At 36.3% G+C, this 275,641-nt stretch overlaps 21 protein-coding genes, 1 long non-coding RNA gene and 1 pseudogene across 46 annotated transcripts; 13 read left to right on the top strand and 10 right to left on the bottom strand.

The window, feature by feature from the left end:
- Positions 1-8,136: 8,136 nt before the first annotated feature.
- On the bottom strand, positions 8,137-8,532 carry LOC130717498 (uncharacterized). The gene has a single exon (XM_057567741.1). It carries the CDS (start codon positions 8,530-8,532, stop codon positions 8,137-8,139), a length of 396 nt encoding a protein of 131 aa, XP_057423724.1.
- A 5,973-nt stretch (positions 8,533-14,505) lies between these two features.
- Positions 14,506-21,275, bottom strand: LOC130718494 (serine carboxypeptidase 1-like). Its single transcript, XM_057569094.1, has 9 exons — positions 21,038-21,275; positions 19,678-19,843; positions 17,642-17,749; positions 16,906-17,183; positions 16,183-16,428; positions 15,464-15,570; positions 15,292-15,381; positions 14,969-15,074; positions 14,506-14,877 (listed from the first exon to the last, which is right to left on the bottom strand). The coding sequence occupies exons 1-9, from the start codon at positions 21,263-21,265 to the stop codon at positions 14,728-14,730; spliced, it is 1,479 nt and encodes a 492-aa protein (XP_057425077.1). The 5' UTR covers positions 21,266-21,275; the 3' UTR covers positions 14,506-14,727.
- A 17,373-nt stretch (positions 21,276-38,648) lies between these two features.
- On the top strand, positions 38,649-43,160 carry LOC130718293 (uncharacterized). Its single transcript, XM_057568844.1, has 11 exons — positions 38,649-39,031; positions 39,467-39,547; positions 39,755-39,871; positions 40,007-40,256; positions 40,575-40,732; positions 40,831-41,192; positions 41,303-41,402; positions 41,713-41,772; positions 41,864-41,947; positions 42,019-42,135; positions 42,749-43,160. Exons 2-11 carry the CDS (start codon positions 39,467-39,469, stop codon positions 43,046-43,048), a joined length of 1,629 nt encoding a protein of 542 aa, XP_057424827.1. The 5' UTR covers positions 38,649-39,031; the 3' UTR covers positions 43,049-43,160.
- A 9,706-nt stretch (positions 43,161-52,866) lies between these two features.
- Positions 52,867-73,649, bottom strand: LOC130717877 (uncharacterized). 9 transcript variants are annotated; one of them, XR_009012444.1, is made up of 8 exons: positions 73,365-73,649; positions 73,210-73,258; positions 72,836-72,938; positions 72,529-72,624; positions 72,310-72,384; positions 71,776-71,845; positions 65,679-69,704; positions 55,529-56,988 (listed from the first exon to the last, which is right to left on the bottom strand). XR_009012444.1 is itself a non-coding variant. In XM_057568266.1 (8 exons), exons 1-7 carry the CDS (start codon positions 73,578-73,580, stop codon positions 56,947-56,949), a joined length of 651 nt encoding a protein of 216 aa, XP_057424249.1. In that variant the 5' UTR covers positions 73,581-73,649; the 3' UTR covers positions 55,529-56,821; positions 56,927-56,946. The 9 variants fall into 9 exon arrangements, 6 of the variants coding, with proteins under 6 accessions (XP_057424250.1, XP_057424249.1, XP_057424248.1 ...); XR_009012445.1 differs by having other exon boundaries at positions 55,529-56,821; XR_009012442.1 differs by lacking the exon at positions 65,679-69,704 and having other exon boundaries at positions 55,529-56,454; positions 56,613-56,821.
- On the top strand, positions 53,772-55,304 carry LOC130717876 (uncharacterized). The gene has a single exon (XM_057568261.1). It carries the CDS (start codon positions 54,185-54,187, stop codon positions 55,118-55,120), a length of 936 nt encoding a protein of 311 aa, XP_057424244.1. The 5' UTR covers positions 53,772-54,184; the 3' UTR covers positions 55,121-55,304.
- Positions 73,650-74,327: 678 nt separating the features above from the next.
- Positions 74,328-80,774, top strand: LOC130720106 (uncharacterized). Of its 3 annotated transcripts, none has more exons than XM_057570719.1 (13): positions 74,328-74,568; positions 74,656-74,820; positions 75,722-75,820; positions 75,924-76,055; positions 76,282-76,350; positions 76,424-76,520; positions 76,577-76,700; positions 77,605-77,818; positions 78,031-78,144; positions 79,589-79,720; positions 79,851-79,977; positions 80,125-80,241; positions 80,454-80,774. In XM_057570719.1, exons 1-12 carry the CDS (start codon positions 74,470-74,472, stop codon positions 80,193-80,195), a joined length of 1,443 nt encoding a protein of 480 aa, XP_057426702.1. In that variant the 5' UTR covers positions 74,328-74,469; the 3' UTR covers positions 80,196-80,241; positions 80,454-80,774. The 3 variants fall into 3 exon arrangements, with proteins under 3 accessions (XP_057426702.1, XP_057426700.1, XP_057426701.1); XM_057570717.1 differs by having other exon boundaries at positions 74,338-74,568; positions 79,851-79,931; XM_057570718.1 differs by having other exon boundaries at positions 74,341-74,568; positions 76,598-76,700; positions 79,851-79,931.
- A 1,255-nt stretch (positions 80,775-82,029) lies between these two features.
- Positions 82,030-88,391, bottom strand: LOC130718493 (uncharacterized). The gene is made up of 8 exons (XM_057569093.1): positions 87,987-88,391; positions 87,731-87,862; positions 85,884-86,007; positions 85,003-85,439; positions 84,666-84,742; positions 84,391-84,526; positions 82,759-82,962; positions 82,030-82,285 (listed from the first exon to the last, which is right to left on the bottom strand). The coding sequence occupies exons 1-8, from the start codon at positions 88,359-88,361 to the stop codon at positions 82,226-82,228; spliced, it is 1,545 nt and encodes a 514-aa protein (XP_057425076.1). The 5' UTR covers positions 88,362-88,391; the 3' UTR covers positions 82,030-82,225.
- Positions 88,392-94,557: 6,166 nt separating this feature from the next.
- Positions 94,558-96,763, bottom strand: LOC130718271 (uncharacterized). The gene is made up of 5 exons (XM_057568805.1): positions 96,297-96,763; positions 95,738-95,815; positions 95,515-95,617; positions 95,237-95,373; positions 94,558-94,960 (listed from the first exon to the last, which is right to left on the bottom strand). The coding sequence occupies exons 1-5, from the start codon at positions 96,648-96,650 to the stop codon at positions 94,754-94,756; spliced, it is 879 nt and encodes a 292-aa protein (XP_057424788.1). The 5' UTR covers positions 96,651-96,763; the 3' UTR covers positions 94,558-94,753.
- A 2,430-nt stretch (positions 96,764-99,193) lies between these two features.
- Positions 99,194-108,969, top strand: LOC130720589 (protein OSB1, mitochondrial-like). 6 transcript variants are annotated; one of them, XR_009013183.1, is made up of 8 exons: positions 99,194-99,574; positions 99,664-99,802; positions 100,048-100,123; positions 101,040-101,341; positions 101,467-101,559; positions 101,660-101,774; positions 102,704-103,013; positions 103,113-108,969. XR_009013183.1 is itself a non-coding variant. In XM_057571241.1 (4 exons), the coding sequence occupies exons 1-4, from the start codon at positions 99,231-99,233 to the stop codon at positions 101,309-101,311; spliced, it is 831 nt and encodes a 276-aa protein (XP_057427224.1). In that variant the 5' UTR covers positions 99,194-99,230; the 3' UTR covers positions 101,312-101,643. The 6 variants fall into 6 exon arrangements, 1 of the variants encoding a protein (XP_057427224.1); XR_009013182.1 differs by having other exon boundaries at positions 101,657-101,774; XR_009013181.1 differs by having other exon boundaries at positions 101,040-101,559.
- Positions 108,970-117,219: 8,250 nt separating this feature from the next.
- On the top strand, positions 117,220-120,772 carry LOC130717858 (probable disease resistance protein At4g33300). The gene is made up of 5 exons (XM_057568237.1): positions 117,220-118,055; positions 118,516-118,913; positions 119,111-119,466; positions 119,550-119,755; positions 119,848-120,772. Exons 1-5 carry the CDS (start codon positions 117,359-117,361, stop codon positions 120,672-120,674), a joined length of 2,484 nt encoding a protein of 827 aa, XP_057424220.1. The 5' UTR covers positions 117,220-117,358; the 3' UTR covers positions 120,675-120,772.
- A 5,668-nt stretch (positions 120,773-126,440) lies between these two features.
- Positions 126,441-130,536, top strand: LOC130717118 (putative disease resistance protein At5g47280). Its single transcript, XM_057567235.1, has 5 exons — positions 126,441-127,225; positions 127,673-128,067; positions 128,523-128,878; positions 128,981-129,192; positions 129,285-130,536. Exons 1-5 carry the CDS (start codon positions 126,538-126,540, stop codon positions 130,112-130,114), a joined length of 2,481 nt encoding a protein of 826 aa, XP_057423218.1. The 5' UTR covers positions 126,441-126,537; the 3' UTR covers positions 130,115-130,536.
- A 4,051-nt stretch (positions 130,537-134,587) lies between these two features.
- Positions 134,588-140,144, bottom strand: LOC130717886 (nucleobase-ascorbate transporter 3). Its single transcript, XM_057568281.1, has 14 exons — positions 139,786-140,144; positions 139,317-139,414; positions 138,935-139,111; positions 138,053-138,153; positions 137,831-137,906; positions 137,677-137,736; positions 137,399-137,583; positions 137,212-137,308; positions 136,571-136,657; positions 136,412-136,470; positions 135,990-136,081; positions 135,824-135,901; positions 135,380-135,540; positions 134,588-134,934 (listed from the first exon to the last, which is right to left on the bottom strand). The coding sequence occupies exons 1-14, from the start codon at positions 139,949-139,951 to the stop codon at positions 134,713-134,715; spliced, it is 1,659 nt and encodes a 552-aa protein (XP_057424264.1). The 5' UTR covers positions 139,952-140,144; the 3' UTR covers positions 134,588-134,712.
- Positions 140,145-153,895: 13,751 nt separating this feature from the next.
- LOC130720186 (protein TUNICAMYCIN INDUCED 1) lies at positions 153,896-156,250 on the bottom strand. Its single transcript, XM_057570808.1, has 3 exons — positions 155,943-156,250; positions 155,531-155,842; positions 153,896-154,838 (listed from the first exon to the last, which is right to left on the bottom strand). Exons 1-3 carry the CDS (start codon positions 156,213-156,215, stop codon positions 154,092-154,094), a joined length of 1,332 nt encoding a protein of 443 aa, XP_057426791.1. The 5' UTR covers positions 156,216-156,250; the 3' UTR covers positions 153,896-154,091.
- Positions 156,251-159,715: 3,465 nt separating this feature from the next.
- Positions 159,716-175,710, top strand: LOC130718250 (B3 domain-containing protein Os01g0723500-like). Of its 2 annotated transcripts, XM_057568783.1 has the most exons (8): positions 159,716-160,096; positions 160,179-160,431; positions 161,482-162,022; positions 167,566-167,741; positions 173,906-174,422; positions 174,682-174,851; positions 174,942-175,265; positions 175,471-175,710. In XM_057568783.1, exons 2-7 carry the CDS (start codon positions 160,345-160,347, stop codon positions 175,254-175,256), a joined length of 1,806 nt encoding a protein of 601 aa, XP_057424766.1. In that variant the 5' UTR covers positions 159,716-160,096; positions 160,179-160,344; the 3' UTR covers positions 175,257-175,265; positions 175,471-175,710. The 2 variants fall into 2 exon arrangements, with proteins under 2 accessions (XP_057424766.1, XP_057424767.1); XM_057568784.1 differs by lacking the exon at positions 160,179-160,431.
- A 10,821-nt stretch (positions 175,711-186,531) lies between these two features.
- Positions 186,532-190,195, top strand: LOC130720101 (B3 domain-containing protein REM16-like). The gene is made up of 4 exons (XM_057570708.1): positions 186,532-186,814; positions 187,906-188,689; positions 189,300-189,484; positions 189,637-190,195. Exons 1-4 carry the CDS (start codon positions 186,701-186,703, stop codon positions 189,961-189,963), a joined length of 1,410 nt encoding a protein of 469 aa, XP_057426691.1. The 5' UTR covers positions 186,532-186,700; the 3' UTR covers positions 189,964-190,195.
- Positions 190,196-193,874: 3,679 nt separating this feature from the next.
- On the top strand, positions 193,875-199,426 carry LOC130716643 (chlorophyllase-2-like). 2 transcript variants are annotated; one of them, XR_009012109.1, is made up of 4 exons: positions 193,875-194,062; positions 194,312-194,469; positions 197,202-197,354; positions 197,432-199,426. XR_009012109.1 is itself a non-coding variant. In XM_057566624.1 (2 exons), exons 1-2 carry the CDS (start codon positions 193,915-193,917, stop codon positions 194,494-194,496), a joined length of 333 nt encoding a protein of 110 aa, XP_057422607.1. In that variant the 5' UTR covers positions 193,875-193,914; the 3' UTR covers positions 194,497-195,048. The 2 variants fall into 2 exon arrangements, 1 of the variants encoding a protein (XP_057422607.1); XM_057566624.1 differs by lacking the exons at positions 197,202-197,354; positions 197,432-199,426 and having other exon boundaries at positions 194,312-195,048.
- A 1,224-nt stretch (positions 199,427-200,650) lies between these two features.
- Positions 200,651-203,411, top strand: LOC130720080 (uncharacterized). The gene is made up of 3 exons (XR_009012916.1): positions 200,651-201,348; positions 201,426-202,344; positions 202,428-203,411. It is a non-coding gene; the product is annotated as an uncharacterized LOC130720080 (long non-coding RNA).
- A 21,876-nt stretch (positions 203,412-225,287) lies between these two features.
- On the bottom strand, positions 225,288-226,064 carry LOC130717490 (F-box/LRR-repeat protein At3g26922-like). The gene has a single exon (XM_057567730.1). The coding sequence runs from the start codon at positions 226,062-226,064 to the stop codon at positions 225,288-225,290; it is 777 nt and encodes a 258-aa protein (XP_057423713.1).
- Positions 226,065-228,370: 2,306 nt separating this feature from the next.
- LOC130718587 (uroporphyrinogen decarboxylase 1, chloroplastic-like) lies at positions 228,371-232,664 on the top strand. 2 transcript variants are annotated; one of them, XM_057569194.1, is made up of 6 exons: positions 228,371-228,521; positions 228,630-228,760; positions 229,342-229,724; positions 229,907-230,191; positions 230,703-230,938; positions 231,932-232,664. In XM_057569194.1, the coding sequence occupies exons 1-6, from the start codon at positions 228,502-228,504 to the stop codon at positions 232,098-232,100; spliced, it is 1,224 nt and encodes a 407-aa protein (XP_057425177.1). In that variant the 5' UTR covers positions 228,371-228,501; the 3' UTR covers positions 232,101-232,664. The 2 variants fall into 2 exon arrangements, with proteins under 2 accessions (XP_057425177.1, XP_057425178.1); XM_057569195.1 differs by lacking the exon at positions 228,630-228,760 and having other exon boundaries at positions 228,421-228,521.
- A 2,181-nt stretch (positions 232,665-234,845) lies between these two features.
- Positions 234,846-237,380, top strand: LOC130720918 (chlorophyllase-2-like). The gene is made up of 3 exons (XM_057571626.1): positions 234,846-235,033; positions 235,283-235,440; positions 236,472-237,380. The coding sequence occupies exons 1-3, from the start codon at positions 234,886-234,888 to the stop codon at positions 237,147-237,149; spliced, it is 984 nt and encodes a 327-aa protein (XP_057427609.1). The 5' UTR covers positions 234,846-234,885; the 3' UTR covers positions 237,150-237,380.
- Positions 237,381-245,718: 8,338 nt separating this feature from the next.
- Positions 245,719-249,208, top strand: LOC130720955 (stem-specific protein TSJT1-like; annotated as a pseudogene).
- An 897-nt stretch (positions 249,209-250,105) lies between these two features.
- LOC130720954 (pentatricopeptide repeat-containing protein At1g12775, mitochondrial-like) lies at positions 250,106-256,124 on the bottom strand. 7 transcript variants are annotated; one of them, XM_057571664.1, is made up of 8 exons: positions 255,897-256,124; positions 253,550-255,718; positions 253,178-253,299; positions 252,893-253,101; positions 252,129-252,437; positions 251,876-252,052; positions 250,731-250,904; positions 250,106-250,644 (listed from the first exon to the last, which is right to left on the bottom strand). In XM_057571664.1, the coding sequence occupies exon 2, from the start codon at positions 255,294-255,296 to the stop codon at positions 253,665-253,667; it is 1,632 nt and encodes a 543-aa protein (XP_057427647.1). In that variant the 5' UTR covers positions 255,297-255,718; positions 255,897-256,124; the 3' UTR covers positions 250,106-250,644; positions 250,731-250,904; positions 251,876-252,052; positions 252,129-252,437; positions 252,893-253,101; positions 253,178-253,299; positions 253,550-253,664. The 7 variants fall into 7 exon arrangements, 6 of the variants coding, with proteins under 6 accessions (XP_057427647.1, XP_057427648.1, XP_057427650.1 ...); XM_057571665.1 differs by having other exon boundaries at positions 253,550-255,412; XM_057571667.1 differs by having other exon boundaries at positions 253,550-255,231; positions 255,897-256,123.
- Positions 256,125-261,864: 5,740 nt separating this feature from the next.
- Positions 261,865-263,895, bottom strand: LOC130717486 (uncharacterized). Its single transcript, XM_057567724.1, has 5 exons — positions 263,817-263,895; positions 263,285-263,497; positions 262,938-263,039; positions 262,461-262,662; positions 261,865-262,309 (listed from the first exon to the last, which is right to left on the bottom strand). The coding sequence occupies exons 1-5, from the start codon at positions 263,893-263,895 to the stop codon at positions 261,865-261,867; spliced, it is 1,041 nt and encodes a 346-aa protein (XP_057423707.1).
- Positions 263,896-275,641: the final 11,746 nt, after the last annotated feature.

The raw sequence follows: 275,641 nt of genomic DNA, 5'->3' as shown, positions 1-275,641 counted from the left end.
AGGCGATTTGCAAATACATTGATACGCATGACATCCAGTAAGTATGTCTATTTGTAAAACATAACAATAATTTATTCCTAAATATGTTAATATTTGGGATCCATGACAGTACACACAGTTTCCAAATGACTTGATGTAATTACAACTGCGTAGATAAGATAGCTCTCTATAAAACCCATATGCTACAAACAAGTATTGCATCAAAGTTCCAAAATCATTATAATTTTCTTTGTGATTGCAGGCATGGATAGGAAGAAGGTGAAGCTCGCCTATATCACTGATGATATGGCAAGAAAGATTTCATACAACAAAAGGAAGAAGAATATCATCAAGAAGGTGAGTGAACTCACCACTCTCTATGGAGTAGAAGCATGTGTTATAATTCCCAGCCCATTTGATTCCAAACCAGAGATTTTGCCAAATGTGAAGGGAGCAAAGAAGGTGATTGAGAGGTACCAGAATACACCTGTGAAAAAGCAAAACATGACTTTGAACCAGGAGAGCTTCATAACACAGATGACTTCCAAATCACAAGACAAGCTAAGCAAGGTGCATCGACAGATTCGTGAGAAGGAGCTGACCGTGCCTGTCTTCAATTGTGTGAAAGATGGAGCCCTTCCAGAAGGCCTGACCGTGTCAGATATTAATGATATCAAGATGCATCTTGAGAAGATGATGAAGGATGTCAATGATGAGATTGCTAAACGCAATTGATCAAATGTTATTTCAATTGTTTCTTGTCATTTTGGTATTGTCCACAAAATAATTATGTTTTATCCGGCCTTTAGAGCCCGATCATTTTGCTTTACATTATGTCTTTCTTCAGTAAAAAGAGGCATGACATCTATTCAATAATAAGAGGCAAAACCTCTCTATCTTTGTTTCAAAAAAGAGTCATCTACTCCTCTATCTTGTTTTTTAGTTTCATTTATCCGAAAAAAAGGTTAATAATTCTGAAAAATTATCTATTGAAAAAAAATGCATGTCCAAATATAAAAGAACTTTAACAAAGGGGCCCAAATTCACAAAAAATAAAAACGAATAGGGTTGGTGATTTAGGGGAGAAGAGATGAAGAGAGGGGAGAAGAACACGATGGAGATGGAGAAATAAGGATCAACTTAAATCACGCGAGAGGCATGTGATGTTCCTCTCGCCAAATACCCCTTCTCCCTCCTAATTCCATGCCACGTCATTTAAAAAAGTCAATTCAGACTAAAAACGTTAATTTTGGATGGAAATAAACTGGGGGACCAAAACTGTTGACGAAGATCAATGTGGGGTAGCAAAATGCTATTTTTAAACTTTAGGGACCTCGTTTGCACATTTTAGAATCCTGGTGGACCAAAAGTGCTAATAAGGTTTAGGTCAATGGAAGAAGAAAGCTTGAAGTCTACCATTTCTATTTCGGTTAAGGCATCGTCAGATATTTTGAAAATGACTGCGGGTTTGTTGGTCCAGTAAAAAGGGAACTTGGACTGTTTCTTTACATCTTTACACTTTGCAGTTTCTTTATTTTTTAAGAACTTCCCTTTCCAATGTTTATAATTGCTTCTAAACAGGGTAAAAATCCCTCGTCCTCGAGCAGTAGCTAGAGAAACATAATCACCTTTTACACTTTTGCTACTGGTCTCGAAAAATTAGAAAAATTGGTTACGGGTAGGTGTGATCCCTAGGAAAACACACAAAAGTTTGAAGGCTTTTAAGTACGCCAAACTATTGGTGTGAAGTTGAGCAGGGGTGACGTTTAAAAGGGTGAGGACGGAGTAGGTATAGTCAGAAAGGAGGAGTTTGTATTTTAGGCCAGAAAAGATATTTTCAAAAAAGTAAGTAACATCATCGGGCTTCTCAAAACAACATGGTTAATACGGGGCGCACGAAACTATGTCTAGATAAACATCATTCCTGTTAGAGTGGAAATTATTACTAGTGATTAATTCCATTACTTTAGCAGTGTTACAGAACTTAAGAATACTTAGTGCTCATTGTGCGAGTGACCCATAAGATGTCGGCAAGATCAGGGGAATTGCGGAAACTAGGGGTCCTACGAGTTCGTTTTGCAGCCATTTTTTAGAGAAGTCCTGAAATTAGAAAGGGAGATTTGAGTTATAAGATGAAAAGGTGAAGACTTGGTGTTTTTTCAGAAAGAGGGTTATTACGTATGGTTCAATTTTGTGATGAAAATTAGAAATTTGAGTTGGGTGATAAGTATTAAATTTCGCATTGTTATCATTCATGGACACAGTTTTGGGGTTTTCAAGTTTGGATTTTCAGAAATGTGTTATGTCGGTAGCTATAAGAACAGACACAAGTAAGCTTATATGGGATTTCAATGAAAAAGTAATGAGAACGGAGGGACTTACAAATTAATTCTTGGGAAACTTGAAGGAAGACTTGAAGCTTTCGAATAGAATGCAAAACGTTTTGGGGGGATGTTTGTAGAGAGAGTAGTAACGCTTGGTAACAATATAGACAAGGGGTTTTTAGATGTAAGGTTTAGGGATGCAAGGTTATCAGACGCGTGTTCTGACATGGGAAATCACAACCATTCAATCAAAATGTTTCGCTTCAATCAAGTGAATCGTCGCCATAAGTGAAACGTTTGGGGGGGGGGGGAGGAGAGGCATTTCTTTTCATTTTAAAGGCATGTCTTTTCATTTTGAATTTGTTCTCATTTAATGTGTTGGTGGAGTTTTATTTAGCGCTTGGCATTTAATGGTAAAGATTGCATTACTTTATTTACTGTGAGTTTCAAAATATTTTGATTGCATTACTATTGAAATGACAAGAGCAAGTGATGATGGCTTCGGGAAGCGAAAGCAATCATGATAATTATGTTTTTAAGCCTTGGTGTCTTGTGGGCTTGTGTACTGATATGGGTGCACCAATTATATGATAGAATGGACTACGCATTATTTGTATACTAAATGAGTCGGGCGGCCCATGACCCGAACGAGTCAAAACCCAAGATATAAATATAAGGCACCCACCCAAGTGGTGGGGGCTCTCACATTTTATTCATTTTGGCTTTTTCTCTTGTCTCTCTCTCTCTCTGAAACCTTGGTCTTGGTTCCATACCGGAACACACCCTAAACCCCACCCAAAATCCAACATTTTCATCCATCCCACTTCCCACAAAAAAATCATTGAGCTTTCATCTTCATCTTCGTATTATTCTTCTACATCATTATCTTCTTCTTCATCCTTCTTCTTGTTTTCCCAATTACAGATCATTCACGTTCCCCCCCCCCCCCAAATCCTTCATGTTTTCAAGCAAGTAAGACTACAAAACCCTACCAAGCGCAAAAATTTCCCTAAATCCCTACCAAACCCAAATCCCTACCACACCCATTTTTCCCAAATCCCTACCAAACCTAGAAATTAAATTTCATCTCTAGACAAGCAACCCACCTTCTCACAAGACACCCATAACCCAAAACTCCAGCGATGAGATCGAGAGAAGAAGAATATATTGAAAGAATAGAAAGAGATTGAGACCATAGGGGAAGGACTTCGCCGACAGTGGTACTCGTCATGAGCCTCTGTTTCATTGGCTTTATCATCGCCCTTCACGTTCGTCAGATCTAGGTTTTTGGGGCTTCGTCACCGCCAGTCCTCTTCTCTCTTTCCTAAGCGTGGTTTTTCTTCCAGATCCAGCAAAAGGATTTATACTTGACATTTTATCAAGGCCTTTGCAATGCTTGTACCGCGTAGTTACGGGGGAGTTTTTTTCTCTAAAATTCTATAGAGGCTTGTAGTTGTCTGGTCAGGACAAAGTTTATGCTCGGAAACAGCTATTAGGGTTCCTTTCACCTTGATATGTCAGTCAGCATATAAAACAATTGCATATGAAATAAAAAAACATTTGCGTATATACTTATAGGGAGTTGTTATTCGAACCTCCCCCACATCTATTTGAACCCCTTTTAAAGTGTAAAAACACTTAAATGCCATTACCTACGCACTTTCAAAGTGCGACCATAACGCACTTTTGAGGTGCGTCCATAACATACTTTGAAAGTGCGTAGGTAACGCACATTCAAAACACTTTTAAAAGTGCGAGCGAAATTGAAATTGGGGGTATGAATAGATGTCGGGGGTCCAAATATCAATTACCATACTTATAACTTGGCGGGTAGATAAAAGATGATATGATGGAGAGTAGATAAGGTGGCGAGCACTCGCTCATCGCATACAAATACATTGCAAATGAAAAGAACAATCATGACAATCAATATGTGAAGGAGGCATAACTTAAACCAAAAGCTAGCTCAAGAGTTAAGGTTTGCACAACCATATATAAGCAATTGCTTGGCCACATCTCTAGCCAATGTGGGACTCTAACACACCCCCTCACGTCCAGTGTAGAACATCTGGAGCGTGGAATGAAACGGGTGGCCCAAATATGGGAGATCTCCACAAATGGATCTAGGATAGGGGCCCAGGCCCATGGTCAAACAACCATCAGCTCTGATACCATGAAGGAAATATTTTCCGTGCTTATTATTGATAATAGACCGAGTATTTATACAAAATACAGTTGACTAAATAATATTGACTAAACCTAATTACTAACGTAATTACAGGAAATAGAATAAATACATTATTCCTATTATTCTATTCTATCACACCCCCGCAGTCGAAGCGGGAGGTTCACCGACGCTGAGACTGGAACGAAAATCATCAAAGAGGACCCGAGGAAGGCCCTTGGTAAATATATCCGCAATCTGATGGCGGGAAGGAACATGAAGTACGCGAGCCTGACCACGCGCGACCTTTTCCCGAACAAAGTGGATATCCATCTCTATATGTTTGGTACGCTGATGGTGCACTGGATTTCCAGAGAGGTAGATGGCACTAACATTGTCACAGTGGACCAATGTTGCCTGAGAAAGAGGAAAATGAAGCTCGAGAAGTAAATTGCGGATCCAACAGGACTCGGAGACAACATTAGCAACACCCCTGTATTCAGCTTCAGCACTAGAACGAGAGAGGGTGGGTTGCCGCTTAGACGACCAAGAAATAAGATTGTCACCGAGGAAAACACAGTAGCCAGAAGTAGAGCGTCTGGTGTCAGGACATCCCCCCCAGTCAGCATCCGTATAGGAAACAAGTTTCGCAATAGGGGAGGGATACAAGTGAAGACCATAAGTCAGAGTGCCACGAACATAGCGTAAGACACGCTTGAGAGCAAGCATATGCTCGGTGTGGGGAGCATGCATGTGCAAGCACACCTGCTGAACAGCATAGGAAATGTCAGGACGAGTGAAGGTGAGGTACTGTAAGGCACCAGCAAGACTCCGATACAAAGTGGCATCCTCACAAGGAGTCCCAGAAGAAGAACTGAGCTTCTGCTTGGTGTCAACCGGAGTAGCAGAAGGGTTGCACGACGCCATGCCGGCGCGGGCAATGATCTCACTAGCATAAGTGCTCTGACTGAGGAAAAGGCCACCGGCATGCCGAGTGACAGCAATGCCAAGGAAATAACTCAGAGGACCCAGATCCTTCATAGCAAATTCTGAAGCAAGAAGTGCCATAAAGGATTTGCGGAGAGCATGAGAAGAAGCAACAAGGATGATGTCATCAACATATAGCAGAATATAGGCAATGTCAGTACCCCGCCTGAAGATAAAAAGGGAATGATCTGAACTGCTGTGTTGGAAGCCAATAGAGGAAACATAGTCAGCAAACCGCTGATACCAAGCACGAGGCGCCTGTTTCAGACCATAAAGAGACTTTTTCAGACGACAGACATAGTCCGGGTGCTGAGAGTCGCGGAAGCCCAATGGCTGATGCATGTAGACAGTCTCATGGAGATCACCATGCAGAAAGGCATTCTGGACATCCAACTGATGAATGGGCCAGGATTTGGAGAGAGCAATGCTGAGAACTGTCCGTATGGTAGCCGGTTTTACCACAGGGCTGAAAGTCTCGTCACAATCCACACCTGCAATCTGAGACCTGCCATCACCTACAAGACGAGCCTTATAACGCTCAAACAAACCATTAGACTGCTTTTTATGGCGAAAAATCCACATACAGCGAATAACATTAACATCATCACAAGGACGGGGAACCAACTCCCACGTATTATTTCTAATAAGTGCATTAAATTCAGACTGCATAGCGGACTTCCAATTGGGATCGGATAAGGCTTGGTTTGGGTTACGAGGCAAGGGTGAGATGGACGGGTCATCAATAGAGACCGAAAGGCTAAAAGGCTTTTTAGGTTTGGAGATTCCGTGCATGCTACGGGTAGTCATGGTCCGTACGGGTGGTGCAGGTGGGACCGGAGGCAAAGGCAAAGGCGATGGAGAAGCAGGAGGGGAGGCGAGAGCCGGTAAGGGAGGCGAAGAGTCAGTGGGACTCGACGGCGGGACCGGAGGGTCAGGTGGTCGGGATGATACGGTTTGCCAATGGTGGATCAAATAAGGAGGGAGGTCCTCGGTGAAGCACTCATAAGAGGGGGCAGGAGTCAAGGAGAGGTCAGCAAAGGGGAATCGGGTTTCATCAAAAATGACATGCCGCGATATTATAATTTTTCTGTGTGACAAATCATAACATTTATAACCTCTGTGATTCATCGGATACCCTAGAAAAACACACGGAGTCGATCGTGGTTGCAATTTGTTTATTGTAGCTGAAGGAAATAGAGGAAAACATAGACAACCAAAGACACGTAAGTGTGAGTAGGAAGGGTCGCGATGATATAACAGCTGAGTAGGAGAATCATTCTGAAGAGTCTTACGTGGCAAAATGTTCAGAAGGTACGTTGCCATTTGAAGGGCATGATGCCAAAATGAAGGAGAAACTGACGAATGAGCTAGGAGGGTGCGGATCATGTTGTTAATGGTGCGAATTTTCCGTTCTGCTTTGCCGTTTTGAGAAGAAGTGTGAAGGCAAGAGAAGCGAAAAATAAGGCCATTAGCAGCACAAAACCGATGAAAGGATTCATTGTCATATTCACGTCCATTATCACATTGAAGACATTTAATATTTGCTGAAAATTGTGTTTTAATAAGTGTAGCAAGAGTAGTAAACAGTTCATAAACCTGAGATTTCTTGCTGATCGGAAACGTCCATAAAAAATCAGTGTGATCATCCAAAAACAAAACGTAATAACGATGACCAGCAGTACTTAAAACAGGAGACGTCCATAAATCACTATGCAAAATATCAAATGGTCTCAAAGTAATAGTTTCAGATGAACTAAAAGGCAACCGAACATGTTTGCCTAAAACACAAGAGTCACAAACAGAATTAGAACGCGAAGGTTCACAAAAAATAAGTTTATTATTCCTAAGATGGTTTAAAGCCGAGGAAGCTGGATGACCAAGTCGATTGTGCCAGACATTAGAAGCAAGACCAGCAAAAGGAGAGGAACGGGTGACTGGGTAGAGGTCGCCGAGGCTGTTACATCTCAGGAGAGGCATCCCCGTCTTGAAGTCAGACACCGAGAATCCAAATGGATCAAAAGAAACAGAAACATTATTGTCAGTAGTGAGTTGTCGCACAGAAATTAAGTTTTTAATAATTCGCGGAGTGTGCAAGACATGATTGAGTGCTAAAGGTTTGTGAGGGGTAGGAATAGAAGTGTGTCCCGAACCCCGAATTGGAATGCCCTGACCACTACCAACTATCAGTTTCTGATTTAAATGACTTAAATTAGAATAAGACGTGAGAGTACCTTGAGATGCCGCAGTATGGGACGAGGCGCCGGTGTCCATGTACCACGTGGTGTCTGGAGGAGTCAAGGACATGGTGTGCAGGGCAGCAGCGATATCAGTGGGTGCTGGAGAAGCAGTAGCGGTGTAGGCCTGAGGACGCTGACCTAAAACGCCGGGTTGCTGCGGAGTACCCATGGGACGCGACCACTGAGATGTGGGGTAAGGACAAGGAGGCAGGCCCCAAGGGGAAGGAGCCCAACCAGGGGGAGGAGCCCAACCCCAGGGATTCCAGGATGCCTGCGGTGGCGGGCGCCAGGGGGGTGGAGCGGCAGCAGGGGAACCAGAGGATCCAGTATAGCGGGAGCCACCTCTCTTTTTAGGCTTACCAGAACTACCCTGATAGTGACGAGGTGGTCCTGACCCGGAACGGGGGTTGGAGTGTCCCTGATTGCCGCGGTTGGTGGTGCGCTGCTAAGAAGAGTCATCAGAGTCCCGTGGAAGAGAAGCAGAGGTGTGCAAAGCAGTCTGGGAGGCAAGGCTTGACATCTTGGCGAGACCGGATTCCTCTAGGATCAGCATGGAGCGGACCTTGAGGAAAGGAGGCAAAGGCTCGCTCTGACGGATCAGGGTGGCAACACCACGGAAAGGCTCAGTGAGACCGGAGACCAACTGGAGAACAAGACGATGGTCACTGACTGGGGCTCCAACATTCTTCAACTGATCAGAGATATGTTTCAGACGCTGACAGTAGGCTGAAACATTAGGAAAGTCCTCCATGCGAGTGGAGATGAAATCCTGGTCGAGAGCGACAGCACGAGAGTTCTGATTGTCCTCAAACATAGAAGCTATACGGTTCCAAGTAGCCATAGCAGTAGAACCTTTCTCCATAACAGTGGCGAGAAGATCGAAGGAGATGGTGGAATAAATCCACTGTTTGACAGTAGAGTCAAGAGTGGCCCACCGGGCATACGAAGCATCAGTGCTCGCAGGAGGCTCCATGCCAGCCTGAGGAATGATGTGGTGGAGCACTTGAGTGGCGTGAGCATGAGTTTCAAATAATTCAGCCCACAAAGTATAGTGGTCCTTATCGAGCTTGAGTTTGAAAGGGATGTTGTTTTTGATGTTAGGGACAGCAAGTGCGGGATGAAACTCGGGCTTAGTCGACGGCACAGGTGGAGTGACCACAGTAGTAGCAGTGTCAGTAGGTTGTGCGCCGTTTGGAGAGCCAGGGGTAGAAGCCGATGTAGCCATATAACCTGCAAAATAGATTAGAATTTGGAAAAAAAAAATCGTTTTTTTTTTTTTTTTTTTTTGGCTGGCTGGTACGGTTGGACCGGGTTGGGTTGAACCGGTGCGGTCTGGTCGAGCCGGTTGCTGGCGAACCGGGAAAAGAAAAAAAAAACAAAAAAAACAAAAAACTGGTTGTGGTGGGTCGGATCCTAGGAACGGATCTGAACCCGTTTGGCTGCGGCTTGGACGTGGAGGAGGCTACAACGTCGAGCGGCGGCCAAGGAGGGAGGAGGGCCGGTGGCGCGCGTTCAGGTGACGGCTGTGAGCAGCGGCCGGTGCAAGAACGACGAGGAGGAGGCTCGGGCGTGGAGGCGCGGGCGTGGTTCGTTGTGAACGAACTTGGCGGCGCTGATTGAACACGCACGGGAGCGACGGAGCTCGTTGGTTGGGCGCGGTGGCTGTGGCGTGGCCGGCGGCGTGACGGGAGGCGCGGCGGGACTTGGTTGGCAGCGGCGGCGGCTGCACAAGGTGCGGCGGCGGCGGCTGGTAATTGAATGCAAGCGGAAGCAGAGAAAAAAAAAATAGGAAAAGAAAGGAAAAAAAGGTAAAATTAGGTCAGAGGATCTGAGCTCTTGATACCATGAAGGAGGCCTAACTTAACCCAAAAGCTAGCTCAAGAGTTAAGGTTTGCACAACCATATATAAGCAATTGCTTGGCCACATCTCTAGCCAATGTGGGACTCTAACAATATGAGTTACGAATTATGATAATATTGCACAAGCTGAAACCACAAAAGCATTTTATACAAATGATAAAATTGAATTAACATGCTTTCAAATTTTCTTATGAATTTGCATGATCCTATCTATCTTTCTTCTACATGATGAATACCAGATGTAGAAATACAATTCTAAAATGGAGAGATTCTGTCGTGCTCAAAATTCTTACACAGAACTCCCAGATAATGCATAATTCAGTGGCTAATTAGAGAAGAGACATCATCATAAGCATACAACCTTGCAAATAAAGGTTCAAGCAAAACAGAACTAAGAAATAATAACCAAAGAACAACAAGTCAAGTTAAAAAGATAGTCTCAATATTCAAAATCTGTAATGCAATCACTACCAGCATCAACGACGAGGAAAAAGAGGAAGTGAAGCAAAACATTGTTTGAATTCTATTTAAGAACTAAGAATCAATGAAAGTTCCACAAGTTGTTGTAATTGAAATTATATCATGAAGAAGCATTAGACGATCATGCCCAGTAATTAAGTAAATAACCAACTACACATGAAGCAAGATAATGGAACAACTCAAATCGACTAGACATCTATAACTACTATAAAGAGATAGCATTTTGGCTACTATTCACATAAGGGTTTTTATTCAATGTGATGGGGTGCACCATAAGAGAGTAATTAATTACTTTTGAATCCGCTTTTTGATCAACTTTTTCATGAATGTTTGAGTTTTATTCCTTTTTCATGCACTTTTTTCAAGTTTTTACTTTTTATCTTCAATTGTGCAGTGTAAAGTAAATGGATCACTTTATGGTAAATGGATCACTTTATGGCAGAGTTTACTTTTCCGGAACCTTTTTATGGTATAAAGTGACTTAAAATGTGTTGTCATTGAATATGGCTTGAAAAATTTGTTATATAAGTGTGTGATTCTGTGTTTTCTGAGGCCAAGCTCATCACTAGCAGCATCATGCAGTTTTGACTATTGTTTTAGTTTTTTAGATGACAACTACCCTTATTTTTGGGAAATTTTGTAACTCCCTCTTTGAATGGAAGATGAATCCTTTGGTCTGCATCTCTTCTTTGTAGGCGTGTATTGTCTGTCTGTGGAACTCATGTCAGGGCCATCTCTGGTGTGGTGTTAAATCAATACGTGCTGAATGATATGCTGCACTGTTTCTGGTTCAATGTTGGCTTGTACCATGGGATTGAATATGCTGCATGGTTTCCACTTTTACATACCCTGTGTGTGGGATTTATTGTTGATTGGAGGGGAATTTTTCTACTAGGTGGTTCATGACAGAAGGCTTCTTAATGCTGGACAGATAGGTGGTGCTTCTATTTCATGGTTATCGTTGATTTGTATTCCCCCCCCCCCCTCCTACTTCTCCTTATAATTTTGGTTTTTGCATTGTTGTGGTTATTTTTAGGATTGGGATATGGAGACGTTGCACTCCAAGTACTCGACCAAAGTACTAACCAAAGATGTTTTAGAGTTTGTGTTATGACCAACCAAAGTTCTGGAATTGGATGAAAGCTAAGTGCAAGAATTTTAGTGCGTCCTTGTGTGATTGGATTTCAAATCCAAGGAGTTGTGGACTACCTCTGAATTCCTCCTTGATTGAGCTCTGCACTGGATGTCCCTGGTCTGGAAACTGAAAAATCATATTTGTTTCAGGCTACTGTTATCACTCTTTTTGAAGGTATGTGTATTTTTATGGGGCAGTACCCTTGCTCTTCAGATTTCTCAACCTATCAAGGCTGCAATGATCTTTGTGCTTTGTGCAGTAGTATGTGTTGTCAAGTGGCCTATGATGAATAAAAGTAACTGTTGGAAATATATTACGGTTGTATTCCTGTCTTGTACATATATAAACATGCATTTAAGTTTGCTATGACTGTTACCATGTTCCATAAGGTAAAATCTATAATATAATTTTGATTTTGGACTTCCAATATATAAATGTCACAATTTCTGATAACCATAGCAGATTGGGGATTGCATTCAGTATTCTGGGCTTCTATTTTTTCTGATACTGGTTGAGGGGTGAAGGTGTGCAAGGTTGCTAACATTATATTGGAGAAACAGAATGTGGAAAGTATTGCAGGAAGTAAACAATTTTGATTCTCTATGTATGGTTCCAGCTATTAAATTGCTATGCGTTAGTACCATTTAACCACAATGCAGGGGATTATTTTGTTAACTATATGAAACATAGGTGATGGGAGCATGGCTTCCTTAGTTCATTAGTGTGTCCTTATTTGAACTATCTAATAGCTTTGAATTTTATTTCTATTCTATCCCTCTCTTCTCTCATGTATTAAGGGTTGGGGCACCCATTATGCTCCCTTAATACAATTCTTTGGCTTACCCTAAATTTGGTCTTTGATTTGAGATTGCTTTGTCACTGGAAGAATTTTGCATGTCGCTGGTTGTCTCAATAATCTTGTTCCAGTTCAATGTGTAGAATCATAATGTGTAGAATCATAAGAGAAATTTTCTTTGAGTGAACTTTGTTTTGATTCAAATTCTAAGTAGAATTCTGATTGTAAGCAACGTTGCTTACTTTGACTATGTTCCATCGATATATTGCAGGCTCTGTTGCATGGGTACGGCTGTTTTGGCCGCGTACCCGTACGGGGTACGTACCCGGTACCCGGTACACTGTGGGTACGTACCCGGTACCTACCCGTTCCAAAAAAAAAAAAGGTTCCTGGGCTCAAAATAATGACGTTTTGCCCCCTTTTTTTTTTCTGGCTCAAAACGACGTCGTTTTGGCCTTTATATATTTTTTTTCTGCTCAAAACGACGACATTTTGCCTTTTTTTTTGCATAATTTATTTATATTTAAATATTATGTATATTTTATTATATATTATATTTAAAAAAATATGCATATATCTAACGTACCCGTACCCCTATTTTTTCAAAAATCGCGTACCGCGTACCCAATACCGTACCCGTACCGGGTACCGTACCCGTACCCGTGCAACACAGATTGCAGGTTATAATTCATTCACACATCCTTCAATAGTGGCTTTACTTGCAGCTTTGTTATCTGTTGAGCCAGTTAGAGTTATTGGAGCTGCTAGGCTTGTACTTTGTGTCATATTAGATGTTATGTATTCATTAATATTCTTTTTCTCTTTACCCCCGCCCCCTTCTGCCTTGTGATATATATAGTATGAATTTCCCTCATCACCCCAAACTTTTTTTTCGCTTTGCAGTTCCTTTTTCTCTAAAATTTTATGCCTTATCTTACAAGGGATTCCTGATATTCGGTAACCAAGGTTCCATCTCCTCTGTTGCACCATTCTCTTCTATGTATTTTTTGTTTATTTTAGTTTTCATTGTATTTTTCATGCATTAAGTCTGTTACTTGTTCTTATTTCTTTTCTGAATTTTGGTTTCGGTGGAGCAGGTGTGTAATTGAAAGTTATAATCAAATTTCTTATTAATATTAATTGCATTTTTTTATAATAAAATTAATTATGTTTTGTGTCTATTTAAATAATATCATATACATTTTTTATTTCGTAAAAAATAGTATCCGTGCATCGCACATGTAACTACCTAATGAATCACATCTTTACCCATTTTTTATTAATTGCACCCAAATTCATGATGCATGTAGCTTAGTTTTTGTTTCATTAGCACATTTTGGATGTTTATGTTTGGCTATTTCACAGTGAAATCCCAAGTCACAAACAAAGGGGCCAACAAACTATGCAAAGCAAGAAAAAGGAAAGGAGAAAGGACAAGAGTTAGCTATGAGAATTGACTTTGGTGAATGTTTTGATGTTATACCTTTCCATTCATTTTTATTTGGTCACTCACGTGACCTTTTTTTTTTGTTCCTTTTTGTTTTTAAATAATAATAATAATAATAATAATAATAATAATAATAATAATGAGGAAAAGAGGGGGGACAAAATTGTGTGTTGACATATGTGAACGAAACTATCATCATCCAAAAGCATATCAAACTTCATTAGAGCATTTCGTCAAACACTTGAAATGCAAACTTAATTATTTCGCTCTCTTTTAGAAAACCATGAAGCAGTAATTATGTTTAGATTTCAATTGATTTTTCAGAACAGATCAGGTGACAGGAAATATGCATCTAGGGATGTTGATTCTGATGCAAAATGTAGCCTAAATAGACGATGCTCATGCAATATGTTCACAGCCAAATAATTCAATCATAATCAACTAGGCTCTTATAAGATGCATTTGAATCAAGGGTATAACTACACCATGAATATTCTAATGATAAAAAAGTTTGCCTAGACAGATCATAGTATTTCATGCAGTGCCAGAATCTAGCGTGTCAAAAAGGGAACAATTCATTTTCGTGACAGAGAAAAAAGTCACAAAATTCAATAACTCTTAGGAGGTTTTTGATCTCCACGTGATAAAAGGATAGTTAACCAGAAATCAATATGATAAAGGCAACGAAATGTGATGTTCAAACTCAATTTTGAATGCTTATCAACAAAAAAAACTCTCAATTTTGAATAAAATATAAAATTGTCAATAATAAATAAGTCCCTTATCCCTTGACTAATGTCATGACAGAAAAACTTTAGTTTTAATAATAATGACGGCTTATGCAAAAATAGTTAATGAGGAACTCAAAAGGGGATTGTTCCGAATGCACGAACAACCCACACATGAATCAATGGTCGTTTAAACATGAGGGAGAATGCCCAACATACATCGGTTACTAAAGCTGAAGCACAACAAAAATAAGAATTGTAATATTGTCCGTTACTACCCTGATTCCTTTCACATTATAATGCAGTTGTTGGATTAAGGGAAGGCAATAATTGTTTTACAAATAATTTCTATAAACCAAGCTACTGGCCTAATGAAGAACCAAGATTAGATTCACACAATTTGCAAACATATTTACAGCTTTTGGGCATTTGACTAGTTTAAGTAAATCCAAACAATCATGACATATTGATATTAAGAGCACCATTTGACCACCAGAGCCTTCCAATCATGCACACAAAGCCTAAAATGTTTTTATATGAAAATCATCTATCACATTTCCACATCAATTTTAAGCATATACCAAATAGTCTTAAGAGGTTAATTTAGGAGGAAGTTCTCCACGAAGAAAAGAAGTGATCATGGTTAGTGCCCTCTTTGGCTGGTAACTTGGAACCATGTGACCAGCTCCTCTTACAGTAACAAGTGTAAGTCCTTTGTACCCAACTACATATCCTCCAACCTATATATATGTTGTACGGTGTCAGACGTATAATATAAAACCATTCAAATGACTGGTAAGTTCTGAATACAAAGTAATGAAGTTTCATTACCTCATTGCCAGAGCCCCATGGACGCCATGTTGTTTCCACGTGAAGTTTCAAAGAATTCACAGAGTATCTTGATGATGTTATGGGAACGCGACCATCTGTGTCGCCACTGCATTATTGAACAAAAATAATGAGTGACATACATGAGATATCATTGACATATTAGCGAGATATAGATGCACTTGTAAAATCTTATTGATGTTATTATATGTGTTGTAAATATTGTTATGTTACAAAGATATTGGTGTAACTATCAAAATACGGTGTCTTCACGTGATAATGTCTTTCATGTAATGAAGCACATTCTGAAGCTTAATGTAAATCACCTGTATATCCAGGTTCGTAGAACACTACTTGATATTAACCGTTTAATAGTGGGTAGAATAGTTGCCGGGCTATCTGTCCATGCCACATTGCTGAAAAGAAGCATTAGACACATTAATTGAGGAAATAAAACGAATTGTGGTGAAGAAAACATAACCATTGAATTGTGTGTACCCGCAAGGTGACCATTTTGTGGCTTTAGCATGAAGAGCCTCTTGAACTTCAGGGAGATTTAAGTAGGTAGTTGTATAATCTTCAGAACAAGGGTTAAAGTCGCTTCCCTGTAATGTTGAGTATGTAAAATTTTCTAACTCAGTATTTATGAACATGATAGAATGGTCTTTGTGCTCCTTATTTCTAGGAACTTTGCATTAGTTTGTATGATAATTGGTAAGTAATATTGTTGTCAATTTTGACTTTATATATTTAAGTTGTTATAAACGGGATGATTGAAGTTATTTTGATATATGATGAAAACTTTGCTCTTATTTTGTTGTAGCTAATAACATTTGGACTAAGGGAAAATATTAGGTAGATAACCAACTTAACATGAAAGAGGATATATGAGAGGCGAAGGAAGATAAGAGAAGAGAGAATTGATAGATGTGATATATGACCACATGTGATTAGGAATAATGATTTTAAGAGAAAACGTAGGTGTATGAGATGTGATTACTGTTGGACTATTTTAAAATCAGGATTGCTTGAGAAAACTATCAAAGTCAAGAATGAAAACGAATGCATTTAGTGCACATTGGAAAGTTCTTTCACAATTTATTTTAAAGCTAAAATCAATCATATATGTGGATAAGTTTGTGAGTAGCTTCTAGATGACGCTATAGAATTGATTCTAAGAAAAATTAAACACATCCAAAATTTAGCATGCAACTTACCGAGTTGGTGGCAGAACTTTCTGTTGAATTGCAAAGTGGAGCATATATGTTGTATATGTCAATATTTCCCATCTCAGTATCTGCTCTATTTGTATATTTGACGCATTCACTTGTAAAGTTGGAAGTCTTAAAGTCGCAATGCTTTTCAATTCCTTTACGAGTTTCATCAGAGTTCAGACCATGCGTCCAGAAATAATCATACATTCCCTTGTTACAATATTTATCATCAATCCAGCCATTTCCAATCTGCACTAAGAATAGAAAAATTTGAGAACAAATAGCATATTCAATAAATTGTACACTGAAAGATTTTGTTAGAAATATACTATAAAATTATTCATGCCCACATCTTCACTAAAAAACTTAGGTTTTTAGTATAATTGATTCATGGCATGATGATATTAGACTCTCTATGACCAAGTAATTGTGTGATAGAAATTGCGACCACAACATAAAAGGTTTATCAATCCCCGCTATTGCAACTACATCAACTTGTATTTGTTTGCGATTCAACAACATAATCGCAAGCACAACTGTTATTTAAAACCCGACAAAGTAGAGTTCAATCTGCCTATTATTCTAATAAAAAATTGAATTTGAACACAAGATCTTGAACCTATGCATTTTAAGCCAGCTCGAGGGGCATATTATAAATATAATATAAACAATTCATGAACAGATTTTTGAACAATTAATTGATTTGTGACAGGTATGACGACTCACCGCTATCCCTTTCAAATTGATTATCGGGTGATTCTTGTCTAGCTTATTTTTTGAGAGTATAATGTTAGCAAGCTGAGGGACATAATGGCCAGCATAGCTTTCACCGGTTATGAACAGGTCTCTTGTTTTATACTGTGGGAATCTCTCCAGCCAGTGAAGAAGAAAAGTGTATGAATCTATAGCTGTGATGTGGTCACCAGTGTTTGAGTAATCTGATGAATTGTCTGAATATGAGAAGCCAACTCCTGCTGGAGACTCAAGGAATATAACATTTGCCACTGCCAGTTGTAGAGCGAGCTCATAAGTTATGAATCACAACAATGCAAACATAAAAAATCAAAATTGAATGTGAAGATATTGAGTTCGTTTGTGTTCACTTAAAATTAATTGATTTCAAAATTGAATAAAAAAACCAATTTTATTTTAAAATATTTTTTCAAAAAGAAGAAATTTAATTATATTTATTTACAAATATTAAGTTGTTTTTCACTTTAAAATCCACTAGATATAATTGATTATTCCAAAAGCTACAAAAAATAGTTTAAAGAAATAATTAGATTTTTGTATCAAAAATTCATATACAAACAATTCAAAAAGTGCATAAGTGATTATTTTTTAAATTAAGTAATTATTAATTTTAGGAAATATTAGCAATGACAAGCAAGGTTTTTTTTGATAAGCCAATGGGTGCGCAAAGACAAGCAAGTGCATTTTCATTTAGCTAGAGCATGCTTACCATTGTTCCATGCGTATTTATTTCTGTAAAGAGTTTTTCCATCACTGTTGACTCTAAAAGGTCCTAGTTCTTGCATGGCTCCATACCCAAAGGAAGAGCACCCTGGTCCTGTATATCATATATCATATATATATATATATATATATATATATATAAATATATAGGCAAAGAGATGCATTAATAGAAATATTCATTGTGTCAACATTCTCTAAAGTGTACTCAAATACAATATTAAGCCTCAATGCTTAGATTGCATGCTCTAAAGAAAAAAAAATATATAAAATTTAGAAAATTATAAGATAACAAATGAAAAATTAGGAAATTGAGTTTTTTTTTTTCTTCGAAAAACACAGCATAAACACTACATTTTTTTTTTTTGCCAAATTTCTCCTCTATGAATTTGATCCTTGAATCGTTTCATTCGTAGCTCATATGTCCTTCAGTTTTTACCACTTGAGTTATCTTTTAGGGAGAACAAGAGGGAGATTTGCAGAGAATTATTTATTATTACAATGTAGTCATTATAATATTTCATTAATTGCATTTATAGGTCATTTTAAGAGTTTAGTCATAATAATAAATAAAAATTAATTAATTTACTCATTTTTATGAAGATTATTGTTTTTTTTAACGTTTGCTAACATTATTGATTTTTTTACAATTTAAGATTATAGTTAATCTTCTATTATCTTGTATATATCTCTAACATTATGATGAGCGTATAAATAAATAGACAAGGATTAAATTAAAATAAAAAATATAATTAACAAATAATAGTGGATATTACCTTAAATTTAAAAGTGATGATGAATAACTGAAAATGAAAAAAAAAAAACCCTAAAAATATGAAAGATTTTTGCTCAAGAATTTGTAGTATCATGGTTGGTGGCAGACATGACTCATGGCTTTCGTGTGGAATTCCACTAAGTGTATGATGCTAATGTTCTAGTGCGTTGGTTGATAATGATTGATGATTAATTATTTTTTTCTTATCACGTCTAAAATAATTGTGGATGGGAATTAGCATAAAAAAAAGCTCATAAATCATCTATATCTTGCCGTGTTTGACTATGGAATATTGGTGGGTAGATGGGTCATAAGAATCTGATGATTATTTGGGCAAAAAGAACATTTTCAAATAAGCATTTTTATAAGAGGAAGACTAAAAGAGAACCAGATTAAGAAATCACATCTAGACACAAAGCCTCAACGGCAGAAGATGAGGGAGCCTCAAAACACTATGTTGATGAGAACCATCTCTATAGACTTGTCGAGCTAGCACATCCGCTGCGTTGTTTTTCTCCCTTGAGACAAATAAGTTGCGCATCCCAATCACGACCCATTGGACCCAATAAGGCTCAGACTCGTCAGCATATTAATTAGATTCTTGTGTTTTTCTTAATTACATTTATTTAGTATTGATATATTTATCTAACAATTATACAGTTTCACGTAATAAAATTATGAAATAAATATACACCTAGGAATTAAACTTATAATTATCGTAAACTAGTACTTTTCCAACTTCAAATTTTAACATGATAGTAAATATTAATAAAAAAAATCAAAAATGGGTGAACATAGAATTTAAATTGTATGCGGTCACGACCATTTCTTTAATTTAAAAGGTCACTTTTTTATTTAGATTAAACCTACTCGCGATTACAAAAATCAATGATTTATAATAGTGCGGGAGGGAGCTGCATAAAACCTCTATTAAACAAACTAGAGTAATGTTTCATCCACACCTCTCTTTTAAGGTGGAGAGGTGGAATGGTGAGAGAGATAGGAAGAAAAAAAAAAGTAAGAGAGAGAAAATATGAAATATGATAGATGATAAGATGAGAGAGATAGAAATAAAAAGAGGTGGAAATGAAGTGTTTAAAAAATGAGGTGTGGATATATCATTACTCAAGACTCCTATAAATAAGCACATATGTGATAAGCACAATATGTGACCATTCAGTTTTGTGGTCAAAATCAGGCTAGAAAATCATATGCATGCAAAAGAAATGTATTGTGTATTCTAGAGTTACCTCCATTTAGCCATAGAACAAGAGGGTTGGTGGAAGAATTATGAGGTGACTCAACAAAGTAATAGAACAGTGATCTTCCAGCTTTAGCATTCACTGTAACGTACCCTGCATACTGATCAAAATCCACTCCAGGTTGTCCCGGCAAAGCCTTCACCTTATCAGCAACCTTTAATGACACGAATCAGGAAAAATAGGTAAATGCGGCAAAAATTTGATACATTAACTAAAGCGCCAACTAAGCTTTTTGTCCCTGTATAATAGATGAAGATTGGCTTTAGTTCATCACCTAAGTAAAGTTTTAATTTAGTCCCTAATATTTAAAAATACTCCAATTTTAGTTCTCGCCGGAGGTGGTGATCCAATACCGTTATCACATGTCTTCACCTGGACCTACGTGGAATGATCACGTGTTTAATGAGGCTAAAATGTCATTTTGAATTAAATTTTATTCTCCACTTATAAAATTATGAATTAAAATTACTAATTATTAATTAAAATTACAAAAAACATCATACTAGTCTCTAATCTATAATTCTTTATCTTCTTGAACATTCCAGAAATCACTCTCTCTTTCTCTTTGATGGGTTTGCTGGAAAGCTAGAGGAGAAGAAAGAGCAAGGTGGGAGATTGAGATTGAGTTTGCTGGAAAGAGGAGAAGAAAGAGCAAGGTGGGATATTGGGTTGCTGATATGGGTCTTGGGGATGGAGGTTGAGCTTGGGTCTGTTGTGGAAGAAGGAGTCTAACGCTTTCGGGGGTTCTTAAGCTATTTCTTGGAAATCAATTTTGTTTTCTTAAAAAGTTGATGAATAAAATCATTTTTTGTTGCTAAAAAAATGATGAATGAAATTAAGTTTTGTTGTGTAAAAATGTTGAAGAAGATGGAAAATGGGATAAAGAATAACAAGCTTGGTGATGAAGATGAAGATGATCATTTTTTTATGAATATGATGATGAAGGTGAAAAATAATTAAGACTTAAGAGTTTTTTATTTTATTTTTAATAAATTGATAATCAAGTTTTTTACAAATAAATAAATTAGTAATCTAACTTTGAATTGAAAAAAAAAGTAAAAAAGAAATCCACATATGCCACATTAAACACGTGTTCATTTCATGTAGGACTGGTGAAGACATATATATAACAAGTCTTCACTCTTCAGGCTCCACCTCTTGCGATGACCAAACTGAAGTATTTCTTAAATTTAAATGATTAAACTCAAACTCTTTACTTTGATGAAAGACCAAACTCATATTGGGACAGAAGCTTAATTAACTTTTAATTAAAATTAACAATCATTAATTGAAACAAAGCAATACATAAAATTCAGGGTACAAAAATAACATTTAAATACTATTCTACCTGGGTCCGTCCCTGCTGTTCAACATGTGCCTCAGAAAAATATTGATAATTCACACCATTAACACCATCTGCAACACTCCATGCTTCTCCATGTGAAGGCTTCATGTGAGACCTTCGTGACTGGATGAACTTGTAGAGATATTCATCTTGTTGGTTGGCGTTGCATGAGATGGTGAAGTGGCACACCACCACCAACGGCAACCATAACAATGATTTTGTTGACAACATTAGTGTTTATATTGAGATTGTTGTGCAATACTCATCTTAACTCTCATTTTATATGCTATATATAATTACAAGATTTTGTGAAGGCAGTGGTTCTGTAGACAAAAATATAGATAGAAAAATAACAAAAACTTAATGCACACGTAGTGAATGTGTCTGTGGATCACGTCTGTATCCAGTCACTTATGAAAAATATATGAAAGTTTTAATAAAAGAAAAAATTTGATATCAAACTCTCATAGAAATTTATTTAAATAGGAATTTATTCCAGGAAAATCAATTATTGAAATTAATATGCCCAAACTATTCCTCTATATTTCTATTTTTATGAATATAGATATGAAAAATATATTACTATATTTCTTTTAAAATTGAAAATAATTTATATGTATTTCACACATTAGTTGTTAATTGTTACTACCTCCGTTCCTTATTAATTGTCCACTTTGGAGAAAAAAAATTATTCTTATATATCTGTTCTTACATGAACATGGAGGTCCTTCCTCTAGGGTTTATGGTAGTCATTGTTGAGCATAAAAGAGAACTTGTTTTATTCAATAGGAGCCTAGCCTTTTATAGTGGGGCTTGACTCTTGACCTAAATATTACATTTGGGCCTCATCTATAATCTATTGGGTCTTGTGGGATATAAGCCCGTCGAAGGTCCTGGATACATAACTTGAGGTACATACTTGTTATCCTAAGTGGGTCAGTCTAGTGCGTCTTGCTAGCCCTTGAGGATCCGTCGGTGAGGACTCACCAATGTCCTATATGGCGAGTCTTGTCCACAATCTGTCCACTTAGAGTTTCAAAAGAGCATTAAATGATGTTTTTCCAAGAAATGCCATTGCAAGAAAAATAAATGAGGAAAGATATATAAAATACAATATAAAGGGTGAAAGAGGAAAACAAATAATATTTTACTGAAAATTTAAAAAAATTAATTGCACTCCTTAATATGTGTGTTTCTTATCTCTGAACAGTTAAATAAGAACGGATGTAGTAGTAATTAATTGGTTCCTTCATCACCAGGGTTTGAAACCTGACGACCCTTCACCATTCAATACCCTTCATTTTCCTTAGCTCACCTAGTGAGCTACCCATCTCACCCGAATTCATTCATTGATATTAATGTATTCATATTTTTAAAAGAAGTTGCATGTCAGTATCCTATTCTATGTTATTTTAAAAAATGTTTTGTATATATTTTAGATTTTTTAAGAGAAATCAAATTGGAACCCTAAACAAAATCATATGTGTTGTCAATTTAGACCGGTAAATATGTTCACGTCATCTCACTTATCATAGTGTAATTGTTAATATGATTTTTTTTTGCATTAACTTCTCTCAATCGCAGTCTAATGCCCACGCCACATTCTCACAAAGCAAATATTCAAATTAAATAAAAAACTTGATAATCTTAGCCTTCTTCTTACTTCAAAATCCAAGGAATGCGATACTTCTTCAAAAACTTCATTAACTCAATCTTATAAATGACAAATTGAAACTCACTCGACCATTACAAGCAACCCAATATATTCTTGTATTATACATTTGTGTTGTCGTAATTGAGTTGCTAAAGAAGCCACATCCTCTTTATTTTTCTGCCTTCTTTTTCTAAATAATATTGTAATAGAGAAGACACGTTAAGTAATCCATATTGAACTGTACTTGGACACTACCCGTCGCATCAAATTGGGAGCACTTTGAGTTCTTTCTTTCTTCATTTATTTGCTATTATTTGTTAGTCTTTATTAGTGAAAAATTAGAAACACTTTTTGAACCAAACAATATCTAAAGTGACATAGGATGCGTATGCTATGATGATAAAGGCACCCGTGGGACTCCATCATGTTCCTTCCATAATTCATATTTCACACGACATTATTGTATAAAGTTACATAATCATATTTCGTCTTCCTTTTTATATGTATTAAACATGTAGAGTCATGTGAATATATATAAATAAATTGATGGACAGAATTTTTCATGTGACAATATCATATGACATGAAATTATCCATTCTAGGATATGAGTGCTTCATGCGTTTTACAGTCTTGTAAGGAAAGATTTGGTTAGTTAATGTGCCGTATCGTTTGGGATTCTGAGACAAGGACTATTGAATGGACAGAAGTACAGAACATTATCAAACACGACTTGCCATTTAAGAATGAGCTGGCTGGGCTGTCACATCTTACTATGAGTGTTTTATGCCAAATAATATGTTGTAGCCTGTAGCCTTGTAGTTAGAACGTGGGCCTATTAGCGTGATCCAAACACTATTTCGCACACCCCCAATTCATGGATTAGTTGCAAATCTATGATGCCCAAGACTGTAGTACCTTTTCTGGGTCGAATGAATACAGCCCATGTCTTAATATGGACAACAATGTTCATTGCCCATGTTACAAAAAATACATTGTAGACAAAAATGAGATTGATCTCGATAGCTCACCTGGAAAAGAGTTGGCAGGGTTCGAATACTACCAATAATCTTGGGGTAAGTTAGACCATCTCTCTCTCTCTCTCTCTCTCTCTCTCTCTCTCTCTCTCTCTCTCTCTCTCTCTCTCTCTCTCTCTCTCTCTCTCTCTCTCTCTCTCTCTCTCTCTCTCTCTCTCTCTCTCTCTCTCTCTCTCTCTCTCTATATATATATATATATTCATGTATAATAGAAGCAAAATAAGAACTATGCACCCTTATAAGTTATAAGGGCGCTTACAAGCCTAAAACAACTGGAGACAGTCAGTTTTGAAGCATGCTTTCCTTAAGAGCTCAAATGAAGTTAAGGGCCATAACCGGAGGCAAAACCTCTGCGGGTGTCAATGTCGTTGCTCGTCCCTAGCTAGCAACGCAACCAAAACCTGCCAAGCTCAACGGAAAGACAAATGCATCAAAATTAAGCTTAGCGACCTCCCCAACATGACAACACAAAGTAGGTAGAAGAGTAGTCTGAGGTTGAAGTACAAGTCGAGACACTACCAATGAGGGACGAGGCCCGCAAACAGACACAAAATCTTCTCCAAAGAAACCCTTAATCTGCAAAAAAGCAAATTGTTTCTTGTCTCCCAAATACAATATAAAATAGCAAGGAAGGAACCAATACCAGATGAATCAGTAGATGCCAAGAAACGGGTCGTGAACTCACGCATGGGAAACTCACAATCAAGACGAAGACCAAGGGGAGAAGCAAACCACACCCCTTTGTTCACAGAATAGAACAACAAAGCACGACGAAATCACTCGAGTTGTGAGGCATAAGGACCAATTTCCAAGTCTTGATGATGAAGCTTAGCGTGCACCAAGAGAAAATCTAAGCAAGCTCACCAACCTATTTCTTTGCACTAAGGAATCATGTTAGATTGCCATAGTTTTTGCCAGAGTCTCACAAGAAGGGCCACATTGATGAGGATGAACTTATAATTATCTCGACCTCGTAGAATAAAGCATGTTTGGAGTATGAGGCGAACATGACAAATCCGCCTGATGATGCAGTGATAGAGGGATAGACAAAATCATCTTAGTTGTATGAGGCTAAAAAAGATGCTCAATATATGAGAGACTTGTTCCACAAAGAAGTAGATGGTGTATAAAATCAAATTAGAAACCATATGAATTCCTAATTCTAAGACCACCTAATTCTGTAAAACAAGGGGATAGCCATTCGGAATCCAACGATATCACCAATCTTAACGGTCATATCATTACCAATATTTTAGAAACCACCCGCGCAAAAACTCAACTAGACCAAAGAATACTTGACCAAACATAATTACGACGATACCATCGCCTATAACATATTACCATTTTAAATGTATATACAATATATGAAAAATGTGTTCATATAATCAAGAATGATTCAATTATTGAGTGTGTGTTTGGTTCAGCTTCTGAAACGTGGATCTGGGTCTCAAAAATGGATCTGAGTCCAAAACGTGGATCTTCCATGCTTTGAAGATGTTTGGGTACCTCAATCTGAAAATTGATTCAAGATCAAAACGTGGATCCAGCTGATGCAAGCAAGAGTAACTTCTCCATCAAATACAATCGATTCTCCATTATCACGTGAAGGTGGGCATGGAAGAATTTCAGTTTTTCCTATTTGCCCCTTACGAAGTCTGGTTCATGGAAATTTTGAAAAACACAGGAAAAAAAACCCGAAGAGAAAGTGGTAGTCACCGTTCAACCCAGCAGAGAAGAGATGAGGTGGCACTAAAATTGTGGACCCTAATTATATTAGGGCCTGTTTGGTTTGAGAAAATATTTTCTATTTTCATTTTCTAGTTTCATTTTCTGAAAACAGCTTTCATTTTTAAATTTCTAAAGTTAAGAAAACATGTTTGGTTAGACGTGTTATTTTCTATTTTTGAAAAGTAAAAATATTGAAAATGTGTTTGCATTAACCATTTTCAATAAAACAGGTATGAACTATATTTTGTAAAAATGTGTTTGCGTTAACCATTTTCAATAAAACAGTTATGAACTATATTTTGTAAAAATTTAAAAATGAAATTTATTACTAAGAATACATTCATATTTATGAGATTAATTTTTATACACCGACGGTGTAAAAAGTTATACACCATCATTCAATCATAACCTTCCATTTTCTATTTTAGATATTATTAAATTTAAAATTAATTGTGAGCTAACAAAATGGATGGATGCGATTGAATGATGGTGTAAAATTTATTTACACCGTCGGTGCATAGAAATTAATCTCCATATTTATTATGGAACACTTTATAAATTAAATAAAAATGTTTATTAAAGGTTGATATTTTTCAATAAATATAGTGTTTTATTCCCATTATTTTAATCTGTGCAAGACTACCTACCCACAAAAAATCCGTGAAGAGTCCATTCACTCCCTAGCTTTTTTATTTTTGGTCAAAACTCCCTTGCTTTATACATTCTTGATTCTACAAGAGCAAAAGCATTTTCATGAAAAAAGAATCTTTCTTTCAGGAAGTGACAGATTGACGGTGCTGGTCCATGAAATTTTTTATTTCTGAAATTCGGTGTGTGCTTCACCAGAGTAAAATGAAAATTTTCCATTTTTTTTTTATGGACAGTCGGAGTCGAACTCACGACAAGAAAGTCAAGTGAATAAAAAAGAACGGATTTAAAACAAACTTTTACCTATTCACAAAAATGCCACCGCGTCTTTTTCATTTCCATTTCCTGAGACTTTCAACAGAAAACGTAGAAAACGATTTTTTTTTTATTTTCAGATTTCCACCTATTTTGGAAACATTTTCTTTAAAAACATTTTCAAAAAAGTTAAGTAAACGCATTTTCTATCTAATTTCTCATTTTCTTTGAAAATGAAAACAGGAAATGGGTAAACCAAACAGACCCTTATATTTTCATTATTCACATGATAAACTTGAATTAATTTTTTTTCAACAAAACGACATTTCACTTGAAAAAAAAAAAGACTAATAGCTGGTGATAACAAACTTAAAATTATATTACTTATTTATGTGAATTTTTTTTCTGAAAGTATTTCCTGAACTTTTTAATAAGTTCAAATATCTCTTTCATTTTTTTTAACGCAAATATCTCTTTCATTAAAATCACATATATATTAATTGTCTTTAAACTTTAATTATTCGATTAAAATTAATTTTACATTTTTGAATTTCTTCTACCAAAAGTTCATATATTATCATTAATTTTACATTTTTGAATTTCCTATACCTAAATAAAAATTGGTACTAAGCATGTGTATATTTATTATGTGTACCCATTTTGGTCATTACGCATTCAAAAACAATTCTAATCAAAATGACCCAAACGAAATTCTATTACAAAATCACATCTCTAGTAAATGTATTCAAACATAAATCACGTCACTCAAACTCACGTTTATCATACTCAATTCTACCAGATCCAATTCTCCCAGATTCAATTCTACAAACGCTGATCCAAACACACTCTGAATGTTGATCATCATGTTAATATTACACGATTCAATGATTGGAATAGTTGACCTCTCATCCATAAAAGTTATTATGTGCACACACATAATATATGAGAATGTAGGAAAAATTATAATCATTTGAGTTAAGATTAAAATACGTAATTTTTTTTTAAAGTTACATCACATCTTTAAGTGATAATGTATATTCTAAGGAGTTGACATCGGCAACCCATGAGAATACAGTATTTCAGTACCCTTTTTTTTTTCTTCGAATTCTGAGGGCAAACGCCCAGAGAACTAAACAAGCCTAGCTAGGGGATGGAAATCCTATATTTCAGTACTTTAGTTTCAAGTCACGAGGTATTTAGAATTTTGGACATAAGAGTACCGGACCCCCCCTTTTTTTTATCTTGCCCCAAAATAAGAGCTGGGTTAGGTATGTCCAAAATAAAGCCATATACATGCTGACAAACAATAGCCCCACACGCAAATTGTCATCATAGTTCATTAGTTCTTTTCTTGTAAACCTTGTCTCATTTAATGTATTAAGTGTTTGTTTTATCATGTATGACTGAAATCAAGTTAAAATGAAGCAACTAATTGGTTGCTTTTAGGATATCAGAATCGATTTTGGCTATACTAGACTGAAAACCAAACTTACAATTAGTAGCCATTTTGAACTGTTATACTAACATCATATTACTACTGTTGATCTATAATGGTTGTGCAGTAGATGCAATTTCTGACCAAACAGGTTATACTTCATATACACACATGATTTTCTATATTACCCTGCTTTTGTAGCAATATGAAGGTAATTAGGTAACATGTCTTAGTCTCATGTGTTAGCTTCTGTAGTGACCTCTATTTAACTAATTGATTCAATGCCGTCATGTCTTGTAATTACAAGACAAACTTCGTGGGTTGATATATAGTCCAATTGGTTGTCCACTCCCTAGCTATATGGCATAATTAAGAGCACGGTGATTTCACAATTTGTACAGATGCATGTTTATTTAAAAGTTAGTAATAAAATGTTTGGAATAGCTTATGTGATGAACCAATTATTTTAAAAGCTTAAGTTATTGGTAAAAGACAAAAATGATTGAATTGTAAATCACTTAGTCATAAATGTTCTGATATCACATCATGAATAAATTATCACAAAAGTTTAAATTGTTGGATAAAGAACATATGAATGATTATATTTCTAACAATTATTATTTAACTAAAATTAATTCTATAAAACACAAAAGCTATCCATGAAACATTTCTCATAATTGATTTAACTTCATAATCAATTATAGAACAATTTCTAAATATACATTAAGACATATATATAGAGTGTGTTTGGTTACATTTTAGGGAACTTCATAATCAACTCTAATAGATTAAAATTAATTTTGGATGGCAAGATATATATATATATATATATATATATATATGCTTGAGAATCATTTTGGATAATTAATTTCAGTATTAAAATCAATTTTCCTCGAAGTTAAAAGCGGGTAGTGTATGCGTTAAACATAATAAATTCAAAGATTTCACAACTAAATTTCTTAACATTACCCTACAAGAACCAATTTTTATTATTTTAATTAATTCATGTTTACCGTACGTAATGTTTTAGAATCAATTTTGTTAACGCTGATCTAAGCACACGCATAGCTTATTATAATAATAAATTTTGAGTTTAATTTTGATGCACCGACGGTGTAAAGTTTTTTTACACCGTCAACCAATCAAATTTCAAGGATGTGAGAAAATATCTCTTTTTATTTAATTTCATTAATTGACGTGGCATATCCTTAAAATCTGATTGGTTGACGGTGTAAAAAAACTTTACACCGTCGGTGCATCAAAGTTTTTCTCATAAATTTTTAGAGCATTTGACTGGGGGAAACCAAATATGCTATAAAAAGTCGATCATGATGATTAGGAAACTAGACCAGAAATATTTTCTTCTTTGCATGCTAGCTAGTGTATATGCTAATTAATTAATTGCTTTTGTTTACCCTTAAGATCAGCCCAGTAGTATAGTGCTAGGATTAATTTTAAATGCATCCTCATCAAATAATTATGATTCTGGCACTGACAGGGGACATCACATTCACAAAGCTTATTGCGTCCCAAAGTAAAAGTGATAATAATACAAAAACACCAGGTTTTGTAGCAAGTAGCTGCTTTTCACCTTTTATCAAGTGGCTACGGAAAAATCCTAGTGTTTCTATTCCTCATATCAGCCAGACAACCATCTAAAGTAAGAATCCAGAAAACCTTGGCCATGGACATGTACAATGCTATTGTCAGCTTCTAAACGTAGTACGATCCACTTAATTGGGACCGGGCTTTTAACCTTTTATCATATTACTAGCAAATTCAAAGCAACCACTCACTGAGAATTGTTGCATTACCACCACCAAATATAATACCAGGTGATTAAGGCTAGTGTATGGTTAGATGCATGTGCTATATTGGCCACCCAAATAGTACAAGGCCATGCATATCCATAAAAGTTTATAATTTATCTCGATTTTTTATTTGTATATAGTTTGTTAGTTAGCTTATTCACCTAATTTGTTACATATGCACATCTAATTGGTTGGTGAATAATTATTTTCTCGCTTTATCAATCATGTATTATAGAACAATATAAACAATTTTACTCTTTTCTAGTGTTGGGTTTATCTAGTATGAGAAATTAATATTATATTTATTAATAAATTACAAAAACACCACTGTGTTTATTTTATTTACTATTTTCAAAAATATAATTTATATAAAGAATGATTTATAAAATGGTATTGTTTTTACCATTATTGAACAATACAAGAAAACGTTCTGAATGATAGTATTGCCATCTACTTTCATCTAAGGTCCATATTTTTATTTGTGTTCCCAGACAACTCGAAACCAAAACTATCTTTCCAATATTTATTGAATTGTGTGAAAATTTACTTATTAACTTTTTTTTTACCAAAAACATTTGATTTTGAATAACCTTCAAACTTAACATTTTTATCAACTTAGATTTTTTGTTCCTTGCTCGTTCATGAAATGGAAGGTATCGCGCAGGATCAATACCTCTTTTATTGTGTTGGCATGGAGTTTGGCGTGAGTCAGTATATTCGAGCTCATAGCATTGAATATTTGGTTCATCCCAAATTGTATAGAAACACAATATTGAAGGTACGGCTACCGCAAGAAACCTACCCATTTAGAGTCCCTCAAAAAGCAAAGTAAGGATTCTAAGTTTATACAAATACTAATTTTGAAGCTATTCCAAAAAAAATTGTTTCTGTTGTCAAATAAATTTCATCATTTAAGTATCTTATTGATGAATGACAACCTTTTCTCATTTAAAAGGTTGGGTTTGAACTTAGGCAACAATTTTCGCCTGTTATTGAAAAATTGTTGTCAAAAGTATAAAATGTTGTGAAGTTAGAACATAGAAAGCAAAATGAAATTTAATGAGCGGGGTTAAAACATTGTCACAAAGGGTATAATAAATTAAAAGTTTAAGTTCTTCACTAAAATAGCGCGCACTTGTATCCATAGAAAAATGAGTTAATCTCGTCCAAGCTAACATAGATACTGACAACTTTGTCAAAGCATTTCGGTTAATTACCGTTACCGAAGAGGTAATTACTCACAGATTCTTGGTCGTCGGTAATCAATAGGAAATTTAACGAATCTGACAGTTTTTGGTTGTAAAAGTCGTTGGTAAAAATGAGTTTTCTTATAGTGATTAAAAATAAAAAATAAAAAACATTTTGTCCAACTAAACTTATTATCAACTGATTTCTTCTCATTTTATTTTCGAACATAAAAAAAAACTTATAATAGATTTATATTTTCCTCACTTTAAGGGTGAATGAAGGCTCAAACCTGTAACTTGTGACAACAGATAATGTTATGCTTCGCTTAACCAACTCCGATCCTTTCAATTTTCTATTTTGTTATTTTCTTGTTCATAGTTTTTTAATATGAAATTGAAAAGAACAATTAAAGATACTAATAACAATAAGATGATTAAGATACTTATTAAATATCTAATGAAAAATAACACTTCATCATAATAACACGAAAAAGAAGGTAAAAGAAAATAAAGGATAGAGATGTTGAGTGATCACTGATCATGACAATGATTTTGGAATACATGTGACCATCCACCTCCATCATAATCAGTCCCCACCAAGAAAAGATTCAAGAGGAAAAAAAGATGGTTCACTTTATATATGGAAGATGTGGATCACACTAATTAACCATATTACTAGTGGGACCATATATATATGTGTGTGTGTGTGTGTGTGAGTAGTATATATATATACAAATTACTGCACCATTTTCCAGCACTGAACATATTATATTCACATATGGAATCTTAATACGAATGCCAAATTACAAGTCCAGCTGACAAACCACTTCTGGAATTTTAGAATATAATCATGAAATGATATTTAATTTGTACCCAAACTAAACACCAAAGATCGATGTTGCATTCAATTTCAATTTTCAGCTACATTGTCAATGGAAAGATTAAGAAACGAGAAGCCATGTATATTTAAGATCCATATCATCTAAATGAACTGGTAATTGGAATTCAGATAGAGCATCTTATGTTATTGTCTCTTACTCTGGCTACGAAAGATGGCACTCAAGAAGTGATGTTGGTGGGTCTTGCTGTCATATAATGTATTTGAAAAAATTAAACCAAAAGGACATTGCTTGTTCTATACTTAGCAGAGATTTTGGTTTATGCTTTCCAGCTCAAAGCGGAAAATTCTCATATATAACTTAATATATTGAATTATTGTGTTAGTACTTGTTTGGATTATTTGCATTAGATGCAGGCAAAATCGAGTCTCATCTCTCACAAATTATAGGAATATGTACCTTCTAATAATTTAGCCATGAGAAAAATTAACTATGTAGTGATTAGAATTGAATTTGGAAGAAGAAAATTTGTAACTTTTTTAGTGAACAGACTTAATTCTAGCCGTGCATGTAGATCAACTCATGAAGTTCTTCACATTTAATTTACACTTTGGTTTTACTCTATCTCATATTGATTCTTATGATATGTATATTTTTTTTAGAGTAAATTATACTTCACTACCTTGAACTTTATTGATATGACACTAAACTTCATTCTTCTCTAAAATCTGCACTTATCTCACTCCCTTTCTTTTGTGACAAAATATCAGAATTTGACACAAAATCCACTGCTAAAATTGGTTCATGAATATTTGTGATGAAATTGACAAATTTTCCAGAAAATACATTCCGTGGCAAATTTCATCATTATACAAATTGAGAACTTCATTGTAAAAATCAGTATCAATGGAAAATTTTATTATCAATGGAAAATTTTATTTCCATTTAAAAAATATGTCGCTAATTTTAAAATATTTTTTGATAACACATGTATTAGTGACGAGTTTAGAGATGGAAAATAACTCATCATTAAAATAAACAGATTTAAATAGTGATGATATTTGCAAAGGAAAACATCCATTCATAAATCTCTTACTATTTCCATCTCTACTATTCATCGATCATCGAGGAATTTAGTGATGGACTCTGGTATCTTGCCCCAAACTTTTAAAAAGGCGCGTGAAGTTTAGATTTTAGAGAAGAATAAATTTAATATCATATGAGCAAAGCTCATGGTAGAATTTTTTTTTCCTCAAAATAATACATAGTACCTTGAGCTAGAAGTACTGATAAAGAAAAGCTAAACTTGGGCTTTTGCCCTCCAAATTATAAAAAAAAAAAAAAAAAAAAAAAACTAAACTTTTCATCGTGTACACATCTTTACAGATTTTCATGCTCGTAGAAAGGCTCTTTTGTAAAAAGATAAAGAAGTGGAAAAAGTAAAAGACACGAACCAAAATATGTGAATGACATTGATCACAAATAGGAACCACCAAATCCTAGTCCTTGTCTCGTTTATCTCCTCTCTGTTGAAGATTTCAAAGGGAGAGAGATACAGAATCTTCAAAAGGTTTAACTTGAAAAGTAATTTTTCTTTTTTCTGTGTTTACAAGGGTGACTGCATGTTCTAAATGAGAGGCATGGTTTTGCTTGTTATTGCAAAATTTGTTTCGTGAGATATTGTTGTCCGATCTTGATACCGGGAGATATCAATGTTGGTTGCAAAGCTCTTTTCAATAAAATTAAGCAAATCAGCGTTGCTGCTTTGTTGCTTAAGCTGACAGCAACCATCTATGATTGTTGGATATCTTACCTTGATGTTGTATGTGTATTTTAAATTGCTATTGTCTGACATATATGTTCATTTGTTGTAATATCAGACTGAAATTGCTATTGTCTGACATATATGTTCATTTATTCTCACCCCTAACATCTAGTTTTACCATTCTTACATATGTAAAATTCCATCATGCCCTTGAATTTTTTTCGCTCGCACTTTAAAGTGCGAAAATTGTAAATTCTAGCTTTTGGTCCAAAAAATTGATTTTTTTAGTCTCAGATCAAGACGTAGTGAACTACAAAGCTGAAGAGAAAAATAAAGTAATTGCACGTTTGTCGTTTCGCCACAAGAGTTGTGTCTCGGACGCAAATTCCTTAATTTGATATTTTATTTTGAATTTCGGAAAAAATTTTATTTCGCTCTAAATCTCCAGATATTCTATCTTATTTTACTAATTTACTGTGGTGGTTTCATAATTTTAAAAAATGATCTGATATCAATTCTGTTGAAATTTGCAGCTAAATGCACTTTAAATTTGCACGCACTTTAAAGTGTGTTTAGTAGCAGAAAAAAATAAATCTGAAAATGACGACTATAACGTCTTGACTAGCTTTAATTATTTAATTATGTTTTACTTGAATTTAGCCATGTTATTAACCAAAGAAAAGAATGTATGCCCCATTCTTTCAATTGCATCTTTTGAAACGAGGGTTTTGGTGTGTGAGAATGGATGATGAGCGTTTCAATGGTGAGGGAGAAGCTGAAGTGATTCGATGACCAAAAGGGGTTCAGGCTCATCACACATGATGATGGTGGCAATGATCTCTTCATTTAGTAGTCCAAGATCAAATCCCAAGGGTTCTGATGCCTAGCTGAAAGAGAGTTTGTTGATTTATTGTTGACGATTCTGATCCCAATGGCCGCGCTAAGGCGTTGACGTGACTAGAGACCCGACTAGGCACCCATCTAGGGAACATGTTGCGGCGGCAACGATAGTAGTGGATATGGCAGAGGCGGTGGATACCAGGAGGTGGTGGATATAAGGATATGGAGAAATGGGAGGCAGAAGAGGTGGAGGTGGTTTGAAGTTTGATCTTAATTTAAAGTTTTTATGTTTTAAGGTTCCTAAAATAGTTGGATTTTGTGAAATCCTGAAATCGTTAATTGCTCTCTATATGGAACTTGGACGTTTTTTTTTTTGCGCATCGGAAAGTTCCTTGGATCAATATTTGTTAGCATTGAACTTGTGATTTCCCTGTAAAAAAAAACTTGTGATTTCGTGTCAAAAAATAATTCTTTCAAATTTATTTCGATAATTAGATTTCTAAAATAACCTAATTATAAACAAATTAACACTTGCCCGTAACTAAGGCGCTATAAGCCTTATAACTAACATCAGAACCGACAAACTTTGAATCCAGCATGCTATTAATTAATTAATGTAATTGAAAACAGATACATTTTCATTAAATAATAATATGTCAACTGATAGAGATTCAGACTACAATAAAATCCTATTAATTAAAATGGAGCGTGTCCGCTACATCTTTCTGTTATTTTGTGTAAATAAATACTGTAGAAGGGATATCTACCCAAAGGTATATTGACAAGAACAACTAAGAGTAGGTTTCGACATGTTTAGTTGTTGTTGTTATTATTGTATATAAAATCAGATAAATTGGATCCAACGTTGACTGCACAAGTTCAAACAAATGCTTTAATTTTTCTTTCATTAATGTAAACTTCTCCAGACAACTATTTCATAATATTTTCTAACAGATCTCTTTTCTAAAATTCGAGTGTAAATATTATAAGTAATAACACATAAAGTGTCCTTAAATTGAGAAGACACTGTATCTTTTGTACATATTTTTTTGATATAGTTTGCCTACGATTAAATGAACAAATATATTACTTTATATACTCCTAATTATTCATAACTTTTGTTTAATTATATAAAACTATAAAACTAAAATGTTTTCAGTTTCTTTTTTTAGTTTTCTTCAGCTATCAGTTTTCTAAATATTGGAAAACATGTAATTTAAATTATTTTCTTCTTCTGAAAAATGTTTTAAAAATTGTTTTAGAAACTGAAAACTAAAACTGCAATCGAACACTAACACTTTTTAAGACTCCCTTCAACACATTTTATGTGATTGGTTAATATTTTTAAGAGTTAACAGAAATTTTAGTAAATGAGACTTTTTTAAAAATCACATGAAGTGTGTTGGAAAGAGTGTTGAAAAGAGTGTGTTACTCCTTTACTTTTTTATTGGGTTGTTTAAAGTACTCAAGATTTACTTTCTATTTTTTTTTTTTGATAATTGGGAGGGCCAACGGCCCACTCAAGATTTACTTTGGGTAAAACCAACTTAACTTATGTAAATTAAACCAATAATATTTTAACAGGTATTTTAGAAAATTCTAGTTCATAATACATCTTAAAATATTATTAAGCCACCTAAGATTAAAATAATTTTATTCAATATTTACTTTTAGTGATTTAGAAAAAAAAATACATAAATAAACTATAATGACCTTCATCTGAATTCTCACATCATTTCAACAACATGCACCATGGTTACACAACATACGATTTGATTATGTTTATGTTTAACAAAAAACAATAAAAACAAAATAATGGTCCCCAAAGTATTGGAATTGGAATGCCCCATGATTCAAAAAAATTCCTTAATTTATCTGCAAAAGTACATATATTAAGTTTGTTTAGTTGGCAATGCATGTGATTTGTGCAGCTTTTGCCTTGTAATTACAAACACTAATTATGTGGTTTTAATTTGTATGAACGAGCCACTTACATTAAAAAATTGTGTTTGATTTTCATTGTCGATGTGAAACCTGTAATATGAGTAATTTGTCACTATCTCGGTAAGCGACTTATAATCTTAAAATCATGTGTTTCCGGTGTCAAAGTTGATAAATGTACTAAAGTTCAATTACAAACATCATGCCATGAACTCATTTATTTGATAAAATATTAATCAAGTGCTATACATTATACAACAGAAAAGAAAATGGTACCAATCCCAAAAAAAAAATCTCATTTTTCATGGAATTTAGAAGCATTATAACAGTACGACAGTTATCACTTTCAGTACGAATACCATGTATGATACAATGTGTACTATACGTGCGCAGTCCTAACTAGGGTGGAAATAGGCCGAGCCGAGCCGAGCCAAGCTTTGCGTGGCCTAGGCCTGGCCTGCATTATCTTTTCGTGGCCCAAGCCTGGCCTGTGGCCTATCAATAGGCCAAATTTTGTGGCTTGGTCTGGCCTTTTCTAAGGCCTGGCCTGGCCTACAAGCCTACTTAAAAGCCTATTTAACAGACAATTTTATCAAATGAATAGGCTGGCGGGCTAATAAGTCTTTTATATATCATTGCACTTTCTTTTCAAATAAAAAAACCTCTATCATTGCATTTCAAAAACTAAATCTATATCATTGAATATGTCTGGAACGTTTCTAATCTAGGTTAGGGTAGGGACTTGGGGTTTTCTTTTATACTAAACTATACATCAGTTTTAAAAAATCAAATAATATATTATTATATTATATTTATTTATATTATTAATAAAAATAATATATAAATAGGCCGGCTTGTTAGGCTAAATAGACTTTTTTAATAGTTTGGGCCTGCCCTTTTTAGTTAAACAAGCTTTTAAAAAAGCCTAAGCCTGACCTTTTTAATAAACGAGCCGAGCTGAGCCGAGCCTCTAACGAGCCAAGCCATAGGCCCTTGACGAGCTGCCTGGCCTATTTCCACCCCTAGTCCTAACAGTGATCAGAGGACCTGCTGTAATTTTTATAACACACAAAAATGGAGCTAAGACATTCTATTTATTTTCTTGTTGTTTTCTTCTTATATGTGGAATCAAAATTCATCACTTTCTCACTTTACTCGCGTGCTGTTCTAACATGGGTTGGGTTCCGAAGGGTAGATATATTTTGGTGCTTAAAACTTAAACACAAACACTTCTAGTCATAACATATAACATGTTTGGGCTGTCATTTCTTTTCCCAAAATCAATTAACGGAATCGGTTTCTCTTTCATTGAAATTGAAGGTGTGCTAGGAAATTCTTCTACAATTGATTCTAAAGTCATAATCAATCTCTGAAAGAAACTTATGTGAGTAGCTTCTGAGATTCAGAATTGATTTTAAGAAAAAAACAGATTCAAAATGTTATCGTTCTGAAACTTCACATGAGTTTCTCTCCATAATTGATTCTGCATTCAAAATCAATTGTAGAAGGGTTTTTGAACATGCACTTGGGTCAACGTTTTGATAATTGATTATGGATCGATAGAATTGAGTTCGACAACATTGATAAATAGTAAATGTGAGTTAAAGTGAAGTAACTTATATTAATTTGAATACATTTATGAAACAAAATGATTTTTGTAAGGTAATGTTGTGATATCCGGTTGTAAAATTTTGGAATTAATCATATTAACAACAAAAGCTACTATCTTTAACTTCTAATAGAATTGATTGCCGAACTAAAATTAATTCTTTAAAATGATTCTCAAACATCTATATTACCACTCCAAATTGAGATTCTGAGGTTTTTCAACGGCGAACCAAACACACACTTAAATCTTTCTAATATCGATCAAGATATCTTCTACAATTGATTCTAAAATCAAGATTAAATATGACAAGAAGCTTTTTGAGTAGCTTATGTGTCAAAACTCAAAATTGATTCTTTTTTCATGCCTTTGACCACTCATTCAGGAAACGGTTGTCTGTTCCCCAATAAATGTCTTTCTCAGCATTCGAATTTATCATTTCATCCTTATGAGGGTTTAGTTTGCTTACAAATGTCTTTTCCGGATTTTTTTTTTGGTCAAATGTCTTTTCCGGAATTGAAATTTATCATTTCATCATCATGAGGGTTTAGCTCGTTTACCACTAGCCCAATACTTTTTTTTATGTCCAAAAAGGTGAGAAATTTTCACACTTGCATTAGCTTAAAAAACAAAATAAGTAAAAACACAAACAAACTTTTACATAGAACTTTAGGAAACCAAAGTTAAAACACCAACACTTGGAAGACACTGTGAGAATAGAAAGATGCACGTTGGTTCATGATGACATAAGCTTGGATTGGAGCCTTCAATTTCAATTTCAATTAGCTTGCTAGCTGTGTCTTATTCTGCATCAATGGACCAGGTTGGATGCTCTAGTCTCTTTCACACACCCATTACCTTTCTTTCTACTTTCATATATTCACCATTACCAAACTGCAAGCTACCTATACTACACTACACCTCTCTCTCTCTCTCTCTCTCTCTCTCTCTCTCTCCATTCTTCAATATAATATTCTTTTTCATCCCAAGCGGTGCCACTGGAAGCTACTCACAATCCTTCTTTCAATCTTCTTCTTCTTCTTCTTCTTCTTCCATCCTTCATATATTGTATTTAACTATTATATTCATTAAGCTCCTAATCCAATCTTTGACTTCTGAGTAGAACATTGATTAATTGAAGTGTTTTAAATCTTCTTGGGATGATGATGCTTCATTTGCTCTCAAGTTTTCACTCTCCTTCCTTCTGGGTCATCTAACCACTGAGCTTATTCTTCTAATGTCTGGATAAAAAAGGTTTGATCTTTAATCGTCCCCTGCAGTTGATCACTGTTTCAATGATTTTCTGTTTCTTCCAAATTTGATCCTAATTCCTATGATATGATTTGTCTGTAAAAGTTGGCAATTGGGTTTGAGGGGTAATCTCAGATTTTCAGAAAATTTTGCTAGAAATGAACCTCCAATCCAATAGCACATAAAAGGGTGCATTCATGTAGTTTGTATGTTTGAAAAAGAGTTTGTAGTTTAGGCCAAGTTCATGATTATTATTATTATTATTCATAATTGATTGATCACTCTAATCATGTTTTAAACTTTTCTGTTTTCCACTGTTTTCCCCTTTTGTGAATCCTGCTTGAGAGTTAAGACAGTGTTAGCGTGTAGGATTTGATATGTTAATTTTTATTCTGTTTTGATGGATTCTAACCTGTATAGCCTTGAATGGAAATGTAGATGATGCAGAGAAGCTTGAGAAGTGCAAGTAAAGGTGGAAAAGCCTCAAGCAAGGAAAGAAAATTGGCTTTGCAACAAGATGTATGCTATTGACACTGTTTCTAGTCCATCTTTTTATTTGGGTTTCAACTTTATTTTTGTCACATTTATCATGAAATCAACTTCTCTTTCTTCATAATCAATTTTGGAACTCAGAAGCTTCTCTCCAAAATTGATTCTGGCTTTAGAATCAATTGTAAAAAGATTTCAAACATGTCGGCGACTGAATTTGAATTCTGTGACTCTTAGGTGGATAGGTTGAAGAAGAAGTTGAGGCATGAGGAGAACATCCACAGGGCATTGGAGAGGGCTTTCAATAGACCTTTGGGAGCTCTGCCACGTCTTCCTCCTTATCTCCCTCCCTATGTCAGTATATGAACTTCTCTCTCTTTGTTGCTCAGTCATTTTCTCAAATAGTACTTCTGTCTGCTGCTAAGTTAGAAAGGAAGAGATTGGAAAACAATTTTGACTTGTTGAATTCTAATGTTGAAAAAATTGTAGACACTAGCACTTCTTGCTGAAGTGGCAGTTCTGGAAGAGGAAGTTGTTAGGCTTGAGGAACAGGTTGTGCATTACAGACAGGACTTGTACCAAGAAGCTGTCTACATGTCATCTTCTAAGAGGAAAATGGAGCATTTACCTCCACCAAACAGTTCAAACTCAATAATGGACAGTCCCAAATTGGATAAATTGAAGTCTCCTTCCCAAACAGCTGGTAGTCCAGCAACTAGCCACGCCACAACACTCCCTGGTGAGCAACTCATCATTATGTTTAACTGGTTCAAGTTGAATGGGTCAAGAATTGGATCCACTTGCCACAAAACAATAGTTTCTCCTGCATTAAACATAACCAATTCTTAGAATTTACAACTGAATTTTATAACATTACCCTATAAAAGTCACTATCTTCATTGAAGTATCAAAACATAAATCACATCATTTTAAATCATGTTTTCCATATGGAACTTTATTTAGTAGAATCATTTCTGTTAACGCTAATGTAAACATACAATACAATTAGTGTCCAAAAGAATGTAATCCTTCTCTTATGTCATGTGCTTGTTGTTAGGCTTGTCAGAGAATAGACAAGGAAAGGAGAACCAATCATGTACAAATTCTTCCAAGACTAAGCAGCAATCCTCCAAGCAAATGAACAAAACGCCAATTAAAAAACTTAATATTGATAATAAAGTACTCCAGAAAAAGTGCAATCCTCCAAAAATGAAGGTATGTCATGTGAACTAATTTTCATTTGTTTGATAGTGCTACTAGTTGAAAACTGAGGAAAATTCTAAGTCAATAGTTGTGATCTTTCCACTGTGCAGCAAGAACCAAAGGTGAATAACCAGCAAATAGCAGAATTGAGGCATCCTAGTCCAACACACAAAATTTCACCAGAAGCTGAATGCCCAAATATAATATCTGAAAATATTCTGAAGTGCTTATCAAGCATTCTCTTGAGAATGAGTGCTGTGAAGAATACAGGTTCTGCAGGTGACATATCACCCTTATGGGCGACGAAACCTCGAACATGTGCTGAAGAAACAGAGTTTTGGGATCCCTATGGTATCTGCTTGGAATGTGGAAAGAGGGATATTGGTCCATACAAACAACTATGTGCAATTGATGCTAAATCTTTCAATCCAAAACGAACTACAAATACTTTGTTTTTACTACATCGGTTAAAGTATGTCATATTCTATTCAAATTGGATTGCTGATTTTTTTCCATGACACTAATTTGTTGTGCTTTGGGTGAATTACAAGTTTTAGTTTTCTGATTTTGCGAAATTTGCAGAATTCTTTTTAGGAAACTAGCCTCTGTCAACTTGAAGAACCTCAACCATCAGGAGAAGCTTGCGTTCTGGATCAACACTTATAACTCGTGTATGATGAATGTATGTATGTTATGTGTATTAGAATAACATTTAGTATGTGCATGTTTTGATACACAATGGAAAACCACGGTGGACAGCCACAATTGCCAAAATCAAGGTGCCCAACCACAAAAGTTAAGGGAAGTTGCTTCTGTCCACCGAGATTTTGGTTCACCGTGGTTTTTCACTTTGTATTAAAACATGCACTATAATATAGTCTGGATCTAAAAGTGTGTTTTATTATCCTATGATTTATACGATCAGTTTTAGCTTATCTCAAGTGATGCATTTAATTTCTTCTCAAACCATTTAAAGTTCCACTTTGTTTTAGGCATTCATAGAGAATGGCATACCAGAGAGTCCTGAATTGGCCGTTGCGCTGATGCGGAAGGTATAGAATGGTGTCTTATTGTGATTGTTCTTCTGGTTTAGTATAACATAGCAAGGTGTGTTCAACAACTTGTCGTTTTCTTGTTACTCAGGCAACAATAAATGTTGGTGGACACATGCTAAGTGCAACAACCATAGAGCATTTCATTTTAAGGCTTCCTTATCACAGCAAATTTGTAAGTCTTGTCCATTTAAACTCTAGCATTTCTATGGATGAGAATAGAGCTAACCACTTAATTCTGAACAGACGTTTTCCAAGGGAGTGAAAAATCATGTAACGATGGCAAGAAGCATATATGGACTGGAACTGTCAGAACCCCTTGTGACATTTGCTCTCTCTTGTGGAACTTGGTCCTCTCCTGCTGTAAGTTGATGAGTAATTCACACAGAGTTTTGTCATCTTCCATAACCCCCGCAACTAAGGCACTCACATTCATGATTTGCATTTTGTCTCATAGCATCATTAAACACCAATAACAAGAAAAGTCTTATCCCACTAGGTGAGGTCCACTATATAGATCACTGATCCATATTAAGTGCCTGTTTGGATTAGCGTCAAGTGAAGTGAAGTGATTTGTGCTTGGATACATTTATGCAAAAGTGGGTTTTGTTGGGTAATATTGTGAAATTCAGTTGTAAAATCTCAATTGATTAGGTTTAATGCAGAAGCTACACTCTCTAGCTTCTACCAGAATTGATTTTGAGTCTGAAATCAATTCTCCAAAATGATTCTCAAACATCTATATTTTCATCCATAATGGATTTTACTCTACCAGAATTGATTCTAGGATTTCCACTCTAAAGATATCAGCTAGTTTTTCGTTGGCTGCTTAACACAACCTTCCTCCCATACCCGAGCTTAGGACCAGCTATGCAGCATAAGCGGAGTTCATGGCATCATTAAACAAGATTTGAAAATTCTATCCCTCTTTTTATATAACTATTAATGGCTTTATCATGACCTATGCCAAATGCAGGTGAGAGTTTACACAGCATCCCAAGTTGAGAATGAACTTGAAGTGGCCAAAAGAGAGTACTTGCAGGCAGCGGTTGGAATTTCAACATCGAGATTCGCTATCCCGAAGCTGCTGGATTGGTATTTACTGAACTTCGCAAAAGACTTGGAATCATTGTTGGATTGGATCTGCCTCCAGTTACCAAGTGAACTAGGGAAAGAAGCCATTAATTTCCTTGACAAGAGAAAAACTGAGCCCCTCTCACAATTTGTACAAATTATGCCATATGAGTTCAGCTTCAGATACTTGATAAGCATATAGTTTTACTTCAGTTTCAGATATATATCTATATTGTTTTATTCATGTGGGGTATACAATTTTGTATACAGCTGTATATCATAATAAGAAATGTAAATGATCATCTATTCTTTTCTCCCTTTGAGTAGATTTCTTCAGACTCCTTAACTAAAGAAAGTAAGCACTGCATAACCTATGGAATTTGAACTATACAAGTGTGTACCTTTTCCATAGTCTTAATTGTCAGTTCCTATTAAATTTGAACCAGTGGCCCACCATACTAACTTGGACTGAACAAAACCAAATCTGATTCTTTTCTGGGTGCAACAAATTGAGCTGTAGCTTCATTGACAAACAAAGGAAGTTATGGAGGTATATAATAACCTTGGTACCAGCTGTGTAATAAATAGCATCAGTTACCATGTCAATAAATGAATAGTGGTTCCTTCACATGTATTGAAGATTATAGTCCAGCTCCAGCATCAAAAGCACGACTGATAATGAAATTGTGAGTTTTTGGCACACACATTGTGGTCCATCTCATAGCAGGTTGATTGTGGTGTGCTGCCTTAAAGTGCACTGATTGCAGCACCATTACAGTATTCGCTGTGCTTCGATGACTTGTTTGGATCATTCATATCATATTTGGATTAGCTTTTATTTCTTCAGAATCAATTCCAATTCATAGAAAGGTTCTCCCCGAAATTGATTTTAACTTCAGAATCAATTAATCAACTTTCTCCTTGTATTATTGTGATGCCAACTACCAAGAAAACATCGTCTAGGAAGATCAAATTATGGTTCCCTGCTAAGATTTCACTGGCTCACACTTAATTTATGCATTTATTAAATTCGGCCAAGTTGTACCTACTAATGTAGAAATTTTGCAGGAAAAATGCTATTTTGTATGAAGAATTTCCATGCATGTTACATGAGTTAATGTGATTGGTTGAGAGAATGAAAATGGAGTCTTCATAAACCAACTTTCATTTGGACCCCATATATTGTTATACATACATACCCACATTTTGTAGTTACCTAACTCACAAATATTGTTATACATATATTCCCACATTTTGTAGTTACCTACCTAACAAATTTGTCTTAATCATTAGAGATTCTGCAATACTACAATATATATAACCTTTTTTAAAATTTGACATTTATTTACCTTGTAAAAAAATTAAGAAAAAATAATAATTTACCCTTCAATTAGATTCGGTTTAGATGTGGATCATTACCAGTAAAACTTTACATGTATGGATAGTAATGTAGTATCTAATCCAATTCATAGTTTCATACTCACGTTATATATATATATATATATGGTTATGGTTCAAAGTTATGAGTGATAAACATAGAAATCAAGAGGAAGACCGGATTCCGATTCCCTACCGTTAGTGATATCTTGTACTCACGCAGTCATGCAATTTGAATCCTCGATCAAGATCGGTTGTTATATAAAAAGTTACAATTTGAGTCGACCAATCTTTGATCGAACGACTCAAAGAATGCAATGAATCTATCTTGAAAGAACATGTATTTCACATTAAGGTGTATTACCTTAATATAAAAGCTCTATATAGTGACTAAATGTAGACATCTACTTTTTAGCGGATATTCAATCAACATATAGTTTAGCGAGATTTTTAACCACCGCAACGTGTATTTATGTCCAAGTAACATTTTCGATAATCATCGATGCATGACATGTAAAGCAATTTGCAAGGGTGTGTGAAGATGAAGTTTGCAAGAGATCATTCTCTATCAGAAAATTGACAACTCACGCCGTACAGGAAGAGATAGGGTTCCAAATCTGAAGTGTCCCTTTAGTCTTATTAATGAGTTTGCCATCCATAGCAGAAAGTCATAACTCATAGTATATGGCTGCATTGGCTGGCCAGGCTGGGGATTTAAACGTTGTCTTATATATGCTGATCAAGAAATGAAGAAAAATAGAAGCACCGAACTGAGTTAGGTGGTCCTGGCACAACAGTGACCAACCTTATCGATTACAACCATGCCCTGATTGAGATATTGAACTGATTGAGTGCATATTTGATATTTCAATACAAGTGTTGTGAACATAAACAACTTTTCTTAACTTTTGACTGTTTACTATAATTTTGATTTCATCTTGCATTTCTACGATATATATAAACATACACGGGCACTCATCCTCCTCTTGTTGAGTTCCCCTTTTTTTGTGAAACTTTTTGGGGGCATCATCAATATTTTCGCAATTTAAGGACAAAAGATTGAGTACCTTTTCTAATTTTTTATATCTTCAACTCATGCACTCCCTTTTATTTTTGGTTTCTTCAATTCATTTTTTTCCTTACACAAGCCAATGCCATAGAAATCTTGCTTGGTGAAAAGATAAATGAAGACACCAAAACTGAATAATGTTAAGAAAGAAAAATTGTGTAGAGTTTCTAAGATATGAAAACTTGTATTTTTGAAGCATTTAGTAGTAATCTGTTCTATTTTATGATCTGAAAAGTGTTTATTAACATTAGTCAAAATTGATGATAACTAAGTAAAAACCGACGCTACACTCAATTTAGCGTCAGAGTCGTGACTCACTTTAAATGACTTGAAGGCTGAAGCTATTGTTTTAGTGTAACATCTTGATCTGATGACTGGCATTACGGTAACAACACGAGTCTTTTCAGCATGTTTTGTCATCACAATTCGGAATAGATTCCCAAAATGCATAACATCCCAACATGGAAGTTGCTGCCAAGAATACCTAGTGTCCAACTACGCAAGTATCCTCAAGAAACAAACAAATAAATAACCTAACTTATTATCCAAAGGCCAACATTGACTTAAGCAGAACATAATTTAAAATCAACGTTTAGCGTTAGTCAAATCGATGCTAACAAGCAAAATTTAGCGTTCGAGTCGCAAAAAACGCTAAATTAGGCATTTCTTGTAATAAATGTAAATATTGCCCCCACAATTAAAAATTATTGAATCTCTCAGTATCATCCACACATTAAATAATCTTGTTCGAGTTAGGAACCTACACTGGTATGTTAGTTCTAAAATTTATTTCATACTCATGCTTTTGTAAAATGAGAAGTGACTAAGTTTTTAAAGTCAAAACAAAATTAAAACAGGTAAGTAGTTACTGGGTAATCGACAGATTTGTTATTTTAGTTTAACATATACAAATATATTCTTACTGGTTAGCTGAAGGAAAAGATTTATTTCAAAGAATAAGTGATGGGGTGTACACTGTCTTAATTAGCAAATGAGTAAAGGCAGGTAATGCAGAACCTTTCTGGCTTTCAGGTTGGCAGTTATTGATAAAAAGAACTCTTAACATCAAAGTATGTCTGCAAAGAGTTAGCACTATTTATTTATAACAATTTATGATCCGGTTTCTTGTATTGTTACGTACCTCAAGATTTTATTATGATCAATTCCGTAGTTTTATAACCTCCCTGTTTAATGCTTCAAGCTTTCACTAAGGTGTTTGACAATTTTTTTTAGCATTGTTATATCCTCCTACTTCATCCTCGTACAAATCCTCCTACACACAAAATGGAGAAATAATTAAGTGTTTTATACATTTCGAACATACCAAAAGTAATAACTTTTTGCTTCATTTAGTGTGTAGGAGGATTAGTAGGAAGATAAATCATTTCTTTTTTTTAAGAGCATCTCCAATGGTAGTATCTAATGTTAAATACATACTTATATGAATATCTATTACCATTGGAGTACATATTCAATTTCAACATGACAAATATGAGTATGTGGGAATAGATACTCCACATTAATGCATGATTTAATGAGTTAATAAGATTGAGATCCCTACAGCATCTCTAGCACTGCGGTAAATTAATACTACATCTGATTCTATTTATAAAAATAAAAAAAATTAATTCACAATGTTTTAGAAATCTGGTTATTATAGTTTTTTTTTTCTTTCGAAAGAGCAAAATTATATTGATGGAAAGAAATTTTGAGACCAACCTTCTCAAGTAGGCTTAGAGAAACAGAATTACAACAAAGAGAAGAAAGTACCAAGGATAGGAGCAGGATTAGAACAGCAAATTAAAGCTAAGGCAAAAAACATGACAGTTTTAAGCCGACCCCTGACCCAAGCCAAAGAAAACACTTAAAGGGGAAGCTCTCTCCACACCAGATTTTGCAAGGTGATTCGCAAGAGAATTGGCTTTTCTAAAGACATGCACGATCGCCACCACTTCCACTTCTTCTTTCAAGATATCAATCATATTCAACTCATTCCCCAGCTTCCAAGGTCTGTTTTGTTTGTTATTAGCCCACCCTACAGCAATTGTGCAGTCACTTTCTACTAAGATGTGATGGAGAGAATGTTGCTAAAACTTCAGCTTCATAAGCCCATCTAACCCCCCAGAGCCTCCGCGAAACATCCCACAAACTCCTTAGCATGATTTCGAATCACACCTCCTAACACACAATCTAGTTAATATAGTTAAATGTTTTGAATTTTTCTATTGGACTTTTAAAATTGCCCAATACTCACTTCTTAATTGTTATGCATCATTAATGCTTAGCAGAGTGAAAAGAAAGGAGAAATTTTAATTAAGTAACGACATTCTTGTTAAAAAATAATTAAGGAACCACAAACTCCAATGGTTATTATAAAAATGACCAAAGCAGACATTTCATTTAGTTCTTACAAATAGGATCAAAGGTAATGACAATCACTTATTTCATTTTTTAATTGGTCCCGACATTTGGACTCAAAAGGTTTTGACATAACATATGTGACAGTTTCTTACCGCCACTTACACGAAGAGCGGAAAAAAAGAAACATTTAGCAGGAATTTTGAGACCACCTCAAAATAAATATGCAACACTGTGGTAATTTGGGTAGTGGTTCAAAGCCACTATGGAATTTTTTCCCGTTTTTTTTAATATATTTTGCAGATTGCGGTGGTTCTTTGTATGTCGATTGCGGCGGTTCGATGGAATTGCATGGTCACGGCGAGGTGTACCTACAAAGGTACCCTGAAGCTCAAGTCAACAAAAGAACAAAGAGATGATATCTGAATCTAAGAAGAATTTAGAGTACTGTTGCATAAGGAGAAAAAGTGTTATGAAAACGAAGGACTATAGCTAGGTTGTTAGGAAGGATTCCGAGATCAATGTTGCCTCGGAGGAGCATGATTGTTAGTGAATAGGTCATTGTGAGGCTAATATATCTTAGTTGGGACATGATGTTCTTTCACTAAATCATCTCATGTGCCCTTAGATACTCACTTAGTCGTGAGACTTTTGAACCGATTGAGATGCTATTTGACCTTTTGAGCCAGTCAGCCCAATTACATTTTCAAACACCATGTTTAATTTACCTTTAATTTGAAGTGTTCATGTCAATAACACATGCTAAATTTTTTTGGTTACAAAAAAAGGCATAACACATGCTAAATTTTTTTGGTTACAAAAAAAGGCATAACACATGCTAAATTAAAGGTTAATAATGGTATTTTATTATTTGTGTACTGTTAAAGATTTATAATTTATTTGTATTTTCCAACGTGCACACATGTGGTTAGTTCCCGTTACACATATGTGGCCCTGTACTAGTTTAGTAAATTATAAGTAAGTTCAACAGTTGACATTGACCCAAAACAGAGTTGACTTCGACTTGAACGATTCAACAAGCACTTGTAGTGCTTTCCAAAAAGAAGAAGAAAACAAGCACTTAGTAGTTATACTTGGTTAGCATTTGCAATTATATATCCCCACCGTTATAAAGTAGTACTAGTACTAATCTTGTTGGATTTAAATGTTGAATACTTGAATACCCATCGTCTTTGTTTTCATTTTACAGGCAATCATGATCATATTTGTCTGTTGTGTTGTTCTGTTGTGTCACATGCTCGTTGTTTGAATTTCTTCCTTTTATTATCTCAACAAGTAGAGGTCTTGAGAATACATGCTAATACAACATTTAAAGTATATAATCTACCAATTAAACATATGGTCTCCCAATCCAGAGTAAAAATTAGCCCGGCTAAATCACACGACTTAATGGGGCATGACGTACACTACTCACAGTCTCACACACGACACGCACAATGTATTTTATTTGAAAACTAATATGGTTTAATGATTTTCTATGTTATTTTAATTTTAAAAATGTGCGATTTTCTTTTAGTTTAACACATTTGTTGTGTTGGGTCGTGCACTATCAAGTCGTGTGATTTAGTTGTGCTCTTTGGAAGAATGTGGTACAATAACAACAATATATGATCCAATTATTTTTGTAGAAAATAAAATCTAATAAAATGGAAGCAGAAGACAAAAATGAGAGCAGAGGTACGTATATTCCTCCTAAAATAGTAAAACAAAGAGCAAAAGGGGAACAATCAAACATCCTAAATATCTACTAATATAATCTGCTGGCCATAGGTAGACATAGTAAAGTAGCCATGGCTAATCAAAAGCTCAATCTCTTTCCACAAAAGATGAAACCGAGAGAATTTAGCATCATGCTCAAACTAAATAAATTCCAGCAAAGATGGCATATCAGCATATCACTATATAAGCCTGGTTTCTAACTTCCCTGATCTTTAAACTAAAAGTTCAAATTCCGAAAAGTAAATTCCTTACCAAATATACCTTAACCACCGTCATCATCATCATTATGATCTGATGTTTATTCGTGATATTTTGTCATCATCATTAATGTTAGAATTATACAAATATTATTGCTTAAGGAATCTTATTAAGTTGCCGTTATTATTTCAAGTTAAAGTTTGTAGTATAATTATAATATACTGTAATAGGTGAGAGGTCTCTTTGGTTTGGTACCCCTTTAGCATGCCATATATTTGGTAAGTAAACAAATACTGATATATAGGTCTTCATTACATTAGCTTTTTAGTTAACAATTATATAAATTTGTAGTTTTTTTTTATTTAAAAGTCTAAATTTTTTTAATTTAATTTTAGAATTTTATAAAAGTACATTCGTAATGGTAGAGGTGTTCGCGGAATGGACTGGATTAGTTTCGAAGGGAAAATCATCCGATCCAATCTCATCAGTTTTCTTATTTTATCATCCCATAAATTTATCTTTAAATTAAAATTTGATTTGATTTGACCCAATATGTAACGGTTTGATTTAGATTGAATTGATTTTTTTTCAGATTTTGGATTGTAGTATATAAATCTTAAAAATATTTGTTATATAATCATTACAACAATAAATAATTTATAGTATTAATATAACATTTTCATAAATTATAACAGAGCCAATATTTTTATATATCATAATTATATTTGTTCAATTGATGTATATCAAATAATTACTTGAAGTTGTATTTATTCAAATACATTTGTATAAAGAAGTACATGTATTAATTATAATAAATATATAAGCATATATATGGTGTAAATATGTAATTACAATTAATCAATATGATATTTGGTTTGGATTGAATTTGTTCGGTTTTGATAATTAAATCTGAAATTCGGTCCAATTCAAAATAAATATCTATTTTTTCAATTTTTTTCGACTAGATAGGCTATGAAACCCAGACGAAATTTGCAAGTTTCTTAGAGTTCATTGCAGCGCAGCATGCATGAAATGCTTACGAAATCATCTCATGTTGTACCATTCTTTTATTTTCCTTAAATTAAATAAAAATTAAAATACAAAAACAATCACAATATATCTTTTTTTTAAGGAATCACAATATATCATCGTAGTAACATTTATGTATCTTTACTAATTAATCCATATAGACATATAGTGGACCTACTTAATGGGAAAATACTTTGTTATTGTATTTGATGAGTGTTTTTTTTTAGGCTTAAATACTTTAAGGGTCCCTGAAATTGTACCCCGTATCAAAATAAGTCCCTGAAAAAAAAATTTCCGATTCCGGATCCCTGGAATTGTTTTTTAAATCAGAATAAGTCCCTACGTCGGAGAAGACGGTGGTTGACGACGGCGGTCATGGCGGCGCTACGACCAGGGTGTTGGGCCGGCTTCGTCTCGTCCTCAGGAACTCAGTGGTGGTGGTCTCGTGGGCTGGGTCGTCACAGTTGAAGAGAAAAGGTCAGTCGCAAGTTGATTTCTTCTCGCCGGAATTTATGGAGCTTCTCGGTTTCTTCGTTTTAGCTTTGTTTCTTGCGATTTCTTCGCCCAGATCAGATATATGAAGGTCTAGGAGTGTTTTAAACATGTTATTTCATGGTTTGTGGAAACAATGAGGAGGCAACCACTGTCTTCTCCGGCGTAGGGACTTATTTTGATCAAACAAATTTTTCTAGGGACCCGGAATCGGAAAAAAAAAATTCAGGGACTTATTTTGATACGGGGTACAATTTCAGGGACCTACAGAGTATTTAAGCCTTTTTTTTAATGTGTATTTGATGAATTAAGAGCACAATACACATATTTAATTGAAGGATAAACATACACACACACACATATATATATATATATATATATATATATATTTGATAGGTAATGAGAAAATATATATTGAAATGAAGTACAAGGGGTACTTCAACCCAATACAAGATAAAAAGAAATAATTACATCTATAGACAAAGAAAATTATATATATGTATATGATATATGATTTTTTTTTTGTCAATTAATATATGAATTTGATCAAATTATAAGATAATATTAATATCACATGATCCCGGGCCCTTGCATAGTAGTTTACGTCCATTCTTTTGGTGTCGTTATTGTCTTTTGTATTCCTCTTTTTCTTGTTGACTAATTTTGTGTTTGTTTTGCGCTCACTGCAAGTAACTAAGGAATCTTTTCTAGAAGCCCTTTGCTGAACAAGTCTACTGAGACATTTACCACGTTACTTTGGTATCTTTCTGACCCAAGAAATGAAAGCATAATATAGTCAACACAATACAACAATAACTCATGTTCAAAAGTAACATGAAAATAATACTTAATTATTACATCTTCTCAAGAAAGAAACTCGTTTGATGAATGGTTGATTTATAAGTTACTTATCTAATTCGCCTTAAATAAAATTTCGAATTAAAATATTGTGAAAAGAAAAAATTCTACTGAGAGAACTGGTTACTCGGATATTGTTTCTAATTCGGATAATATTGTCTCTCGTGTTCCTTATTTCTTGAGTGTCTAGTAATGGGCCCCGTTAATAATTAATGAGCTAAAGCTAGCTAGCAGAAATCAAAATATACTGATGTGAATACTTTTTACTCCCCTTCACTTGGTTTGAGTCACGTAAACTCTAACCCCAAAAAGTCCAAAACATGGATAACTTTGTTAATGTCATGAAGGAAAAGAAATAGAAAATTTCAGGTATCAAAGTCTTCATCAAGGCTTGATTATCATATTGAGCATGCTTTGTTTTCTGCATGTGGTCGTTTATCCCTGTCCATCTCAAGAATTGAATTTAAAAAACACCCATCAATATATATCTTTAATTTTATATCAAATCCAGGAGTTTCAAAATGCATCCTCATCAACCATCAATCCATCATCTAGATCCACAGAAACCAAAGACGACATTTTTTTAATGTAATTCATTTTAATTTATTTAATTCATGTTGAATTGGCAAATTCTTCTAGATTCTAAATAATTCAAATAACAATCCATATTGTCAACAAAAAAAATCGATGATTTCATGATTAATAGCTGCTCCCAATTGACCTAGTTAAGGGGGTAATCACGTAAATTAAAGAGACCACAATGTTGCCTTGCGAACCAATTGGGTGCTGCCCAATTTATAATACATATCCACACACGTACACACTGCATTACAAAAGACCTTCACATCTAAATCATCTGGAAGCAACCAAATCGATCAGGAAGAACTATATTATATTCCTTTTGTCACACAATTATTTATTCATAGAAGATAATAGTGTTTGAGCTGAGAACATTCACAGTTTGACGAGACTTGTTTTGCATACATATAAGTTAAAACTTAAACTCAAAACCTTATTTAAGAAAAATGGAACATATGTCACTTGAATTAACGACTCATTAACTTGATAAGAACAATGTTAGTAACACATCTTTTAACATTCTCTCAAATACTCTCAGTTATTGGATAAAACATTGTGTGATTCCTGTTGAATAACCTAGATCCACTTTTCAGACGAATCAACATGAAATTTTATCTAATGAGAAATTTTATCTAATAATAAAAAATAAAAAAATTCAAAATTAATTGTATCATTAACATTCTCAAATAGTTAATCAGTAAAAGTTTTGTCATAATATGACATAACAATAAACATTTTTTAACAATCTATTTAATAGGTGAAATTATACAAGAGAGTTTCATTAAAGTAGCTTGGCCTATACCAATTACAACATTAACTTTTAAACTCCCTATCTCCCTTCCATCTCTTGTCTTCATTCTCTCTTCTTCACTCTCTCTGTCCATTAATAATATGTGAACCGCAAAATAATGTCAACCACTATTGTGAATTCACTTTTATGATAATTTTTTTACGATCACAAAGTAGATTAACAATTAAAAACTGTCACAAAAATAAGGTGTTCAATATTAACTTATACTATACCGCGATACAGGATTGTTCTATATCATATCATCAATAACGTTTCTCAATTTCTCTTCTATATTTATTAAAAATGGGTGGTATACACCTAAGGTTAGTAGACACATAACTATTCTATATATAATGTTTTATCATATGGAACGTGAACATTAAATAATGCAGCCATCTACTTCAGTGGTGCTGTGTGCCCTCACAAAATTCATATGTGGAGGATGATCAGTTTAGCTAAAACTACAAGCTATATATGTATTCATCACAATTCACATCCATGGTTACCAAATCCCCAATATAAAAATCAGCCATGTGGGAGCAACAATGTGTCAGTTTCTGACCACACACACCTCAACAGGCTAGAAGGAAGAATTTTCACGTAAACAACAAAAAACCGGTATTCAAAGGCGGCTTAATTAATACAAACCCCTTCATGACCAAGCCATGCCATTGGTCAACAAAACAATCTCAACACATTTTCACACATGACATGAACATGATCCTTCTCAACCACTTTCCCTTGTGAGTATATATGACACAACAACAACACAAACATTTGTTAACAAAACACAAATCATAAAAAAGTTTAGATTGGAACAACAAGAACAAGAAGAAGAAGAACAGGAAATGGAAGTGGTGGTACAGAGTCCTAGTAGTCCCCCCATGGATAACTTTGATTTCAGCAGTGGAACCATGAGTTCACCTTATTTGAGTGCTCCTTCTTCACCAAAACGCTTTGGTGAATATTACTTGAGCGCCCCCACGAGTCCTTCAAGAATTTCTCAGCTGTATAGCGAGTTTGAGTACTTTGCCTCCATTGCTGACTCTTCCACCATTGAAGCAGCAGAAAACACCACCAACAACGATGATGAAGAAGATGATGGCAGCAATTTCGCTTTTTTTGTTAGCCGTGAATCAGAAAAATCATCCCGTTCAGCTGAAGAACTCTTCGATGGTGGCAAAATCAAAGCTATGAAGGCAGAAAGCATGCTTCCTTCTCTGAGCAATAAGAACCCTGTTTTGGAAACAGAGCAGAGAAGAGGCAGAGACAGAAACAGAGCAACAACCGCATCAACAACTTTGTCATCATCGAACTCGGGTCGCAGGGTCTCAAGATCACACTCTCCTTTTAGAAAACCACACTACACTTTGGAATCAGAACAACTACAACAACAACAAGCTCAGAGCAACAAAGAAGAATCAAAATCAAGTGCAAAATTGTCCTTGTCTAACTCTGGAGCTTCGATTTCGTCTTCTTCTGGTTCATCCAAAGGGTCAAGAAGGTGGAGTTTGAAGGATTTTTTGCTGTTTCGAAGTGCCTCGGAAGGGAGAGGTTCAAGCAAAGATGCATTGAACAAGTACCCTGTTGCGTTCAAGAAGAATGAAGTAGAGGTTAGATCATCTAGCTTTAGATCCTCTGATAGAACAAGAAGGAAGGGACCCGTTTCAGCCCATGAATTTCACTATGCCATGAAGAAAGCTGAATCTGATGATATGAGGAAGAAAACTTTCTTGCCATACAAACAAGGGATTTTGGGCAGGTTGTCTGGATTTGGACTCTGAATAAGATCATGATGATGATGATGATGATGATGCAATTTCTTGAATCTTCATCTAAGTTGTAATTTTTTTGTTTATTCTTTTGTTAAAATTTGTAATATGCCTCAATGGGGTTTAAGCCTGTGTAAACAGAATCTATTGTCCTTTAAGATATAGTATATAAATGGGTATGCTTGATTGCACTTGATATTCTTCCATAATCATTTATTTCTCTATATTTCCAAAAGAGAAGTACTAGGTGTGTTATTAGAGTAATATAGTTACTGTTATAATAAGCATTACTGTTAGTTAATGCTGACTGTGTTCTGTACAGTCAGCATGTGCTTAGCTGGTAAGTTTGTTAGTGTTGTTAATAGTTAGTTAAAAGCTTAGCTGTCAAAAGCTTAGCTGGCAAAGTTTGTTACATTCAGCTTCCTCTGCAAGCTAACAAATCTTAAGTATAAATACTGTAATCACTCTTGTATTCATTAAGTTTTACAATCAATGAAATTCAGTTGAAGATTTTCAACATGTGTGTCATTGAAAAAATATCTTCATGAAATGCGCAATAACTGATCACGATAGACGTCACCACACCCCATCCGTTGTAAACTAGCAATCCAGCTACCATCCACATTCAAATGAACCTCACCTTGACTCACTGACTGCCCTTGGCACAATAGAGACAGCACTAACTAGTCTCCTCCAACGCCTAACTGCCTAACAGATACCGACACTTGTCTCACAAAGTAATTAACAAGCCAAGCCAAGCATTTCCAAATCCACCAAAGAGTCGCCATAGCAAGAATATAGTTTTGTTGTTGCAGTTGAGCACAATACCAATCATGAAACGAGGTAATATCAGGAACAACTGTGAGCAATGTCCAAAAATGATTCCACATGCACCTGGATAGTTGGCACTGATGAAAGAGGTGATCAAAATCCTCTGTAGGATCAGGATACCTGCTGCAAATTGTCGTTGCTCCAAGATTACACCGCTATCTCCTTAAATTAGTGGGTAAAGCACCCTTTAAGCAACATAAAGAAGTGAACCTTTTCAGGTGCACTAGACCTCCATATCAATTTCGAAAATCTTGAAGATTGTCTACCATCATCATAAAGCAAGGCATAAGCTGATGTAGTAGTGTACATGCCAACCTGATTCCCTTTCCATAAAATCATATCCTCCCCTTGTGATACATTAGGTATAGGAAGTTAGGAACACACTTAACCTATGCGCGTACAAGTGAGGGAACCATGGTATAAAGCTGAGAAAAATTTCATCTTCCACCAGCCTAAAGATCCACTAGACAAAGTTGAGTAACGCGCTCATAAAGCCAACCAGAACCAAGCGAATCCTGATACCAAACAGATGTAAGTCGTTCACCCAAATGAATACCAAACCAACCAACAAGAACATCTTTTGCTATAACAATACCCTTCCAGACATAAGAATCATCAGCCTTAAACTCCCCTACTAGCGTGACATAGAAGGTAAATATTTTTGGACAATTACCTGCACCCAAAACTTGTCCTTCTCATGAAGAAGACTATCAACCAACTTTCCAAACATAGTCGTGCACCTCTGAGTCCCATACCACCTTTAGCTTTAGAATGAATCCAAGCCATCGAATGTCAATTGCAGTTCCTCCCACCAATAGACCGCATACACTTGAGGACCATCTGGTCCACCTGATCACATACAGCTTCAGCAAGCCAAAGCACCTGCATAGTATATATAGGAATTAAGGCAATGACTAACTTTGCTAGGCATAACCGCCCTGCCTTATTCAGTAGCTTATTCTTCCATGGAGCTAAGTGCGAATTAACCATTTTAAGTGACTCGCCCTTTAAGGAGAGGTACTTGCCAAGATTGGTTGCTCTATTGATACCTGAAATGGAAGAGAAATCATTTTGCCTCCCATGGTTAACATTCTTCGAACAAAACATTCTAGACTTTTCTAGATTGACTTTCATCCCAATGACAATACAAAAATTAGCAAAGGTGTCAGGAATTAACTTGTTCCTTATTTTCCTGATAGAATAGGAAGACGTTATCAACAAAGAAGAGATGAGATATACGGATGTCTAAGACCCTCATCCACTAGCTTCTGAATCTAAATGGCAAGTCTCTCCATGCAAAGAACAAAAAGATAGGGGGAGAGGGGATAACCATGTCTAAGTCCTCTCTGAAGATAGCTTAGACCCATTCCAAAGAATAGCTTAGACCCATTCCAAAGAATAGATATACTTGAAGCTTGAACGCCCCACATATTGGGATCAACAATGGAGGGAGGAATCTCACTAAAACTTTATCTTTTAAAATATTCTCCCTTCTATCTCTCTTTTCCTTTTTTTTTAATCTTTTTTCCCTAGTTAAAAAAAAACACGACAATCAAAATATGATGTCCACATAGTGACTCAGTGAATGTTGAGCTCCCACTATATGTTTAGATACTCGTCGGCACTAGTGTAAACAGATGTTAGAACTCACTCTAAGATAAAAAATAAAAAATAAAGAATGAAACTCTTTTTATTGATCTAGACAAATGTCCGTTAACATTTCACTTAACAAGTATCTAAATACGCACTATTTCGCGTTGATTGTGCCACATTAGCTTTAATGTGGATCAGCGTTCAATTCAATGGAAATTCAAGCACACTTGGAACTATAAAAAATACTCTAGTGAACATGTGGTTTATGTTAAGTTCGTAGTTATATTTGCTCTATAACCCAAGTTATATTTGTTGTTTCTAGTCTATAGGATGGTGACGACAAATGAATACTTGCCCCCACCCAGCCCGGAGAATCAAAATTTTGTTTCATGTATTGCACAAAACAACTTTAAAACACCAAAATGGTACAAATGAAGCTCGAAGCATGATACAGAAGTAAAGATGCTTTCAACCGCTATGATTTTGAATAGAAGCATCATGAACAACAAAGTTTAGGCAGAATATTACATCTATATCTCATTTACATATCCAATCAAAAAAATATAGCATAAAATAGCAACGAGCACCACTCTAATATTCAAGAAGTGATTATATTGTCATGTAGGAGTGCTATTTAGCTTATATCTTTCCAACAAAGAGCCATTTGAAATGTGAAAATGCAATGATACAAGAGTCTAGATGATTTGGTGTTCCATTATGTGGAATTATTGCTGAACAGGCAGGCTAATCTTTCAGCAAATATCATCCAACTTATTTAACCAAATGTCATAAATATCAGGCGAGAACAGAACAAAGTGTACCTGAAATAAATATTTAACGGTAATCAAATATTCTAAAAAACCTCAACCTCAGCATCCTTGCTACTCTTCTTTGTTTTGTCTCTATCTTATTCTTTTATTCATTTCGTTGATTCTTTCAGTCTTGTTTCTCCTAGTCTCTGTGTTATATATCTTTTATCTATTTTAATCCACCCCCCACAGCCTCTTCAGTTCGTTGACAATTCATGTTTCAATTTCATAAACTATTAGAATTTGGAAGACCTAACTCTAACCCAAAAACAAGCTTAGAGGTGAGGATTGTCTTCCATAATATAACGACTATATCTTGGTCATATATCTAGCCAATGTGGGATCTTAACATGAACAGAGTCTTGTTCATCCTTTAGCGTAGCGACCATCCCAATATACCGGTTTCGAAGTCGGTGACAACTAGGGATGGAAGTAAGTTAGGCCAAGCTAGGCTTAAGTTGGTCTGGCTTGTTCTGCAAATCCAGGGCCTAAGCCACGCCTTTTATAAGTCTAGCCTATTTGTTGTAAATAAGGAATTAATATAAGAATTATTATTAGAATATTATATTCAGTATTAGGAGATTTATTCTCTTATTAGGAGATTGTGTACATAATTAGTTATTTCCTTATTTAGGATTAGTCTTCTTCTATATAATGTAATTACCCTTTGTATTCTCTGATTAAGAAATAATAATACAGTTTCTCCTACTTTCAAGTTGGTATCAGAGCTCCCGATCTTGGGAGTTCTGCTTCTGCGAAAAAAAAAACCCTAGCCGTCTTATTACGGCCCTTTTATCTGGTAACGTTTTCTGTTTTGCCATTGTTGGCTTATACTGTTTGGAGGCCTGTGCTCTTCATCACCGGCCTGCCAACCTCTGTTCCTGACTGCGATTGCGATTGCACAGAGAGGGTTCCCCGTGCCTTCTGGTCCTGTTTCCGAGGGTCGTTTCCTCACTTTGTTGGTATTTTTTCTTAAGAAGCCTTTGGTTCTTCCATTCAAGGAGAGTGCAATCTTCTCTGTTTCTGTTATTTTCCTCTTATTTCCCTTCTACAGTAACATCTCTCAGTATGTCTGGAGACGAGATTCCCATACCTAAGGAGAAACTCACTTCTGGAGTGAAAGGGGTCTCTCTTCCACCTTTGACCCACAAAGATCTCCCGGTATTACAAGGTTCCTTTCGCTTGGATGGGCGCAACTACCTCCAATGGTCCGAGCTCGTCCGTCACACTCTCATAAGTCGCAAGAAAATCAGTTATATTGAAGAAACAGCCCCAGCTGAAACTGATCCACAATATGACACATGGCGTGAAGAGAATTCTCTTATTATGACCTGGTTTTGGTACTCTATGATTCCGGAAATTAGCCGGAATTATATGTTTTTCCCTACTGCCAAAGAGATTTGGAATAATCTGGCACAAGCATACTCTAAGAAACAAGATCTCTCAGCTTGTTATGAATTGGAAAATAAAGTTTTCAATTCTAAGCAAGGAACTCTCTCTGTGACAGATTACTATGGGACCTTGAATGGTCTCTGGATTGAATTAGATCAGTATCAAAATCTGAAGATGAAGTGTGATTCTGACTCCACAACATTGAATAAGTTTATTGAAAAAGCGCGAATCTTTAAGTTTCTCTCTGGGCTTAACTCTGAATTTGATCCGATTCGGGTCCAAATTTTGGGTAAAGAGCAACTCCCCTCTCTCTCAGAGGTGTTCTCTATAGTTCGTGGTGAAGAAACTCGGAGGACAGTGATGGTGGAAGACAAATCAGTTGATGGTTCAGCCTTAGCCTCTGGAAAGGGTCCCATAAAAGGATCCACCTCTTTCGGACGCCCTAACCGTGATGATCGCCCCAACCGTGATGATCGCTTTAACGGTGACGATCGCTTCAACCGTGATGATCGTTGCACTTACTGTAAGAGGTCTGGTCACACCAAAGAGTACTGTTTCAAACTTTATGGAAGGGAAAACGTCCTTGCACGTATGAGCAAGTCCAAAGGTGCTCCGCAGAGGCGTGCAAATCACACAGCTTCTGACATGGAGAATGATGGTGAAGTCCCACCTGTACCACCAGCAGAAGATGTTCCTAGCCTTAGCAAAGCAGAATTGGAGCGTCTGAGAGCTTTTATGGACTCATTGAGTAAGCCCTCTGGTTCTTGTTCTCTCACAATGACTGGTAAGAGTTCTACCTTCTTATCTCTTAATGCTTTGAGTACTGAAAATGACTGGATTATTGACTCTGGTGCTACAGATCATATGACACCTCACCCCTCACATTTATTTTCTTATTCCACTTACCCTGGAAAACATTATATCACTGTTGCTAATGGATCCCAAAACCAGATTACGGGATGTGGTAACATTCACCTTAGTCCATCTCTTCCCTTAAAGCGTGTGCTTCATGTCCCAAAGCTTTCTAACAATCTTTTGTCCATCCATAAACTCACTCGAGACTTGAACTGTGCAGTAACCTTTTTCCACTCTCATGGTGTTTTTCAGGATCTTGCCACAGGACAGATAATTGGGATTGCTAAGGAACAGGACGGGTTATACTGTCTGCAGCACGAGGAAAGCAAGTGTCATCAGACGAGTTCAGAGTCCTGGAATACTTCTCAAATATGGTTGCGACACAAGCGTCTTGGGCATCCCCCTTTTAGTATTCTTAGGACCATGTTTCCCCATTTATTTTCAAAAGTGTCAGTCGAATCTTTTCATTGTGATGTTTGTCAGTTTTCTAAGCATCATCGTTCAACTTTTCTTCCTAGTAATAATAAATGTGCTCAACCTTTTGATCTTGTTCACTCTGATGTGTGGGGACCTTCGTCCATTTCTAATGTTTCTGGTGCAAAATGGTTTGTTACTTTTATTGATGATTGTACTCGGATTACATGTGTTTTTCTTATGAAAGATAAGTCTGAGGTGTTTCAATTATTTGTTAACTTTTTCCACATGATTAGAACACAGTTTGGGAAACCTATTAAGAGGTTAAGGTCAGACAATGGGAAAGAGTATGTTAACAAGAATTTTTCTGAATTTCTTACAAAAAATGGTGTTGTTCATGAGTTGACTTGTGTTGACACCCCACAACAAAATGGGGTTGCTGAAAGGAAAAATCGTCATCTTCTTGAAATCACTCGAGCGTTACTCTTTCAAATGAATGTTCCTAAGTTTTATTGGGGGGAAGCTGTCTTAACGGCTGCTTATTTAATTAATAGGTTACCTTCTAGGGTTTTATCTAATGTTAGTCCTATGCAGGTTATGACTAGCTTCTTTCCGTCAGTGCCCATTAAGTCAGGGCTTCAAAGTCGTGTATTTGGCTGTTCCGCCTTTGTTCATGTTCATGGTCATCATCGGGGTAAGTTAGATCCTCGGGCTATTAAGTGCATCTTTATAGGATATGCCTCAGATAAAAAGGGATACAAGTGTTATCATCCTCCTAGTCGTCGTGTCTATATATCCATGGATGTTACTTTTCAAGAATCAGAGTCTTTTTATCCCAATCCTCAGCTTCAGGGGGGGAATACTCAGGAAGCTGAGTCTCCAGAATTGTCTGTTATTCCTCTTCTACAGGAGCCCTTGATGCCTTCCTCCATTCCTATCACTGAGGACAGTGATGATGATGACAATGGTCCTGAACAAGTACCAAATCAGAATGATGACAATGGTCCTAAGTTAGTACCAGATCAGAATGATGACAATGGTCCTGAACTAGTACCGGATCAAAATAATGTTGACAGGTTCAGGATAAAGTACCAGCGGAAAGTAAAACCCGTCCTGATCCAACAACAAGACCAACCATCTGATCCTGAGGTAAGTGTTCCGAACCCTGAGCCTAGTAATTCCTATGAGCATAACCTTGATGACTTACCTATTGCCTTACGAAAAGGAAAACGTTCTTGTGCCAAGTACCCTATATCCCAATTTGTGTCTACTCAAAATCTTTCTGTGCAGCATCAGAGTTTTATTTCAGCTATTGACTCTATTAGAGTCCCTACATCAGTACAAGAAGCTTTAAAAGATAAGAACTGGATTCAAGCCATGAATGAAGAGATGCATGCACTGGACAAAAATGGCACTTGGGAGATTGTTGAGAAGCCAAATGACAAGAGGACAGTAGGTTGCAAGTGGATATATACCGTGAAGTACCGATCTGATGGCACACTTGACAGGTATAAGGCGAGGCTAGTTGCAAAGGGATACACCCAGACCTATGGAATTGATTATGATGAGACATTTGCTCCGGTAGCAAAAATGAACACCGTAAGGATCATTCTTTCCTTAGCAGCTCACTTTGATTGGGAGTTGCAACAGTTTGATGTTAAAAATGCTTTCTTGCATGGAGATTTGGAGGAAGAGGTGTATATGGAGATTCCACCAGGGTATGACCCTACTTCAGGAAGAAATAGGGTGTGCAAACTGAAGAAGGCTTTATATGGGCTCAAACAGTCACCCCGAGCTTGGTTTGGGAGATTCACTAATGCTATGGTGTCTCTGGGTTATAAACAAAGCCAAGGTGATCATACCCTCTTTATCAAACATACTCGAAATGGTAAACTCACTCTTTTGTTAGTCTATGTAGACGATATGATCATTGCAGGTAATGATGAACTTGAGAAGCAGAATCTGAGGAAAGAGTTGGCAGCCCAATTTGAAATGAAGGACCTTGGAAAGCTGAAATATTTCCTAGGTATGGAGGTGGCATACTCGAAGCAAGGGATTTTCATATCTCAAAGAAAGTATGTCCTTGATCTTCTCAAAGAGACTGGAAAATTGGGTTGTAAGCCCATGGGAGTGCCGATAGAGCAAAACCACAAGATTGGAAGTAGTGAGGAGGACCTTAGGGTTGATAAGGCTCAATATCAGAGACTTGTGGGGAAGCTCATTTATCTATCTCACACTAGACCTGACATAGCTTATCCTGTTAGTGTTGTCAGTCAATTTATGCATGACCCACAGGAGAGACACTTACAGGCTGTGGATAGAATCTTGCAGTATCTGAAGGCCAGTCCAGGGAGGGGTCTGTTGTTCAAGAAGAGTGAGCAATTGTCTATGGAGGTTTATACTGATGCAGATTATGCAGGGTCAATTGTTGACAGGAGATCCACTACTGGATATTGTATGTTCTTGGGTGGAAATTTAGTTACATGGAGGAGCAAGAAGCAGAATGTAGTTGCCAGATCAAGCGCAGAGGCAGAGTTCAGAGCCATGGCTCAAGGAGTTTGTGAATTGTTGTGGATGAAGATCATACTAGATGATTTAAAAATAAAGTATGAAGCTCCCATGAGACTCTTCTGTGATAATAAGTCTGCCATTAGTATTGCGCACAATCCAGTCCAACACGACAGAACAAAGCACATAGAGATAGACCGACACTTTATCAAAGAGAAATTGGATAGTGGTCTTATATCTACACAGTACGTCCCCTCAGGACTTCAGTTGGCTGATGTGCTCACCAAAGGACTTCCCTTGGAGCGGTTTAGAGAGCTTACTTGCAAGCTGGGAATGATAGATATCCATTCACCAGCTTGAGGGGGGGTGTTGTAAATAAGGAATTAATATAAGAATTATTATTAGAATATTATATTCAGTATTAGGAGATTTATTCTCTTATTAGGAGATTGTGTACATAATTAGTTATTTCCTTATTTAGGATTAGTCTTCTTCTATATAATGTAATTACCCTTTGTATTCTCTGATTAAGAAATAATAATACAGTTTCTCCTACTTTCAAGTCTATTAAAAGGCATATTTCATTTAATAGCTCAAATAGACTAATGACAAATTTATTCAAAAGAAGGTTTCTAGTCTTTCCAAATTATTTAAATCGACTAGATTAATTTAAATCCACTTACAAAGAACAAATATAGGCATTTGCAATTAAATCAGTACGCTCAATTATGTACAATGAAATTCTCACCAAGGGACCAAGAAAAAGTTTCATTGCAGATAATTTAATGGTCAAATGAGCTATAATATGAGCTTCATTGATACTGTTGAATATCTGTTAAGATTTAGTTTATTATTAGTCTTATCTCATTAAGATATAGTTTAGATTTGTTTCTCTATCTTAGATTAGTATATCTTAGATTTAGAAAGATATAGTTTTGATATCTTTTACATCTATATATATTGTACAAGTTTATCAATATATCAATATAAAAAATTATCATATTCAAGTTATCAGAGCTGCTTCCAGGGCTTATATACCGTATGAAGTACCCCAAGATTGCTAACCGTACAGTTCTCTACACCACGTGGCTCTTTGGTCCAGTCAAGTTCTCAATTAGTGTGTTGGGTTGCTCTAGTTTCTTGTTTGGTTTCTTGGTTTTGGTTGGCATAGTTGTGGTTTTAGAGTTGGAAAAGATTTTTGGATTGTTTTTGGGAATTTCTCTCTCCAGCAGCAGCGGCTTCTCAAGTTAACTATATTTGTTACAAGCTATGCATATGACATGTATGTTATAGCTTGAGGGGAAGTGTTGGATATTGCTAAATATCCTAATAGAGACCACAGTCAACCACCGCTGACAATCGCTATCCTTGTTGCTGGTTTGGTGGAGGTTGTATTCAAGAAGTGTTTGGTTGGATCTAATTGTATTGCGCTGCATTGTTCTCGTTGGTCCTATTTGTGTTCTGGCCAAGTTTGGTTTTTAAAGCCCTTTATTTGACGTGTGTTGTGGCGCCACCGTTAATGGTCATTCGGTCTTTCTCTTCCAGTTTGGTTCATGGGTCTGCTGTGTTTTCTCATCTGCGACGTTTCTTACAATTTGAGATCTTAGTTTGCGTCACATGGTTCGAGATGCTCTTATTATATTGATCTTGGCTGACTTTATGCAATCTGGTTTTGAAGGTGACAACCTTCGTTTGTTTTGTCTCGATAACAGATACAAATTGATTTTGAATTATATTTTTCCATTAATTCTTGTACAACTCATAATAGACTCTGCACATAGCCACAACTAACAGAAAGTCAATATTCAAAAAATGCAAAATAGTTTGCAGTTTCACTAACGAATTGTAAAACAAAACAATGATAGAACTCTCCTATTAGAGAAAACACAATTAGAAGATCGAATGGCTAAAAAACACACAATCAAATATGTCTTAGGCCCTTACTAAACTATAAACTACAATCAAAAGTCTCTGGCCTTAGCTACACAAATAACAGTTTAGTTCTAAAAACTATGATGCAGCATAAAAAAAGTCTCAAATCATCAAGGTGGTCACCTTTGGTTGTTCATACACCTCCAAAATAAGAAAATAACTTATGTTTTAGACCGAAAAATATTTCAAAATTAATAATAAATACAAATACCCTCCACAAAAGAAGAAGTTTTAACCTTTGACTTTTTCTTCAAGTTATAGTTGTGACGAATTTAATCCCCACCACAAATAAGGGCTTCAATAGATTAATTAGATTCATCATTCGGTCTAGAGCGAAATTCATCATTAACTCTTCCTAGAGCACTGAAAGTAAGACTCTGAGGCCGCAATTGAGATAGCTAGAATACCAATAGTCAGCTTTGACAAGACCTTGTATGTAGACTTAGAGACACATACTCATCATATAATGAATTTTGTTGCTTCTTTATATTCTCCATATCAACTTCTTCAGGTTTATATATCAACGGAAAACATATATCAACCAGGGTTGTAAATGGCGGATAGCGTAGCGTAGCGGCAAGCCTAAAAAACGCTATTTCGAACGCTATAACGGCAAATAGCAGACAATAGCGGCGAATAGCGGAGTAGCGGTGAACCTCAGGGCGCTACGCTAAAGAGCTATTGCGCCGCTATAGCGCGCTATTAACAAGCCAGATATCAACAATATTAATTTTGCACCTGAGATCAAAAAATTGCACTCACCCCAGTATTTATCAAACTTTATTTTCATTGGAGTTTCCATTTCTCTCGTAAAGACACCTATATCCTCTGCTGCATTATTAATAACTTGTTGCACCCTCTAAACTTCAGCAAAGTACAGATTAGAAGAAGGATACTCACTACCTAATATCACAAGAGTGGCTAGATTAACTGCTTCAAAAAATTGACAAACTTTCTCATTTAAATCTCAATCCTCATTTGAAGGTGCGTTGTCATAATGTGGCCCTCTTTCCTTGTAAAGAAATGAAATCTTAAATTTTAATGCATCTGATATGAAGAGCAATCAGGTATAAGCTTCCAATCTTTCAATCCCTTTTGTTCAACAACATCATAGAAAGCAACCTTGCATCATTATGGTTAATATACTTTACACTTTCACGAATGTTGTAAATGATATCCTTAATTTTGCTAAAGCCATCTTGCAGTAACAAGTTGAATAAATGTGCACAATATTTAACATGAAATAATGCCTTGCATAGAAATAACTTACTACTTTATGACAAGTTGTCCTTCATTTCTTAAGCATGAGAAGCATCAAAGCTTTTAATAATTTCATTTTTGCCTTATATAATCTCATGCAATCCTCTTGTATCGGAAGGCTCACATTCAAACTTCATCCTCAACAACATTAAATGTGAGCGCAAGCACCAAAGTAGCAGTAGCAATAATTTTATTTTTCTTCTCATTAGAATATCTAACCCCATGAAAAGGACTAACACTTTCTTCTCTGTGGTCATGTAGAACCTCGTTTTCATGCATTTTTATTCTGTTTCAACTTGCATGAAAAAGAGGCTCCACATGACTACAGAAACAGTAATTAATCATTTTAAGCTTCTAAATTAGGCAACCCATTTATGAGTTTTGGGGTTAGATGTTCAAATGAGAAGATAAGGGAAATTATTGCTACTACTACTATGGTGTACGACTCCCTTTTAATGTTGTTGAGGATGATATTTGGATGTGGGTCTTCCAATAAGTTAGTCGGGAATAACGAGAGGATTGTATGAGATTATATAAGATAAAAGAAGAAAATAGTGGTGGAGGAACTTTAGCTTAAAATATAAGATCTTGTCAAAGATGGCTACTGATATTCTAGCTATTGTTAGGGTTGGAGGGAGAGGTGTCGATGAATTTGGCTATATATGGAATTTGGAATCTATTGAAGCACTTATTAGTGGTGGGGATTGACTTCGTCACAAGTATAACTTGAAGCGAAAGTGAAAGGTTGAAACGTCTTTGAGATGTATTTGTTTTATTTGTAATATTATTATTATTATTATTGAAGTATTTTTCAGTCCAATAACATCAACTATTCTCTTATTTTGTACGTGGATGAACAATCTGAGGAGATTACTATGAAGATTTGTAACCTTTTTTAAGTGTAATGGCAGTTGCATCTTGTTGCCTCTAAGTTTTTAGAACCGAACTGTTATTTGTGTTGTACATACCTGAGGCCTATTTGATTGTGGTTTTATGTTAAAGTCTTAAGACCTATTTGATTGTGGTTTTTAGCCATTAGATCCTCTAGTTGTGTGTTTTCTCTAATATGAGAGTTTTATCATTGTTCCATTTTGCAATTCTGTAGTGAATATGCAAATTTTTTAACTTCTATTTTGCAATTTTGTCATTGAATATTGAGTTTCGGTTAGTTGTGGCTTCACATGCTTGAGCTTAATGCGGTCTACTATGAGTTGTTGTACATAAATAAATGGAAAATATAATCCAAAATCAAAATGGTAGCAGCGGTGCTCATATTATAGCTGGTTTGGCCATTATATTACTATCTTCACTTAAACTTTTCTTGCATCGAGCACATCAATCCCATGAACTTTTACAAAATACGATACCCACTTTTGGAGTTTCCACCTAGCACCAATAAAATGACTAGTCATAATCATGTATTCTGCTACTTAGGGACTTAATCTTCACTAGTTAGACAAAATTTGCTAACACTTATCATCAAAGCTTTTAATAATTTCATTTTTTGCCTTATATAATCTCATGCAATCCTCTTGTTGATTCCCAACAAACTTTCTGAAAATCTGAATTCACATATCGGAAGGCCCACATTCAAACTTCATCCTCAGCAACATTAAATGGGAGCGCATGCACCAAAATAGCAGTAGCAATAATTTTATTTATCTTCTCATTAGAATATCTAACCCCATGAAAAGGACTAACACTTTCTTCTGTGGTCATATAAAACCTCATTTTCATGCATTTTTATTCTTTTTCAACTTGCATGAAAAAGAGGCTCCACATGACTACAGAAACAGTTATTAATCATTTTAAACTTCTAAATTAGGCAACCCATTTATGAGTTTTGGGGTTAGATATGCACATGAGAAGATAAGGGAAATTATTGCTACTACAACTATGGTGTACGAGCTCCCTTTTAATGTTGTTGAGGATGATATTTGGATGTGGGTCTTCCAATAAGCGAATTCATATTTTCAAAAGTTAGTCGGAATAAAGAAAATAGTGAAAGCTAATTTAGTGTTACTACTGACATATGGAGATCAAGTCACCAAGTAGCAAATCACATGGTTATCACTAACCATTTCATTAATGTTGGGTAGAAACTCCAAAAGAAGGTATTGAGTTGAGTTTTGTAAGGTGTGAGATTGATCTGGCTAAGGCAGTTTCCAAGTGTTTGAAATCTTTGGGAACTGGAAATTAGGTTTTTTTTCAGTTTTAGTCGACAATGCATCTTACGATGATTCATGCTTAAGACATTTGAAAGACAGCTTGTTATTGTGTAGTAAGTTATTTTAAACTTGTTAGTGCATGATAGCCTTAGCAAAATTAACGATATCAATACAACATTCGTGAAAGTGTAGCCATAATGATGCAAGGTGATGTCAATGAACACAAGGGACTGAAAGATAGAAAGCTTATACTTGATGTCCCAACAAGATGAAATTGCATATATCACATGTTATCAATTGTATTGACATTTAAGATTTCTGATTGCATTTCCATCTTACAATGAAAGAGAATCGCATTATGACTTTACACATTCAAATTAAGATTGGGATAGAGTTGAGAAAGTTTGTCAATTTCGTGAAGCGTATAATCTAGTCATTCTTGTGATATCATGTAGTGAGTATACTACTTCTAGTCTGTATCTTGCATAAGTTTTGCTACAATGAAAATAAAGTTTGACAAATATTTGGGGTGAATGCAATTAGTTGATGGCTAATTGCTAGTGTTTTAGATCCCAGGTGTAAATTTCATATGTTGATATATGTTTTCCATTGATATATATAAACATGAAAAAGTTGTTAGAGAATATAAAAAATGTACGAAATTCATTGGAAGAGCTATATGATGAGTATGTATCTCCAAGTCTACAAGAGGCATCCTCCATTGCAGTTGAAATTGGTGGCAATAGTAATTCATCATCTTCCACTCAATCTCAATCTTCAATCATCATTGGATTTGACCGAATCATGAGCATTGTGTGTGAAGAGGTGCAATTCCTGAAGTGAAATCAGAATTACAAACTTATAACGCAGGTGATTGCATTTCTGCTGGATAAAAAATAACTCTGGAGTGGTGGAGGAACTTTAGCTTAAAATATAAGATCTTGTCAAAGATGGCTACTGATATTCTAGATATTCTTAGGGTTGGAGGGAGAGGGATCGATGAATTTGGTTCTATATGGAATGAGGAATCTATTGAAGCACTTATTAGTGGTGGGGATTGACTTCGTCACAAGTATAACTTGAAGCGAAAATCAAAGGTTTGAAATGTCTTTGACATCGAAATTTTTTTATTTGTCATATTATTATTGTTGAAGTATATTTCAGTCCAATAACATCAACTATTCTCTTATTTTGTACGTGGATGAACAATCTGAGGAGATCACTTTGAAGATTTGTAACCTTTTTTAAGTGTAATGGAAGTTGCATCTTGTTGCCTCTAAGTTTTTAGAACCGAACTGTTATTTGTGTCATAAGAGTCAATCCCGTATCGCGGCGCGTAGCGGCCGATCCCAAAAGTGGGATAGCGGGATAGCGGATAGCGGGATGACCGCTATTTTGATTTTTCACATATAATATTATATAATTAATATATACATATAATTACTAAAAAGTGATAAATATAACTTCAAAATTCAAATTCATAACATCATGAAATGATAGAGAAGAGAGGACTACTAGAGGAGAAGAACTGGAGAAGTATTTTTGAGAATAGAATAATAAATAAGAAGGAAAAGAAAGGAAAGAAAAATAGAGGAATAAATGATAAAAACAGAGCAACTCAGAACAGAACAAAGGCCCAAGAGAAACAGGGGTGGTGGTCGCCGGAGCCTGGACGGTGCTTGTCAGATTGCGACGTGGCCATGGGTTCTGGACTTCTGGTCAAAGGGGCTGAGCTGAAGGAACGACACCGGAGATTGCAGAGGAAACACGTATGAAGAAGAAACGCGTTGAAGAAGACGAGTGAAACGCACCGTTTCACTTATTATTTATTAAGAGCGAAATCACAAAAGTACCCTCAAATTTTAACCTAATTTTAAAATTTTGAGGGCAATTTGGGGATTTTCCTTGGACCCGACCCATCTTCAACCTGGAGCACCGCGATTTGGCCGCGATTCGCGACGCGACAGCCGCGACGGTGTTCCGCAACGCGATTGATTAAGAATCGCGGGGAAGGGCCGCGACGCGACGCGACGGCGCGATAGCGCCGCTATTTGCCGCGATTGATAACTATGATTTGTGTAATACATACTTGAGGCCTATTTGATTGTGGTTTTATGTTAAAGTCCTAAGACCTATCTGATTGTGGTTTTTAGCCATTAGATCCTCTAGTTGTGTGTTTTCTCTAATATGAGAGATTTATCATTGTTCCATTTTGCAATTCTGTAGTGAATATGCAAATTTTTTAACTTCTATTTTGCAATTTTGTCATTGAATATTGAGTTTCGGTTAGTTGTGGCTTCACATGCTTGAGCTTAATGCAGTCTACTATGAGTTGTTGTACATAAATAAATGGAAAATATAATCCAAAATCAAAATGGTAGCAGCGGTGCTCATATTATAGCTGGTTTGACCATTATATTATCTTCACTTAAACTTTTCTTGTATAGCTCGTCAGCCTATTTAAAGGCCCTCAATTGAGAGAAAAGTGATGCATTGCAACCTAATATTTAAAATTCAACAATGCATATTTTTAATGAATATACAATTCATTATTTAGAGTTTAATTACTAGGCACTAACACGGTAAAAAGGTCTTACACGGTCATCCAATTAGAATCCATCAATTTTCCATGTCATTGTTAAATTTCAATTAAAAATTATTTAGAATGGAAAATTGAGAGATCTAATTGAATGCATGTATAAGACTCTTTACATTGTCGGTGCATATAAATTAAATCCTATTATTTATGTGCAAATGATATAAATTGTTTGACATTTTCATTTTTAATTCCTAATGTTTTCCTCCATGCATGACTTTTCTTAAGAGGAGTCAAATCCAAATTATATACTTAATTATACCATAAGTGAGACCAAATAAAGAAAGTGGTATAAATCGAATTTAATACCTCCTTAATGTCATTCCAAAACTCTTTGATGGTACAAATCGCCACTGTAGCAGCTTCTTCATAAGGATATCTAAGCAATACAACATCATACATTAGTTTTTTTTTTTTATAAGCCAAAATATATTGAAATGAAGTACAACATCATACATTAGTGATAAGAAGCTTTTCGTATACTGAAAACTCAAAGGGGGAATTAAATTTAAGAGCAAAGAGACTGAATTTATTAGGTTTGGAAACAGAGTCATAATGGCTATCATACCATATTAAAAGGTCAGCACTTATGTTAGGAAATTTTTCATGGTGCTTTGTTTACTCCCAATAACCAAGCTTTTGAAATGAATAGCCACAACTATTTTTAAACCATGAATTCACGATGTTTTTTTCGCAGATATTTAAATATAACTTCCAAATGTAAACCAGAAATCCATCCACATTGCGTAGCCCTAATGAAAGAACTTTTCCTTTGGATCATGATCAGAATATAGGGGGTGAATACATTAGAATGGAAGGGGGAATTCGTTAACATAAACCTACCCATAGACACCGCATGATATGGCTGGGAATGCTATATAGCGGATGTTGTTCTCTTTTGCAATCCTCAAACAATTCCTGTAAATCAATTTGATAATACAGATGTGTCGGTCAAGTGTAATGACAGTGAACCATACCACAAATTGAAATATACACTTCCACTCATTCAAAGTTTGAAGAGGATGAAGAAAAGCAACACAGGCACAACAATCAAAAAGCTACCTGTAAGCACTTGCCAGAGAGGCAGAAGGATCACTAACAGCATTGTAGATGGGGCCAACAGTGTGAATAACATGAGAAGCAGGCAGCCTAAAACCTCTGCACACACCAACAAGTACAATGCCTTATATCTTAACAAGTTTCAATGTCTAAATTATATCATAGACTACTTCAATAAGCTCATCCAAGGACTAACATGATCATATTTCACAAGTATGCTTATCCAACATAATAAGGTGAAAAATAAAATCATACATGCTAATCCAACAAAATGGTCCTGTTATGCGTGAAATTAGAAGAACTCACTCACGACGTGATCCTTGCCTCCCCAGTTGGGCAGCGAACACCAGGCCTGACTTCTGGAACATTTTGGCATGCACGAAGAAGATCCGGGCCTGCAGCTCTATGTATAGCTGAAAGCCAAAGTTAGTTAGGTCGTCAGGCAACTTACTACACCCATCAAAATCAGCTAGCTACACATGAAAGAAAAACTCATTCCCAAAAAATTTCACTACCACACTGACTATAAGCAAGCATGATGAATTGGTTAATGGTTGTGATAATTTATAGCATGGTACTCAAAAGAAGCTTCTTCCAAAATTGATTTTCACTTGATATCTAATTGTAAAAGAATTTCAAAACACACCCTTGATGAAAACTATGATCAAAATTAAAGCAATTTACCTCCATCTGCACCACCACCTCCAAGCATTCTCTCATTTGCAGGATTCACCTGCACAGGAGAAAAAAATGCAATGTGATTCATTGTTTTCACATATAAATAATTGTTCTTCAAGTAAAATAAAAAAATAAAAAAAGAGGAACATTTGATAACATACGATTGCGTCAGTGGAACCATCGATGGACCATTTGGTGATGTCTCCTTTTTGAATGACCAGAGCGTTGGATGCAGACAACGGGAAGCGAACGCTGCCGCCGCCGCCGCCATTGGAAGAAAACCTAGCTGCCCCTGCGTCCACTCCGAACACGCGAGAACTCCTCCTAAATGTGAGGGTTTTCAGGAGAAATCGGGAACCAGAGAAAACCTTGGTCATCGCCTTTGAGGGGAAGGAAGGTTTATGTAATTGTTACACTGTGATCGGCAAACACTGTAATCAGCGTGTTTATAGAATTATAGCTTCTTTGGTACACTATATAGTATAAGGGTTAACTCTATTATGTTTATTATGATTGATAGGATAAGACTTGATAAAAAATAAATATTTTACGGTGTTTGATGATTTGGTAATACATCGTCTAACTTATCATATCATTTAAATTAATATATTCATATGTTTTTGTGAATGGTAGTGGTGGTAGCGGCAATAACAGTGGTGGGTGGTGGTGGTTGATGCAATTGTGAGGGGATAGTGGAGTTGGTTATGGCAGTAGTAGTGGCGGTGATAATGTTGTAGGGCGACGATGGCGGCAATGACAAAGGGTTGTGTTGGCGATGAGTGGTGGTGGTGGTAGTGGCAATAACACAAGCGCGAGTTCTTTCGAATACGACTAAAGTGGTGAGGTTTTAAGCTATTCTTAACAATTTATAAAAATAAGGTCAAAACAACAACTTGTAGATAGTCCTACAAGCTATTACATAAATTTTCACAAAAACTTGTATAATCTGTTATACTATAATATAAGCTCAAATAAAATCTTCTAAATGAAAAGCTTAACTATAATCTATCATCAATTCATTTAAATAAATTTCTCAAAGGATATTATCAATAAACGCTCATAATAAGTGTTCCAAGAGGAAGGCAAATAAGTGTTTATATGATGTGTTTGGTGGAAAATTTGTCAAATTTTTGGACCCTATTTTTTATTTGATTGTTATAATTGTGTCTAGGCCAGCTGAACAAACTTTCCATTCTAAATTCTAATTAACTAAACTGGTATTTTCCATTCTTGATTCTCCGATCAGAAGCGAATCGAAACGTGATAATGGGGAGGTCTCATCTGGATGCGGTGATCTCCGTGTTTGTTACGGTGCACCCGCACGAGACCTCTGCTCTGCTCCACTCCTTCTTCTGCTTCTTCTTCGTCAGTTCTTCCCTTCTTTCTCTGCTCGTCAATCTCAATCTTCTTCTTCTTCCGCTACTCTTTGATTCATTTTGATTTTGATTGCAGATATTGAGTGCTTATTTCGTAGTTCTTCCGCTGCGTGACGAAGGTGCAATCTCATTGGGGCTGTCAAATCTACCAGGTCTCTTTGTAGGTTCCTTGGTCCTCACCCTCATTGCTGCGCCCATTTCGTCACTCGTCTTCTCTCTCCCTAATCTTTCCAAATCCAAGGTACCATCGCAATTCTTTCTTCTTTCTGTACTCTCGATTTCAGCTTATTAGACAATACAACAACAACAACAACAACAAAAAACAATTTTTGACAATTAGGATTAGTTTTTTTTTCTTTATAGGCAGATGTTAGTTGTTAGTAAATTAGTACGAATTATTCATCCTCAGGTTCCAACTTTGCCCTTCACATCATGTGAGCTACCCACTCAAATGATGGTTAAGTAACATACATTTAGTCATTTGAACTAGTAACACACATGTATTTTCAAAAATCTAAACTTTTTTATGGGTAAGAAAAATGGTAGGGTGCCTCCAGGCCTACCGGACAGAGTGTCAATGACATACTGGGGATATACAGCGGGAGGGGGGATTGTCTTCTCCTTTTACCCCTATGGAGGCCAGCAGAGGTCTACTCTAGTTGCGCAGCGTCAAGGGATCTCCCTCCGTAGGAATGCCCACTAACTTTGGATTTCTGTTTGTGGGGGACTCGAACCTATTAGAATTAGGGAGGTCTAACTCAACCCAAAAGCTAGCTCAAGAGTTGAGGGTTGCTCTACCCTTTATAAACACTTGTTTGTCCATATCTTTAGTCAATCTCTAACAGAACCCACACTCTTGGGGGTGAGGCTCAAACCCGGGCCGTGTGCCAATCCATGTTTGCTCCAAACAAACAAAAATCAAAACTTTGGATGCAATCATTTCAACTAGTTTTTGAATAATTATTATAATTTCTAGTTCTACTGAATAAGAATACAAGCTTACCCAATATGGGAAAAGGCATTCACATGTAATTCTTTAGTTATTTTTGTCATGAAAAATTAAATTTTGAAAATGATTAGAATGGTTCCTAGTTTATGTTTCCTTACAATTAATGCCGTAATTGTACCTCTTGAAATTCCAGGCTTTGGTTTTAATACACAGGTTCTTCAGTGTATCGCTGGTAGTGTTCTTTATTCTATGGCACTACTCATCAGCTGGATATTCAACATCGAATTTGATTGTAAGACAATATTATAACTGGAAATTGTTTGTTGCTGTCTAGTTTGTTTTTCGGCTCAGTTTTATTTAAATGAAACGTCTTCAAACTGTGTTTCTTTTCCTAGGGATCCACGGCCTTGACCAATCCCTCCAAGGAAGAGGCCAAAATTGGTGACCGAGGCAGTCTTGCATCTTCATTTGGTTGGGATGACCATGGATGGTTTTATATATCTGTCCGAATAGGATTGTTCCTTTGGGTATGGTTTTTTGTAGTTTTATTTTCCATGTTCAATTTCAATGTATAAACTTGATGAGGAGTGCTAGCAACACACTCATTGTGATTGATTTATTTTTTGAAAAGTCTACACATTTCTCTCATTTCTTAAAAAATGTGTTGCTAGCATTTCTCAAATTTGATATCATTCCATTGTTGGCTTGCTTCTGAAGATACTTTTGTGATACTAGTTTATGTGTTTTGTGAAGGTTGCTCTGCTTAATCTAATTACAATTTCTTCGACTTGGGCAAGGGTTATTGACATTATGGACAATGAGGTCTCTTTACTGCTACATCTTTTTTGTTCCAGTCTTGGTTATTTGTGCCCCACTTAACATGATTTGGGTTCAGTCAGGTTCAAGATTATTTGGATTTATTGGTTCTGGTGCCACCCTAGGACAATTTTGTGGATCATTGTTTGCCACTGGAATGGCTTTTGTTGGCCCATGTAAGTTTGCATGTTCTTATACAGTCATTTGTCATATAGTTCACTTTGCTTTACAGTAAAAAAAATGTCTTTTGCAGTTTTACTTTTGATTGCTGCTTTGTTGATGGAACTTGCGGCACAGACATCAAGAGGGATAAACCGTGGCACATCTCATGTTGAGGAAGAATTGACTCCCATCAGGTCATCCATATATTCCTTTCTTCATACTTACATGAATGAAAACTTCACATAAGTTTCAGATGGCTCCTAAATCATTTTTCCATTTTGGAACTTTAAGAAATATTCAGTATAGTCACTTGTAAAATATCTAAACATGTATGTTGAGATCTCTGATCGACTAGAGATGTGGCCTAAGTATAGTCTATAAATGCTTGGGCTATCCTCACCTCATGCACTAGCTTTTGCAGTAGAGTTAGACCTAGCCCAATTGCAAGTATATTTGAGCTATCTTATATCCAATATTAGGCTACCCACAACTGTCCAAAAAATCAACATAGCTCCACATCTTTCACAGTGCAATCAAACTCTATCTCAGCGCTCCTAACTTCCGATCATAGATGTGGGAGGGGGGTTTTGAGATCTCATATTTGACTAAAGTATAGGTTTTAAAGGCTTGGACCTCACCTCATAAGATAGCTTTTGGTGTTGAGTTAGGCCTAGAGTGAACTCAAGAACGTCATTATTTTATCCCATAATACGCTAGGGCATCTTTGATTATCTCTTACAATTGGTTTCTATATTAATATATCATAATTTGCTATCATATTTAAGGATTAGGAATCTAGTATTAGTATGTGTAAGGATTAGTATTTTTCTTTTCTAAAAATACATCCAACGTATAATTCTCATTAAATCAATATAATTTAAATATTTTGAGTATTCCTTTTCCTGCCTATTTTCCTAAAAGATTAAAAACCTATAACTTTACATGGTATTAGTGAAATACCATCCTCCATAATCTGTTCCACCTTCTTAAGGTGTTAATTCCAGCATCTTAAGTTTTCAAGTCCACTTGAAACTAATTCCATCGTTGACTTACTCCAATGGCATGTTAATGTCAACAATTTGTTTGTTTTGAATTTAGGGAATCTGATTCCAACCATGAAAATGAGACTGTTGAGATACATAAGACAAAATATACTCTAAGTGGTCCTCCAAAGTCGCCCACTTCTTCAGTGAGCCGTCAAATTTGGCCCATATTAGAAGGAATCTGGCTTATATTGTCATCAACTTACCTGTTGCATGTATCATTGTTCATCTGGCTGAGTGCAATTGTCTCTTCATTCTTCTACTTTCAGGTTAGGTAATCTTTTGTCCTGTATTTCAACCTTTGGTTTGTATCATCAGCATTTCTGATCTAACTGAATGATATAACGTGTGAACATTCAATCTTGTTTTGAATGATGAATCTCTAAAGCGGTCTTTATTGTTATGAATATTTATCTGACTTTGAATCTGTATATATCTCGACATGGTACATCTTCTGATGTTTCCCGATCTGTGATTGCAGAAAATGAGTGTGGTTGCCTCTACAGTTACTAGCTCTCTTGGTAGGAGAAAATTATTTGCCCAGATAAATAGCTTTATTGCTGTTTTTATTCTTGCTGGACAATTGTCCTTAACGGTAAGTTCTTCTTCTTGGTATTAAACTTCATTTTACTGTGTTTGAATGGATACTTTCAAAATATCAGAGAATTTGTAATGCAGGGGAATTAAATTGATTCATTTTAATTTTTAGCATTTATAAGATTCCTTGTTTGAATAACTATTCGAAAATAAATAATTAAAATAAATAAAAGTCACTGGAAATTTTGGAAAAACTTGTTCCTTTTCTTCCTCCACCCATCAACGTTTGAGGGGAGTGTTGAGTTCTCTATTTACCACGTGACTCGTTCCAGCATTAAAAGGAACTGCCTAGGTTAATTACTACTCGTATATAGTTGGGGTAGATTCCTGTACCTGATAGATTCATGTTGTTGTTGTTGTGTGTGTGTGTGTGTGCCCGAATTCAAAAGCTATAGACCTGCAATCTTGGGTGGCTGAAGAAGAGCTGTTCTCGCAGCATCTAACTTCACATATATGCATATAAAATAGCATAAATAAGAAAGAAAAAAACTTAGGTAACTAGAAACACTTAAATAAAGTTGTACTTATAAATCATGGCTCATAATCCATAATGCATGCATAAGCCATAAAGTACTTAAAATCTTAACCAGTGTTGTCAAATAGCCGATATAGCAGGCACTATAGTGCTATAGCGTAGCGCTCTGAGGGTTCACGACTATCCGCTATTTTTATCTCTGAGGGCTTAACATAGCGGATTTTTGGCTTTCCGTGATCCGCAATTAAAAACTATCTTAACAACTCCAAACAACTTATATCAACTTTTTTATGAGTCGGCACAAAACTTTAACATCAAAACTTAATAGTCAATATAAACTTTTTTATGTGCATTAGAGAACTCGCAAAGCTGAGAAGGAGGAAACAGAGAAGGAAGAGATAGTGACAAAGAACTTGCTGAAGAACGGAGATCTCGTGAACCCAATAAACATCGCCAGAGAACAGAAGAAACATCACTGGAGAATAGAGGACTCACTGATGGAGCATGTGGAAGATGATAGTAGAAGAATCTTTAGGGTTGAAGCAGAAGCGGCCAATTGAAAATTTTAGGGTTAGAGTATTTGTGGAATCAGGTCAAATAAGGAAACGGGCTGAAACCCTAATTTAAATCCAGGTTTCTTCCAAACCATTTATCAGGACTTTGCTGCGGTTTTATGATTAAACTCGTAATTCCGATGGGATTTAGCCAGATTAGGATTTTTCGTCCAATCCAATCCTCACTGGTCGCATGATCAGAGGATTTCAGAATTAAAATCTCGATTTTACTACTATGCTTGTGTATTTAAGTTTCTAGTGTATATTACTGAGTGCTATCACTCAAGCATTTTTCTGACCATTTCTTGTGTCTTTGTTATTACAATCAGTTTTTTAGGTGCAATAATAATGAGATATATTTATTGTTGAATATTTCTTATGTAAATTGTACATTTATTTTTCTTTACATACAGGGGCGCATTCTTACTGTTGCTGGGGTGACTGCAGCTATATGCTCAGCTCCTTTTGTTGGCCTCTTAAATTTAATTGCTCTAGCAGTATGGCCAGATTGGGTGGTGGTTGCTATTTGTGAGACGCTGAGAAAGGTTGCATTCATCTTCTGAAGAAATTCATAAATCTGACCCATTTCTCATGTATTGTAAACTGCAAATTGTTGATTAAGTTAACTATGTCAAACTTTGACGTGTATTATGGCCGTGTTCTACAATGTTGCAGGTAGTCACATATGTTGTTACAAGGCCTGGAAGAGAGCTGCTATTTGTTGTTGTTTCAGAGGATGAGAAGTATAAAGCCAAAGTATGGCCATCTTCTGTTTTATTTCTTCTTTCCTTCCCTCATAAAGGTGATATGAAGTATTTGTAATGAGTGTTGGGTTTGTTGGAGACAACCAATGCTTCTCTTCGATCAAATTAGTTAGACATTCTAATATTCCATGTTTCTTAGGGTATTTCCTAGTAAGTGCATAAAATGAACCTACATGCTGATGCAGGTATGCATAGATGTGTTGGTTCAAAGACTCGGAGATGCTACAGCAGCAGGAATGTACAAAATTCTTGTTAGTACTCTCAACGAGAAGCCCTCAACCGTTTCCCTTTTTGGCCTGCCGGTATGTGTGAACAGATAAAAGAAAAAAGTAAAGAAATTTAAAATTGATCATTACTACATCCTGAGGAAGTGTAGTTATTGGCTAAAATACTTTTCATCTTTCCTCATTAGCAATGCTGCAACACACGCTAGTAAATTTTTTCGGCTTTTTCTTGTTTTATACATTATATGCAAAATATTAATGCTATTAAACTTTTCATTGCTCTTTGCCAGGTTTGTTTGTTCTGGATAGTCACAGCATTTTTCTTGGGTCGTCGCCAAGTGCAACTTTCAAAGAACTAGATTTTCTTACACTAATTTTTCTTTATACATGTATAGAGAAATTTGAGCCTGAGAGGCTGAGATAAGCTAACATCGGTATGTTCTACCTATTTTTTTCAAGGCATTACTTTTGTGCTGATAATTAGAGAAATTCTGATGTAGGGTGATACAAATGAATGATCATACATGCCACAGGATTATTTACTATAGAGGAACAATTTCTGCCTTCTGCTTCATTGGTATTCAATTCAATATGGAGGAACAATTTCTGCCTATTGATGTTATATGGATTATATCAATGTGAAGTTTGTTCAAAATCTGGGGATATGTTCACTTTACTGAAGTATGGAAAAAGCATGTCTTAGTTTACGCCTAATTCTACCCCAAAAGCTAGCTTGTAAGTTAATGATTGCTCTACCATTTAAGAACTTATTTGACTATGCCTCTAGTCAATGTGAGACCTTAACGCACCTCTCACGCCTAGAGCTTGATAAATATAGAGCGTGCAGTTTGCAAGATTGGATATCCGTTGGGGGCCCAATAAATAGATCTAGGACAGTCTCTTGTAACATTTTAGACTTTGGGTTTAATCTTAATTCTACCCTAAAAACTAGATCCTAAGGTGAGGATTGTACTACGGTTCATAAGGACTTATTGGCGACATCTCTAATCAGTTACCCTTAACAACACAAAAGATATTTAATCTCAATCCCAATATCCATAAATGTGATTTGACCATCTAGATTCCTTGAAATAAGGCGAACCTTGAGCAAAATGTAGTAAAAGACTAGCATGTCAAATTTGCTAATTGAGGTTTTTTGTCAAAGTATTTGGAGTATTTAAGAGATGCCAATGGTCTTTCAAAAAAAAAAGATGCCAATGGTTGTTGTAGCTTCAATGCTTGACAATAACCATTTCACCAAGTCCGTTCATCAAAGATAAGTTTGCATGAAAATGGCTTGATTACCCATTCTACCTCACTCCATAACATGTTTGAAGCCATTCCCCAAACAGCATTAGCAAGCTTGGTGGGAACTAATTCACCCGTTGTTGGTGAAAATGAACTCATAACTTCCCTTTGCATCATGATTCCACATGCGGTAACTCCTAATAAGATGAAAACATTCGTATATACTCTTCTAGAAATCAGCACGAATCCATATTTCACTAAGAATTTAATTTATATGCATTGATATTTTTTTATTTGATTATATCTTAAATTTAATTAAGACATGACAAATTAATTATTTTAATTTAATAAAAAACTTTTGTGCACTGTGAGTTCATTATTATTAAACTCTTTCATAATTGCGCGGATTCCCTGACTAGTATGTTCCATTTAGCTAATTGTGGTACCCCATTTGACATGAAATTTTTTCATGAGAATAGTATATTTAAATAAACGTAAAAACATACAGATATGTCTCTGTTCAAATTCGAGACCCCATTTACAATCGTTGTATTTACAGACATGACATTTTCTATATGATTCAGACAAATTATCAACACTACAGAAACGCATGCGGTCTTAGCAGCATATTTTTCAGATTTTTATTGAGCCGAAAACACAAACAAGAGTATCAGCAGTGATAGCTAACTTAATGTGAAAAACATAAGATACATAAATAGAGTGAACTGAAACAATTTGTACTCAAGAGCAAAATGACATTTTTTTTTTCAATGGAAGTTTATATACAATGGCACCATTACTTCAGAAGTTTAAATTAATCACTCAATTTGCATATGTCAACGAACTTCTGCACTGCATTATGGTATTGAGTTCCCTGCACATAGGACAAGTAACATCACGTGCAAGTTAGAAAGTTTAGCTACACTAAGTTCATGGACCAACTACCCAGAATGCCATGCTAACAACAAACTACAGCAGATTAAATTAAGTTCAACTTTTCTCAAACAGACAGTTGAAAAACACATACGATGTCAACCAAATACGAAAAAGGATAATATGTTAGGCTGACAGAAAAAACTACAATCATAACTATTTCAATCAGACTAAATCAGTCTGATTTATTGATATAACTGATGTCTAACATCCTCATAGAAAAATTAATTTTGATTTCTATAAAAAAAACATGCATAGAAACTAATCTTCAATATGCAAGGGGCACAAGTTGACCAACATCAGTAAAGAATGACAGGGCCAGTAGACTCAATAACACCAAGTCACCAATAACAATAAATGATTAGGCAATGTTAAATAGCAACTAACAAACAAAGTGAGCTGGTAAAAAACTACCTCCCAATAAAGTTGGTGACAGTCCATGCACTTCCAAAACTCCAAATTCTTGTTGAATAAGCAATTTGGAATTTTTTGAAAACCCTTTGCAGCTTCAACAGCTTCTTCAGTTGTCAGTGGCTTCTGAATAAACATTCCATTGCACTTTGTGCACCTTGACATTAGCTTATCCTCACTAATTTTTAGTTGAAAAGTTTCAATAATCTGAAAAAAAAAAAAAAAACTTCAATTTTAGCCTGTGACCGTGGCATCAGTTTCTCAAGCAATACATGCATACTGATTTTTCTATCTGCTTTGCAAAAAAAAAAAAAAAGAATAAAGAGGAATAGACCTTTTTCTTTTGAAATATAAGTAGAATTGTAGAAATAGACTGAGCCAACACCGGTAAGACAAACTTCCATGTTATCAAGTCTAGTCCATTGTGAACATTATCATATATCAAAGTGTGTATGAATAAAATATTTAATTTCTCTCATATCACTATTTTAAAATAAAATATGAAGTTATATTATGTTGCTTGGCGACAAGTTTGCTATTAGCATTGCACACAACCATAGGAACCAGATCAAGAATGAAGAAAAAGAGAAATTTATGGATGAATCCCCAATTCCCAAACCCTGTCTAAGATGGAGCAGAACCTATAATTGGGATAGAAAGCAGAATTACTGATGGATTCAAGAACAGAGAGATGTAAATTGCTTATTCAATTGAACTGAAACAGAGCCAAGATCCTCTCACTGAGAATCAAAGACTCAAGGATACAAGATTGAGAACTGGCAACTATGGAACTGTGGAACCCTAATACCTCTGGAACTTCGAGAGTCCAGTCTCTCCAACAACCTAACTGATTCTCTAACTAACTAACTGCCCTGTCCCCTTATTTATATAGCAGAATCCTAACTGCCAAAACTAACAGACTAGATACTAGGCTAGTCTTTATTACACTGATAACAGAATAAGGCTAAACAGATGCCTTCTTCTTATTCCTTCTTTCATAGACCTTCTTTATTGGGGGACGATGCTCATCAATTACACTCAAATCTCCTGGTTTTTCGAGAGCCCAGAACCTCTCCCTATTCCCCAATGTACAAAATTCCCAATACTCTCTATCTCAAATTCTCATTTATAATATAACCTCTCTAACCAACTCTATCAAACTAACTAAAACTCCCTCAAACTAACTAAAGTACTATGACTACCTATCAGATAAACTAACACTTGATCATGGAGAATTTAGTTAATGGTGTTATAGTTACAACATATGTCCCTCAAGATGTATTCACTTTAGAACTTCCCACATATCTATTCCAAGATCTTATTGGCAAGCTAAAAGCTGCAAGTGATAATATCCATTTACGCAGGGTGATGTTGCGTTGCAAAATTAGCACTTGTTTCCATTATTCCCTTTTATTTATATACTAATTTTTTCCCTAGAATTCTGCAATAGGAGTTTAGGACATATTTGTTCCCCGTAAATCCAAGGATAGCATTTACTAGAATAAGAATATACTGAAGTGTAGCTATGCTATTATTCAAAACAGAAATAACATTCAGTTTCTAATCTGTTTCAAATCTTTTTTTTTTCACAGAAACAATTTCTATTATATATGTGGATAATTAAAGAAACTATACCTCAAGTAGCTGTTCATTTTTCAGAAGACTCTTCACTTTATATATTTGATTATTTGCTAGATAATCATGTCTTAGCAACTTTGCATCCCGTGTCAAGAGCACTCTATTCTCTTTTTGTACTTGCATTATCAACTCCCTGAATATAATGGAAATAGTTTCAGCCAAATGAAAAAAGAAAATAGAATAAAATCAGCTGTCAGACAAATAATAAGAGCTTACATAAAAATAAAAAATTAGAAAATAATAACAAGAGAAGCACCCTCTATTCATATAACCTTGGTTCAGGCTTCTTTGAATAAGGAATTGCAGCATCTATCCCAACACACCGTAAATGTTTGGCCAAGCCTTCAACCTGTGTAAATTCCTTACCAGGTTCATGATCACATTTTTATTTTATGAATACACACTTTTTGGATAAAAGATTTCGATTTAACATTGATAAAAACAGAAGTCCAGAAAAACGTTTCCTATGTGCTCCAGAGGTTAGTGGAATTTGACTATACCCTATTGTGAGTCTATCAATAAAACCTCATAAAATTAAGGGTACATCAGATGTTTATAAAAATTGAAGAAAGGGGATGGCATCAGATGTTCATAATTAAGATGGCTTACCATAACATCACAAAGGAACCTTGGATATCCATCTCCCCCCACCGATGGATCCCAAGGTGAGATACCCTGCCACTCATCAAACTTATCTAAATGATTTTCTTTCAAATTCCCATTAATTGGCAACGGCTTCTTCCTTTTCTTTTTTGAGGTCTTGGGCTTTCTGTCTGACTCCTTTAACAAAATCCGATCACCATGTTTTTTCACAATGTTCAACAAAAACTCATCCATTGGCATGGTAATCCAACATGATGATTTCTGGGTCCTTCCCCCTACTGAAGTTATCACCTGAGTTACATCAGAACAAGTAGTGGCTTGGACAATCGCTAAAGCATCACAAAACTGTGTTCTCAGAACTTTATCACACGTATCATCCTTTTTGAAAAGCTCTTTCAACCCAAGATTTGCACCTGGATATGACAATCCCGTTGCCAACTCTCCTGCAGTGTAAATTCCAACAAAATGCACTGAAAAAAAATTCTCTGTATTCATCCTCAATATATACAGAATAAAACAAAAGATAAAAGACAATAGGTGTGGAATGAGCAAAAATATACATGGTCAGTGAAAGTAAGACAAAAAATATAGGGGCTTATATATCAGTATTTCTTTCTTCTCTAGTTCCTATTACTTTCTCAGTGCTACATTGGAAAACTCCTTTATAGGGGCTTATATTCAGTGACCAATCAAACTTAATCGCTCCAATTTGAAAAGGCTGGCTTTGTTGCAAGAGAAACTCAATATGAATATGCAACTTTTTGAAAACTAGAGTGACAAAATATTTAATCAAGCAATTAAACAATTTTGAATGTTGCAAAGAGAAAAGTACAATACAATGACAGGCCAGTGTCCAGAGTTTATAATAGAAAACTTTCACTACTAACCTTCTTTGGCAACCTTTTCTCGGAAGGCCTTAAATATTTCGAGCAAGCAATGAGCATCCATAGCTGCATACATTATCTGCTCTTCTGTAAGAGGACGACATGACCAATCACTACATTGGAGTTCCTAAAGCAGGCATCATAAGTTGGGTTAGCACCTTACATTAATGGAAAATGCCAATTGGCCAGTCTGGAACCCGAAAATCCCAATGGAGCAAAATACATCCTTGAGCGCACAAGAGATTCCCCTTCATGTCCTTTTACAGACATCCTGTTTCTACTAAAATACAAAAAGGTAAACATTGATATCTTTATACTATATTCAGCTCAATCCTACTGTTGCTTTTGAAAGCTGAATGAACATAACTATCTGTAACATGCAATTTCTTTTTATGATCAACCAATATCTTCAAAAATAATTTCGTAAACCTAAGATATTCCAATTGACAAAATCCTGTAAATATGAGCAAACATGTTTTTTTCCTTTATTTATTAGTAAGCATATAATGACAATCTATAAGATATAATTTACGATGCACCTACCACTTCTAACTGAAGACAAAAGGTTAGTTCTGGTAGAATTTAAACCTGTCCAAATATCAATGTCCGTACATTAAATATTGGCTGATTATCATTCTGATGAAATTGACAGTCATTGCTAGAACATTTTACTGCATCCAACTACTCAGGAATGAGTTTTGCATTCAGCAAATAAAAATATTTTCAACTGTGACTACAATCTAGAGATCTTCTAGACGCAGAACACACTCCTAACAATCAATTTACTACCCACAGAGGTGAAGGCACTTAATATTGAACCAATATGTATATTGATGTCTGACACGAATAGACTTTTACTTGGGAGAAATACAACTATTCATGTCCTCTAACCTGGTACTTCAGCTAGGAAAGATTTTTGGTTCTTGACACAATTTCAAAGCTTCTACAACCTAGTAGTCAGTAACTGATCTGTGTTACTTTTTTAGGATAAAAGTAAACTTCACCAAACGGTAAAAGTGAACCCACTCGTTGTTCATGCTTCAAGCCTAACTGAGTCCTGCGCTAGGCACCATAATAGAGGTTTATATCCATCCATATATGGCTACGCCCTCCACCAGATAGTTCAAAATTTTCAGATGCTTTATTCTTGACAATATTAAATACAGCTTTTACAACTGGATGGAATCTCATTTTTTTCTACTAACCAGCCAGAAACAAGATGCATAAAGAACAACATGGAACAATAAGCTTTTAGCAGTACAGATTTTTTATTTTCAAAGAAGGATTTATGTAACACTGGAGTAGATGCTGGTGGCAACAATTGAAGAGACTAACTTCCTTTAATATAGTGAGAAAAAAAAATGTTTGTGTGATTCATGTAACATATCCACAAACAACCAAACTAATGTTTGTCCGAGAATTAAAGTAGCACATAGACCAAATGTTAAAATGCAACTTATTCAGGGCTGTAACTTGTTCAAGAAGAAGCTCCTGCTTCTCTACAAAAGCACTGCTTCTTTAGTCTTTACAGAAGCACTGGCTTCAAGTCAAGAATAGTTTCATACAAAGTTGAATGCACTTCCTAAAGTTATTTCATAGAACAAACATGAACCCTTCAACTTCATCAATTTCCACTCTGACACTCAGTGCAATACGATTGCAAGCAACCTTGTACATAGGTCTCTCTGCCCGGTTTAAAATGCCGGTGTGTCCATGTCAAACGATCAACTCTATTGAAGTTCACACTCACTCGCATTTTCTTAACAACTACATTCCCGCGATTCCATAGCAAAAAAATCTCAGCCTTAGAATATAAACAAAATGGACCCATAACAAGATATGAAACAAACCTTTGAGAGTGAAATCGCCAACACTTCTCCACATATAGTTGACAAGCTCTTAGTTTGCTTTGATGCAATTCTTCCCTGTTTCTTAGGCTGCAGCTGATTATACACACTCGTGATATCCAAATACGGCTCAACCTATCAACAACCAACAGTAAAAAATTCACCACAAACTCTAAATCATCTCAGCAAAATGCTCACACAATTTCAACAGAAAACAAAAACTGAGAACACAAATTTTCCTGCATTTTCTCGTTCTCACCTTATCGAAACCAGGTTCGCAGCCATGGGAACAGAAAGTGGAGGACAAGTATACCAAATCCTGCTTGAATCTGAATCCGAGTTTCAAGATATCAGGGGAGACGAGCATTTCTCGCAGCGGTTCCCATAGCGAAGACAGAGGGAGTGAGAGCAAGTCGAGGAGAAAAACCACCGAGTCGCCGCCACTGAGTTGGCACGCGATTTGGAGCAGCGAGACGGCGGGGAAGGACGTTTGGTGAGTTCGGACGGGTTTCCATTCGGCGTCGAGGCCGATGATAGAGGTCTGAGTCAGTGTTCGACTCAGTAGGGTGAACTCGGGCGAGTCGGTGGATGTAACTAGGTGGACTTCGAAAGGCTTCTGGTTATGGGGATCCATGTGAAGGGAAGAAGAGAAAGAAAGTTTGCTTAATGGGACTGGATTTAAGGAGGGATATTCTAACTTCTAAGGGTATGTTTGGCATGTTTAGCTGATAAGCTAGCTGAAAGCTGAAAAGCTAGCTGAAAGCTTATAAGCTAGCTGATAGCTGAAAGCTGATAAGCTAGCTGAAAGCTGATAGCTGAAAAGCTACGTGATTGAAACAAAAGTGTTTGGTAAAACTAGCTGTTAAACAAGTTGAAATTGTAAAATGACATAAAAGAACATACTTGTATAATTATTTTTATATTTAACATTACTTTATTTTCACATTAATATCAATATAATATTAATATTAAAATTATTATCACTTTAAATATTTTTATTAGCTTCAGTTATTTATCATCTTAAAAATATAATATTAATTTTTATTTATTTTTATTAATATAATATTTATAATACTTGTGGTGCGCAGCGGTGTGGCGGGAATGGTGGCGGAAACTGCATACGTAAGTGTGAGGGGAAAATATGTTTAGTGTTCTTATAAATATATAAGGGTAATGGTAGAATTTTAATAAAATGATAAGGATAAAAATGAGAATAAATTTAATAAGCTATAAGCTTTAAGTTATAAGCTACCTGAGATAGCTTATAGCTTAAAGCTTTAAGCTACTAAAATAAGCTCCTTCACCAAACACTTTTGAAGAACTTTTAAGCTAGTCAAATAAGCTTTAAGCTAGTCAAATAAGCTATAAGCTAGCTGAAATGGCATGTCAAACATAGCCTAAGTAGTTAGTACTCAATTATGGTAAGTTTTTTTTTATTTGGGTACAATTGAGTTTATAAAATTTATTTTGGTAAAATAAAATGGATTTGGTTTAGGCAAAGGCTAGGGTGCATGAGCCTTACAAGTGGTGTATAGTTACATCACCGACATTTGACAAATTTACCCCAGGTTAGTTTTTAATTTACAACATATGTCATCTCCTTCCTGCTCTCCCCTTTTTTCAAGCATCGATCTGAAGTTAAACACCAACAAACTCTTACATTCTTTCTTCTCTCCTTCTACATAGTCGTTGGCTAAATGAAGAAGTACAAAAATCAAGAGCAGCAAGTGGGACTTGTGATTGTGGTGGCAAACAAGTGCGTGTGAGACTAAAAATCTTTCATTAGTGGAAAAAGTGGGTGTAATGAGAAACTGAGAAAAATTTAATTTAATTTTTTTAACAATCAAGAAAGACAAGATTCAACCTTCAAGAGGGAGTGCTAGTTTATACATGTACAGAAACTCGTCAAAGAGCTGGTATTAAAAAATGGATTTGACAGAGGACAAGTAAGAAACAATAAATTGACAAGGTTTCATTTTCCTATTATGCTCATCTCTTTTATTTTTATCCACTTCTGTATATTTTTGTTTTCTACCTCTTCAGTTGATTGCTAACGGGCAAGAGCAACAGTGTGTACTTCGAATGAAACTTGAGGCCTTATTTCCATAGACAAGGGATACTACTAAATGACCCTCAACTGAAACATAACCAAATGAAACATAGTTCTTGTTCCCACTCAAATTTATTGCTCCTTCACTATAAACATTCTGATTTCTGTTTTTCGTTGTTATTGAGATAATTTTTATGAATCTGGGTTTTAAAGGAGGTGGTGCGTTCAAAGCTTTCTATTAACCTGAAAATACATTTTTACTTCATATATCATGACTTTGATCATCAATCAATTTATGGAAATGCATTTCAAGGGGTTCTCGATTTCTGTTGATGGATTGGTGTGGACTTGGTTCATAGGATTTAGGCTTTGTTTGGTTGGGTGAAAGGAAAGGGGGAAGGAAAGAAAACACGGAAACCGATGAATGAATTTAGACTAACCTTAATCTAAATTCATTCATCGGTTTCCGTGTTTTCTTTCCTTCCCCTTTCCTTCCACCCAACCAAACATAGCATTAGTTTTATGGTTAATTCATGTGCAGATGTGCAGCAGGGAGAAAGTGCTCCAGAAGAAGATAAGGAAAGAATTAGGATTGAAGGCTATTCCAGTAATTGCATTTATCAGATCTCTACCATCCAATATTTTAATATTATATCAATGGTTAAAAACCTATCATGTACAAATACAAGACCTAGTAGGTGTTGTCCCGTAGCCTTTGCTGATGGCATAACCTTTGGTAAAAGTTTGAACGTCGATAAAAGTTGATGGCATAACCTTTGGTAAAAACCGACAATTTCAGTCGTCAGTTAAGTAGCGATGACTAAAATTGTCGGTAATTTACTAGTGGTTTTCAATATTGCTTGCTGATGTTTTTTAGTACTTATAAACTAATTTTTAAGCGTCAGTAAATTTGCTTTACTTAATTGTAAATTTGTAATAAGTATTTTTCTTGCAGTATCATGTCATTATGTAGCCATCATGTATTGGATGGCTTTGTAAATAATTTCTCTCTCAATTTATATAAATTGAATTCTTTTTTTTTCATCGGAAAGATAAATTGCATCTGTCAAAAATCGATCCATGGACCTCCCCTACCTAGGGGTGGAACCGGACCGGATTGGTTCGGATTTAGGGTGTTTAAATGTCTGAACTAATCAAACATGTTCAGTTTGGATTGATTCGGATTTTCTAATTTTTTATTCTAAACCCGAACCAAACCAAACCGATCTCAATTGGATTGGTTCGGATCGGATGGTCGGATTAGGAATAAAAAAAATATTATTTAGAAATTTGCACGAAAATTATTCTAAAAATGTGAAAAATTATAAAAATATAGAAAAATCCAACATTTCCAAAGAACAAAACATTCAATAATGACATAATCTATACGATCCAAATAAAACCAACATCTCCAATGCAAATATAAATAGGCAATGTAATGAGCTGGAGTGTTTGGACTAAATGTAAATAACAATTCTCAACTCATTGAGTTGGTTCAGATTGATCGATTTCTAAATCCCAAAATTCGATACCCGAACCGAGAGTAATCGGATGCAGTAAAAAAATCCGAACTGAACCAATGATTCAATCCAACTCACTATAATGTGTTCGGTTTGATCAGATTCACGGATCGGGTTGAATCTGCTTACACCCCTACCCCTACCCAACTCATATGTCCCCAGCTCCTACCATTTGAGCTATTATACGGGAACATATTAATTGAATTATTTAAATAGAATGCTATAAATTTGTGTAACTTGCACAAATTATAAAATAAAGAGTAAAATCTAAATTTAGTCCTTAGTGTATGCACCTTTGATCTATTAGTCATTTAAAAATAATTTTTATCAAATAGATCCTTAAAGTTTTAAATACCCAAATACTAGATATTATACCCGTGCGTTGCACGGGTTTACTTACAATATTTTTTAACATTATATATAAATTATTATAGTTTAAATAAATAAAAAAATATTTTTTAATTATAATTGTAAATAAACTGTGTTAAGACATTTCAATAAATATTATTAGATTTTTTTGTATAAATAATTAATATTACTCAAATTTTATTATTGATATTTAATTATTAGCATAGAAATGATTTTTAGAAATAAAAAAATTTATGAAAAATTATTAAGTTAATTTGAAATATTTAAATTACGTAAAAAAATGTTAAGTGCTAGTGTCATGAAATAAATTTTAATATCATTTTTTATACTTTTGTTCTGGAAATGAACACTCAAGAATGGTATAAGCCTCAAACCCTAGTAAAGCATGGGTTTAGTAATAGCCTAATCCTTTAGAATAAATGCCGAATGATCCTTTGCAATGATCATAAAGTCCCCTTTTATAGAGGTTACATGAAACCCTAACTTTGCCACTAATGGGGCTTGTTGGGTCGTACCTCACTCGGCCCAACTCCCTTACATACATCAACCGCCCCTGGCGCTTGCCCTAAGGGGGTCTCTAATCTCCTAAGTCCTTTCTCTCGCCCCTAGCGAGTTCCTCTCTTTTAGGTCTTGTTCGTCCCTGGGCAAGTTCCTCTAGGGTGTGGGGGGCTCGCCCAATCCAACTTTTTACCAAGAAAGTCATTTGTTGTGACTTGTCAAGGTCCAGAAGAATAAATTAATTTTAAATTTTAGAATTATGATACGTGATAACATAAATAGCTTAAAATATTATCAAGCGAATTTAAATTTATTTAACTTATTTGGTTTCCGAATGTTTTCTCAAAGCCGATAGCCAAGAGACTTATAATCTCTCGAGGTTCTACGATCACATTAAATGGATATGTCTCTCACAACGAACATTTATTCAACTTTGACCATTATTATTTTTGTCTATTATGCTTCCTTAAGTAATTTTTTTTTACAACAAAAGATGAATATTATTAATAGCAAATGATTCATGAGAACAACCCTCTCATGGATAAGTAATTTTTGCTAATATATCATAGATCAAAATTATTATTAGATATTTTTTCAATAATGCACATATATGTTATAGTTAACTTAAATTCATTTTAGCGGCGCTTTTTAATTTTAAAACTATTTATCTACATTATTTATTAAAAATATTATTTTATTATTAACTAATTTTAATTTTCAATATTTGTCAAATACAAAACTAAAGAAAATTTCAGTTTTTTTTAACAAAATTAATTTTTAATATTGACAATAATTTTTTTTAGTTTTTAATTTGAGAATTAAATGATTGAATGCATTTAATACTCTTTGCTAATGAGTTTAATGCAAAAGCTCAAGTGAGCTTTACATATATATATATAGATTTAAGCTTTCGATTCGTTTTATATTGTCAGCTATAAATAGGTGGGTGATAAAAAAAAATTGTGCATTTTAAAATTTAAGAATTTAATTGAGAACAAATATTTTTGAAAGACTAAATTGATAAATGATTCATATTAGGGATTAAACTATGGTTTTACTATAAAACAAAATAAAATAAGGGTGATCATGAAGGCTGAATTTAGTTATACACATCTCAAAAAACATGTTACCTAGCACATCTCCATTGAATGAGATGAAGTTGCAAATTAGACCTCAAATTTGTGGCACTAGACAACCAATTCCAACTTCGAGCTCGACCTTCAAGTTCACTGGCGGCAAGTCAGCAACAACCAAAGCCTCTTAGGGTAATCGTCATCTCCTTGATAATGGATGACAATTTGTGAAAAGAGAAGGTTAGAGGGGCCAAAGTAGAGAAAGCACATTGTGTGGATTGGATGCAGTAGATTTTAGATGAGGAAGTCAGGAAGAGAACATAGAAGAGATTGAGTGTTAGGGAGCAAACGATAGAGGTCATAAACCGCCATAATTATCACATCTGGCTACCATTAAATTCATTTCTTGAAGTGACTTTGGATTATTGAAAATCTATATCATTTGCCACGTCGTGCAAAATACATGTGTTTATACTCACTTGGAGATTGTCAACTACATCAACCCTAATTTTAACGAAGGACTAAGCAAGGATTAAAGTCATGTTATTTTAAAAATAGATGGACCGAAATTACTCATTTCATATATAAATGTAAATCAAAACAACGAATTTTAGAATGATCCAAAATATACTCAACCCTTAAAATATTAAACTATCAAACCATATATGTAAACTATTAGAGTATTACATAGTTGACAAACAGTTCAAATAACACATTTAGCCGTGCTTAATGTATAGCTGAGTAATGCTATATATTTATGACTTAATTGCATTTTTGTCCTCTTAGTTTATTAATTCTGTAGTTTCTATATCTCAGACTTTAATTTTCACAATTTTGGTTCCCCTTTAGTGGTCATGCAATTTTGATTTCCTTACTTTTCTTTTCATAATTTTGATCCTTCAAGTTTAGTGATTTCACATTTTTGGTTCCTCTAGCTAGTAATCATGCAATTTTGATATATTCTTTACTCAATTTTGATACCTCGCACGTGTTTAACGGTTTCACGCTTCTACTCCTCCTATTTTTTTGAATTGTGCAAATATGATCTCATCATCAACTCCATCCAATATTTAACATAGAGTAGATGGACCAAAATTATAAAATGACAAAACTTGAGATTAATATGACAAAAAAGTAAAGTATATAAAGTGATTAAAATCGCATATATAGTCACCAAAATTGCAAAACATAAAAAGTAGACGGAGCAAAATAATGGAATGAGTAAACTACGAGGATTAACAGAGCAATTAAACCAATGTTTATGTATTCATTCTGATTAGTTATTACATGAAGGAACAGAAAAGTAAAATGACATAAAAATTCAGAAAATGAATTATTCCCTGTATATTCTCAAAGAAAAGTAATTCAAAATTTACATATTTAATAAATGAATTGAGCTCCCAGGCAAAGGAAATATTTTTTCTTTTGCCTTACAAAATAAAAAGAATATTCTATAGATCGATGTAGTCAACAAAACGAATCTGAGGCATTATTCCTAGCTAATTTTGATGATTTATCAATATTGTTGAAGCTTAGAGAGGACAAAAATGCAAGCTGAGGATGTGAGCACAGCTGAAGCGAAACAAGCAAGATCAAGGCTTGTGACTAAGGGAATGTCCTTGAACTTCTCTAATAGTCCCACCTGAAGAATCATCATCACAGCATGCCCAATCTTTGACTTTGCCTGCTCAATTGAATGCATCCCTACCCACCTAGGGGGTGACTGAAAATTGAGCACACCATGCATACAAAAAATTATTCAAATGATAGATATGCAGACTAGGGTTGCCACACAAATATTTTTCGACACACGCATTAGCAGCGGTTTTTAATTTTCGCAAAAGTTTATATAGGTTAAAAATCGTCGGTAATGCGTGTGGTTGGAAAAGTGTCTGTCAAATGTGTATGTTCGACAATCACTTCTGATTTTAATATTGTGGTTAATATGATCATGATTTAGAAAATTAAGTTCCAAAAAATGCTGGCACTTCAATAATACCTGCATATGGAAGAGACCCAGCAAGTTTGATTCACAATGCCATGGTTCTTTTTCTTTATTAGTAGTCCTTGATCCCACAAACATGACGTACAAACCAACCCCAAAAACAAGCAAGGCTGTTCCTAATAGGAACATATCTGCAAGAATACATGATCAAACACATGCATTTTATTAATTTTATGATCAGAGCAGAACAATCAAAATGTACATGACACTGGTTATAAATTAATTAAAGTTGGACAGGATTTGAAAGTGGATTACAAATTATGACTACAAACCTATGGCTTCGATGAGTAGATGCACAAGATGTCCTTGATCCACCAATCTCTTAGACAACATCTGGAAATATTGCGCGTATGACTCAATAACAAGAAGACAACCCTGCATTTAAGAATTAGCAACCACAAGTTTTTTTTGTGAGAATTTTTCTTTTGTCTTCAAATTTACAAAAATGAAATGTAAGTAGAGGAAAGTAGTAGTGGACGAGGCTTCACTAATTACCTCAAGAAAACACAACACCGAGCCAAGTAAAGTTCCTAATACGGCAAACAATGTGAAAAATCTACAATCGATAATTGCCTGCATAAATGAAATAATAACAATATATCAATCACTACAAATTTGTGATTTTTTTTAAAAAAAGAATTGCCTAGCAGTCAGAAATCTCTACTAACTATATGTGTCATGGTACATAATTAGAGTATCCACTCCTTAACTATATATCTGTTGGGGGAGACAGGGGAGCTCATGGCCCGAGGAGCAAGACACCAAGAGATCTCGACACCACATCTTAACCCAAAACCTTAAGACATTAGGTTTATGGGTCGCATCTCTTATAAAGTCTTCTCCTCACCCACACTTAACCAATGTGGGACTCCAACTCCGCACTTGAATTCTTAACAATATCTTGTGTATCACAATTTGATTATTTTGCAGGTTAACAATTAACATGCATATGCAGCTATATCTCAATGTGTGAAGACAGTAGATTTAAAATTGACTAGAATTTGGAATAGATCTATAACTCTAATAAAAAACTAGCTAGTTTAAAAGTACAAACCGTTTCGATGAGCATCTGGGGTTGTAAATTCCACTTCTTGACCCTTATGACAACAGACCGCCGCAGAAGAACCAGCATAGCATTGCGAACCCTTGCAATAAACGCGGCCAAACCTATTAACCATTTACCAATCACCACTGGTTCTGATGTGGTTATGTGGTTAATGGTAGCTACCGATGCTTGTATTGGCCCCACTGGCTTTCTTTCTCCTTTCCCAGAAACTATGACACGATCTCCATTCAATTTGGCCTTACTTTGGTACCTTACACATTTCGTGAACAAAGAAGAAGAAGGAGTAAGAGGAAGTTGAAATGGCCTAGAGGTTTTTTGCAACACCAGTCTAGTGGTTGCCATTCACAAAGGGTCGGTCTAATTTGTTCCAATTAGAAATTGGAATTTTATTGTATAGGAGAGGTAGGTGCCTCAATTTATACCACACAAGTGTGCATGCATCATGAGGCGAAGATTCGAGGTATATTTTAGGTGGAGAGTTTGGACACAAGCTAGCATCAGCTGAACTTTATTTTGAACCCATTCAGAAAAGAAACTAGTGCGAACTATCATATATCAATCACATGTAAATTTCAGGTTCCCACTTTTCCAGAATGTGTGGGTTCCCTATAGTTTTGGGACGAACACGTGTCCTACTAATATGAACTTTAATTAAACAATTGATATTTTGGTACAAATGCTGATTGGCAAACTACAAAATATTGGCTAGCTGACAGTGACACCTATAATATAACAACAAAATAGTGGTGGATACTCGACACCATGCAATTGATATTTCGGTCTGTTTAATTTGTTGAATGTTTAATTTCTTTCTTTTTTCTTTGAATTACTACAAGTCATTATTCACGAAAATTTAGAGACATAGTGGTAATTTTAACAGGACAGTTGTTTGTGTTGTGCTCGTGGTGGAATTGAGAGCCGTCAAGCTGTACCAGAGACTTTTCGCGTAACGTGACGGTTTCCCCAAGCAAAAGGAACGAGGGAAACTGTTTTGGAGTTTTATGTGACGCTTCCGCCGCGTTTGTATGTTTAGGCAAACATGCATGACCGTCAAAAAAAAGCATGCATGCATCATTTTGCAGAAGAACTTTGAATTTTAGATATTTAAATTGTAGCTTCACACTTTGTTTTTACCTCAATTTTCTCTTTATGTTATCTTTTTTGAAATACTTTATATTAATATTACTACATGAGATCATTTATAATGTTTTTAATAAGTTAATGATCAAATTAGTTATTAATTTTAATCATTCGACAAAAAAATAATGTTTTAGTAGCGATAACAAAATAGTTGATAATTATACAAATAATTGTTACTAATAATTATTTTTTCACTGAGGTGCTAAAATCAAATTCGCTTGCAAAATTAGTGACTAATTTGAACATTAATTCTCTTATGTCTTATCTTTCTTCCTATGCCTTCACTCAAATTTGGAAGTGTTTACTGAAATTCGCTTGCAAAATTAGTGACTAATTTGAACATTAATTCTCTTATGTCTTAACTTTCTTCCTATGCCTTCACTAAAATTTGGAAGTGTTTACTGTTTACCTACTTACTATACATCCTAAAAAAAATCAAGTTGGACCTATTTTTTACCTGTTACTAATAATGACACATTTTTTATTGACCACATAATTTTTTTATTTTACTTTTGAAAACCCTTAATATCTCTTAAGGACGGCAGAGCTAAAGTTGCCGAAAGCACAGTCAGTGGTTTGGAAGAGGAGGTGACATCAAGCTCGGCTGAGGGGACGAGGTTGGGCTAGAAGTTATTATATTACTATATATGAGATAAAATATCAACCGACGCATTCTTCAACAGTCACGTGGTCAGAGCCCCGAGCTGGGCTCCTCCAATTGCTTGGGAGCTTACGGTTTCATGTTCTATTTTACTCCCCGGTGGGGGCTCCTCCAATTGCTTGGGAGCTTACGGTTTCATGTTCTATTTTACTCCCCGGTGGGGGTTCTTTTCACCCTTCTCTCACGGTACTACTTCACTATCGGTCACCCAATAGTATTTAGCCTTGCAAGGTGGTCCTTGCTGATTTAAATGGTGCGGAAAGAGGAAGTGACATTGATCCACAAGAAGCACAACAAACTCTTGAAATTGCAGAAGCTAATTTAAAGGAGGCTAAAGGCAAGAGACAAACAATTGAGGCAAATCTAGCTCTCAAACGAGCTAGAAGACGAGTAGAGTCTATCAATATGATTTCATAATAAGTTGGTGCAGTCAAATAAAAAAGTAAAACAAAAAATGGAATAAAATTGAAATAGAAGAGTGGTTTAATATAAAAAATTATAGTATAGGTTGAACTTATTCGATACCAGAAAGAAACCAGGAGGAAACATCCATGTTTAGGGTAGCTTGAGGAGAACGAGGCGAGAAGCTCTAATTCTATTCTTGTGGTTGAGGAGACGAGGTTGTGATTGCTTCGTTCGCTCAAATCATCAAGAGCTATGTATCTCTTATTTTTTTCTTTTATTTACTAACTTTGATGCATGGATTCACAAAACATCTCATATAACAAAATTCATATTCTGATGCGGTAATCAACCCTTTGATTCCCTTTAAGAAGTACACACGCGCAAGAAATGAACCCATATACCTCAAGATTTGGAAAATGATAGCAACACTATCTTTAACACACTATTCACAACAATATTCCATTGATTGATTTTTTTTATTGTGCCATTGATTGATTTAAATGTAGGTAAAAAAAAAGAGTGTTGGCAATTATACTACTAAAAATAAGTCATGATTGTTCTTGGGCTTGCACTTGCGCAATACCAGAGCCTTATTCAGCAGCCCAAGAACTCTAAACCCAAAAAAAAAACTTAAAAAGAGAACGTAATGTGCAAACCCTACCAAAATCAAACCCTCAAAATTTACCACCGGCGGGAAAATTTGATCGCCGGAGTCTATGAAACTGACACCGTTCCGTCGCTATTTTCCCCTCTTATCCACAAAACCCATTCCAATTCCTTCCGTATTTTCTTTCCCTCTTTCTCCACAGAGATGTTCTCTTCCCTTCAGCACGTCCTCCTCCTCCTCCGTCGTACCGGGTACCAGCGCCGTTTACCGCCGCGCCCTCAAGTTCCAGCGTCCCGCGACGATTAAGTGGGCCCCGCAACTGGAGAACACCGCTACCTTCATTGGCTCCGTCACGCGCGAACCGAAGCTCGTGAACTCTAAAACCGGTAAATTTGGCGTTCACACTTTGCTCAATGTTCGAAGATCCAACCAACCCAATAGCTCCTCTTTCCGGTGAGTTTTTGGCGTTTACTCACAATTTTTGTTGCTTTGGCTTTGGAATCTGTAACCACAACTACATTTTGTGCTGTGTTTTGTTGCAGGGTGCTTTTGATGATGTGGAACTGTGTAGCTGAATTTGCTAGCAAAAACCTGAAACCAAATGATTTTATTTATGTTTCAGGTTGTTTGGGGTCTTACACAAAAGCTGATGATAGTGGGAACCTTCAATTGAAATTTCAGGTGCATCACTTTTTTCTACTTTTTCTTTGCAATTTGAATCATTTTTGAATGTTCGATTTCCAAGTTTGGTTATTTTGGCGAGTAATTCTTGCATGGACAACATGAGTTTTAATGTATTTGTTATGATTTTAATGTATTCTAAACTTGTGATTAGTTATGCTTACAATTGAACTTTAGCTTTAGCTTACTTATTTGTTTGTTTATTTTTGTACTTGTGTATAAATTTGACATTTATTTCTCTATAGCTAGTTGTGAAGGAGTTAAATTATGTTGCTCAAAGGCCAGGCTATCAAGGTCATGAGAAAGAAAAACCTAAGGAAGGTATGTGTGGTTTGCTCATGGTCATACAAGTTGGTTTTCATTGGTCATCATCATTCTTGTTTAAAAGTGTACTGAAACTTCTTGCTCTGAGTAGTTTGGTAATGTTGACATGATTTACCTAAGTGCATTTTGGATCAGCATTATTAGAATTAATTGTAAATATAATTGATTTTGATAAAATTAATTATGGTGAAAGTGATTGAAAGTTATGTGATTTAAGTTTGGATATATTTATGAAAACGGAAAGGTTTGTGTACGGTAATGTTGTGAAATTTCATACTTGATTATGTTCACTACTAAAGATTGATTTGTAGTTTCATTCACAATTGATTTTGGATCTAGATTCTAGAGGCAATTGTGAAAGGCAACACCCAAGCATCCCAAAATGATTATGGCAATAGAGAATCAATTTTAACACTTGCAAACATGAAATCAAACATGTTTAAAATCTTACCTTCTAGCCCGAACAAGTGCAGATCAGTATTTGTTTTCTTTTGATAGAATGAGCAAATCTTTTCAAGTAAAGAGAAAAAGAACCCACATCAGGGTGAATGCTGATTTTCTAAATCTAGCAAGTTTATTGTAAAAGGAGTATGTGGGAGAATTTGTTTGACTTGTAAGCATGTAACTATGCTGTAATCGCTTTTTTCTGAAAAGTGGTATTAAAGGTGGGTTGTTATGCATTTGAAACCATATAAGTCTGGCTACGTATAATTTGGGATAAATTACTACAATGTTCTTGTTTTCATATTCTTCTATAAACTTTGCTTACACCACGGAACAGGCTTATGCGTCATTCTTGATGGAGTTGTTTTTATCATTTTTATGGTTACTTAATTGATCTTAAGTTTTTAAAGTTTCATGCTTTTAAGTCTTACCTGTGGTTCTGTATTCTTTTTCTTCACACCATAATCAGATATAGATGAAGCTGGCATCCAAAATGATCAGAATAGGCTTTACCTATGGCAAGTGTTTTTTTCCAATCCTAGTGAGTGGTGGGATCAAAGAAAGCGCAAGCGAAACCCAAAGCAGCCTGATTTTAAGCACAAGGATACTGGTGAAGCTCTGTGGCTGAGTAACAATGATCCTCCATGGGTTAATAAACAACTCCAATTGCTTGACTCAAAACTTGAAGGAGGATTTGTAGGTCGTCGATCTCGTGTCTCTAATTGGGTTTTTGATGAGTAGCCGAGAAAGCAATAAAAAGAGACCACTATGGTAATGGGTCCTAATACTTGGTGACTTGGTACTTTGTGATTACAATTTGTTACCAAGTTAGTGAAATAGAGACCACTATGGTTATGACTTATGAATGTCACTATTCACTATTCTGAATTCTCTAGGTCACACATATCTCAGCCGTTTGAAGGTTTAGCTGTTGACCCTGATAATCACTCAATAGTCAATAGCCAAAATGAAAGAATTATTGATGATTGGTATACCTACAATCCTTTCTGTAAAGATATATTTTTATTTATTTGTAAATAATATAAGATAGCATTAACAATTTTTTCAATTATTTACATGCATTAGAAGATGCACTTGAAGGAGAAGGACGTTGATTTCCCTTCACGGCCTTGATTACAACTCATCCATTATCATTGGCATGCTTTAAAAGCTATTTTAGGTGCCTATTGGACTTCTCTGTGAGGTAATGTTGCACTTTCTTCTTGTTCATTCTATTCCTCTTCTTGTCAATTTAAGTCTGAGCTGAATTGGTAATGGAGTTGTTTCTTGGTGTTTAATTTATCCTCTTCAAATTGGATCCATAACTAATAAAAATCCGTCAACATTTATGGTTGGGTGGGTGACGTATATTTTCTTTTACATGGGTCGTCCACTAAGGTCAATTCAATTCAAAGAAAACACTATACTTCTATTCTTCTAGTTACCTGAGAGATCGACATAAATTCTCTAACTGTTCAAATTTTATACAACTTTTATCATGCGAAAATTTTGCATTTATCATTAATTTTTTTTGTAATGTCCACTTTTTAAATATAATTAAAAAAATTATTCAATATAATTGAATAAAATTATAACAATAATGGTATTCGTATTTCGCAATATTGTCCACACTGAAGTCGCAAAATTCGCTGATGATTGAAGTGATTTCAAGTGGGGACGAAGACCATTAGGGTAAAGGATTGCACCACATAATTTACTTTTTGTCCCGCATCTTTGCCTGCTAGTGAGGACAGACAGAGGACTTTAGGGTATATAAGCAAGAATTCAAGATCAACCAAAAAGAACTACCGAGAAATAGATGAAAGTAAAAGAAATAATACAATAAGTGATGTGTTAAGAAAAGAAGAGATTAATATTAATAAATCGTGGTAAAAATGAGTTGGGAAAAAAACGGTGTATCAAAATTTTATACAAAATGCTACATGACAAGAGATCCAAATGCACGACCTGCTATTCAAAAAAAAAAAAATGCACGACCTAACACAATCACGTCATTTATGATTCATAAATAATATATTTATAAAAAAAAAATTAAAAATGGCAAAGCAAATCCTCTGCGTTTAACCTTCTAATTTCGACGCCTAAGACCTTTTGATTCAAATATTGTTGTAGTTGTGTTGAAGCCTCATTGCAGAGGTGAGTTGAGTCGTCGTTGCAAGAGGAGAGCTGCACTTTCTTTGTGGAAGAGGGCCTTCTGAGTTACGAACTATAGTCCCTCCTAAAACTTTCTGATTTAGAAAATGTTGTAGTTGTGTGGAAGCCTTGTTGTGGTGGAGAGTTACGTTGCATCGTGGAGAAGGAGTTCATCCTTGCCTCCACCTTGTTGCCTTTGCATTTGGTGGCCTCTGAATCATTGTAGGTGCACCTATCCTGTGCTACCACTACGTCACCGTCATTAACTCATTTCTACGTCCCAATATTAGTAAGATTTGTTTTGATTTGATTTTTATTAATAATTGATAGCCCACTAGTTTATTTATTTGACTAATTAACTAATTCTAAAAAAAAATTCTTGCAACAGTGAAAGAAGGATTTTTCTCACATGAAGAAGAGGAAGTTACCGAAGTAAGTGAAAAAGGTCATGATAAACTAGAAGCCAGCCAATGTAGTTTATGAGAATGATGAACTTAAAGTTTGATGGCATTTACCTCTGAAGATAAAACTATCAGGTATTACACGAACTATGCATGATGTATGGGTTTTTGAATTTCTAAAATAAATACGCAAAAGTGAAAATGATGGAAAAAAAAATGTCTTACCGTAGGATGTAGTCGAGCAAGGAAGTATGTGAATAATTCAAAGAATTTTTTGAATCCAACTCTTACTAAAACACAATGTAAGGCTAGATTGAATCCATGTAGTTAGTTCATATGAAACAATTGGTTTCAAGAGTTATTCTTGAGTATAATCATGAATTAAGCCCAACAAAGTACGATATCTTAGATGCAACAAGATTTTGAAGCTCCATATTTTGACCAAAAAAAAAAGCTCCATATAAAAAAAGAGATTGGAACTTATTGATCGATTTGAAGTTAGTGTAAGTAGGAACATTCGATCTTTTGTGGTGGAAGTAAATGGGTATGAAAATCTTACATTTGGAGAAAAAAAGATTATAGAAACTAAATTGACAAGGTAAGGCGTCTATGACTTTGGATGATGAAGCAATTCAAAATTATTTAGTAGAAAGCTAAAACAAAATAATCAATTTTATTATGCGAAGGATGTGGATGATGAAGAATGTCTACGAAATTTTGCGCAGATGTAAGAATATTTTGATGAATTTTATTGACTTTTTTTCCTTTCTACAAATTAGTTTTGAATTAAGCATCTCATGTCCCGAGTAACTACCTTACCTTGTCTATATAGTTTCTACAATCTTTTTCTTCAAATGTAAGATTCTCATACCCATTTGCTTTAACAACAAAAGATCGGAAGTTTCTATTTACATTAATTAAGCTTGATCATTAAGTTCCAATCTCATGGGACTCCAAATTCTAGTTGCATCTAAGACCATATACAATGGTTAAACAAAAAATGTTTTGTTTAACCCTTTTCTACCCCACTTTTTCTCTTCCCAACACTCCACATCATCTTCTCTCTCCAATTCAACAAACTTTCAACAATTACCCACTCCAATGGTTTTGTTTAACTCTCAACACCCTACCCCACCACTCACCACTCACCCTACCCCACCACTTTTTTATTTCACATTTTTATTTAATTTTATATTTTTATTTTTATAATTACATAAAATTACAATTATCGATTTAAATTAAAACAATAAACACTTAACAATTTGTTTTTTTTTTAAATATAGACTTTTTTTAAAAAAATATAGACTATAATTTTTTTTTCTTTAACTTAAAATGTAAGACAACAAACTAAGCATACAAGAATTTATTTTATTTTCTTAAAATAAAATGCAAGATAACAAACTAAGCACACAATATCTTAAAATGCAAGACAAGGGAAAACTAAGCACACAACACACAAATAACGTAAATAGTACGATACAAATCATCTTCAATCCTGAGACATTCCAAACTTTGCCCAGATGTGCTTCACTAGATCTGCTTGCAGTTCATGATGAACATTTGAATCACGCAACTCGGATCTAGCACGCACATGATTTGCAAAAGCGGGTAAAACCTCGGTCGAGTATGGTTGCTGTGTACTAGATCCACCTTCCCCAGATTGCTCAAAATCGGTCCAACGTTGAGCATATGAATCTCGTTCATCCTCGACAATCATATTATGTAATATGATGCATGACCTCATAATGATACTCAAGTCATCTATGTCCCACAAGCGAGCTGGTTCACATATGATTTTAAAACGAGCTTGAAGAACTCCAAATGCACGTTCGATGTCCTTCCGACATCCCTCCTGAACTTTTGCAAATAACTTATCGGGTTCACTTTGAGGAAGTCTAATCGTTTTGACGAAAGTTGGATAAGAAGGATAGATATCATCGGCTAGATAGTATGCCATATTATAGGGACGTTGATTCACAAAGAAATTCACAGCTGGAGTCTTTCCCTGTTCCACGTCATCAAACACTGGTGACCGATCTAGAACGTTTATGTCGTTCAACGTTCCAGGACATCCAAAAAAGGTATGCCAGATCCATAGGTCATAAGTTGCAACTGCTTCAAGAATAATTGTTGTGGTTCCCTTATCCCCTCTAGTAAATTGACCTTCCCATGCTTTAGGACAATTTTTCCACTCCCAGTGCATGCAGTCAATACTCCCGATCATGCCTGGGAACCCCCGCATGTCATTAGCATGTAGTATTCTTTGCAGGTCTTATTGGGTTGGTGCTCTCAGGTACTGTTGCTCATACAATCGTATGATTCCTTTACAGAATCTACGTAAACACTCCAATGCTGTAGTACCTCCAATTTTGATGTACTCATCGACCGCATCTGCTGCCACACCATATGCTAACATTCGCATTGTTGTGGTACATTTTGCTAAGGGTGATATACCTTGTTTATTGGCTGCATCAACGCGTTGGGTGAAGTAGTTATCACTTCTTGAAAGGTCATCAACGATTCGAAGGAAAAGATGTTTTTGCATCCGGTACCGACGACGAAACATTGCATCGTCATATGTACGCTCATTGGCAAAGTAGTCGCCAATTAGCCTCTGGTTTGCCGCTGTATGATCTCTACCGAGATATTTTCTACTACGAGGTGCAGCATCTTCTCGAATTTTTCTTCGACGCTCTCTAAATCGGTTGAGTACATAAGCTTCTTCAATTTGACTACTTGGAATGTATGCTGCAAGATCAAAAGGACACTCAGATGGATCCATTTTTTGTGAAATTTGAAGTAGATTGGAAGAGATTTGGGATATTGGTACATCAATGGATCTATGAGTCCATATAAGTAGGTACATTGAATGGTGGTTGAGTGCCGGATTTGAAATAAGTTATCAACCAGAGTTAATTATCGGAAAAGGACAAGATTCGAATTGAGTGGCACATATTCAAACACAGTTACCCGAGAATCATAAAAGCCAAACACTACTGACCTAACACCACGGGCAAATTATTAAAGAAAACAGTACAGACTTGACACCACTGGTGGATTTGAAATAAGTTATCAACCAGAGTTAATTATCGGAAAAGGACAAGATTCGAATTGGGTGGTACATATTCAAACACAGTTACCCGAGAATCATAAAAGTCAAACACTACTGACCTAACACCACGGGCAAATTATTAAAGAAAACAGTACAGACTTGACACCACTGGTGGATTTGAAATAAGTTATCAACCAGAGTTAATTATCGGAAAAGGACAAGATTCGAATTGAGTGGCACATATTCAAACACAGTTACCCATACATTAAAGCAAACATTACATAGCTGTCACCACTTGAAAATTATTAAAGCAAACATTAAAGCAAATACTACAGACTTCACACCACTGACAAGTTTGACCGAATACAGACAAAGACTCGCTTGAAATTAATTTCCAAATAGCTCTTTGGACAACTGCTCTAACAACTCTTTCTTACGGTCACTAAGATGCTCTTCCGAAGTTAGCTTTAGATACATACTAACTTTCTTAGCATTAGTCTTCTCTTTCATCGCATTAGTCTTCTCTTTCATCAATTCGTTAGTCTCTGCTTGCACCGATGCTATCTTGTCCAATTTTTCAAGCTCTTTCTCCTTGAAATGGATATAAGAATCCCACTCTTTGTCCACCACCTCGTCGGCATCTTCTCTAATTTTCTTTTTACTCTTTTTTTTAGCTGCCTCCCTACCCATTGGACGAGGAATTGATCCTATAGAGTTTGAGCCACTTGCACCACTGTCGTGTGATCTCTTAGATCCACTACTTCTCGAGCCACTATTTCCTCCTACCTGACTACAAAAACGTGGTTGATCACGGAGAACGCGCCATTCTTCCATCAAAGTAAATTGACCAATCTTCCCACTTGCGTATAATTCCTGCGCTCTTGCGATAACATCATCCTCCGACCAACCGCTTCGGTTCTCACGCTTAGCGCTATCATAAGCGCCAATCCATTTACCCAGTTTTGTGTTCATATAATTCCAACGGTTTCGGCAGGCAACCCAATCGCGCGGAGGATCGAATGAGCAATGCTCATTACAATACTCAGCAATATCTCTCCAAAATGTTTCTCCTTTCTGATTTCTTCCGACAACACTGTTTGTTCCGCAATTAATCCACCCACTAATTAGCACTAGATTTTGTGCAGTGTTCCATGCGGGTAAATGGGCTTTTTTGCTCTTAGGAGTGATTTCATTGACTTCATTATCAGCTGACCCGCCACCAAGATTGACTTGTGTTGAAAACTCCGGAAATTCCGGTACATCAACACTCGGAAAATTTTCAGGAACCACTGGCATATAACCACTAGACTGAGGTGTTTGAGATGAATATCTCACAGATCCATAAGATGGATGAGAGTTTGGAACAATTGATGATTGGTTAAAATTTTGTATGTTTTGAGGAGGTTGGTACGAATATTGATTCGGATCTGGATAATAGTTTGGATTTCGAGGACGTTGGTTGGAGATTTGATGTGGGACTTGATAATAGTTTGGATTTTGAGGACGTTGGTTGAACAATTGATGTGGGACTTGATAATTGGTGGGATTTTGAGGATGTTGGTAAGAAATTTGATTTGGATCTTCATAGTTGTTGTGGTTTTGGTTGTAAAATGGGTTGTTTGAAGAATTCTGGGTGTTGAAATGGGGATTGTTGGGATCCATTTCAATACAAATGCTAATAGATAGATAAATAAGATGGTGAGAGAGATAATAAGAGAGTGAAAAAACTTGGTTTTTTTTTCTGTGTCCAAATCAAACGAACCAAGTCTCTATTTATAGAGAAAAAAAATCATGAATTTTGGTATAATTTTTTTTTTTCAGAAAATATTTTTTTTTATGAAATAATTGAGTTCAAAAGATAAGGAAAAACGAAATCCGGACGGACCAACCAGAGGCAGCCACGTGGCAGGTCACGCGCCTTGTCTGGGCGTGCAGGCCACGCGCCTGCGGTGGCCACTGGCCTCGCGCCACGTGGCACACCGCAGGCTCTTTCAACATGTTTAAAATCTTCAACAAAATCACCCTCTCTCTCCCCTTTCAACCAATTTCAACAAACCACTAAACCTATTCAACACAATTAAACACACTTCAACAAAGGATTCAACCATCCATCTAAGATATCGTGCTTTTGTTGGGGCTTAGTTCATAAGTAAGCTCAACTGCTCAAGAACAACTGAAACCATAACTGTTTCATATAAACTAATACATGCATTCAATCTAGCCTTATATTGTGTTCTTGTAGTAGAATTTGACTTCAAAATATTCTTTGAATTATTCACATACTTTATTGCTCGACTACATCATAGAGTAAGATACATTTTTTTCCGTCATTTTTTTTTGGGAATTCCCAAAACTCAGACATAGACCATAGTTTATGTAATACCTAGTAGCTTCATCTTCGAGTTAAATGTCATCCCTCAGCTTTAGATTCTTGATCCTCATAAGCAATATTTGCTTCTAATTTATCATGATTCTTTTCATTTACTTCAGTCATTTTCCCCTTCTTGATGTGGGAAAAATATTTCTTTCACTATGGCAATTTTTTTATTTAAAAAAATAGTCTATTAATCAAACAAACAACTAATGGACTATCAATCGTTGAGAAATATTGAAACAGATATTGTGACTCAGAAACGAGTCAATGACAGTAATGTAGAAGCATCACAGGATGAACGATGAACTCCTCTACATGCTGGACGGTCAGAATTACAAGTTTCAATTAATCATCAAATTAAAAAAATCCAAAGGCATGCATCATGCCGTCATCCCACATAATCATGCCACATATTGAAAGGTAGTTTATCTATTTCTATTTTAGTATGCTATTTTTTTTCTATTCAAAGTATTTTGAAAATGCATATATAATACCAATCTGATAATAATCCCTATATATATATATATATATATATAAGCGGATCAGTAAGGTGTTTGTCTAGTGATAAGTGAACTAGGGAAATGTTAATCTATTTAATGTGATCTGTGAGTCTCAAGAGGATTAGTTTCACGACTCTCAGATGTGGAGATACCTGAATAATAGAAAATATATTGTGATTAGAATATTTTTTCTTAAAAAATAATTATGATAAAAGTGCGTTGAAAGTGAAACTATTTGTATTTAGAAACATTTATAAGAAATATGATTTTTTTGCTTAAAACATATTTATTTTCCATGGACATCTTTTAAATACTTGATATTTATATGAGCTTGAACGTGAAATTTCTGCTTAATCGAGAACAACCATGTATCCGTTTATCTACACATTGAGTCAAATGGGCATATTAATGAGAAATTTATGTGTGATTTGATAGAAAAAGACAATAAATGAAAATAAGATGGAAACAAAGATAGGTGTGTAATTAAAACCCAAAATACATGGACAAGTGTTAAGTATTTAAGGTAGTTTATGAGCTTAAAAAAATAAGCTTTTGGTTCCTATGCTATGAAATAGGTTCGGTCTAATTTTAGTCCCTTGTCGGAATGAAGTTTGGAAACCATCACTCTATTTTAGGAAAACTAGTGCAGTAGCCCGTTGCACGGGCGCAATTTTTAATAAGATAAAATTATAATACCTATTTATTTTTAATAATTACATTTTTAACAACAAACTTGATTTAATGAAAAAAAGCTATGATAAAAAATTCTCTCTAATGATTAAAATTTGAATAAAAAATTATATTTGAATAATATTTTTAACTATTAACATATTTTTACACTAATACTATTAAGAAATAATTGTAGTATTTTTGCAAAATTATTGAATAATTAGAAAAAATGATGAAATTATTTAGAAGGTTTTTTCTTCTAACAATTTTAATGTTTTTTTTTGAAATGTCTAATAATTTTAATGTTAACTTATAGTTATGTAGAATGTTCATTTAAGTGTTAATTTTTTTTATTTTTAACTTTTATATTAGTAAGACAATATCTAGATATATTAATGAATTTTTTAGTTCTGACACTCCAAGCGACACATTTACTATTTTTTAGTTCTGATGGTTCAAGGGATTTATCATTCCCAATTTTTAAATTTTTCATGCCATTACTTTATTATAATATTTTTTATGGTCCCATCTCCTTCGGTTACTACCATTGCCACCTCCCTCTTTTTATCTTTTATTTTCATTTTTTTCCAATTGAAAATCCACGCCCTCACTCCACCATCCAAACTCGTTGTCGAAACTCGGAAGAGTCCATCGAGATGACAATGTTCATGGAAACCGACGTCCGAGAGGCGAACGCTGAAGATCAGATTTAAGGACTCTTCTAATCCTGGACGTCGCTTCTAGTGATCGAGAAAAGGGCTAATGACTGCGACCTACGACATGGTTTTGCCTTCACGACAATTATCTAGCGTGGATTTAAACATGTACATAGTCTTTTAGATTTTGTTCCCCTTCTTTAAATTTTGTCTTTGATCTAGTCATAACCATTTTTAGTTGAGAAAGCAAGGTGAACATTAGGATTATTCCATTATACAGACAACCATGGATAAACCACGGATTTGGATCCTCTCATGTGTTGATCTCACATGGCCGTGTCATGTGAATATCTCAACCTTTAATTTTATTTTAATGAAATATGGGCCTTTAATGGATATATGGAGAGAGAAAATTAAAATTGTGTGAAAAATAATACTCCCTCCGTCCCTAATTATAAGCTAAAGTTGTGACTTATGTTTTGTCACTAAATATAAGCTAAAGTTGTAAAAGCTAATATTTTTTTACATATTTATCCTTGCAATTATTGGTAGTGGAGCACTATTAGTAGTATAGTGATTAAAAAATGTTATCTTAAATAGGGGTAGTCATGGAAAGTTGTACTTTTTTTTGAAAATCAATGCATCAATTAAGACTTTCTTAATAAGCGTGATTTTTACAACTTTAGCTTATAATTAGGGACAGAGGGAGTACTAACCATTAGATTTCATTAAAGAAAGAAATTAAAGGTCCATATCTTTCACATGACATGATCATGTGAAATTAACACATGAGGGGATCCAAATCCATAAACCACCTCATGATTTGCCGCATTCCATCACCTAGAAAAAAGAAATATAAGAAGAGGGTAAGGAGTAAAAATCTCTATAAAAAAATAAAAAATTCACAAAAAATAAAATAAAAGAAGAGAGGGATTGAATGAAGGAGTCATCAACATTAAGTTACCAAGAGCGACTTAACCTGAAAAGAATGAGGACATTTGCAATTGAAGTCCATCAAAATGTATTTATATAGCAATATAAAGTTTAGACATAAACAAAGCGAGAGAAATAACTTGATAACTGGAGGAAAAAACATTGTTATCCCGAACCTTTAAGATGATACACATGGTAAAAATTAAATAGTCTCTCCAAACCTGAGAGTCTGAGACCAACAATGCACTTTTTTTTTTGGGGAAATCAAACAATTGAGACACGCAAAGAGACACACCAGCTCCAGGAGAGAAAACGAAGAGGCTAAACAGTCAAAGTTAATAAATACTGGCATTTTTAAAAAGGGTCAAATTTGTGAGAATATTTTTTTAAAATATATGTAAAATATATGTTTATGAATTTTTTTCGAAAAAGTCAAAATAAAAAATAATGATGCTGTAAATTAGAAAATTCAATTTTTTTAGTCGAAATAATTATGATGATTAATAAGTAAAAAAACTAATGTTGGAGAATTTCTTTTTAATTCATAGCTTAATTAAGGAATTTTCAATGATTGGAATAATCTGAAATAAAAAAATTATTCAAATTGATTACAAATTACAATGTTCGAAATTTTTTTAAAATAACGTAATTAATCAAATTGATTTCGAATGTGAAATGCAAAGCTAAAATATTAAAAGCGCACAAAACCGGTTTCCAGCAAGCAAACTCGTCTCTTTATCCATCTTGCAAATGCATTCTTGTCAACCCTGTCAATGTATCCAACATTTTCATGGAAAGTGCCAACGAAAGAACCATCATCCAATCTCTCCTGCCATCAATTTGCAAAATCAATTTAGAAAACATTAGTCCTAAATAAACAAAGAGGATTAAGAAGGGATTGGAACAGAAGATGACAAAATGGAGTTGGATGAGCCTTTGAAACTGGTGGCTAAAATATAAAAAACACGAGAGATAAACATATTTGTGAAGATAAAGGGAGAGAGATTATTTTGAATGTGAAATGTAAAGCTAAAATATAAAAAATACAAATAACTGATTTCCTGCAAACAAACTCACCTCTCCATCCATCTTGAAAATGCATTCTTATCAACCCTCTCAATGTATCCAACCTTTTCAGTGAAAGTGTCAACGACCAAAACATAATTCAAGCTTTTCTGCCATCTATTTGCACGAATTTAGAAAACCTTAGTCTGAAAGAAAGAGTGTCAAGAAGGGATTAGAACAATTGATCATCTTATTCTTTCATTATATAACACCAGAAGAGGACAAAGATGGAGTACTTGGGAAAGCCTTTGAAATGATGGCATAACAAAGGTGGAAGAAACAAACCATAAAAGATAAATGTATTTGTAAAGCTAAAAGGAGAGGGATCATTTCATTTATTTTTCACCGTTGAGAAAGAAACATGTTGGTTTTGTGATACGTGATTATACATATATACATGATTATTTGTAGAAAACATATAATTAAAGAATAATTCTAAAAATTCCACACTGTGGTTATTTAATGGAGATTTAAAATTTCATAACTAAGCATGTCTTATTCACGTTTTTTTTTTTTTTTGAACTCTTATTCACGTTTATTGTATTTGAATTTTGAATTACCCTTTTGTTTATTGGTTTGAAATTTAAAGTTTAAAATATCTTGGTATTTGAAATGAACCATCTATTTATTTAATGGAAATTTAACGTTTCCTAACGTTCCGAACTGATTTTAAAATGCTTTCAAAACCTTTTTTTTCGAAAGAAGAGAAAAATATATAAATAACAATAGAGTCATTACATCACGGCATCCAAAGCTAAACTAGAGAACAAACGGCACAAAACTGCCAGCAAAAGAAAGGAAAGACTCCTAGCTACTAGGAGCTGAAATGAATTCAGCATGTAGTAGATCCCCAACAGCATAGCAGCAGTGATTTTCATAAACAAAACTGCACCAAAACCTTGGACAAAATGCCCTATATTCCACTTCAGATCACCTCACACGTGCAGCCAGAAAAACCATAAGTAAAACAGATAAAAACTGCACCAAACCAAAGCCATATTGCCACATCAGATATAAACCTGATTGCTTATAATAATGCCTCAATGTAGCAGCTCCCCAGCTAAATAGTAGCAAAGAAATACATGAAATCTGCACCAAGAAAACTTGAACCAAATGCCATATATTTCACTTCAGATCACCAACTCAGTACAGCTAAATAACCGAAAAGAAAACCGGTAAAAAATGCCTCAGACAGAAATCTGATTCCAGATAATTATGCCTCAACATATCAGTGAGAAATCAGCTACTCAATGATTGTATTCAGTTCCTCAACATAGCCCAAATTTCAGTTTGTATAGAGCATCCTGTCTTAGCAAGATAATCAGCCAAATGATTTGATTCTCTGAAAATATGAGATATCCCTAAGCAATCAACTTCAACACATAATGAGTCAATCAAGTTGAGGTCTTGAATTACCTTCCAAGGCCTATTAACCTTGTTATTGACCCATCCTACAGCTAATGCAGAATCACTCTCTATTAAGATGTGCCTCAACTGAAATTGGTGACAAAACATGAGAGCATGAAGGATTGCTTTCACTTCAGCCTCATAAGCCCAAAGGTCCCCAGTAGCTTTAGAAAAAATACCTCTGGTTTGGCGTTCTGAATCCTTAAGAATGCCTCCAATGCCACTCCTTCCCGGCATACCATGTGAGGAGCCATCGACATTGAATTTAAGAGTCCCCGCGGGTGGTGGTGTCCAATGATTGCTGCGACTTCTAATCTTTGGAGGTTTCAATCTAATCTCCTCAAAATTCAATAGGAAATCGCTGCTACTGTACGGGCACTCCCGCCACCAAGCTTTAATCCACCAAGCAATCCGAGAAATGTGCAGGTCCCATATCTGTTCCAAATTGAATTCCTTGTCTTGAAAAATAAGATCATTACGTCCTAGCCATATAGACCAGCAAAGTGAATAAGGAATCAAATCCCATAGACCAGTATCAGATTTTGCCCTTAGTTCTGGCCACTCATCCAGTAAATCTATAACGGTCCTCGGGTAGCACCATGTCACCCCCTCTCGGTGAAGTACACCATACCATAAAGGGTAGGTCTTCTCACAAGCTAACATCAAATGTGTTACTGATTCTACTACCAAACCACACAAACTACAACGCCCTTCATTTTCCAATGTCATACCCCTTTCCACTAGATTACTCTTGACAGCAATTTTATTATAAACCGCTTGCCAAAGAAACAATGATATTTTTGGTGGAATAATTTTGCGGAGTCGTTTAGGAATGTTCCAAACACCAGGCAAAGGAGATAAGAGGCGTAATTCCATAGCTTCGCAAATAGCTTTGACTGAGAATAGCCCTTTATGATCACCAATCCATAGGATTACATCTCGACCAGCACTAGGCAGATATGAATTCACAGTGGCATAAAATCTTCCTTCCTCATCTTTCTCCCATCCAAAACACTCTCTACGAAACTCCAATTGCCAGTTCCATTTTCGCCCTTGGTTGTGTCCCACCTCACTAATTAAAGCATTCTTGTTATTAGATAGAGCAAACATTCGGGGGAAAGATATATGGAGAGGGGCAGAATCAACCCATGGGTCTAGCCAAAATCGCACCGATCGACCCGGTCCAATTACACATCGAATCTGATCGCGAAACTCTTTGGCTAGAATAGTGTCTTCCGATAGCACTTTGAGAATGTCTTGAAACACCGTTGAACACATGTTGAATCTGTCCACCACTAGATGCAAGACCAACAAATTCTCATCCCACCCATACTTATGGCACACCATTTGTCTCCAAAAAGAATCCCTTTCTCTCCCAAATCGCCAAGCCCATTTCAAGAGTAAGGCTTTGTTCCTCCACGCCAGAAAACCAATACCAAGACCTCCCAACTGCGAGTTCCTGCAAATCTGTTCCCAAGCAATCCAAGCTATCTTTCGGTTCCCTTCTAAGCTTCCCCAAAGGAAGGAGCGCATCAGCTTTTCAAACTCTCCCACTACACCCACCGGAGCTTTGAATATTGACATGTAGTAGATAGGAATTGATGCAATAACCTTGATCATCATACTATCTTTAAGAATTAGAAATCTGAAGAAAGAAGTTTTTTTTTTTGTTGCTTATCTGAAGAAAGAAGTTGAATATATTTGTCAAAAACATGTTAAGTATTAAATTACATCGAAAGTTTTTCCTCTTTGTAACAAAAAAAAAATAGAAAGAAAAAACATTTTTTATTAAAAATAAGAATTACGAAATACTGATTCTGTAAATTTAAAAAATAATATTTATTTGGTATACAAATATTTATTTAAATGCTTAGCAATCTCTGATAAGAAAATGATGAATATATCAAGGATAAGTGAAAGTCAAATTTGAAACTGAATTTTGAAACATCACAAAAAAATTAGGGTAAAGTAACATAAAACATGTGTAAGATTTCATTAAAAAACAAATATGATTATATTATTAACAAAAAATATTATTTTATTGATAGATTTCAAATTGTATAGGGTAAAAATAAAATAAAATATATTCATGATTTCAAAAAAAAAAATTTGTTGAGTTAATATTATTTTACATTTTTTTTCAAAAATGCTGGAGTGGTTGAGAATACTATTTTATTGTTAGGTTTTAAATTGGGTAGGGTAAGAATAAAATAGAAGATATTAAGAATTTCGTAAAAAAAATATTTTTTTGAGTCAATGTGATTGTAAAAAAACCGATCAGAAAAGCGGCAAGAATAAGTATTAAAAATAAAAAATAGACGTGATGTGAAAAAAATTAAAAGTGACGTTTGTGCTGGAAAAAGTTCTAATTATTTGATTTAAAAAATCATTGAAAAAATCATTATATATCAAATTTTGAATGTTGAATCATGTTTTCATTCTAATTAAAAAAAACTATTCATTTTGTTTTATTCTGAATGAATTAAAAGCAATATAAAGTGTTTGATTCTCGTCATTACTATAATTTAATGACGAATTATTTAGCAGGTGGAAAAAATATCATGCAATAATGTGTTTGTTTTGGAGGGAAAAAAATTGACCATAGAGTGCCATGTGGCATAGGTTTTCTAGAAGAAAACCTTATTTTTATATATATATAGATATAGATATCTCATTTTTAGTCTTCGTTAGAGTTTGTGGTCCGACCAACTTGCCATATGACCTCGTTATCCTATGTGACAATGAAACATGTTTAATGAGGCTAGTTATAAATTTTTTCTTCTTCCTTTATTTCCTTCTCATTTCCGCATCATCTTACTAAAATTTATTAAAATAAAAAAGACAAAAAAAACTTTTTCAATTCTCTCCTCCTCTTCCACAAAATCCCAAAATCCATTTTTCACATTTCTCTTCTCAACCACCATCAATCCAAAATAGAAAAAATCCCAAACCAAAATAAACAATCCAAAACCTTGGAAAAAAATCCCAATAAACGTGGAAGACTAAAATTGGGATTTTCAAAGTTTACGGGTTTCATTTGCATAATAATGTAACATAGGGACAAAACTGCAATTAAGTCAAATAGTATGGCAAGACCACATGACAAAATGGCCGAAGCTAAACAAGAGGCAATTGTCAAAGGAATGAATGATTTTCACACTATACTATGATGAAGGAATAAAATCGAGTTATAAGATATTCACACTTCACTTTTTTTTTTTTCATCTCATTTTCACACATTTTTTTTTCTATTTCACTACATTTTTTATCACATCATAATTCATTTTTCTCTTTTCTTTTCTTATTTACGAAAAATAGATGTGAAAATGAGACGACAACACAACACTATTCAATAAAATCAGACCAAACATTATAGGAAGTGGGGACTGTCTGTGACAGCATATCAAGGCATCATAGGCAATTCAGAAACTCAGTAGGAAGTTGCAGTGGCAGTGACAGTGACAGTGACAGTTAAGTCTTGTGACATTCTATAAGGAAGACTCGAAGGAAATTTCACAAAGAAAGAAAGTAGCAAAACAAAACAGAGGAAGCTCACTCAGCTCGGAGACTAGAACCAATGGCTCTGACTGACCTCTTCGCCGGCGAGATTGCGACGGAGCTTCTCAAAATGCTCATAACAATCTCCCGCAAGTCCCTCCTATGCAGAGCCAGCGCCGATCAACTCATCACTTACATCAACGACCTCCTCCCCACCATCCAGGAGATCAAATACTCCGGCGTCGAGCTTCCGGCACCGCGGCAGTTTCAGCTCGACCGCCTCTCGGAGGTTCTCCGCTCCGGCGTCGAGCTCTCTCACAAGGTTCTCTCCTCCGGGCGGTGGAATGTTTACCGGAACCTCCAGCTGGCGAAGAAGATGGAGAGGCTTGAGAAGAACGTGTCACGGTTTATTCAGGGGCCCATGCAGGCTCATATCTTGGCTGATGTGCTTCATGCCCGGTGCGAGATGGCTGAGCGGTTTGACCGGGTTGAGGCTTCGAATATGCGGTTGGAGAGGTACTTTGGTGCTATGAAGATTGGGGTTGGTGGGGGTGGGTGGGTGGAGGAGGCTGTGAGGAGTGTGGAGGAGAGTGAAGCGTTGTGGGTTGATGGTGGTTCTGGGAATTTGTTGGGTGTGGGTTTGGAATTGGGGAAGATGAAGGTTAAGGAGATGGTTGTTGGAAGAAATGATCTTTGGGTTGTTGGGATTTGTGGGATTGGTGGGTCTGGGAAGACCACTCTTGCAAAAGAGGTTTGCAGAGATGAACAAGTTCGATGTAAGCAATCAAATATCAATCACTTCCTCTTTTCTTGTTTGTCAATTCATCTTCATTAATCATTTTTGAACACACAACAACATATTCATGTATGGAAATTCTGAAACAATTGATTGATTCTAAAACCAAAATCAATTATGCCGAGAAGCTTCTGTGAGTAGCTTCTGATCCTCAGAAAGAGAAGCTGATCCAAATATGCTATTCATTATCATGTGGGGTTCATAATTTATGGTAACTCTTAATTGTTTTCTATGAAATGAAGTGTGATGATTTAAAAGTAAATTATTAATTGTTAAGGTTACTTAGTTCTTAATGCTTGATTATTAGTTTAGATATGGCAAGATTACTGTACTATAATGAAAGGATTTGATTTTAGTTTGTCTTCTTCTTTTATAGTTTCCTTTTGTGAGGAAGTGTTTCAATTCAAAAGTTTTATGTTTACAGTTTGTTATTGTTGCAGGTTATTTCAATAAGAGGATCTTGTTCCTGACTGTTTCGCAATCACCAAATGTGGAGCAGTTGAGAACGAAGATTTGGGGGTATATTATGGGGAACGCGAGCTTGGATCCTAATTATGTGGTTCCTCAGCGGATGCCACAATTTGAATGGAAGAGTGAACCTCGAAGAACCCTGATTGTTCTGGATGATGTTTGGTCACTCTCCGCGCTGGAGCAGCTTGTGTGTAGAATACCAGGTTGCAAATTTGTTGTGGTGTCCAGGTTCCAATTCCCTACAATTTTCAATGCCACTTATGATGTAGAACTTCTGAGTGAAGAGAATGCTCTCTCTTTGTTCTGTCATCATGCTTTTGGACAGAAATCAATCCCTTCTGGTGCTAATGAGAATTTGGTCAAGCAGGTAATGGTTTGCAGTTGTTAGAAATATAATATAAAATCATCATGTGTCCTTTAGCCAATAGTTTAAGCTTTTGGGATAATTGGTTCATGATAGAAGTTATGAACTTTGTCCCTGCACATTGAGTGTGTGATTTACCTAAAGTACAGTGCTGTAGACTTTACACTCCTTCATCATTTCTTGTTTTCAATGGCAAACAGGTTGTGAGTGAGTGTGAAAGGCTTCCACTGGCTCTTAAAGTGATTGGAGCTTCGTTGCGAGATCAAACTGAAATGTTTTGGGCAAGTGTGAAAAACAGGCTGTCTCGAGGGCTAAGCATAGGTGAATCCCATGAAGTGCATCTGATTGATAGAATGGCTATCAGTATCAACTACCTACCAGAAATGATCAAAGAGTGCTTCTTGGACCTGTGTACCTTTCCTGAGGATAAAAAAATTCCCATGGATGCTCTCATCAATATGTGGGTTGAAATCCATGATATTGATGAAAAGGATGCTTTTGCTATTGTTGTTGAGCTCTCAAATAAAAACCTTCTCACCTTGGTGAAAGAAGCACGGTATGCAACTTGAAAGCATTTCACTGACTTTTTTAGATAATTTTCTGGTGTTCTAAAACCCTTTTGTTAATTTGATCTACCAGTGCTGGTGGCATGTATAGCAGTTGCTTTGAGATCTCAATTACTCAACATGATGTGTTGAGAGACCTTGCTCTTCATTTGAGCAACCATGCGAGAGTAAATGAACGCCGGCGGTTAGTTATGCCAAAACGAGAGAATGGACTCCCTAAAGAGTGGTTGAGACACAAGAACAGACCATTTGAGGCTCAGATTGTTTCGATTCACACAGGTATATGCCAATCCCTCTCCCATTACATTATCTTTTACTTTGCTTGTTCAGCCATTCATTCATTCATCTTTATGATGAATTTCACATTACAGGTGAAATGAAAGAATTGGACTGGTGTAAACTGGAATTTCCCAAGGCTGAAGTGTTGATCATTAATTTCACATCCAGTGAATACTTTTTACCACCCTTTATTGATAGAATGCCAAATTTGAGGGCACTGATAGTAATAAACCACAGTGCATCATATGCTTGCCTTCACAATGTTTCAGTTTTACAGAATTTGTTCAACTTGAGGAGCCTCTGGCTTGAAAAAGTTTCCATCCCCCAGTTTGGAGGATTTTTCTTTGAAAAATTGGGCAAGTTATTCATAGTCCTCTGTAAGGTTAACAATAGTTTGAATGAAAAAGAGGCAAACCTGGCCAGAGTCTTCCCTAACCTCTCCGAGCTTACTCTTGATCATTGTGATGATGTGACTGAGTTGCCCCCAAGTATTTGTGGTTTGCATTCACTCCAGACTTTGAGTGTCACCAACTGCCACAGTTTGATCCAACTTCCTGTTGAACTGGGCGCGCTGAGGTCCCTAGAGATCCTTCGCTTTTACGCTTGTCCAAATCTGAAAACACTTCCTCCTAGCATCTGTGACATGATTAGATTGAAGTATGTTGACATTTCTCAATGTGTTAGCTTGTCATGCTTCCCTGAAGAGATTGGTAGGTTAGTAAGCTTGGAGAAGATCGACATGAGGGAATGCTCCATGATTAGGAATGTACCAAAGTCTGCAATTTCATTGCAGTCTCTGAGGCTTGTAATATGTGATGATGAGGTATTTGGTATCTGGAAAGATGTTCAGAAGGCTAATGCAAGTGTTCATATTCAAGTATCAGAGCAGCACTTTGATCTGGACTGGCTTAAAGAGTAACTGGTGTCTATGCTCTTATAATATGTAAACTGGAACTCTTTGTAAATAGTTGTTCATGACTTCAATTTGAATGGGAAATAAATTATCGTCTCCTAAAACTAATTTTATGAAGAGGGGGGGGGGGAATTAAGGCATAATTTTTTTTTCCTTCTAGTTTTAGGCCTCCCATGACTTGTGTGATGTGTCATTTGAAACACCAAGTTCATAAATAATGCAAGTAATGCCAAACCAAATCCTTGAGTTGGATACTTTTGGCCTCCCTATTACTTAGGTTGTTCCCCAATACTTGATATCGTAGTTTCTCTATTTGCATTGCTCATAGGTAGAATTGTATGTTTTTTCTTTTCAAGTGAGTTAGAGCCGGTTAAGAATGGGAGACGTGAAGATAATATAAGAGATATGACTCATGAACCCAATACCTTAAGGTTTTGGGTAAAGATGTCGTATGCAAATTTTTCTTGGTGGTCTTTGGTATTGGCTTATTGGAAAGGGTTTTCAAGCCTTTGCACTCCCTTAAAGTTTTCCTCACAATGTGGTGGTTAGGGGCTGTGTCTCATTAAAGTAGGGATGATGTAAATGGCAGCGCAAGTTTGGATAGTTTTCGTTGAAGAGGGAGCATGGTAATGTGGTGGTGAGTGGTGACTCACATTTAAGAGAGAGAATGTTGAGAATTCAAATGAGTTAGAGTCTTGTATTAGTTAAGAATGAGTTAAGTAAATACAATATAAGAGATATCACCGAATAGCAATGTTTTTGGTAAAAATTTGTGGTATTTGGTGTTGGTCCTTTGGTCCCTATCTCCCCCAACATTTTTTTACGTGTTTGGAAATACCGGTACACCTTTAAAATCACTTTTCATCGCTTAAAAACTAATTTTCACCTCAGAAAGTCACTTCTTCTTCCAAGGTGAAAATCTAACTGATTTTCAATCATACACTCCATCGTCTATTATGATAGCGGATATGCCACTTTGTTCCTTGACAACTTTTCTTGTATAGGAATATAAGCGGTGTCTTAGGTGCACTACGTTTTAAATCATGCACCGATGCAACACTTGTTATAGGCGTTGGATCTGAGTAAGGTGGTGAGATTGGGAACTGACAACTGGTGAATGTTGTAAAGTAACTTTTTAATATATTTAAATATTAATTTGGATATGACACAAAAGCCCCTTCACCACTTTTCCTCTCTTTCCTTTTCAACCTGCAAACTGTAAGTCTGCAACTTATCAAAATACACCAAACGACCCATCTTCTCGACTGTAGAAAAATTCCCCAAACAAACCACTATTATACCCACAAAATAATATGTAAAGTTTATAACTTTTCACAAGGCAAACATTGAATTGAAGTAAAACCCATAATATGAAAACGTTGTCTTTGACATTCCTTGCATGTATGATCAAGAAGTTGAAATGGCTAAAGGAAGTAATGAGATTACAGAAAAAGGGTAATTTGAGGGTTGCTGGCAAACCAACTGGAATCTGGGTTTGACGGTGGTTGGGTCGTCGGAGATGAAAATGATCGACGAATGATGGGGGACAGAGGTAGAGAAGGGTGTTTTTGTAAAATTCTTTTTTTTTTTACGACAGGTATATAAACTTGTTATAACAAGTAATTTCCCCTCTTGTATGGTGCAACGCGACCAGGAATATATGATCTAATTAATCAAGTTCAATGAACTTATAAGAATGGGGCCCTTTCTTGATTTGATTGTGTAGTGGTGGAGCACTCTCACTTTGTTTTGTTTAGCCATCAGCTCTTTTCACTAGCCATGGGGTGGTAGAACTTTAGCCAAAAAGGACACTCTTCTTTTGGCACCTACCTTAAAGAAAATCTTCTTGTTCTCTCAAGTCGATGAGAAGCTGCTGTAACAAATGATTTTCAATTGATTTGTTTGTTAGTTTAACTAAGTGGAGTCAATAATGTCAATAAAAAATTTATGCATTATTCTTTATAGTGGTTCTTAATTGATAGTTGTTCTTTGTTTGAGTTTCCATCCATTGGTACATTCAATCATAATTTGCTTCTTGGAATGCCAAATAGCTAATTTCTGTGCTGTATCTAAGACTAAATGGATGTGAGGAGGTAGATTGACTAAATATGTTTTCAAAATGAATGGTAAAACAAATAGACTCTAAATAATATGCAAGTAACATAAATGAGACTTTCTTCAGTGTAAACCATATGATATTCAATCATTTTCATATGCGGCTATTCCGAATTTGAGATTTAATCACAATTGATATGATATTGTGCAGGATTCGAATCTCGGAATTCTTCCCGCACACTCAACATTTGTTGTTAACTAAACTATCCTAGATATTTGAGGTTTTGTTATATTTTTGAAAAAAAAAGTCTTTTATGATATACTTTTTTTCTGGAAAGTAAAATAGAAAACATTATATTTTATTTCTATATTAAGACAAGTATTTTTAAAATTATTATTATGTTCACTCCGGGTTTGCCAACGTGGAGAAAACAACTTCCTTCCGATAAGATTATGGTGGTTGTTTCTATAGGGATGTTTGAGGACAATGGTTGTAGTAATCTGTTTTTCTTTTTCCTTTCTTCTGTCCGTGCATTTGATGTTTAGTCCCTTTCTATCTTTGACCATAACTTGATTCAATGGGCAAAACTCACCAAATTATTTTTCCAATTAACTAGATTTGAACGGTATATTTTAATCAAAGGAGAGAAATTCCTTACCCCTTTTATAATTGGAATAAACTATTCTCTTCTTATAGTAAGTATTTTGGATAATGTCTGTATTTTGAAGTCCAAGCACTTTCTCTTTTTATGAAATAAGGTTTTATATGAACCATTATATTTGATGCATTATTCATGCAATTTAATATCATCTGTAACCAAAAAAATTAAAAAAAGTACCATATCACCTAACTCTTACTCGACAGAAACCGTTTCAATTATTCAGAAATTGATGCACGTTTGCTTTGAAAATAAGTCAAAGACTAAGACTGCGGATCATAGACGTGCTTACTTTCTTGTTTTTGTTAGGCTTATCACTAAGTTGAGAAATTAATATGCTTTGTCACACCCTTTTGTATAGAGAGCAGCCTCCTTAGAATGCATCATAAACAAAACGCAAATAACATAGATATACATTTTGTAGCGACGCCCTAAAAAACATGTTATTTTACGTAATTTTTAACCACCACAAAATATTTTTGGGGTAAAAAACGTCATAAAATGTTGTATCTAAAGGGTGTCAGCAATTTTTTTAAAAAACTGAATGTCTATATCTATATATTATCTCAAAGAAAACGCCATTCATAAATGGTGGCGAAAGGACTTTCTTTCAATTTCTATTTTTTTTTTCTTTTTTGGATGGTTCTCGTTTCTATACCACCTTCAATAAAGAAATATATTATGATTTATTTAGTGTGAAAGCTAACACTTTGTCTGCTAGCTGAATCTTTGTTTGGTTATCTTAAATTTCCGCAATTGATATACTAGTAGTATATTTAAGTTTAGATATCCTGCAACTAGTTGATCTTATACTCATGCACTAAAGTAACTTCAATCGTTCGACTAGTATCAAGTATTTGGATAAGTACTGTGATTGGTAGAAATTTCCTTTCTGCAACTTCATTTCGTACTGGGTAGCGGTGCTCTCAAACAATTTAAAATTTGTAAGTGGGTGAATTTATAGGGTTCTACCATGGTTGAAACTAGAGTTGCTTGTTAGTATATGTGAACAACCAATCAAAGAAAATACAAGGTTTATTTAATAATAAAATCAATATTTTTTAAAAGAGAAAATATATTCAATATAAGATGATGAAATATGCAGCAGGATACACAACCCTCCTCAAAGGGATCAAAAAATTGGCACAACCATAAAATAAACAACCCCAAAGCCTCAAAAAGACTACCCAAAGAAACAACAAAACCCCAACACAAAACCAGCTTAGAACAACCAAAAGAAACCCAAAAAAACCAAGAAAAAGACCAACACTCGAAAGCTCTGCTAAGGATCGCCATAAAGCCTTGGATGATTAGCAACGAGATGGTTGGCTAAGCTCTGGATGACTTCTACTTCTAAATCAATGGGGACAACTCTACTTGTTTGGCAATTAAAAAGACCCTCTGAGCTCTCGTCAAAGCATGATCAGACCCGCAGGCTTCAGGAAGAATCAGAGAAGGACCCTTTTTGGTGAAACCTAAACACTTGCCGCGATCTCTTCAACCAACGCTCCTAGAACCACCTGCTTTCCAGAGGCACAATCTTTCCTTGGTCAGGCCCCCTCCTTCGACGCTCAATCATCAAAACCTCCTCAGCACCCTCCACAAGAACACCTGCAAAATCACAAACCGGAGAAGACGGGAAACCAGAAGCCCCCACACAACCGCCAATCGGAGAAATAGAGTTAGGAGCACTACGACCCTCTCTTCTCGAACTCGAAAGCGCGTCGTTTAGACCTCCCTTTAAACCAATTCGGTTAGTTAGAAAAACTAACATATTCAAGAACCGTCCAGACCAATGATAAAAACTAGATTGAACCGAATAATTTATTTTAACACTTTGTTACTTATTCTTTATTATATAAATATATTAGATGAATTGAGCAACCTATAGTAGTTAGAAATTTAATTAGCCTATACATTTTAATAACTTATGTAAAATATAATAGTACATATTATAATATTCACCCGCCCTTATTTTTATACATCGAAAAACAAACAATAAAACTAAGCAACTAAGGAACAGCAAAACAATCACTCTTGATGGGGATCTCTAGGTCTAGCGGAGGATTATTAACCAAGTCAAACGGTGAGTTCGGGGTTGAAGCCCCCTTTTTTTAGCTAACCAGTCAGCCATCCATGTTGTAGTCCCTGCTAATTAGAACTAGCGAGATCCGCCAATTCTGATCTAGCAAAGAACGAATGTCATCTAGGATAAGAAAGAATTACCTACTTTCCTCATCTTCCAAAGAGCGCAAGAGCTCTCTGTAGTCAACATTGCATACAACATTACGGTACCCACGGTTCCAAGCTAGCCTCAAACCAAGGTGCAAGTATAAGCCTCCGCGAGCAGCGCGTTAAATAAAAGGCTCACCTACTTTTGTGTCCCTTAATATAAAATCTCATACTTAATTTCAGAAAAAATATTACATTTTTCTATATACATATCCTTATACTTATTATACTTTTTGGTACATCAGAACGGTAATACTTATTATACTTTAGTAATTCCTAAATTTAAAATCTCAATAGTAATTAATTTTTCTCACGCAACTCAGTATATTAATTAAGAATAAATATGGAAGACTATATTAACTTTTTTAAACTAATACTTTTTTTTTGGTACATTGAAAAAATAAATTACACCGTTCAAAGATTGATCCTGAACCTTATCTACCCAAACTCATATCTTATCTAACTCTTATTACTTAAGCTATCATTCGGGCTTAAAACTAATACATTACATTAATTAGACTCATTATTTGTTTTCTTTGCAAGTGTATATTTTAAGGAATGGAAAGAGTATTAAAACTATTATTTGCTTAATATTTTTTGGTCCAGTCTCCACAGATAAATGAGTCTCACGTGACTAATCTGCATCGGGATACGATAGTGATGTCTCTAGAAAAAAAAAAAAGTATTATTTGATTGACCGCATTTGGAGTATGGAATCTTAAATCTTAAACCGCGGATTAAGTGGTTGGCCTCACTTTGGGAGCATTGTAAAATATAAGAGCAAGGAAGGGCATTGTAGTAAAATGTTGGAAACTGGAGTGCTGAAACTGGAGTGCTGACTCTATAAGATAGAAAACAGAGACGTGAAGAAACAAAGAACCGTTAGCTGCAGCAGCAGTTAGTGGCGGCACACGGCGGAGACGATGGCCCTGTCGGAGCTTTACAGCCTAATCACCTCCGATTGCTGGTCATTTCTCACAAACATTTCTCGCAAGACCCTTCGTTGCAGAGCAAGCGCAGAGAACCTCATGGCCTTCGTCCGCGAGCTCCTCCCCATCATCGAGGAGATAAAGTACACCGGCGTCGAGCTCCCTCCGCCGCGACAGTTTCAGCTCGACCGCCTCTCCGAGGTGCTCCGCTCCGGCGTCGAGCTCTCCCACAAAGCGCTCTCCTCCAGCCGCTGGAACGTCTACCGGAACTACCAGCTCGCGAAGAAGATGGATAGCCTCGAGAAGACTGTCAAGGAGTATCTGAAGCTTCCCTCGCAGGTTCACATTCTGGCTGACGTCAACCATGCCCGGTTCGAGATGGCTCAGCGGTTCGACCGGCTTGAGGAGTCGAACCGGCGGTTGGAGCAGTTCTTCGCCGGCATGAAGATTGGGGTTGGTGGTGGAGGGTGGGTGGAGGAGGCTGTGAGGAGTATGGAGGAGGATGAGACGTGGGTCGAGGGTAGTTCTGGGAATTTGAGTGTGGGTTTGGAGTTGGGGAAGAAGAAGGTTTTGGAGATGGTTGTTCGGAGAAATGATGTTTCGGTTGTTGGGATTTGTGGGATTGGTGGGTCTGGGAAGACCACTCTTGCAAGAGAGGTTTGCAGAGATGATCAAGTTCGATGTAAGCAATCATTTAGTTTCTATTTTCTCTTCCTTAATCATCTTTGAAGTTTGAAGAATTGAAATTGAACACACACACAACACAAGCTTATATATTAATTAATTACTATGTAAATCTTGGTTGTTTTCTATGTAAGCTATGGGGTTTTATGCATCATTAGATTTTGCCTTTATTGCTCAGTTAGTAGTTTAGAATTTAGATAGCAAATTATTTCATTTCCAACCCGATTCCACTCCATAGAAGAGAGAAGTGAGAGATATGAATATGGTAGGAAAAGAAGAGACAGATCTATAGGAAGGGAAAGTGAGTGTGGATTTATCAAAACTTGTTTTGATATATGACAATATAACCCTACTATAATAGTTTGATGCATTTTATGATTTTTGTTTAGTATAGTTCCTTTTTTTAAGCAAGTGTTTCAAAAGTTTTAACAGTGGCTTTTTGCAGGTCATTTCAAGGAGAGGATATTGTTTCTGACTGTCTCGCAATCACCAAACGTAGAGGAACTGAGAGCGAAGATCTTTGGACACATCATGGGAAACAGAGGCTTGAATGCTAATTATGCTGTTCCGCAGTGGATGCCGCAGTTTGAGTGCCAAAGCCAATCTCAAATCCTGGTTGTTTTGGATGATGTTTGGTCACTCCCCGTGCTAGAGCAGCTTGTATTGAGAGTACCTGGCTGCAAATATCTTGTGGTGTCCAGGTTCAAATTCCAAAGAATTTTTAATGATACTTATGATGTGGAATTGCTGAGTGAAGGGGATGCCCTGTCTTTGTTTTGCCACCATGCTTTTGGACATAAATCAATCCCCTTTGGTGCTAATCAGAATTTAATCAGGCAGGTAATTGCTTCAAGATATGAACTCTGTCCCTGTACATTGATTTAGTGTGATTTTGTTTTTCGGTTGGGAACCTCAAAATCAACTCTCATTGAGTTTAATCACTTTTAGATGATGATGTAGATGTTTGAGTGCTTATAAAAAAATGTAGATGTTTGAGAATCATCTCGGCAAATTGATTTCAGCTCCAAAATCAATTCCGATAAAAGCTAGAGAGAGTAGCTTCTACGTTGAACAAAATCAATTATGAGATTTTACAACGGGATTTCACACATTATCGTACATAAATCACTTTTTTCATAAATATATCAGACAAAAATCACTTCTCTTTCGACTTCAACTCACTTTTACCAAAATCTATTTTATCCAAAATCAGTTAGCACTGCAATCTACCAAAAATAGTGTTATAGGGACTTAATTCGCCTTTTTTGCTGTTTCTTGTATCTATTGGCAAACAGGTTGTGGCTGAGTGTGGAAGGCTTCCACTGGCTCTTAAAGTGATTGGAGCTTCTTTGAGAGATCAGAATGAGATGTTTTGGTTAAGTGTTAAAACAAGGCTTTCTCAAGGCCTAAGCATAGGTGAATCCTATGAAGTCAATCTGATTGATCGAATGGCAATCAGTACTAACTACCTACCCGAAAAGGTCAAGGAGTGCTTCTTGGACTTGTGTGCGTTTCCGGAGGATAAAAAGATCCCTCTAGAAGTTCTAATCAACATGTGGGTTGAAATCCATGACATTGACGAAACAGAAGCATATGCTATCGTGGTTGATCTTTCAAACAAGAATCTCCTCACCTTAGTGAAAGAGGCGCGGTATGCAACTTAATAAAGCATCTTAACTTGTTTCATGAGTGAATTTTCTTGCTTGATCTTTTAGCAAATGAATTTCTCTAAACCCTCATTTTGAATTTCCAGTGTTGGCGGAATGTATAGCAGCTGCTTTGAGATTTCTGTTACTCAACATGACATCCTGAGAGATCTTGCTCTTAATTTGAGCAACCGCGGTAGCATTAACGAACGCTTAAGATTAGTGATGCCAAAACGAGAAGGAAATGGACAACTCCCGAAAGAGTGGTTGAGATACAGGGGCCAACCACTCGAAGCTCGGATTGTTTCAATTCACACAGGTATATGCCAATCCCTTTCCAAGAATACCCTATATATTATCATTCTCTTTCTTGTTCTGTGATTCATTTTTGTGATGAATTTTGCATTGCAGGTGAAATGACAGAAGGGGACTGGTGTGAACTGGAATTTCCCAAGGCTGAAGTGCTGATTCTTAACTTCACATCCAGTGAATACTTCCTACCTCCCTTCATTGCAAGAATGCCGAGTTTGAGAGCATTGATAGTAATAAACTACAGCACTACATATGCTCACCTTCACAATGTTTCAGTTTTTAAGAATTTGAGTAACTTGAGGAGCCTCTGGCTTGAAAAAGTTTCCACCCCTCAATTATCAGGCATTGTATTGGAAAAATTGGGAAAACTCTTTATAGTCCTCTGTCAGGTGAATAACAGTTTGAAGGGGAAAGATGCAAACCTGGCCCATATATTCCCTAATCTCTCTGAGTTCACTCTTGATCACTGTGATGATTTGACTGAGTTGCCTTCAAGTATTTGTGGAATCAAGTCACTCCAAAATTTGAGTCTCACAAACTGCCACAATTTGACCTATCTCCCTGTTGAATTGGGCACTCTCGAGTCTCTTGAGATTCTTCGCTTATATGCTTGTCCTGATCTGAAAGCACTTCCTTCTAGCATCTGTGACATGATTAGATTGAAGTACATTGACATTTCTCAATGTGTTAACCTAACATCCTTCCCTGAAGGGATTGGTAAATTAGTGAGCTTGGAGAAGATTGATATGAGGGAATGCCCTGGGGTTTGGAGTTTGCCAAAGTCTGTAGTGTCATTACAGTCACTGCACCTAGTAATCTGTGATGAGGAAGTGTCTTGGATGTGGAAAGAAGTAGTTCAGAAGGTCAAGCCAAGTGTCGATATTCAAGTGCCTAAACAGTGCTATGATCTGGAGTGGCTACATGAGTGACTCTCGTCCATGTTCTTGTGATGTTTGAGTTCACTATTCTTTGTAAATACTTGTCCATAACCTCCTTTTAAAATGGAAACGGAAGTAATCTTTCTCCAAAAAGAAAAAAAAAAATGATGGTAGAAATCATGGCATGATCTTTTGGCTAGCTGAAGTACCACAACATGTGTTGTTTCAGCATAAGTTCCCACAATTGATGCAACTTGCCAGCACTAATAATTCCTTTATTAGTTAACGAACAAGAATGTTAATTTCTCATAGCATCTTTGGTTTTAGGTTTGAATCTTCCACAGTCACTTCTTATCTCACAAAAGCTAGCTTCTTTTGGATCACTTATCCTCCTAATGTGTAAGTCCATGTATATAGAAACATTTTTACAATTGAATTTGAATCTGAAGTCTGGAATCAGTTTTGGGAGGAAATTTTTATGAGTGGATATTTAGATGTACCGTGAAAAACCACAGTGAAGATAGAAGTTATTTCTCTTAACTTTTGTGATTGCGAATCATGATGTTGGCCTCACGATTCAATTTTAGGTGTGGTTGGATTCATTTATTCACCCGTTTGTAATTCTACTTCAAAACTCATTCTTTCTAGAATTGTGTATCAATCATTCATTGTTACACAGTCACCAACCCAATTAAGATTTTGTTTTTAATGACTTGTTAACAAAATAAGCAAAAGTGATGATAAAAAAAGCAAGGCGGCTACAATAAGGGAGATTTACAAAGATAGATTTCCCAAAGGGAAATGCATTTTTCTTATCAGATTCGGCAAGTTTGGACCAAAAATTTGGACTTTCATGCTCACTATCACCATTACGCGTACTGTGTAGTGTGTACAATGAACAATATGTACGACCAGTTCCAATCACATACCTCCTCCACCACAAGGGCTTGTCGGTTTCATATTAGAAAACGCGTATCTTAAAAAAGTGAAAGCAGCACATTGGTTTCAGGTTCCCAGAGTCACTATCTCATCTTGCGTTGCGTTTACTCAGAAGCTTCCTTAATCAATTTCAAATCTATCTTCACTTGAATATCAACCCTTGTGTCAATGTTTTTTATTTTTATTATTATCCTTTCGTGTTGCTGATCTAATCAAGCATGACAAGTGGGGCTCCCCTAGTCAACTTAATAAATTATCAGTAAAACTATAGCCTATAGGTATGTATGTCATGTGCAAATGACACTAGTATATATAGATCCATATTCCATAGTAATATTGATATTCTTATAGCTATGTTTATTTAATGCACAGCCTCCTCAAGTCAACTTTATTAAAGGTACATTCTACTTCTTTTTTTTAAGCAATACATATATGATGCTTATGTCCTACTCATCATGCATAATTGACATAAAAAAGTATTTATAGTTCAATTAATTTACAAATCATAGTGCATGGATCGGCTTATAAGAGATTGTCCAATTTAATTAATGGATCTATAATCCTATGGATTTAAATTCTTAAAAATAATTTTTTATTTCAGTTAAAGTAAAAAAACTATGTAGGGCATAACATGATTATAGATAAAACTATTTTTCAGTGGCGTTGTATTAATTAAAATTATACTCTAATCCTATTTCATGTGCATTGAAGCTTTAAATGAATGTGAGGGTCATCACATATTTTGGAGTTAATTTTTTTTACATCGGAAAGATAAATTGCACTATCTAGGGATTGATCCTGGACACCCTCACCCAACCCATATGTTCCCTAGCTCTTACCACTTGAACTATTCTTCGGAACTTGGAGTTAACCTTTTGAATTCAAATCTAGATTTTATTCTAATTCAACTAAAGGTTAAGTGGGATTAAGGCTATGTTTAACATGTCTTACTGATGTCAAGTATTCAATTATCTCAAAAGTTTAAGTTGTTGGGTAATGACCAAATGAATAGTTTTATATTATATTCTAACATGTGTGCTAATTAATTCAACTTTTATTAGAAGAATGGGGCGGCGGGGATCGAACCCTGTACCGCTTGGTCATTGAAGTTCTGATACCATGTAAACTGTCAAGTAATCAATTATCTCAAAATGTTAAGTTGATGGGTAAGGGCCAAATGACTTATATTGAAATGAAGTATAAGGGATACTTCAACCCATAGCCGGCATGTGGTGGTATGTTTTTTTATAAGCAATAAATTATATTGAAATGAAGTACAAGGGATACTTCAACCCAATACAAAATAGGCAAAGAAAGCAATATTATGTGGTGGTACGTATGCGGACTTTTCCCGTGAATTGATCTGAAAACAATATCTTTTTCTTTTTGTGTATATTGATAAAACGAGTTTAGATGTCATATAATTTAATAGAGTTTAATTTCTATGCACTGACGGTGTAACTTTACACTGTCAACCAATCAAATTTTAAAGATGTGAGAAAATATTTCTTTTTATTTAATTTCATTAATTGACGTAACACATCTTGAAATCTGATTGGTTGACGGTATAAAAAAAATTACACCGTCGGTGCATCATATTTTTCTCTAATATAATTTACACAAGGTTATAAGTAAGTTTTGTTGTCTTTCAATCAAAGACCCAAAAATAACTTATAACATTGTGTTAAGTACTACACCTAAGTTGTATGACATCTAAATTCACTTAATTTTTTTCTACATGTAATATTTCATAAATGTAAGATGAAGTTGGTATTAAAGTGCATAAGATATTATTGAATATAATTTGGGACTGGTTAATTTGGAAGGAATACTGCTTGCAAATATGCACTTGCATGTGATGTTGTTCGTCTTAACCCAACCTGACCTAGATTTCAAAAAAAAAAAAAAAAAAACCTGACCTAGTAATCCTATCCAAATTGACTTCAACAAGATTTTTAAATTGTTGGGCTTGAAATAATTTGACGTTATATCTTAGTGCATGGATTGTTTAGCCCGCCTTGTTTCTAGGGAAGGTTTGTTGCGTTGTGTTTGGCGGTCACCTCCATCGTTCATAATAGCTCTGTTGTGCTTGGACGTGGCGTCGTAGTTTCTTATTTATATTTAGCATTCCTCTTGTAACAAAAAAAATTACGTATTAATAATGTTTGCTTTGAAATATTTAATGAAAATATCTTTAAGTTTTTATTAAAAAAAATTATTGCTTAATTATATATCATCCAAATTTATACTTTTTTTTGTCAAAAATTGACCTAAAGTGCTTGAAGTACCTCTTATACTTCATTTCAATATAATTCACTACTTATAAAAAAACGAACCACAACATAAGTCCCATGCACGTCATTCTATGATACTACTACTAGCTAAATTTTTTCTTTTTTTTGAAAGTGATACTAGCTAATTAATGTCACATTGATGTTGTATAAATACTTAAATAGATATTTCATATTTGTGATAAGAGATCAGTCACAAGATTATTAGTTGTTGGGTGAAGGTAAAAAAAAATTGAATATTTGATAAAACTATAAACAAGTGGTAATCGAATGAGGTATTTCGATTTTACGATTTAGGTTATACCATTGCATACCCAACTCAATGTCTTAACACCCACGCAAACTTACATTTGCAGCAAGCAAAATCTAGTGACTCCATTTCTTGCATCAGCATACCCATGGACCATGGTATTACAATTAGCGCATGTTTTCTTGCGTGCCGCACGTTTCTACAGCTTGCACTAAAATCACGTCCAAGGTGTAGCTTCTTCTGAAGTTGAAAATGCCAAAGCAAACATGCTACTAGTTACTATAGTTACTATGATAAAAATAAAATAGTTATTTGGTGAATAATGCCAAGATATATAGTTAACGTCATGATAATGCCTATAAAGTATAAATAGACTTTTGAGTTAGTTGTTTGGTTTCTTTTTTGATTTACCAAATTAGTTTACTTTTTCATGGTAACCAATAGCACTTTAGGCTATTGGTTAACCACACTATTACATATGATTAACCATTGAAGCAAACTTCCCCACTGTGGACAACATGACCAACTCATCTTAGGCTTCACCTACTCAATCATAATGTTTTATTAAACTTTTTGTCGGGTTCTGAGATGCCTACAACTCCAGGTTCACACCTCCAAGTACATAAATTTAGTTTCAATTAGTGCATTGGGATCATCCAACATTATGAAGCTAAGGAACAAAATCTACCCCCTCAAGTCCATACTTTATCATCCTATTTGATTGAAATTTTTGTTAGGGTGTAGAGATGTCTAAACTACTGATTGGGTTAAAAGAAAACAACACAACTAGATTGAATATTACATCTTTAACCAAAACCTTCCACTTATGTGTTAATCAACCTACTCATTGTCATCTAATGTGGGAATTCTACATGTTCGAACCGAGTAGAACTATTATGGGTGGCATGCCTCAACTATCAAATATTTAATGTAACCACACTTACGGTGACTCAAACACGAGCCATCTACTTAAGTTAAAACAATTGCACGTCACTTGATCTACTCGCTTGATGATCCGCACCAACAGATATAAAGAACTAAGTATGTCACAAGAATCCATTTAATATTTTTTATAAGCTAAGGTAAAATTTGGCTATTTGCCTTTAATAGATAATTTTGTTTGTCCATATTTAACAAGGTCATTCAGCATGAAGATTTAACATTTATGCTCATGGCCGGAACCTTGAAGGAATATATTCAGTTAATCCTAGAGGAAAGCGATAAAACTCATCATTTCTAACATCTCCCTTCCTATGCTGGAAAGGACGCCACCATGTAAGTCCTCTGTCGTCCTCTTTGTGTTTGACATCCAGTGTGTTGTCAAGAACAGTCCCAACGATTATGGCCACAGTTGGGGGAGAAGAGAATATGGTATTCAAAATGTCATTAAACTGTTGTCACACAAGAAAAAGTCCACCAATCAGATATATAAATGCACTTAACACAGAAATCAAGCAAACAAATAGTCAAGTGAAAACATGTTTGGTTTTGCATTAAGAGGAGTAATTGAGGTCCTGTGGATAGTAAGGTAAAAGTTTTGGATACATTTACTATAAAACTTAACTTCATAGGAAAATAATATAATTGTTGTGAGAACAACTAAAATCAGTTTCATGTTAACTCAAAAGCTTGGTCTTTTTACTTTGGCCTCAACATGATTTTGTCAGCCTGAAGTGTTTCTAAGAATTTTACCCGAACATGTTCAAATGATGAAAAATCACGTTAGAGAAGATTAGAAGAACTTATGTGGATGAGCAACGTGAAACAAAATATATACTAAGCGCTTATGCATAATCATGTGGAATAAAGAATTATAAGACTTCACGAGTTGCTTACCCATCCACCATTTGTTCTAACTGGACCACGGCCATCTGGTGAAATGTTCATGATGAAATATTGTGGGATTGAGATTCCAAGAAACAAGGATAAGCCAAGAATATAAATATTTCTCATGGAATTGTTATTTGAAAACTGTATGAATGAAATCCCAATAGCAGCTGCAAGAGAGAGACACAGATACAGAGAGAAGGTTAGCATCTACTGGTTAATTTATAACAATTTAAGTAATAGCAGCGAAGGGAAGCCTTGGCATGGTGCAGTGGCAAAAGTTGTTGTCATATGACAGAGGTCACGAGTTTAGGTCCTAGCAACAGCCTCTTGTGTATAAAAACAAGGTAAGGCTGCATAACCAAGTGGTCGGACCCTTCCCCGGCCTGCACATAGCCGGAGCTTTTGTGCACAAGGCTGCCATTTTATTTAAGTAATAGCAGTGGCACCTACCCACAATACCAAATAGAACACAGTATATAGCAGCAAATATTGACAGGGGAATCGAGGCGAAAAAGGCTCCAAATTTTCCTGAAAGAGACATGGAAAAATGAATTCCATGAGAAATGAAAAACTGGAAGGAAACTCTCTTTACAAGGTTTCAAGTAGAATATAGTACCAAAAATAGAGAAGAAGAACATGAAGCCACATGATATTTGCACCACTCTTCTGCTCCCTATATGAGTTAGACCAAGTAGGCCAACATTTTCACTGCAATGAACACAGAAAATTCTTAACCATAAATGTGAACTAACATTCCTCTTTTTGCAAAGCTCTTACTATAAACAACCATGAATCCAAGATTTAAAAATACAACAGATTTTTCAAATATTAACAATTGGCAAATAATCAATAAATCGATGTATAATAAATATTAACCATAAAAGCCTAGGGCGTGCATGGAGCACAGTAAGAAACGAAAAATGACAATTCACAAACACGGGTTACTAAGAGTTAGGTCAAACCCAAATATTAAGAAACTATAAGATACATTTCACCAATCTAGATTACTAAAAGTTCTTAAGAGAATTGTTTTCTTACACAGATGCAGTAGTACCAACAACGGAACCAAAAATGCCTTCAATTAGCATGCCAAGGCCCTGCATTTAATGGGGTGACAAAGCAGGAGTTTAAGGTTTTGTAACAATATGAAAGAACAATTAAATTAATTGTAAAGAGGCGCGAAAATAAAAACTTTACCTGCAACCCGATACTTCGGCTGATCACATGTGGAGGAGGGGGTGTTGAACCCGAAAGCCTTGCGGCAGCAAAGTATGTACCAGTAGACTGCATTGAAATTTTCATTTGAGATTCAGATTAGATCACCAGTTGATGACAACAGATTCAAAATAATGGTAATATATGCAAAAACAAATAGATCATTTTGTAGAGGGTGAAGTAGTCAGTTTTTTTTTGTCTTTACCGAGTGTCCCCCACCCTGTTTTGAGGGAAAGACTAATCCCGTTTGGGAATCTGTGACAGTCTCTCCCAACAGATGACTTTCCTGAGGTTCAAACTTTTGTTCTCACCCTTACAGTGGTTTAGCTTGCCTACCACTAGACCAACATCTTGTTGGTGAAGTAATTGAGATTTAAAATGCCTTGTCAAATTCAACTTTTTTTATTATAATAATTAGGGCAATGAGAATCAAACTCTAGATCACTTGGTCATTGAAACTTTAACACCATATCACGAACCAACTATTCTAAAATATTTTGCGGTTGGATGGAACATAAGTGGTTTTATATTATATTTCTAACACACCTCAGAATTGAGAATGGACATGTGAAATTATCAGAAAAAATTATAGAACTAAAACCACAAAGGAAGATTTGGTAGACCTCAGCAGAAGAGACAAGTGCTGCTCCCATCATCCCAAAGACATGACCAGCACTGAATATGGGGGTACCCCATTGAAATGGGTATGGAACTTTAACCCTGTAATAAAAACAATATTAATGTTACAACTACAACATTCCACAAAGAGCTGAAACAAACTGTTAAAAATTCCATAACTTCTGAACATACCAAGGAGCAGAAGACATCAGGAATGAGCGATCCGTGCGACAACTCGACTGGGTTTTTGTTTTGGAATTGTTGTATGCACCGGCCACAGTAAGGATAGCAGCGAAAGCCCAGATGAGAGCGGCGCAAAGAAGAATAGAATACCTCTCAAGTACATTATGAGTTTTAGGATGAATCTTCTTCAGATACTGCAGGACCAGGGAAAAGGAAAAAAAAATTAGATATTGAGAGTAGACGAAAATAAAAATCTAAGAGATTGCTTCAGATGAGATATATATAACCTGTTGCATTAAAACCAGAAAAATGAGCATAGGTAGTCCAATCTGCACGCAATCCGCAAGCTGCAGAGAGAAAGATAATCGAGTTCACAAACTCTTTCTATCTATAATTTTTATTATGATAAGAAATTCTTCAAAGTGTATTAGGAATCTTTACCAATGGAAAGCCTCTCATGAACGCGCCAAGACCCACCAGACATACTACAGGAACAATGACTATGGGACTAAACAACCTGATAAAAAAAATCACCAAAAGATGTTAATAAATGAAAAATGAAAAAACTAAGGCTGTTAATTTTAATGCAGCTTTAGATATGGACTAAATTTTTTGAAAGAAAAAGGGGAAACAAATTAATATTGAAGATTGACATAAATTTACCTTACTAAATTCCCCCATACCCTGCTATACCCAAGGAAGATATTGACGAAAGAAGATACAATCAGGGATCCTTGAACTGTTCTGATTGTGTAGGTAAACCTCTACAAGATCGAATTTTGTAATTCATTAGCAGTTTGGATCACCAATTTTCATATTGGAGAAGGCAATTCAGTTAACAAATAATAAGGCTCACACAAAACAGAAGTGAGAATGTGTTGAGTTCCAGGAAAAAGCAACAAAATCCAAATATTAGAACAAAACCAAGGTACATAATTTGGAACAGAGAGAGCACAATGCATTTAAACAAACAAAAGAAGGGGCTTTGAAGTAGGCAGGGTTTTAAATTGCTGTCTGCAACTGCAATTAAGGCTGCAATTCAAAAGGTCTTTTGAGTCTCTGAAAAAGACATCGCGACCCCAATTGCGGCTGCATCAGCCCGCATTTGTGCATAGTTCCAAGATATAAGTGACCGCAACCGCCATTTAAAATCCTGAAAGTAGGCAGGGTTTAAAATTGCAGTCGGCAGTCCGCAACTGCAATTGAAGCTACATCGTAAAAGTGTTTTGAGTATCTGAAATGACATTGCGCCTGCAATTGTGACAGCATCAAACCGCTTTTGTGCTCAGTTCCGCTATTTAAGTGATCGCAACTGCAGTTTAAAACCCTGGTAAGCACAATTAGGACAGAAGCTAAAGGAGCTTCAAAGTCGATCAATTCTGGGTGCAAAAATGTGAATCAATCACACATGAAGAATAAGGAGCAAAAAATAACATCTTGAATAATCTAGTACAATTGAATTTAGCACACTTGAGTTCCAACAGCAATTAAATCAATACAATAAGAATGAATTTACTTCAAAAGAAACATTGTCATTGATCAAACCTCATGCTCAGATGAGAACGTCTTGTCAGTATAATCATTTATGACCGACATCACAGGAAGAATGTAAGCAACCGATCCACCCATCACAGTTGGAAGCCTCGACCCGAACCAAGTCTGGAGCAGAGTGTTGATGGCAGACATGAACAACATAGTCTGAATCACACGAGCTTTGTCACCCTGCAAGAGAATGGCAACAACACACTCAGCACAAAACTAAGCAACAAATAAAAAACCAAGCTTCTTCCAACCTGTTTGGATGCGAACCAAAAAGCACTTATCGGAGCTTATCTAATAATGACTTTTCTAGTCGATAAGCTCCCATAAGCGCTTTTTTGGTCCGTATCCAAATGGGCTCTCTACCTCAAATCAAAACAGCACTTACATGAGTCCCACCCATCTGATTCACCAGGGAGGTAGCAATCAGAACAGTTGTTCCAAGCATCACAATGTAGTGCTGAAAACCCAGTAGCAGTGCTTCCGCTGCAAAAAAGGTGAAACTTTAAGACCCAAAACAGAATACTCAGAAATGGGTTCCTTTCAGATACCAATTTCACATACAGAATCACAAAGAAAGATTCATACAAATGACAAAAACAAAAAACAAAGCAACTTTTTTTATAAGAGAATCAGATTGGAATAAAGGTAATAAAAAGCAATCTGATACACAGACACAGAATTCAGCTGAAAAAAAAATAAAACAAACCCCTTTTGAGTAAGGTTTGACATGAGATTCCTAACTGCTTTTGACATGAAGCTTAACTTTTTCAAAGCTTATAGCATAAAAAAATCAAATAAAAAATGGAAAAACAAAAACAAAAGGGAGAGAGAGGGAGAGAGAGAGAGAGACTAACGCCATGAAGGATTGGAGTGGATGCAGTAATCCAGCTGCAGGAGTTGTTCAGCAGGAGCCCAAGTGGGTCCCCTGGAAAGTCCAAAGTTCGGTGGTGGTGGACCTGGCGGTGGAGCCTGAACTGGCGGCGGAGCATGGTGGTGGTGGTTATCAGTCTCATGACCCATTTGCAGCCAAATTCTGAGAGACAGAGAGAGAAAATTAGGAGAGTTTTTTTGAAGTGAAAAGGCTTTGAATGAAGAAGAGAATGGTGTTTATATAAAAGAAAGGAAAGAAGAAAAAAGAATAAAAGTTGATGAAAATAAAAATAAAAATAAAAAGCTTGAATGAATGAAATGAAAGAGTAGAGTAGTGTGGATTTCCAGAAAAGTACAAGGAAGGATGTGAGGAAATAGTGAAGTAAATGAGTTAAGGTTGCGTTTTATGGTTATTAAATTGTCGTGTTGTGAAGGGAGCATTTACATTTGTATCTCATTTACTTTGATGAATCTGATCTGAGTTAATAATGTTTCGGTTGAATGTGCAGTGTTTCCAGTCTTCGAGGTGCTCTAACTTCCTTACGTTACCAATTTACTTACAGGCGCCAACTCACTTTGCCATTTCTAGTACTAGTACTAGTACTAGTATTGTTTGTGTTTGGATTAAGTAAGTAACCTTCACTTTAACATTTTTCATTAATTAATTACAATTTATATGGGTTTTACTAAATTATAAGTGAGATTGGAGAAGGAGTATTATCCTACTCCAGTCATTCCTTATTGTAAAGTCATTTTAAGAAAACATCTAATGAGTTCAATTAGTATTTTGACTTTAAAAAAGTTTATTCAACTTTCCAAATTTACCTTCAATTAATGTATTAACTAGTGTGAAAAAGTATTAATTAAATTTTTGAAATTGCAAAAGTATAATAAATATAATGACATAAACGCTTAAATTAAGTTGTTTTTTCCCAAACGGGGCCTAAATAATATTCATTTTAAAAATTTATTATTAGTTAATTAGAAGTGAGATTTATATTTTTCATTAATAACTAAGAAGGTTTTATAATTAAGGAAAAAGGAGTATTATCCTACTCCATTCATTCCTTATTGTAAAGACACTTTAAGAAAGCATCTAATAAGTTTAATTAGTATTTTGACTTTAAAAAGTTTATTTAACTTTCCAAATTTATCATTAATTAATGAATTAAATAGTGTGAAAAAGTATTAATTATTGGTATTAAATACATTTTTTGAATTGCAAAAGTATAATAAATATAATGAGTGATATATTTGGAAAGGAAGGGTAATAAACATTTTTAGAACTTAGTAACGGGTACTCTCTCCCTTCTTTATTTTTTTAAAAGCAAAATGAAATAAATATAAACAATTTTTTTTCTCTAAGTATAAAGTTTAATAATTGGTGATTGCTGTGGTACCTTAAATCAAATTAAGGCGTGGTACCAAAAATGAGTTCGTTCGATAATAAAAACTCAATGTACACCGATTCAAAGTTTGATTTTATTCGATCGTATTAATGCAGCGTTGCATTCTTAGGGACGTGAGATTTGCGAGTTGTGTTTTCTGAGTTTTATTCATCCATCAACCATGATCATTTTACGCGCATCTCCATCACCATCATTCGTTTCCACCACTCATTCATTTTTCATTAGAATATGAATTTCATAAGATAAAGTTAATTGATAAGTAAAGTAAAATCTAAAGATGTACTAGTATTTACCTTGAATAACATGATAATAATCTATTAAATTACTTAATACGGACATCATATCCAAAAAAAAATTAAGGGTAACACAAAATTTACCTTAATAATTTTCTCTAAAGAGTCTTCTAACTAGGGAAGGAATAAATATAATAAAGATAGTATTAAATGAAAATTTAATGCATTTAATACTAAATTTTAAAAGAAGATAATATTAAATGAAAAGTTACGCGTATAATATCTTGTAATTGTAAAAAAAAAAAATTACTTTCTCAATTTCAAAATAATTGTAATATTTCATTAATTGAATTATAATTTGACGAAAATAAAATTGAGTTAATTTAAAGTGAGAATTATTATTGGTTTATTAATAGGTCAAAATTGTAATTGAAATTTTTCTTACACCGTCAACCAATCAGATTTGAAGGATATGCGAAAATCTCTCTTAGAAATAATAGGTAGTAAGGTAAAAAAAATATAATATTAATTGAAAGTATATTTAGAAGAAAATATCATAAATAGTGTATATACAGTGTTCCCGAATAATAACTCAAATGGTGAGAGTTGGGTGACATATAGGTTGGGGAGGGGAGGTCTAGAAACCAATCTCTGAAGCATGTAATTTACATTTAATTCCAGCGTAAAAAATAGTATTAATATTGTAAAACACTTTTTAAAAAAATAAATGAAAAATTAAAATAACAACCGTTTTGGAATGCTGAGAATAATTTTTACTTCATTTAGTAATTTGTAGGATAATGAAATAGAAGGATATAACATTACTTTTAGAGTTAATTTTGATACATCGACGGTGTAAAGTTTTTTTACACCGTCAACCAATCAGATTTCAAGGATGTGAGAAAATCTTTCTTTTCATTTAATTTCATTAATTGAAGTGACATATCTTTGAAATCTGATTGGTTGACGGTGTAAAAAACTTTACACCCTCGGTGCATCAAACTTTTTCTCTTACTTTTATAGCTTTGGATTCAATTTTTTTTAGTCAAAATTAACTCTGATATTAGAAGATAATTTTAGAAGTTTTTCCATAAAGTTAATTTTAGTTTTGGAATGAATATAGAAAAGTTTTTCAAAGATGCAATTTAATGTAAGTAACAGTATATTATGTGCTCTTAACCACGGTTTGCCTAACCAAGCATCACATCAATTCACTTATTCACAGCAACTTCATGTCTCTTCTTCCCCATAATGATAAACACATCAGCACGATAGGGATGTGAACATTAATTTAGTGTGATCTCAACGAATTTTTAATTTTTAATTAAACTAATAAAAAAGATATCGTTAAATTTATAAGGTTTAATAGCATTTTAGTCCCTCACTTATCACGATTTGACAATTTTGGTCCCTTAAAGAATTTATTAGCCTACAACGTCCCTCATGTTTTCTTAACAGTTACAGTTTTGGTTTCATCCAATTTTTAATGGTTTTTAATTGAAAAATCAATTAAAAATAAAGCTTGAAGAATAATTCTATGTTTTCCTAGCTGTTAACAATTTTATGGTTTCTAGTTTGTTTTAATTGATTTTTTGATTTAAAAACGGTTAAATATTGGGTGGAAGTTGAAGGAAAACTAAAACTGCAACAATTAGTAAACATGAGGGACGTTGTAAGCTAATAAATTCCTTGAGGGACAAAAACTGTGAAATCGTGATAAGTGAGGGACCAAAAATACTATTAAGGTAATTTATAAATTGAATGTGAACATAAGTATGTATTTAATTTGTCTCTGAAAATATAGCAAAGGTTGATTTTAATCATTTAAAAAATATTTGTTAATTTTAAATTTATGATATTTCGGTTAAGTTTTATTTATGCGGTTCTTAAAATAGTGACTCATTCTTTCCACTTGAAATATTTTATATGACTCGCTCATTAACACCATTTAGTGCCATAAAAGTTGTACATATTTCATTAACACAATTCAATGTCACGAAAGTTGTGCACGCGAGAAGCACATAAATCTCAAAAGAACTTCAAATAACATTGATCGACATGTAATTGGTCTAAAATTAAATTGTGTGACATATAAATGTCAAATCATATAAAATGAGTAAGTCACGATTTGATGTGCAATACATGCAAAATATAATGGCTAAGACTAAAAAACATAAAAATGCATATCGTGATAATAAAATTGGATAAATGACAAAGTTAGGAAAAATTGCTCTACCTCTCCTGATGTTTATCCTTATTGCATTGACTTCTTCTCGGTCCATTTTTCAAAATGCACATATCATAATGAGGATGTATTGCGGTTTATAATGAGGAGGTGTTTTGTTTTATAATATAATGATATATCTTAAGGGAGGTTAATGCAATAATGATAAACCTCAAGGGAGGTTAGTGCAATTTTTTTAATAAAATAAGAGTAATTAATGTCTTATTAAATAATAAATGGATACTAGTGAAATAATGATAAATCTCATGGGAGGTATATAAGTGCAATTTGCCTTAAATGTTAAATATGAAAAAATTAATATGATGAACAGATTGGTCCGTATTGAAAAAATAAATCCAAGAACAATATCGATTGCAATTAGATTGGTTCAGATTTAACGTTAAGTGAATCCATATTGAAACCCAATTAGAGTTGTTGTGTTCACAAGGGGCAGCTCCCCCCTCCCCCACACGGTATTTTTATTTTTAACAACAATATACTGTATACACTATACTTTAATATATTGAGTGCATGCTTGCCCCCACAAAATAATAAGTGTCGCATGACTTTATATTTTGGAAAAATGTGGATTCACACCCATTCCACCTAAACCTACATGATATATATATAAGGGATGTATCATATGAGAAATGTGTTCTTATGTGAGAACATGAGAATAAATCATGATCATTTGATCATATCATAAACGGTCCAGATTAAAACAATTTAATGCTCACATGAGCATTTAAAAAAATCATGTGACTTTTTTAAAAACTCACATGACTTAATGTTTTAATCTGGATCGTTCATGATTAGATCTAACGGTCATGATTTATTCTCATGTTCTCACATAAGAACACATTTCTCATCTGATACATCATATATATATATATATATATATATATATATATATATATATATATATATATATATATATAAAAGAAGAGAGATGGAAAAGTGGAAGATTATGTGATAAGAAAACGAGAAATAATTAAGAAGAAAAAGTAACCCTAGATAACCTTATATTACTTCTCATAACTTCACATTACTCCCCACTACCAACCTTGTTGCCTACTTCCTCCTCCCTCAAACATTTCTCCTCTCTTTAACAATCATAAATTAGTTCAGTCCATGAAGGATGTTGAGATTCTGTCTATGAGTTCCTTCACTTGAATGAATAAGATTCATCAAAGTAGAGTTTCATTCTAAGATTCATCAAATTAGAGCTCCGCTGCCATCTTTTTTTGTGAATTTTCTTCGGGATTACCAACCCGTATGATTTCACGCGAAAAAAGGGATCCATCCTCATAGTGAGATGAGAACTTCATAAATCTTTGTTTCTCACTCTACCTTCCCTTTTGCCTAATTGCTCAACAGAACCACCCTCGCCCAAAATTTTACATAATCTATTAGTCATATCACGTTGATCTGATAAGAAAGAAAAACAAAGTGAAAGAAGCAAACTGCACTTTATACATAAAGCTTAAAAAATAATGAATGAGGTCATGCATGAAGAAGAGGCAGAGCCCTCTCTCGGGGTTTTGAAATCACCATTTCCTCTATTCAACGCTTGCCTCCACCACGAACATCTCGTCCCATCTCTTCTTCACATTTGTCTCCTCTCTCTGTGGCCCAAATTGTATCTCATCTTCCTTTTTCAGTCACCGCTCACAGCCCCAAGTTGTTCATAACGGTGTGAAGTTAACTGTATTTTTGTTTTGAAAATCACCCACTTTCTTCTCTAAGGCTCACTTGAATATATCCAAAAAGCCTCTGCTAGGGCACAAACACTTTGAGCAGCCGCCACCCCCTTTGGGGGTTTTCTCTCCCATTGGGGGTTCCTTCTCCTTCATGGAGGTCTCTTCCTGCATTTAGGTAGGTTTATTCCCACAATAGGGTTCTTTTCCACATTAGATGGATCTACTATCCAATAAGTGGGTTTTCTTCTTTTCAATCTGGTTTATGTTCCTTGTTACCTCTTGTGGCTCACTCCGCCCTTCTCCACCCACTTTCGCCACCTCCACCCACCGCCGCCACCTTCATGCCTCCGCCGCCTTCGCCTCAACAACAACCTCCTCTACTACCCCCTCCATCCTATTCTTTCCCTCGGTTTCACCAGCAACCACCTTTAGTCACCACAGGAACCACCTCTTGGCCTTCTCCAGCGCCACCACCCTAAACCACCAACCACCAACTTGGCCAACATCGCCTGTGACGGTCCCCCTTGGTCTCAGCTCTCCTGTGTTTCAAATCTAGTCTTTTGGTTTGACTGATGATGGCCTGGTAGCAGAGTTGTTTCTTTGAAGTTGGAAGAGCCGACAAGGCTTAGAAGAAGCGACATTTAAAGTTTCAATATCAAATATTCATTTCTATTTGCAGCAGATCACCTCTTGGGTTGAGCCTTGGAGCCGCCGTCGTGTCCACAATTTCCACCGCTTCGCCTCCTTCTCCTGTGGAGGGAAAGGGTTTGGTTCCCGTACGCTGTCGTTTCTTTTTGTAAGACCCAAGTTTTTAAGCTTAGAATAAATTAGAAAAATTTCCGATTCACGAATAAGTTCGACGTAACGTGAAGTAAGAAAACTGGATAAACGTTTATTAAAGGGAATAAACGTATGGAGAAGATATTTCACGAGAAGGTTAAGGACAAGATTCGAATCGACGGAACTTATGACGCAAGCAGTATTCGCTTAAACCTAGGACAAGAACCTTAAGAAAAGATTAATTCCAACAATCTTCCACCCTTGGAACACTGTAGGAATTTAGTCCAAAAATCTTCAGAGAAATGTTAGAACTTCTCTTTTTCCATATATCACAATCGTTTCGAGGCGAAACTCTAGGATCTACGAACGTCCGATTCCAATCATCGGAAGTTTGCCGAAACTGAAACCCTGGTATTTCAAAACCCTAGAATCACCCGACAATGAAGACTTTTTCTATTCGGAGCTTCAAACGAAGATTCCACACGTGTAGGCCCACTCTAATCGACGTTCCAAATCTTTCTTCAGAAGGAAGTTTCTGCATCCGAGGTCAAAATCATAAAGTGCATTTTAAGCCGGTAAACATAAAAAAACAAGCCTCGAAAACCAAAAATCATACTGATATTTCTTTGAAGAATTAGAAGATTCAGCGGGAAGAATATCGTGTCTAAAATACGTTGGAATCAGTAGGAAAAATCGGAATCGCGAAATAATCATTTTCTCACGTTTTCAATTTCCTATATATAGGACTTCAAAAACTCAAAAAAAAATCACACCTTCCTTTTCTTTCTTCTCCTTCTGCAGACCACGTTCTGTCTTTCTTTTCTTTTTCTTTTCATTTTCTTTGTTGGCAGTGGGTGAGCTTCTTGGAGGAAAAGGAGGAGATTTGATTTTTTCCAATTCTTGACCGATCGTCGTTCTGTTCGTTGCTACGCGTAGGCCTCGAGGTACTGCTGTTATTTTTTTCTTCTGATCTTAAATTCCGTCGCTTTTTGTTATGTCTTTCTGTGCTCCAAGTTTTGAGCTTTTTGTAAAACTGTCCAAATAGGTTGATTTTAGTGTCTAAATATATTCTCTTCGTACCCAAGAGTACTTCTAGCGGATTACATTTTGCCGAATGTCGCCGAAATGCTGCCGAAATTCATTTCTGTAGAAAATACCCATTTTTTGGCTAAAGTTCCGTCCTTTGGGCTTAAAACTCTCGACTAAGCTTAGTGTCAGTAGGATTAGTCGTCATAATCGTCGTTGGTATCAACCCCATCTAATTTATTTTTCGAAATTCTGATTTTTGAGTTTCCGAGCTAAAAATATTGACCAAAATACCCCTGCGACAGTTTTCGATTCGATAATTTTTCTGAGAGTTTCCCTGGCCTAGATATCGCCTAAGAATACCTAGGAATCGATTTAGATCGAAGGAAAAGTTCGGGAACCCTATTTTACATAGTGGCCGAAACCTATTGCTTAGGGTACCGTGTCCAAAAATAATTTTTGGGTCTCTATGACCTGAGCCATTGAGTAGATCTTTCGATTGTTGAAATTTTGGCGCTGGTTTCGTGTCATTCCGAGTTCTGTAGCTCGAGTTATACTCGTTTTAGCGAACGAAGTTCTGTTGTCAAATCGTGCCTTAAGAGGAACTCTGAAGCTTTAAAAGCTTTCTTTCCGGTTTCGATTAGCGTTATTAGATAGTGTTACTTCTAGTAGGGCTTGTGTTGATGATTGTGTTTCCTTGTTCTAGGTTCACAACTTCCATGCCCAACTTCTACTCACGAAGGTAAGGGTAACTCGGTTTTAGAGTGTCTTTGAGTCTTGCCTGCTTTTATCGCACTGCCTGCGTTTGAGATGAAGATGTTTATATTGATTGGCATTGGATTATGATTATTATGCTTGCAATGTTGTATGCTTGCTTATATTGACTGTTTCTGAGGCTTGTGCCAAATGTTTTCTGAAGGCTTCGGCCGAGTAAACTTATTGAGACGTGTGTCTCCGTTTTCTGAGAGGCTTCGGCTGTTTACTGGTTTCTGTCATTGAACTGAGTTGGTATGCAATTGAATTGAGTTATGTTCGTTGATAATAGAAATAACATGTGGTTACTCCGAATTAATCATTGGTTTGGGGATTGTTGTTGACTGACTTGGCATATAGGCTTTGGTTCTTAAGTGGCGATGAGGTGGGTGTGGTCCCACGTGATTGTCCCGTCTTTCGAGGCGTTATAAAGTGGCAATGAGGTGGGTGTGGTCCCGCGGGATTGTCCCATCTTTCGAGATGTTCTAAAGTGGCGATGAGGTGGGTGTGGTCCCACGCGATTGTCCCGTCCGGAGTGGCGTAAAGTGGCAATGAGGTGGGTGTGGTCCCGCGTGATTGTCCCGTCTTGAGAGACGTTGCTGATCGATCCATTTTGGTAGAAGCATATAGTTGCATTATAGGGAACTAACACCTAACCCTATGTTGTTGGATGTTAGTTATTAGTTTATTGATATCTGATTTGATGTTATATGTTAGGTTGTCGATATCTGAATTGATGTTATATGTTAGGTTGTTGATATATGAGTTTAGTTATGTTGTTGGTTTATTTACCATGATAGGTAGTTAAATTTGAATAGCATGATTTTCTCTTTCATACATGGTAATTGTATGGAGTTAACACTTTCTATTTGCTATTTGTTGTTTGGGCGCTTAACGCTATTAGGCGATGGAGAGCCTTCCGCTGAAGCTTAGCTGTTCAAGTTGGAGACCATGACCGTGGGCGGTCGAGTAGAGGTGGATGAAGCAGTTGCTTCTCCCTTTTTGGTGGACTATGTCTGAGTTTCTTTTTCCTTCTGAAAACTCTGTTGTTTAAACCTTATATTCGCCACTTGTCTAAGTGAGCGTACTTACTTTGGAAACTTGTTCATGATGATGTATGACACTATTATTATTATGTCGGGAATGGGTTGTTGAATAAAGTCTATGTTATATATTCAATTATGTTCAGCTGTTTCGAAAAGAAAAAAATATATTGTGTTTTCTCAGGATTAAGAAATAGTCCTTAGACTTGTTAGGTTACTAATGTGACTCCTCAGTTGAGAAACCGGGGTGTTACACTTTTTTTGTTAGACCAGATTTGAGTTTTTTAATGTTTATGTTCCTCAACAACATGTGTAAGCCCACAAACTAGTCTAGATCTCCTAATTTCAAATCTTTAGCAGACTGTGTTGTATTGTGTTGGCAGTTTGGGCATTTGCGCCTTGTCTCTCTATGGAGGGCCTTTGCATTAAGCTCTTGGGCTTTCAGTGCTCTATTAATACAATGATGATCCTTTGACCAAAAAAATGTGTATGTTTTATAAACTCTTAAATAAGAATAGAGGAGATGTAATACGTGCATCTTTCATCATGATGACAACGGGTAGGGTCTTGGTAGGGTACTATAGTACCCATCCCTGTATCCATGTTTTCAAAAGATGCATGTGTACCCGTCCCCATACACGCGTGGGTAGCAATTTGATGTCTATTCTCGTACCCTCTGGGTACCTATATGTCCGTACCGTACCCATTACCCGCAATTTAGTTAACGACAATACAATTTCCATTATCCATGCGCGCCAACAGAAAATAATATAACTATTCTTACAAAATAAAAATCATTAATTAAAAGTACAAAAGACTATCCAAATATTTAATAAGTTAAATCATTCATTATTGAAAGAATAAGTTAGAAAGTTATAACTTTAATTAAGTTGGTTGATATATATACTTACAAGTGTGTATATATAATAAAAATAATTAGTAAAGTGTGTGCGCGTATGAGGCGGGTTGGGTACTATAGTACTCGTACCCGCACTCATATCCACTATTTTTTACGGCTAATTACCCATATTTATTTAGCGTATTTTTACCATACTCATTATAGTATTTTTAGCGGATACTCAATGAGTCTCGGACCCATTACCATCACTAATTTTTCAGCAGAAAGAAGTATATTTCACTCATGCATATTTATATTATAACTTTTGTCGCTCTAAGATATATAACTCATTAGACTCCCCCCCTTATTATAAAAAAAAAAAAAAAAACTCATTAGACTTTACATCATCTTTCCTTACTGATATTTAATTATTCAAAATTGATGAGATGTCAAAGGATTAGAATTTTTTCATGGGATATGATAAAGGAAGTGCAATATTATTGTTTTTATTTTTTCCTAAGAAATATTTAAAGGTTTTTATCTATTTGATACAAATAAGAAATGAAGAAAAATATAAACACAAAATGCTAAAATGTCAACATGAGAGAATATACGAAAGAATCATCTCAAAGGAATTCCACGAGGAACATTATTACTTTATAATAAAAAGAAATAATAAAATATTATATTAAATTATATTGAGATTGAAAACTTTGGTTGTTTTTCAAAGTTGATCTGAAACACGTACTTAATAGCAAATAATAAATACCCTGCATTCATGCAAGACGTAAGTATTTTTTTTTTGACATATTGCAAGACGTAAGTATGATCCCATTCAATGGATGATATTAAATTTAGCCTACATTTCAAAAAAAGATATTAAATTTAGCCTAGCTATATGGATACGTTTTTTTTCTTTCAAATTAGCTATATGGATAGTGGATATATATATATATATATATATATATATATATATATATATTTGAAATGATGGATAGTGGATATGTTACTGTCCTTTTTCTAGCGTCATGTGTCATTTTTTTTTTAAAAAAAAAAGCACATTATCTTCTACTTTTATTTTTTTTTTGATAATGCTGACTATTATTTTATTAATTATATATTTATTTTTATCTAATTGATTAATAACAAGGTGGAGATCAAGATGAAAGAGCTAGTGGGTTTGTCATAGATGAAATATTGAAATACCTTCTTTTGTGATAGAAAATTACATACTCACCATTAAATTAATTTAAAATATCAATTTTTTCATACATATATCTTCCCCTTTTATCAAATTATTCTCTTCTTCACCAACAACCCTAACATCAAGCTTCACCCATGACCACTAACACAGCCACCACAATTTGTGCCTCTAGCCCCCACTGTTGTTGTCATCGCCTTGAGTCACCATTGTCATTGTTGCCGCCTTCGTGCACCACTTTTGGGCACCAAAACATTATATGTACAAGGGATCGAACACCAAAGTCAATCCAAAATAGTGGAAGCAGTGTAAAACTTTCGTGCAACACCAAAATCAAGCAATGCATTCAACTGATTTGATTAATTACATTGCTTCAATTCATTGATGCTAGGTGGCTGAGAGCTTGCTCTGTTGCTATCGCGGAAGGAATGGCCTTGTGGTGGGCTCTGCAGCTGTCGTTGGAGCTCGGTTTTTTCGATGTGGAGGTGGAAACAGACAATCTCACGGTCGGTTTCGGGCCGCCGCCGGTTCCGTCGGGTGGAAAACACCCAAATCTCAGGCCCGCCTGCAATCCATGTTAACGTGCCACGAAGATTTGCAATCCATTGACTTAAAAATGAGCTGTTATTTTCATCGAACACATACGTTTTATTTACACTATATAGTTTTGTATATGGGGTTGTTAACTTGTACATTACTTGACTTTTAGAAGAAGTAAGTTAATAAGTTGCACAATTTTCTATTGACTAACTAAACAACCAAATCATTCAATTTAAAAATGACACAGATTTCTGGTTATAATTGTTATTTGGGTTTAAATTTCTTTTTGAATTTCAAAAACTGCACCCTCTCCAATATGGTTTATTTTCTACAAAGCTACTACTTTGAAACCGTTCGTACTTCACGTTCTGCTTTGATAAATTAATATTTTTTACTACTTGATATGTAATTGCCCATGGTTTTTATTGGACAAATCAACATTTTTTAATTGATTGGCACAACACCATGAAGTTAATAGCTGTTGTGCAGATCCATTTATTCCTTATCATCCCTTGATGGTGTTTGCATTGATTTATAGAATAGGAACCATCAACAATTCCAAAAATTCGATCTCGGATCATAAAAAAACCAAATTAACTTCAATATCCTCCCATAACATTACAATAAACCTAAACCTCAAGCAGGCATAAACAATGTACAACTCGTGGTGCAGAAGCAGAACAACTCGCAAGAAGGCTGATAAACAGCACATAAATGTGAGGAGAGATAAATTTTTTTGAAAAAAAAAAAACTGAAATGAAATTTAGGGCTGCACATGGGTTGGGTTGGATGGATTTTTAGGCTAATCCAAACCGATCAAAACTGTTTGGGTTGGGTTGAGTTGGATTTCGTGAATTTTCACCTACGAATCCGAACCAACCCAATCCGACAATCTTCGGATTGGTTTTTTTTTTTTATAATAAACACTTACAAAACAAACAAAAGAAAAACTAGACCCTCATGAACAAAGTGCCCATTCGGTCTTCCCTCAACAACGACACAACACCCTGGACAGGAGTATCCCACACTAGCAGCGCAGACTCAGACGAAGCTCCGTGCTTAGCTAGGTAATCCGCCACAGCATTCCTTTCCCGAAGAATATGTTGACATCGCACTTGCCACGGTCGCTGAAGCAAAGCTTTAACCCGACCAATTACCGATCCATACCTATGAAGAGGAGGATGAGCCTCTGTGATCAGCCCCAATGCTAACAAGGAGTAAGAAAATAAATCAATTTCCCCGAACCCATGGTCCCAACAAAGTGTTAAGCCATGGAGGATAGCAAACAATTATGCACACAAGCTATCTGCTATACCAAGATGTCCTACATATCCCAGACGCCAGCTCCCGTCAACGATGCGCACGACATGCAATTACATCATAAAAATAAAAATAAATCTGAAATATTGAAAAATATTAAAATAAAATAAATATGGAATATTGAAAAATATTATAAAAACAAGTAGCCCAAGTCTCTAACATGCAATTACATCATAAGTTCATAACTACCGTTTACACACATCTATACAACAACACATAACTAAGTAAGTACTTCAAGTATTTAAATATGACAAGTAATTACAAACAAATTAGTCTCCAAGTATCCTAAAAATTACCCTAGTAGAAGGACTTCAAGTCTCCATAAATTACATACCCTACTAGTAGGTTAGGTAAAAGTTAAAATTATTAAAAAATATATTATTATTATATGATTGGATTTCGGGTTGGATTGGATGGATTATTATGGAATCTGATATTCGATCCAAAGATGATTGGATTGTAATAAAATTCATCTGATTGACCCGTTTGCCCAATCCAACCCGCATTTTTATTATTGAATCAGATTGGGTTGGATGGTTTCATGTTGACCCGGCCCATGTGCTCCCCTAATGAAATTACTAAAACACCCAAAAATGTGCGTTGATATAAAATTAAATTGGTTTTTTAGTCCATTTGAAAAATGTGTCACTTCTTGTGAACTTGTGAAAATAAATTGGGGCATGTGAGTTGTGTGAGTTATTTCTCAAGGAAAGCACCAAAGTAATACATAGAAATTTTTTAAAGCTATCAAGAATAGATCTTAAAAACTTTCCAACAGAAATATAGAGAAAACCAACACATGGAAAGTCTTGGAATATCAAGTTCTTGCAGATTGTGTCTATAACTAAACACCAAGCACACAGTCAGCACCTCACCCCATTTATCTAATTTTCTTAAACAGTTCAACCATTTAGCATGGCTACAAACCACATCACAAAATAGCACATTAGCTTAGTCCATAGTTCTAGACTACAACAGAAGTGCCACTTAATAAAGAATGAGGATCAAATCCTATAAGCCCACAAAAGCATGTAAAGCATATTGTTTTTCTATTTTCTTTTTCTCCTCTCATATTTTGGTATCTACAAGACAAATCATGAGTGCATGAGTGATAGTTTACAGGAATTAGTGAACGAATTTTGTGTATTACAAGATCAACAGAAATCTACAAGCAAAGCCTAAAAAAAGGTGTAAGCAAAAACTACAACTAACAAGAGTACCTCCTACCATTTCACATCCAGTGTAAGAGACTCCGGAGGAAGAAGAGCAGGTCGCAACTTTGTATAAGACATATTAGACATCAAATTAGCCCAGGATATTGAATCAGATTCAATAAAAGGCTTCACTTTCTTGATCAAAATAGGTTTGAGCCTGTTTTCCTCAACTCTGGCAATTATCTCAAACCAAACCCTTTCTACACTGGGTCTTGTTCTCCAATCAGGCATCAAACTAAGAGTGATGTTATTCCCTATGTCCCTTTCCAATTCTAAGGGGAACTTTACATCAGCTGATGCTTTGATATTTGCTTTGAGAAGGCCGGAAAACTGATCTTGAAGGATCTTATGACCAATTAGACTCCTCAAAACTTTCTGAAACAAACTTAATCTCAAACTTAAGGAGTCAATGGGGCATCCTCGCTTTCTATACATATGACCATGGTAACATTTTTCTGAAAGCAGCTCAACAGTGTCATCCGAAATTAGTGTAGTTTCAATATGCGCATAAGGGTTCCGAGCTCTATAAGCAATCAACGACGCAGACCCGAATATGCGTATTGGAATCAAAGGCAAGCACATCGATTGCATAAAGGGCCAAAAGTCACTCTCCCCCTTGCTACACTTGGTACTTCCATTCATTTGCAGATCAAGATCAGACGAGTAAAAAAGAGAGATTTCTCGAGCTCCTCTTACTTCCACCGTAATACCTTCACCAACAAGGATGTGTTTCAAACCACTATACGAAACATTCATCTGCAAACCATCACCAGAACTCAGAAAATATTGAAATATCACAAGACTGCTAGCTATAGCACAAGACTTCACTTGGATATCGCATAGCTTGCCATATATACCAGAGAAGAAGAACAATCTCCTTAATGCAAAGACAAAAATATCAACTTTGCCAACTGAACTAGGAGCAGAAATCACAAACTGACAGTAAAATATCTTTGAGACATCATTTACCTACACATGAACTACGTTGGTGATAGCAGCCATAACACTGAAGCAATATCTAAGGTTTATATCAAATAATAACAACTTGTCAGCTATAGTAACATGACACCCAACCCTTTACTTCCATTTTTTTCCAATTTTTCTTCTTCCCCCCCCGGAGGCCGGAGCTTATTGAATCTATAAATTGGGAGAAAAATGAATCTCATCTTTCATTGATCAGTTAGTAACAACATATACAACTATTGAGTTACATGAAAAAATAAATAACAGAATAACTGAATTGTTGAAACTAATTCAGCTTCTAACAAACTAACTAACAACTAACTGTTAACTGATCTAGTGCCTTCTAAGTTCTAACTAACTATCCAAGACTGAATGATCTAACAAATAAACCCCATCTAATTAAAATCTAAAAAGGGTGAACAATAACTGAAAATTTCAACTAATATCATGTAAAGAGATCTGAATTGAATGAGAAAAATGCTTACTGGCAAGGAGAGTGAGAGATGGTGAAGATCATCGACGCGCAACTCGAAAGGACCATTCAATTTTAGAGAATCAAGCTGGGGGAGGGAACTGACACGACGAATTAGAGACCCTAAATCTGGTTTGGGGTTTCTGAACTTGTTCCAAGAGGAAACTTGGTCAGAGAATTTAAGGGTAAGGTTGTTCTTGCCAAATCCGATTCGGAACTTGTAATCCTGGGAATTGCCAAACCTAACCTTGCCAACATCCAACTTCAGAACCCTCACTTCCTTCAAATCCCACTTCTCTTTCGTCGAAATTGCCTTCAAAACATCCTGATTTCGACGAATCGAATAGAGTTAGATTTTTCTTCTACTGTCTAAATTCATAGAATGAGAAAATGGGATTTGGGGAATGAGAGTGAGAGTGTAGTACCTGCAAAATGTGGGTGAGATTGGAGTGGGTGGAAGGAGAAGGAGAAGATGATGCAAACGCAGTGAATTGGATGAGAAAGATGAAGAGTGGCACTTGGAAACGACCAGTTATCATCTTCGCCGCGTCGGTGGTGGGAACCGCCGGAGAGGGCAGAGGTATCGAACGGTACGACGTTTGTGATTTCTGCCGGGTGTTCGTTAAATTGGCACAAACTATTTTTGGATGAAGTTTTAGTTGCCCACTCAAGTGGACCTCTTTCTTTTTGTTCAACATGTACCGTGCTTAAACACGGTTGGATTTAAGAATCTTCAAATATTCTTTAATTGAATGGTTATGATTGGATGAATGATAAAAGGGTAAATGTATAAATTGATAGTCCAATTCTTAATCCAACTTGCTTCTGAAAGCGATGTTTGTGGCTATCCAACCTAACCTTATCTTTCTCGCCGCTGCTGCTAATTCTACAACGGTGGTTCAAAATCCCAACAGCAATGGCGATGTGGACAAGAAAAGGGTCCCAAAACAGGACCACTGAGTCTTTGTTTCTGGAAATAGGGCAACCCGCTCTATCTCTGTCGTCAACTATTATCATAAAGTAGTGGATGCAGATGCGAAGGAGAAGGCAGGCACAACAAACAATGGGGAAAAGAACGGTGTTGGTCAGGTGAATGGGAAGCATTTGGTGGAGGAAGGAGGAGGAGGAAAATGGGGTTTTTGGTTTGTGGGTTCGTCAAAAAATCGGTTCTTGATGGAAGAAAATGAAATGGGGATTTGAAATCAGATTGGCAATGCAGTCACAAAAAGGGAAATCATTTGCCATTAAATTTCTTGCCTTTTCTATCTTTCTTTATTGCTTGGTTAAGAAAGAACACATTTTTGGTTGGTAATTGTTAATACCACCCCATTTTTTATACGCACTTAACAGGGGGAGGTGAAATTAGATGACATTAGGGTGTTAATAACAACTACTTTTTTTGTTAATGTGTTTAAGGATTTTTTTCTCTAGAACCGACCATCGAGTCCTCTGTTGTAGATCGAGCGAGTCCTAGATCAAGTCCACTATTGTGGAGGTAGAGCGAGTCCTAGGTCGAATACTCTGTTGCTTGATCTCAACATTAAAAATCCAGAAAACAAAAATTGGAGGGAAGAAAGATTGAATCTTCTTTAGTTGAAACCCAGAAAAATTGCAATCTGTTGGGCGTGCGGTTACAAGGTGAAGCCATGATTATGGCCATGGCGGAGTGATGCTGAGGTGCGATTTACATTTTGGGTTTTGCGGCTAGGTTGGTTGGTGGGTCTCGATTGGGTTATGGTTGGGTAAGTAGAGGTGTGTGGCACAGTCGGTCACACATGTCTTAAGATGGAGGTTGATGGTTAACAATGATCTTTCGGCATGTTTGGTGTTGAGTCGTATGGCTTGGTGACTAGGTTGGTTAGGCTCGATGAAGAGAGGTTTATGGCTCGTGTTGATGTTGATTGTAATGTAAGTCTCACATTTCTAATGTTGATGAATGAAGAAAGATGTCAATGAATGCATTTTGGAGAAGTCTCACATTGCCTAGTGTGGTGAAGGGTGGATGAGTTTAAGGCTATACATAAAGATCTTAAGTTCCTTATTGTGAAATTAGAGATATAATTTATGATGTGGTTGGAAAATAATAAAAATAGAAAGTTGATATAAATGAGATGAAACAGAAAGAGTAATGTGAATATATCAAAGTTGACCATCAAATACAATTATGATGGCAGAGGTAGAAATTTAAGACTAGGGTTGTCAAGATCAAAGAGGAAGGCTAAAAATAAATAACAGCATGTCACCAATAATTTATGCAACTCGGGTAATATGGATGGCATGTAAAAAAAATTGAAAAGCTTTGGGAGCCATGACACCATCATGTCTCTTCTATTCGCTACTCGATATTATACTTAAACCATCATAAGGACAAACACCCTAATTTTCTCTTGATCTCTCACTCCTTAACACAAATTCCCAAAACTAAATTGAGCAGCGCAACATCTCTATTTATCACATCTATTACTCCTCTTTATTGATTTTTTCCTATCTGTTTGTGTTTAAGTACATTAACCTTAATGACCTACCAAACATTAGTTTTTTTGACTTTCTTTTTTAGACGACAGCGCAATTATGTAGCCGACTTTATAGCTCAAAATACCACCACCTACGGGGATGAAGTGTGGTTGGAGGAAGTTTTACAGACGATGATCTCTTTAGTTGACACTGATGTACTGGCTATGCAGATCAAGTGTGGGTGGAGGAAGTTCCACATACGATGGTCTTTAGTTGACGCTAATGTACTGGCTATACAGATAAAGTGTGGTTGGAGGAAGTTTCACAGACGGTGGTCTCTTTAGTTGACGCTGATGTACTAGCTATGCAGATTAAGTGTGGGTGGAGGAAGTTCCATAGACGATGGTCTCTTAAGTTGACGCTGATGTACTGACTTCTATGCCCATTATACCCTCATCAATGCATGTTTGTTTAAAAAAAACAATGATAATGAGAGCACACTTTCCAGCAACTGGTGTTATTAAACTCGACCCGGTCATCGACTCGGTCAGACTACTGGGTCAATGGGTCATTGGTCGAACCATAAAGTCACTGGTTGAACCACTTAATTCGGTATATTAAAAATATTATAAGAAAATACAAATTAATAGTAACATATTATAATTAAAGTTTGATAAACTAAATAACAATATTAATATCAAGTTTAAAATGCATTTTCTATCAAAAAAAATAAGATAAAATGCATTTAATAGAATTAAAATTACATAGTAAATCATAATTACTATTTTCAAACACCCAGTAGTAGCTGGGCAAATGACAAGATAGAATGTAGGAGTGTACAAGGGACGGGTTGGGACGGGTTTTGGTTAACCCTAACCGGGCCCTAAATATTGACCGGGTCAATTCTTAGACCCTAACCCGTCCCTAGACCCGAAGCAGCCTGACAATATGCGGGTCCAATTTAGGACGGGTCTATGTAGGACGGGACCGGGTTGACCCGAGGGACAATAAATCTAAGAGTATTTGATACTAATTGTAAAATTTAAAGATAATAACATACTAAAAGAGTTATAAGTGAGAACTATTTTTTAGAAGAAAGAACTTGAAATTATCCAATTCTTGCATAATCTATGCCATAATCTATTGCAATTGAGAGGTTCACATTTTGTTTGATATATTTGCACGTGTCACTCATTTTGTTTGATCTCTCTTCACTTGTCTCACATGTGCATTACATGATTTTCTCTTATTAAAGCATGAAAGTGTCCATCTTTTGACCAACGTTTATTTAATTCATAAGTTAGATATTAAACATTTTCATCTCATCCACATGGTAAGATAAATTTGAGCACCATCTATCACATTTTGACCATTATAACAAATTGAAATCTTGTAAAATGTATATGTGGGACGGGCCGGGTGGTCAGAGTGCCAACCCGAACCCGACCCGACCCGACCCGAAGCCGGATAACTCTATGATCAACCCTAACCCGACATCTTTAAATGATCGGGCCGGGTTGAACCCGGCCCTAAAGGCTTGGGCCGGGAAGGGTTGGCGGGTAGGGCCGGGTCTTGTACACCCCTAATAGAATGCACCAAGTTGATTTTATCTAACATTTACACGTCTGTTTGATTACCAATTTCAAAAAAAAAAAGATTACCAATTCCATTCAACCAAAAAAAAAACGACAAGATAGAATGTAATTTATATCCTGAGTCTCTCGTTTAATTGTCCTCAATTTTTATCCTGAGTCTCTCGTTTCTTCTTTGACTTCTTATACTATACTTTTATTCTTCCACCATCTCAAATTTTTATCCTGGTCAGTTTGCTCCCAGCGTTGAACAATGATGAGACCAGTTTCCAGATCTGGTTCTTCATCACATTGCTGACTGTGAAAAAATGGAGAAGAGATTCATTCACGTTTTCAGATCTGTGCTTGCTTTCTGTCCTTTTAGTTTTACCCTCACGAACATGTGAACCGAACCGGCCGGTCGAAACCGGATCTATGGCCGGTTCGGTCCGAGTTTAATAACACCGGATCAAGGTCTCACTTTCCTTCCTTCCGTCCCGTGTGATGCTAAGGAACGGCGTCGTTTGATGATGCAGTTTAAGCTGGCTCAACAGGTGTGCATGCTTGCATCTCTCTCTCTCTCTCTCTCTTTCAATTTTCATGAATTGTTGTTTGTTCGCATTTCTGTTTTGCTAGATGTTGCGATGATGAAGATGCACTGATTGATTTCATGGCTGAAACAAACAAAAGATTCAGATTCTGTGTTACTGTTTTTTTTATGTTTGACAAGTGAGAACACATTACTTGAAATTATCAAATTTACTGTTTTGAATCAAAGTAAGAAAAAGGGTTTCATTCATTCATGGCCTGTGACTGTGAGGGGATGTTGAATGTGAGAAGGCCTCACTTCTATGAGCTTTATTCCCATGCCTCTTCCTCTCAGACACTGGTAAGTTATTCTAGACTTAACCTAACTTGGAAATTTTATGTGAAATCCCTAATTATATATGTCAATAGTCAAATTCTGTGTATTTGTATTTTGTCTCTGATTTTACAAGTTAGGAAGCTCATTTATCTATTGAAGCTAACAAGTGTTTTCTGGTACTGTTTTCCAATAAAAGCTTCCTTTCAGAAAATGAAGCTAGGAAACTATGTAATGTCTGTGTTCTGGGGTATACCATAAATGAGTGAAATTCTGTATACAAACAGTGTTATCAAATAGCGGCTATAGCGGCGCTGATTTCTGGCTAATCGCGATCCCGCTATTGCGGGGAACCTTTTTAGGGGCATTTTAGGACTTGTCAGGGCCATTTTAGGTCAAACTTGAAAGAATGAAGCTTCATTTTTCATTCAGATTTGCAAATCTGAATTCCTTACCTTGCTTTTAAGTGTTTTTTAGTTGTGTGTTATAGTTCAAGACTTGTGATTTTTATTTCTATTATGAATGTTATGGATTTTAGGCAATATTTGACATTGTTTGGCATTTATATGTATATAGTATTACACTATTAATTATATAAAATTATATATAAAAAATCTGAATAGCGGCCATATCGCTATGCGCTATCCCACTTTTGGGGCCGGTCGCTACGCGCCGCTACCGGGATTGACTACTATGAATGAAACTAAGGAACATTCAATGTTCACGGTACCATTAGGTAGGAACTTTCCCAAAGAATCACGATTTCAAATCATTATTTAAACAGTAATCTAGTTTTCAGTCTCAAAGGTAGTTTGTCCTGTTCAGATTCCAGTGCCATTGTATCTAAACAACGAATGCTAGCATGTTTGTATCAGCTTCTCAGAATCAATTTTGACACCTAGAAGCTACTCACATAAGCTTCTCCCCATAATTGATTTTGGTCTAGAATCAATTGTAGGAGGGCTTTCTAACATGCATTGTATGATGTCAGTTCATCTTCTTGTTGTAGAATGCTATTTTTGTATCATTTGATGCTTGTTGGAGCTTTTCTGTTGAAAAGTATATTCTTTGATGCAGAAACTTCCAGATGGCTTCGTTGGTCGAATGGAGGGAAGGACGAGCGGATTAGTTTCCTTAACTGGTCCAAGTGGAAATACTTGGCAAGTTCGATTGATTAAGCAGGACAATGAGCTATTCTTCCATAATGGGTGGTCAACATTTGTGGGAGATCATCTTTTGGAATGTGGTGACCTTTTGGTTTTCAGATACGAGGGTCACTTACAATTTACTGTGCAAGTATTCGATAAGAATGCATGTGAGAAAGAAGCAGCATTTCATTCTAAATGCAGCCAAAATTCATGCAACTTTGATAATATTAAAGGGCAAAAAAGGGACAGTGAGGAGAACTCTTCTTTGGATGTTGTTGATGGTATTCCGAAGAAAATGAGACGTAGTGCCATGGAGAACCATGGACTGGAGCTGGCTATAGTTGGTAAAGAACTTTCCAATTATGAGGTAGTAAAACCAATTAGTATGTTCAGAGAAACTGAAGAAACCTCCAACAAATGTTCAACTAGTGATGTCCCTGTGCCTTTTCACATGGAAAATAGCAATGAAGGTATAGCAAATTTGATTGTATTCTGGGTCTCAAAAAGAAACTTGTATTAAAAGTTTAAAACTGGTAATCTTGACTGGAAAACTGGTAATTGTTTAGAAAAACATATTTTGCATTCAAATCCTTATATCTATGCCATAGCTTCTTTAATGCTTGAAATTCTATATGTAGAAATGCTGTCTAGAATACAATACATTAATGAAATCTTAAACTCATGATAGGGACTTAATCCACAAGCTAAAGAAAGACTACTCTAAGGTGTACACACGCAGGGGCAAAGTGGGAACAGCCATCGATTCCACTACCACACATGGGGGAAAATAACTAATTGATGAGCTGGCAGATCCTCTTTGCAGAGGATCAGGCCAGAAGGTGTGTATAAACACCTGAGGGGGGGAGAGAGAAAGGTAGGCATCATTTCTGTTAGAATTGGGAGAGAAGGGAACACTCTCGAATTGTTCCTAGCTTTATTGCTTTCTGTATTTTGCTTCCATTACTTCTGTATTTCCTAAGAATTTCTGGTGTTCTCATCAGAAATTCCCTATCAATATATCAGTAATTCAGTTTCTTCTTCCTAAAACCTCTGGTACCTATCATTGGTATCAGAGCTCCTGATCTAAAGGGAGCTTTGTATGGTAAATACCCGCGCGCAGATGGAGCACAGAATTGAGAACGTGGAACGAAATGTCACTGAGATGAGAACGATGGTCGACCAGCTTCACGAGCTGATGCTCCACCAAGAGCGTCGCCGGAGCAGGGGAAGATCCCACACACCCCGTCGCCGTCACCGCACTGAGAGTCGTGTTTCAGACCCATCGCTAGATGACTCTCGGAGTTCTCACTCTGTCGTCCTCCGCCACGATGACGACTCACCCAGACGACGCATCAGAACAGGAAGGAAGATAGATCTTCCTTTGTTCAACGGTGAAGATGCCCATGGCTGGATCGTTCGGGTTGAACGTTTCTTCAGCCTCAACCACATCGACGACGGCGAGAAGGTGAAGCTGCTCGTAATAGCTATGGAAGATCGCGCTCTGAATTGGTTCCAATGGTGGGAGGAGCACGCTCCAGAACGTACATGGGAGGTGCTCAAGGAAGCGTTGATTCGAAGGTTTCAACCCGAATTGGTACAGAACCCGCTTGGACCATTGTTGAGTATTAAGCAGACAGGGAGCGTAATGGAGTTCAGGGAGCGATTCGAAATGGTCGCTGCACCACTGCGACACTTGGATCGGGAAATGGTCACTGGTATCTTCCTGAATGGACTCAAGGAAGAGATTCGAGCTGAACTCAAGCTATATCCACTGGGAAACCTTGCTGAGGTTATGGACCGTGCTCTGCTCCTTGAAGAGAAAAACAGAGCAATGCGTTTGGGGAAAGGGGGTGATGAAGACAAGCGGGGATGGATGGAGAAGGGGATGACCACTTACAGAACAGCTAATCACTGGGTGGATGGCAGTAAATGGAAGAATACGAATTCTGGAACCACGGAGACAGAGAAGAATGCTTCTGACACTAAAACAGGGGAGCAGAAACCACAAGAAAAAAAATGGACTGGTGGACAGAGGCTCACTCAAACAGAACTCAATGATCGCAGCAAGAGGGGATTGTGTTTCAAGTGTGGGGACAAATGGAATCGGGAGCATGTGTGCAGAATGAAGCACTATCAGTTCATGCTAATAGAAACTGGGGAAGAAGAGGAAGAGGATGAAGCGCCTTTCTATGAAGCTGAGTCAGAAGAATTGGTTATGGAGCACAAGACCTTACTCCTTTCTCTGAAGAGTAAAGAAGGAATCACCACCAGCAGATCATTCAAACTGATGGGACAGTTGGCTCTTGAAGGTATTGAGAGGACAATTCTAGTTCTCATAGATTGTGGTGCTACAAGTAACTTCATTTCACAGGGATTGGTCAATGAGCTGAAACTACCTGTGACTGAAACAGTAGCTTATGAAGTGGAAATAGGAAATGGAGACAAAATCCAGAATCAAGGAGTTTGCAAGAACTTACCCATATTGGTACAAGGTATGCATCTAATCCAACATTACTATGTACTGGAACTTGGGGGAACAGATTTAGTGCTGGGAATGGACTGGTTATCTAGTTTGGGAGATGTGAAAGCCAATTTTAAGAACTTAATTCTGCAATGGAAAGTTGGGGGAAGGAAGATGGTATTAAGAGGGGATCCCACTTTGAGCAGAACCCAAACTTCTTTGAAAGCTTTGTGCAAAGCCATGCACAACAAAGGAGAGGGGTTTTATTTGACTTGTGAAGACCCTATGTTAAACACCAGAGGTGAAGAGGGGATTTCAGAAGAGATGGCTGCCATCATAGCTGAATTTCCAGAAGTCTTTCAAGACTCTCCAGGGCTTCCACCATCAAGGAGTTGTGATCATGCTATAACCTTGAAGGAAGGAGCAACAATTCCCAATATCAGGCCCTATAGATGCCCTTATTATCAGAAGAATGAGATAGAGAAATTGGTGAGAGACATGTTACACTCAGGGGTTATCAGGACCAGCACAAGTCCCTATAGCAGTCCAGTGATCCTAGTAAAAAAAAAGGATGGGGGTTGGAGGTTCTGTGTTGATTACAGAGCCCTAAACAAGATGACTATACCTGATAAATTCCCAATTCCTGTGATTGAGGAGTTGTTGGATGAGCTGGGGACTGCCCAAGTGTTCTCCAAATTGGATTTAAAGTCTGGATACCATCAAATTAGGATGCAAGAGCAAGACATTCCCAAAACAGCATTTAGGACACATGAGGGACACTATGAGTATGTGGTAATGCCCTTTGGGCTCACCAATGCTCCATCCACATTCCAAGCCTTAATGAATCAAGTTCTCAAGCCTTATCTCAGAAAATTTGCCCTCGTCTTCTTTGATGACATCCTTATTTACAGCCAGGATGATGAGACTCATAAGGAGCACTTGAGACAAGTTCTGCACACTCTCAAGGAAAACCAGTTGGTGGCCAATCAGAAGAAGTGTTCACTTGGGAAGAAGCAATTGGGATACTTAGGACATATCATATCTGGACAAGGAGTGGCTGCTGACCCTAGCAAGATTCATGACATGATAGACTGGCCTATCCCCAAGGATTTGAAGAGCTTGAGGGGTTTCTTAGGATTGACTGGTTACTACAGAAAGTTTGTCAAGGGATACAGCAAAATAGCTTTTCCTTTAACTCAACTATTGAGGAAGGACAACTTCTGTTGGGATCAAACAGCCACAGAAGCATTTGAGAAATTGAAGATTGCTATGACTACCCTACCAGTTCTAGTGGCTCCCAACTTTGACAAGCAATTTGTGGTTGAGGCTGATGCTTCTGGCAAAGGGATTGGGGCTGTCCTTATGCAGGAAGGAAGACCCGTGGCTTACATGAGCAAGGTTCTGTCAGACAGAAACCAAAACAAGTCTGTCTATGAAAGGGAACTCATGGCTATTGTACTAGCTGTCCAAAAGTGGAGACCCTACTTGCTAGGAAGAAGTTTTGTGATCCACACAGATCAAAAGAGCCTCAAATACTTGACTGAACAGAGAATTATAGGTGAAGATCAGCAGAAATGGATTACTAAGCTAATGGGATACAATTTCACAATTAAATACAAGCCTGGAATTGAGAATAAAGCTGCAGATGCTCTCTCAAGGAAGTTTAATTTCTCTGCTATCTCTGTAGCTCAATGCCAAGAGTGGGAGGGATTAGATGAAGAATTGATTCAGGATGCCAAGTATGGTCGAATGATCAAAGCTCTCATGACTGATCCAAACTCTAATCAGGAATTTGAGTTCAGAAAGGGGTTGCTCTACTTCAAGGGCAGGGTAGTAATACCTAAATCATCACCTAGGATTCCCAGAATATTGGAGGAATTCCATAACTCTGCAGTGGGAGGACATGCTGGTCACTTCAGAACTATGAAGAGGATTTCCTCCCTCTTTTACTGGGAAAACATGAGGACAGATATCCAACATTATGTCCAAAGTTGTGAAGTGTGCCAGAGGAACAAGTATCAGGCCTTGAGCCCTGCTGGTTTCCTTCAACCTTTGCCCATTCCTTCTCAAATCTAGACTGATATCAGTATGGATTTCATAGGAGGGCTACCCAGGACTATGGGGAAAGATACTATACTAGTAGTGGTGGATAGGCTCACCAAATTTGCTCATTTTATAGCACTATCTCACCCCTATTCTGCAAAAACTGTAGCTGAAACTTTCATTCAAGAAGTAGTCAGGTTACATGGTTTTCCTAAGACCATTGTTTCTGACAGGGACAGTGTATTTATGAGTTCCTTCTGGTCAGAACTATTCAAGTTAGCTGGCACTAAGCTGAAATATAGTACAGCTTACCACCCTCAGACAGATGGTCAAACTGAGGTGGTAAACAGATGTGTGGAGACCTATCTGAGATGCTTAACAGGGACCAAACCCAAGCTATGGCCCAAGTGGTTAGCATGGGCAGAATACTGGTACAACACTAACTACCATGCATCCCTCAGATCTACCCCTTACAAAGCTCTATATGGCCAAGACCCTCCAGCAATCATCAGGGGTGATGTGACACAAACAGCAATAGAAGAGGTTTCTAGGCTAACTGCTGAAAGAAACCTTATGCTAGAAGAACTAAAAGCTAATTTGGCTCAAGCTCAAAATCAGATGAAGCAACAAGCCAATAAGCACAGAAGGGACATTCAATTTAATGTGGGAGATGCTGTTTACCTTAAGATCCAACCTTACAAACTTCAATCCCTAGCCAAAAGGACCAACCAAAAACTCAGTCCAAGGTTTTATGGTCCCTTCAAGATTATTGAGAAGATCAGTGCAGTGGCCTATAAGTTACAACTTCCAGCAGGATGCTTAGTGCACCCTGTATTCCATATATCCTTACTGAAGAAATCTCTAACTCCTTCAGTTCCAGTCCAACCATTACCTCAGGGACTATCTGAAGCATGGGAACTCCAAGTGGAGCCAGCTACTGTACTAGATTCCAGGGTCAGTTCAACTGGGGAGATAGAGCTACTAGTCCAATGGAGGAATCTCCCTGAGTTTGAGAATTCTTGGGAATCCCTGCATCAATTCCAGCAGCAATTCCCAACCTTCCACCTTGAGGACAAGGTGTTTTTCAAAGGGGGAAGTGATGATAGGGACTTAATCCACAAGCTAAAGAAAGACTACTCTAAGGTGTACACACGCAGGGGCAAAGTGGGAACAGCCATCGATTCCACTACCACACATGGGGGAAAATAACTAATTGATGAGCTGGCAGATCCTCTTTGCAGAGGATCAGGCCAGAAGGTGTGTATAAACACCTGAGGGGGGGAGAGAGAAAGGTAGGCATCATTTCTGTTAGAATTGGGAGAGAAGGGAACACTCTCGAATTGTTCCTAGCTTTATTGCTTTCTGTATTTTGCTTCCATTACTTCTGTATTTCCTAAGAATTTCTGGTGTTCTCATCAGAAATTCCCTATCAATATATCAGTAATTCAGTTTCTTCTTCCTAAAACCTCTGGTACCTATCAACTCATCACTAAATGTTCAATTCAACAGAGGCAGGCATCCATTGTAGAAGTGGCAAGGAAGATGATCATTATTATCTCAGTGGAGTTTCACCATCAAAATTATCAGCGCATGATGAGAAGAAAGTAGCTCAGTCATTTACTTCCCCATTTCCACATTTTGTTAGAATAATGAAAAGCTTCAATGTCAGCGGTTCATATACTTTGGTGGGTTGTTCCCTTTTGTGATTCTTATTTTACTTTCCAAATATTCTTATGTTATCTCTCTGTTAATTTTAAGTCACTTGGGTAGTTGTGTTGTGCTCCATCTGCTTGAGAAACCGATCTGGTTGAGGTATATTATTTTTTACCCAAATATAATTCCTTCCTTTGCATATTGAGAATGAAAGCATGGGTAAGTAAGTATCTGAGATGTATACGTTACCATTATAAGATGACTTGTTTTTCAACCTTAGTACAGTTGAATTATTCTTGTCCTTGCACTTTAATGCCTCTTGGGGTGATGTTCTGTATTTAATGAAAATCCTGCTTCACAAACTGTTAAACTTATCTACCTAAGCAAGCTTCCACATCAGGCTAAGTTTGAGATCTTTTGCTAATGCTATATCATTTACAAATTGACTTCTATGCAATCACGAAATCACTTTCTCTGAAAAAGTATCAACAGTTATTGTTATCATGGCTTTCTTCCCTTAAAATTTAGATCGAACAATGTGGTAATTCTTCACTTTCCTTCTCGTCTTATATTCTTATTGTAAGTATATTAATCACTTCATTTAGTATGTAAAATTTTCTTCTTGTTCACTGTGCTTGCAATAAACCCTGAAGAATTGTGTTGTCCTCTCTCTCTCTCTCTAGCTATATATCTATGTACATTACTGATGGAAACCCAAAACAGAAAATAGAACTGAAGGAATGAAACAGTAATCAGGATTGTTTATTGATGAATTGGAAATCGTTACAGAGAAGGAAAAGCCTTTCCTAAACTGACCAGAGCCAAGCTCCTATAGGAAGCTATTGCTTCCTACTCATTACTACACGCTCAATGATTTCAGAATGCCTTCCCTACCTCTCACTACCTTCCTTATATTATGGAATGGATTACAATCCTACCTCCCCTCTCTCTCGCCAGCTCACCAGCTGTGCTGTTAGTTAGTTACTACTCCCTTTGTCCCTTTTGCCCCTTCTAGAGTATACCTTCCACTCTTTGGGCTTCGACCCCACATGGGCTAATGACTCACTTGGGCCAGCTGCTGGATCATAGTTCCTAATAATGCCGCCGTCTGAACTCACAACCTTGTCCCCAAGGTTGAAGTTTGGGTATAAACTCATGATGGTGAGGGCATCCTCCCAGGTAGCCTCCTCAGCAGTTTTGCCTTGCCATTTAATTAGTAGCTGCTGAATGGTGTCACCCTGCAACTTCACCAGGCGAGTGGCTAAAACAGTGTCGGGTGTGTCCTTGTCATCACACTCGCCCTCCAATTGATCTGGCAAATCTGCTTCTGCAGAGTAGTCCCCAATCGCCTTCTTGAGCAATGACACATGAAACACAGGATGAACTCGCGATCCTTCTGGTAAACGTAACCTGTAAGCCACCGCACCCACACGAGCCACGATAGGATAAGGCCCATAGTATCGGGCTGCCAGCTTTGCATGAACCCGGGTTACTACAGATTGTTGACGATGTGCGCGAAGCTTCACAAAGACCCATTCCCCGACAGTAAATGATTTTTCAACCCGCTTAGTGTCAGCTTGTGACTTCATTCGACCCTGGGCGCGCAAGAGTTGTGCCTTCAACTGGCGCAGAACCTCATCTCGATCAACCAATTCACGTTGCACTGCGTCAACCCTGGTCTCCCCGAGTCCCCAACGTGTGATTGCTGGGGGTTTGCGTCCATAAACAACCTCGAACGGGGTCATATGTGTGGCTGAGTGGTAAGATGTATTGAACCAATACTCAGCCCAATGGATCCAAGTTGCCCACGTTTTGGGTTGATCAGCCGAAAAACAACGCAAATACGTTTCCAAACAGCGATTTACGACTTCCGTTTGTCCATCCGATTCGGGGTGGTACGCGGAACTCATATTCAACTGTGTGCCCTGCAACCGGAAAAGCTCTTTCCAGAAATGACTCATAAATACTGGGTCCCGGTCGCTCACAATGGTTGAGGGAACTCCATGCAAACGTATGACTTCCTTGGCAAACAATTCAGCGATGCTCTTCGCAGTATAGGGGTGCTTCAGCGGAATGAAGTGACAGAATTTGGATAGGCGATCCACGACCACTAGCACTGCCTCGTATCCCCTGGATTTAGGTAGGCCAGTTATGAAATCAATCGAGAGATCTTCCCACACCTGATTTGGGATGGGTAGAGGCTGCAGCAAGCCTGCGGGCGATGAGGCCATGTACTTTTGTCTTTGGCATGTATCACAGCTACGAACAAACTCTTGCACCGTGTTCTTCATGCCTACCCAATAGATGTTGGCCGCGAGCCGCCGATAGGTGCGGAGAAATCCGGAGTGCCCGCCATGTGGGGTGGCATGAAATTCCTTTAACATCTGTGGAATTAGAGAGGAAGTATGTGACAAAACCAGCCTCCCTTTGTACAACAGAATCCCCTGCTGTAGACTGAATTCCGGATGAGTTGATGGGTCATTTTGTAACTCCATGATCACATGCTTAAGTTTTGCATCCTGCTGAACCTCTGTTGCTATCAACTGGTGATCTTCCCAGCGCGGGTACGTGCACACGGTCCTGATCTCACCATATTCCCCAACGCGCGATAGCGCATCTGCTCCCTTATTTAACTTCCCAGGTTTATAAACGATATCAAAGTCATACCCCAATAGCTTCGCGGCCCAATTCTGTTGTTCCCCAGTAATAATCTTTTGATGGAGCAACTCTTTAAGACTCTTCTGATCAGTAGACACAAGAAATTTCCGTCCCAATAAGTAAGGACGCCAATGCTGTATCGCCAAAGCTACTGCCATAAGCTCTTTCTCATAGGCGGACTTAGCGAGGTTCCGTGGTCCTAAGGCCTTGCTATAGTATGCTATGGGTTTCTTGTCTTGCATCAAAATCGCCCCGAGGCCACACCCTGACGCATCACACTCAATTAGGAATTCTTTCTCAAAATCTGGAAGTGCCAAAACAGGGGCCGTTGTGAGCTTCCCTTTTAGAGTTTCAAATGCATTTTGTGCTGCAGCTCCCCACTGAAAAGCATCTTTCTTTGTCAAATCTGTGAGTGGCCTTGCTATTTTCCCATAATCCCGAATAAATTTCCTGTAGTAACCGGTTAATCCAAGAAAACCTCTCACCCCTTTTACATTCTTGGGCACGGGCCAACTCTTGACACTCGCCACCTTGCTAGGATCAACCGCCACTCCCTGTGCTGAAATCAGGTGCCCCAAGTATTCAACTGAGTCTTGCGCAAACTGACATTTCTTCTTGTTTGCTGTCAAGTGTTGCTGTTGGAGGAGTTGTAAGACCTTCTCAAGATGCAATAGGTGCTTTTCCCAATCGCTGCTATACACTAGAATATCATCAAAAAATACAAGCACTCCCTTCCGGAGCATGGGACGAAAAACTGCGTTCATCAAACTCTGAAACGTCGATGGTGCGTTCATGAGACCGAACGGCATTACGAGGAATTCGTAGTGCCCTTCATGGGTACGAAATGCCGTTTTATGCACATCCTCTGCCCTTACGCGAACCTGATGATACCCCGACTTGAGATCAAGCTTTGAGAAAAATTTAGCACCATTCAACTCATCGAGCAGCTCTTCAATTACAGGAATGGGAAACTTATCAGGGACTGTTACCTTATTGAGTGCGCGGTAATCCACGCACATACGCCATGACTGGTCCTTCTTCTTGACCAAGAGCACTGGACTGGAGTAAGCGCTTGAGCTATGTCGTATGATGCCGGCTGACAACATCTCCTGAACCTGCCTTTCAATTTCATTTTTATGGGTATGGGGATAACGATATGGTCTGACGTTGACTGGTCCCTGCCCTTCCTTTATGTTGATACAATGCTCTTTGCCTCGACTCGGGGGTAGCCCCTCCTGAGCTTCAAACACACTGTCATACTCTTGCAACAACTTCTGCAAGCTTTCCTGTTGCGCTGCCTCTAGATGCTGACCTTTGGGAACCTCATGCCGGTGCTCCAAGAGTCCAAACGCTAGCTTGCTGTCAAGGTCAGACCTTCTCAGGATGCTTTGCAACGCCCCCATGGAACTTACGCCAGCACTAAGACCCTGTAGCCTTACCCACTGTGTGCCGTGCCAGAAACTCATAGTATGCTTTCCCCAATTAGCAATTGTATCTCCCAACGTCTTGAGCCATTCAATTCCTAGCACAATATCAGGGCCTCCCAGATCAAACAAATGGGGTGTGCACGAGAACTTGTAATCCCCAATCTCCAGGTCAAGCTCCTTACACTTACCTCTGGTGTGAGTCTGGAAACCATCTCCCAACTTGATGGACATCCGTGGAGTGTCTTCCACTTCCCAGCTCATTCGTTGCACAACCTTGTGGTCAACGAAATTATGAGTGGCTCCGCTGTCGACTAACACGAGCACGGGCACCCCTCGCACTTTTCCTTGTAGCCTCATGGTTTGTGGCGGTTCACCATGGTCGACGAGATTGCACAAACTCATTATACTTAGCTCACCATCGACCTCGTCTTCCATCTCGTTCATCTCTACGGCGAGAATGTTCCCATCGCCGGCGTCGTCGTCGCCGTCTTCGACGAGCAGCACTCGGAGTTGGCGATCGGGGCATTTGTGCATTGGGTGGAAAGGGCCTCCACATTTGAAGCACTGACCCTTTTGTTTCCGATCCAATAATTCATGATAAGTGAGATGGGAGAATCCCCTGTCACGTGGACCGGCCCTCCTAGCTTCTGTTGTCGCCTTGGGGTCTCCTTTTGGGCCACCAAAAACTGGTTTATTAGTAGTCGCGGGCCCATTATCCTTAGCGCCTTTGACCCAGACCCAATCGGTGCTTCCCGGGCGATCGCCAGTCCGAAAACCCGCTCCACCAATCCTCGAACTACGGTTATAACCCGACCCGGCTTCACCCCTTACTTCCTTCTCCACCGCCCGGGCGATCAAGAGCAATCTTGAGCGGTTCACTCCGCCCATCGCCACCAAGCTCCTCGCCTTTCCCCGTATCTCTTCTTTCAGACCATGCAAGAAGTATCCCTGGTATTGCTTCTCAGGTAATTTTGGGATTTGGGCCGTCAAATATTCGAACTCGGTAATGTACTCCTCCACCGTACCTTTCTGACGCAACTCAGTCAATTGCTCGTACACGTCACCGTCGCCGTGACCGCCATAACGCTCCAGAAGAGCTTGACGCAACTTCTCCCACGTCAGAGGAGCTTCTGATTCGAACAAAGAATTGTAAAAATGGATGGTGGGTCCATCCATGCTGAGCTGAGCGAGGCTCACCTTGACCTCCGGTGAAGTCTCTTGCACACGGAAATACACCTCCGCGCGTGAGATCCAGCCCGCCGGGTCTCTCCCGTCGAAGATCGGCAACTCTACCTTCTTTACTGACTGGCGAAACTCCGCCAACGCATCGCCGTGTAGAGGTTGCGTTCGTGGTCCTCCTTCGTTCGCTTCAGGTTGCTCAGGAACCTCAGCGCTTGAGCTTTCTCCCTTGTCTCGGTTTGCACTTGCATCTTCCCTGTGTGACATTTTTCCTAACGATCGTTCCATCATCGCAATCAACGATGCAGGAAGATCCTTCATCGCCGTCGTAACAGCTACCAGCGACGTTCGCATCTCAGCGAGCTCGCCTTCAAGAGCATCAAGCTTTGCTTCCATCGAGTTTGTCGTGTGTTTGGATTTTCTGGGTGGCATTCACTGGTTCCGGCGAATCAATCCGGCAGGTCGGACCAATTTGATGGAAACCCAAAACAGAAAATAGAACTGAAGGAATGAAACAGTAATCAGGATTGTTTATTGATGAATTGGAAATCGTTACAGAGAAGGAAAAGCCTTTCCTAAACTGACCAGAGCCAAGCTCCTATAGGAAGCTATTGCTTCCTACTCATTACTACACGCTCAATGATTTCAGAATGCCTTCCCTACCTCTCACTACCTTCCTTATATTATGGAATGGATTACAATCCTACCTCCCCTCTCTCTCGCCAGCTCACCAGCTGTGCTGTTAGTTAGTTACTACTCCCTTTGTCCCTTTTGCCCCTTCTAGAGTATACCTTCCACTCTTTGGGCTTCGACCCCACATGGGCTAATGACTCACTTGGGCCAGCTGCTGGATCATAGTTCCTAATAATTACACATGCCCACATCAACATAGATAAAACGCTTGCTGATACTGCTTTACAAATGATATGCAGAATATCCCATATCAATTTTCGATGGCTCATCTTCCAAACTGTAAGATAAAGATTATACTTCATAATTTGAAGGGAGAACACTGGACTGTTAATTCTGTGCCAACGACTAGAGTGCATACAAGTCACACTCTGTGTGGAGGATGGATGGCTTTTGTTCGTGGTAATAACATTAAGGTTGGAGATATCTGCATTTTTGAACTTATACATGAGTGTGAATTACGTGTTCACATTGCTAGGGTTGGAAAAGATGAACTAGGCTACCAGGTTGGAAAACTAGAGTTCAGTATGCCTAGTGCAGGAAATGCCGTCACTTGCCATAAAACTTCCAAATATATGCTAAAGAATCCTAAAGTCAGTTCAAAACGCATAAGCAAAGTTGATCTATCAGACAAAAAGTGGTCAAAGATTGGTCGGGAAGCTGTTTTATCCATTGATTTAAAGAAATCTGAAAGAGCTTCAAGTACTTCGAAGAAGATGGGACTTTCGCCTCAGCCAAAAGCTTCCCATAAAAAGTCGGGTAAGGTTTTTCCTCTATTTGCACAGTAGGTGACTCCTTCAAATTCTTTTGCATGTTGATCTACATCTTAAGTTTTTGCAACAAATTTCTATGAAGTGCTTTTACGTTCAGGAAAAAGAGAACGTTATAACTCATTTCCTTAAGAATCGGAATTCTGTTACTTTGCTAGTGAAAGAAAGAAAAAAATACTCCCCTTCTATAAAAGCTTCTATCTTCCATATTATGACTTCCTCACATTTTGAACTGTGAACAAAGACAGCTATTCAGAGGAGACATCGGGTTGAAGATGAATTAAGCTCGCAGGCTAAAGCTGGTTTGAGAATGTTGTTTGCACTAGATGAACAGAGAGTAGCTCAAGCTTTTAGTTCCCCTTTTCCTAATTTTGTGAAAATCATGAAAAAGTTCAATGTCAGTGGATCATACACTTTGGTGAGTAAGAAGATACAGTGTCCACATTTACATTTTCTTTATAGATACGCATTTAATATCAATGCTTATTGAATTCTTGTGACATTGTAGAAAATCCCATATCAGTTCTCCGCCGCACATCTCCCAGCCTACAAAACCGAAATCATGCTTCGCAATTCAAGAGGTGAATGTTGGACTGTGAACTCTGTCCCAGATGCAAAAGGCAGGACAGTTCACACCTTTTGTGGGGGATGGGTCGCCTTTGTTCGTGACAATGACATCAATTTTGGAGACACGTGTATTTTTGAACTCGTTGCACAGTGTGAGATGCAGGTTTATATTTCTGGAGTTGGAAAAGAAGGGCTTGATCATCATAATGGGCATGCGAAACTTAATAGATTAGCCTCTGTTCCATCTACCTGCTAATGTTCTATGGTAAGAGTCGCCAAAGAGTTTTTGCTTTTGCAGGTGTGAGTATTTCATGCTGTCTTCTATCATCGTATATGTGACATCACCATTCATATCTAAATTTATCATCACTGATCGAGATTATGCTTACTATGCCATAGTTATTTTAGTTCTTACCATTGTGATTCTTTGTTACTGTTAGTAGGCTCATGGTATATTTGGTCTCTTGCAGGCACACAAGGTTAGGCTTTGTGAAACTTTATTGCTCAACCACATCCTGTGTTGATGTCATGATTTATGAGTTAACTGTTACCTTGTTATGTAACTACTGACTAGTGATTACTGACTGTTAGTTATCCATGCTTAGTGTGAAGGTATCCATGCTTAATCTTTAAATTCAGACCTTCCTCAAGTGTTGGACCTTAAATTTTCTGCAACAGGACGTGGCATTTGACATTTTGCATTTCGTTTATTAATATTCTGTTGTGAAACACAAATGCAAATTTAAAATTAAAAGTTATACAATCAAAATGACTTAGATAGGAGAACAAGAAAAAGATAAAAAAATATTTCATCTATTTCTTTGTCATATCAGACTCACGAGTTAACAAATGATCTTACAAAACATGAGATGGCTAAAGCATTGAGAAACAAAACATTGTAACTCAGACATGCTGAAGAGTTTTCTTCTTTTACTATTCTCCAGTAAAAGCTTAAATGAGCTCAGATGAGCTCCAGAAAACTAGTTACGAAGAAGCTTAAATGAGCTCCCAAACTAAGTGTTAAGTTTCCAATGAGTTTATATAGTAAACTTCATTTTGAGGTGGTAAAAAGTCTAGTAAGGGAATTGGCCTTGCGACTTTGTCGGCCCAATGCAAATATTTCGATTTGCTCCCTACATGCAATACAATGGGCCTTCCAGACTTTTTGTTGGACCTATCATTTCTTTTTGCGGCTTACTTTCTCACGGCCACCATCCAACATAGGTTGTATCATCCATATTCAACATGTGCTAGCCACCTAACGACATTTCTCTTATAAAACAAAGCCTTATTTTCGCTCAAAACATACATGCAATCTATCTTCTTTCTTCTCTTCTTCACGACATACAAACTATATTCCCGTTAGTTATGTTATCTTGGTTATAACCAGAAGAATTTGTTTAATCCTAGGGAGTATTTTGGATAACACGTGGATAAATTTTTTAAGGATATTGAATTTAATTCACAACTCATTCTGTAACCTTTTGTTGTTTTGATTAATCCGTGTCATTCATCCTCTTACTTCAACTATCTCAAACATTTTATTATTGTGGACCACGTTACCATCAACAATGGCAATCAGAACTCAAACAACTCTAGCGGACTTGGTTCCATTATTGTTTTTGCAATGGCCGCAACCCCTATTCCTTACGTGAAATCCTTCCTCGAAATCTCAAAGATCGAAGTCTTTGGAGGAAAAATTGAAAGAGAGGATTCCCTCCACCTTGGAATTGTATGGAGTTGCGAACGCTCTCATTGTTCCTAAGGCGCCTACCTCTTTTGATCCAAAATAGCTTGAAGCTTGGACTTATGCAAGTAAGGTATGTCTTCATATAATTATTAGCACTTTATCTAACGAGTTCTTTGATGTGTACTAAGCGAAGGATATATGACTTTATGGCTCTGGAGTGCATGACTGAGTATGTTGAAAGACATAAATTTGTGATAGGTAACTATTATGAATTTGAAATGAATGAAGAAAAAGATGTCAAAACTCAAGAAAATGAATATCACAAGCATTTTGAAGACTTCGAAAGTGAAAACATAACATTACCTGATGAATTTGTGGTTGCAATTTCAATTATCACAAGCTTTTTGAAGACTTTATTGTTGGAGACTATCTAAAGCATATATAACTCATGTGTTTAAAGTATTTCGATGTTTAAGGTCAATGAGAGTGTGAAAATATAGCATTTTAAGATGCTTGAGTCATTTATTGGAATTGCATATTTATCTTAAATTCTATAATATTTTTCTTCAAAAATTCTTTTTATGAAATATGAGTCTCTTAATCTATTCCAAAAAAAAAAGAAAAAAGAAATATGAGTCTCTTAGCATATATGATAGACTCCCTCCGGTCCTTTTTATAAGGAAACTTTGGAATTTTTTTTTGATCATTTTTATAAGAAACTCTTATTAAATTAAGTTAAATAATCAATTCCAATGCAAAGAGACATATTCCTCATGTAAAAATTTGGAGGGAAATTGCAAGCACTCAATAGGTATTGTCACCATTTGTGGTAATTACTATGATTGTTCTTGGGAAAAGGAAAAAACATCATTGAAATTAAGCATAGTGGTTTATTTTATAAAAAATATTAGTTTCCTTGTTTTCCGTAATTTTATCAAAGAGTTTCTTATAAAAAGGACTAGAAGGAGTATATCCTTGTCGGCACGGCCGTGGAGAGCCTTAGGCCAAATAGGCAATGGCCTAAGGCCCCCACCTCAAAAAAAAAATTACTTAGGCCCCCAAATAAATTTACTTAGGCCTAAAAAAATAGTTACTAATTAGTATTAACAAACTTTAGCCAACTAAAATATAAAAAACGTGTGGAAAAATGATAGTATAATTACCTATAGATAATACTGATAATTGTGAAAACGTGATGGAACAACTACCTATAGATAATATTGACAACTGTGAAAACGGGATACAACCACCTAAATTAAAATTGTGATTATAAAACTCTTGATAAATGATTTTGCAACTAAAAAACTAGAAGATTAATATAAAAATTGATATTTTATATAATATATTAAGTCTCTTTAAAATTCTCATAAAAAACTCATTGCACAATTTTCGCCTTAGGCCCCAAAATTTCTGTATACGGTCCTGCCTATCGGTTATTATTATCTTCTCTTATGTTAAAGCTTATATTTTTAGCTTTTGGTTGATGTGCGCTTTACCTGTTATTGATATTCTAGTCTTAATAATTGTTGCATTTCTTGTGCGCAGGGATTCTTAGGTTGGTAGAGGGTGATTTTGGGTTTTGTTTGGTGTTGGGGTCTTTGTGGGCTCCTGGGGTCTCTTATTTTTTGGTGTTCTTCGGGCGGTCGTGTATATATAGGCTTTGATGGCTTTCTACTTGGTTCTTTGAGTCGGTTGTTTTTCTAGTTTGGGATTGTTTTATGGTCTTATTGCATTTTATTCCCCTTTGAGGAGTGTGTATATCCTATATTTTTTTTATCGGCAATGATGTATATATATATATTGAATGGAAGTACAAGGGGTACTTCAACCCAATACAAGTACAAAAACACAAAGAGAAAGAATACATATAAGTTACAAGATACAGAATACAACATAAGAAGTTGCAGCCAATTCCCACCACTGAACCCAAATTTCCCAGCTACTTGGCTAAGGACCCATTGGAGGATTAGACATAAGGAAAATTGTCTCATTAAAATCTTACTAAGAAGAACTCACTTTCGGAGATTTTGTTTAAAAAGATAGAAACTCCTTCTGTACCCCGTAAATATAAATGTGTCAAATACTTGCTAAAGAGAGCTTAATTGTCCTTAGAGCATCTCCAATGGTGGGATCTTATTTTGAGACTTAACTCACTATTTGTGGGCCCAGACTGCCACATAGGATTTAAGACACTCATAAGGTCTCAATGCACATTTCACTCTAGTGGTCGAGTTCTTATTTTACTTTTGACTGGACTCACGATACTCAATATATTTATATTATTTATTTCTCTCATTATTTTTAACTTTGGTTTTGGTATTGAAAGGAGAGAAAAAAAATTATTATTTTATTTAAGATCCCGGATTTGAGAGTACCTAAGCTAAGACACGGATCTTAGCTTTTGCTAAGATCTCATGCCATGTAGGATAGCTCCAATGGTGAAATTTAATAAGATCCGGATCTTATTTTAAGATCCCAAAATAAGGACTCCATTGGAGATGCTTTTAGTGGTAGAGTCCAACTTAAAATTGTGAGAGTAAGTTAATAAATTAGAAAAACATCTAGTCCTTCATCAACTATTGGACCAATACGTATTGGTTTGTGATATTATGATTTTTGAGAAATTATTTATACCAGCACCTCATGCTAGCTTTGTGTTGAGTTTTGGCTCATTAGAAAGAGAAAAAAATCAGAAAGATTTGTTTCAGATTTGTTTCTGTTTTATTTTGGGTTAAAATCTTTAGTTTATTAGGATTTGATTTAATGGGGATTGTAAAAGGTTTTAAGGGATTGTTATAGGATTTATTAGGATTTTATTGTAAAATAGAATCCACTATAAATAGGATAACAATGTAACTCTAAAACATAAGAGACACAAGAGGCACTAGTGCAATTGAGAGAAATTGCAATTGCTGAGTGATTGTATTCAGGTTCGAATCAATAAACGGAACTATAGCTGCTCTATAGTCGCAGAGGTAGGCAATTTGGCCGAACTGCGTGAACAAAGCTTTGTGTGTTTCTCTCTACTCTGATCTGTATTCGTGTTGCTGTTCTAACAATTGGTATCAGATGACGACTAACCCTGGAGGTGCGAAGTTTGAAGTGACACGGTTCGATGGAACCGGCAATTTCGGACTATGGCAAAGGAGGGTTAAGGATCTGTTGGCTCAGCAAAGTTTACAGAAGGCATTGCGCGATGAGAAACCGGCGGACATCGCAACTGTTGATTGGAACGAGATGAAGGAGAAGGCTGCAGGTTTGATAAGACTTTGCGTTTCTGATGACGTGATGAATCGTATCCTGGATCTCACAACTCCGAAGGATGTCTGGGATAAATTGGAAAGTCTTTACATGTCCAAGACACTCATGAACAAGTTGTTTGCGAAGCAACGTCTCTACAGCCTGAAGATGCAGGAAGGAGGCGATTTGCAGGCTCATGTCTACGCTTTCAACAACATCCTTGCCGATCTGACACGGCTTGGTGTGACAGTGGACGATGAGGATAAAGCTATTATTTTGCTATGCTCTTTACCAGGCTCTTATGATCACTTGGTGACCACTCTCACCTACGGGAAGGACTCAATCACGTTGGATTCTATTTCTTCAACACTTTTGCAACACGCACAACGTCGCCAGAGTGTCGAAGAAGGTGGAGGAAGTTCAGGTGAAGGTCTGTTTGTGAAGGGAGGTCAAGATCGCGGAAGAGGCAAGGGTAAAGCAGTGGATTCTGGAAAGAAGAAGAGATCCAAGTCCAAGGACAGAAAAACAGCAGAATGTTATAGTTGCAAGCAAATTGGGCATTGGAAGAGGGACTGTCCAAACAGGTCAGGCAACAACAGCAGTTCAACAAATGTAGTTCAGTCTGATGGTTCTTGCAGTGAGGAGGATTTGCTTTGTGTTTCATCTGTAAAGTGCACTGATGCATGGGTTCTTGATTCTGGATGCTCCTATCATATGACGCCGCACCGGGAGTGGTTCAACTCATTTAAATCAGGTGATTTTGGTTATGTCTATTTAGGTGATGATAAACCTTGTATCATCAAGGGAATGGGACAAGTTAAAATTGCTTTGGATGATGGTGGCGTGCGCACGTTGAGTCAGGTGCGTTATGTTCCAGAGGTGACGAAGAACTTGATTTCTCTAGGAACTCTTTATGAGAATGGGTATTCATTCAAGTCTGAGGAAAATAGAGACATCTTAAGGGTTAGCAAGGGTGCAATGACAGTGATGAGAGCAAAGAGGACTGCAGGCAACATTTATAAGTTGTTGGGGAGCACAGTTATGGGTGATGTGACATCTGTTGAAACTGATGATGATGCAACCAAACTGTGGCACATGCGCTTGGGTCATCTCAGTGAACGTGGGATGATGGAACTACATAAGAGGAATCTGCTGAAGGGTGTTCGCAGTTGCACAATTGGATTGTGCAAGTATTGTGTTCTTGGGAAATAGTGTAGAGTTCGTTTCAAGACCGGACAACACAAGACCAAGGGAATCTTAGACTATGTCCATTCTGATGTCTGGGGGCCTACAAAAGAGCCCTCCGTTGGAGGTTTCAGGTACTTTGTTACATTTACTGATGATTTTTCTCGTAAGGTCTGGGTTTATTTTCTGAAATATAAATCTGAAGTCTTTGCCAAGTTCAAATTGTGGAAGGCAGAGGTTGAGAATCAGACAGGGAGAAAAATAAAGTATTTGCGGTCTGATAATGGAACTGAATACACTGACAAGAACTTCATGCATTTCTGTGAGGATAATGGAATTCAGAGGCACTTTTCTGTGAGGAAGACACCACAGCAGAATGGTGTTTCAGAGAGGATGAACAGGACTATGACAGAGAAGGCAAGGTGCCTTTGGTTGAATGCTGGTCTTTCAAAAGGTTTCTGGGCAGCAGCAATCAATATGGCGTGCTATCTAGTCAACAGGTCACCACGAGCTTCTTTGGATGGAAAAGTTGCAGAGGAGGTGTGGACAGGTAACCCCATTGATCTCAGTAATTTGAGGATTTTTGGGTGTCCAGCATATGTGCATATTTCCAGTGAGGATCGGTCTAAACTTGACCCAAAGTCAAAACAGTGCATCTTTATTGGCTATAATAAAGGTGTGAAGGGGTACAAGTTGTGGGATCCAGTCAAGAAGAAGGTGGTTGTCAGCAGAGATGTTGTATTTGATGAGCAGTCAATGTTGAAACAGTCAGATGTGACGGTTGTGCCAGATACTGAGGTAGAAAATTCCAGTCAGGACAAGATTCAGGTGGACATTGAGGAGACACCAGTGAGTCCTAGGCAGATTGTAGCCCAACAGCAGAGTGAACCAAGCTCAGATTCAGGTGGAGTACAAGACTATACACTTGTGCGTGATAGGGAGCCCCGTCGTATTACACCTCCAGTGAGATATGGGTTTGAAGACTTAGCAGCATATGCCCTTCTTACCAGCTCAGGAGACCCGTCTACTTATCATGAGGCTATGGCTAGCCAGGAGAAAGATAAGTGGATGGGTGCAATGGTGGAGGAGATGGAGTCCTTGAAAAAGAATGAGACATGGGATCTTGTTCAGTTGCCACATGGAAAGAGAGCTATTGGTTGCAAGTGGGTGTACAAGAAAAAGCCAGCAGTAACAGAAAAAGAAGGGGAAAACTTCAAGGCTCGCCTAGTTGCAAAGGGGTATTCACAGCTTCTATCAGGGCAGTATTAGCTTTGGTAGCCAGCATGGATATGCACTTAGAGCAGATGGATGTGAAAACAGCTTTCCTCCATGGTAATCTAGAGGAGAAAATCTACATGGAGCAGCCAGAGAGGTTCAGTGAAATTGGAGATGGCAGACTTGTTTGCAAATTGAAGAAGTCTTTGTATGGCTTGAAGCAGTCTCCAAGGCAGTGGTACAAGCGCTTTGATTCATACATGCTCCGGATTGGCTATAGAAGGTGTGACTATGATTGTTGTGTTTATGTGAGGAGCCTTGATGATGACTCTTTTATTTTCCTGTTACTTTATGTTGATGATATGCTGATTGCTGCCAACCATTTACATGATGTAAATGAGTTGAAGACCAAGTTGGGTAAGGAGTTTGACATGAAGGATCTGGGTGCTGCAAAGAAGATTCTTGGGATGGAAATTCACAGGGACAGAGGCGCTAAGAAATTATGGTTGTCTCAGAAGAGCTATGTTGAAGGTGTTTTGAGCAGATTTGACATGAGCAAGGCAAATCCTGTGAGTACTCCATTGGCGAATCATTTTAAGCTGTCTTTGGAAAAATGTCCGAAGACAGACTCAGAGATTGAAGGTATGTCTAAGATTCCTTATGCCAGTGCAGTTGGTTGTTTGATGTATGCTATGGTTTGCACTAGACCGGATTTGGCACAAGCAGTTAGTCAAGTGTGCAAGTTCATGTCCAAGCCAGGGAAGCAGCATTGGGAAGCAGTCAAGTGGATCCTAAGGTACTTGAAGGGTACAGCGGATCGCGGTATCATGTTCAGCAGGGAGCAAGGTATTGTTCCATCAGTTGTGGGATATGTGGACTCTGACTATGCAGGTGATCTAGATGATAGAAGGTCTACAACAGGATATGTCTTTACTCTTACAGGGGGACCTATATGTTGGAAGTCATCAGTTCAATCCATAGTAGCTATGTCTACAACTGAGGCAGAATACATGGCAGTAGCTGATGCTGCCAAGGAAGCATTGTGGCTTACAGGGTTAGTGAAAGAGTTGGGTGTTGAGCAAGGTGGAGTTCAGTTGCATTGTGATAGTCAGAGTGCTATCTATTTGGCGAACAATCAGGTGTATCATGCTAGAACCAAGCATATTGATGTGAGGTTCCACAAGATCAGAGAGTTGTTGGCGTCCAGACAGATATTACTTCAGAAGGTTCACACATCAGAGAATGCAGCAGACATGTTGACCAAGCTAGTCACCAGTGACAAGTTTAAGCATTGCTTGAACTTGTTGCATGTTCTCCAATGTTAAGCAGAGGAGGCTCACAATTCCAGAAATCAGAATCAGGAAACTAAAGCAGCAGATCTTCGTAGGGGGAGTCCGGAATTCGCCAAGGTGGAGATTCTTGAGTTTTGACTCATTAGAAAGAGAAAAAAATCAGAAAGATTTATTTCAGATTTGTTTCTGTTTTATTTTGGGTTAAAATCTTTAGTTTATTAGGATTTGATTTAATGAGGATTGTAAAAGGTTTTAAGGGATTGTTATAGGATTTATTAGAATTTTATTGTAAAATAGAATTCACTATAAATAGGATAACAATGTAACTCTAAAACATAAGAGACACAAGAGGCACTAGTGCAATTGAGAGAAATTGCAATTGCTGAGTGATTGTATTCAGGTTCGAATCAATAAACGGAACTATAGCTGCTCTATAGTCGCAGAGGTAGGCAATTTGGCCGAACTGCATGAACAAAGCTTTGTGTGTTTCTCTCTACTCTGATCTGTATTCGTGTTGCTGTTCTAACACTTGAATGCGTTGTTTGGCTTATGAAATAAAAATAAAAAGAAGTAGTTCAGATTTTCTTGGTGAATTAATGCTAGTGCGTCATGCCACCCACTATCTAGCTTGCCTTACTCTGAAGCCTAGATTATGCCTCGTGAGTTGAAAGCTGTGACCTTTGAGGAGCTTTTCTCACGTTCTTGGTAAGGGGCTATCATTGAATGTTGAACAGGTGAATTGAAACCACTCCACAACACTGATTGTGTACAGAAGCGTTATGTATTGTCCTCTACCATCAATCACTTCACTAGTTGCTTCAGTTTCAGAAGGCATGCAGTTTACTGGAACTTGAGAAGTTTGCCGTTAATTACAAGAAACATTGCATTTATAGGTGGAAATAAGTCAGACGGTCCAATAAGAACTCGTAGCTTGGCTCTTCAGAAGTTAGATCTAACTTGACTCGTTTATTAAAAATATTGGACTTAAATTTTTTAAAAGACTTAATTACTCCATCCGGTCCTATTTATAAGCAACAAAAAAAAAAAATTCACATAGTTTAAGAAATGTAGTTAAACTAGGTAAAATGCATTAAATATGTCTTGAATCAAAATAAACTTCCAAAATTACCTTTTGTTATTAATGTTGGAAAGTGAGAAAGAAAGAGAATAATTAATGAGACACATTTTACAAGTTAGAATTAATAAGGGCATCATTGGAAAAAAATAATTAATATAGCTCAAACTTTCATTTGGTTCTTATAAAAATGACCAAGATTTTTCTTCTCTTTCATGCTTATAAATAGGATCGGAGGGAGTAACTAAAAAAGTTAAGCACAAATTATCATAAAAACCTATTTGGCTTGATAGCCCGGCTTATCTATTATTTTTATTAGTATTAAATGAATATAATATAATAAGAATTTTGAATGTGATGCTCCTCTCGGTTTTTGTCGGGTGCAATTTATTTTTCCGATGTACAAAAAAAAAGGGATGCTCCTCTTTCTCCATTGTTATGGATTTATTTGGAATTGAGGCTTATTATTATTGGTTTTATTTATATGTTTAAGATTTTAAGACATATTGTCATTAAATGATTTGTTATTGTTTAATTTTAGTTGTGTTTGTTTGTTTTAAATAACCTAGTTTTGTTCTTTGATATTTTGATATGTAATAGTATACAAATTTTTTATTTGAAAAGGAAATCTAATGAGCTCTATTAGTAAGGAACTCCTTCTCCTGGGCTTCAGAGGGGTGGATGGCTTCATTCAAGTCCGCCACAAGGAACCAGGGAAGCACAAAGTTAATGTTACTCATAAGTCGAATGAGATGTCGACAAAATATTTCTGTCTGAGTTGGTAAAGGAGATTCATATGTTGCATTGAAAATCCTCTATCCCTCCAAAGTTCAAAGGAAATTACTTGACGAAATAGACGAACTAAAACACTAGAAACATTCTGCGTGAGAACCCAAATGCCACCACTGAAACCAGTTGCTTCCTCGAGAAAAGTGGTGTGCAGTGGCGGAGCTTGACCAAAATATATAGGAGGGCCAAATTTTATTTTTTTGAAAAGAGAAGGCATCTAATATGTATAAACCTAGCAAGTCCATGGAAATAACAAACCACTACAGCCAGCTAAAATTGCATTAAACAGTCCCCCTAAACAAGTACAAACCGTTGAATAACAAGAAATTAAATTGAATGACCTAAAATACACCTACAGAGTCATACATATTTGGCACACACAATCACCTAGTTACTTTTTTTTTGGTAAATCGGAAAGATAAATTGCACCCGTCAGGAATCGATCCCTGTACCTCTCCCTACCCAACGCATATGTCCTCAGTTCCTACCACTTGAGCTATCCTACGGGGCTAGTTACTAGTTAGCTACCTATATGTACTTTCGATTTCATAACATATTATAATACTATTTCATAGTAGTACTGGTAATTTTTTTTTCAAAACAATAGTAGGGCCGAAACCTCTCCCAGTCCCTTGCAAGCTCCGCCACTGAGTGGGAGAGAACCCCAAAGCATTCCAAAAGTGACTACCCGACTTAATTAACATCGGGTTTTCAAAAAGATGATAATGTTAGGCTTCCTACTATGAATTAAGTCTTTCATAGAAAAACCTTCCATTTTCATTCATTGCCCCGCATACATTCCACGAAACGATCTTAAAATCTTCAAAGCCAATCATGAGAAACTTGACTAAATAAACGAGAGTAATCCCCTAGAGGACCCAACAAAGGGCGGTCTACGTTACGTTGGAACATTAGTGACGATGTATATCTATTAAACTCATTTTAAAATAATAAAAATATATTATAAACTGCATGGGCCCACCTAAGGTAACACTTTACCTTTTGGAGTATTAATAGTGATTGAAACCCCCCAATAGAAGGTAAAAAAACCCTTGAATTGAAACCCCACTTTGCCTTGTGTTCTTTTGTCTACACAGACAACAAGAACAGCTTCTTCTCTGTTGTGTTCTGTGTTTCATCCTCGTAGTTTATGTTCTCTGTTTCCATTTCACATTTTGTGGTGGCTGTGTTGTTCCATTGAGAAAAACACAACAATGGCAGATCAAAACTGTGGTGGCTGTAGATCCTGGGTGGACGACATTTACTGGTCCCATTTCCAATTCCTTCACTTTGCTCAATTCCTCCGTGCTGATTATGAACAGAACCTTGTTAGTCCTTCTTTCTTTACCTCTTGTTGTGAATCAATGTATAAAAAGTAAAAACCTTGTAAAGTTTTGATTTTTAGGTTGGGTTTTAATTTTGTGTTTACCCTTTCACACATTGCTTTATGCGTGTCTCACTGTCTCATGTGTGAAAGTTTTCATCTTTCTTTTGGGTTTTGAGTGCATGCATTTCAATTCATTACATGCCCACACTCTCTTGTGATGTTCCTTCTTTTCTTTTCATTCTGTTTCTTCATATTATTTTTACTTGTCCTCTTATAATTTTTGTAGATAGATTTTTTTTACAACTCTTTTCCTTTCCTGTATATATAATTTTTTTCTGAGAAAGTTTTGTCCTTTATATCAGGTGTTATAGTTTTCATGGTTTTTTATTTTTTTTGTTATTATATATTCTGTAGACTAGACATGCATGTTTTTAAACAATGTACCTTAGCCAAGGTAGATCCGGTAAGGCGGAGAACACAAATTTGAACCCGAGAAAGTCATTTGTTGGAAGTGACTGTCATAGTTTTCCTGGACCGGCTAACATGCGGCAAGGACAAAAAAAAATTAATGGCTTAAAATTTTAAACCTGAACATTTCTCATGAACAGTGTAGCTGTTTCCATACCTTTTGTTTGCTTTTGTGATGTACTTTTGATTCTTAAAGGCCTGGTGTTTCTTGGGGCTATTTTTTTGTGTGCTCACATTGCAATGGAGGAAATATGCATCTACATTGTAGGTTCTACCCATGCATGTACCCTGGTATGATCATGTTTTTTAGGCTCCAAAGGAAAAAAAGAAAGAAAGTGAATAACCAGTGCATGTGTGGAAACTCGTTCGGAAATTATGGTGAAGCCATAATCATGGTGGGCAGAAGCAAAAGCTAAAGGAAGTTGTTGCATCTGGCTAATTTTGGCTTCGCCGTGGGTTTCAAATGAGTTTCCAAATATGCACTATTTATCTGGCATACTTGAGATGGTTCATGGCTGCTTCACAATCAAATAGTTATGATTAGTCTTGGTATATTCTATATGCATGCTTCTTCTGCCCATTTGTATCTTATTCTCAAAGGTGATATCTGTATTTTGATTGCAGGCACTTCCCAAAACATTTTCTGATAATTTAAAGAAGAAGCTGCCGGAAAATGTGACCCTTAAAGGTCCTGGTGGGGTTGTGTGGAATATAGGACTGACAACCAAGGAAGATACTTTGTACTTCAAGCACGGGTGGGAACAATTTGTGAAAGACCACTCTTTGAAAGAGAATGATTTCCTAGTCTTTAAGTACAATGGTGAATCAGTGTTTGATGTTCTGGTATTTGATGGGGAGAGCTTCTGTGAGAAGGCAGGTTCTTATTTTGTTCGAAAATGCGGGCATGCTACTGCTGAAAATGCTGGTGGTGGATGTTCTAGCAAGAGAAGAGATACTGATAACTCTGGTGAAGAAGTTAACACTCCTTCCAATGGGGGTGTTGAGTGTGTTTCTCCTGAGAAATCTGAGCACATTAACAGTATAGGAGTGCCATTTGCAGTTCCTATTGAAAATCCTAATGAAAAGCCTTCAAATGCTGGTGTTGAATTTGCTTGCCCTGAGCAATTTATGGAGGACGTAGTCCCGGATCGAAATGCTGTTCCCTCCCAAGCTGTTCCTTCCCAAACTGTTCCCTCCCAAACTGTTACCTCCCAAACTGTTCCTTCCCAAACTGTTACCTCCCAAACTGTTCCTTCCCAAACTGTTCCCTCTGAAACTGATCCCCCGCAAACTATTGGTAAAAGGATCAGGAAGCCTGTTTATGCTGCTACGCCCACCCCGGCTAAGAAGAGAGGAAGACCACCAAAAACATCTAGCTCTCACGAGAGATCCATTGAATGGGTGACGGGTAACATTTTCAGTTATCAGTAATAATGGAAAGTAATACATCGTCTTTGTTATGGATATAGTTTTATCTTGAAAAACTTAAATTTGGGGAATTTCCAACTTACAGACAAATACATGTCTAGTGATAGGAAAAAAATTGGAGCAGAATGTGTAAATCTGTTGATATTCTAGCATTACTTTTTGGTGTCCTCCAACTAATTTTATCCAAATTGCAGAAGGAATTTGGTGGTACAATTAATATAGGAATACTTATTATAGTAGTAATCATAAAAGACACAATGAGCGTGTGTAGGGTGAGATTTTTTTTCTGGTAGAAGTGGGTTTGTTTAGATTTGATATGTGGACTGAACTATGCAACAATTATGGAATGATTTGTTTGTATGCCTGGAAGGACATTGATTTGATAATTTTTGGACACTATGGCCTGTATAGGCTTCTTGTGTGCATGTTTGAGCCTTAAGTGGTACACTTGGACTTGCCCAATAACAAAATTGATTAAAGAAATAAAATAGTAACACTTTTCTTGTGTAACATGTGCTTTGCAAGTAGTATTATTTCTTTGAATCAATGTTTGTATTACATGTTGATCCACCTTGGTTTGATCATATTAGTGGAACTTGAACCTGAACCTGCTTCAGTGAGTAGAACTGGGACAAGTGAGTTATATACCTCAAACAGAAGGCCTGTCACAGAAAATGAGATTGAAAATGCCCTCCACTTGGCCAGGGCAGCATGTACCGACTTCAGTTGGCATGTAGTTATGCGACCTACTCATGTATACAAGAGATTCTTCGTGGTAAACTATTGCCTCCCAATTTTTGCTTTTTCAAGTTAATTTTAATCTAAATATTGCATTATGCTAAAAGCCTCCTTGCGACAATTTTAACCTGCTGCAGTTTTCTATTAATTCCATAGATTGCTATTAATTGTATTCTTCTTTGTGACCAGTCAATCCCTAACAAGTGGATATTGAACCATATTTCTCCGTCATCGCAAGATGTAATACTGCGCTCAGGGAACGGTGAATGGGTTGCCAGATACAGCTACCATGCTATTCGCCACTCTGGAGGACTTACTAATGGGTGGAAGCATTTTGCCGTGGACAATAACCTCGAAGAATTTGATGTTTGCGTGCTTACACCAGCTGGCAAGGTCAACAACACATTGATTGTAGACGTGAGCATTTTTCGAGTGGTTGAGGAGTTTATCCCTCTCACTGCAGTGAATTCTCCGGGGAAGAGGAGGGGTAGGAAGTCAGTAGCCAGTATTGCTTAGACAGAAGTTTAGGAGGGCATTTCTGTTGTCTGAGTAAAGTGTCATTGTTGGAATGCAATATTGTAGAACTGTTTAGGGTCACAGACCAAGTTCCATGGTTTGTTTGTAGAGTCTGGATGTTGTCATGTTGGATTGTTTTAACTTTTCAAATCTTCTAAGAGGGTACTTAATTAACGACGTACATCTCGACCTTTTATTGTTAAAATTTGAAATGATGGGCTACATTTCCTCATTTTGCAAAATTGCACTTTAACATAACTTTTTGAAAGATAGAATTCCAGGTAATGGCTTATTGCAAGTTTGGAAATTATTTATAATTGATTCTGAAGGTAAAATTAATTTTAGGGAAAAGCTTATGTTAGTAGCTACTGAGTGCTAAAATCATAAATTTACTCTTCTGAGGAGAAAGAATCTGATTTAAACATGCTGTTAATGGATTTCATCAAGATATTGTGTTTGTATTTGCTTGTGAAAGTATATAGCTAATGTGCTTAGTTGTTATCATTTGGCATGATCCAAAATAGTTCCTTACCAAGCCAGCTAATCATGTTCTCTATCTTTAGGTCAACCTTCCCAAATACAATTTGATCATCTGTGACATCTCTGTTCTCAGGTAAGTTGTATATGAGCCTTTTAGTTTCACTCCAACATTGAACGATGGTTACTAGTTCTTGGTAAATTTGGTATTGAAGATTCAACAGTTTGGATGTTTACTATTATTTGTGGCTTGAACCCCCATTATTTAGCTGTTGGTGATGAGTAAATTTTGTTTCTTCAGTATTTAATGTGTGAATTTGTGTTATGTTTTTCAGATGTATTATATTTCTGTAGTTTCCTTGGATTGTAAGGGTCGTTTAAGAGCTTTGTATTTATTCTTCATTACTACAAAAAATTAAGGCTGCTCAGAAATAAAATGAATTTTTTTTGGGGAAAGTTCTGCATATCAGTATATCATTCAATAACTGCAATTCCAGAGGAATTACAAAGTCTAGCATCATTTGAGATCAAAAGAGAAATGCTGATGGGAGCACTCTCAACCCGAACTTGATCATGATAATTAAAAGCAAGATGAGCTATAGAAGGTATCAACTACACCATTAGCCGTTCTTTTACCATGCTGTATCCTACATGAACTGAAGGAAGCTCCAAGAGACTTGCATTGCAGTCTTTAATTATCGCATCCACATAAGTTTTATGCACTTCCACTCTCTGCCAAGCATAAACCAGTCTAATGCAATCTGTCTCCAGTTCCAGCCGCTGAAGACTGAGATCCATAGCCAGCTGAAGGCACCAGCGCATCCCCAGTGCCCCTACTACTGTAATCCCATGAGCAACTGGAAGGAATTTTGATGTTGAGGCCATAAGGTTACCATCTTCATCCCTACATCCAGCCCCTAGTCCTGTGCCAATGTTTCCTTTGACTGATGCATCAGCATTTGCCTTGATAAAACCATTCCTAGGTGCAACTGATAAGAACAGAATTTATTACAGAATAATTATGGAAGTACTGGTGTTCGAGAGCCAGTTCTCTCCTACAGATTCTGGAATTTTGAGAGTCCAGTCTCTCCCTAAGACAACCACCCAATTTCTGAATGTCTAAACTAACGGCCACAACTCCTATTTATAACTAGAAATTTAATAACCACCCCTAGGCAGTTTTGATAGAACATAACTAACATAAACTGATGTAAATTACTAACCCAACAAATAATCAAATAATAACTTTCTAACTGCTACTGTTCACGAGCACTGTTCATGCGCACTGTTCATCATATCAATACCCCGCCCTAAAAGATCCACCTTGTCCTCAAGGTCGGAAGTAGGCAATGCTCCTTCAATGTAGGTTGGCTGCTCCAAATGTTCTGCAGTTTTAATCAGTACTTCTGGAGTTTGACTCTGAAAAATACCTCCTCCTGGATCCCACTGTTTGAAGTTGGTCAAACCACTTAACGCAGCCCATTTTGTTCCTGTCTTCCCCTCTTTCAACAAGATCATCTCCGCAGATGCCAAGTGTTGCAGTCTGTTCAATGCCTGTGGTGGAAGATGCTTGATCCTTGAAAGACATTTGACCCACATACCATTCCTCTGTCTTGGCTCCCCTTCTTTATTCAGAGACTTGCGTCTCTTCATCGTCTTCGGTTGTTGATGGATCTTTCGATGCTTTCTCCACCGGGGTCCAAGACTCACTCCATCACCTCTTCTTACAACCTCTGCTTCAAGATTGGGTCTTTGCATCTCAAAGGTTAAGGATTTCTCCGCCTCTACTGTGGTCTCTATCATCTCTGATTTTGATTCTACTAAATGGCCTTCTCTTGCATTCTCCAAGACTTCATTTATCCTTGGGCTTTCTTCCTCTCTAGAATCTTTAACATATACTGGTATGTCAGGATCCATTTCTGGTTGGAATTTCTTCAGTAAAGCCTTCACAAAATCCCACCATTTTGCATTCTGGTTTCTTCTTTTCCAGAAATACCACCAGAAGAAAGCATCTCCCGTCAAAGCCATCTCAGCCTCCGAGAACTTCTTCTCTTCAGCCATTTCCATGGCCTCACAGTGCTGCTCCACTTTGATCAACCACCAGTAAGCCTCTTTACCATCAAAGGTTGGAAACGCCTTACCTTCCCTCTTCTTAATTGTTGTCTTCTTCTCCATTTCTTCACGATTCAATTGCACCACAGCACCTGGATGGTGCTCTGATACCAAATTGATAAGAACAGAATTTATTACAGAATAATTATGGAAGTACTGGTGTTCGAGAGCCAGTTCTCTCCTACAGATTCTGGAATTTTGAGAGTCCAGTCTCTCCCTAAGACAACCACCCAATTTCTGAATGTCTAAACTAACAGCCACAACTCCTATTTATAACTAGAAATTTAATAACAACCCCTAGGCAGTTTTGATAGAACATAACTAACATAAACTGATGTAAATAACTAACCCAATAAATAATTAAATAATAACTTTCTAACTGCTACTGTTCACGAGTACTGTTCATGCAGTTTCCTATCAGCAACCCAATAAAAGATTGCAGAATTTTGCCTCTGAGATGGATGGCTGGGGCTACTGCCTTTGAAGCTGCACCATAAAGGCCGAGATCACCTGCAGGTCCTCCATACGTTTACTTGTATACCACGCCAAAGAAGATATCAAGATAAGCTCGCGGCACCTGGGTTACACCTCAACATCCCAAATATCAGACCAAGGTTGGCTTGCCGAGGTTGTGTTCGATGAAGATAAGGCCTGGTTATCATAGTCCTGGAGTAAGTTGTACCCCGATCTTACTTTATAGCCACCGTGCTTCGAAAATCTCCACCTCAAACGATCTTATTTATCCTGCAACTGTAGAGAAATTTTCTTAATCTTGTTTGCTTCAAAACTAGAAAAAAAAAAACAGCATCATCAGTTACATCCTCATTCCATTGCCCAAGTTTTGAAGCGATGTAACTGATGCTGAAATACCTGAAATGCGAATAGGAAAACGGGCCGGGTTTGGATCATCTCAAGTGTAAAAAAACTTGAGAGTGTCAAGTTTCATCATCTCACCATTAATGTAATTTAATTTCATTTCTTTATTTATTATCTAACAAAAGTTAATTGTGAGATGGTAAAACATGACACTCTCAAATTTTTTTACACTTGAGAGGATCTCAGCACGAAAAAGAGGTGATACGAAAATTAATACTCGAGATATATTGGCATGTTTAGCCTAGTCAGTCATTGAAGTCTTAAAATCTATTTGGGCTTTTTACCATTTAAAGTCCACCAAAATTGTTTACTTTTTTGTTTATAAGAGGAAGATACCAAAATTGTTTACTTAATCCCCAAGAATTTGAACAAAAAATAAAATAAAATATCCACTAGCAAAAGTCGACAAGGCTATATAAAAACCACAAGTTTGTCATCTGATTCTGCAGCAAAAAGCAACACTTGCAAATTAAGGCAAAACATAAAATGAGTCTATCAATATCATCAGTTACTCATCCATCGTCAGTTATGGGTTCTGATGCTTCTACTGCTCTCACTAACGTCTTTGACTCTGGGAAGTACACCACCAAGTTTCAAAGGATAGAATCTAACTCATGCAATGGCACACACCCTGGTCATCTTTTGATTCCTCTACCTCTGTCACAATTATGTTTTAGTGCATGTTTCTAAATCATACTGCAATTGATCAAAATTAATTCTGGGAAGAAACTTATGTGAGTAGCTTGTGTCAGAATTGACTATAAGAAAAGAAAAGCAGATACAATTAATATTAATTCTAGGAAGAAACTTATGTGAGTAGCTTGTGTCGGTTTTTATTTGTGCTATATGAGGTTTGTTGATTGTGGGCTTTTTGTATGTTTAGATCCACCTCCACCAAAGTCACTCTTGATTGCTACACCTCTTGAAGGTGGAGAATTCCCAGTTCTACTTTTCCTGCATGGCTACCTTCTTTACAATTCATTTTATTCCCAGCTTATCCAGCACATTGCTTCTCATGGCTTCATTGTCATTGCTCCTCAGGTAATTTGTGACTACCCTATTGAGTAGACATCTTAATGTAAGTAATATCTGGTATTGCAAGAAGCACAAATTGGAAAATCACTTAAAAAACGCACCATCAGTTACAAACAGACACATTAATTAGTGTTATTGACCAGTTCTTGTGTGGACTATTTTCTTTTACCTATTCCATTGATTGATGTGTGTTTTTATTTACTATGAAAAGCATTAGAGATATGCCAAATAAGATTAGCAAAGGAAGATTTTATTGCAGGACGAGTTTGAGTACAATATTTCACATTTGTTTAAGATGCAGTAAGCAGATAAACACTTAAAGATTTGATGCTACCAAGTCGATGCAATAGTCTAAATGCACTGAACCCAGAAATTTGTGCCAATAATGGATAGAAACATTCAACATGTGCATCAACTATGGAGGCCGTGTTCACAAGGAGAAAATTTACTAGTATATAGCCCGTGCAACTGAAATACAAAAGATTCACAGCATCAATTTTGACTGTAGAACGCATCATATTAACTCAAGGTCCGAAAATATGATTAATATCTTTAATGCGGGAGTTGTTATGCTGGTCTGCTCGATTTTACTCCAATTACAATTAAACAAGGTTAACTCTTGTAGGACAAGGTGATCGAGGCCGTACCCGATACAAATAATTAATTTAGAAAACTGTAGTAACTAGGAAGTGACTCCTAGGTTGTTACCCAAGGATTATCGTTTCAACAAAGACTCAATATTAAAAACGCACAAACGCACACACTCAAAGGGGGGTTTTGTGATTCAGTATCAAGAACTAGCAGAAAGTAAAACAGATTAATAAAATCAAGTAAAGACGGACGAATCTCTTTGTTCAGTATATCGCTGCTCAATCACGGGTATCTAAAGATCAATTCTTGTTATTAGTTTCCTAGTTCGTGAGAATTAACTACTAAGCGATAACTAATTCACAGATTCCTAAACTAAGCGATTAAGAATCGTTTACGCCCTAATATGAACTAAGCGAACATACATCATCTTCTATTCCGTGAACATAAGGAATTAAGCAAACCTAAGCCAGAAGTAGAGATGAAGAAAACTAATCAGGCGAATTCTATTAAGCACTATACCTCAAGAGCGCGATATACTTTGCAAAGGAATTCGTTCGAAGGGAATTAGCCTTCCATGGATGGGGTGAATTCAGCAATTAATTTGGAGGAAGTAGGGAATAAAAGCATAAACCCTAGCAGAGCTCTAATAATTACTGAAAAACGAAATTATATTAAATAATAGCAGAAGGCAAAAGGTAATTGTTTCTCTCAGCACAAACCCTTAAATAAGAGCTGAGATCACAAATCCTAATCAAAATAAAATCCTAAAAGATAAAAATAAATCCTAACAAATCCTAAAGATAGAGTTTTAAAATAACAACCTAAATAAGTTTGAATCCTAAAGATATCAAACTTAATTTATTCCGAAATTAAATCCTAATATTTCCAAAAATACAATCTTCACTCCAGCACAATTAAATCTTCATTCCGCAAATCTCCAAAATTCCCTTGATGTCAAATAAGACCTGAAAATAAGAATAAACGTAACTAGACCAAATAATATAAATCACTATCAAGCAAAGTCAATTAATTACGAATAATCATTAATAATGGCAAATTAAGGCTATGTAAAATGGGTAAAATATTGCTCATCACAAGGCACCCAGAGAAAAGTTGTTGAACTGACTTGTCATTTGCAAAGGTAACACGTGAAAGCTTGAATGTCTTCAGGTTAGGGAAACGAATGCCACTAGGAACATCTAGAACACAACCCAGTTCTAAATGCAGCTCAGTCAATGATTCAAAGGCCGAGAAACAATTGGGTAACACAAACTGATTTACAAGTAGGGAAAGCTTAAGCTCTTCGATTTTGTGCTTCACTACAGCAGATATAAGAGAATTAACTCTATCCTCATCAATGGCAACCCCAAAAGACATGACACCGAGACTTTTTACATAATTAGAATGATGAAGTAGTCTGTGCACTTGATCTAAAAGGCAATATACTTGGTCTTCTTCCATGCTGACTATTGGCAGATCATTTTCAAAATTAAAGACAGATAAGTCAGTCCATAAGTACTTCCACCTTTTTGATAAAACGGAAGTCGCCACTGCATCTCTGGTTGGGAGTAAAGAAAGAATGTCATGAAGAAGGTAATCAGGTAAGTTACTGATCATATCTTTCCTGTTACCCACATTGTGTCTTTGGAGCTTATGTGAATCAGATGATGAGTTTAAACCAGCCATAAGAGTTGTTGTACCTACACAAAAAAGGGTAAGAAATGTAATTATCAACAAGACAAGTCACAACTCACAAGATAAGCTTCTTAAAGTGCAGTCCGCAACCGCAATTGCGGCCGCAACATAATGGATTTTGGATTCACTGCATCCGCATCAGGATTGCGATTGTGGTCACATCAACCAGCATTTGATCACGATTCGGCAATGCAGCGGCAATCGCAATTTAAAACCCTATATTACGTAATGGGGTACATAATATAATAACTGACTCTTGAATTTCACATGTATTGCAACTAAACAAGGTTTGAATGGTCATTCGTTGTTGTAATTCGTACGGACTTATGGCGGAAAATACAACGTTACCCGTTTTGGCAGAAACTTTGGTATATTATTGTAACGTTCCCTAAACCCTAAAATTATGACAGGGATAATATGGTACTTTGATTAATATTGCCATATCTGTGAAGGTAGAGTAGTCCCCACTGTGAACATGGTTGAAGGAGGAAGAAGAAGATGAATGTGAGGTTTGAATTGAGGCCAGGGATAAGGCTAAAATCTCCTGATAGCACCACCAGTAGAACCTTCGTTCCATCTCTACACATGGCTACTTCAGTTACCAGGTTACAACTCTCTCATTTTCATGAATTTTCAGGTTAATGTTATCATTGTTATAACCTGTGAATTTCTTTGTTTTCAGCTGTGGGTTGGGATGGAAATCTTCCTCCTTGTTTGCACACTCTACTACTACTTGCTTCAATTTGATTTCTCCTTCTTTCAAACCAAAACCCAAGTTTTCTCTCACTTGCTCCGCTGCCTCCTCCTCTTCTGGTACCCTCTTTTCTTCCTAGACTCAACATTTTCAATACCATTTGTTTCTTATAAGTTATATGGTGCTTATAACTTGTGGGTTTCAATAAAGTTTTAAACTTGCTGCTGTATCAATGAGTTATTGACTTTGAAGAAACTTTTTTTCTTATGGCCTGTACCATTTTGAAAGTTATTTTTTGCTAGTTTTTTTATGTGCCAAGCTTTCCTTATGCCTAATTTGACCTGGGGTTTTTGTCTGGGATTATTTTGGAATCAAAATGTATGTTATGTATCTATGACATTATATCAATTGTGGGATCTTGGGGTGTATTGTGATTCATACTTCTTTTTTTATTTTTTTATTTTGTGATTCATACTTCTTGTTAGCACTGATCATTGTCATTGTATGATTGAACGAAAGAGTAATTCAGATGTCAAATGAATTTTCTTTGGGTGATTGCTGAATATGATTGAAGGAATGAAGAGGGAGGGGAGGTTGTTGTTTGAAGAATACATTACCATTTGTGCCTAGAAGCTGTTTAACTTAGTTTCAGTGTTTGCAATTGTCTGTTGGTCCATTTGACAAGGAATTTGGTTCTCCTATATTAAGGTCTTAGCTTTTCATTTAACTTGATTTGTTTTCGTATTGGTTTTCGTATTGGTTCAACATTCAACATGTGCATCAACTATGGAGGCCGCCGTGTTAACAAGGAGAAAATTTACTAGTGTATAGCCCGTGCAACTGAAATATAAAAGATTCACAACATCAATCCTGACTGTAGAACGCATCATATTTACTCGAAGGTCCGAAAATATGGTTAATATCTTTAATGCGGGAGTTGTTATGCTGGTCTGCTCGATTTTACTCCAATTACAGTTAAACAAGGTTAACTCTTGTAGGACAAGGCACCCAGAGAAAAGTTGTTGAACTGACTTGTCATTTGCAAAGGTAACACGTGAAAGCTTGAATGTCTTCAGGCTAGGGAAACGAATGCCACTAGGAACATCTAGAACACAACCCAGTTCTAAATGCAGCTCAGTCAATGATTCAAAGGCCGAGAAACAATTGGGTAACACAAACTTATTTACAAGTAGGGAAAGCTTAAGCTCTTCGATTTTGTGCTTCACTACAGCAGATATAAGAGAATTAAATCTCTCCTCATCAATGGCAACCCCAAAAGACATGACACCGAGACTTTTTACATAATTAGAATGATGAAGTAGTCTGTGCACTTGATCTAAAAGGCAATATACTTGGTCTTCTTCCATGCTGACTATTGGCAGATCATTTTCAAAATTAAAGACAGATAAGTCAGTCCATAAGTACTTCCACCTTTTTGATAAAACGGAAGTCGCCACTGCATCTCTGGTTGGGAGTAAAGAAAGAATGTCATGAAGAAGGTAATCAGGTAAGTTACTGACCATATCTTTCCTGTTACCCACATTGTGTCTTTGGAGCTTATGTGAATCAGATGATGAGTTTAAACCAGCCATAAGAGCTGTTGTACCTACACAAAAAAGGGTAAGGAATGTAATTATCAACCAGACAAGTCACAACTCACAAGATAAGCTTCTCAAAGTGCAGTCCGCAACCGCAATTGCGGCCGCAACATAATGGATTTTGGATTCACTGCATCCGCATCAGGATTGCGATTGTGGTCACATCAACCAGCATTTGATCACGATTCGGCAATGCAGCGGCAATCGCAATTTAAAACCCTATATTACGTAATGGGGTACATAATATAATAACTGACTCTTGAATTTCACATGTATTGCAACTAAACAAGGTTTGAATGGTCATTCGTTGTTGTAATTCGTACGGACTTATGGCGGAAAATACAACGTTACCCGTTTTGGCAGAAACTTTGGTATATTATTGTAACGTTCCCTACACCTTTTTTATTGAAATCGAATATATATATATATATATATATATATATATATATATATATATATGAAACAAAGATTAATCACTGAAAATGATTAAATCAGGGAGCAAGGAAATGATTCATACCTGAAGAAGCGTGTGCGTATCAAACAGTGAATGAGAAGCGAAAAATGGGTAATGGAGGACGGAAATAGAACGTAACAAGGCAGAGACTCTTGTTTTGGCTTCGACAAATATTGCAACGCAGGTTGTTCCTCTCTAAATTTGTCCACTTTTAATTTTAATGAAGGATTAATTAATATTTTTCATGTAATTCCCCAATGAGAATAATTAATGAAGAGAGATACAATTATACAAATACTCAGTTGGTCAATGGGGAGCTCACCGCTTTATTCATTCTTCAAAGGGATTGAGACAAGGAGTTTCACACTAACCTTATTATAGTATTTTATGTGTTGAAGGTTTTTCAAGTTTGATATGTGAGTAGGTTTAAAGGAAAGCCCTTCATGGTGTTCAGGTGTCTCGTGTTGCTTGTTATATAAGTTACTTTTTGTTTGCTAACGATAGCCTGATTTTTGCTATGAGTAAGCATTATACTTGTTACAAGGTGACCAAGAGGTATGACCGAGCCTTTTAGCCGAAATGTTCCACAAATCAGTGTGGATATGATTCAAGTTAGGATAAAAAATTCGTAGATTTATTAACAAATGAAGTAATTGTTTAACGATCGATTAAGTATTTAACTTTTATAATTCCAAAATTTTGACTATCACTAATAATTAATAATTAATTTACTTACACTTTACCTAATACATTAACTTAGAGTAAACGTGAAAAATCGTATAGATTGTTTTAAAACTTATACATTAACCTCATTGCAATGCAAATTGTAAGTTGTAAGCACTCATCTTCAATGTCCACCTAGTCGCTAAGAAGATGAAGACCTTCCACAGAGGAGCAGTTTAATCGGCAAATCCTTCTATTTTGTCAACGTCCTATACTCAAGATTCGATAGTCTTATCTCAGAAGTTAACTATCTTTGTATATTCCTTTTTCAAGTAGTTTTCAATTTATTGAAAGTTAATATTCTTCTGAATATTTTAATGTTGAAAATAAGTAAGAGACATATTCCTTTAAATATAAAAATCAAGTACAATTAAAAGAAAGAATTTAATTTATATGCACTAATTTGTACTTATACACTAATTCTAGGTAGGATTCAATTGGCATGTGGGACTGACGAAGCTTGTCGTTCATCGGAAACAAATTTAGTATTTACCGCAATGCCATAAGTTATGGCCCGTAACTGACCAGAGCCTGTGAGTCGGAGAAGATGAGCAGAGTTTAGGGGTGGAAAGCGACTCGTTAGTGGCTGTCTCCACAATTCTACACCACTGCCCGCCTCAGCACTCTTGTGCAACCATTGTTAACTTGATCCAGAACCTCCTGAAAAGAGACTGGCAAGTTCGAATTACCCACACCTAGCGTGAAGGAAATCGCGTAGCTAACGCTTCTGCCAGCCTGGGACACTCAAGCTCCACGGAAGTGACTTGGTTGGACCACCCTCCTGCTGACTATGCTAGCCACCTATTCTATGACATGTCTGCGACCCTGTTCCCTAGAGGCTTTGTTGGCTAGTTTGGGCTGAAGCCCTCCTTATTACAAAAAAAAAAATAGAGTTTAGGGGTAAGGGTATTTGTGGAAAAGTAAAATTATGACAGGGATAATATGGTACTTTGATTAATATTGCCATATCTGTGAAGGTAGAGTAGTCCCCACTGTGAACATGGTTGAAGGGGGAAGAAGAAGACAAATGTGAGGTTTGAATTCAGGCCAGGGATAAGGCTAAAATCTCCTGATAGCACCACCAGAAGAACCTTCGTTCCATCTCTACACATGGCTACTTCAGTTACCAGGTTACAACTCTCTCATTTTCATGAATTTTCAGTTCAATGTTATTATTGTTATAACCGGTGAATTTCTTTGTTTTCAGCTGTGGGTTGGGATGGAAATCTTCCTCCTTGTTTGCACACTCTACTACTACTGGCTTCAATTTGATTTCTCCTTCTGTCAAACCAAAACCCAAGTTTTCTCTCACTTGCTCCGCTGCCTCCTCTTCTTCTGGTACCCTCTTTTCTTCCTAGACTCAACATTTTCAATACCATTTGTTTCTTATAAGTTATATGGTGCTTATAACTTGTGGGTTTCAATAAAGTTTTAAACTATCTGCTGTATCAATGAGTTATTGACTTTGAAGAAACTTTTTTTCTTATGGCCTGTACCATTTTGAAAGTTATTTTTTGCTAGTTTTTTTATGTGCCAAGCTTTCCTTATGCCTAATTTGACATGGGGTTTTTGTCTGGGATTATTTTGGAATCAAAATGTATGTTCTGTATCTATGACATTATATCAATTGTGGGATCTTGGGGTGTATTGTGATTCATACTTCTTTTTTTTTTGTGATTTTGTGATTCATACTTCTTGTTAGCACTGATCATTGTCATTGTATGATTGAAGGAAAGAGTAATTCAGATGTCAAATGAATTTTCTTTGGGTGATTGCTGAATATGATTGAAAGGAATGAAGAGGGGGGGGGGGGGAGGTTGTTGTTTGAAGAATACATTACCATTTGTGCCTAGAAGCTGTTTAACTTAGTTTCAGTGTTTGCAATTGTCTGTTGGTCCATTTGACAAGGAATTTGATTCTCCTATATTAAGGTCTTAGCTTTTCATTTAACTTGATTTGTTTTCGTATTGGTTCAACATTCAACATGTGCATCAACTATGGAGGCCGCCGTGTTAACAAGGAGAAAATTTACTAGTGTATAGCCCGTGCAACTGAAATATAAAAGATTCACAGCATCAATCCTGACTGTAGAACACATCATATTTACTCGAAGGTCCGAAAATAAGGTTAATATCTTTAATGCGGGAGTTGTTATGATGGTCTTCTCGATTTTACTCCAATTACAGTTAAACAAGGTTAACTCTTGTAGGACAAGGCACCCAGAGAAAAGTTGTTGAACTGACTTGTCATTTGCAAAGGTAACACGTGAAAGCTTGAATGTCTTCAGGCTAGGGAAACGAATGCCACTAGGAACATCTAGAACACAGCCCAGTTCTAAATGCTGCTCAGTCAATGATTCAAAGGCCGAGAAACAATTGGGTAATACAAACTGATTTACAAGTAGGGAAAGCTTAAGCTCTTCGATTTGTGCTTCACTACAACAGATATAAGAGAATTAACTCTATCCTCATCAATGGCAACCCCAAAAGACATGACACCGAGACTTTTTACATAATTAGAATGATGAAGTAGTCTGTGCACTTGATCTAAAAGGCAATATACTTGGTCTTCTTCCATGCTGACTATTGGCAGATCATTTTCAAAATTAAAGACAGATAAGTCAGTCCATAAGTACTTCCACCTTTTTGATAAAACGGAAGTCGCCACTGCATCTCTGGTTGGGAGTAAAGAAAGAATGTCATGAAGAAGGTAATCAGGTAAGTTACTGATCATATCTTTCCTGTTACCCACATTGTGTCTTTGGAGCTTATGTGAATCATATGATGAGTTTAAACCAGCCATAAGAGTTGTTGTACCTACACAAAAAAGGGTAAGAAATGTAATTATCAACCAGACAAGTCACAACTCACAAGATAAGCTTCTCAAAGTGCAGTCCGCAACCGCAATTGCGGCCGCAACATAATGGATTTTGGATTCACTGCATCCACATCAGGATTGCGATTGTGGTCACACCAACCAGCATTTGATCACGATTCGGCAATGCAGCGGCAATTGCAATTTAAAACCCTATATTACGTAATGGGGTACATAATATAATAACTGACTCTTGAATTTCACATGTATTGCAACTAAACAAGGTTTGAATGGTCATTCGTTGTTGTAATTCGTACGGACTTATGGCGGAAAATACAACGTTACCCGTTTTGGCAGAAACTTTGGTATATTATTGTAACGTTCCCTACACCTTTTTGATTGAAATCATATATATATATATATATATATATATATACCATAGTGCTTAATTATATAAGAACAGAACAGAGAAATAACTTATATCTAACATATTTAGCATGTTCCTACTTCCCCATCAGGCTCTGATACCAAGAGGGGGTCGGAAGCAGAAGGAGGGGGATGAGAAGAGGATTAAGAGAAGTAGGACGCCACCACGGAGGGGCTTTTTGCAGAAAATTAAATTGCAGAAGGAATTAAAACAGGAGGCTCAGCCTTCCATAAACAGAAAAATAAAAACAGGAATTAAAACAGGAGGCTCAGCCTTCCATAAACAGGAAAATAAAACTTGAACAAGATATATATTACATAAACATAGATTACAAAACTGAAACTTAAAAACTGAAAAACTGAAACTTAAAAACAGAAAAGATTGAAAGAAAGGAAAACTGAAGGAGAACTTACAGAAGGAATTCTCTCAGTGTTTCTCTCTCTAAACTCTCTATCTAAGCTCTACCCAAACTCTGCTTAACAAGGTTCAGAATGAGCCTATTTAAAGAAAAGATTGGGCACTGTTTGTCTTTATCTCCCTAATCCTCAAGCTTTCAAAATTATTGAAACTGATGCCTCTGATATTGGCTTTGGTGGTATTTTGAAACAAAAGGTTTTTGACAAGGAACAAATTATTGCTTTTACTTCAAAACATTGGAATCCTGCTCAACAGAATTATTCTACTGTCAAAAAAGAAGTTTTAGCAATCGTTTTATCTATTTCAAAATTTCAATCTGATTTGATTAATCAAAAATTCTTAGTCCGTGTAGACTGCAAATCTGCGAAAGAAATCTTACAAAAAGATGTCAAAAACTTAGCTTCAAAACATATCTTTGCCAGATGGCAAGCTATTTTATAAAACTTGAACAAGATATATATTACATAAACATAGATTACAAAACTGAAACTTAAAAACTGAAAAACTGAAACTTAAAAACAGAAAAGATTGAAAGAAAGGAAAACTGAAGGAGAACTTACAGAAGGAATTCTCTCAGTGTTTCTCTCTCTAAACTCTCTATCTAAGCTCTACCCAAACTCTGCTTAACAAGGTTCAGAATGAGCCTATTTAAAGAAAAGATTGGGCACTGTTTGAATAGTTCCGGTTGAATAGTTCCGGTAGACGGTACTATTTGACTGGCACTATTTGCTACAGTAAAAAGTCAATTTTTACTATTTGCTACAGTACAAAAATTGAATTATTACAGAATAAAAATGATTACAAGACGACAAACTTAGCAGAAGTCATCATCATCTGATTCTGTGGTTTGGACAAAATCTGACGACCCAAGAGAGGATGGCTCGGAGACTTTGTGTTGAGGGGCCTTTGAAGATGAGGCTTGCTTAATTGGTTCCTTCAATCTGACGACCCAAGAGAGGATGGCTCGGAGACTTTGTGTTGAGGGGCCTTTGAAGATGAGGCTTGCTTAATTGGTTCCTTCAATAATTGAAGAGCAGATTGAAGATTTCTTAGCAAGTCTTCTTCTGTTGAAGCTCCTGCAAGGGCCGCTGTGATGTGAGCCATCGAGTTCACGGATAAATTCCCTGATCAAATCATTGACAAAACCCAACTACAAAGATTCCTGGGTTGTCTCAATTATGTTGCGGACTTCTGTCCTCAACTCAGTACCATAATCAAACCCCTTCATGATAGACTCAAGAAGGATCCTCCACCTTGGTCCGATATTCATACCAATGTGGTCAAACAAATCAAACTTCGTGTCAAGAATCTCCCTTGTCTTTATCTCCCTAATCCTCAAGCTTTCAAAATTATTGAAACTGATGCCTCTGATATTGGCTTTGGTGGTATTTTGAAACAAAAGGTTTTTGACAAGGAACAAATTATTGCTTTTACTTCAAAACATTGGAATCCTGCTCAACAGAATTATTCTACTGTCACACAGGGACTTACTGCCTTCAACGCCTCCGCTGCAGAGATGATCATAAGTCTGAATAGTAATAATCCTAGAAGGTTTTCAAAAGAGCTTTCATTTTAGTTTAGTTCAAAGTGTACTACCAGTCCAGATCCGACCATAGTGCTTAATTATATAAGAACAGAACAGAGAAATAACTTATATCTAACATATTTAGCATGTTCCTAAGAGCAAAGGTATTATAATCTCTGACTCTTTAATCTTATCTGGGCCCACTGCCCATCAATCTGGACCCACTGTCCAAAAATCTGAGCCCACTGCCCATCAATCTGGACCCACTGATGGGGAAGTAGGAACATGCTAAATATGTTAGATATAAGTTATTTCTCTGTTCTGTTCTTATATAATTAAGCACTATGGTCGGATCTGGACTGGTAGTACACTTTGAACTAAACTAAAATGAAAGCTCTTTTGAAAACCTTCTAGGATTATTACTATTCAGACTTATGATCATCTCTGCAGCGGAGGCGTTGAAGGCAGTAAGTCCCTGTGTGGCAGTAAGTCTATATTGGCCATACTACAGACATGTTATTAAGTTCTGAATATTTTTAATGTCCTTGTTTAGTTTCTTTTTGTGGTGGCTTAAGTCTGATCCAGATCTATACTGCTCAACTATTAAGAACAACGCAGAACCTAACTTATATTTCTAATTTATTTATCTGTTTCTATAGAACCAGGTGATGGTGATGATACTTACGGGTAAGGAAGATCTATCTTTCATGATGCTTCGCTCTTTCTCTTCTAAGCTTTCTTTCAGATCTTCCCAACCCTCTTCTTCTTCTATCGATCATCCTCATAAATCCAATCAATTATCCAAATCTGTCTTCAAAGAAGAAATTCATTTTGAAGATATCAATCAAGATCTTGACAACTGGGAAATTCCAAAAATTTCTCATGCTGAGATCTACAAACCAAACGGATCCTTTTTCAAACGATCAGATTTCATTATCAAAACCGTTGAGCAAACCTACAAGCTCAGATCTGATGATGAAGAAATCCATCCGCTTTCCGAGAAAAGCATCAAAGAACATATCAGCAAGAACTTCAACTATCTTCATATAGGTAGTGTTCAAGTTGGTCTTAAACCCCTAACCAGGAAATCTCTTGACATCGCTGTACTCCTTTGTCTTAGGGATATTAGACATAATCAATTCCATGACTCCCTCTTAGGAACGGTTGAAACCAGCCTGAGTAATGGACCAATCTTTTTCAATTGTTTCCCAGATCTAACTGTTAGTCTGGAAGATAAAAACATCCTTGATGTCCTCTTCCTAAATATCAAGCTTCACGGCCTTGATATGAAAGAAGATTCCATTCCAATCTCTTTGATCTACAGGGTTCAATACAAGGTAATGAACTCTATCAAATCTTATTTCTTGCGAACCAATTGTGAGAAATCTGGAGAAACTACCCTCTTCCTCACAGATTATGATAAGGCCAATGTTATTGTGCCCAAAACCATCCAATGGAGTGATATCACCCTTCCAGAGAAATGGTCTTTGGAAAAGGCTACTCCAGCCCAACCTGTTGAAACTCCTGAGTTTCGTGAAATTGTCCAACACCAATCTGGCCAAGTAGATCTCATCTTTGATAGAAGAAATTCTTTCTCCATCCCTAGATCTATTAGGACATCCTCTGATTTCCAATCTGCCATGTCCAGAAGATCTTTTTCTATGACTAGAAGGAACCAACCCGAGTCTAGCGCTCGACCTTCCCTCTCTCATGACGGATCTACTATCCATTTGGCTGGATATGTCAATACCACTCCTGTCAAGACTACCTATGACAAGGGTGATGAAGAACATCAATCCACCTTATCTCCAACGTATTCTTCTCTAGAAACCCCTGGAGAAACTTCTGATTTCATTGGAGCAATCACTACTGAATTCGTCATCGACAAAGGAAGTATCAAGGCAGATTTCTACTCTGACCGATGGACTCAGCAAAGAACCTTGCAAAGTATCAGGGTGAAAAGAGAAAGAAGATCCAAGAAAAATTCTATGGGTTCCTTGAGAAAACCCAGCAAAACATCTTCTTTTTTGAATGGTTTCAAGATTATGCCAACAAGAATTGGAAATCTTACCCCTTCCAAATTGACATGGTTAAATGGCAGCATAAGGATGGAAAAGAAACCCTTTCTAACCTGCCACCTAAAACTCCTTTCCTTCTTAAAGGAACTCAATCTACACCTTTCCTAGCTTCTCCCTTCAAGACTAGGAAAGAAGAAGGTGATGTCACTGGTAAAGACATCAAAGACCTCATGGAACAATCCAATTATACCAATAAGTATCTTCAAATTCTTGGAGAATCCCAAGTGCAGGATTCCTCTTCCAGGAAAGGAAAAGAAAAGGTCAAGATTGAACCTTCCTCTTCTAATCTTGATATCCCTAAAGGATGTCAACTTGAAAAACCTCTTTTCAAACCTTTTCAAATCAGTAGCCGTTCCAGACACTCGGCTCAAACTCTTCGAGCAAAAAAGGAATCTGACAATGAGCTCCTCCAAAAGGTGGTAGAGCAACTTCAGCTTCTCAAACAAGTTATTCCTGAGACTCCGGAACCTCCTGAGACTCCGGAACTTACTCCGGAAGCAGTTTCTAATCCCACTATTACTGCTCCTCCTCCTCCAAAAACTCGTACTTCTACTCGTAATACCTCTACTTCTTTAAATAATATTGAAGATGGTAAGGTTGAGTCTGATTCTGATATTCAATCTATGAAGTCTGACGTTCAATCTATCAAGAGTATTCCGGTCAATACTGTCATTCACAATTCTAAGAATCAGTGGAGAAAAGAAACCAAGCTCTACTATCCTAGAGCTACTGCTCCTGATCTTCTTTTAGAAGAATCTTCAAACTTCAAAAGCTTCAGTGCCAACAATGTCTATGAATGGAATATTGATGGTGAAAACGAGTATGGCATCACCAAAATCCTCCAAAATATGACTATGGTAGCCACTGCCTATGTTACCGCCAACAATTGTCCTGAATCTCTTATCGTTGAAGTCTTGGTTGCTGGTTTCTGTGGCCAGCTCAAAGGTTGGTGGGATAATTATCTCACTCAAGACGAGAAGGATCAGATCTTGACCGCTGTCAAGACTGATGAAGAAGGTAATCCTATCATGGAAGATGGCAAATTCATCTCTGATGCTGTCAACTCCTTAATCTTTACCATAGCCCAACATTTTGTTGGAGATCCTTCCCTCATCAAGGACAGATCTGGTGATCTTTTGTCCAATCTGAAGTGCAAATCTTTGGGTGATTTCAGATGGTATAAGGATACCTTCCTGACCAGGGTTTACACCCGTGAAGACAGCCAACAAGCCTTCTGGAAAGAGAAATTCCTGGCCGGTCTTCCTAAATCTTTTGGCGACAAAGTTCGTGAGAAACTTAGAAGCCAAAATCCGGGGGGAGAAATCCCATATCACACCCTTAGTTATGGACAGCTCATAGCTATCATTCAAAGAGTTGCTCTCAAAATCTGTCAGGATGACAAAATCCAACAGCAACTCACTAAGGAGAAGTCTCAGAATCGCAGGGATTTGGGTAATTTCTGCGAACAATTCGGAATTCAAGGTTGTCCCAAGAAACCTAAACCCAGAAAGCAAGATCCTCCTCCCAAACAACAATGGAGAAAGAGATCTAGCAGGAATGATCATAGGAAACCCAAGCCTAGATCAAAACCCCAATCTTCGCAAATTCCAAAGAACCCTCCTGAGACTAGACCCTCTCAAGGAAAAGATGTTACCTGCTACAACTGCGGCAAGCCGGGCCATATTAGCAGGTATTGCAGACTCAAAAGGAGAATCTCTGAGCTTCATCTTGAACCTGAGATCGAGGACAAGATCAACAATCTCCTCATTCAAACTTCTGATGAAGAAGAATCTAATCCTTCAGATTCTGAGGTCTCTGAAGACCTAAATCAAATTCAGAATGATGATTCTCAATCATCATCTTCCGTCAATACCTTGTCCATCAACACTTTGACCAATGAACACGATCTTCTCTTCAGGGCCATTAATTCTATCCCTGATCCTGAGGAAAAGAAAATCTATTTGGAACGCCTCAGGTCTACTCTTGAAGATAGGCCTCCCAAAAGTCCTATAACCACCAATAAATTCAATCTTAGAGATACTTTCAAGCGTCTTGAGAAGTCTACGGTCAAACCCGTCACTATTCAAGACCTTCAATCTGAAGTCAATTCCCTCAAGACTGAGGTTAAAAGTCTCAAACAAATCCAAAATAGTCAGCAGCTTATCTTAGAAAAACTGACTAGAAATTATGAGGAAGATGATTCTTCTGTACCTGATTCCAATCCTGCTCCTAACAACAATTGCGAAGACTTTCTGGAGAATATTAACCAGGTCACCATTCAGAAATTCTTCATCCATGTCAAAATCCTCATAGGAGATTTTATTCTCGAAATCCCTGCCCTCTTTGACACAGGGGCAGATTCCAGTTGTATCTCGGAGGGACTCATTCCCACCAGATATTTTGAGAAAACTACTGAGAAGCTCAGCGCTGCTGAAGGATCTAGACTAAAGATCAAGTATAAAATCCCCTCAGCTATCATAAAAAATGGTAGTCTTGAAATCGAAACTCCATTTCTGTTAGTCAGAAATTTGAGTCAAAAAATCATTATAGGGACCCCTTTCATTAAGAAGCTCTTCCCCTATAATACTGACGAAAACGACATCACTGTTCAGCATCTTGGACAGCCTATCTTGTTCAAATTCTCTGAACCTCCCATAGATAAGACTTTGAACGTCATATCCTACAAGGAGAAGCAGATCAACTTCCTCAGGGAAGAAATCTCTTACAGAACCATTGAGGATCAATTGCAACAACCTTCTGTTAAATCAAGGATTGAGAATATTTTGGAAAATATTCAATCCAGCATCTGTTCTGATCTACCCAACGCTTTTTGGGAAAGAAGGAGCCATATGGTGGAACTTCCTTATGAAAAAGATTTTTCAGACAAACAGATTCCAACCAAGGCTAGGCCTATTCAAATGAATGAAGAACTTCTTCATTTCTGCCAAAAGGAAATCAATGATCTCCTTGAAAAGAAACTTATTCGCAGGAGTAAGAGCCCTTGGTCCTGTGCAGCCTTCTATGTCAACAAACAAGCTGAGATAGAACGGGGAACCCCTAGGCTGGTTATTAACTACAAACCTCTCAATCAAGCCCTTTGTTGGATTAGATATCCTATCCCCAACAAGAAAGATCTCTTAGCCAGACTGCATGATGCTAAGGTCTTTTCAAAATTCGACATGAAATCTGGATTCTGGCAAATCCAATTGCAAGAGAAGGATAGGTATAAAACTGCTTTTACTGTTCCTTTTGGGCAGTATGAGTGGAACGTTATGCCTTTTGGGCTAAAGAACGCCCCATCTGAATTCCAAAGGATTATGAACGAAATCTTCAATCCTTATTCCAAATTCACTATTGTCTACATTGACGATGTTCTAATCTTTTCCCAAACTTTAGATCAACATTTCAAACATCTCAATACGTTCATCTCTGTAATCAAAAGGAATGGCTTGGCTGTATCCAAGACAAAGGTCAGTTTGTTCCAAACCAAAATCAGATTTCTTGGTCACAACATCCACCAAGGAACCATCATTCCTATCAATAGAGCCATCGAGTTCACGGATAAATTCCCTGATCAAATCATTGACAAAACCCAACTACAAAGATTCCTGGGTTGTCTCAATTATGTTGCGGACTTCTGTCCTCAACTCAGTACCATAATCAAACCCCTTCATGATAGACTCAAGAAGGATCCTCCACCTTGGTCCGATATTCATACCAATGTGGTCAAACAAATCAAACTTCGTGTCAAGAATCTCCCTTGTCTTTATCTCCTTAATCCTCAAGCTTTCAAAATTATTGAAACTGATGCCTCTGATATTGGCTTTGGTGGTATTTTGAAACAAAAGGTTTTTGACAAGGAACAAATTATTGCTTTTACTTCAAAACATTGGAATCCTGCTCAACAGAATTATTCTACTGTCAAAAAAGAAGTTTTAGCAATCGTTTTATCTATTTCAAAATTTCAATCTGATTTGATTAATAAAAAATTCTTAGTCCGTGTAGACTGCAAATCTGCGAAAGAAATCTTACAAAAAGATGTCAAAAACTTAGCTTCAAAACATATCTTTGCCAGATGGCAAGCTATTTTAAGCGTTTTTGACTTCGATATTGAATATATAAAAGGATCTAACAATTCTCTCCCTGATTTCCTCACTCGTGAATATTTGCAGGGAAGATCATAAGATGTCCTCCAGAGGAGGATCCTCCTCCTCCCGAGGAAGAGGAAGAAACAAAGAAAAGAGCAAAGGTATTATAATCTATGACTCTTTAATCTTATCTGGGCCCACTGCCCATCAATCTGGACCCACTGTCCAAAAATCTGAGCCCACTGCTCAAAACCAATCTTCACAACCAAAACAAACCAAAGCTGATTATGCTTTATCAATTCCAACTCTCCTTGCCTTCAAACAAGCAGGCATGGATAATGTTCCTCAGGGACTCATCAATTTACCAAATAAATCTTGGGCCAGCATCGCTGATAAAGATGATGACCTAGATCTCCAATCCCTCCAATCTTTTATTGAAAGAACAAAAAGCTTAGCAACTCATGATGGAAAGAAACCAGTTGTTGTTGCCCAATCTAGCCCAGTTACCCAATCTAACCCAAAATCGGAATATTTGACCAAAACTATCTCCAAATTCCAAACCTTGATTGAACCAGAATGGTGGGACCATTCAGGAGGGAACCTCGCCAATAAAATTGGTACTAAACTTTTCCCTGGTTATCTTGATCCAATCCACCCAAACAAAACCCAGAGATTCTATGAGTTTATCTTGGTTGATACAAACAGTGTGGATATTAAGCATTTTAGGGATAAAAATGACAACTCCCTAATTACCCACTCCACACTCCAAATTCTCCGTGTCCTTCGTCCCACTGACTTTGGACCCAATCCAAACACCTACAGAAAATTTTCCCAGAATTTTGACCCTATAGGTTTTAATTATTGGGATTACATCAAAGCTTGGGAATTTACAATCCTTGGCTTGCAAAACCAAAATTTCAAGCATTCTTGGCTCATTTACTTCAAATGGACCAACAAATATTTCTTTCCAATTTGGTTCCATTCTTGGTGGAGCTTCTTTGGTCCAACTACTGAAATCTTTCCCCCTGAAGTTCTGGAGGGATACAATCTTTTCCTGAAACATTGGGACAAAGAGTTTAACAATTATCCTGATTGTTTAAACTTTTATACAATCTTTTCCCTTTCTTGGGTATTCTCTTGGAGGTACGGTCTTAAAGCCAAACCCCAACCAATTCTCAACAAACATGCCCTTATCAAGTGGTGGAAGGCTTTTGATGCTTCCAAAGCTCACAAGGATAAAGTAATTCAATGGTTCAAAAACAACCAGAAATATCTCAAGCATGCAAGTCCGCAAACCAGCCTCTTGCTAAATCAAAAGGCCCACATCACAGCGGCCCTTGCAGGAGCTTCAACAGAAGAAGACTTGCTAAGAAATCTTCAATCTGCTCTTCAATTATTGAAGGAACCAATTAAGCAAGCCTCATCTTCAAAGGCCCCTCAACACAAAGTCTCCGAGCCATCCTCTCTTGGGTCGTCAGATTTTGTCCAAACCACAGAATCAGATGATGATGACTTCTGCTAAGTTTGTCGTCTTGTAATCATTTTTATTCTGTAATAATTCAATTTTTGTACTGTAGCAAATAGTAAAAATTGACTTTTTACTGTAGCAAATAGTGCCAGTCAAATAGTACCGTCTACCGGAACTATTCAACCGGAACTATTCAAACAGTGCCCAATCTTTTCTTTAAATAGGCTCATTCTGAACCTTGTTAAGCAGAGTTTGGGTAGAGCTTAGATAGAGAGTTTAGAGAGAGAAACACTGAGAGAATTCCTTCTGTAAGTTCTCCTTCAGTTTTCCTTTCTTTCAATCTTTTCTGTTTTTAAGTTTCAGTTTTTCAGTTTTTAAGTTTCAGTTTTGTAATCTATGTTTATGTAATATATATATCTTGTTCAAGTTTTATTTTCCTGTTTATGGAAGGCTGAGCCTCCTGTTTTAATTCCTGTTTTTATTTTTCTGTTTATGGAAGGCTGAGCCTCCTGTTTTAATTCCTTCTGCAATTTAATTTTCTGCAAAAAGCCGAAAAGCCCCTCCGTGGTGGCGTCCTACTTCTCTTAATCCTCTTCTCATCCCCCTCCTTCTGCTTCCGACCCCCTCTTGGTATCAGAGCCTGATGGGGAAGTAGGAACATGCTTCCGGAGTAGGTTCCGGAGTCTCAGGAATAACTTGTTTGAGAAGCTGAAGTTGCTCTACCACCTTTTGGAGGAGCTCATTGTCAGATTCCTTTTTTGCTCGAAGAGTTTGAGCCGAGTGTCTGGAACGGCTACTGATTTGAAAAGGTTTGAAAAGAGGTTTTTCAAGTTGACATCCTTTAGGGATATCAAGATTAGAAGAGGAATCCTGCACTTGGGATTCTCAAAGAATTTGAAGATACTTATTGGTATAATTGGATTGTTCCATGAGGTCTTTGATGTCTTTACCAGTGACATCACCTTCTTCTTTCCTAGTCTTGAAGGGAGAAGCTAGGACAGGTGTAGATTGAGCTCCTTTAAGAAGGAAAGGAGTTTTAGGTGGCAGGTTAGAAAGGGTTTCTTTTCCATCCTTATGCTGCCATTTAACCATGTCAATTTGGAAGGGGTAAGATTTCCAATTCTTGTTGGCATAATCTTGAAACCATTCAAAAAAGAAGATGTTTTGCTGGGTTTTCTCCAGATTCCGACCCCCTCTTGGTATCAGAGCCTGATGGGGAAGTAGGAACATGCTAAATATGTTAGATATAAGTTATTTCTCTGTTCTGTTCTTATATAATTAAGCACTATGGTCGGATCTGGACTGGTAGTACACTTTGAACTAAACTAAAATGAAAGCTCTTTTGAAAACCTTCTAGGATTATTACTATTCAGACTTATGATCATCTCTGCAGCGGAGGCGTTGAAGGCAGTAAGTCCCTGTGTGGCAGTAAGTCTATATTGGCCATACTACAGACATGTTATTAAGTTCTGAATATTTTTAATGTCCTTGTTTAGTTTCTTTTTGTGGTGGCTTAAGTCTGATCCAGATCTATACTGCTCAACTATTAAGAACAACGCAGAACCTAACTTATATTTCTAATTTATTTATCTGTTTCTATAGAACCAGGTGATGGTGATGATACTTACGGGTAAGGAAGATCTATCTTTCATGATGCTTCGCTCTTTCTCTTCTAAGCTTTCTTTCAGATCTTCCCAACCCTCTTCTTCTTCTATCGATCATCCTCATCAATCCAATCAATTATCCAAATCTGTCTTCAAAGAAGAAATTCATTTTGAAGATATCAATCAAGATCTTGACAACTGGGAAATTCCAAAAATTTCTCATGCTGAGATCTACAAACCAAACGGATCCTTTTTCAAACGATCAGATTTCATTATCAAAACCGTTGAGCAAACCTACAAGCTCAGATCTGATGATGAAGAAATCCATCTGCTTTCCGAGAAAAGCATCAAAGAACATATCAGCAAGAACTTCAACTATCTTCATATAGGTAGTGTTCAAGTTGGTCTTAAACCCCTAACCAGGAAATCTCTTGACATCGCTGTACTCCTTTGTCTTAGGGATATTAGACATAATCAATTCCATGACTCCCTCTTAGGAACGGTTGAAACCAGCCTGAGTAATGGACCAATCTTTTTCAATTGCTTCCCAGATCTAACTGTTAGTCTGGAAGATAAAAACATCCTTGATGTCCTCTTCCTAAATATCAAGCTTCACGGCCTTGATATGAAAGAAGATTCCATTCCAATCTCTTTGATCTACAGGGTTCAATACAAGGTAATGAACTCTATCAAATCTTATTTCTTGCGAACCAATTGTGAGAAATCTGGAGAAACTACCCTCTTCCTCACAGATTATGATAAGGCCAATGTTATTGTGCCCAAAACCATCCAATGGAGTGATATCACCCTTCCAGAGAAATGGTCTTTGGAAAAGGCTACTCCAGCCCAACCTGTTGAAACTCCTGAGTTTCGTGAAATTGTCCAACACCAATCTGGCCAAGTAGATCTCATCTTTGATAGAAGAAATTCTTTCTCCATCCCTAGATCTATTAGGACATCCTCTGATTTCCAATCTGCCATGTCCAGAAGATCTTTTTCTATGACTAGAAGGAACCAACCCGAGTCTAGCGCTCGACCTTCCCTCCCTCATGACGGATCTACTATCCATTTGGCTGGATATGTCAATACCACTCCTGTCAAGACTACCTATGACAAGGGTGATGAAGAACATCAATCCACCTTATCTCCAACGTATTCTTCTCTAGAAACCCCTGGAGAAACTTCTGATTTCATTGGAGAAATCACTACTGAATTCGTCATCGACAAAGGAAGTATCAAGGCAGATTTCTACTCTGACCGATGGACTCAGCAAAGAAAATGGTTCTTTGCAAAGTATCAGGGTGAAAAGAGAAAGAAGATCCAAGAAAAATTCTATGGGTTCCTTGAGAAAACCCAGCAAAACATCTTCTTTTTTGAATGGTTTCAAGATTATGCCAACAAGAATTGGAAATCTTACCCCTTCCAAATTGACATGGTTAAATGGCAGCATAAGGATGGAAAAGAAACCCTTTCTAACCTGCCACCTAAAACTCCTTTCCTTCTTAAAGGAGTTCAATCTACACCTGTCCTAGCTTCTCCCTTCAAGACTAGGAAAGAAGAAGGTGATGTCACTGGTAAAGACATCAAAGACCTCATGGAACAATCCAATTATACCAATAAGTATCTTCAAATTCTTGGAGAATCCCAAGTGCAGGATTCCTCTTCCAGGAAAGGAAAAGAAAAGGTCAAGATTGAACCTTCCTCTTCTAATCTTGATATCCCTAAAGGATGTCAACTTGAAAAACCTCTTTTCAAACCTTTTCAAATCAGTAGCCGTTCCAGACACTCGGCTCAAACTCTTCGAGCAAAAAAGGAATCTGACAATGAGCTCCTCCAAAAGGTGGTAGAGCAACTTCAGCTTCTCAAACAAGTTATTCCTGAGACTCCGGAACCTCCTGAGACTCCGGAACCTACTCCGGAAGCAGTTTCTAATCCCACTATTACTGCTCCTCCTTCTCCAAAAACTCGTACTTCTACTCGTAATACCTCTACTTCTTTAAATAATATTGAAGATGGTAAGGTTGAGTCTGATTCTGATATTCAATCTATGAAGTCTGACGTTCAATCTATCAAGAGTATTCCGGTCAATACTGTCATTCACAATTCTAAGAATCAGTGGAGAAAAGAAACCAAGCTCTACTATCCTAGAGCTACTGCTCCTAATCTTCTTTTAGAAGAATCTTCAAACTTCAAAAGCTTCAGTGCCAACAATGTCTATGAATGGAATATTGATGGTGAAAACGAGTATGGCATCACCAAAATCCTCCAAAATATGACTATGGTAGCCACTGCCTATGTTACCGCCAACAATTGTCCTGAATCTCTTATCGTTGAAGTCTTGGTTGCTGGTTTCTGTGGCCAGCTCAAAGGTTGGTGGGATAATTATCTCACTCAAGACGAGAAGGATCAGATCTTGACCGCTGTCAAGACTGATGAAGAAGGTAATCCTATCATGGAAGATGGCAAATTCATCTCTGATGCTGTCAACTCCTTAATCTTTACCATAGCCCAACATTTTGTTGGAGATCCTTCCCTCATCAAGGACAGATCTGGTGATCTTTTGTCCAATCTGAAGTGCAAATCTTTGGGTGATTTCAGATGGTATAAGGATACCTTCCTGACCATGGTTTACACCCGTGAAGACAGCCAACAAGCCTTCTGGAAAGAGAAATTCCTGGCCGGTCTTCCTAAATCTTTTGGCGACAAAGTTCGTGAGAAACTTAGAAGCCAAAATCCGGGGGGAGAAATCCCATATCACACCCTTAGTTATGGACAGCTCATAGCTATCATTCAAAGAGTTGCTCTCAAAATCTGTCAGGATGACAAAATCCAACAGCAACTCACTAAGGAGAAGTCTCAGAATCGCAGGGATTTGGGTACTTTCTGCGAACAATTCGGAATTCAAGGTTGTCCCAAGAAACCTAAACCCAGAAAGCAAGATCCTCCTCCCAAACAACAATGGAGAAAGAGATCTAGCAGGAATGATCATAGGAAACCCAAGCCTAGATCAAAACCCCAATCTTCGCAAATTCCAAAGAACCCTCCTGAGACTAGACCCTCTCAAGGAAAAGATGTTACCTGCTACAACTGCGGCAAGCCGGGCCATATTAGCAGGTATTGCAGACTCAAAAGGAGAATCTCTGAGCTTCATCTTGAACCTGAGATCGAGGACAAGATCAACAATCTCCTCAATCAAACTTCTGATGAAGAAGAATCTAATTCTTCGGATTCTGAGGCCTCTGAAGACCTAAATCAAATTCAGAATGATGATTCTCAATCATCATCTTCCGTCAATACCTTGTCCATCAACACTTTGACCAATGAACAAGATCTTCTCTTCAGGGCCATTAATTCTATCCCTGATCCTGAGGAAAAGAAAATCTATTTGGAACGCCTCAGGTCTACTCTTGAAGATAGGCCTCCCAAAAGTCCTATAACCACCAATAAATTCAATCTTAGAGATACTTTCAAGCGTCTTGAGAAGTCTACGGTCAAACCCGTCACTATTCAAGACCTTCAATCTGAAGTCAATTCCCTCAAGACTGAGGTTAAAAGTCTCAAACAAATCCAAAATAGTCAGCAGCTTATCTTAGAAAAACTGACTAGAAATTATGAGGAAGATGATTCTTCTGTACCTGATTCCAATCCTGCTCCTAACAACAATTGCGAAGACTTTCTGGAGAATATTAACCAGGTCACCATTCAGAAATTCTTCATCCATGTCAAAATCCTCATAGGAGATTTTATTCTCGAAATCCCTGCCCTCTTTGACACAGGGGCAGATTCCAGTTGTATCTCGGAGGGACTCATTCCCACCAGATATTTTGAGAAAACTACTGAGAAGCTCAGCGCTGCTGAAGGATCTAGACTAAAGATCAAGTATAAAATCCCCTCAGCTATCATAAAAATGTTAGTCAGAAATTTGAGTCAAAAAATCATTATAGGGACCCCTTTCATTAAGAAGCTCTTCCCCTATAATACTGACGAAAACGGCATCACTGTTCAGCATCTTGGACAGCCTATCTTGTTCAAATTCTCTGAACCTCCCATAGATAAGACTTTGAACGTCATATCCTACAAGGAGAAGCAGATCAACTTCCTCAGGGAAGAAATCTCTTACAGAACCATTGAGGATCAATTGCAACAACCTTCTGTTAAATCAAGGATTGAGAATATTTTGGAAAATATTCAATCCAGCATCTGTTCTGATCTACCCAACGCTTTTTGGGAAAGAAGGAGCCATATGGTGGAACTTCCTTATGAAAAAGATTTTTCAGACAAACAGATTTCAACCAAGGCTAGGCCTATTCAAATGAATGAAGAACTTCTTCATTTCTGCCAAAAGGAAATCAAAAGAGGGGGTCGGAAGCAGAAGGAGGGGGATGAGAAGAGGATTAAGAGAAGTAGGACGCCACCACGGAGGGGCTTTTTGCAGAAAATTAAATTGCAGAAGGAATTAAAACAGGAGGCTCAGCCTTCCATAAACAGAAAAATAAAAACAGGAATTAAAACAGGAGGCTCAGCCTTCCATAAACAGGAAAATAAAACTTGAACAAGATATATATTACATAAACATAGATTACAAAACTGAAACTTAAAAACTGAAAAACTGAAACTTAAAAACAGAAAAGATTGAAAGAAAGGAAAACTGAAGGAGAACTTACAGAAGGAATTCTCTCAGTGTTTCTCTCTCTAAACTCTCTATCTAAGCTCTACCCAAACTCCGCTAACAAGGTTCAGAATGAGCCTATTTAAAGAAAAGATTGGGCACTGTTTGAATAGTTCCGGTTGAATAGTTCCGGTAGACGGTACTATTTGACTAGCACTATTTGCTACAGTAAAAAGTCAATTTTTACTATTTGCTACAGTACAAAAATTGAATTATTACAGAATAAAAATGATTACAAGACGACAAACTTAGCAGAAGTCATCATCATCTGATTCTGTGGTTTGGACAAAATCTGACGACCCAAGAGAGGATGGCTCGGAGACTTTGTGTTGAGGGGCCTTTGAAGATGAGGCTTGCTTAATTGGTTCCTTCAATAATTGAAGAGCAGATTGAAGATTTCTTAGCAAGTCTTCTTCTGTTGAAGCTCCTGCAAGGGCCGCTGTGATGTGGGCCTTTTGATTTAGCAAGAGGCTGGTTTGCGGACTTGCATGCTTGAGATATTTCTGGTTGTTTTTGAACCATTGAATTACTTTATCCTTGTGAGCTTTGGAAGCATCAAAAGCCTTCCACCACTTGATAAGGGCATGTTTGTTGAGAATTGGTTGGGGTTTGGCTTTAAGACCGTACCTCCAAGAGAATACCCAAGAAAGGGAAAAGATTGTATAAAAGTTTAAACAATCAGGATAATTGTTAAACTCTTTGTCCCAATGTTTCAGGAAAAGATTGTATCCCTCCAGAACTTCAGGGGGAAAGATTTCAGTAGTTGGACCAAAGAAGCTCCACCAAGAATGGAACCAAATTGGAAAGGAATATTTGTTGGTCCATTTGAAGTAAATGAGCCAAGAATGCTTGAAATTTTGGTTTTGCAAGCCAAGGATTGTAAATTCCCAAGCTTTGATGTAATCCCAATAATTAAAACCTATAGGGTCAAAATTCTGGGAAAATTTTCTGTAGGTGTTTGGATTGGGTCCAAAGTCAGTGGGACGAAGGACACAGAGAATTTGGAGTGTGGAGTGGGTAATTAGGGAGTTGTCATTTTTATCCCTAAAATGCTTAATATCCACACTGTTTGTATCAACCAAGATAAACTCATAGAATCTCTGGGTTTTGTTTGGGTGGATTGGATCAAGATAACCAGGGAAAAGTTTAGTACCAATTTTATTGGCGAGGTTCCCTTCTGAATGGTCCCACCATTCTGGTTCAATCAAGGTTTGGAATTTGGAGATAGTTTTGGTCAAATATTCCGATTTTGGGTTAGATTGGGTAACTGGGCTAGATTGGGCAACAACAACTGGTTTCTTTCCATCATGAGTTGCTAAGCTTTTTGTTCTTTCAATAAAAGATTGGAGGGATTGGAGATCTAGGTCATCATCTTTATCAGCGATGCTGGCCCAAGATTTATTTGGTAAATTGATGAGTCCCTGAGGAACATTATCCATGCCTGCTTGTTTGAAGGCAAGGAGAGTTGGAATTGATAAAGCATAATCAGCTTTGGTTTGTTTTGGTTGTGAAGATTGGTTTTGAGCAGTGGGCTCAGATTTTTGGACAGTGGGTCCATATTGATGGGCAGTGGGCCCAGATAAGATTAAAGAGTCATAGATTATAATACCTTTGCTCTTTTCTTTGTTTCTTCCTCTTCCTCGGGAGGAGGAGGATCCTCCTCTGGAGGACATCTTATGATCTTCCCTGCAAATATTCACGAGTGAGGAAATCAGGGAGAGAATTGTTAGATCCTTTTATATATTCAATATCGAAGTCAAAAACGCTTAAAATAGCTTGCCATCTGGCAAAGATATGTTTTGAAGCTAAGTTTTTGACATCTTTTTGTAAGATTTATTTCGCAGATTTGCAGTCTACACGGACTAAGAATTTTTGATTAATCAAATCAGATTGAAATTTTGAAATAGATAAAACGATTGCTAAAACTTCTTTTTTGACAGTAGAATAATTCTGTTGAGCAGGATTCCAATGTTTTGAAGTAAAAGCAATAATTTGTTCCTTGTCAAAAACCTTTTGTTTCAAAATACCACCAAAGCCAATATCAGAGGCATCAGTTTCAATAATTTTGAAAGCTTGAGGATTAAGGAGATAAAGACAAGGGAGATTCTTGACACGAAGTTTGATTTGTTTGACCACATTGGTATGAATATCGGACCAAGGTGGAGGATCCTTCTTGAGTCTATCATGAAGGGGTTTGATTATGGTACTGAGTTGAGGACAGAAGTCCGCAACATAATTGAGACAACCCAGGAATCTTTGTAGTTGGGTTTTGTCAATGATTTGATCAGGGAATTTATCCGTGAACTCGATGGCTCTATTGATAGGAATGATGGTTCCTTGGTGGATGTTGTGACCAAGAAATCTGATTTTGGTTTGGAACAAACTGACCTTTGTCTTGGATACAGCCAAGCCATTCCTTTTGATTACAGAGATGAACGTATTGAGATGTTTGAAATGTTGATCTAAAGTTTGGGAAAAGATTAGAACATCGTCAATGTAGACAATAGTGAATTTGGAATAAGGATTGAAGATTTCGTTCATAATCCTTTGGAATTCAGATGGGGCGTTCTTTAGCCCAAAAGGCATAACGTTCCACTCATACTGCCCAAAAGGAACAGTAAAAGCAGTTTTATACCTATCCTTCTCTTGCAATTGGATTTGCCAGAATCCAGATTTCATGTCGAATTTTGAAAAGACCTTAGCATCATGCAGTCTGGCTAAGAGATCTTTCTTGTTGGGGATAGGATATCTAATCCAACAAAGGGCTTGATTGAGAGGTTTGTAGTTAATAACCAGCCTAGGGGTTCCCCGTTCTATCTCAGCTTGTTTGTTGACATAGAAGGCTGCATAGGACCAAGGGCTCTTACTCCTGCGAATAAGTTTCTTTTCAAGGAGATCATTGATTTCCTTTTGGCAGAAATGAAGAAGTTCTTCATTCATTTGAATAGGCCTAGCCTTGGTTGGAATCTGTTTGTCTGAAAAATCTTTTTCATAAGGAAGTTCCACCATATGGCTCCTTCTTTCCCAAAAAGCGTTGGGTAGATCAGAACAGATGCTGGATTGAATATTTTCCAAAATATTCTCAATCCTTGATTTAACAGAAGGTTGTTGCAATTGATCCTCAATGGTTCTGTAAGAGATTTCTTCCCTGAGGAAGTTGATCTGCTTCTCCTTGTAGGATATGACGTTCAAAGTCTTATCTATGGGAGGTTCAGAGAATTTGAACAAGATAGGCATATATATATATATATATATATATATATATATATATATATATATATATATATATATATATATGAAACAAAGATCAGTCACTGAAAATGATTAAATCAGGGAGCAAGGAAATGATTCATACCTGAAGAAGCGTGTGCGTATCAAACAGTGAATGAGAAGCGAAAAATGGGTAATGGAGGACGGAAATAGAACGTAACAAGGCAGAGACTCTTGTTTTGGCTTGGACAAATATTGCAACGCAGGTTGTTCCTCTCTAAATTTGTCCACTTTTAATTTTATTGAAGGATTAATTAATATTTTTCATGTAATTCCCCAATGAGAATAATTAATGAAGAGGGATACAATTATACAAATACTCAGTTGGTCAATGGGGAGCTCACCGCTTTATTCATTCTTCAAAGGGATTGAGACAAGAAGTTGCACACTAACCTTATTATAGTATTTCATGTGTTGAAGGTTTTTCAAGTTTGATATGTGAGTAGGTTTAAAGGAAAGCCCTTCATGGTGTTCAGGTGTCTCGTGTTGCTTGTTATATACGTTACTTTTTGTTTGCTAACGATAGCCTGATTTTTGCTATGAGTAAGCATATTACTTGTTACAAGGTGACCAAGAGGTATGACCGGGCCTTTTAGCCGAAATGTTCCACAAATCAGTGTGGATATGATTCAAGTTAGGATAAAAAATTCGTAGATTTATTAACAAATGAAGTAATTGTTTAACGATCGGTTAAGTATTTAACTTTTATAATTCCAAAATTTTGACTATCACTAATAATTAATAATTAATTTTCTTACACTTTACCTAATACATTAACTTAGAGTAAACGTGAAAAATCGTATAGATTATTTTAAAACTTATACATTAACCTCATTGCAATGCAAATTGTAAGTTGTAAGCACTCATCTTCAATGCCCACCTAGTCGCTAAGAAGATGAAGACCTTCCACAGAGGAGCAGTTCAATCGGCAAATCCTTCTATTTTGTCAACGTCCTATACTCAAGATTCGATATTATCTTATCTCAGAAGTTAACTATCTTTGTATATTCCTTTTTCAAGTAGTTTTCAATTTATTGAAAGTTAATATTCTTCTGAATATTTTAATGTTGAAAATAAGTAAGAGACATATTCCTTTAAATATAAAAATCAAGTACAATTAAAAGAAAGAATTTAATTTATATGCACTAATTTGTACTTAAACACTAATTCTAGGTAGGATTCATGCGGCATGTGGGACTGAATGAGCTTGTCCTTCATCGGAAACAAGTTTAGTATTTACCGCAATGCCATAAGTTATGGCCCGTAACTGACCAGAGCCTGTGAGTCGGAGAAGATGAGCAGAGTTTAGGGGTGGAAAGCAACTCGTTAGTGGCTGTCTCCACAATTCTACACCACTGCCCGCCTCAGCACTCTTGTGCAACCATTGTCAACTTGATCCAGAACCTCCTGAAAAGAGACTGGCAAGTTCGAATTATCCACACCTAGCGTGAAGGAAATCGCGAAGCTAACGCTTTGGCCAGCCTGGGACACTCAAGCTCCACGGAAGTGACTTGGTTGGACCACCCTCCTGCTGACTATGCCAGCCACCTATTCTATGACATGTCTGTGACCCTGTTCCCTAGAGGCTTTGTTGGCTAGTTTGGGCTGAAGCCCTCCTTATTACAAAAAAAATAGAGTTTAGGGGTAAGGGTATTTGTGGAAAAGTAAAATTATGACAGGGATAATATGGTACTTTGATTAATATTGCCATATCTGTGAAGGTAGAGTAGTCCCCACTGTGAACATGGTTGAAGGGGGAAGAAGAAGACGAATGTGAGGTTTGAATTGAGGCCAAGGATAAGGCTAAAATCTCCTGATAGCACCACCAGAAGAACCTTCGTTCCATCTCTACACATGGCTACTTCAGTTACCAGGTTACAACTCTCTCATTTTCATGAATTTTCAGTTCAATGTTATTATTGTTATAACCTGTGAATTTCTTTGTTTTCAGCTGTGGGTTGGGATGGAAATCTTCCTCCTTGTTTGCACACTCTACTACTAGTGGCTTCAATTTGATTTCTCCTTCTTTCAAACCAAAACCCAAGTTTTCTCTCACTTGCTCCGTTGCCTCCTCTTCTTCTGGTACCCTCTTTTCTTCCTAGACTCAACATTTTCAATACCATTTGTTTCTTATAAGTTATATGGTGCTTATAACTTGTGGGTTTCAATAAAGTTTTAAACTTGCTGCTGTATCAATGAGTTATTGACTTTGAAGAAACTTTTTTTCTTATGGCCTGTACCATTTTGAAAGTATTTTTTTGCTAGTTTTTTTATGTGCCAAGCTTTCCTTATGCCTAACTTGACCTGGGGTTTTTGTCTGGGATTATTTTGGAATCAAAATGTATGTTCTGTATCTATGACATTATATCAATTGTGGGATCTTGGGGTGTATTGTGATTCATACTTCTTTTTTTTTTGATTTTGTGATTCATACTTCTTGTTAGCACTGATCATTGTCATTGTATGATTGAAGGAAAGAGTAATTCAGATGTCAAATGAATTTTCTTTGGGTGATTGCTGAATATGATTGAAGGAATGAAGAAGGGGGGGGAGGTTGTTGTTTGAAGAATACATTACCATTTGTGCCTAGAAGCTGTTTAACTTAGTTTCAGTGTTTGCAATTGTCTGTTGGTCCATTTGACAAGGAATTTGATTCTCCTATATTAAGGTCTTAGCTTTTCATTTAACTTGATTTGTTTTCGTATTGGTTCAACATTCAACATGTGCATCAACTATGGAGGCCGTGTTAACAAGGAGAAAATTTACTAGTGTATAGCCCGTGCAACTGAAATATAAAAGATTCACAGCATCAATCCTGACTGTAGAACGCATCATATTTACTCGAAGGTCCGAAAATATGGTTAATATCTTTAATGCGGGAGTTGTTATGCTAGTCTGCTCGATTTTACTCCAATTACAGTTAAACAAGGTTAACTCTTGTAGGACAAGGCACCCAGAGAAAAGTTGTTGAACTGACTTGTCATTTGCAAAGGTAACACGTGAAAGCTTGAATGTCTTCAGGCTAGGGAAACGAATGCCACTAGGAACATCTAGAACACAACCCAGTTCTAAATGCAGCTCAGTCAATGATTCAAAGGCCGAGAAACAATTGGGTAACACAAACTGATTTACAAGTAGGGAAAGCTTAAGCTCTTCGATTTGGTGCTTCACTACAGCAGATATAAGAGAATTAACTCTATCCTCATCAATGGCAACCCCAAAAGACATGACACCGAGACTTTTTACATAATTAGAATGATGAAGTAGTCTGTGCACTTGATCTAAAAGGCAATATACTTGGTCTTCTTCCATGCTGACTATTGGCAGATCATTTTCAAAATTAAAGACAGATAAGTCAGTCCATAAGTACTTCCACCTTTTTGATAAAACGGAAGTCGCCACTGCATCTCTGGTTGGGAGTAAAGAAAGAATGTCATGAAGAAGATAATCAGGTAAGTTACTGATCATATCTTTCCTGTTACCCATATTGTGTCTTTGGAGCTTATGTGAATCAGATGATGAGTTTAAACCAGCCATAAGAGTTGTTGTACCTACACAAAAAGGGGTAAGAAATGTAATTATCAACCAGACAAGTCACAACTCACAAGGTAAGCTTCTCAAAGTGCAGTCCGCAACCGCAATTGCGGCCGCAACATAATGGATTTTGGATTCACTGCATCCGCATCAGGATTGCGATTGTGGTCACATCAACCAGCATTTGATCACGATTCGGCAATGCAGCGGCAATCGCAATTTAAAACCCTATATTACGTAATGGGGTACATAATATAATAACTGACTTTTGAATTTCACATGTATTGCACCTAAACAAGGTTTGAATGGTCATTCGTTGTTGTAATTCGTACGGACTTATGGCGGAAAATACAACGTTACCCGTTTTGGCAGAAACTTTGGTATATTATTGTAACGTTCCCTACACCTTTTCATCTCGTTCAACAGACAAACTCAGCTTCTATTTTGTCAACGTCTTATACTCAAGATTGATTCGATATTCTCTTTTTATATATTTTTCAAGTAGTTTTCAATTTATTGAAAGTTAATATTCTTTGAATATTTAAATGTTGAAAATAAGTAAGAGACATATTTTTTTAAGGGTTAATCATCTACTTGACCCCTGTCTTTGTCTCTTCTTCTGAAGTAAGTCCCTCCCCGAAAAAATTATAAATCTGAGTCCTCTCGTTTGCAATTTGTGGAGCAGGTCCTCGTCGGAGCCCGGAGCTCCGGCGAGTGATGAATTGGCTAGCTGACTGGGACTACTTAGCTGACATGGCAAAAAAAAAATTACACAACAGAAATTTTAATTTATTTAACAGATATAAAAAACAATTAACAAAACTAACCTAATTTAATTAATAAAAACAATTAACAAACTAACCCTAAAAATGAGCAATTTTTTCCCAATCTTCTCCTTCACCCAAACACACTTTCAGATTCTTAAATCCCTAAATCAGAAAATCCTTCCAGATTCTTCTTCTTCTTCCTTTGAACACAATCAGTTCCAGCTTCTTCTTCTTCCTTTGGGTCGTCAACATCTAGGATCCAGATTCCTCATTGTCTCCCTCTCCTTCTAGGTTAGGAAGAAGAAAAGCTCCAGATCTGGGAGACGATCAGAACGCGGAAGCAGAGATCAAGGCTTTGAGTCAAAGACCGAGTTCGAGTGCCCTCAATTGGAACCAGAAAGGCGAAGAAGCTTCGAGTAGAAGAAGCTTGGGTTAGGTTAGGACAATAAAGGAAGCAAAATGAAGTATGGAGAACAGGGTCATGTTCTAGGTTTCTCACGCTCTATGTTTCCTACTCCTCTGTCTCAGGAAGGAAATCTACAGTTTCCAGAGATTGGAAGGAAACAAAGGGTTTTTTTTTTTTTGTAAAGTTGGGATCTTTAAAATTTGCCTTCCTCACTGCTCCTTATTCCGTTGATTTTCTGGTTGGGGTTGGGATTTGTGGGTTGGGGAAGAAGAGAGGGCGTTGTAAGATTGTGGATCTGCTTTGTTATAGTTTCTGGTTGAGAAGGTTATGGGTCTGTTAGTCTAAAGATTCTGGGTTTGTCCATTATTTTCTGGGTTTGTTCATAGTTCATACCATTTTTTAGTGCTTTATAATTTACAATTTTTTCTTTGTCCATTACTTTCTTGTGAAATTGACGACAGTGATGAAGAAGTTCTTGAAAATTTCTGGATTTATTTTGAATTATATGAATGGAAGAAGTTGTTGTTTTGAATTTTTTCTAACCCAAATCATAGTTCTAACGGGGTTTATCCAAATAACTAATTGAATCTAGGGCGAAGACATACCATGGGGCAACACAAAAATATCAGTTCAGCATAAAAGGTGTTATGGGGAGTGAGCTTTTGAGTTTTTTTTTTTTTTTTAATTTGATGATGAATTTGAAGATCTTCAGATGAAGATGATTCAAAATATTGATTTTTTTTTTGAAACTATATTGATTTTTGTTAATAGGTTTAATTTTGGTTTGTTGGATTAATAAATAAATAAATAAATCTGACCTATAAACTTAACCCAGTCAGCTGGCCAATTCATCACTCGTCGGAGCTCCGGCGAGGACCTGCTCCACACAAATTGCAAAAGAGAGGACCCAGATTTATAAATTTTCCGGGGAGGGACTGATTTCAGACGGCGAGACAAAGACAGAGGTCAAGTAGACGATTAACCCTTCTTTTAAATATCAAAAGAAAAAAGAAAAAAATGAATTTATACGCACTTTAGGGGTAAAGGGTATTTGTGGAAAAGTAAAATCATGACAGGGATAATATAGTACTTTCGATAATTTCGGTGAAGGTAGTCCCCACTGTGAGAATGGTCGAAGGGGGAAGAAGAAGACGAAGGTGAGGTTTGAATTGAGGGATAAGGCTAAAATCTGCAGAACCTTCTTCCATCTCTGCACATGGCTACTTCCATTAACAGGTTTCAACTCTCTCTCTCTCTCTCTCTCTCTCTCATTTTCTCTCTTTCACAGATGAGATGAATTTTGAGTTCAATGTTGTTATGACCTGTTAATTTCATTCTTTTCAGCTGTGGTTTGGGATGGAAATCTTCCTCCTTGTTTGCACACTCAACTTCTACTGGCTTCAATTTGATTTCTCCTTCTTTCAAACCAAAACCCAAGTTTTCTCTCACTTGCTCCGCTGCCTCCTCTTCTTCTGGTACCCTCCTTCTCTCAACATTTTCAACACCACTTGTTTCTTATAAGTTATATGGGTGCTTATAATTTGTGGGTTTCAATAAAGTTTTAAACTTGCTGTTATTGACTTTGAAGAAACATTGTTCTTATAGCCCACAGCCCACTCATTCTCATGACAGATTTTGATCATTGCTTTATTGGTTAGAAAACCTATAATAGTCACTCTTTTGGTTCATTAATTTTAACTTCACAGACTTTGCATTTCATGATGTGCCCACCTCCATGCCCATGGTATTTGTTTGGGAGTCTTTTGGAATCAAAACGTAGGTTTTGTATCTATGACATTATATCAATTGTGGGATTTTGGGGTGTATTGTGATTCATACTTCTTGTTAGCACTGAAGGAATGAAGGGTCTTTGAAGAGTACATTACCATTTGTGCCTAGAAGCCGTTTAACTTAGTTTCAGTATTTGCAATTGTCTGTTGGTCCATTTGACAAGGAATTTGGTTCTCCTGTATTAAGGTCTTAGCTTTTCATTTAACTTGATTTGTTTTCGTATGCAAGAGAAATTGACTTGGATGTTGTGTTTCATTTTATTCAGATCCGCTCTTGGTTAAGGCTGCTAGGGGAGATCCTGTTAGTCGTCCTCCAGCATGGATGATGCGCCAGGCGGGAAGGTACATGGCTGTTTACAGAAAGCTTGCTGAGAAGCATCCCTCATTTCGAGAGAGATCAGAGACAACTGATCTCATTGTGGAAATTTCTTTGCAGCCTTGGAAAGCTTTCAGGCCTGATGGAGTGATTATTTTCTCTGACATCCTTACACCTCTACCTGCATTTGGAATTGAATTTGACATAGAAGATGTAAGGGGACCTGTTATACAGTCACCTATTCGCTCTGAGGAGGGATTAAAGGCTTTGCACTCAATCGACTTGGACAGACTTAGATTTGTTGGAGATTCACTTAAGCTCCTGCGCCAGGAGGTACAATATAGTTACATCAGCTCATCTGCGGTGTGTTTGGATTTCTATTCTGAAAACTTAAATGTACTTTCAATGAAAATCCATGTCTCTGTAATGGATTGGGATGAAAGTTCTTTTATATCAATGTAATGTAAATCCAAACACGCTTAGCCTGTTCCCATTTCTAATTCATTTTTCTGTAGGTTGGTGGTCATGCTGCCGTTTTGGGTTTTGTGGGAGCACCTTGGACATTGGCAACATATATAGTGGAAGGGGGTACGACACGCACTTACACAACCATTAAGAGCATGTGCCATACAGCACCAGACATATTGAGGACTCTGCTTTCTCATTTGTCACAGGCGATAGCAGATTACATTGTTTTCCAAGTTGAATCTGGGGCTCACTGCATACAAATATTTGATTCTTGGGGTGGACAATTACCACCTAGTATGTGGGAAAGCTGGTCAAAGCCTTATATCACCGAGGTAACTAAGGAAAATTCTTTCTTCCCTGATAATTTTGTGTTTTAATGTTTTAAACTTTTCAATGTTAAGCCTAACATTGGAAATTTTCTTCAGTTGAAGAAAGTAAAAAGACATAGCTTGATGAGCTGTGCAAAAATTATTAGGTTTTATGTCAAGTTAATTTTGTATTGTTCCAAGCATCCATCATTATTCTTGGTTAGTTGACCTGGTAAAGAATATAATAAAAGCTTGTAATATGTAATTTCTCATGGGTAAAAAACCTTGCTATTTGTGAGCCTTGATTAATAAATGAGCTCATTGGAAGTTAATCATGCTTTTGACTTCAGGAGAGAGAAATCCAAATCAGAGGCGGTATCTTCACATTTTTATAAATATAGTTGAGATAAATACTACTGTTAGTATCTTTTCTTATTTTACAATTGAATAAAATTAGCAAATTGAAGGTTGCATACTATCATGCCAATCTCCTCTTTTTATCCTTTTCATCACGCACTGCTTTTTGAACTTCCAGATTGTAAAAGTGGTCAAGAAAAAATGCCCCGAGACACCAATCGTTCTTTATATAAATGGAAATGGCGGCCTTCTCGAGCGTATGGTAGACACTGGAGTTGATGTTATTGGACTAGACTGGACAGTGGATAAGGCAGATGGAAGAAGAAGATTGGGTAGTGGGATAGGTGTGCAGGGAAATGTGGACCCTGCCTCCCTATTCTCCCCTCTTTCTTCCCTTACTGAAGAAATTCAGAGGTTGGTAACAACATATCTATGACCTTTGGTATTTTTTTATGTCATTCTGATAGGTACAGTAAATGAGAAGAAAAATTGTTATTATTCACCAATATCAATGAACTACAATTACTGGTTGTTTGAGAGAACCAGCACACTCCCTAGAATTCCCTTACTACAAACAAGATACCCTAACTATTCTCATATCCCTCTTATTTATAGTCTTGCTTCACTCTCTCTAATCTCTAACCAACTCTCTAACTAACAACATGATTTTCCTAACTAACTAACTAAATAACTAAAGGGTGGTTATCTATCACAATCTATATGGTTGTTGGCATATTTGGTCTAAGGGAGCTACACCACTGAGTGGTGTCTAAGCTTAAGTGATGGGAGGAAGGGGAATCGGAAAGAGATTTTCCATCAGGGGGTGCTGAACCTGATACTGGGATGTTCCAGACAAATGTCCAGGCTGTATTGTTTCTGTCCATGATCCATTATCTAAGCTGTGTCGGTTGAGACCTCCCCCAACATTTGCCTATTAACTGCAGAACTGAAAATAATGATACGAGTCAGGGAAACTGGCCAAGAATCAGGCAATATTCTTTATCTTGTTCACGAAGCTACAATATGTAACTTTTACTCTCGACATGCATTGGATTCTGTGTCAAACTGGCAGCCATACGTGTAGTATGTGTGTTTGGCTGCACTGCAGGCACAAAACCCAGTGTGTTAAATGTAAAAACTGTGTCATAACTTCATTTTATGTGATTCTAGCATATTATGAAGTGCATCCCAACATTCTATTTGTTTCAAAATTATGAATTGGTTCAATTGGACTATTGTGCATTTGTGCTTTTTGAGAGAAAGACCACTGTTTTGTCTGACTCGGTGGCAGAAGATGATACCAGTGTGTCCAATTGAACCCTCAGAGAGTCATAGTCATACATGAGAATGGATACATGACTTGTGTTAATTAGTTTTCTTAACTTCTAATATGATAATTATTTTCAGGGTTGTGAAGTGTGCGGGGCCTAGAGGGCACATCCTTAATCTTGGGCACGGTGTTCTTGTTGGCACACCTGAAGAAGCTGTTGCACATTTCTTTGAAGTAGCAAGGAGCTTGAAATTCGACACACACTTTCAGAATACAACTGCAAATGATCCTGAACTTGTAATTTAATGACAAATGCTGCTAGTGGTGGAGTGCAAGCCCTTCTCTAGAAGAGTGCAAGCTTAGTTGTGATGATCAAAGTTATGAGGATTTGCACATTGTTGTGCCGGCGGCTAACCGATGAAACTAGACAAATATGTGATTTTCCAGTATGCATAAATTAAGTAGAGGATTCCTTCCTATTGTTTATTTTTGGATTCTTACAACTGGAAACTCATGTTGCAGTTTTCAATTAAGGTATAAGAAGCCATTCTAAGGACAATGACTAGGCTAACAACACATTGATTGTAGACGTGAGCATTTTTCGAGTGGTTGAAGAGTTTATCCCTCTCACTGCAGTGAATTCTCCGGGGAAGAGGAGGGGTAGGAAGTCAGTAGCCAGTATTGCTTAGACAGAAGTTTAGGAGGGCATTTCTGTTGTGTGAGTAAAGTGTCATTGTTGGAATGCAATATTGTAGAACTGTTTAGGGTCACAGACCAAGTTCCATGGTTTGTTTGTAGAGTCTGGATGTTGTCATGTTGGATTGTTTTAACTTTTCAAATCTTCTAAGAGGGTACTTAATTAACTACGTACATCTCGACCTTTTATTGTTAAAATTTGAAATGATGGGCTGCATTTCCTCATTTTGCAAAATTGCACTTTAACATAACTTTTTGAAAGATAGAATTCCAGGTAATGGCTTATTGCAAGTTTGGAAATTATTTATAATTGATTCTGAAGGTAAAATTAATTTTAGGGAAAAGCTTATGTTAGTAGCTACTGAGTGCTAGAATCATAAATTTACTCTTCTGAGGAGAAAGAATCTGATTTAAACATGCTGTTAATGGATTTCATCAAGATATTGTGTTTGTATTTGCTTGTGAAAGTATATAGCTAATGTGCTTAGTTGTTATCATTTGGCATGATCCAAAATAGTTCCTTACCAAGCCAGCTAATCATGTTCTCTATCTTTAGGTCAACCTTCCCAAATACAATTTGATCATCTGTGACATCTCTGTTCTCAGGTAAGTTGTATATGAGCCTTTTAGTTTCACTCCAACATTGAACGATGGTTACTAGTTCTTGGTAAATTTGGTATTGAAGATTCAACAGTTTGGATGTTTACTATTATTTGTGGCTTGAACCCCCATTATTTAGCTGTTGGTGATGAGTAAATTTTGTTTCTTCAGTATTTAATGTGTGAATTTGTGTTATGTTTTTCAGATGTATTATATTTCTGTAGTTTCCTTGGATTGTAAGGGTCGTTTAAGAGCTTTGTATTTATTCTTCATTACTACAAAAAATTAAGGCTGCTCAGAAATAAAATGAATTTTTTTTGGGGAAAGTTCTGCATATCAGTATATCATTCAATAACTGCAATTCCAGAGGAATTACAAAGTCTAGCATCATTTGAGATCAAAAGAGAAATGCTGATGGGAGCACTCTCAACCCGAACTTGATCATGATAATTAAAAGCAAGATGAGCTATAGAAGGTATCAACTACACCATTAGCCGTTCTTTTACCATGCTGTATCCTACATGAACTGAAGGAAGCTCCAAGAGACTTGCATTGCAGTCTTTAATTATCGCATCCACATAAGTTTTATGCACTTCCACTCTCTGCCAAGCATAAACCAGTCTAATGCAATCTGTCTCCAGTTCCAGCCGCTGAAGACCGAGATCCATAGCCAGCTGAAGGCACCAGCGCATCCCCAGTGCCCCTACTACTGTAATCCCATGAGCAACTGGAAGGAATTTTGATGTTGAGGCCATAAGGTTACCATCTTCATCCCTACACCCAGCCCCTAGTCCTGTGCCAATGTTTCCTTTGACTGATGCATCAGCATTTGCCTTGATAAAGCCATTCCTAGGTGCAACCCAATAAAAGATTGCAGAATTTTGCCTCTGAGATTGATGGCTGGGGCTACTGCCTTTGAAGCTGCACCATAAAGGCCGAGATGACTACCTGCAGGTCCTCCATACGTTAACTTGTATACCACGCCAAAGAAGATATCAAGATAAGCTCGCGGCACCTGGGTTACACCTCAACATCCCAAATATCAGACCAAGGTTGGCTTGCCGAGGTTGTGTTCGATGAAGATAAGGCCTGGTTATCATAGTCCTGGAGTAAGTTGTACCCCGATCTTACTTTATAGCCACCGTGCTTCGAAAATCTCCACCTCAAACGATCTTATTTATCCTGCAACTGTAGAGAAATTTTCTTAATCTTGTTTGCTTCAAAACTAGAAAAAAAAAAACAGCATCAGCTACATCCTCATTCCATTGCCCAAGTTTTGAAGCGATGTAACTGATGCTGAAATACCTGAAATGCGAATAGGAAAACGGGCCGGGTTTGGATCATCTCAAGTGTAAAAAAACTTGAGTGTCAAGTTTCATCATCTCACCATTAATGTAATTTAATTTTATTTCTTTATTTATTATCTAACAAAAGTTAATTGTGAGATGGTAAAATATGACACTCTCAAATTTTTTTACACTTGAGAGGATCTCAGCACGAAAAAGAGGTGATACGAAAATTAATACTCGAGATATATTGGCATGTTTAGCCTAGTCAGTCATTGAAGTCTTAAAATCTATTTGGGCTTTTTACCATTTAAAGTCCACCAAAATTGTTTACTTTTTTGTTTATAAGAGGAAGATACCAAAATTGTTTACTTAATCCCCAAGAATTTGAACAAAAAATAAAATAAAATATCCACTAGCAAAAGTCGACAAGGCTATATAAAAACCACAAGTTTGTCATCTGATTCTGCAGCAAAAAGCAACACTTGCAAATTAAGGCAAAACATAAAATGAGTCTATCAATATCATCAGTTACTCATCCATCGTCAGTTATGGGTTCTGATGCTTCTACTGCTCTCACTAACGTCTTTGACTCTGGGAAGTACACCACCAAGTTTCAAAGGATAGAATCTAACTCATGCAATGGCACACACCCTGGTCATCTTTTGATTCCTCTACCTCTGTCACAATTATGTTTTAGTGCATGTTTCTAAATCATACTGCAATTGATCAAAATTAATTCTGGGAAGAAACTTATGTGAGTAGCTTGTGTCAGAATTGACTATAAGAAAAGAAAAGCAGATACAATTAATATTAATTCTAGGAAGAAACTTATGTGAGTAGCTTGTGTCGGTTTTTATTTGTGCTATATGAGGTTTGTTGATTGTGGGCTTTTTGTATGTTTAGATCCACCTCCACCAAAGTCACTCTTGATTGCTACACCTCTTGAAGGTGGAGAATTCCCAGTTCTACTTTTCCTGCATGGCTATCTTCTTTACAATTCATTTTATTCCCAGCTTATCCAGCACATTGCTTCTCATGGCTTCATTGTCATTGCTCCTCAGGTAATTTGTGACTACCCTATTGAGTAGACATCTTAATGTAAGTAATATCTGGTATTGCAAGAAGCACAAATTGGAAAATCACTTAAAAAACGCACCATCAGTTACAAACAGACACATTAATAAGTGTTATTGACCAGTTCTTGTGTGGACTATTTTCTTTTACCTATTCCATTGATTGATGTGTGTTTTTATTTACTATGAAAAGCATTAGAGATATGCCAAATAAGATTAGCAAAGGAAGATTTTATTGCAGGACGAGTTTGAGTACAATATTTCACATTTGTTTAAGATTTCAATTGATGCACATTTGGGCTGTTACTTTCAGTGACTTTTCTACTTCATAAATAGGGACATGGAGTTAACAATACATGAACAATATAATTTGTAGACTATACGAATTTCAATGACTCCATCCCATTATTGGTTTCCTGTAATACCATTTCATTTGAATTCAACATTGGGAAAAAGATTTAGGATTATTGTTTTGTGGAAACACTTGATTGTTATGATGAGAGGTTGCTTTACCATGTCATTAGTGAATTGGTAGAGGAGGAAAAATTCAGGGCTAAGATACTTGATCCTTCTTACTGGTGTCCAAATGATCAAAAGTTAAAACAACATTATAGCCTCGAAACTTTGAAAACACAGTTCTTAGAAATTAAGCAAGCTTACTTGATTGTGATGATGATTAGGATGACAAAGAAGTCATGATGATTAGACATTGATCTTTGTAAATAATTTGGTTTCTTACCCTCAATCCTTTCATGCATTGCTGATAACTTTTGTAATGGAAATTGAATATTCATGTGTAATTGATTGTAGTCTTCTCCATTTCTCAAACTCTTGATTTGTTTCTGAAAACACTTTTAATGTGAATAGTCATAACTGTGAGTGGACTAGAGGATACTAAGCTAGTTATCAACTTATGCTACCTTTTACAGATTTGTTGTATTGAAAAAAATTGAGCTATTGATTTGAATGCTTACAAATACTTGTTGTCTCCCTTCAATTGTACCGTTTGGACTTTACAGTTGTATGCAGTGGCTGGACCTGATGTAAGTGGAGAGATTCATTCTACAGCTGCAATAAAAAATTGGCTATCTGAAGGACTCAGCAAGTTCCTTCCACCAAATGTAACACCAAATTTCAGCAAGTTAGCACTCGCCGGCCACAGTCGCGGAGGCAAAACAGCTTTTGCTGTTGCTCTGAGAAAACTAAACATCACAACTGATCTCAAGTTTTCAGCATTAGTAGGAGTGGACCCAGTTGATGGACTGGACAGAGGAAAGCAAACCCCCCCACCAGTTCTCACCTATGTTCCTCATTCATTTGATTTCGACATGCCAGCAATGGTTATAGGTTCAGGTCTAGGGGACGTGAAAAGGAATCCTTTATTTCCCCCTTGTGCTCCCAAAACTGTCAACCATGAGGATTTCTTCAATGAATGTAACAAACCTGCTTGGTATTTTGTGGCTAAGGATTATGGACATGTTGACATGCTAGATGATGATACCAATGGAATAATAGGGAAAGCTACCTATTGTCTATGCAAGAATGGAGAGTCAAGGAAACCAATGAGGACATTTGTTGGAGGACTTGTAGTTGCATTCTTGAAAGCTTACCTGCAGGGTGATAACAGGGACTTATTGGCCATAAAAGACAAGCATTTGAGTGCACCAGTGGAGCTCAAATTTGATTATTTTGTATGAAAATCATAGAGATAGTACAACAACACATGCAGTCAATCAGCATATGCACAAACATCACACTGCTTTAGTTTTTCTTTTCTCTGTTATGTTCATGGAAGCTATGCAGAGAGCAAAGGGAGTTCTTACAGTTACAAAAACAAAGGCTAGACGGAACTTTGTAATATTGTTATAGCAAAAGAGCCAACACACCCTCCTAGTGAATGCTAAAAAACGCAGCAAAGAATTATTTGAGTTCTAGCATTCCACTCAAACCATAGGTGCTTTCATCAATAGAACTATGAACAGATGGATTTCAATTTTTTTTTTCTAATAAAACTAAACGGGTTAATGTTTTGTTTACACTCCAAATCGAACTAAACACCAGAAAATTAAGAAGAAAAGAGAGAGAAATAAGAGAGTTGGATAAAGGCATAATAAGATAAGAACATGATAGACTTTTATCCTATCTTATGTTTGATAATTGATGTGGACATGATAATGATAAGATATGATATAAACAATAAAAAAATTATCAAAATTTTCTTTCTATTAAAAATACATGATATTGTTTTAAACTTAATTTTCTAAATTAATTTTTTTAAACATTAATTATTCTATTAAATTTAATTTTTTTTTTATTCTATTAACTTAATAACTATATCATATTAAGTCAGCCGCATTATTCCTCTCTCTTGGAATTTGACATATCTCCACTCTTCACTCCTTATGTCCCGTTTGGTGGACATGATAACCAGACAGGATAGGATAATGCGATCGTATCCTGCTCTTATTTGTTGTTTGTTGCGTCAGTAGGATAGGATAATGTAATCATGTCCCTTATCTCATCATGTCCATCATGTGTAAATTTATCCTAAAGGGAGAGTTGTGATAGAGTTTTCTTGATAGCATAGGATAGCGGTTTTCGATTCTTTTTTAGTATCGTAACCCTAAATTCAATTATTTCAATAATATATTTAATATAATTTATAATAATATTAATTAATAAATATAAAAGTATTTATTTTATTAATATACTAATTTTATTGTTTATCAATAACTAGTTTTTATTACTAAGTTAAAGTTGTTTATTAACTCATAAATTTAATTAAAAATAATTGAATTTACTAATATAAAATAATATTGAGTTTACTAATATAAAATAATTAAATTATCATTATCATTATCACTTGCTACTACTTAATTAACATTATTTTTTATTTATATTATAATAAAAATAAATAAATTTTGTTCCCTTTTGAGGAGGTTCGTCAATCTAGTCAATTTCCTCATCTATTTATCAAGATATATTTATTTTGCTTTCAAAAACATTGTTATTCTCTGACATGAAATAGACTGCACACTTATAAATATTAATTTATGAATAGTGAGGGAAGGGCTTTGAAGGAAGTAATGAAACCAATTGATGATGGGTCTAATTAATCTGAAACTCCCAACAAAGAAGTTCTAGCAACTCCTAACAAAGCACGAGCGGCAACCCCACTAGCTATGAAGAGTTCAGAATTGAAAACCAAGATAAATCTTGGTCTAAAAGATCTTTAGAAAGCAAAAGAACAATTGAGAAGTTAAAAGAAGCACAAAGAGTAACTAAGGAAGCAAATGAGAAACTTATGGAGGCATTGGTGGCTCAAAAACGGGTAAAGGTGGATTCTTAAATTGAGAAGCTCTGCAATTTTGAATTCGGACATGCTAAAATTGAAGCTATTTAAAAGATGGAAGAGGATGGAAGAAAGAGCTTTGAAGGTGTAAGGAACCAACATGCTTAGTATGTGGCTTGAAAATAAGTAACTTTTTTAGGAAAACTCTAAGTAATTTTTGTATAGGTGTGATCTTTATGAATTACATGAAGTTTGTTGTTAATTGAAATTTGTAATATCCCGATCTGACGACTGGCCTCAAGCTAACAACACGAGTCTTTTCAGCGTGTTTTGTCCTCACTTACGCGCTTCCCGGGAAAACTTCCCAGGAGGTCACCCATCCCAATATTGCTCCAAGGCAAGCACACTTAACCGTGGAGTTTTTATGAGTTGGACTCCTGAAAAGAAGATGCATCTTGTTGTTATGAGTAGTACCAATCAAATCATTTATGCCCTCCTCAACAGTATAGTCCCATACCTATACAGTCTCAGAATACCTCTTGTTCGGGTGCGAGATCAGTTCATTCATGTGCCCCTCCGCCTAGAAACCTGCCAGGAGCCGCTCCTTGTTCGTGCCTCACTGCACCGACGATCATTCCCCGCTCTCGTCAGCCCTGGGTGTCACAGGCCCACCAGCTTCCGCTTGGTTCGTCATCGAACCACACCGTACTGGGAGAGGTCGGCTTTGATACCATTTGTAACATCCTGACTTGGCGACTGACCCCACTGTAACAACATGAGTCTTTTCAGCGCGCTTTGTCCTCACTTGCGCACTTCCCGAGAAAACTTCCCAGGAGGTCACCCATCCCAATATTGCTCCAAGACAAGCACACTTAACCGTGGAGTTTTTATGAGTTGGGCTCTTGAAAAGAAGATGCATCTTGTTGTTATGAGTAGTACCAATCAAATCATTTATGCCCTCCTCAACAGTATAGTCCCATACCTATACAGTCTTAGAATACCTCTTGTTCGGGTGCGAGATCGGTTCATTCATGTGCCCCTCCGCCTAGAAACCTGCCAGGAGTCGCTCCTTGTCCGTGCCTCACTGCACCGACGATCATTCCCCCCCTCGTCAGCCCCGGGTGTCACAGGCCCACCAGCTTCCGCTTGGTTCATCCTCGAACCACACCATACTGAGAGAGGTTGGCTTTGATACCATTTGTAATATCCTGACTTGGCGACTGACCCCACTGTAACAACACGAGTCTTTTCAGCGCGCTTTGTCCTCACTTGCGCACTTCCCGAGAAAACTTCTCAGGAGGTCACCCATCTCAATATTACTCGAAGGCTAGCACACTTAACCATGGAGTTCTTATGAGTTAAGCTCCCGAAAAGAAGTTGCAACTTGTTGTCATGAGTAGTACCAATCAAATCTCTTATGCCCTCTTCAACTGTATAGTCCATCCCTATACAGTCTCAGAATAACTCTTGTTCGGGTGTGAGATCGGTTCATTCATGTACCCCTCCGCCTAGAAGCCTGCCAGGAGCCGCTCCTTGTCCGTGCATCACTGCACCGGCGATCACTCCCCGCCCTCGTCGGCCCCGAGCGTCACAGGCCCACCAACTTCTGCTTGGTTCGTCCCCGAACCACACCGTACTGGGAGAGGTCAGCTCTGATACCATTTGTAACATCCCGATCTGACTACTGGCCTCACGCTAACAACACGAGTCTTTTCAGCGTGCTTTGTCCTCACTTACGCGCTTCCCGGGAAAACTTCCCAGGAGGTCACCCATCCCAATATTGCTCCAAGGCAAGTACACTTAACCATGAAGTTATTATGAGTTGGGCTCCCGAAAACAAGATGCATCATTCATTTCAAAAAAAAATGCTCATTTATAAAAATATATAAACATCAAATTTTATAGAATAAACACTTATAAAAAAGTTTATTTAAAAAATTTATTTTTAAAAAATATTATGTATTTTTATTCAAAGGAATATTTGTTATATTTTTTATTGTTTATATCATATCCTATCATTATCATGTCAACCTCAAACACATGATAGGATAAAAGTATATTATCAATACACCCTCCGGTCACTATTATAAGCAAAAAATAACATTTTAAATTTATTGAATAAATGATGTATTTAGTCATTATTATAAACTAGATACATCATTTATTAAATGAATTTAAAAACTTATTTTTTTTTTCTTATGATAGTGACCGGAGGTGTACCTCACACCACATAGATTTGTTTTTCTTAAAAACAACAAAATTACCTTAATAATAATCCTGATGATTATCAATACATTTTTTGTTGATAAGCCTCATCATTATCAATACTAATTACTAGTAATTAGTAATTCGTTTCCTTCTACAGTTTCACACTGCACCAATTTCTATCTGTTAAAAAGAAGGCTAAAAAGCATTTTTGACCCCTGAAATTTTAAGTTTGTGTAAATTCTGCCCCTACTATATTTTTGTCGACGTTTCTACCCCTCATGTTTTCAAATAGTGCACTGTCTACCCCTCCGTCAGTCAGGCTTTCTCAAGAGAGGTTCCTGAGTGGATTGAAGAGATGAATAGAAGTATATGAAATTGATGATGATCAAGGAAATGATATAAATTAAATTTGCTTGATGTATATATCAATTATGTATGTAACTGAACTGGTTAAATACATGTCTCCCACGCCTCCTTTTTCTAATTTCACTTGTAATTTCCACGTGCTAGGTCTAAAAAATATTAAAAAAAAAGTCAAATCAGCTCATTCCGTTAGTTTTTTAACGTCTGACTAACAGAAGGGTAGACGGTGCACTGTTTGAAAACATGAGGGGTAGAAACATCGACAAAAATATAGTAGGGGCAGAATTTACACAAACTTGAAATATTAGGGCTCAAAAGTATTTTTTTAGCCTAAAACAAGTAAGTTACCCGTGCAGTTGCACGGGTCACGATCGTCTACCGCGATCGATTTTACTTAACAATTTTTATTTAAAATAAAATATAAATTAAATTTTTTGAGATAAAGCAATTGTAATATATGTGAGTCTGAAAAGTTGCATAATATTTGAATTTATTTTATAGTATATAGTAAAGGTTTGATTAAGTTTATGAGAAATTTATGGTCCGCCAATATTTTCTGAGTTTTATTATTACTAATTTTTATGTAATATAAAAAATTATTAAGTAAGATTTTTAAAAGTTATTAATTTTGTTAGCATAGACATTTTCCCTGTTGATTGATGAAATTATGTATTTAAAAAATAATGTAAATTATGGTAAAATTATTTATGTATTCATTGAAAAAAATAAAGAAATAACTAATCTCTATATAATATAAAAATTCATTATTTAAGAATTTTTCAAAATATATAAATTTTAGTAGCATATATATTTTTCCCGTTGATTCATGAAATTATTTATTTAAAAATTATAAGATAAATAATTTAAATAATTTATCATTTATTAGTTAACCAAAATAGTTCAATATAAATCAAAATATTTAGTTAAAAACGGAAAAATATTTTTATTTTAAAATTTAATGTAAATTAACTCTGTAAAAGAAGATATAAATAATCTCTATATAATATAAAAATTCATTATGTAAGAATTTCTAAAAAAATATAATTCTTGTTAGCACGAACATTTTCCCCGTTGATTTATGAAATTATTTATTTAAACCTTAAAAAATAATTTCGTTAAATAATTTATTCGTTAACAAATACTTTAAAAAATAATAAAATTATTTAGTAAAGTTAAAAATTAATTTATCGTAAAAGTTATTTTAAATTAAGTATGTATAAATGAATATATTTTTTGAGAATTAAAAAGTTGGGTTAATCGTCTACTTGGTCCCTGTCTTTGTCTCGCCGTTTGAAATCAGTCCCTCCCCGGAAAATTTGCAAATCGGGGTCCTCTTGTTTGCAATAAGTCTGGAGCAGGTCCTCGCCGGAGTCCGGAGCTCCGGCGAGTGATGAATTGACATGGTGACTGGATAAATGACGCTTATGTGTCAAGGAAAAAAAATAAAAATAAATTACATGTCATAAATTTTAATTTAATTAAAAAATAAAATTAATTAACAAATGTAATCCTAATCCTAAACTAGTTAACAAAATCAAATTCTCCTTTTCTCTTCTCTACCACCATCATCAATCAAACCCAGAAAATAATCCAAAACCCAGGAAAACATCTCACATCAAACAAGCCTCCCTTCCAAAAAAAAAATTCCAGAATCACCCTATGTCCAAAATCTTCATCTTTGTCTTCAAAAACCTAACTTTTGTGAGCAAGGCAGCTTTGGACGAAGGGGTAAAAAATTCAAAGGGCTTAGAATTGTGGAAGCTGTGAACAACAGTGTGAGGAAGCTCACCAAATTAAACATGAAATTGAATGATGCCCTTCCACAAATCACTTTGGACCAAGAAACCTTCACGGCCACAATAGATGGAGGGATGGAAGCCATGAATAGCACCGCAACAGAGGAAGGGAACACTCGTACCAAAAACCCCATTAACGAGATTGAAGCTCCAACTCCACACCATTCTCTCCAGACTCCACCGATTCCCCACCTTCAAACCGGAAACGACACGAGATCAGGCAACCGAGAAACTCAAATCCCAAACCAACGACCACCAAACCTTCAAACCCAGAAACCCAGAAATCCAAACCCAGAAACTCCAAGAGATCGACGCAAGCTCCAACCCCAACCTTCAAATCCAAACCCATAGACTCAGAAATCAAACCACCAGCCACCTTCAACTCTAAAAGCCTAATCGAACCAATCCACCTATACCTGTAACAATGAAAAAGAAGGATCTTTGTAAGGAAAGAAGAGAAAGGCCCGAGCTTTGTTATGGGTTTTGACCCACAAAGAGGGAGGTGGTGTTGATGAAGGAGGTGTTTGGCTGGTGCTGCGGAGTGGTTGGAGTGGGGTGAAGGAACCATGAGTTAGAGGAAGGGTCAAAGGTGAAGAATTGGTTGTTCTTGGAGGAGATGTTGCTGAATCCATGGATGAAGAACCAGGGTTAGTGTTGGACTTGTAAACGGTGTGGAGGCTTGGGGTTAATTTGGGGGATTTTGTTTTTGTTATTTTTAAGGGTTAATCATTAAGAAGGTTTTTTTGTTAATTTTATTTTATTAATTAAATTAAATTTCTGATGTTTTATTTAATTTTGTTTTTTTCTTATTTTTTTAAATCCACGTAAGCGTCATTTATCCAGTCACCATGTCAATTCATCACCCGTCGGAGCTCCGGACTCCGGCGAGGACCTGCTCCAGACTTATTGCAAACGAGAGGACCCAGATTTGTAAATTTTCCGGGGAGGGACTAATTTCAGACGGCGAGACAAAGACAGGGACCAAGTAGACGATTAACCCTAAAAAGTTTATATATATATATTGCTAGAAAAGCTGGGAAATCCTTTATAAAGGATAAGATAGGAGGTCAACCCAATCAAAAAAGTGGAAACAACACCTCCTAGGTGTATGTAATATAAATATTCATTGTGTAAGAATTATTTTTAAAAATTATTAGCAAGGACATGTTCCCCGTTGATTAATGAAATTATTTATTAAAACGTTGAAGGATAATTTATTTAAATAATTTATTAGTTAACCAAAATAATTTAAATTGTACTGAAATTGTTATTTAAACTTTGAAAAAATAATTTTATAATAAAACTTAGTGTAAATTAACTATATATAAAGGAAGATATGTCAATCCATATATAATATAAAAATCCATTATGTAAGAATTTTTAAAAAATTATTATTTTAGTTAGCATTGATATTTTTCCCGTTAATTAATGAATTTATTTTTTTAAAAGTGAAATTATATACTTAAACATTGAAGAATAATTTATTTAAATGATTTATTAGTTAACCAAAATAATTTATTAGTATAGGAGTTTTTTTTTTAAGAAATCCTATTTGTATCGCACACTTAAGTTGATCAAATAAATTTTTGAAGTAATTCTATGTTTATTTGAGATTCTGGTTGGAAAATTTTATATTTAAAAATTTAATAATAAACCATATAAGAATCGTCATTTGACAATATAACCATGTAAGTATTTTTGTTAAACTCAAGTCCGATTTTAAATAAGTTATTTCTAAAAAAAGTAAGGGAGAAGAATAGCTAAAAAATGAAATTGTAAGATTAATATAAATTATAGCGACAACTAAGAACAAACATGAGAAATCCAATTATAAGTATATACTAATAATGACCAAATAGAAAGCATTCTTTGGAGTGAGCCAATATTTTCCATAAATCAATGTTGTACTTGAAGAACCATCTACTCCTATTAATGGCTCTACCATAACAGACCATTATCTTCATCATCATGCCTAACAATCTTGTTCCACATGCTCTCCTTCTTTCTGCAATAACACAATCAAACATTATAGTGAAAACTAAAATCATCTCCACAAATAGATCAACAATATGATAGTTAAACTATGAAATCCTGATTATGGAGTAGTATAACACTGATCAAAATAACTAAGAATAAGAAAGTAGCATCACAAAGTTGACATTAAAGCACAATAAAGTACTTATCCAATTAGAGAGAACACTAGAAACTACATGAGGTTAGTCATGACAACACAAAAAATTAAGTCCTAATTACCAAAATAGCAGTTCGTAACAATTGTTCCTTTTGGACCAAAGTAGCACATTGAATATAAAACTGGTCCAGCAATAATCATAAACAAAAGCTAAAAAATACTAATTTATAGGTTTAGGAAAAAGAATCAAACCTTAAATAGTAGTGAAAATAGAGTGAACAAACTGAACTAATAAAGAGAGAAATTAGAAAGAAATGGAACCTCATTAAGTTTAACCAATAGAGCTCAGGAAGAGAAGGGAAAAAAATAAAATAAAATAAAAACTGAGCAAATGGTTTGAGGAGAAGAAGAAACACTGCTTTAGGAAGAGAAGAGACGAAAAAATTAAAGGTGGAGAGAGAAGAAGATGATTTTGAGTTGAATCTGAAATTTTAAAAACAGAGGAGAGAAGGTGCGTTTTTGCTGTTTTTGACAAATCTGTAGCCAAGAGTCCAGAGGGTCTGCAGAGTCCTCAATCCAGCTCTGTTTCAGCAATCAAAGATGGGTTTTTGGCCAAACACTTCACCTCTGTTTACCCTTCTTCTGTCACCCTCAATCTTGTCCCTTCGGCTCTCTTGGCATATTCCATTGATAAACATAATCCACTGCTCCCAAGGTATTCGAATATACTACATGTAATGTTACTGGATCCTTTGTTGTTGTTCACATTGTCTCATTTTGTTATTTCATTCCTCTGACTTTAATGTTTTTTTTTTCTTTCGATCTGGGCACCTTTGAAGAGATCAAAGTCGGAGCCTTTTGTTTTAGTGGATAAACCCCAAGTGTTCTGATTTTGTTACTTCATTCTCATTTTTATTATTATTATTATTATTATATTATTTGGGGTAATTATGATTTGTGGAGATAAAAGCTTATGTTTTGATAATCGCACTTGTTGGGACATGGGATAATTACCCTGTATGAACCTTATTGGAATTTTCCTTGACCATGCCTCAGTGATTGTGGATTGTCCACTTTTATTTCATAAAACTCTTGGATTTAATGATAAGTTTCCAGAACTGCTAGTGTTTTGATATGCACACTTGACACTTGTATTTGTTAATTGCGTTTTGTCATTTTGCTCATGCTTCTTTTGTTAGGTTGTGCATATTAGCATATGCTTATGCTTTGTGTTGTTTCGGGGTCAATGACTTCAATAGAAGACAGAAAAAATATTTAGCATATCATATATAAAATCCAATAGGTTGTTCTCCTTTAAGGTTGTCACAGTGGGTGGTAAAAATCATATATCTTGTCTATTGTTTTTTCGTAGATCTTAACCAATTATATATAGTTTTTTTTTTTCACTTGTCAATTCAGTACATGTAGTCATGTAACATGTAATCTTTTGCAGATCCTCTAATAATCTATCTAGTATGGCTTATCTATTGCTTCTTGTACTGTAATTTAATCAGATTGAAAACATTATTGTGATACTTTGATTAAAACTTGCCTAATATCTCCTTTCTAATGTTACACCTAATTTTGTCCTTCACTCTCTTTGATCTGTTGGCAAATGCTTTATTACCAAAATCACCATGGATGGAAGTTTCTCCTTTCCGGACTAAACTTATCTGCAGGACAGTACAAAATGTTTTTGCTGTTGCCCAATGAAAAACTCAGTCACTCACTTTCTTAATATTTTAAGTAAAAACATGTAAAGAACTGTATCTAACTTTTTTCTGGAAAGTGTTTCTATAGAAGGTTAATTAATTCTATTTGTTTTTCTTGTATCATCTTTGCTAGGCTATTTGCAGTGGTGGATGACATCTTCTGCTTGTTTCAAGGCCACATTGACAATGTTGCTCATCTTAAGCAGCAATACGGATTGAACAAAACAGCAAATGAGGTGATCATTGTCATAGAGGCTTACAGGACACTACGAGATCGAGGTCCCTACCCTGCTGATCAGGTGGTGAGAGATTTCCAAGGCAAATTTGCATTTATCCTGTTTGACAGCAGTTCTAAAACTGCCTTTGTTGCTTCTGTGAGTATTAATCCAGGGCCTAACTTTGTCTTCTCTGTCATATTTACCAATAATTTTTCTGCTCTGACCTGATATACTATGTTGGTTCTTTCCAGGATTCTGATGGGAGTGTTCCCTTCTTTTAGGGAACTGATGCTGATGGAAATCTTGTTCTTTCAGATGAGACAGGGATTGTAAGTAAGAGCTGTGGGAAATCTTTCGCTCCATTCCCCAAAGGTAATTAAATAATTTATTGTATGTTTGGAAATACTTTCACAATTGTGTCTAAAGCCATACTCAATTTCAGGGAGAAGCTTCTTTGAATAGTTTTTGAGTTCTAGAAATTTTCTGAGGAAATAGAAGCTGATCCGAACATGCTATTACTTACCTCCTAAAAGAATGTGGTAAAGTAGATGAACATCTTTAGAAACCTCACTTTTAAACGATATGATGTGAGCATAAGCATATTACAGGTGATTAGGAGCAAAAGAAGGAATAATGACTTAGATTGCTTAGAAATGGGAAATAAGGGGCATTAACACAATTTTTTTTGTAAGATTGTTCAGAGGTCTCTCATTGACTAAAGACATAGTTAAATAAGTCGTTATAAAGGGTAGAGAAATCATCAACCCTAAGCTAGCTTCTGGAGTAGAGTTAGACCGAACATAAATTCTAATAAAGATGTGCAACGAATCAAATTTTAGTGTTCCCCAACAAACTCCATGGTCAAGTTTCAAGTGTTTCTCCAGTTTTACAATTATGAATTATCCTGCTGATTTCAAGTTCTGTGTATTGATTTATCGCTATGAATGCTTCCTCCATACGTTACTTTTGCATTCAAATTATTTGCTTAAATGGTTTGATTCAAGAAGTAATGATGAGTTGGATGGCTTATAAATGGGACATAGGGGACTTTGACTTCAATTTTTGTATGATGTGCAACAAATCAAATTTTACTGTTTCCCAACAAACTCCATGAAAGTGCATGTTTGGAATCCTGCTACAATTGATTTTGCACCCAAAATCAATTTTGTCAAGAAGCTTGTGTGTGCAGCCTCTGGGTATCAGCATTGACTCTAAGGAAAGAAAAGCTGGACATGCTACAAATTTCAAGTGTTTCTTATGCAATTATCCTGCTGATTTCAAGTTCCCCATGCTCTGTATTGATTGATCATTATGAATGCTTCTTCCATACTGAACATGTGCTTTCAAATTGTTTTCCTCAAATGGTTTGATTCAAGAAATAACATGCATGTTCAGGATGCTTCTTTACAACATCTGGTGGTCTGAGGAACTTCGAGCATCCGCTTAATGAGTTGAAGCCGGTACCGAGGGTTGACAGTTCTGGTCAGGTGTGTGGTGCAACTTTCAAGGTGGATGCTGAAACTAAGAAGGAAACAACTGGCATGCCAAGAGTTGGGAGTGAGTGCTGCTAACTGGTCTTCTAATTACTGATTGCAGCTCTATTTTGTTTGAACTACTATGGCTTTGATAAATCTGTATTTAGTTGAATTTTCCAGCTTTATGCATCATCCGATCCCATTTACAAGTTGCTTGCAATCAAATATTAAACTGATAATCTTTCTTGGCGTATCTCAACTTGAGTACTAGTTCTTCCTGAATTGTGGATTGTTTCCTGTCTTAATTTGGTCACATTTACTTTGCATTTGTGACTTGAGAACCAAGTAACATAAAATTGCTTCACTTTGTTAGAAAGTAGTGCTGTCTTAGGTGTGGAGTATATTTCCAACTCAAATGAGATGCTCTCATTATTCAGTGAGTCATGCAAAACTCCTTTGTGTAAGAAATCTATAAGGTATTTGTTAGATATCTTGTAAACAAGTAGGATATCATTAATTGTAAATAGGTAGCATAATCATGTAATTACAGAAATAAGATATTTTGTATTTATTGTACTTTTATCAGTTTTATGGTACCTATTATATATAATGAACTCCGTTGTATAGTTACACACACAGATTCACCAAAATTCCTCTTGTCTCTTTTCTTGTCATTCAACATAGTATCAGAGTCTATTCTAGATTCATTTGTTGCTTGTTGTGGAGACTGCCCACATTTGGGCCACCCATTGTTGTTGATTCCACGTTCTAGTTTGTTCGGTCCTGGATGTGAGGGACTCTTGAGATAGCTTTTGAGGTTGGGTATACCTCAAACCCAGTGTTCCATGAGAGACCAAACACATTGAGATTGATTATGATCAGTTAGCTAGCTGATGTGTTTACTAAGTCTTTTAGAGGTCCTCGAGTTAATTATATTTGTAACAAGCTTGGTGCATATGACATATATGCTACAAGTAGAGATGAAAAGAAAAAATTGATAGAATTGAGATGTAAGAAAAAATTGAGTGTGAATATCATCACTCTTAAATATAAAATACAATTGTAAAAATTTAAGCTTCCTTAAATTAAATATCATATCAATGAAAAGATATCTAATACCCATTTTGAATAGGATAATTAAAATAATACAAATAATTATATTTATTCGCATTAGTTTGACAATGTGTTTCATAAATTGTAAAGCAATGAATGTTGATGGTAGGGATTTGGATCGCGTGATGTATTACGTAAGAGCAAAGTCTGAGTACACAAGAAATTGTAAACTATAACCGTTGACTTCTATTTTCTTTTCTTTTTTTAAATTTTTAACTGAATTTCATTAATTAAATCGGAGAAACACGTTTAGAGGCTAATACATCATGCCTAGTAAGAGGATGAAGGCGGACCTCCTCGATCCAAACCAAGTTCTGAAAAGCAAATGTCTTATCAGCCACACAAAAAAAAAAACCTCAGAACTATTGCTGCTTGTACAAACAAAAGAGGGTTCAATAAAATCAAAATAACAAGCAAGTAAACGACAATCATTCACTAAAGTGCAAACATACGAAGACCCGGGCTAAGTCTTCATCCAAGTCTCATAGAGCTGTAAATAGCCTATCTCAAAGCAAAATGATCCAAAACATGAAGTCATATCTGAAGAAAGAGCCCAACAAAACGCCTCCGCTATCAAAGGAGGCAACACCGAGAGGGGGAAAGCGCTAGTTGCAGCGAGAACCTCACCCTCATGATCACCAGCAAGGAGACCAAACCCCACATCCAAATGCTCAACAACTGACACATCAAATTAATTTTGATTTTCCCACCCGAAGGTTGCTGGTTTGCTGCCATGTAACCGTCAAAGGGGCAGCCATGGACGAAACAAAACATAAATCAGGAAGAGCATGCAGCGTGAAGATCGTTGAAGAGACGGCGACTCATCAAGCTGCAACTCCTTAAAAATGACATTGTTTCAATGCTCCTAGATGCAATATAGTAAACTGAAGAATAAAGCAACATCATCATCCGCATCTGCCATGAAATGCAGTAAGTAAGCATAAAAGAGGTGGCAGAATAAGACATGTACCGTAAGCCAAGTAGAGATCCAATCAAAAGCATCTGAACATGATTGCATGACAAAAAAGCATGATCAATAGTTTCAGCTTCACAATCACAGAGAGGACACAAACCTTCCGTATCCAAGCCTCTAAACCGCAAGCAATGCTGCACTGAAACGATCCCCAACACAATCCTACAGACCCTGCATTTTAAATCGATGGTTATCAATGCTGCATTTTGCTTTTTAAATGGCACCATGCACCTCAGAGGATCTTAAAACCAGTGGCAGCAAGATTTAAAATGGTTGATTTGTTGCAATAGATATTTATCCACGACAGCCTTTTTATCTCATTAAAAGTAAAATAGAAAGTTACAATGAAGGAAATATCTATAAATTTGAAGCTCATTCACTACATGTTTCTGGAAGACACTACTATAAATTTTCAAAAGCTATAGCCATAGTCATGCCAAATTTAAATGGTTGTGAGTTGTGACACAAGATGACATTTTGGTAGAATCATATAATTTCCTGACATCTAAGATAAAAGTGTATCATATCTTCCAATGACTTCTTTCGGGAAGAAATGTACTGATTTGGGGCTCCTATATATAAATTTTGATTCTGTGTTTTGAAATTTGGGTATACGCATAACGCAGTTCACTGAATTGGTTATATGCAGTTTGAATTACTGAACTAAATTTTAACAAAAATATATTCAGGTATAAAAATGTTTTACCAGTTTGGTTATGTTATGGTTTGATTTGGCTCGGTTCAAGATTTGGTTGTCGTTCATAAGTGGGTTTTGCACACCCCTAATAATGAAACACTGATATTAGTGGGCTATAAACAACTGAGTGGAGCAACAACGGGTGCAAAATAAGGAGAAAAAGTGAGAAGCCAAAAAAGTGAGATATGTGCATGTTTGAAAACTCGCGGTGGACAAAATTATCGTGGACAAGAGCAAAACCTAAGGGAAGTTGCTTATATCCACCATGATTTTCGAACGAGTTTCCTAACCTACACATAAACTGGTATGCATCTCCTTAAAAACCCAAATTAATGTCATTCCACAGCAAAGAATCAGACTAGGTGCTATAAACATGATTGTTATGTTGTTTACAGGGCTATGGGTCTTCCCTACGACAAAAGGGAGAAAATTGCAAAAGATCTACCTCTTGAGCATGGGGCAACATTTCCATTATAGTACCAATGAACCTTCTGCAAAGCACCTTTTGTACCCTCCCTTTCCAAGAATATTCTTATTGCTTAAGGTATCTGTTGAAACTTGCAGTTCTCATGGCAAGAACCTCTTAAGCTTCACCAGGATGTTACTTCAGGATCCTTATCACCTGGAAATAGATGTCAGGAAATCAAAACCCAACTAATTACCAAGTTCAAACGATGTAGCTATTTGGCGAGGCTCACCAGCACATCAGAGGAAAATTCCTGTGGTTTCCTTTGACGACGCCACCTTGAAAATGCAAGTGCATGCGAAGCAAGTAATAGAGAAGCTCCTCTTTGAGTAGTTGGCGCAGTTGTATTATTTACCTCCTACCATTAGATATTAAATTGTATACATATAAAATAATGTACACCACGTAGGAAAAGCAGATCCTGAACCAATGATATAACTGATCCATGACTTTACTTTCGTATTCCAAATGGGTCAATAAAGAATTTAGCCTTCAAAACTCAGCAAGAAAATCAACAACTTTCTAGCAGAGGACTGTACACCTAAAATGTTGAGTGAAAGCACCATATTCAGATCCTGACAACTAAATGAAAGCCACTTAATAAAAGAAATTAGAAAAAGAAAAACATGGAATATGGTAGCCAATATAAGCCACATCCATTATTCAACAAAAAAGCTCAACATGTGCTTTCAGTTAAAATCCATAGTCCAGACTAGAAAATAACGTTGACAACAAATAGGAATTGTAGTAGAAGGCAAGTGAAGCTTTTAAGAAATTGTCGTATAAACTTTAAGCTTCAAGTGACCAATAAATATTGAGGAGTGCTATATATGACGAAGGGATTTTAGAAGAATCACAAGAATTGCATTAGACAGACAAAAAAATGGAAAGCTAAATTGATTAAAAGTTGCAAATTTTGAAAGGAAAAAAAACAAAGGTTTACATAATTATTAACATTTTTTTTCCGTACTAAAAATTATTTCTCATAAATATTACCTGGAGTTCAGATTAGATGGAGGGAAGCGATGAGGGAAAAAAGGGGGAGGAGGAAAAAATGGAGATGACCCAGCAACTGTGCAGCCTTTGGCATTCCAGTTTCCCTTATCAAATAATTTTCTTGCCTCATCCACTTTACTTTTTAAACAATATCCATTCATTAAAATAGTGAAATAACATCAGGTTGAACCTCTTAAGACCCTTATCACCTGGAAATAGATGTAAGAAAATCAAATTCCATCTAAATACCGAGTTCAAACAAAGTAAAAATTTGACAAGGCTCACCAGCAAATCAGGGGAAGTTCTTGTGGTTTCCTTTGACACCACCTTGAAAATGCAAGCGCAGGAGCAGAAAATAACAGAGCAACTCCTCTTTGAGCTGTTGGCCCCACGGTATTATTTACCTCCTGCCATTAGATGTGAAGTTGAAATATTGCTGCTCCTTTTAACTTCTTTATTTTACCAGAATATACATACATATAAAATACAAATGATGTAGGAAAAGTGAAATAGCAACTACCAAGGTGAAACATGGGCGTGAAGTTAAATTCAAGTCTAAGAAAACTTGATAGCAAATAGCAATTGTAATAGAAGGCAAGTGAAATTTATAATAACAGCTGTATATACTTTAAGCTTCAAGTGAGCAATAAATATCACCTGAACTTCAAATTGGATGGAGGGACGTGGTGGGAGAAAACAGGGAGGACGAGAAAATGGTGAAATTATCTTCACAGAGCAACGCAAGGTCATTCTGGATTCTGCCAAATCATCTTTAGAGAGCTAATTGATTCCGAACTAATGCCACATCTGGATCACAGGCTCCATAAAGCTGGGAAACCCTCTGTGCTACCTCCTCCATTCCATTTTTGCGCAAGCCATCCATAAGTATTTTGAATGGGCACAAGTCACGATTATTTTTATATAATGCAATTGCCTTGTCACATTGCTTCCGTTTGCAGAAAGCATTTATCAACAACTTGAAGGTCTCACTATCTCGAACTATATTCCTCAAACACATATTTTGATAAATACTCATAGCTTCATCTACTCTTCCATTCTTGCAATAACCACTAATCAAGATGTTGTAACTCTGAACATTAGGTTCAGGGATGAGGGAATTAAAAATTTTGTTTGCCTTATCCAGATGCTGTTCGCATAAAGTTTCTAATATGATATTGTAAGGGGTAAGATCAGGGGGTCGATGGCCACGATAATGCATTCGAGTAAGAAAGTTCCATGCATCAGGGAGTCTCCCAAATCTGCACAAGCCATCAAACAGATATTTGTAGGTGACAGCGTTTGGAACTAAATTCTTAGTGAGCATATCTTCACATAGATTCATAGCTTCATCGACTCTTTCAATCTTGCAGTAGCCTTGAATGAGGATGTTATAACTCCAAACATCAGGCACCAAACCCGCTTCAATCATCATATCAAATAATTTTCTTGCCTTGTCCACTTTACATTTTAAACAATAGCCATCCATTAAAATAGTATAAGAAATAACATCAGGCTGAACACCTCTTTTAATCATCTCATAACAAACAGCATGGGCTTCTAAGAGCAGCCCTTGTTTGCATAATGCATCCATTATTATGTTGAAGGAACAAACATCTAGACTATTCTCATTTAGCAATAACCTGACCTCTTTCCACTGATCTGCATGACAGAAGCCATAAATTAACGAACTAAAAGTGACAACATCAGGGAAAATTCCGCGTTGAATCATTTCAGAACACAATTTCTGTGCCTTGTTTACAAGTCCATCTTTGCACAAACCATGAATGACTGTATTGTAGATTACAAGATTCGGCTTAACCAATTGTAAGGCCTCCAATTCTTGAAGTGTTTGAATGGCATTTCCTGATCCTTTACTCTTACACAGACCACTCATTAAGGTTCCATACATAACTTGATCTGAGCGGAACCCTTTTGCGACTATATTGTCATGAATTGTACATGCATCCAACACCTTACCAGTAATGCACAAGCCCTTGATTAGTGTAGTCAAAGATACAACACTTGGTTGGTAACCCAACTTAAGAATCTTAGCCAGTACAGAGAAAGCAAAACCCAGCTGACCCAGATGGCAGTAACAATTCATCAAGATGTTTAAAGTAACTGTATATGGCAGGATGCCCCTAGATTCCATTTGAGTATAAAGATAGATAGGTATGGCATAGTCTTTCATATTTACAATTGCTCCTAGGATTTTGGTGAATTCCACAACCGATGGTGGGGGATGCATATGGAGCATGCGACGAAACAAAGCCACAGCATCATCAATAGTATGAAATTTGCGGTGGCAATGAGGAGTTTGAATGAAGACGGTGCCTGGTCTGTTGAGCATATGGAAGGAAGGAAGAGGACGGCATAAGAATGCGAGGAAGTTTGGGGATTGCATGCCTTGTTACATATAACATGTGAAAAAGAAGACTCACTCATAAAACAAAGAACTACTAGTTCAGGGGGTAATTGGGAGAAAAGAATCTAAGCACCCAACTCAGTGAGAAAACTGATCTGCGTACATATGATGGAATTTAATGAATAAGAATGGTCTTCTATTGCATTCAACTTGCATCACATTTATCAATTCACTTGAAACATGTAAAAGCTGGTCCTGGACCTTTGGTTATGGCTATAGGCTGAACTGATGCATTTTGGTCTTAAAAAAAAACTAAAGCTAAACTAACTCAATCAGATTTTCATCCCCCTCAACTCATGACAGCCCCACTAAAATAGAGAAACCAAAACAAGAATGCAGAGAGCATTTTCTAGCAACCCATCACTAACACATATATTCCCACCCTGCAAATCTGCAATCATCTAATTGACAGACAGCACATCAGAGAGAGAGAGTTTGAGACAAAACCAAGCTGAGAGTTTGCATAATTTGAATGATTTGAGGAAATCAATTTAGGGAAATCAAATCAAGCTTGAGAAAGGAAATCAATTTTGCCATTTAGGGTTAGGACAAGAGAAAGAGAAAGGAAATCAGTAATACCTGTAGTCTATAGAACCGCAGAGCCAGAGAGAGGGACGGCTGGACTGATCGGTGGTGGAGCGGCGACCGGCGTGGTGGAGCGGCGGCCGGCGTGGTGGTGCGCGTTGATGAGGTCTGGTGGGAGCGATTGTGGTGTATCGTGTGAGAGAAATCAGAAAAGAGAGAAAAGGGCGTGACAGATCCGACTGTGTGAGAGAGAGAGGAGTTGGGGTCTGGGTGCAAATCTAAATTTTCAGGGGGTTCAAAAAAATAAAAAAATAGGGGGGTAAGTAGAATTTTTTTATTTAACTCTTTCTATTTTCTCTTTGATCATGAATGCATTGTAATTTGAAAATTAACATGAGGTTGAAGTGGTTTTAGTTATAATGTGACTATTTGAGTTAGCTGCAATATTAAGGACTATTGATGTTTAATTTCAAAGTATTGACAAATTGGTGTGTATCTAGGTCGGGACAAAATCTATATGATCAGATACTATGTGGACATGCATTTCAATGATTTTAGACTCTTAATTTTTATTTTCTTCATATTATTGTCAACTAATCTTTGATTGAGTTTTTAAAATTAAATGTTAAAACTATTCTAATAGAAATGTCATTGAATAATGTTGAGTTTACCATTAATCTCCACCTCAACCTTGTATAAATGTGAAGAGAAATGAGAGAAATAAGTGATATGATATGTGATGTGATAGAAAATGCAAAGATAGATAGAGAGAAAAATAAGTGAAAATGAAACGAGAGACAAAGTGAAATGTAAATATATCAGTTTAACATTTGGAAATCTACTAATAAAACATATGGAAATGAATATTTCGGATACTCCATTTTTAGTATTTCCCAAATAATAGTGATTTTTTGTCAATGGATTACGTTGTATTCTTAGAAAAAGGCCAAAGGCCCAAATATACAGGCTAAGCATACAAACCCGGTTTCACAGGACATGAATAAGGGGTGCGTGTGGTGCTTTTTTTTGTCAAGTACTGAGCTGCTGGGACATTTTATTTTTTTCAAGGGCCCGAGTTGATAAAAGGTATAATAATGCATACAATGGACATTTTCTTTTGGTGCACAATTCATTGTAAATGTCTAAATGAGTTGCCGTTAGGCTTTATAGCTTATGGTTTGGTTCAAATAAGTGGGTGTATCCATTTGGAAGACAATTGAATTATTTGTGTATAGTTGTGTTATTTAAATAACAATTCTGTTACTTTGTATGTAATGAGAGAAGACTCAAACCCACCGAGTGGGGCGGTGATGGTGGTGGTCGGTGAATTGTAGGGTTTACGACTTTGTTTGGTCATTCAGATGTCTTATAGGTTGAATTGTGGGCGATCTATCAGGGTCTCCACCTCTGTTGGGACTTGAGGTATCGATATATTGTTGTGTTATTCGATCCTTGTTCAGGATGATCGAGCACTGATGCACACCTATGTTGTTATCGTAAGCTGATGGACATCTCATTCAAGACAAACAATACATGACATGGAGATACTAAGCATAACAACTCTAAGTTAGGGATACTATTTGTCCTGGTCAAGAGTGAGCCATTTAGAGGCTTGTGGATCGAAAACTAACCACGACTAACAACAACCCCGTTCGAAAAGACCTTGACGGTAATTCATCATCAATTTTGTATGGGTTAGATATGCTTTTGATCCCCCTAAAATAGCAAATTATTTAACTTGACCCCCTCTAAAATAGAGAATTATTGATCTTGGTCCTTTAATATATTTTTCAGGCATTTTGTATTGATAACGAATATTGTCGTCGTGTATATCCGATACAAACATTTTAACTTTCCACATCATACATGCGTCAGCCACACTAATACTATTTAGAGTCAACTAATACAATTGGCGCTAATTTCTATGATTTTTTGTCGGTCGAAGCGCCACGTGGGTTCTGTCGGCCATTTAACTTCATTCCATTTAACGTGAGACCGACACTAATGCTAAGAACACGCTAAATCAACATTAGTGTTGCCTTTTGTCTAAGCCTAATCATACATGAATGATTTAGATTAAATGTTATTTAATGGATGAATTTCTTTTCAAAATGAAATGTTTTGTTTTAATATTAACCATTCATGTTAGATCTAATGTGTGATTTTGATGCACACATCTCTCACTTGCTGGGTTGTCCATCGACGATTTCGATCGGTATCAGGCCAACAACACCCGCTTGCTCGGTTGAAAAACAACAAACCACCAGGCCCTCCAGTGTCCGTTTAGTGTCAACGGGTCCCTCAGGTTTGGTTTTGTTGAGTAACGGTTTCACCGAGGATACGATCGGGTTGTTAATTAAAAAAATGCAAAAAAAAAAAGAGAGATGACGACCTCAAGCCAAGGATTTCCAGCAAAAACAAATAAAATCATAACGAAGATTAAATTTTACACTGGTTAATCAACCCAATAAAAAAAATTAAAATCTTTATACAAGATAATTTTAAAAAATAAAAGAAAATAAGAAGGAAGAAACCCTACTGCAACATTTGATCTCCTTCAATGGGTGAATGCATCTTCAACTTAAAATCTCGATGGAGATCAATGGCTCAAACAGTGATTCCAGGTAGATCTACTAGCTGTGGCACGAACTGTAGTTGAGTTCTCAGTGGCCAGAGCTCAAATTGAGGCAACAATGATGATTTTTAGCGGATCTACTAGAAGCATGAGTTCTTTGAATCTGTGGCGCCGGTGGAGCATTTAGTGAAGTGGAGAAGAGAATCAATGACTAGCTAGGTCGGGGTGGGGGTGTTGCAGTGTGCAAAGAAGAAGAGATGCAAAGTCGATCAAGTTTTTCGTTTATGCCATTCTATGTGGTGTGCGGTGTGAAGGGAAGTGAAGAGTTGAAGAGAAGCGGTGCTAGCCGCTAGGGCTACGTAACAATATTACAATGGTAAGTTTTTTTATAGGCTATTACAATCGTGAACGGAGAGAGAAGAGTAAGGTGTGTGTGTGTCGGCGCTACGGTTAGTGAACTAAGTGAGAAGAGTGTTTAAAAGACTTGGATTTGTATTTTGTTTTTATAACTATACTAGTCATTTTCACCCGTGCGTTGCACGACGATTACGTTTATTGTGTAGATATATCTGTAGAATATCAAATAACAAAGAATAGTTTCAAACATGTATGTGAATAGACCAACTTAAAAATGTTAAATAGAATTTGTTGTATGACCTACCGAAGTTAACGCATGAACACTATTATAAATCCAAGTTTTTACGGAATGCGTTGCAAAAACAAACAAATTAAAAAATCACAAAAATGCCAATAGCATGATCGCTTAATAGAACTTGTTGTCCATGTTCAGTGATAATGACTTCAGACTTGAAGTTGAATTTTGCTACCAATTCAATATTTGAGCAACATAACCTACAATGGAAAAAATATATATCAGAGTAATAATTAGTAAGCAATACAAAGATGAACTTGATATATCATTTTAAAATTAAAAACAAACTTTATAGCAACGGAATTATCCTTCAAGTTAGATGACCAATAAGTTGCTTGACATTTATTTATACTGTCAACAATTAAAACAAAGCCATATCAGATTTAGTATTTAAAAAAATATAAACCCAACGAAATTGTAGTAAAAAACAGCACATACATATCAAATATTTTCAAAGACTTCTTGAGAGACAACGTTGCGGGTAGTGTTAGAAACTACTCCTTGGTCATCTAGGATTAGTATCTTCAAACATTTTCTAGATTTAACTCTTGATAGTGCAACATATAATTGCACATGAGTAAAGACAGACCTTGAAAAATACAGTCCAACATGAGTTGAAGATTGTCCCTGACTTTTATTTATAGTCATTGCAAAACATAAAATAACAGGGAATTGTCTGCGCTGGAATTTGAATGTAATGTCAGCATTAGATGGAGTTAAGCTCATCCTTGGAATAAAGGCTGTTTCTCCCATCGTGTTTCCGTTTAGAACAGTAGCAACAATTATATATTTAGTCAAAGCGTTGACTATCATTCGAGTGCCATTACACAACCCTGCAGCTTGGTCAATGTTTCTAATGAGCATGATAGGGCATCGACTTTTAGTTTAATTTGATGGTTTGGAATTCTGGAGCATTTGTAATCATTTAAGAATTCAGATGTAAACCATTCCGCATTGACACCCGAATCTTCATCGGACTTGCATGGAGTATCACAACTCAAATACTCTGTTTCCTCACCAAGAATCATAGCTAACATAAAGTTGTTGATTTCCTCTACACTTTCTGAAGGTGCGAAAAACACTAGAAAGGGGGGGGTTTGAATAGAGTTTTTTTAAACAAAAGTTTCCCCTTTTGAAGTTTTGACAAACTTAAAGATAAGAACTAGGTGCTGAAGAATATGAAGTAGAGCACGCAAGTATTTTATCCTGGTTCACTTGAGATAAAAGCTCAAGCTAATCCAGTCCATCCGTGAAGGTGATTTCTTCTTTCTTCTGATGAAGGCAATCCACTAAAATCAATGAATGTTACAACTGCACTTGCAACCTGCAAAATGCTAACAGTACACTGATTTTCTCACTAGTATCCTCTCAAGAAGCTGATCAACCGATCCTCTCAAGACTAGCTAAACACTGAACCAAACTTGATTCAGTCCTCTCAAGATCCGACCAAACTTGGTCTCTTAAGGAACTTTACAAAGTGTTTGTAAAAGGTTTTGGGTTTACAATAAATGCTTCTGAAAAGCTAATGGTAAACTCAGATGTTCAAGAACAGTGAAGAAATATTGCTAAGAGATCCGTTAGAATGAATTCAGGAATATCAGCAAAGTTTCTTAGCTTCTTTCTTCTATCTTCAGTTCTTATATACTCCAAGGCATTAGATGTAGCTGTTGCTAGGGTTTTGCCCGTTGGAGTGACAATCTTGTAATATCAGACTGCTAGACTGAACGAGGTAGGTGGCGGGCAGGCTATGACTGTACGATGTGTACTATGACAGCGACCTGTCCTTTCACCAGCTGACTTATGATCTGGGGTGCTTCGGATGGACGTTGGTGAAGCTTCTGATCATAGTCACACGGAAGCTTGGATCCTCTGACCTTGCAACTTCTGCTTCTGGACATGTTCCTCAGAACTTCTGAACGCCAGAGCTAGAATAGCTTGGGTCTTCAGAGCCAACTTCTTGCAGGTCTTCAGAACTTGAGTCTTCTACTTCAGGACCGTTCCTTCTGGAACATCTGGTCTTTAGAACTTCTGACTCCGGTTCTTCAGTACCTCTTGAAAGCTTCTATCTTCAGAACTTCTGAAGGATTTGTCACTGTTCTGAGCGAACATGGTAAGCTTTAGAACTCTTTTTTGGTTACCCTTGGGTCTTTATCTTCTGATTGAATAAGCTTGGGTCAGAATCAGAACCTGTTTGTCACAACTAAAAAGGACAAACGTTAGAGTACCATAATTGTTCATCCTCAAAAACCTTAATTGTAATCATCAAAATATAGAGATGCAACCACTGATCAAATCTTGATCTTACACTTTCAAGTGTTGGTGCAAGGATTGCTCTTTCTTGGAAGAATGAATTTTTTTCCAAATTAAACAAAAGTTTGGATATGAAAAATTTACTATTTCAAGTAAGGGATCCTTACACGATTCAATAAGAAGATCTGGAGGAATCTCAATGAGTGATTCAGCTTCATCAATGGTTGTAATTGTTCCGTCTTCTACTTGAAGCAACCAATCAGCGAACTCTTTTATTTCTGCTGATGAAGAAGATGAGTTACCATTTTGCAATCTCATATTAACAGTCAATTTCATTACCTTGCAATGCTTCCATAGATATGAAGAATTGATAGCAGATCCCACAATCTCCGAACGGCTTCCTTTGGAAATAACTGGGAGTATTTGTCTAAAGTCGCCTCCTAGTACCACAACTTTCCCTCCGAATGGAATGTCATAACCATAAGTAGATCTAGTCTTCATAATGTCATTTAGAGATCTGTCCAAAGCTTCAAAGCAATGTTTGTTCAACATATGTGCCTCAAAGAAACAATGTGTCTTTTATAAGTACCCGTGTTCCCGAATAGTTCACTAATAGGAATGTCCTCACGAAATCCATCTTCTCCATAAGGAAAAAGTAAAGGGTACTGCAGTGGGATGAATGCAGTATGCGTCTCGTGGATTTTTGTCAAGAAACAATCTCTCAATTTAACAACAACATTCCTACCAAATTGCATATCATCAAAGTCTCCAACGATCAAAGTTGCAACCCCATCAGCCGTAGGCATATTATAGGTTCTGGGATCCTTTCCCCTTGCTTGAAAAAGTCGCACAGAAAGTTGAGAAGTATCATCAGAAGATAGATGATCACGAACCTGCCAAAAAACTCTAGCAAGCACATTGGTCTGGTCAATCAAGTTTTTTAAATCCTCAACCAATGAATTATCAAGCCCTTTTCCAACACCGTTAGAACTGCACAATGTTTAAAAAAAAAGATTAAATAATTACAAATAAAGATATATATGGCGTAATATCTAATGACAATATGTATAATATTAAACTTTTGTGTTACCTAAGAATTTTCATCCGATTTTTTGTTTCGTTCTATGTATCATATATATACAATTGAGCAAATTTTGGGGGTTGACCTACTTGCGAAATTAAGCTTCCTATTCGATGATAGTTTTGACCGCATATGACAAATTGTGGAGGCCCGCCTCCGTTATTAATAGAAGTTTGAACCTTACCACCCATAGAGGTAAATGCGAACATGCTGTTATATGCTCTGATATTTTCCTTAAAATTCTTAGCTCTATGATCTTTGTCTGTCCATAAATCCAGTAATAAAGATGGCGGGTTGTGTAGATAAGGAAGGGTAACTTTTCCTTTTAAACAACACAATGAAAATGCAGCTTGTCCGGAGGATTTTATTTTCCCAATTTTCTCATCATGCCACATTAGAGCATTACAATAGAAACAAATAGACATAGGATCACCCAAGTCAAGTATTTATGCAAATTTTTTAAAATGTGTTTTTAATAAATTATAAATACAATTATATATTAAAACCTTTTTCAAATAAATAAATGAAATAGTGAACCTGTATCTTCAACCTTTTTAAGCAAAACAATAATGTTTGGACGGATTTCTGGGATGGGCTCTTCTATTGGGTCATTGTCTTCAGATTCAGCGTTTTCTGCATCTGCATTTTATGTCATGCAACCAAAGGTTAAATATAAGAGTTATAATGGTATATAAACCAAAATAATAACCATGGCAGATATTGGGGAAAATATGGAATGCTAAAGGAAAAGATATTTAAAATAACCTGACCTATCATCATCGCAGCTTAGTGTTCCGTCACCACTTATTAAATTTACGGGGACGACATTATTGCTCATTTCAGTTACTTGACTTGTTTCAATCACTTGACTCAAATACTCAAACCTTCATGATTAGACAGATCCTCATTAATATTGCCCTCGGTCTGAATCGGCCTTGCAGATTTATTACCCCCTTTATGCTGCGAGAGAACATATTTTCTCTTTGCTCTGGCTTCTTTTGAAGTAAATGGGGTACTGTAGTTGGAATTTTGCACTGATAGGGGGGGCACTGTTATAGATGAATACCCTAATGGAGTTTTGTCAATAATGCTGGATCCTACAACAAAAAATTATAGAATTAAATGATTCACACTGGGATGTATACCAAAGATAGCGATTATAACCACTCTAAAAAACAAAACAAAAAACCATATACATTACCAATGATTAGAGAATTTTCATTGTTTGAAAGGGGCTAACGTGCTTTAGCCATGAGTTTTTTTGCACTGCTATTGATAACTTGTTGGGACTTATTTTTCAAAGAGCTCTTTGCAGGAGTTGAGAATAATTTTCTTGAAATTGTAGCAGGTGTGTGTAGAGCTTGAGTATTGATATCTAAGGTAGAACAAGTGGGTTGGATGAACTTGATGAGATACCACAATTTCTTATATTTGATAATATTGCCTTTCTCTTTGCCTTGGCCTCACCAAAACCTCCCTTCTTGCTTGGTTCCATGAAGTAGGTGAATGCAGACTGATGCTTACCACCGTGCATTATATATATTTTTTGGGATGAAATTTCTAGGTCCTTACGTAATTGATTTCAAACGTATTAGCTTTTATTTGTTTCCAAAATAAAAACTAATAAAACGTTAATTATGGAGTAAATTATGTCACACTAATTGTGGCTGTAACTTTTAAGGGTTTAAATAGGGGACAAATAATCAAAATTATAGGGAAATTAATTTGTATAATTAATTTGTGAAAGTCTCTCTGGCTGTGACACTTGTCAGCCAGAGAAAGAGGTGGGAGGAAACTCAATCTTGGAATGCCATGTGACAATTTTTTGTGAATAATGATTTTTTTAATAAGTATATAGATGAGCCGTTGGGTTTGCTTATGATTGGGATTGGATTGTTTTTTTTTAACATAGTACTTCAACTTGGCTGGACAGAACGAAACTGACCACACCAACCCTAACCAACCCACTCCCTTAAACCGACCAAACTTGCAACCTGACCCGATACAAGTGACGGGCTGGTGTGTTTTGGACAGCTAGCCCTACTTATTTGATACGTCTCCTTCGGGTGATATTCACATTTTTATGTTGTAAATCACCATTCCTATTAAGTAATCTATTCTGTGTAATTGCATTTCTGTTATGTAATAAGTTGGAACATCCCTTATGCTTTGGCTTTTTTTAAAAAGACGATTATTATAGAAGAAAAGTTCTAGGCATATGATATGATATCGATATCATTTGAAAACTAAGTGAAGTTTTGACCTTAGTATTCACTCATTACCGCATTATTATCCCATGATTAATCTTGAACCACGATTTGCCATTTGCCAGCAGCACTGGTCTTGCCTAAAAGCTGCACTACTTTACAAAAAGGCCAAAAGCTGTTGAACCAGCAAAGAAAATAAACTAATTCCTAGCTAGATGCTGCAATGTAGAGTTTTATTTTAATCCTCCATTCATCCTTTTTCTTATTTAGCATTTGTCTGAGATGATCTCATGGAGATAGCTCTTTCGGTTGAGATTTTCTCCCTATACAAAGTCGAACTTGAGACTATATATATATATATATATATATATATATATATATATATATATATATATATATATATATATATACAAAATCAAATATTTACCCACTAAAACTAGACACTTGTTAGTTAAGTTAATTCATTGGTTAAAATTGTATGTAAATTCAGCTTCGGTTACCATCATGAATTAGAATATGTCTTTAGATCCCTTTATCGTTTATAGAAGTGTTGATAGATCGCTCATCAACATACATAATTCTTACATTAACAATGAAAATCAAACACACAACCCTCTTCTGATGGAAAGTTAATATGATTAAAATTGTATATGAAGTATAAATGTGTGATATAATTATCATTAGTTAACTATATAGAGTAGTTGTGGGGCGTGTAATGTCGTGGAGCACATGAGCCTAAACGGCGTTGATTTCGGTGATTCCTTGCTTTCCTTTTTGTCGTTTCGTTGATACTCAAAGTAGATGAGGGAGCTTAGCTCGCTATGGGAAGCTGAAACTCTAATTTCAAAGCAACACATGCTTGTATGGCTGTATTCCGATCTTGCGAATAACCACGAAGCTAAGGACGAACCTAATATTCTTCTCATGAGAAGTAGACAATTATATTGCTGTTAATTAAGATTGATCAGCATCAAAGCTGAATCGATCAATGCTCAAATCTCGAGTAGTTCTATAGTAATATTAATTTGGTTTAAACAATTAACATTATAGTATGATCCATAGCTAGCTAGTTGTTCTTTCCTTTTTTTAATGATAGGTATCCTCTATTGAGACCATCTCATTCGATTCAGGTGTGATAAATGTCAAATTAATGTATTTCTAACAATGCATCTCCTAAAGATTGAACACTTATTCTTAAGGGTTCAAACAGTCACTTAAGTCATATGCTTGTTTAATTACAGTCTTAACATTTTGTTTGAGGACAAACAAAGTGCGAACTTACTTATTATGAAAGTTTATAAGAACCACTTTTACTTAGATTTTTATTGCAACACTTATTTGTGTGAATCATGAGAATTTTCCATTAGATTAACCTTCTTTTAGTTTGAATTTGTAAATATGTTGTTTGTAGTTAAAATATGTTTAATTTGTGTTATTAATTTAAGTTTTGTTGTAGGGAAGAAAACCAAAAAAAATTCAAGATCCGGTGCAAAATGATGATTTGAGAAGGGTGTCGGGCTGAGCACCAGTGAAACGGAAGATTCTGATGAGGGACGTCGGTGCTAAGCGTCCAGCAGGGGGCGCTCAACGTCTAGAGGTGGTTAGAAAAACCCCTCTTTTGAAGAAACCTCGGCGCTAAATAACCAGAAAGGAGCTTTAGGCGCCTTTCTGCTAGTATTTCCTATCCTCTATGCCTTCATCCTCTATTAGAGATTTTTGTAATTTTATGTTGAGATTTTTATATATCTGATGTGTCTTCATTTGGATCTAAAGCTTTGTCTTATGTTAAGATTTTCTTAGCTTCGTCTTGATTTTTTTGGATGGACAAACTAAATGAACCAATCCGAGATAACCGTGTACTGTTCAACTCGAACTCGAGCAACCCATCTCCTGGCAGCGGACGATGGCCGCTTGGTGGTTGGGTGGTTTTTCATTCGACAAAAGTCGATGTTTAGGACTGAACCCACCCGTTGAATAACCCTAATAAAACATAAGCATCACAAGTCAATATTCATTTACTATAACTACAGCATGTAACATCATGTCTGTTCTTGCTTGAGATGCACTATAGTTACTGCTCAATCATGCATGTTGAGTGCAACAAAGAATATTAATTGAAAAGGGAAGACGATACAACCTTGAGAAAAGGGGTGGAGATTATTTTCTTATTAAACATGTTCATAGAATATTTAATTGGATGATTGTATACTAGTCATTAAGTAACACCAAATTGATAAAGAACAAGCAACAAGAAGGGTTCATAGAAAGACAAACACATGGAATATTAATTGGGTATGGCCAAAGCATTTGACAACATCACAATTGAGCCATAGAACGACATGTTGACCGGATATTCCTTGATCACGAGCTTAATGTTGAATAAGAACTCGTATAGAAACACAACAAGAGAGAGAATGAGTTTTTTTTTTTTTCACGAGAGTCAATCTTATTCGAATCAGTTGTAATGGGATAAACTATCATGGTGTAATTTTTTTCCATTCACATAACTTAAATGTACAATTTTATGTAGAAAAATCAAACATTAATCACTTAGACTAACCGCTTGTTGGTATGTATATGAACTTAGACTAACCGCTTGTTGGTATGTATATGAGTATTTAATAAGCTAAAATATTAATATATAGTACTAGAGAAAAACATAAAGAAAAGCAAAGTTTCATTTCCCGGAGAATCTAGAGCGCATCAGGCGCTGACCGTGGCTTCGGAATCTAATAAGAAATGGATTAAGATAATGGTAATGAGTTTGGTGTCACATTATGATCAAGTAAAAACAAAGAAGAAGGAGGAATAAAGAAAAGAGGGGATTAAGCATGGGGTTGCGAGCATAATTGAGACATACAAAACGCCATAAATGCGATGCTATATGCTAGCTCTATAAATTAATAATCAATTAGTCATTCATTCATAGGAACCAGGAGAATATAAAGACCAAAAGAAGAGAACAAATTAAGAAAGAGCCTATCGCCAAGACAAGGTGACGCCCCATAAGTCACGTGAGTGAAGCCATGTTGACGCCGAAGAATATGGTGTATTGTAATGCATGCCGACTAGTAATGGTACATAAACATACAGACAATGTATAAATAGATGATATACTTTCTTTTCTTCTATATAACACATTAATTACTTTTATTTCTTTTATATTTTTTGTGTCTATTGAATATATGCACTGTTCGAATGTTTATAAATCATTTTTTGAAGTGAGTAGACGACAAGCGGTGATGAAGTGGTTGCTTAAGGTAATGGGGTCTTAGACACAAGACAAGGAATATTTGAACACGGAGAGGGAATATTGGCGAGAAGGATTACATGCTACTTAATTACATAATTAGACAAAAGCTAGCGTTGAAATTGTTTTTGTTAACGTTGGAAGAGGAGGAGAGGATGGAATCCTTTCTACAATGCCTACTTGCACTTCCTCCCACGTACGCTTGGCCGCTTGGGTCACACTACTTGCTATATGTTATCATTTTCGTTGTTGAAAGATAAAAAACGATCAATTCAATTCATAAGATATGAAAATTATCAATTTTAATTATTGAAAGTGTTGGGATGTCAAATGTGAGTAAATAAGTTTCACATTGGAAGATTAGGTGAGTGTTGAGCACTTTATAAGTGAGAGGACCCATACATCCAATGTCTTAAGGTTTTGAGTGAAAGATGTTGTGTGCTCATGTAAGCCCAATGTAATAATCCCCGGTTTATCCTCTTGCGGCCCAACAGTGGTACCAGAGCCAATGTTAGTGCTATAATCGTGAGGACTCCTCGTGTCGAAAGTCTTCCTAACAATGATGGCTAGGCGGCGTGTCCCGTTGATGTAGAGCCAATGGCGGTGCAAGTAATTGAAGGTTTCCGCTTAAGATGAACTCACACTTGAGGGGGAGATTGTTGGGATGTCAAGTGTGAGTAAAGAAGTCCCACATCGGAAGATTATGTGAGTGTTGAGCACTTTATAAGTGAGAGGACCCATACACCCAACACCTTAAGGTTTTGGGTGAAAGATGTGGTGTTCAATCCACTTGTCATGTGCTCAGGTAAGCCGTAATGATCCCCGGTTTATCCTCTTGCGGCCCAACAGAAAGAGAAAAGACAATAAATTTTTTTTTATAAAAAGAGCAAAAAGAAAAAAAAAACAGCAAAAGAAACTAACGTCTTAGGCAGGCCACTCGAAGATCAAAATAAACTAACGCCTTAAGATTTTAATTTTACTTTTTTAGGGAATGAAATGAAAGAATCCATATTTTTCGAAGATCAAAATAACTATTTATAACCAATAACTTAAGTATTATCATAGAATGAGCTGGTGATGATCATATGTTTATCGAAAATGGTTCTTAAATAAACATACCTATATGAAAGAGATAAGTGACAATGTGATATATAATATAATGTTAAATAAAGAAAGAGGTAGAGAGAGAAAATTGTGTGCACTAAAAAAAACATTGTTACCCATGACTTCAAGCCTAAAAGTCATTAGTAAATAACATATATATTCCCATGACCATGCCACTATAGGTGATCGCTTCGTCGATAACAATTACCGATAAATTTGGTTGTCTATAACTTATCGATTGTCAGAAATAGCGAAAACTTACTGATGATCAAGACTGTCGGTAATTTTGTATTTTTTATTTTGGAAATAAAATGAAAGTGTAAATTAAAATCCACAAAATAAATACAATGGAAAATGGACTAAAACAAAGCAGAAATTGTAACTAATAATAATATATAGCAACAGATACAAAAATTTAAATAAAATTAAAGATACAAAATCAACTAAGAGGCTAGTCTTGTTTACTTCCCTATTCAAAGTTCTTCACACACTCGGAGCCGTCATCCTCATTCTCAACACCACCAAGAGCAGTATCACCACCCCCATGAGCTCCAACTACGTCAAGCAAGATTGCAAGCAACTACGACAAGGTCTTGGGCAAGCTGCAAATCTTATGAGCCATTTGTTGCTTCGTGGTAAGTTGAGGTGGGTGAGTGCCTCGTACCTAATCTGCTTCCTATTCATCATCATTTACTGCCGAAGCGCCTCATTCTCCTTATGCAACCTCTCCAACAAACTAATCTACCTCATTACTCAGCTGCAAATTAAATCCCTAAGCTGACGATGGCCTCTGGTTGTCCTACCATTGTTTGTTATGTGTCTTGGTCTTCAAGTGACCAAGTGGACACGGCCGGACCAAAGGCTATATATTCCCGAGTCATTCAGTCCGGCCTTATGGAAAATGCTTCCTCACATACCTTTGGCTGAGATGTCCTCAAATTGGGCGACTTAGAAGCCGTTCAAATAATAATTCTTATAAAACCAAATCAATCCCAACCAATTAAATTTAATAAATCTGGATTCTATTTTAGCCAAAACCCGAACCAATCTAACCCGTGTACCTTTTAATATAAATCATCTAATATGAATAATCAATACACAATTCACTTTACAAGTCGTTTTAGACCTAGAACCGCCTTTAAATATTACTCCATATTACAAACTTACCAATCAGGGTCTTAATATTGCAGTACTCCCAGCCAAGCTGCATTTATGAAGAGGTATATTAAGGTCTTACCTTAGTTCAAGATTGAACAGAGTATATACCATTTATAACAAAGTACCCCATGTATATGTTAGACAGAGCACTTTAAGTTAGCTTTTTGAGATTAAACCATTCTGAGTCATATTATTAGTTGGCAGTAGTGAAGGTGATATTTTTGGGAAAGCACAGTTGTTGAGCTCATTGCTGTCTAACCCAGCACAGGAGGCAGAGTATTGGTTGAGTATCTGAGAGTAAATTGCTACATCTGCACCATGTGGGGTCTGCGACCTTCTGTCGCCACACAGACGACCCTCTCTCTGACCTACACAAATATTTATACAGTCATATATTCCTTCTCCTTAAATTCTTTCCCAGTTTCTCATCACCACCTCCACTTTATTAATTTTAGTTCTATTCATATTTTCAGTTAGCTAGGGGTTTCCTCACGTGTACAGCTCAAGCTTCATTGGCCCTTACAGACCATACGTGCTAATTAATTAAGGCTTGAAATTATATAACATTTAGAGTATGAGAGTATATTTGCTGTCTCTTTTTTAAAGAAAATATTACATGCATATATTCCATAGAAATTAGATTCTCAATTATCTAGGAAATGATTATCAGAATCCTAGAGCTGGCTTTAGTTCGAGTTTGGTAGGAAGATCGGACATGAAGAGTTTTTTTTTTGAAAGACATGAAGAGTTTTAAAAGCTTACTAAGTTTGATTAATTAGACATTTATTTAGGTGTGCACTTAGGGTATTACCGGCCAATGGTTATAGACTAATCTTTTTTCTCTACACACGGTCAACAAGGATAAAACCGAGTTAAGGCAAAATGGGGAAGCTGATAATAAGGATGGAATCAGAAACGTTCGGTTAAAGGGGCGAAAATTTAATATATTAGTCAAAATTAACATTCACTATTTGAAAAGGACAATATAAAATTTAATACATTAATCAAAAATTAACATTCACTATTTTTCTCTTGGGAGCGATCACCCCATTTTTCTCACTATGCCACCATTTCCCAAGATGAAACAGTTCCTCGATAACATTGTATTTAAATGTCACATTTGTTCCTCCCCAAAAGAAATTTATGTTGCCTCCACAAAACTATGTTAGTTTTTCTCAAATTTGAACCTCTAAGCGCCAAAATGGCACGAGCTTGTTCTAGTTTAAGCCGATGTCTCAAGTTTGAGTCTCTGAATGCAGCTACATTAAATACTTGGTAGGAAGAGTTTTTCCGCCCATAGTGACCCTACATGACTCAAATAAGACTGCCCCCGTGGAGGATACCCGTGATTCAAAAATAAGTGATAAGTTTGCGTCTCCTTACCATTTTTTCGGTTTTGTACCTAATGCACAATACTCGAACCCATATCTGCATGCTATGCTTAAGAGACTGGTCTATCTACCAATTTTGTCAGGATTTCTTGGTCATTTTGATAGGATATTATCCGTGATTTCTTCTCGGTGTGATCATGGGGTTGGAAAATATTCAACTCCTTTTCAACAAGTTTAAAGTACTCAACTATCAATTAACAATCGCAAAATTTGTTGGTAATTTTGACATGACATGTGTTTTCGGCTTCTAAATGTGCGGATGGGTTTGGAAGCAATAATGATTTTTTGGCGAATGCGACGACATTCATCTGACATGCAGTTTATGTGAAGATTTCTTACCGCCACAATTTTCAATGTGTTTTAAAATAATACTAGCGGAATTACCCGTGCCCTGCACGGGTGACTTTTGTTATTTATAATTTAAATTTCGTGTAATATTATGTTTTGTATCTTTTTAGTAAATATTTTTTAAAAATTGTTTCAATTATATGTTCTTAATAGTGATAATTGTGTATTAATCTACCATAATTTTTTACTTAAAATTTTTTACTTATTTAAATATGAAAAAAATTAAATATTTAAAATTTATAAGACATGTACTCATTATTTTGTATTTTAAATTATAAATTTTGCATCACTCAAATTTTTGTATATACATTAAATCAGTATTTTTAATTTTTTTAATACATGTACTCATTATTAATATTTGATTGATTATTTTTCATATTAATGTTTCTATTTATAGTAACAATAACAATAATAATAATAATAATATATATTTTGATTCAAAATGTTAATTTCGAAGAGAAATCAATATGTTACAGCAAAATGAAACCTCACTTCTAATAAAACTCAAATCAAATCATAGAAAAAAATCACCATATTAAATAAACCAAAATAATAGATAATGTACGAAAATTATTTAGATCCTAAGGCTTCTCTTATTTTTGAATAAAGTCTCACGTGGCTATTATTTTTAAGTTTGAACTCATTCCCCTTTTTTGTCTTTGGCTCTTCGATCATACCTTTGGTAACCACCGCCTACCAGGGACGATGGAGGAAAAATCCATTTTATCAATCCAAGCAGATAAATTGAAGGATTTCTGTCTTTCCCCTTCATGATTTAAAAAAGGGGTGAAACAATATATAATGGTGAATCAAAAATGAAAGAATGAGTAAATAATAGGATTATGAAATAAGAGTGTTCATAACCAAACTAAAAGGAATTAAAACTGCTCAAACCGATTCAAAAAACCAAAACCCGATAACTAAAAAAACCGAAAACCGCAAAAACCGATATTTTGTGAATGAATCGGTTTGTTTTCAGTTCCATTGTTAAAAATCGAACCAATCCAAACCGAAAGTATTTATTTATTTAAATTTTGACATACATAATTACCCATTTAACCATACTTATAATGTTTTATTTCATGTATACCCAAACCTTTACCGTAATGTATGTAACCGTTTCCAAGTTAGAAGACATATGTCTTCTTTTCATTCAGGGAAAGTAAAATCAATGTTCTGCTTCTTTGCCTCTTACTCAAAACAATACGTTTGTAACATTGGTTGATAATCAACTTAGATAGAGTTAATTAGATATTGTACATGAAATGCAATAGTGTTACAAATCACAGTCATCACTTAACAATCATCATATCAATGCGTATTTAATTCATTTTTTAAAATATTGATGTTAGTCTTAAGCATGATATATTCTCTCTGTGACTTTTGTAGTGCTACTTGTTTTATGATTTTATTTTCTATTTCGTTATTTATTTCAAGATTTTTAATTTCTTTGAAAAACTGAAATGCAATCCAATCCAAACTGATAAAAATTGGTTCGGATTTGAAAAAAAAAGGATTGAATGATTAAATTATAAAACTATAACGATCGGATCAGATGAATTTGTCCTTTAAAACCGAACCTCGAACACCCTATCATGAAACATGAAATAAATAATTTTACACAACAAATAAAAAGGAGTGAATAAGAGGATAATAATAAACTTATAATATTGCGATCATATAGTGGCGGTGGAGAATTATAAAATAAAAAATTGAATAAAACTCTGAAAACAATAAATCAAAATAAGATAAACACAATGTCACAAAGAACGGGTGAAAGAGAATGTTATAGATTAAAGAAATAATGTGACAAATGTCTCAAAAGAGCAAATGAATTCTAACCAATGTGCATGTATAGCAAAATTAATTATTATTGCATTAAGATAAAAAGCATTACCTTGCACATGATTGATAAATTATTTTTCTCTATAGTTGTTTTAAATGAAAGAAAAATTGAAGGTGAAAGTTCCTTAACATGAAATCGAATAACGAATTGAGAAACTGAAAAATGAAAAGTTGAAAATACTTACCATGCATTAGACGAATGGAGAAAAAAAAACAGGATCAGTTTTTTCATAAGAAATCCCAAAGATGTTCAAAGGATTCATTAATTAAATTATATCAATTTAATTTCGAAAATGTGGAATATTCCATTTTGAAAATTCAATTCTTTAATTAATCTTGTCTAATCTAATTAAAAAAATTCGTTATTTATTACAAATTATTTCATTGTTCCAATAAATTATCAATTCTTGAGCACCAACGTTTTCAAAATTTGAATTTCAAAACGATAATTAATTATACTCATTAATTTTAGGAATTAATTAGAGGCATTAATTTTAGGAAATAAAATTTAGGGGTGTAATCGGACTGGATTGGTTCAGATTTATGGTGTTTAAATGTCTGAACCAATCTAACATGTTCGGTTTGAGTTGGTTCAGATTTCATAATTTTTAATTCTAAATTCGAAGAAAAACCAACCAGATCTCAATTGGATTGGTTCGGTTCTGATTGTCGGATTTGAAATAAAAAAATATTATTTGGAAATATGCACGAAAATTAATCTAAAAACGTGAAAAATTATAAAAAAAAAATAGAAAAATCTAACATTTTCAAAGAACAGAACATTCGATAATGACATAATCCATATAATCTAAATAAAAATAACACCTCTAATACAAAAATAAATATGTAATGTAATGGGTTGAAAATGTTTGAGCTTAATGTAAAAAAATTCTCAATTCATTAGATTGGTTCGGATTGATCATTTTTTCAATCCCCAAATATGATACCTAACGGATGGTGATCGGATTCAATAAATAAATATGAACCGAACTAATGATCTAATCCAACCCATCACAATGTGTTCGGTTTGGATCGGTTTGATTGGATTCGTGGATCAGACCAAACCCGCTTGCACTCCTAATAAAATTTGTAGTAACTAAAATAGGAAGTATTTATGCAATTGGAAATTTTTTGAAAAATTCAAAATAAAAAAATAAGATGCTGAAAATTAAAAAATTCAATATTTATTGTATTTTCAAAAATTAATTTTTTCATCACACACATTTTATAATTAGTCTAGTATTAAAGGAACTTTGAATTTCATAAAAAATTAATTTATCTTTTAAAATCATTTTAACCATAATATTAAGGGAAAAAAGATAAATGAATTTTAGGACTAAAAATTAAAAGATACAATATACATTGATTTTTGTTTTTTTTTTCTTTGTGTCTTGTCTGTTGCTAGAACTCGGCTTTGTCCCTTTTAATACATATTTGGCTTTTCCAAAAAAAAAAATTAAAACAAAAAGGATTCCAATTATTTTTATGAATCGTATTTTCAAACTTATAATATTTTTTTAATATTTGATATTTCTTAAAAACGAATTTAAGGAAAAATAAAAATTGATTTTTTTTATAATCAGAATTGATTATTTTCAAAAACATTAAATCTAATATGGAATTTTTAATAATGGATGAACTGAAATAGGTTTAGAGATGTTCATGTATTGTATCATCTTTTCAAAAAATTGGAGGGGCTGAAAATAATATTATTTGGAATTTATATCCTTACTTTGATAGTTTTTATAAGTATTACCTGTGTTTTATTCTTAAAAAAAGAATTTACCTTTGAGTGTAACAAAAAATAAAATAAATTTGGTTACCGGTACGTGGCAATTTACTTTTGTTGATATATTATTTTTTTATAATCATTTTTTAAAATTATTTATGTATTGTGTATGTGGCCATAATATTATTAAATTTAGCAATTCATGAGAT

Source organism: Lotus japonicus, chromosome 5 (genome assembly GCF_012489685.1).
Source record: "Lotus japonicus ecotype B-129 chromosome 5, LjGifu_v1.2".
NCBI classification, from domain to species: Eukaryota; Viridiplantae; Streptophyta; class Magnoliopsida; order Fabales; family Fabaceae; genus Lotus; species Lotus japonicus.
This window is presented reverse-complemented; position numbering and strand designations above follow the sequence as displayed.

Excerpts from the sequence above, each read along its gene's own strand:
- LOC130718293 (XM_057568844.1), top strand. The coding sequence starts at position 39,467 with ATGATGCAGAGAAGCTTGAGAAGTGCAAGTAAAGGTGGAAAAGCCTCA. Across the intron at positions 41,773-41,863 it reads CCGTTGCGCTGATGCGGAAG|GCAACAATAAATGTTGGTGG; the intron begins GTATAGAATGGT and ends CTTGTTACTCAG. Across the intron at positions 41,948-42,018 it reads TTCCTTATCACAGCAAATTT|ACGTTTTCCAAGGGAGTGAA; the intron begins GTAAGTCTTGTC and ends AATTCTGAACAG.
- LOC130716643 (XM_057566624.1), top strand. The coding sequence starts at position 193,915 with ATGAGTCTATCAATATCATCAGTTACTCATCCATCGTCAGTTATGGGT. Across the intron at positions 194,063-194,311 it reads ATGCAATGGCACACACCCTG|ATCCACCTCCACCAAAGTCA; the intron begins GTCATCTTTTGA and ends TTGTATGTTTAG.
- LOC130718271 (XM_057568805.1), bottom strand. The coding sequence starts at position 96,650 with ATGGCAACCACTAGACTGGTGTTGCAAAAAACCTCTAGGCCATTTCAA. Across the intron at positions 95,816-96,296 it reads CCCAGATGCTCATCGAAACG|GCAATTATCGATTGTAGATT; the intron begins GTTTGTACTTTT and ends TCATTTATGCAG. Across the intron at positions 94,961-95,236 it reads TGGGTCTCTTCCATATGCAG|TCACCCCCTAGGTGGGTAGG; the intron begins GTATTATTGAAG and ends CTCAATTTTCAG.
- LOC130717498 (XM_057567741.1), bottom strand. The coding sequence starts at position 8,532 with ATGGCTACTTGGAACCGTATAGCTTCTATGTTTGAGGACAATCAGAAC.
- LOC130717886 (XM_057568281.1), bottom strand. The coding sequence starts at position 139,951 with ATGGGTCATGAGACTGATAACCACCACCACCATGCTCCGCCGCCAGTT. Across the intron at positions 137,584-137,676 it reads TTCTGGTTTTAATGCAACAG|TATCTGAAGAAGATTCATCC; the intron begins GTTATATATATC and ends CTGGTCCTGCAG. Across the intron at positions 137,309-137,398 it reads CTGATGTCTTCTGCTCCTTG|GGTTAAAGTTCCATACCCAT; the intron begins GTATGTTCAGAA and ends TTTTTATTACAG.
- LOC130718250 (XM_057568783.1), top strand. The coding sequence starts at position 160,345 with ATGGCCTGTGACTGTGAGGGGATGTTGAATGTGAGAAGGCCTCACTTC. Across the intron at positions 160,432-161,481 it reads CCTCTTCCTCTCAGACACTG|AAACTTCCAGATGGCTTCGT; the intron begins GTAAGTTATTCT and ends TCTTTGATGCAG. Across the intron at positions 174,423-174,681 it reads AGCTTCCCATAAAAAGTCGG|CTATTCAGAGGAGACATCGG; the intron begins GTAAGGTTTTTC and ends GAACAAAGACAG.
- LOC130717486 (XM_057567724.1), bottom strand. The coding sequence starts at position 263,895 with ATGGAACCAAGCAAGAAGGGAGGTTTTGGTGAGGCCAAGGCAAAGAGA. Across the intron at positions 263,498-263,816 it reads ATCAAATATAAGAAATTGTG|GATCCAGCATTATTGACAAA; the intron begins GTATCTCATCAA and ends TTTTTGTTGTAG. Across the intron at positions 262,310-262,460 it reads CCCCCAAAATTTGCTCAATT|TTCTAACGGTGTTGGAAAAG; the intron begins GTATATATATGA and ends AACATTGTGCAG.
- LOC130720101 (XM_057570708.1), top strand. The coding sequence starts at position 186,701 with ATGGCAGATCAAAACTGTGGTGGCTGTAGATCCTGGGTGGACGACATT. Across the intron at positions 186,815-187,905 it reads CTGATTATGAACAGAACCTT|GCACTTCCCAAAACATTTTC; the intron begins GTTAGTCCTTCT and ends TTTTGATTGCAG. Across the intron at positions 188,690-189,299 it reads ATCCATTGAATGGGTGACGG|TGGAACTTGAACCTGAACCT; the intron begins GTAACATTTTCA and ends TGATCATATTAG.
- LOC130718587 (XM_057569194.1), top strand. The coding sequence starts at position 228,502 with ATGGCTACTTCCATTAACAG. Across the intron at positions 228,522-228,629 it reads ATGGCTACTTCCATTAACAG|CTGTGGTTTGGGATGGAAAT; the intron begins GTTTCAACTCTC and ends CATTCTTTTCAG. Across the intron at positions 230,192-230,702 it reads CAAAGCCTTATATCACCGAG|ATTGTAAAAGTGGTCAAGAA; the intron begins GTAACTAAGGAA and ends TTGAACTTCCAG.
- LOC130718493 (XM_057569093.1), bottom strand. The coding sequence starts at position 88,361 with ATGGATCCCCATAACCAGAAGCCTTTCGAAGTCCACCTAGTTACATCC. Across the intron at positions 86,008-87,730 it reads TGGCGATTTCACTCTCAAAG|GAACTCCAATGTAGTGATTG; the intron begins GTTTGTTTCATA and ends TGCCTGCTTTAG. Across the intron at positions 82,286-82,758 it reads GTCACCAACTTTATTGGGAG|GGAACTCAATACCATAATGC; the intron begins GTAGTTTTTTAC and ends TCCTATGTGCAG.
- LOC130720589 (XM_057571241.1), top strand. The coding sequence starts at position 99,231 with ATGAAACTGACACCGTTCCGTCGCTATTTTCCCCTCTTATCCACAAAA. Across the intron at positions 99,575-99,663 it reads CCCAATAGCTCCTCTTTCCG|GGTGCTTTTGATGATGTGGA; the intron begins GTGAGTTTTTGG and ends GTTTTGTTGCAG. Across the intron at positions 99,803-100,047 it reads ACCTTCAATTGAAATTTCAG|CTAGTTGTGAAGGAGTTAAA; the intron begins GTGCATCACTTT and ends ATTTCTCTATAG.
- LOC130717118 (XM_057567235.1), top strand. The coding sequence starts at position 126,538 with ATGGCCCTGTCGGAGCTTTACAGCCTAATCACCTCCGATTGCTGGTCA. Across the intron at positions 127,226-127,672 it reads CAGAGATGATCAAGTTCGAT|GTCATTTCAAGGAGAGGATA; the intron begins GTAAGCAATCAT and ends GGCTTTTTGCAG. Across the intron at positions 128,068-128,522 it reads ATCAGAATTTAATCAGGCAG|GTTGTGGCTGAGTGTGGAAG; the intron begins GTAATTGCTTCA and ends ATTGGCAAACAG.
- LOC130718494 (XM_057569094.1), bottom strand. The coding sequence starts at position 21,265 with ATGTTGTCAACAAAATCATTGTTATGGTTGCCGTTGGTGGTGGTGTGC. Across the intron at positions 19,844-21,037 it reads AACAGCAGGGACGGACCCAG|GTTGCTGATAAGGTGAAGGC; the intron begins GTAGAATAGTAT and ends GTGTCATTAAAG. Across the intron at positions 15,075-15,291 it reads CTACGAACCTGGATATACAG|TGGCGACACAGATGGTCGCG; the intron begins GTGATTTACATT and ends TCAATAATGCAG.
- LOC130720186 (XM_057570808.1), bottom strand. The coding sequence starts at position 156,215 with ATGTTGAACAAAAAGAAAGAGGTCCACTTGAGTGGGCAACTAAAACTT. Across the intron at positions 155,843-155,942 it reads ATCTCACCCACATTTTGCAG|GATGTTTTGAAGGCAATTTC; the intron begins GTACTACACTCT and ends CGTCGAAATCAG. Across the intron at positions 154,839-155,530 it reads ATCTCTCACTCTCCTTGCCA|ATGAATGTTTCGTATAGTGG; the intron begins GTAAGCATTTTT and ends GATGGTTTGCAG.
- LOC130717876 (XM_057568261.1), top strand. The coding sequence starts at position 54,185 with ATGGAAGTGGTGGTACAGAGTCCTAGTAGTCCCCCCATGGATAACTTT.
- LOC130720106 (XM_057570717.1), top strand. The coding sequence starts at position 74,470 with ATGGGGAGGTCTCATCTGGATGCGGTGATCTCCGTGTTTGTTACGGTG. Across the intron at positions 74,569-74,655 it reads CCTTCTTCTGCTTCTTCTTC|ATATTGAGTGCTTATTTCGT; the intron begins GTCAGTTCTTCC and ends TTTTGATTGCAG. Across the intron at positions 77,819-78,030 it reads CTTCATTCTTCTACTTTCAG|AAAATGAGTGTGGTTGCCTC; the intron begins GTTAGGTAATCT and ends CTGTGATTGCAG.
- LOC130717490 (XM_057567730.1), bottom strand. The coding sequence starts at position 226,064 with ATGGGTAACAGGAAAGATATGATCAGTAACTTACCTGATTATCTTCTT.
- LOC130720918 (XM_057571626.1), top strand. The coding sequence starts at position 234,886 with ATGAGTCTATCAATATCATCAGTTACTCATCCATCGTCAGTTATGGGT. Across the intron at positions 235,034-235,282 it reads ATGCAATGGCACACACCCTG|ATCCACCTCCACCAAAGTCA; the intron begins GTCATCTTTTGA and ends TTGTATGTTTAG. Across the intron at positions 235,441-236,471 it reads TCATTGTCATTGCTCCTCAG|TTGTATGCAGTGGCTGGACC; the intron begins GTAATTTGTGAC and ends TGGACTTTACAG.
- LOC130720954 (XM_057571664.1), bottom strand. The coding sequence starts at position 255,296 with ATGCAATCCCCAAACTTCCTCGCATTCTTATGCCGTCCTCTTCCTTCC.
- LOC130717858 (XM_057568237.1), top strand. The coding sequence starts at position 117,359 with ATGGCTCTGACTGACCTCTTCGCCGGCGAGATTGCGACGGAGCTTCTC. Across the intron at positions 118,056-118,515 it reads CAGAGATGAACAAGTTCGAT|GTTATTTCAATAAGAGGATC; the intron begins GTAAGCAATCAA and ends TTATTGTTGCAG. Across the intron at positions 118,914-119,110 it reads ATGAGAATTTGGTCAAGCAG|GTTGTGAGTGAGTGTGAAAG; the intron begins GTAATGGTTTGC and ends AATGGCAAACAG.
- LOC130717877 (XM_057568262.1), bottom strand. The coding sequence starts at position 73,580 with ATGACCAAGGTTTTCTCTGGTTCCCGATTTCTCCTGAAAACCCTCACA. Across the intron at positions 72,385-72,528 it reads TCTCTGGCAAGTGCTTACAG|GAATTGTTTGAGGATTGCAA; the intron begins GTAGCTTTTTGA and ends ATTGATTTACAG. Across the intron at positions 71,846-72,309 it reads ATATCATGCGGTGTCTATGG|ATATCCTTATGAAGAAGCTG; the intron begins GTAGGTTTATGT and ends TGTATTGCTTAG.